This window comes from Hemiscyllium ocellatum, chromosome 20, assembly GCF_020745735.1.
Source record: "Hemiscyllium ocellatum isolate sHemOce1 chromosome 20, sHemOce1.pat.X.cur, whole genome shotgun sequence".
Taxonomy (NCBI): Eukaryota; Metazoa; Chordata; class Chondrichthyes; order Orectolobiformes; family Hemiscylliidae; genus Hemiscyllium; species Hemiscyllium ocellatum.
The window spans coordinates 9144861-9349500 of NC_083420.1; the positions used below are offsets into that span (position 1 = coordinate 9144861).

General features: G+C 41.3%; 4 protein-coding genes across 13 annotated transcripts; 2 read left to right on the top strand and 2 right to left on the bottom strand.

Moving 5' to 3' along the window:
- Positions 1-10311: 10311 nt before the first annotated feature.
- On the top strand, positions 10312-31821 carry smim22 (small integral membrane protein 22). Of its 4 annotated transcripts, none has more exons than XM_060840136.1 (5): positions 10312-10453; positions 21137-21224; positions 24990-25199; positions 29228-29307; positions 30184-31821. In XM_060840136.1, the coding sequence occupies exons 3-5, from the start codon at positions 25070-25072 to the stop codon at positions 30229-30231; spliced, it is 258 nt and encodes an 85-aa protein (XP_060696119.1). In that variant the 5' UTR covers positions 10312-10453; positions 21137-21224; positions 24990-25069; the 3' UTR covers positions 30232-31821. The 4 variants fall into 4 exon arrangements, with proteins under 4 accessions (XP_060696119.1, XP_060696120.1, XP_060696117.1 ...); XM_060840137.1 differs by having other exon boundaries at positions 10312-10405; XM_060840134.1 differs by lacking the exon at positions 21137-21224.
- A 1307-nt stretch (positions 31822-33128) lies between these two features.
- On the bottom strand, positions 33129-65022 carry rogdi (rogdi atypical leucine zipper). 3 transcript variants are annotated; one of them, XM_060840139.1, is made up of 11 exons: positions 64907-65022; positions 56362-56433; positions 52626-52708; positions 49428-49482; positions 46973-47053; positions 44180-44275; positions 41770-41868; positions 41057-41170; positions 40248-40297; positions 38074-38200; positions 33129-35154 (listed from the first exon to the last, which is right to left on the bottom strand). In XM_060840139.1, the coding sequence occupies exons 1-11, from the start codon at positions 64943-64945 to the stop codon at positions 35152-35154; spliced, it is 819 nt and encodes a 272-aa protein (XP_060696122.1). In that variant the 5' UTR covers positions 64946-65022; the 3' UTR covers positions 33129-35151. The 3 variants fall into 3 exon arrangements, with proteins under 3 accessions (XP_060696122.1, XP_060696121.1, XP_060696123.1); XM_060840138.1 differs by having other exon boundaries at positions 33129-36169; XM_060840140.1 differs by lacking the exon at positions 41770-41868 and having other exon boundaries at positions 33129-36169.
- Positions 65023-75824: 10802 nt separating this feature from the next.
- Positions 75825-113028, bottom strand: glyr1 (glyoxylate reductase 1 homolog (Arabidopsis)). Of its 2 annotated transcripts, XM_060840482.1 has the most exons (16): positions 112938-113028; positions 112699-112735; positions 110331-110410; positions 107595-107718; positions 100735-100866; positions 100284-100352; positions 97046-97099; positions 92816-92866; positions 90276-90349; positions 86286-86385; positions 85323-85433; positions 84669-84770; positions 84025-84187; positions 82531-82710; positions 80520-80644; positions 75825-78951 (listed from the first exon to the last, which is right to left on the bottom strand). In XM_060840482.1, the coding sequence occupies exons 1-16, from the start codon at positions 112973-112975 to the stop codon at positions 78877-78879; spliced, it is 1515 nt and encodes a 504-aa protein (XP_060696465.1). In that variant the 5' UTR covers positions 112976-113028; the 3' UTR covers positions 75825-78876. The 2 variants fall into 2 exon arrangements, with proteins under 2 accessions (XP_060696465.1, XP_060696466.1); XM_060840483.1 differs by lacking the exon at positions 97046-97099.
- Positions 113029-113263: 235 nt separating this feature from the next.
- On the top strand, positions 113264-195769 carry LOC132825337 (ubinuclein-1-like). Of its 4 annotated transcripts, XM_060840484.1 has the most exons (18): positions 113265-113858; positions 128254-128346; positions 131923-132018; positions 143492-143635; positions 144702-144808; positions 148610-149075; positions 155680-155750; positions 157834-157963; positions 162951-162995; positions 163901-164019; positions 169868-169990; positions 175118-175261; positions 177125-177175; positions 178372-178414; positions 179601-180833; positions 185490-185760; positions 192481-192570; positions 193764-195769. In XM_060840484.1, the coding sequence occupies exons 1-18, from the start codon at positions 113592-113594 to the stop codon at positions 193814-193816; spliced, it is 3546 nt and encodes a 1181-aa protein (XP_060696467.1). In that variant the 5' UTR covers positions 113265-113591; the 3' UTR covers positions 193817-195769. The 4 variants fall into 4 exon arrangements, with proteins under 4 accessions (XP_060696469.1, XP_060696467.1, XP_060696468.1 ...); XM_060840486.1 differs by lacking the exon at positions 192481-192570 and having other exon boundaries at positions 113264-113858; XM_060840485.1 differs by lacking the exon at positions 162951-162995.
- Positions 195770-204640: the final 8871 nt, after the last annotated feature.

Here is a 204640-nt window from a genome sequence, read left to right on the forward strand (position 1 = left end):
CAGACCTGCTGAGTTTCTCCAGCGATTTTCATTTTTTGTGTAGACTATGGGATTATCCCATTGAGGGGAAGATGTAAAGTATTCACAGATGGAGACAATGACCCCACTCAAAGGCAAAGAATCCTAGAATGCCTACAGTGTGGAAACAGGCCCTTCGGTCCAACAAGTCCACCCTAACCCTCAGAAGAGTAACCCACCCAGACCCATTCCCCTACTACTCTCCATTTACCCCTGACTAATGCACCTAACCCACACATCTCTGAACACTATGGGCAACTGAGCATGACCAATTCACTTGACCTGAACATCTTTGGATTGTGGGAGGAAACCCACGCAGACACATGGAGAAAGTTCAAACTCCACACAGACAGTTGCCCGAGGCCAGGATCAAACCCTGGCGCTGTGAGGCAGCAGTGCAACTGAGTCACTGTGTCACCTTAATGCAGGACAAATGATATAACATTGGCCTAACCCATGACACTCACATCCTGGGACAGCATTCCAATAAAATCTCAGGAAGGTGTTGGGGATTTTGAGCTTGGTTGCAAATAGTCATGCTGCTGATTCTGCCTTCAAGACAAAAGAGAGGTGAGAATGGTCATGGATAGCTAATCTGCATTTCCACCTTAATACAAGGCCCTTATGATTCATATTATAATTAAGAAGGCAAGGATTTCTAAGACACACAAATAATTCATCAACACTCCTCCAGGATTCCATATGGAAGTGTCGATGGGATCCTGTGCTTGGGCTGGAAAGACCAAGCTCATTCGGATTTTGATGTGGAGGAGCCGGTGTTGGACAGGGGTGGACAAAGTCAGAAGTCACATAAAACCAGGTGAAAGTCCAACAGATTTATTTGAAATCACAAGCTTTCAGAGTGCTGCTCCTTCGTCAGGTGAAGTGAGGTAAAGTCACCGGCACAGAATTAATAATCAGAGAGATCAAGCATTCTTATAGATGGAGTGAGTGGAGTGTGACAGGCTGAATAATAGGTCTCAGCAGGTGATCAAGAGTGTCAGACAGTGTGAGCAAAGTGTCAACAGCTGAGTAGCAAGTAAAAGGATGAGCGACAATCCGATTATTTCACGCAGAGTATTAATTACAAAACATTGAAACTAAGGTGGTGCTGGAGACAAAACAAATGGCTGGAATAACATGGTAATGATAATGATGGGATAACGTGGTGATGATAATGATGGGAGAACATGGTGATGATAATGATGAGATAACATGGTGATGACAATGATGGAATAACATGGTAATGATAATGATGGGATAATGTGGTGATGATAATGATGGGAAAACATGGTGATGATAATGATTGGAGGACATGGTAATGATAATGATGGGATAACATGGTGATGTTAATGATGGGATAACATGGTAATGATAATGATGGGAAAATGTGCTGATGATAATGATGGGATCACATGGTAATAAAAATGATGGGAAAACGTGCTGATGATAGTGATGGGATAACATGGTGATGATAATGATGGGATAACATGGTGATGATAACGATGGAATAACATGGTGATGATAATGATGGGAGAACATGGTAATGATAATGATGGGATCACATGGTAATGATAATGATGAGATAACATGGTGATGATAATATTGGGAGAACATGGTGATGATAATGATGGAATAACGTGATGATGATAATGATGGGATAACATGGTAATGATTATGACGGGAGAACATGGTGATGAGAATGTTGGAATAACATGGTGATGTTAGTAATGGGATAACATGGTAATGATAATGATGGAATAATATGAGGATGATAATGATGGAATAACATGGTGATGATAATGATGAGATAACATAATAATGAAGAAATAACATGATAATGTTGGAATATCATTTGAGACAGTAGAATTCCAAAAGCATGTGATTTCAAATAAACGTATTGGACTATAACCTGGTGTCATGTGACCTCTGGCCTCATTAGGATTTTGAACAAGTCTGGAAGATTTAACTAGTTTCTGTTCAATGGAGAAACTCTTCTCTGTCTTGTCAGTTTCGGGATTAAGATTTTCCAGGCTGGTAAAAGAAAAGAATAGATCTGAACACTCAGGGGCTAAGAATCGTTTTTGACCGATTCCCAAAAAATTCAAGGACAATACCACACCCAATTGAGAAATACGATTTTTAGTCGTATTAAGACGGGGTTGTTCTGTTTGGAGGTTTGAAGTTTCCTCTGGAAGTAATGTTTAATCAAGGTTATTCCTCATTGGCTTGTTACAGTAAAGGTCTTAAAACAAACAACCCTGTTCTGTCATCCTTTAAGCTATTAACTGGAAGTTCAAACTTTTTTGACAAAATTATTGCTCTCCATGTCCAAGCAATTATACAAGATGTTCGGGCAGTTCAATCCTGACACCTGCTGGACTCACCAAGAGGTGCAAGCTGACAACTCGCAGTGTGCAGGGATTAACATAAACGCATTGATGGCCCCAGGCTTCAGTCAAGCAGCAATTCAAGACTGTCATTATTGACAACAATTAAAAATATAGTTTTTGTTGTTTCCAGCTAAGATGTCTTGTTCAAAAGCAAGGAATCGTGACAGGAATCCATGTGTTTAACAGTTGAGGATATGGCATCAGAGCGTTGCAGAATATCTCGGGGGCGGGGGGGGGGGGGGGGGGGGGGGGGGGGGGGGGGGAGTAGAAAGAGAAAGTCAATTTGGTTCATTGTGCCTGGTCTGCTTTTCTGAACATGTTAACTTAGACTCAGGCTCCTGTCATTTTTCCTGAATATTAGTTCGCTGGAGATAATTATCCAGTGCCTTTTTCAGTGCTCTCAATTGAATCTGTCTCCACCAAAACTCCAGGCACCAAAACTTCAGACACTAACTACTGACTGAAGGGAAAGTTTCCATCTCACCTTACATCTTCGTGCCTCCCCTCACCCCTAGTTTTCAAAGCAAGAGCAGTGAGCCCATGCCCCGTTCTGATGTTCCCAGCTCATCCAGCTCTGCCCAGGGACAGCTAGCTGGCAGAGATTTCTGAACGTTGCTGAGTTTTTCTTCAAAACCATTTCCAATGAGTCAGAGCTTTAACAGTGGTTGGCAATTTCTGGTGGATTATGGGGAGATACAGGGGCTCAGTGGTTTTGGGAGTGTGGGAGGGGGATATGTGCTGTCGTAAGAGTGGGGTGGGAGGAGGTTAGGGTGTCAGGGTACGGTGAGGGGGACATTGGGAAGTGTCCAGAGGGTGAGGTGAGTAGTGTTGGGGATGAGGGGGTGAGACTTGTTGAGGTTGGGGGGATCGTAATTGAGCATTGTCTGGGGAGGCGAATTGTTGTTCAAGGGTGTGCAGGAGTGATTGACAATTATCTGGTCTCCCCACTGAAGGAGATTGAAAAGGTTCAGAAAAGATCTCCAAGGATGTTGCCAGGGTTGGAGGGTTTGAGCTATAGGGAGAGGCTGAACAGGCTGGGGTTGTTTTCCCTGGAGTGTCAGAGACTGAGGGGTGACCTTATAGAGATTTATAAAATCATGAGGAACATGGATAGGATAAATAGACAAGACCTTTTCCCTGGGATGGGGGAGTCCAGAACTAGAGGGCATGGGTTTAGGGTGAGGGGGGAAAGGTTTAAAAGGGATCTAAGGGGTAACTTTTTCACACAGAGGGTGGTACGTGTATGGAATGAGCTGCCAGAGGAAGGAGGCTGGTACAATTACAGCACTTAAAAGGCACCTGGATGGGTATATGAATGGAAAGGGTTTGGAGGAATATGAGCCTAGTGCTGGCAATTGGGACTAGATTACGTTAAGACGAGTTGAACAGAAGGATGTTTCCGTGCTGTGCATCTCTATGAGTCTATCGGAGGCAGAGGGGATGAGTGTTGCTGGGAGTGTGGGGTGGGTAATTGACAGTTGTCTGAGGGGAATGCGGGAAGAGTCCATTGTCCGATACACGAGGGATGAACATTATCGGGGAGAGGGGAATCTGTTGGGGTACAAGGGTTACAGCTTGTCAGAGTGTGTGTGTGGAGGGGCTGCTGTGGAAGCCATGGTTGTGAGGAAGGGGTAAAGTCACCCTGGCAAGCTGCCCCTCCTGTGCCATCACCTGACTCACCCTGCTGTGTCCCACAGTGCCCACTGGGAAACAGTTAAAAATCACACAACGCCAGTTATAGTCCACCAGGTTTATTTAGAGGCACTAGCTTTCAGAGCGCTGCTCCTTCATCAGGTAGCTGGGGAGCAGGATCATAAGACACAGAATTTATAGCTAAAGATCACAGTGTCATGTAACTGGGATGATATATTGAACAAACCTAGATTGTCTTTCATTTTTTAGAACGGGTTGCAGGTTTCGGTTCCTTAATATGTAAATCCCAGAACTTCTTTTAAGTCACATTCTCGAGATAACTTAAGGTTTTATAAAATAGATGGTGACATCTCAGCCCAGACAATACATTAAAGGTGTGAGGTTGGAGTATATCTGTATCCCAATCTTCAGTCAGACTGGTTCTATTTCCGAAGCAGAAATTTATAAAATATTACATGGGTTGACTGCCTGCATTGGCTGCCTGCAGATTGTGCACTTTTTGGGCAAATTAGAATGTATTTGCAAACATAATTCTGCAAATGCAAATCCATCCCATAGACTCATATATGTGTGTGCGCGCATGAGAGAGACAGAGAGAGAATGTTGCATATGAGTGTGTGCCTGTGAGCGTGAGTGCACATGAGAGAGTGTTTGTGTATGTGAAAGCTTGGGAAAGTGTGTGTGTGTGTGTGTGTGTGTGTGTGTGTGTGTGTGTGTGTGTGTGTGATGGGGTATAAGTCTGTGAGAGGGTGTGTGTAGGTATGAGTGTGGGGGGTCTATGTGCGTGTGTCTGAGAGACATTGTGTGTATGAGTGAGTGTGTGAATATCTAAGAATGTATATGTATGAGAGAGTATATAGTGCAATGGTGGTCACCTATAGTGTGACATGATCCGAAGGTCCCGGTTGAGGCCCTCCCTATGGGTACTGAACTTAGCTATCAGCCTCTGCTCGGCCACTTTCCTCTGCTGCCTGTCCCGAAGTCCATCTTGGAGGATGGTCACCCGAAGGTCCGAGGCCGAATGTCCCTGACTGTTCCCTGACTGGTAGGGAACATTCCTGTCTAGTCTAGAGAGAGAATTGGGGATTTGGGGGTGGCAGGGTGGGGTGGTGCGGGGGGGGGGTGGGGGGGGGGGAGAATTGTAAAGGTTAATTTTAATGGAGGAGATGATAGCCTCACTCTACCTCTGCTCAGCTGCAATGGTTAACACTTTGACAGGATCACCAAGTGGAGTGTCACTCAAGCTCCAGGGAAACCTGGCAGTCTGTATCCTGGGCACCAATATCAGCCTGAGAATAGCTGTGGGGACAATTCCCAGCTAACATATCGAGGCTGTTTAATGGAGGAATTGATGGACTCCCCTGGCCTTTGCTCCTGGTTATGAACTCTATCCCATTTAACGTGCAGATGTTTATAGATGCTGAAACACATATTGCAAGAATTCAAGACTTTGTTGTTACAAGATGAAGTTATATTGGTGTCCCCCCTTTTCTGGTTACCACATTGTCCGCGATGGTACTGATTAGGTACAGCAGACTGGTTCCCATTCTCCCTGAGGCTGTTCAATACCAGGCCTGAGATTATCTCCATCCCTTTCCTGTTCACCCTCCAACATCAGGACTGAGCCTGGTAGCAGGACAGATGTTTCTGTCATTTTGTGAATCTCTGGAATTGACGCCCCACTCAAAGCTCTGCTGCTGTTTCAGGACCTAGTGTGGGAAAGTGGGACCAGTATAGTACAGACTGGATGGGCTGAAGAGCCTGTATGCTGGCCCAGTGGTTAACACTGCTCCCTCACAGCACCAGGGACTCAGGTTCGATTCCAGCCTCAAGTGACAGTCCGTGTGGAGATTGCACATTCTCCCTGTGGGTTTCCTTTGGATGCTCCAGTTTCCAAAGATGTGTAGGTTAGGGAGGATTGGCTGTGCTAAGTTGCCCCATACTAATGCCCCCCCAGGGATGTGCAGGTTAGAGTAGATTGTCCTTACTGTTCAGGGCTGTGCAGGTGGATTGGCCAGGCTAAATTGTCCATACTGTTCAGAGATATGCAGGTTAGAGTGGATTGTCCATGCTAAATTGCCCATAATATTCAGGGACGTACAGGTTAGGGTGGATAGGCCAGGCTAAATTGTCCATACTGTTCAGGGATCGCAGGTTAGGGTGGATTGGCCATGATAAGTTGTCCATACTGTTCAGGGATGTGTGGGTTAGGGTAGATTGGCCAGGCTAAATTACCCATAATGTCCAGGCTGTGCAGGCTAGGTGATTGGTCATAGGGTGGGATACTCTTCAGAGGGTCAGTGTGGACTCGATGGGTCGAACGGCCTGCTCCCACACTGTAGGGATTCTATGATTCTGTACTCTCTGAACAGCTCAAAATCCCATCACTGGAGAACTAGGTCAGAGTGAGTGGTGAGGAGGAGGAGGAGCTAAAGAGGTTTCTGAGTGATATTCAGGGAGTAGGTGTGTACAGAGTGAATACAGTATAATGTGGGTAACGTGTAACATTGTCCTCATCAGTGGAAAAGCAGAATGGTTAGAGATTGAGAACCCTTGATGTGTAAGGGAAACCTGGTGTCCTTGTACACCAGTCACTGAAAGCAAACTGTAAAGTAGGCAAATAGTATAGTGGGAACAGAGGAACAGGCCATTCAGCCCATTGAGCCTGCCCCACCATTCAATGCAATGGTGGCTGATTGAACCCTGCAATGCTTTTTAACCTATCCCCATTCTCATAGCCCTGTATGCCATATCAGAAATCTATTGATCTCTCCCTCAAACGGACTCAAAGACTGGGTTTGCATTGCCCTCTGTAATGGATGAGCTTCAGTGAAAGAGGCTGTTCAGCACAGGAGCAAGTCATCACAGAATCCCTACAGCAAGCCATTCAACCCATCGAGTCCACACTGACCCATTGAAGAGCATCCTACCCACACCCTCTCACCCCACCCAATGACTTTACATTTCCCATAGCTAATCCCTCTAACCTGCGTATCCCTGGACACTATGGCCTTTCCAGCATGACCTATCCCCTTAACCTGCACAATCCTTAACACTATGGCCTCTCCAGCATGGCTTATCCAGGTAACCTACACATCCCTGGACAATATGACCTAACCAGCATGGCTTATCCAGCTAACCTACACATCCCTGGGGTATTCAGCTTATCTGCACAAATTTGGACTGTGGAGTTAAATCTGTCTATAACTATCGGGAGTCTCGGTTGGGCCACATTGTGCATAGTTTCGGTTTCTCTCCATTAGGAAGCCTCAAGGAGGAGGAGCCGATGTTGTACTGGGGTGGACAAAGTTACCATTCACACAAAACTAGGTTATATCCAACAGATTTATTTGGAAGCACTAGCTTTCAGAGCATTACTCCTTCATCAGGTAGCTGTGGAGCAGGATGGTTAAGACACAGAGTTTACAGCAATTACAGACACTGTGATCTTTTGCTATAAATTCTTTGTCTTATAATCCTGCTCCATGGCTCCATGATGAAGGGGCAGCGTTCCGCAAGCTAGTACTTCCAAATAAACCTGTTGAACAATAATCTGGGGTTGTGTGATTTTTAACATGACCTAAAGAGAGACAGAGTTGATATTGAGACGGTGCAGTGAAGATTCACCAGCCTGATTGGGCAAGGAGAGATTGAGTTGATTGGGCCTGTTACTCTCTGGAGTTTAGTCGGTTGGGGTTAAATTGACAGGTGGGGAATTCAGACAGACTGTGGGCAGGAATGATGTTTCCCCAGACTGTGGGGTGACCAGAACAAGGCGTCAGGATAGTGGGCAGGTCATTTCAGATTGAGGGAAGGAGAGATTTCTTCACCCAGAGGCTGGGGAAGCTGTGAATTTGCTGCTACATTCATGGCAAGCACAAAGCCCTTGTGTATTGTCAGGGAAAGCACAACTTAATTCTAAAAGCAACTATCTCCCGCCTTCTAATCAGGTCAAACCTGCTACCCTGAGCCCACAACACTAACTTTTTAACTGTGTGGATATAGCTGGGAATTGGTGGGGAAACAGCCTTTGGATTATTGCAGGCCCGATCGGCAGAATCAGGTCCAGGAGGATTTGAAAATTAAATTGGTGGCAGGGGTTGCCATGGCAACCTGGTGGGGAGATCTGGTTCCTTGGTTACTGTGTTAACTCCCTGTTGTGGTGTGAATTACAAAACAAAGGTCTCACCTTGCTGGTGTAGGAACACAAACAGGAAGAGACAAATTGAGAAAGAGCAGCAGAGAAAAGGAAAACAGAAGAGCTAGGTGTGTGGCGTATTGCACAAATGTGTCCATGAAGCCCGTCAGAAACCAACATTCTCAATAAACCTACTCAGTCGGCATCTGGCAATGAGTCATGAGCAGAATCACTTGAGTGTTGTTCATTCTTTCAGCTTCACCCTATTGTAGACCGATCTACTCTCAACACTGCCTCAAACAACAGGATTAGAATTAGAATTAGCTTCCTTGTCACATGTACTCACATGAGTACAGTGAAAAGTTTACAAGTTGCCACGTACAGTTCCATTTTAGGTACAAATGTCCGCGGTTCAGATCCTTAAGAACAGATTTTTAGGAATAAACCAGAAAAATACAAAATCGTAGGAATAAAGTGGAAAGGTAAAGGGATAACATGTTCAGAATCGCAGTCCTCCCAGATCCCATTGCCCCCTTTAATTATGTGGCGAGTGTGTTAAGAGGTAAGAGATACTGCCCACATTTTGGTGGACGATTGCCATTTGTGCCCAGTTGGGCTAATCTCCCAGCTCCTGCCAGCATGGTACAGCTCTATTTCTTATAACATTTGTTCCTGGGATGTGGGTATTCCTGGCCAGTATTTATTGCCCAATTAAGTGTCACTGGAGTCACATGTAAGCCAGGCCAGGTAAGGATGGCAGAGTCCCTTCGGGACATTGGGGAGCTCAGTGATTTATTTTTCCTTGATAATCGGCAATGGCTTCATAGTCATTGCAAGACCCTTCATCCCGGATTCTTTATTGAATTAAAAGTCTACCATGACTGGATTTGAACCCAGATCCCCAGAACATTAGCTGAGTCTCTGGAATAGTACCAGTAGGCCATGACCCCCCTCCTTGATCAGATAAATCAGGTGCTGTCCTTTAATAAAGTGAGCAAAATTAAAAATCACACAACACCAGGTTATGGTCCAACAGGTTTATTTGGAAGCACTAGCTTTCGGAGTGTTGCTGCTTCATCAGGACAGCTATCTGATGAAAGAGTGTCGCTCCGAAAGCTAGTGCTTCTAAATAAACCTGTTGGACTATAACCTGGTGTTGTGTGATTTTTAATTTTGTACACCCCGGTCCAATACTGGCATGCCCACTTAATGAAGTGGGTTTGGAGGACAGGGAATATTCTGATCAGGACTTGCAAATGTATTCCTGCCCTTATTTTAAGATCACATATTGGGTCCTGATTTTTAAAAATCAACAGAATGCCTGTGGGATGGAATCAGGACAATCAGTATCTCATCCAGACCCATTCCATAATCCTGGATTTCTCACGGCTAACCCACCTGGCCCGTACACTTTGGCTCATGTACCTACCCTACCCTGCGAGAGAGAACCAGCAGAAACCCCCTCAGACACTGGGAGAATGTGCAAACTCCACACAGACAGTCACCTGAGGGTGGAATCGAACCTGGGTCCCTGGTACTGAGGCAGCAGTGCTAGCCACTGTGCCACCTACATATTCATGAAAAGTTCCTCATCAGCATTTACAACGGATGTTTCCTACATAAACATCTCAAATACAACCTTATGGGAGTACTGTTGCAGTAAAAGGTTTTTTTAAAATGTGTCATACAGAATTTTACCAACTACCCAGTTTAAGATCTGGGAATGCTACAAAGCAGATCTATTTTACAAAGTGCATCAGACACTGCTACGTTTTATGGCAGTTTAATATGAAATAGGGTGTTCCAAAAACATCACATTCCAGAATAATGTAAACAGCAAGGAAGCAATTCAAATCCTGTTGATATTTAACTCCCAGACTGTAATGTGAAGTGATCTTCGTAAAATCAGGAAAGAAAGTATTGTGTAAAAATAGAAATATGGGTCACAGGGCATCTTTTTACAGGTATTGTCTTCATATTAATTTGGATTTGAAGGCCAGTTACAGGGGCATATCGTTGCAGGAGTTAGTGCATTGAGAATCAAACTCCACCCATTCACAGCTATAATTAACACAATGATCCAACCAAGCAGTGAGAATTATGGGTGTGATTTGATTCAGGTGTACTTCCCTGTAAAGGGTGGGGAAGCTTCAGTTTGGATTGTTACACAATTCTTCCAGAACAGACGACAAAAACACTGAAGGTGAACAATTTGATGGTTCTGTAGTAAGACCAGGGAGGAATGTGTAAGGTAGGATCCAGTGTTGGATTGGGAACTGTGCTAAACGCAATTTTAATCTTTAATTTTGTGCTTCTGTTTGGTTTCCATTAAACTGTGTAAGCAATCACCAAACAATCTCTTCTGAAAATGAGAATCAAGTTTGTTTTCATAATGCTGTTCCACTTTGTTTTGTTAAGAAGAAAAAAACTAAGGTTTAAGAAATAAATGCGACATCATTTTCTTGACGTGGGTAGCTTGGTGTTTGTCAACATTTCAAGTGATTTATAATAAATTACCTCTGGCTTCAGGTGTGAGGCCTATATTTTCAGGTAAAGCTACTTCCTGGTCCATCATCAATGGGTTTTTTAAAATTTCCCTGGTACCTACTCCAGCATTGCAATGATTTGTATTGTTATCCACAACGATGATGATGACTGAATGTGTAAATGGATGAATTAAGAGTGGGAGTAGGCCACTCTGCCCCTCTAACCTGATTTATAATTTGATGAAATTCCCAACCTTACTTTTCCTGTCCATTTTTTGTACCTTTTTAACTCCCTTGTCAGGCAAAAATCTGTCTCTCTCCGTCTTAAACATATTTTTTAAAACTAATAATAGTCACAACAGAGCTGACAAAAATAAGAGACCAAAGAAACTGCAGATGCTGGAATCCAAGGTAGACAGGTAGGAGGCTGGACGAACACTGCAGGCCAGGTAGCACCAGGAGGTGGAGAAGTCAATGCTTTGGGTTTAACCCTTTTTCTAAATAGAAGACAGGCTCATCGGTAACTAAATCTGAAAATTGACTCCATTGATTTAACAAAAAGGTGCTCCTTGGAATCTTTGGAAATGAGGATGAATTTCCTGATAATGACTGTAAGTAGCCCCGCAGAAAAGGCATTTCACACACAACAGCTTTTGGTGTTTGTTTGCTGTTTTCTTTTGAACTCTTCCACCTCTCTCTGAGTTCTGACAGTGCTCAGCTCTTTCACAAAGCTGGGTGAAAATCTCCAGGAATAGATATACAACCAGAATTGGCAACTCTGTGCACCCGGTGTGGTCTTCTCTACATCAGGGAGACCAAATATAACCTGAGGGAACGGTTCGCCGAGCGTTTCATCCGGGCCCGCAGGAGCTGACTGGACCTCCCAGTCCCCACCCATTTTAATTCCCCATCCCACTCCCTTTCTGACATGACCATCCTTGGCCTCCTCCATTGCCACGCCGAACCAAACCACAAACTGGAGAAACAACACCTCATCTCCCGCCTGGGCACCCCCCAGCCTGGAGGACTCAACATTTGAGTTCTCCAATTTCAAATAACCTCTCTCCCTGACTCCCTCCCCCTCCCTCTCCCTCTCCCACTGCTCAGGCCCACAGCAATGTGGTTGACTCACTTGAATACCCTCTGGGGCAATTAGGGTTGAGCAGTAAATGCTGGTGTGACCAGCAAACACCCACATCCCATGAGCAAGTAAAATAAACAGACTGGAAACTCCGTTTTAAGAAATGGGAAGACGTGCATTTATATAGCTCCATTCATGATGCCTCCATAATCTCAGCAGCAAGTTCAGTTCTTTGGTTATTATTGTACTTCTGAAAACTTAACAGGTGTCATGATAGCTCAGTAGTTAGCATTGCTGCCCCTTGCCAGGAACTCTAGTTCGATTCCAGCCTCTAGTGACTATCTGTGTGGAGTTTGCACATTCTCCCCATGTCTACATGGGTTTCCTCCCACTGTCCAAAAATGTGCCTGTTAGGGTGGATAGGCCATGGGAAATTGCCCATAGTGTCCAAGGATGTACAGGCTAGGGGGATGAGCCATGGGAAATGCAGAGTTACCGGCTTAGGTGCTCTCTGAAGGATTGGCGTGAACCTGATGGGCTGAATGGCCTATTTCACACAGTGGTTTCTATGAATTTACTCCCAGCATGTTCTCTCAAATTCAGAGAATGTATGAGAAACTCAGTAGGTCTCTCTACCTCTGTGAACCAAGAAACAGAGTTAACATTTTGAGTCTGATGTGACCCTTCCTCTGAGTTTGGAAGAATACCAGACTCAAAATGTTACCTGTTTCTCTCTCCTTCAGACGCTGCCAGACCTGCTGAGTTTCTCCAGCATTCTTGATGTTTTGTTTCAAATCTCCAGTACCTTTTTTGTTCCAGTTCCCTCAAATAACAGTTAGATATTCTGTCTTTTTTGAGGTGTTAATTGAGGGATAAATACAGTCCACGGCAGTGGGAATAACTCTGTGCTCCTCTTTTGAGATAACACTGTCCAGGTAAACAACTCATTCAAAATAGTGGCACCTCTGACCGTGCAGCACTTCACTGAGGGTCAGTGTTCAAACTCTGGGGTCAGACTCAAACTGAGAGATAACTAGGCCTAGAGCCATACCCCAGCAGTAGCACGCCAACCATACAAAAGCTGGCAATGCCCTTAAAGGGGGTATACAGCTCTGGATATAACCAGGATGGCATATAGAGATTTTTGATTTGGTTTAAACTTTCTACTCACATGTACTTCAGTACAGGGAAAGCGATAATGTCACCACACAGGCGCCATCTTTGGTACTGAGGCACCTGGGTATAAAAGACTTAAGAACAAGTAGTCACATAGAGAAACAAAGTTAAAAGTAAAGCATTGCTGTTGTTCTTATTATAGGTAGAAAAGTAAAGAAATAAAGTTAACATTACAGTCTTTCCTAATATTAAGTGGAGAAATAAAGGTATAAAATTAAAAGTTTAACCGTCTGTCTTAAGTGCACTCCCTGCAAGGGCTAAGAAAGGACACAGCCCTGACATCCATTTAAAGTTCAGTATAAGCTTTGATTATTTCTCTGACAGATTCCTGTTCTTGACAAACTCAGGAAAAACTCCAAAGTATATGTTTTGGCAGTGATCAGTTCAGAAGTCAGAGTAGGGGAGGTTGAAGTATTTCTGAAGGTTTGTTTGATGTGCCTGGGGGGCTAACTATCTGACATTGTGGGGGAATCTCTCTATCTTCTCTCTCTGTTTTTAGCAATCCATGTGTACCTTTGAACTGGCTGGTGTACAAACACGGAAACAAACTTGAACTTTGAACTGAAGCTGTTTCCAACCCAGCAACCTAACACTGTCAAATGTACAGGAATAAAACCTGATTCATGGGCGAACCTTCCCTGGTCTCCCGTAGCAACCCAGAGGCAGTTGGAGGTTTGTTGTTGAAAATGCGTTGCTGGTTAAAGCACAGCAGGTCAGGCAGCATCCAAGGAATAGGAAATTCGACGTTTCGGGCATAAGCCCTTCATCAGGAATGAGGAGAGGGTGCCAGGTAGGCTAAGATAAAAGGTAGGGAGGAGGGACTTGGGGGAGGGGTGATGGAGATGTGATAGGTGGAAGGAGGTCAAGGTGAGGGTGATAGGCCGGAGTGGGGTGGGGGCGGAGAGGTCAGGAAGAAGTTTGCAGGTTAGGAAGGTGGTGCTGAGTTGAGGGAACCAACTGAGACAAGGTGGGGGGAGGGGAAATGAGGAAACTGGAGAAATCTGAGTTCATCCCTTGTGGTTGGAGGGTTCCCAGGCGGAAGATGAGGCGCTCCTCCTCCAACCGTCGTGTTGTTATGTTTTGCCGGTGGAGGAGTCCAAGGACCTGCATGTCCTCGGTGGAGTGGGAGGGAGAGTTAAAGTGTTGAGCCACGGGGTGGTTGGGATGGTTGGTCCGGGCGTCCCTGAGGTGTTCTCTGAAGCGTTCTGCAAGTAAGCAGCCCGTCTCCCCAATGTAGAGGAGGCCACATCGGGTGCAGCGGATGCAATAGATGATGCAGTTGGAGGTTTACCTGGGATGATGTGGCACAGATCTAATTGCTCTAAACAGCTCCATTTTGCTTTTTAAAATGGGTTGCAAGTGAGTTGACATCTTCCAATATTATTTGCAATTTTGCTGTCCCCGACCACACACCACAATCTACAAACTGATTATAGTCCTACCTAAGGGTAAGAAACAAATGTAGGCCATTCAGCCCTTCAGGCCTGCTCCTCCATTCAATAAGATCACAGCTGATCTGACTTTAACCTCAACTCTACATTCCTACATATCCCCGACAATCTTTCACCTCCGCCCCCCCCCCCCCCCCCCCCCCCCCAAGAATCTACCTGACCCCGCCTTTAAAAATATTTAAAGATTCTGCATCCACTGTCTTTTTTCAGGAAGGAAATTCCAGAGAGTCATAATTCTCAGGAAAGAAATGTTTCCTCGTCTCTGTTTTAAACGCGCATCCCCTTTATTTTTAAACTTTAACGCCTAGATCTAGAATTTTCCACGGGAGGAAACATCCTTTCCACCCGGTTAGGTTCTTTTCAGGATGTTGTTTATTTCCATGAAGTCATCTCTGACAATTACAGTCTGTCCTCATAAAGCAATCCGCTCACTCCAAGTGAAGGCTAAAGTCGAAAGTTCTGGAATTTCCCCATAGGAGAAACCATCCTTTGCACATTATCTCTCTCCACCTCCCCCCAGCACCCCCCCCCCCCCCACCCCCGTCAAAATCCTTCAGTATTTTTAAAGGTTTCAATCAACTTTTCCCGTATCCACTGATATAGGCTAAGCCTGTCCCACCTTTTTCTGAATTAGAATTAGAATCCCTACAGTGTGGAAACAGGCCCTTCGGCCCAACAAGTCCACACCGACCCTCCAAGGAGTAGCCCACCCAGTCCAAATACCCCTACAGTTAACCCCTGACTAATGCACCCAACCTACACATCCCTAAACACTATGGACAATTTAGCACGGCCAATCCACCCTAGTCTGCATGACTTTGGATTGTGGGAGGAAACCGGAGCACCTGGAGGACACCCACGCAGACACTGGGAGAATGTGCAAACTCCACACAGAGTCGCCCAAGGCTGGGATCGAACCCTGGTCCCTGGTGTTGTGAGGCAGCAGTGCTAGCCACCCTATGAGAAGTTTCCTCCTGAAAAGTCTTCCTCCACAGCAACACTGAGCTCAGGCCTCCTGGCTTTCGGTGCTACAGGTCGCTGAGCATGGGAAAACCTCACCTGAGATGTGGATATCCTTCTGAAGAGTATGATACTGCTGTCGCCTTGACCAGTTGATTCAGTAGACAAAAAACCGTGGCAAGGGCCTTCTGATGTACATCAAGAATGAAGACTAATAACTACACAGATATAATAAACTGTGACAGAAAATTACTGTTCCTCTGCTATCTCGCGATGTAGAAAATGGCGCTGTGGAAAACCGCAATAGAGAATCATGCTGTAGGAGGTCGCTAATAGAAAATTGCTGTACCCATTCAGCAGAAAGTTCACATTATCCAAACAATGTCCACGATTCATCAATTGAGATGTAGCCAATTCGTGCTGATGAAACACAGTCATAGCAGAATGACCTGTAAAGACAGTCCACCCTTTCCAGGTAATGGGTAGTATGAAGCTATATTAGACTGAAGTGTTTACATCATACATAAAATAATCAGACCAACACTGTGCTCAGTACTCCAGATGGAGTCTCACAAGGTAATAGAAGCATGATCTCCCAGCTTTTGTATTCTATTCCTCTTCCATTAATAAATATCATTCTATTAGTTTTCAGCTGGTGAGGAGAGGACGCTGTGATGATGCCTCTGGCCTGATCATCTGTGATGTTCAGGGACTGATGTATATGACCTAACTTGTTGGTGGATAGTGTTCTCTCTCTGCTTGCTGCATGTCCTCTGTCCATTCTCTGACACAGGAGGAAGCAGTGGCCTGCAGGTATTATTGCTAGATTATTACTCTGGGGAGAAAGTGAGGGCTGGAGATTAGAGTTGAGTGAGGGTTGTTGGAAAAGCACAGCTGGTCAGGCAGCATCCGAGAGGCAGGACAGTCAACATTTCAGGCATCGGTCCTTCACCAGGAGTGAGGCCTCATTCCTGATGAAGGGCTTAAGCCCGAAACATCGACTCTTCTCCTCCAAATGCTGCCTGACCTGCTGTGCTTTTCTAGCACCACACAACTGTTACTCCGGGGACCCAGGTTCAAATCCTGTCACAGCAGATGTGGAAACTGAACTCCATCCCATACACTCCTCTTAAAAACCGAGACTAATGACGACCATGTTGATTGTTAGATGAAAAAAAAATCCATCTGTGTCTCTCCGAAGTGTTGGAGAAGGAAATACTGTTTTTACCTGGTGTGGCCTCCATGTGACTCCAGACGCATAGTAATGCGGTTGTACTTAAACAGTCCTAGGGACAATAAGTTTTGGCTGAGCCAGTATTGCTGCCAAATGGATTAAAAATAACCATTCCAAGGCAGTAGTGAAGAAACTGTTTGGTGCACTTGCCATCGTTGGTTAAAACATTGAGTACAGGAGTTGGGAGGTCATGTTGTGGCTGTGCAGGACGTTGGTTAGGCCACTTTTAGAATACTGTATACAATTCTGGTCGCCCTCCTATTGGATGGATGTTGTGAAACTTGAAAGGGTCCAGAAAAGACTTACAAGGATGTTGCCAGGGCTGGAGAATTTGAGCTACAGGGAGAAGCTGAACAGGCTGGGGCTGTTTTCCCTGGAGCGTCGGAGACTGAGGGGGTGACTTTTATAGAGGTTTATAAAATCATGAGGGGTGTGGATAGAATAAATAGGCAAGGTCTTTTCCCTGGGGTGGAGCATCCAGAAATAGAAGGCATAGGTTTAGGGTGAGAGGGGAAAGATGTAACAGAGACCTAAAGGGCAACGTTTTCATGCAGAGGGTGGTACGTGTATGGAATGAGCTGCCAGAGGATGTGGTGGAGGCTGGTACAATTACAGCATTTAAAAGCCATCTGGATGGGTATATGAAAAGGAAGGGTTTGGAGGGATATGGGCCAAGTGCTGGCAATTGAGACTAGATTAATGCAGGATATCTGGTTGGTGTGAACGAGTTGGACCAAAGGATCTGTTTCCAGGTTGTGTAACTCTGAATGCTTGAACAGTGCTAGGTTTGGATTGTCTGACTGAGGAGCCAGCAAACTTTGGTTTGTCTGGATTTTGTTTTTGTAAACAAATGTTTTTGAGCAGCTTGTCAGCATGAGAGCATTGAATGCTGACTATTTTCATCTGACCTTGGCAGCAGGGGAAGGTGAGCTCCATGCCAGTGTGTGTCAGCACATCGGGAAGCACGGCTTTAGCCTCCCTCCCAACCTCTTTCCCCTCCCCCAACACTTGACACAAATCAGCAGCTAAGTGTTCAATAGTCGTTTTGAGAGGTTTCTCTCGGGTTTATGGTCATGTCGACCAGTAGAATCGTCTTTTGACAAAAGACAGCGGTGACAATAATAGTCTGGTCCAAACTACACTTTGTTTGAAAACTTCCCCTGCACAGAGTCCTTCTTTTGATCTTGATTGGTGACTGGAAACAGTTCAATTCTCACCTTCCTCTTAGCGACAGCATGAGGAAACTGTGGCTTGGAATGCCTGGCTTCAATTGATTTGCATTTACGAGAGTGAACCTTGACCAATGTTCTGGTATGTGCAATATTATGGAGGCCATGTTGTCATGTGAGCACTTTATCCCAGGCCAGATCCTGCTCATAGAGACATACATCAAAGAATCAGACCCTTCAGTCCAACCTGTCCATACCGACCAGATATCCTAAACTAATCTGGTCCCATTTTGGCCTATATCCCATTAAACCCTTCCTATTGGTACACCCATCCAGATGCCTTTTTAAATGTTGTACTTCTACCATCCTCTAGCACTTCCTCTGGTAGCCCATTCCGTACACCACACTCTGAAATATTTGTCCCTTAGGTCCCTTTTAAATCCTTCCCTTCTTACCCTAAATCTGTACCCTCTAGTTCTGGACTCTCCCACCTCAGGGAAAAGACCTTGTCCATTCACTGTACCACGCCTCTCGTGATTTCATAAACCTCTACATTTTATTAACATCTATTGGAGTTTCTTTTTAAACCTCCTGTAAGGTCACCCCTCAGCCTCTGACACTCCAGGGAAAACAGCCCCAGCCTGTTCAGCCTCTCCTCGTAGCTCAAACCCTCCAACCCTGGCAACATCCTCTTCCCTTAGTGGTATTAAATGTGCACTGAGGTTACAGGGACTGTCTTTAGCTCTCCTCAGGTGACTGGAACTATTTATGATGTGGGGAATGATCCCCAGTCAACTTTACTAAAAACAGATGATCTGATCATGTACCTTTTGCTTGATAAAGTCATGTACCATGTGGAGTCTTGCATATAATCCCTCCAAGTATGGATCTGGTAAATATAGCAGGTGCACTGATGGGCTGAAGTTGTTGACATGCCAACCATTCCTGTGGGAATTTCTGGAACGTAGTTGTGGATTGACTGTTTGTTTGTCTTATGAGGAGAGATTGAACAGTTTAGGCAGAGATTAGGAAAATGAGGAGATCAGATTTGAGCTTGAGAAGACTCTGAGGGAGATTGAGAAAGAAGACGTAAAACGGATTGTGAGGCAATTTTTAGAATGAGAGGTCATCGTATTCAGATAAGGGCTGGCAAGTTTTTAAAATGGAGATGAGGGAGTATGACTTCTCTTAAGGGTGGTGCGTGTATGCAATTCAATCCCCACCCCCCTCTCCGTGGTGGGCGTCCGGATACTGAAGACACTTGAATAAGACCGATGGACTGACTTTTAATTAGTAACTGCTTGAAGGGGTATGGGGGAGCCGGGCAGGAGTGACATTGAGACCGAGATGAGGTGGTTGTATTGAATGGCGGAGTAGGGCTGAGTGGCCTACTCTTGCTCCTCGTCCTCCTGGGTAAGAGGAAGCGATCTGTCTTCAAGGCTGGATTTTCTCTCTGGGTTTCTGAGCCTTGCTGTTCCGGCTGGAATGTCAGTCAGGCTCCTAGACTTTGTGGGAAACTGTCAAATCAATGTGGTTCGCTCTAGCTCATGGTGAGTGGGGCATCACGGAATCTATTGAAGGGCAGCATGGTAAAGCTCCTGCGGCTGGAGGACCCATTTGGAGGGCTGTCAACATGATCGCAGCCTTAGATAAGAGATACAGTGCTGCAAAATATACCCTCTATCTGCCCAACCTTGTTAACTATGGCCTAGTGGTATTATTTGTACTAAGGATAGCCGTTCCATTCCCCAAGAGACATTAGTGAACCAGATGGGTTTCTTTCCATCACTGATTCCATGCCTATCAGTAGACTCTTAATTCCAGATTTGGTGTGTTTTTTTTTAAAAATCAAATTAAAATACCCACCATGTCTCCCGTAAGAACTAGGAGCAGGAGGAGCCATTCAGCCCCTTAATTTAAGACGATCGTGGCTCATCTCGTCTCAGATTCAGCTCCAGTTTTCCTCCCCCTCACAAATCTGATGTGGTGGGGCTCATACCCAAATGTTACCTGGGTCATTGGATTAATAATTCAGTGATAATACTGTTAGGCCATCGCCTGAACTATTAATGCAGAGAACCAGGTAACGAGGATCGAGGTTCGAATCCCATTACTGCTGCTGATGGAATTTCAATTCAATAAAGTTCTGGAATTAGGAGTCTAATGATGACCGTGAAATCATTGGGAAAATCCCATCTGTTTCTCGAATGTCCTCACCTGACCTACATGTGACTCCAGACTCTCTCAGCAATGTGGCAGAAGTGAGGACTGCAGATGTGGAAAACACCAGGTTTCCTGCTCCTCAGATGCTGCCTGACCTGCTGTGCTTTTCCAGCGCCACTCTAATCCAAACCCGTCCTCTTCCCCCACCCCAGCCGGCGCAACGTGGTTTACTTTTAACAATGAATGGTGACCTACTGTGAATTATTTATTTATTTTTAAAATCTTAAATTTGAGGAAAAGGTCTTTGCAACCGTGCAGCATGTACTTGGATAGGAAGGGAAGGGAATGGGGCGGAGGGAGATAATTGCCCCTTTATGGGGCAACTGCCCACTCCTGAACCAGGCCCCTCATCCCTAAAATTGACTTGAATATTAAGTTGGTATCACTTTTTACATGGCATTAGTTGTATGACCCAGCACAAACTTGCAGAACAGTTCAGAGAACATCTCTGGTCCATAAGCACCAACCAACCCAACTTTGTGGCCATCCATTTCCCTCAACCCCATCCCCGTCTATGATATGTCTGGGCCTTCTCTACCTCCTACTCAACACCACCCGCAAACTGGAGGAAGAACAACTCATCCTCTGCTTCGGAACCCCACAACCACAGCGTTGAATTCACCAGTTTCCTCATCTCTTTCCCCCTGCTCCGCCACCTCATCCCAGATCCAACCCTCCAACTCAGCACTGCCCTCTTGACCTTCCCAGCTATACGCTCCACACTTCCCACCAACCTATTACCATCACCACCACCTATCTTTTTTTTTGCTTATCTATCGCCATCCCGGCTATCTTTCCTCAAGCCCAGATCCCACCCCCGTCCCCCTCACCCACCCAGCCCTAATGAAGGGCTCATGCTGAAATATTGACTCTCCTCAGATACTGCCTGACCTGCTGTGCTTTTTCCAGCACCACACTTTATCGACTGTAACTTCTCCAGGATCTGCAGTCCTCCCTATCTCCTATTAATTGTACACCATGCTGGAAGTGTAAGTGATGCTGGCACCTGTCTATCTTAGGCCTTATTAGTTATTGGGGACTGACTAAAACCGGGATGAAAAGCAACAAAAACAGTTGAACAGTTTTCCTAAGTTAAGAAGCAAAACAAATCCTGATTGATTCATTTCTGTAATTTCTCACTTATCCTCATTTAGTACAAATTTAGCCCATGTGGTTGGGACTGCGATGGCCTAGTGGTATGATCGCCAGGATGATTAATCCAAAGACCCAGGTAACATACAGGTATGAACCCCACCATATCAGATTTTCGAGGCCTGGGAGGGAAACTGGGGCTGAGGCAGAGATCACAGTTGAAAATGTGTTGCTGGTTAAAGCACAGCAGGTTAGGCAGCATCCAAGGAATAGGAAATTCGACGTTTCGGGCATAAGCCCTTCATCTGAAGGGCTTATGCCCAAAACGTCGAATTTCCTATTCCTTGGATGCTGCCTAACCTGCTGTGCTTTAACCAGCAACACATTTTCAACTGTGATCTCCAGCATCTGCAGACCTCACTTTTTTTACCTGAGGCAGAGATGAGATGAGCCAAGATTGTATTAAATGACAAAGCAGGCTCGAGGGGCTGAATGGCCTCCTCCTGCTCCCAGTCCTTATGGTGGGAATTTGAATTCAATTTTTTAAAAATAAACAATCTGGAATTAGGAGTCTAATGGTAGCCATGGAATCGTTGATGGGGAGAATCCTGTCTGGTTCACTCGTGTTCCTTGGGCAATGGAACTGCCATTCCTACTTGGTCATGCCTCCATGTGACTGCAGACCCCACAGCAACATGGGTTGCTCTCAGCTGCCCTTGATCTAGGCAGTGATCACCACATCCCATGGTTCAACTAAAAACGAATGGTCTGGGTTAGGGCTTTGCTGGAAGTAACATTCGGGTTCCTGTCATCGTGGGCTAAAGTTGTGGTGAGGTGCAGGGTTTGAGAGATTCATTTTGAGGAACTTTACCTGTAGCCTATATTTATGACCCTGTTTTTGGGCTTGACCACCACTGGAAATATCTTCTCTACCGTTCTCCTAACCAGCCCCTTCAGAATTTTACAGCTCTCTACTAGTTTGACTCTTGGTTTTCCACTTTCCCAAAAATAATTTACATAGAATCCCTACAGTGTGGGAGCAGGCCTTCGGCCCAATAAGTCCACACCGACCCTCCGAAGAGTAATCCATCCAGTCCCATTCCCCTACATTTTAACCCCTGACTAATGCATCAAACCTACACATTTTGTGAATGCTGTGGACAATGTATCACAGCCAATCCACCTAACCTGCACATAGAGTCAGAGTCATAGTCATAGAGATGTACAGCACGGAAACAGACCCTTCGGTCCAACCCGTCCATGCCGACCAGATATCCCAACCCAATCTAGTCCCACCTGCCAGCACCTGGCCCATATCCCTCCAAACCCTTCCTATTCATATACCCGTCCAGATGCCTTTTAAATGTTGTAATTGTACCAGCCTCCACCACTTCCTCTGGCAGCTCATTCCATACACGCACCACCCTCTGTGTGAAAAGGTTGCCCCTCAGGTCTTTTTTTTTATATATCTTTCCCCCTCACCCTAAACCTATGCCCTCTAGTTCTGGACTCCCCCCACCCCAGGGTAGAGACTTTATCTATTTATCCTATCCATGCCCCTCATAAGTTTTAACCCCCTGTATAAGGTCATCCCTCAGCCTCTGAGGCTCCAGGGAAAACAGCCCCAGCCTGTTCAGCCTCTCCCAATTGTGGGAGGAAACCCATGCAGACGTGGGGAGAATGTGCAAACTCCACACAGACAGTCATCTGAGGCTGGAATCAAACCTGGATCCCTTGCGCCGTGAGGCAGCAGTGTTAACCACTGAGTCCCAAAGGAAGGTTGGAAAACTGGAGAACAGGGATTAGTGATTTGCCAGTGAGGGAGGCCAGTGCACACAGTGCAGGGTCTGGACTGCACTGTCTGAGGGGTTGGCTGAGGCAGAATTGATCAGTTTTCAAAAGGGAAGTGCCTACCTGCCCGAAGAGTGAAAATGTACAGGAATGTGGGCAGGAAAATGGGACTAGCTGTGCTGTCTTGCAGAGAGCTGCTTGACCAGAATATGCTGAGTAGATTCTTCTGTCATTACCATTCTACAATTCTATAACACACAGCCTGTAATGTTCATCCAATTCTGAGCTGCAGCAGTAAGATACCTAAAGTGTTAAAATTGCACTAACTGTTTGTACTGTGTCTCTCTGATTTTTTTTTTTGAAAGACTGTTTCATTATCTGGAGCATTTACTCTGAAAAATAATCAGCAGGGTTCTGCAGTTTAATCTTTGCTGGGGTCTTTATCAGCTGCTGGTGTGGGTTTCATGAGGCAAAAAAGCTCTTGTGGTACAATAAGATTTGCAAACTGTGGCTGATTCCGCATTAATCATTCAAAAATTATAATATTGGATTGTCAGGAATGAAAGTGGGCAACTCCTTGTGGTGTGGAATCTTTGTACTGGTTAATTTATCTAAGCAAGTAAATCTCACCAGTAGACTATCGGGAACATTAATCTAGCATAATATTTAGAGCCAAAGGGCAAAGAAAATTCCAGCACAGGAACAGGCCCTTCAGCCCTCCAAGCCTGTGCTGATCCAGATCCTCTATCTAAACCTGTCGTCTATTTCCTAAGGATCTGTATCCCTCTGCTCCCTGTTCATTCATGTACCCGTCTAGATACATCTTCAATGATGCTGTCATGCCCGCCTCTATCATCTCCATTGGCAATGCATTCCAGGCACCCACCACCTTCTGCGTAAAGAACTTTCCACGCATATCTCCCTTCAACCTTTCCCTTCTCACTTTGAACTCGTCACCCCTAGTAATTTGAGTCTCTGGGGAGGGAGAATGTTTCTTGCTATCTGCCCTGTCTATATCTCGCATGATTATATAGACCTCAGTCAGGTCCCCCCTTAACTTCTGTCTTTCCAATGAAAATAATCCTAATCTACTCAACTTCTCTTCATAGCTGGCATCCTCTATACCAAGCAACATCCTGGTGAATCTCTTCTGCACCATCTCCAAAGCATCCACATCTTCTTGGTAACGTGATGACCAGAACTGCACAGTGTTCCAAATATGGCCAAACCAAAGTCTTGTACAACTTTAACATGACCTGCTAACTCTTGTACTCAGTCTGATGAAGGAAAGCATGCTGTAAATTTAACAGGTTAATTGTGAGGCATAGTGGTAGTGTACTTACCTCTGTACCAGGAGGTTTGGGTGCAAGTCTCTGGAGTTGTGTAATAACATCTCTGCACAGGATGGTGTGGAATTACCGGAACCACTACAGCTGATGTGTAGCTCAATTTATGAACTATCTTTATTTCAGATCCCTCAGTGACTGTAACTAACTAAAATAGAGCATGGTGACTTTTGAAACATTATCCAACACATTCCGACTTTAGCTGTATTACAATTTGCACACGTATTTGTTTAGGAACTGGAATTCATTCATAAAATGTGTGAAGGTGCAATACATTTTAGATACAGAATGGGTGCCTTAACTATTCCACTTCCAGATCTCACTCACATTCCAATACATCGAAGAGATTCCTTACATAGTCATTTTTAAAAATCAGCCTGTCCAGGAAGTAGGTGGACTTTTACCGCAGGCCTTCTGATCCAGAGGGATGGACATGATCACTGCAGTATAGGGGCCCCAGGAGGTTCCTTATACACTCACTTCAAGGGGTCTTTTACACAGCTTCTGCCAGCCTCGCTGCAGTCAGTGTAAGCGTAGCCTCAATCCAGAGTGGTTCCTGACAACGGGTAATATCACCAAATCACTACAGCCACGGAGGCCATTCAGTCCGCTGTTTCTGGGCTAGAATTTTCAGGGATAAGCTTCTCTGAAACACTTTTTTTTTCATTTCTAAGGCACAGCGTTAGCAGTAACACTGTTTACATCCTTTGCAGAAACTTTTTTTGCCTGGCACCTGGTGAATTTGGAAATGATGGAGTCTGCTCTGTGTGTTTTGCAGTTCCCCTCCTCTGCCTGAGTCTCTGTGTGGAGAACGAGCCAGCACCTTTAGAGCAGTGTGACGGTGACCCAGTGTTGAGGATGTCTGACCAGGATTTGGGAACTCAGCTTGAAGCTCAGTTCAATGATGTGGTGAGACGGTTACAGAGCAAGCAGCTTTTTCAGTCCAACTGGGATATCGCCACCTTTGCCATTTTCTTTATTTTCATTGGTAAGCTTCATTTTGCCTTTGTTCATTTCACCTTATGTGCTGTGGCAATATAAGACTTTTGTGATGATGCAGTCACTTTTAAGACGTTACTTTTGTCCTGGGTTTTGTTTTTGAAGAGAGGTTGTAAGGCCCAGAGCTCTCTCTAAGAAAATAAACAACTTGTGAGGCCTTGGGGGTTTTTATTTTAAAAATTGGAACAAACAGAAGCAGCCTGGGCATGGCCAGCTCACCCAGACCAGGCTTTCTAGTTTTTAGGTTTAGTTTTGAGCAGAAATATTTGGTATCTCCAAAGAGGCTTCCTGGCTGCTGTTCTCTCTGAATCTTCTCTCAGTGCATACAGAATGCTGCAGGAATGTAGGGACAGGAGATAACCATTGAATAAGACTGTAGCTGACCGGTAACTCACTAAAGATTTAGTTTAGGATCACAAAGCACTCTCGGTCTGTTTAAAATGGAACTAAATTTGAAGTTTGAGATCTCTGCCATATTTAAATGACACTTCCATGTGTATTATATATTTAACTGGTGCAGTGAGGAGCCACACTCATTGCTATCCCAATAGTGACCCTCACAGTTGGTGCTCTGTTACCCCTCTGGCCCATTTCCCACAGTCTAATGATGCGCAGGTTCGGGTGGATTGGCCATGCTAAATTATTCAGTGTCTGGGGTGTGCAGGGTCGGTGCATTAGCCATGGGCAATGGAGGGTTACAGGGGTGAGGGGTGGGATGCTTTTCAGAGGGTCTGTGAGGACTTACTGGGCCTATTTCCACACTGTGGGGATTGTATGATCTATGATGATCCATTTGCTGGGGAGACTCCGTGACTGTTCCCTCCTTTTTGGTGAAGATATGGCTGCCCGGGGAATCCCAAACCCTGGGTTTGCAGTGTAATTCTCCTCCGCTTGAGTAATATCGGCATATCCCTTACTTTCCTCACAACTGCCGGTCCTAGAGCGGCCTTGGGCACTCCAGTCAAACTCTCGCTGCTGGTCCTGGCTAACTGAATGAAGGCAGGTGCCAGGAAACTGTGTCACTGGCTGACTTTCCACAGGGCTGTGGCCAGGCTACATGTGCCAACTATATGCCATAGATGGCCTGCACTTGTGGGCATTCTGACACCTGGTGTCATCTCCTGGGCCTGAGTGGTATTCACAAGAGCGCAGCAAGCAGTGCCTTAGCCACCTGGCATTTCTACAAAGGATACTGCTCTGTACACCATAAATCAAAGCAAATGTAACCATTGACTGGACAGTTGTTGTGCTACAGCCAATGTCAGCTCTGGCCGTGGAGCTGTATAAAATTTAGAACCGGGATCCTTTGGGAATTCCACTCTGCATTGGCCAACTTCATATAGGAAAGGGATGCTGCAATTGATGAAGGCATTAGAGCACTTTGGAGTTAGCTTCACCATTTTAAAAACAAACACCATCCTATTGGCTGTCTCCATGAGCCCCACCCTGGGATAAATGATACTTTGGCTTCCCAACCCATGACATGGTGGCTCAGTGGTCAGCACTGCTGCCTCACAGTGCCAGGGACCCGGGTTCAATTCCACCCTCGGGTGACTGTGCAAACTCCACTAACAGACATTCTCCCCGTGTCTGCGTGGGTTTCCTCCGGGTGCTCTGGTTTCCTCCCACAATCCAAAAATATTCAGGTCAGGAGGACTGGCCATGGGGAATGCAGAGTTACAGGGTGGGTCTGGGTGGGATGCTGTTCGGAGGGTCGGTGTGGATCCAATGGGCTGAATGGCCTCCTTCCACTCTTTAGTGATTCTAACCCAGAATTGGTACAACAGGCACCAGTGTGTACACTCCAACTCTCGATGTAATGAAGGCCGACTATGGAATTCTGCCCAGTGTTGTCAGTTGGATACGCAAACAGGGATACCAACTGGCGATTTCAATGCCAGAGGTGGGAGGGACACGAACCTCTAAGAGTGTAATTGACAAGGAAGGCAGACAGCAACGGAGTCCTCCGCCTGATACAAGGCCTTTAATCTGGGCCTGTTTGACAAGGATAAGGTGTTTGTTACAGAGGAACCAATACACCTCACAGTACCAGCCTGCTCCAGCCAGTGACACCTGCTTAACTATCTCCTCCTCTGAGCCAGTGACAGCAGGAATATCCACCGCTCTCACTCCTCGATTTGGCCTAATGACTGCTGGACTGACTTCTGTCTGATCCAGCCGCCCACCTCCAGTCACCTGGCCCAAAATTGGCGGCAGAAGTGCTGCCACTAGGAACGTAATGTTAATAAGACCATAAGACATAGGAGTGGAAGTAAGGCCCATCGAGTCCACTCCACCATTCAATCATGGGCATTTCAACTCCACTTACCTGCATTCTCCCCGTAGCCCTTATGAGGAGCCTCTGAAGGAAACGTGATTCAGTCTGTGCCTGGGGTGTCTGGGGTGGGATGATATGTGAGAGGGACATATCAATTTGAAGAGGAGGATGATCTTGGACCATGCACAGAACTCCAAGGACTGTACCATATCGAGGATGGAGAGGGGTAGTGAGCCTTCATTGGAAGGAGTTCTTTGAAGATCTCATCATCATAGAATTCCTACAGTGAGGAAACAGGCTCTTCGGCCCAACAAGTCCACACGACCCTCCGAAGTGTAACCCACCCAGAACCATTCTCCTCCCCTATTATCCTACATTTATCCCTGACTAATGCACCTAACCTCCACAAACACTATGGGCAATTTAGCAAGGTCAATTTACCTAACGTGCACATCTTTGGACTGTGGGAGGAAACCGTAGCACCCAGAGGAAACCCATGCAGACACGGGGAGAATGTTCAAACTCTGCACAGTCAGTCACCCGAGGCTGGAATTGAACCCGGGTCCCTGAGCTGCCGTGCCATCAACCAAGACCTTGACAGGAGTATTCTCCATCACATCCTACAGCATGCTCCCCGTCAGCATCCTGTCCAACTCCAGCCTGACACGGGATTGCAAAGGCCATTCATCAGCCAAGATCCAACACATTCCCTGGTGCAAATAGTCAGGTGTTATGCAACCAAAAAATATTTACAGTATAAAACAACAAAATGTCTACACGTCTCAACTCTGAATTGACTGCCTGTGTTGTCATCTGTTTACTTATCTCAGTGATCACCCAGCCTTGACCAACTTGATATACATAGATCTCACAACCAAACCTAGAATAACAATCCACTTGAATACCACTTCCTACTGCTGTGTGATAAACATGAAGAACCCTTTTAGGGTGGCTCAGTGGTTAGCACTGCTACTTCACAGCACCAGGGACCTGGGTTTGATTCCAACCTCTGTGCAAACTCCACACAGACAATTGCCATGCTCTCTGTGCAACTGCGTGGAGTTTCCTCCCTCAATCCAAGGATGTGCAGGTTAGGTGAATTGGCCATGTTAAATTGCCCGTATTGTTCAGGGGTGTGGGGGTTAGGTGCATTAATCAGGGGTTAGGGTTGGTAAATGGGTCTAGGTGGGTCCCTCTTTGGAGGGTCAGTGTGGACTTGTTGGGCTGAATAGCCTGTTCCCACAATGTAGGGATTCTGTGACTTCATTTAACAACACTCCATTTTGTAAACAGTTATGTGGTAGCTGCATATTAAATATTAACCCGATGCTTTGGAGTAATAGGTGTATCTGTCTCCTCACACTCTGCCAGACAAAAAGAGAAAGTGATAATCCTCTTCACCCTTTCTGAAGATGTGAATCTTTTTTCTAAGGGAGTATTCATCAACAAGCAGTCAGTCCAAATGTACAGCTGTAACCTTTTAAAATAACAGAACTGCTGCACACACCCAGGGGTTTAACATTAGGCAGCATGAGGGTCAGTTATCCTATCAAGACCACTCTTGAGATTTCAGATATTTAAGTCAACCAGTTCAAAGGTTAGTGCACATCCCTGAAACAATGGGACTTGAACCTGGGTCTCCTAGCTTAGAGGCAGGGTTACTACTAATGCATCACAAAGCCTGACAGTGCAAACCACATCTTACAGTCATGAATTTGTCTGAATTTCCTGTCATTTAGGTGCAGTGCTGACTCTGATCCTCTTGGTCCTAATTCGCTGTTGCTGGGGTTTCTGCTGTTCTTCATCACCAAGAAAGAAGGTGAGCGTTCACTTTTATTTTAAACCAGTTACAAATTTCTAATTGACACTTTCCCCAGTAATCTGTTGTCAAGTCACACATCTCCAGTAATGTGGCGGGGGGGAGGAGAGGAGGAGAATAAAAGTTTGAGGCCTCTTCCCCCAGAACCCAATGATGCCTTGTGGCTCAGGTGGAAAACTCCAGGCCGCCTCTTTGCAACAAGAAAATCAAAGGCTTATGTTCTCGTGGTACAGTGGTAGTGTCCCTAGCTGTAGACCAGGAGGCCTAGTTTCAAGTCTCTCCTGCTCCAGAGGTGTCATAACACTTGTGGATATTTTTTATTTTGGAAAAAGCTATCTCACATAATAAAATGTCCTGCCCACCACCAAATCACTGACTTTTTTTTTAAGAACTATTAACCACCAGTAATCATTCAAATCAAACTTAAAAACCAGTTGATTAGCAGCATCAGCAGGTTACTGCATCATTCTGCTCATGATCAAAATAGTTAGACAACAAACTCAGTGATGGTTCTTCTGCATAATTAGGTATATGTACAAATTCCTTGTTCTATTTGTCAGTTTTTTTTATTTAGAAGAAACTTGAGCCAGAAGCTGATCTCACTGTACCATCTGTTGCTTGCTGCCAAATTGTCTCTTTTTAAGTTAAACCTCACCTACCAATAGACACACGAATAGTGTCGTGACACTGTGTTATTTCCAGGCCACAACACAAACTGGTGTAAATAAAGAGAGGTATTGAACCTCGGGAGAGTCACTTCTCTGAAAGAAGCAGAGATTTGAATATCTTGAGAGAGCAGTGTAACCACTGCAGAATAAGAACACTTCACCACGGTAAATATTGATCGGTTGATGTTTTTGCTATTTTCTCCTGCAGCCTGGGAAGCAGAAGATCGGTGTTGACAATTTGGCATTGGAACCTTAACAGTGGGACTTGAACCGGGGTCTCCTAGCTTGGAGGCAGGGTCACGACTGGAGATATTCAACCGGAAACCACAGCAATAAGCAACATTGTTCACTGTGTAAAGGAGTTTGTTTTGAAGCCCCACCAACACTCCATTAAAGTTATTTTAATAGGCTCCTCTCTGAATCTAATCCAAATATGAAATCTATCGTTTTTAGTATCCTTACATTGATTTCATAATATTGGCTTAACTGCACTCTTCTTTTGCAATTTCATACTTATTGGCAACTATCCATTGCAGATTTAGTCACAAAAATGCAATATCATGCACTTTAACCTGTTTCATGATTTTTTAAAAAAAATTAAATGTTTGGTTGTGGAGACTGAAGTTTTTGTAATTTAAAATCTCTTGTTTCATGTCACACTGATTATATTTTGACCTGTCTAACAGCATTGAAATTACTGCTAGCTTATAGCAATCCAAATGATATGGAGCTAGACTTGTGGCATTGTATGGTTAATAAAGCCCACATAAAGTTGGGCCAAAACTTTTGGGTTCTGGTACTGCAGCCCATGTACCATTCATTGGGCCCAGGAAATCAGTGTAGGTCACTAAACCACAAAAGTGAACACTCCAGCCTTTTAAATAACTTACATAATTTCTGTGTGTAAGCAATCGGAGGCGTAATTTGGTGCCTTAGATTATCAGTTGATCTTGTCACAGTTTATTTTGTGTAAGTTAATTCATTCTAACGATTTTGTTGTGCAAGCAGAAACCAAACTTTGGTGTACAATAACTTAACAGGTTGCTTTCAGCTTAGTCAAGCACCAGCTCGGTGCCATGCACTGCTTGATTTTTTTTTGATCAGTTGATAGCTGAGATTTTGTGCAATACAGCTGCCTATCCCTTTTGGGTAACAAAATAAACCTGTCATATCTTCCCTTTCTCTGGAAACTCTGCTCACAAACTCGAGACAAGTGTTTTGGGTGAGGGTGGGGAGGGGGTGTTAATTAAGAGAACATGGCTGTTTGGAGCCCAGGCACCAAAAAGGCAACTTGCTCCTAAACCTTCCTGGGATTTGACCAATCAAGTCTGGCTAATGCAAAACAATCTGGAAGATTAGCCTTTTTAAACAAGGCAGCAACTTGTTATACAATTAAGATTTGATCCTTTAGAACAGGCCAAGTGAAACCAATCTGAAGCCCATCAAACCTACACTATTCCATTATCATCAATATATTTATTCAATGACCATTTAAATGCCCTTAAACTTGGTGAGTCCACTACTGTTGCAGGCAGGGCATTCCATACCCCTATTCAGTAAAAGTCCCACCTCTGACATCTGTCCTATATCTATCCCCCTTATGTACCCTCTGCTAACCATTGCTATCCACTCTCACTGCCCACCCTATCCTAACCTTCTGATTATCTTATGTTTCAATTAAGTCACCTACAACCTTCTAACAAGACTTAAGTTTTGTTTTATTTGGGGGAGGGGAGCATGTGTGCAGCATGTTGGTGTTCCGGTTTATCAGCTGTATTGATCTTTGAACATTATTTGTTAATTACTTTTCATTCTAGAACACTAAAATAAACTGATATACCACATACTGCTGTTTCAAGAGTGCAGTCTGTTTCATATCAGCAGCATAACTCAATCAAAATCAGCAGATTACTCTATTATACATTTGATGTGTTTTATCCACACCAGAGGAACATGGGGGGGAATCATTTGACACACTGGTAAGATCCCAACCTCTGCCTCAGGAGGTGTGGGTTCAAGTCCCACCTGCTCCTAAGGTATGTTATAAAATCTGAACAAAGGATAGGAAAATATCTCTAAATAAATTACATCTGTGTTATAGACATCCATCTTGTATAAGAACATCATTTTGGCTGAAAGATTAAATTATGAATTATTATTTTATAATTCCTCATTTGCAATTTGAGTTGTTAAAACAGATGGTTAGATGGAAATCTCAATTTGCAGATAAAGGATAATGAGGTTAGTGATTAATTTCACGAGTAAAATGGAGAAAATAAGATTGCAAAATAAGTAAATATGGGCGTATATATTCCATGTGGAAATCTAACCCTTCTTTTCAGTCAGGCCCAGTCTCAATTTGAGCTTAAGCCAAGACTGACTTTCCTAACATATCAAAAGTCCAGAACCTAGTTTTTCCTGACTATTTAATACATCAAGTCTACTTTGGTATACTCCATGTTAAAATGATTTTGTTTTTAAATTTGCACTTGAGAAATGTTCTGAACCAGTCAGTCTTTTTTTTTAAAAAAAACTCCAATCGAAGGTAGCCATGATGAGGTGCTGCCGGTGTTGGACTGGGATGGACAAGGTCAGAAGTCACAACACCAGGTTATCGTCCAATTGGCTTACTTGAAATCTTGAGCTTTCCCTTGAGATTTCAAATAAACCTGTTGGACAACAACCCAATATCATGTGACTTCTGACCCACTCGAAAGAGCGTTCCACAATCTCTCATCCCTAGTGCTGCTGAGACAAATCAGTCAAGATGCAGGTTTTTATGAAGCTTCTCTGCTGCTACTTCTTGTTAAATAAGTGTGTTGGCAGTTTCTTGCTAACCCAATCCAAAAAAACAGGTTGGATTAATGCGATTTCAAAATAAGGTTTCATTTGTCTATAGGCATTAATCTTGCTCTCCAGCTACCTATTCTCACACCAACTGTATCAATGGCACATTTCCAATTGCCTTATCAGCAATCTTATGGAACTTCATACAAATCCTATTTTTATTTTAACCTAAATCGACATCGGTAAGAATCATATCTTGAAGACTTAATTGCAGAGCATATGAAAATGGACATCAACTCAAACTCAGTGCTGAACAACTATATAATTCTTTGAGATAAATACTTTATTGCAGACACGATCTGAACAATTTCCTTGGTCCACAAAACATTGAATAATTTAAGGTCGTTAAATAGAATTGGTCTCAGTCACATCATTACATCTTGAGCAAACATGAAAACATATGCACATTTCTACTTGAGACTGATGACAGGAATTGAACTGAATTGACATTTAGCATATTGCATTCAAATTACATGATACTGGAAGACATCACAGCTTTTTAAAAAGGTAAGCACTCATGCAGCACATTCTCATCTGTTCTGACTTACTTCACTCATAGGGTGGAGCTTTGAAGAAGCCAACTGACTTACGTCACACTCTCATCAATCCACTCTGCATGATGTTTTGTTGAAAAGTACAACTTTGGTACAAGTAATGAGGACTGAGGACGATGCTACAGCATTGTTCCTCACAGGTAATCCAAGAGGCACAAGTAAGTGGGCTGGGGATGTTGGTACAAACCCCATTATGGCAGCTGGGAATTGATTGAGTAATTAAATTGAGTTTTAATTCAAGAATCAAACCTTAGTCTCAGAGCTATTATCAACTGCCACTGGTTTAGGGAAGGAAGTCTGGCCTACATGTGACTTCTTCAGGTTACCCTTAACTGGCTTCTGCAATGGCCTAACAAGTCAGGCATATGCACAAGAAACGCAATAGATACCAAATGGACAGCAGTTGAAGGCTCACCAACTTCTCAAGTGAAGTTAGCGATGCGCAACAAATCCGGGCCTTACCGGTGATCCCCAAATCCATTAGAAGAGCTTTCCCACAAGGTTCTGGATTAGGGGTCTTAAACGTTGCCCTAGGGCTCAATGCACTCCAACCGGGCTCTGTACTACCACTTCTTATCAAACAGTGCAGGGAAGTGAAGGACTACTTTTTCCTCCAGTAATAAAAACCAGAAGTTGCAGATAATCTCACAGACTGAGGCAACATGTGCGTCCACCTTTGTGCAACATGACTGCAGCCTTGCTCCCACTGGGATAGGGAAGCATGTGAGAAGGTTACTCCGAGACTGGTGTGTGATAAATACTGTGCAAGTCAAGGAACTGGCTGCCATGAGTGTTTCACACCATTTTACACAACAAGAGGAATGCAGGACTTTCCAATGTTGCTTTTTTAATTACAACGACCACGTAAAACTCTGTAGGATTATTAAATATTGTTGCCTTCTAGAAATGTTGGTTGGAACATTTACCAGACACTAAAAATACAGCAGAGAACAATCACCTTAGTTGGTGGAAATATTAAGACAGCTTGAACAATGCTCAACTTGATCAGTGATTATGACAGTATTAAGATGATGGTTTTCAAATTGTGTCCCTTTGAATTATTTTTTGAATACTGAAGTTAATTTCTAACAAGTATTACTCCACACCATGTCAGACTTCAGTCAGATCAAACAGGCTTGATTTTGGATATTCTCAAGTCTCAAGACAAAGGAAAAGGAGGCAAATTTTGTGCAGGAGGCAAAGGATGCATGGATCAGAGGTGTGTGGGGTTAGGTTTCAAAAAAAAAAGTCAAGTTTCAGCAAAACCTTCACTTTAAGATGCTGCAATCTACTGGAATGCAATATTCAAGTTCTGAATGGTGGTTTCAAAATTAATATCACTTTCACAAACAGTTGAAATACCAGTTGTCTTATCTCACCAACATGAACAATGAATTATTGTCCAAATACAGCAGATACATGCAGCCGAAACATAAACACTGTTTAATATTAACAGCATACCAATACTATCCATAATTCATCTAGAGGGGATACACAATAACACTATGTTCTGTACAATGGAATCTGATTGAAACTCTTCATACATCTTAAAACCATGTCCTTTTAGATGAATGGAACTGATTATATTTTCAACAATGTACAAAGCTTTGTCATACACGCTGAACCCATTTCCTCCATCCTTTGTTAACGCAGTGCAGTTCAACTATGCAGTTTTAATTCCAATTACTGCAGTGTCATTTATATTGTAATCTTGTGGTTACGGACACAAAGGGATGGAAACTGCTGGTCAGATACTCCACGCACATGAAGGACTCTCACTTAAATTGGTGGAAATACATATTTAGTTAAACTACAACATTGCCAATACAGCTTAGAAGTTAAATATTTGCACAAATTAAGTTGTGTTCAGTGTTTTTTTTTCATTTTTGTTCATTCTAAGTTGTTGAATCATTAAAAGACAAATACGTAATCGCTGGTTTATAAAGTCTGATGCAAAAATAATCTAGTCACAAGATATTCTGATAAAGCAATCACAAACAATGGATCGACTAATTTATGACCAGCACAAATTCAAAACTAATTAATGCCACAGTAATTTAACGCACAAACTGAAAAGGATGATCTGTTTATACTCTGATCTTTCTTTTCTTTCTGAAAAAGGAAATCTCTGGGAGGGGTAAGAGAGGGGATCCCACAAACAAAAACATAATTCAAGAATGTTGGGGCTGGTCCACCAAGAGGTATAATGTAGAGCTTTTGTTCTTTGATTTCCAGACTTAAAGGGGTTGAATAGATTAGCTTCAGTGCTTGAACATTAAGCTCCAGGGTGAGATAATTTTCTCTCCTTTATTCCACGTGGCCTGCAACTTGGAAACGATTGAAAGTGCTCAACGCAAAATCAGAGAGGCTCTGGAGAAACCATTGTTTCTACTTCAATATATTTGTGACCAACTGCCTTTCGGAGCTGTGAACCACATCTTCACTAACGTTAATACTTGAACAACAACTTCTGTCATATAGCTGACTGCAGGATTCAAAGCTCAAGGTTGGATCTGTTTTCTAATTCATTTCCAATATCGCCAGCTCAGGCTCTACAAAGGGAGTTAATGTTTTTAAAACATGAACATCCAGGATGGGGGGGTACAAATGTAGTGTGTAACTTAATTTCTGAAGTGTAAGCATACTGCCCCCAAAATATTTACAGACAACATCTACAGTAGACAGACTGGGAGCTGGGGCAGGAGTGGTCACAATGTGCAGACTGATCTTCACTTAAACTGTTGCTCAGGCTCAGTAGGGTTTGAAGTTCCAGTAACTGGAAAATACAGAAATCTGTAAAGACGAATTAAAAACATTGTAGCATCTGATGGAAAACTACGCTGAAGACTGACTTTTTCCAAACTTTCAAACATGCAAGTCATAACATTCAAAATAACTTTTCCCTCTGTAAAATTAACTAACGTCTCATAAGTAGAAATACTAAAATCACTGAAAATCATACACTGACAGGCTCTTAATTAAACTCAACTACAAGATCATTAAATATAGGAGCAATATTAGGCCATTCGGCCCATTGGATCCACTCCACTATTCAATCATGTCTGATATGTTTCGCAATCCCATTCTTCTGCCCATAACCCTTGATCGCATTACCAAGTAAGAACTTATCTCTGTCTTAAAGACACTCAGTGGCTTGGCCTCCATAGCTCTCTGTGGCAATGAGTTCCAGAGATTCACCATCCACTGGCTGAAGAGATTCCTCCTCATCTCAGTTCTAAAGGGTCATCCCTTCCCTCTGAGTCTGTTCCCTCAGGTCCAAGTATCCCCTACTAGTGAAAACATCTTCTCCGCATCCACTCTATCCAGACCTCTCAGTATTCCCTAAGTTTTAATCCGATCCCCCCACTCATCCTTCTGAACTCAGCACACAGAACCGCACTCCTCAACTGCTCCTCATATGACAAGTCCTTCATTGCCAGGATCACTTTTGTACACCTCTTCTGGACCCCTCTTCAACACCAACACACTCTTCCTTAGATACAGGGCCCAAATGCAGTCTGACTAGATACAGCTTCGGCAGTACACCTCTGCTCATGTTTTCTGGCCCTCGGGAAATGAATGCTAACATTACATTTGCCTTCCTAACTGCCAATTGAACCTGCATGTTAACCTTAAGAGAATCCTGAAGTAAGACTCCCAAAGTTCCTTTGCACTTCAAAATTCTGAAGTCTTTCCCCATTTAGAAAATTGTCGGGGTCTCTATTCTTCCTACCAAAATCTATAACCTCTCAGTTTGACCAAATGGCTTCGAGTTGCATTAACTTGGGCTCAAAGCGACATGTTTCTCAGGTCAGAAGGATTGAAAACTGGGGAATTCTTAGGGAGCTGATAAAATATGCAATGCTCTAGTAATATTTCTCAAAGAGTTATTACAGAGGACATGACAGTGCAGACAGTTTCTCACAGACTGGCAAAAACAGTAAGCCATTTCAGCTGTTAGCACTTTGCCCAGCAGTGAAGATTAATAGAGGGACAGGAAGGCAGGATGGGGGGGGGGGGGAGGGGAGAAAGAGGGCAGGGATCCGTGCGTGTGTGTTGGGATCGACCAGAACATGTCTTCCCAATATCTGGAAGAACCTAGCTGTTGATGTTTGAAGCCCAGAAGTAACCTAGTGAAATATACCCAATGGAGTTGACTAATTGTAACCGGAGCAACACCAGCACTTTAACGTTCCTCCAAGTCCATCATATCACTGGTCTGTTACATAACAGAAAGCAGTCATAATGATATATAGCGTGGAAACAGACCCTTCGGTCCAACTCGTCCATGCCAACCAGATATCCTAAAATTAATCTAGTGCTATTTACCAGCACTTGGGCCATATCCCTCCAAACCCTTCCAATTCATAAACCCATTCAAATGCCTTTTAAATGTTGTAATTGTACCAGCCTCCACCACTTCCTCTGGCAGCTCATTCCATACATGTACCATCCTCTGTGTGAAAAAGTTGCCCCTTCGATCCCTTTTAAATCTTTTCCCCCTCACCCTAAACCTATGCCTTTTAGTTCTGGACTCCCCAACCCAGAGAAAAGACCTTATCTATTCACCTTATCCATGCCCCTCATGATTTTATAAACACCTGTAAAGTCACCTCTCAGCCCAATTATGAACAGGCTACGACAACAATGTAAGAAGAAGGTTTTGCTGATTAGTCCACGAATTAAGTCGACCGTACCTTATCCTTCAGTTGCTGACAAAGCTGCAGTGCGATAGTGAAGAAAACAAGGGTATCATTTAGCCAAGGAACCACACACTCCACTTTGTGCACGTGGCTAACTTCAAATTTCTGGTTGTTAATTTCACTGCAACACAATGAGGAATACACATCAAAATGACTTATTTGCTAATATTACATGTTCTTTTTAGTTCAGAAAGACAGTGTGCTTCACTATTCGTGCTCCTGTAAAGAATGGGCTTTGATGTGGTGACATTAGAGTGGCAGCCTAACCTGGAATTTCAATTTAGAGCTGAGTTTATAAGCTGAAACTAGACTACTGGAACCAAGGGAGGAAGTGTAGGGAGTGCAAGACTCCTGTCCCCCTTTGATGGCATTTTCTCTTTTGTCATAGAGACGTACAGCATGGGAACAGACCCTTCGGTCCAACCCATCCATGCCGACCCAGATATCCCAACTCAATCTAGTCCCACCTGCCAGCACCCGGCCCATATCCCTCCAAACCCTTCCTATTCATCTTTGATATCTGAATGAGTGCGTGCCATTCACAGACAAGAGGATAGATGAGACCTTGTGCATCTCCAGTGCAGAGAAGCATCTTGCCCCTGAAAACCAACTTGGGCAGCACATGTATGGTGTGAACCTGAGGAGGTCGGCAAGACAAACTGCAAACCCCTTGCCCCATATTCAAACTGAGTCACAGCAAGGTGCCTATAATGAGAGGAGACTGCTGCAAGAGCAGAGATATGTCTGTAACTTCGTTTCAAAAGTGCAATTGCCAAAACGCAACATTGCCTGCTGCACCATGTCCATAACACAATACTGAGAAACATGGGTCAGGGCAGCATCCAAGGAGACATAGCAAGCTAACGTTACGAGTCAAGGTGACTTCATCAGTTGCAGCTCTGATGAAGAGTTGTCTAACTGGAAATGTTAGCTTGCTGTCGCTCCACGGATGCTGACTGATCAGCTGCGATTTCCAGCATTTTATGTTTTCATTATAGATTCCAGCATCTGCAGTAATTTGCTCCTACTGAGAAAAACGGACTGTATTATGGAATTTGATCCCAGGGAAAATCTAGGAAGACCATACAATAACGCAGTGGTTTGCTTAAGTCAGCAAAAAAAAAACCTAAACAGCCCTGATAATGCTTCTCAGCGACTTAGTAAGTGCATCCCACAAGCCTAGGTTTTTACATTCATTCTGGAGACCCCATGCTACGTCCCATGAATCTTCTATTTTGAAAGTGGCAATAAAATGGCAATTTCATTAAACCCCATTTTCCCAGCTCCCTTCAGTTCCGAAGACATCAAATTGGACTTGAAATGTCAACTCAGTTTCTTTCTCCACAGCCACAGCCAGACCTGCTGAGTTTCACCAGCACTGTGTTTATTTCAGATCAGCAGCATGCATAGTGTATAGCTTTTATTATAATTGTCAATTGTGGCCTTGCCTATTAAGTATTTTTTAAAAACAATTAGCTTATGAAGCATCCATATAGATCAGAAAGATCCATCAGAAATGTCAAGTCACAAATCAGCTAACATCATTAGGCTTCATGATATTCTTGCACTCATGCACGGTTGCTTTGATCTTGCATTGCACTGGAACTACTTAGAAGGTAGGTGAGAATACAGAACACCATTCAGTATTTTAACAGAACATTAAGGCTTTGTAATGTGATGAATTGTTGGATCCTGTCCTATTTCAAATGACTTTTTTAGTCCTTCACTGAAATTTCACAGCAAATGTTTTCTGTGATACCCACAACAGTGCAACTGAAATGAAAAACAGAAAGCATCTATTCTTCATCACAAAATACATACAGTAAACAGATACTACTGAAACGATTTGAAAGGAATAAAATGTCTTCATAATGCAACATGTGAAGAGAGCGCAAAGAAAGAGCGTGCGAGACAGGCGCACAGACAGGCACAGACTTTGGCCCCTGCTGCTCCTTTCGTTCATGTTCAAATGCACCACATTCACAGATATCAAGTGTCACTTTTTCAAATGTTAAGAGTGTGCAAACAGCACCTGGAAAGGATTGTTAGGTTTGGGATACTCCCTAACTTCTAACCTTCACCTTGGAAATTTCATACCAAACCACAATTTGGTCTTAATGGAATTAACGTATCTATTTCCTACATACAAAATCCAGAGGAGCACTTACAACATGGATCCTGGGTTGTGCAGCACAGAGCTCCCGGCAGGTTTGAAATTCTGTAAGGAGAAGGGCAAAGCTTATGAGAAGATGGTTCCAAAAACCACACAAGAACTTCTTTATAATACAGGGCTTTCCAGTCATTTCTCTTCTTGGAAATAATGTTGACAGAAAGAGTAAGAGAGTTATCCTGGAGTTTCCTCCTTCTAGCCAAAGCTAGAGAATCATTTGGCACTCGTTAGATCCTCAAACCTATCAATCTGAGCACTCTCCACGGGTCTGCTGGTGAACAGAGATTGGCTGCCTCTGTCACCTTACAGCTTATCTTGCAGGTTCTTGACAACCGACCCTGCACAAGGGGATTAAGAATATCTTTGGAAAAATCAGCAGCTTAAAAAGGTTTCCTATGGACCCTACCCCCGTGGCCATGTGAATAACATGGCCCTTTCATTCAGACAGAAATTCTAATTAGCAAGCCTTTGCAACCCCAACTCCATCCTATCATGAAAACTGGACAATTTGAGACATCATCACTTATAAAACGTAACTCCCAACATCTCGAGAGACTAACTATTCACCTGACGTCAAAGGTGCTTCGTCACTATCCACAGGATAGAACATCTGCATCTTTTTCCCAATAAAATAACCTGGGGCCCCATTCAATCCTTTAACAACAAAGCTTGTTATTGGGCACAATTCAGAATAGATCACAAAACACTCTTTGTTGTTAAATGTTACCCTAGATGAAAGGGATAGCCCGAACTATAAACTTACAACCTTCACACTTGTAATGTAAAAGTCTTGCTGTCATACATTACCTTATTCAAATTGGGCTGCAGAAGATGGAGCTGGTACACAATCAAACAAAGTTTACTCAGATTAATGTAGAAGTTCGCAAAGACATCGCCGGGAAGAGGTGGTGTGAACATTTTCTGAGAGAGAATTAAGATGTGAAGGGATTATAAATAAAAACAACAAGACATTAGTTTAAGCTGATGAAATGAAAGTTGAATTCCTTAGTATCATTAAGGCTATTTTGGCTTATTATTCCTAGAAAATCCTAACCTGTTAGAATATACTGATAGAAGTCATAAAGAGGCATATTAAGATAAATATGTTTGCATTACAACAAATTTGGTGTATTTGAGGTGGCTGACTCACTGTGAAGAGGTATCAAACTCTCATGCAGTGACAGGTTTTGTACTGACTTCATTCACAATCTCCCTGACAAGTCATTTATCACAAGGGACAAAACCTAATAACAAAAACTGACACGTTTGACATGGATTTTGATACCAGATAACCTTGGATTACTGCTTGGCACTGCAGCATTCTACAGTTATAGCAGTGCTGTGAAGCTACTGACTTTCCACTAACACTGAAATGATCACTTGTTAAAGTACGATGGAATAGATGGATGGGAGTGGGATTGGAGAACTGGGGAGGAAGTGGGGGGTGGAGATTGGGAATTGAAGGGTAAGCAGCAAAGGTAAAGACACTGGTCAGTCACAGGAGTAGGATACATGCTCACCATCAAACTGCTGGAGGCTACTTCTGGGAGTGTCATTGCTGCAGGCGTGGTCAGTCTATTGCGAGCACGGGTTAGCTGCAACATTACTGCATCCATGAGCTTAAAAAGAAAATGCCTTTATCTGATCAGGTGCAGGTAGGTTTTAGGACAGATGAATGATTATTGACAATCTTTTGCATGGCAAACAGAATATTAAGCTTCACTTTAAAAGCAGGTGAGAAAGACATCCCTTCAGTCTACACTGACATTTTATCTTCACTGTGGTTGCTAAACTGACTTGTTTCTTGGGTTAGAGTCTCAGCCAAGCTGCTAATTTGTGCCTTTTTTTCCCCCAATGCAGCTGCAGAATGAGAGGGTGTGCCACAATGATTTTGAAAGGTCACTCCCTTCAAAGACAGATCAGAAAACATACCAGCAAGTCACGTTTATCTCAACATCAGCAGAGAATTGTGCCATGTCACAAGTGAAGCAGCCCATAAATGAAAACTAAATGATTTTTAATCTTCTGAAGCCAAAGATACACTGCTGCTACTTTATCATTTTGACATTTCAGTGATTATGAGCCATTTTATAAATATTTTACAATTAGCATTCGTTAAAATTAGTTTCATTTTGTAATTTTAGACTAAATCGTTTTCTTCTCCTTCCAGTCAGCTTGTAATCAGGACAATTAAGACTTTCCTCTAGAAAATGGATTTTATTTCTTCCTGTTCTGACATCACCAATTCATGCTGGGGATCACAGTCCAACAGCCAGCCTTCAGTCACACCAAAGAGGCTGCACATCTTATTTATAGCTAGATAAGAACATGAGACGAGGAGTAAAAGTAGGCCGTTCGGCCCATCTGGTCTGCTCCATCATTCATGGCTGAATCCTCAACTCCACTTTCCCGCCCGTTCCTTATAATCCTTGATTCTGTTATTGATTAAGTATTGGTCTATCTTGGGCTTGCATATACTTAATAATACAGCCTCCTGTGGTTAAGAACTCCTTAGATTTACTGCCCTAAGGGAAAACAAATCATCATCGGAGACTTAAACTGATAACGCCTGTCACTGAGGTTACACCCTTGCGTCAGAGATACTCCCACTAGTGGAAACAACCTCTCCGCATCTATTCTGTCAAGAATCCTGTATGCCTCTCCTTCTTCTAAAGCCCAATGAGTGCAGGCCCAAACTAATCAACCTGACCTCATAAGAAGATCCTTCCATACCCAGAAACAACCCTGTGAACATTTGCTGGATTGCTTTCAACGTCAGTGTATCTCTACTTAAGATAAGGTTAGGTTAAGGTTAGGTTAAGGTTAGGTTAAGGTTAGGTTAAGGTTAGGTTAAGGTTAGGTTAAGGTTAGGTTAAGGTTAGGTTAAGGTTAGGTTAAGGTTAGGTTAAGGTAGTCATGCAGGCTTTTAAGCCCAACAAGTCCACACCAACCCTCCGAAGAGTAACCCACTCAGTCCCATTCCTCTACCCTATATTTACCCCTGACTAATGCACCTCACACCATGGGCAATTTAGCATGGCCAATGCACCCCAATCTGCACATCTCTGGGCACTATAGGCACTTTAGCATGGCCAATCCACCTCACCCGCACATCTTTGGACTGTGGGAAGAAACTGGAGCACCCAGAGGATACCCACACAGACACGGGGAGGATGTGCAAACTCCACATAGACAGTTGCCCGAGGCTGGAATCAAACCCAGGTCCCTGGTGCCGTGAGGCAGCAGTGCTGACCACTGAGCCATCGTGCCACCCTAAATAAGGGAACCAAAACTGTAAACTGCAGTCTGACAAGGGAGTCGTACACAGTTTTAGTTTGATAGTGAGAGAGAGTAAAGATATTAGTAGGAATGTAGCACCAAGACCCTGTAAATTTATGAGCACAAGCTGTCAGAAAGTAATAGGGGAAGAAACTCCACCAAACTGGGGCACTCCTGTTGCCAATTTGGCAAAGACTGCAGTGTAGACCAAGCAAACAAACCCACCTGTGCGCCTTACCTAGGAAAACTGGGCCAGAGCGTAACATTTAGGAAGAAATGGTAAAAGACTGTAAGACAGAATATTGAAGCATATTTTGACTTATCCCCATTCCTATTCATTGGGACCTCAGTTACAGGAGTATATGGGAGACAGACACGTGTGCATGGATGCTAAGAGGGGGATTGGGTGTGTCTGGTTTAGCGAGATGAAAGCAGACCCATTCCTTTCCTTTCATAGTTTGAAAAGTGAATTTTATCTGTACACAGTACCTACAGACAGAAACCACTATGCAATTTAAATCAGTTAAAATCAATGATAACATTGAAATGGTACACAAGGCTTTTTAAAAGAAAGTAATTTAACAATTAAAGTAGAGATTTGTTATTCAAGGATACTTGCTGTTGTACCACAAATTCTGACATCTGACTGACCTTGGTGACCTCTGCGCCACTTTTGAACTGATAAGTCTGATCTCTGCTGTTGAGAAGGTACAAGGCCTGTCCAACATGATTCCTGGCATCCTGAATCTGTGAAGTCAGAATGTTAAATGTTGATAAGAGGACAGAAGAATTTGAAGTCGCTAATGGTGGAGAGGATAAGGGGGATGAAAGAGCTCAAAACAAATTAGAAGAAATATGACCATGCGAGAAATGATGGATGCAAAAATACAAGATACATTAGAAAGTAAAAATGTGCAATCGTCCATTAATCTCCAAGTTTCAACCCAACCTTATCTGACCAGCCATAGGTGTGGCAATACTGACTATTTTAAGAGAGTAAAACACTACTCCAGTTTTGTGAGCAGCACAGCGGTTAGCACTGCTGCCTCACAGACCAGGGACCTGGGCTCGATTCCAGTGTGGGGTGACTGTCTGTGTGGAGTTTGCACATTCTCACCCGTGTCTGTATGGGTTTCCTCCTGGTGCTCTGGTTTCCTCCCACAGTCCAAAGATGTGCAGCTGAGGTGGATTGGTCTTGCTAAATTGCCCGTAGTGATCAGAGTTTTTAACCAGGGGAGGCTGTGGTACTCCATTCTCATTTATGACGAACAGGATATTTGGTCCAACTGCTCCACACAAGTCTTCTCAATCTTATTTAATTTCACACCCCATTTGTCTATTTCATTCTCCCTCATGAACTTAGAATATTCAGTAGCTAAGGAAGCACTCAAATACCAAAAGCCTTACACTATTGTATAGTTTCATATTTTACAAACTAACACAAAAAAGATTGAGGTTCCCTAAACATGCATTGAGTACTATGATGCATATTAATCACTTTTACTATACTGATCAAAAGGCATCCCAGACTTTTGGATTCCCAATTAGTTATGTATGGCCGGTGGCAAATGTGTTTACAATATCATTCCAAATCATTAAATTATTTCTTTTTAAAAAGCTCTTGGCATCGACGAAGGAGCAGCGTTCTGAAAGCTTGCGATTTCAAATAAACCCGTGGGACTATAACCCAGTGTGGTGTGACTTCTGACCTTGTCCAGCCAAGTCCAACACCGGCTCCTCCACATCATTCTTATGTAAGAAATACCAGGATTCACAACAGGATCACTTTTTAAAAGTATAAGCTTTATTTCAATTCTGAAGAAGAAACAAAAACAATTTAAAATATTTGTTGAAAGAAATAAAGTGACCTCAAGAACGATGTTTTCACATGATGATCGATTAAGGTCTGTAATGCACTGCCCAACAGTGTAATGCAGGCAGGTTCAACTGAAGAACTCAAAAGGGAAATCAGATTGTTCTTTTTTGAAAAGGAACCAAGTGCAGGGTTACAGGAAGACAGGGAAATGGTGCTCAGTACATTCCTCATTTGGAGATCTGGTTAAGACATGAGGAGTTGAATGGCCTCCTATTCTTTCACCACTTGGAGATAATTGATTTGAAGCAATAAAAATGATTTGCAGCACAGAAAATCCCTAGTATGGAAGCAGGCCATTCAGCCCATCAAGTCCACACTAGCCATCCAAACAGCATCCCACCCACACCCACCCCTTACTCTCTCTCTATAACCCTGCATTTCCCATGGCTAAGCCACCCAGCCTGCACATCTGTGGATAGTACAGACAATTCAGCATGGCCAACCAATCTAACTTGCAACACCTCTGCACTGTGGGAGGAACCCAGAGGAAACCCACGCAGACACGGGGAGAATGTGCAAACTTCACATAGACAGTCACCCAAGACTGGAATTGAACCGGAGTCCCTGTGAGGCAGCTGTGCTAACCACTGAGCATGAAACAGATGACGGACTTCATACTGGAGGGCAAGTGGGCCTAAACAATAGTAAGTTCACAAAGAACACTCAGCAGGTCAGATAGCACCTGTGGAGACAGACACTGAATTAACATTTCATCCTGATGACTTGTTACATACAGAGTCACCAACCTCTTCCTCACCTCCACCCCATTTTCTGATTTCAGTTCAAACTGTTTCAGCTATAACTGCTGAAAATACTGGACCAGGATTGAACCTAACTTCCCATCTGTAGATCTTTCATTACTATTGAAATCATTTTCAGTCTTTTTTTTCCCTTCCGAACAGAGGGCTTCAGAGTGGAATAAAGGAAACAGCAAGTAACAAAAAAAGGATCCAGTTTCACAGCTGCAGAAGGTGAAGTGTTGTTGTGGTCTATTTTTGAATAGGTTAGATAATAGCACAAAGAAAAAAAGTGTCAAACCATAGAGGAGTCTGGCACAGAGAAATCAACTTGGAGAGAGCGAGGTTCGCAGATGCTGGAGATCAGAGTTGAGGGTGTGTTGCTGGAAAAGCGCAGCAGGTCAGGCAGCATCCGAGGAGCAGGAGAATCGACATTTCGGGCCAGGGCACTTCATCAGGCACAGAGGAAGTCCACTGTTTTGGTCCCAGTCAAAACAGAAAAATAAAAGCTAGCCATCCATTTTCAAACACATGTGGTCGGTTGTTTGCAAACCACTGCACTTTAGGTGCAGATCCAGGTACTTTTAAATGATTGGAGGGTTTCTGCCCACACCACACTATCTGTAATTTCAGATACCCATCAACATATGGGTGAAAAGGTTTTTCACCAGGTTCCTTCCACCATTAACCAAACTCCTAGTAACTTATCGCTCCTTTAAGCCATGATCATTACCCTAGTTGTATCTTTTTGGTTTTTAAAAAAGTAACCAGACTAAAGAACGGATAACTACATACAGTGATGAAACATGCGGTTGCAAAGAGTGCTTTTACCTGCTGCAGTTTCCATTGTTTGTCCTCCCTGAAGGTACAATGCAAAACTTGATTGTGTTTTGGCAGTCTCAGGTTAATGTCCTATTGTAGAGGAAAGAGATGCAGTTAAATTACAGCCACTGTCTCTTGGACACAGCTGGGGCTCGGTGACCTCTTCATATTTGCACAATTAAATATTGCTGTGTCCATACATCACAGCTAAAGCACAATTATCACTCCAGCCATATACATTATTCATGATTAAATAGAAACAATGAGGTTAAGTAGTTTGCTTTCACTTCCAAAATTATCAACTTATTACATATTTCATAGAGTAAAGGATAATATTCTCCCTGATTAGAAACTGCAATTTCATTCAATTATTAAATTCCACGTCTTCCAACAACAAAGTGCAAATGAAAAAAAGTAGCCTTTCTTTTAACTACTCTTTGTTTGAGCAAGAATACTTCAACATGGCCCCATGGATTTTTTCTTAAATAGAGGAAAATAACTGCTTCCACCTAGTTACTCTTACTTTTGCTTCCTAGTCCCTCGTCAAATTGAGACTTTGTTCTGGCCTTAAGAGGTTCTTGGGCTCCGAGGAAGGGTCACTGGACTTGCAGCGTTAACTCTGTTTTCTCTTCGCAGGCGCTGCCGGGATCTACTGAGTTTTCCCAGCAATTTGTTTGTGTTTCTGATTTCCAGCATTCGCAATTTTTTGTTTTCTTTTAAGCGTGCACGTGCCTGGTTTCAAATGATGCTCTCTGAAGTTGCCTCTAGGAGCAGTGCATGACTGAGCCAAGGATAATTCCTTCCCAATTTTCTCTTTTCTTCTATATGGGGGTATCTGATGTTTTGGCTTGGCTCTTTGTAACATTTGCAAAACTGGGGCACTTGGAAATCTACAGTGTTCACAATGGTTAGCCAGCACAATGCAAAAGCTGTGCATTGCTAACAACCATCTCAAATAAAAAGCACCTTATTTTGGGAAATATGTTTAAATCTTACACACTGCATTAGAATAGATGGGCTTCAGATTGGTAATGACGGGTCGGCACAACATCGAGGGCCGAAGGGCCTGTACTGCGCTGTAAGGTTCTACGTTCTAAAATTTCTTCAGGTTTCGAATGCAAAGTGGTGAACACCATAATCCTTATAGAAGTCAAAGAGACATGAAAGAATATTCATACACGTGTAGATTTTCTGCTGGTCAGTCAATATTCCAGAGTAGTTGGGAACTGCACAAGGAGACCCTGCAAAACCCCATCATACCACAGAGGAAACTGCTCAGGAAAATACATTTTCCTATGGGAAATTCCTTGATGACTGGAATCCTCCAAAAGTCTCAATTTAAACTGGAGACTGCAGACAGTTGCAATGAAGTTCAGTAAAACAGTGACTTGGGGAAAAGTGGAGACTATCAAATGTACAGATTTGCAACATATTTGACTGACCCCATAGTTAGCTCATACACTCCCAACTACACTTGTTGGGACCTGATATCCTCTCCCTTCCACAAAACCCACCATCCCTCCAAAAAATGAGCCCAGTACCACCACTCTGACGCAATAACGATACCAGCCCCCCCAACCAAACCCAATTTATCCCATCCACCCTGATATTCCCGAATCACTGCATCACTTAACTTGCCACACTGCAACCTGGCATCCCACCTGGTATCCTACTCCCTATAATCCCACCCACCTGGTACCCTACCCCCACCACCTGGCATCCTTCCCATCTGGCGGGCAATACTCTGATCACATTAGCATCACACTGACATTCTCCATTTGCTGTTTGACAGCAGCTATGATGGGAGCTGTCAAACTCTGGAATATCAGAATACAGTAGCTGACTGCTGTGAAAAAGGGTTACCCTACTCCTGACAGTTCTGTGCCGTGGGAGAACTGTTGAATGGAAGTGTAGCTCCGCACTTCTGGTGAATCCCTGAATCGCCCAGAAAATTCAAATCTGGCATTGTGTATAAATTTTCATAACACCAAAACAAAACCCAACATGGTGCTGGTCCAAAGGCTTATTTTCTTTCCATTCATTGACTACAGGGCAGATGCTGTTAGTAAGGCTACCATTTATTACCCAGCCCTATCCAACTGAGTGGCTTCCTCAGCAACTTCAGAGGCCAGTTAAGTGTCACAATGTTGTTCCATGTCTGGAGTCAGATGTAGGCCACGTGAGGTATTCAGGGCAGACTTCAGAATGCAACAAAGGACAAAACTGAATCAGGTGCATTTTCATAAAAATCCAATGGTTTCATAATTTTTAATAAAAACTTAATTTAATTCTAAATTGATTTAATTACTAAACGTAAGCTCATACTCATTTACGGCATTACAGTCCAGTATGATCAGTTCCATTTTAACGAAACTATATTAGCACAGAGTCATATTTTCAGTAAGGTCTAAAAGTATAGTATTTGAGTCTGTGTTGACTGCATCTTCAAGGTTTTTGTACTCACAGCCTGAGTCAATGCATCTCCCTGCAATGTAAGGACGCCCTTCACCTGGTCAGTTCTGGAAAAGAAAACAAAATCTCAGAAAATACTCATATATAACTCAAATGGGTTGGATTTAAATTTATGCTTAAGCTGAATTAAAAAAAAACAATATGTATGGTTTGTATACACAAATCATAATTGTCCAAGGAAAATAGTGACCAAAAGCTTCAGTGAATCTCTTGCTCTTCCTGAATTTTAGCTAGGAAACCAATGTACAATAACCTCAATTACCTGAAATAGTACATGGCATTTCCTCTTTTGCTACTTCTATTGTGCAATGAGCATTTGCTGGGGAGGAGATATTTAATGGATACTGTTACAGTACATGGTGCAAGACAGCAACACCCAGATTCTCTGACTTAATACTGACATCAAGGGAGGCTCCATTTCATAGAGTGGTATTCAGCCAGAGGAAAAAAATTAAAATACTTACTGTTTTAACTAACTTTAAGTTAGTTTTTGATAAGGTAACAGTGTTAATGAAGGCAGTGTGATTTATGTGCTAACATCCTGGGTGTTAGAACTGGACTCGCCAAATAAACAGTGGCTACAAGAGCAGGTCAGAGGTTGCGAGCAACTCACCTCCTGACTCCCAGATCCTGCCCACCATCAACAAGGGACAAGTCAGGAGTGCGATGGAATACTCCTCACTTACCTGGATGGATGCAGCTCCAACATTCAAGAAGCTTGACATCATCCAGGACAAAGCAGCCGCTTGATTGGCACCACACCCATAAGCATCCACGCCCTCCAACAACAAAATTCAGTTGCAGCAGAATGTACTATTTACAAGATGCACGGCAGAGATTCACAGAAGATGCTTAGAAAGTACCTTCCAAACCCACAACTACTTCAGCCCAGAGGGAAAAGGATTGCAGCACCGTCCAAACCCACGACCACTTGCAGCTAGATGGACAAGGGCAACAGTTATGTGGGAACACTACAACCTGCAAGTTCTTTTCCAAGCCACTTACTATCCTAACGGGGAAATACATCCCCATTTTTGCCACTGAGCCAGATTCCTGGAATTTCCTCCCTAAAGGCATTGTGGGTCTATCTCCATTGTAGACCGCAGTGTGGAACGCAATAGCTCACCACCACCTTCTCAAGGGGCAACTAGGGAGGGGCAATAAATGCTGACCCAGCCAGCAACACCCACATCCCATGAGTGATTTAAAAAAAAGAACTTCCAAAAGTGCCGTTATAAAGTGCTGATAATGAGTACCATACCCTATTCTGGACAACACTAAGAAATAAAGGAACAATTTATACAATGGGTCCAGAAGAGATTGGTTCCAGGGCTGAGGGACTTCGGTAACAAAGGTAAATTGTTGAAACTAAGGCTATTCTAATTAAAATGAAGGCCAAAAGGAGATTTTGATGGCAGTGTTGAATATTACGAGGACTCTGGACAGAGAAACAGAGAGAATCTGCACCCTTTGGCAAAGAGTCAAAAATCAATGGACACCGATTGCCGAAGGAGCTGGAGGCAACATGAGGAAACAAGTTTGTACATAAAGAGCAGTTATGACTTGGAATGTGCTGCCCGAGGGCGAGATGGAGGGTGAGATTTAATTACAGCTTTCAAAAATGGAATTGGATATATTATCAGGAGAAAGAAAAAGAAACGGGGTCAGGGTGGGAAGAGTTGAGTAGTTTTTAACATGACAGTGGCAGGTATTCAAGAGGACACCTGCTGTGTGATTCTGGATCCATGTGGCTCAGTGGTTAACACTGCTGCCTCACAGCACCAGGGTCCCAGGTTCAATTCCATCCTCAGGCAACTGCCTTGGTGGAGTTTGCACATTCTCCCCTTGTCTGCGTGGGTTTCTCCAGACGCTCCTGTTTCCTCCCACAGTCCAAAGACGCGCAGGTCAGGTGAATTGGCCATGTTAAATTGCCCATAGCGTTAGGTGTATTAGTCAGAGGGGGGTGGGTTGCTCTCCGGAGGGTCAGTGTGGACTTGTTGGGCCGTAGGGCCTGTTTCCACACTGTTAGGGAATCTAATCTAACCTAAAAACAGCCAACTTGAACACCAAATGTTTGGAACAATCACCACCACCTGATATTAGACCAGTTGCTCTAAGAATCACATTTCCATGAAGATTCACCCACATGCTGCACCAAGGACTGCAAAGACCAAGGGTTACACAATCAAACGTTATTCAAATTTAAGTCCATAAACTAGGAATATACAGGATCAGATAGAACCATTTCACCCAATCAGATCAGCCCCTGTACTCAAGAGAACACACAGTCTTATTTCCCACTTTATTTTCTAGACAAATCTTGGAAATAACCATCTGTCTCAATCGTACACCTAGGCAGTTTGTTTTTAAGCTTTTCAATGATCGTCAGCATGAAAAAGTTAGAACTATGCTATCCATCTTCGGCTTCACCAACAACCGAGGCGCTAAGGTACCAAGTTTCTCAGGGTTCAACTATTCATTGCCCTCAGAATCTCAAAACGATTTCCTCAGCGTTCAACCCTTTTCTTCAGCTTACCTTCCTTTGGAAGTCTAATCGCAGCCTTTCATAAAAGGTAGATACATCATGCTAGGCCATTTAAAGAAGTTTGAGAACTGAAGCAAGTCACTTCCTTACATCAAAGTACTGCAGATAACTAAGTGAAAGTGAACACTATTGGTCACTCAATCATCCTAAGAGAGTGTTAGGAGAAGCAGCACTGGAAGATGGCTGGGAACAAGTGGCTTGACTCAGGGAATTGGTGGCACAGGGATCCTACAAAGAGAGGAAAACAGAATTGGAGATTATGGGGAAAGGAAAACATGAGACAAGCAAAAGTTGAAAGTAAGATCCAAAACAGGTCAAAATGAATAAAGAGAACTCAACAACAAAAAAAACAGTTAGTCACACTATACACAATATGCAAAACATCTTGCAGGTGATCACAGAAAGAACATTTAATGCTAAGGTAGCTTGGACAAATTTAGAAATAAGCAAACTTTTACAGAGCCTGCAAATCCAAAGCAGTCACCACTTATTTTAATTAAATAATCTTTTCCATCTATTTGATTCATCGGTTGGGTGCTCTCGGGGACGCGCATCGATAAAGGAAATTTGCTATTCTTTGAATGTGGCTTGCAAGTGACAATGATCGCTGCTTGAATATCGCACAAACTGAAGTCAACTGCTTACGCTGAGCTTCCCAGTTTGAAGTTCTCCTGTCTGGTTTGACCTTCAGGACCAGTAGCTGACAGAGTAAAACGTCGGGAAGCCTCCTGCACAAGAGGAGTTCATTATTAATGTGAAAGTAAACAGCAAAGCAAGCATTACAATTACATTTTTAAACATTTCTGATGGGGTGTGGGGATCACTGGCTAGGCTAAATTTGACTGCCCTGGAAAAGATGCTATGAGCTGTTTTCTTGAACTACTGCCAGTCCTCTTGGCACCAGGACACCCACCATGATCAAAATCAATACACGTATGCTGACAATTGCTGGCTTCCTCCCAAAATCCCAGATTGAGAGATTTGGTGAAGTGGGTTAAAACGGATTCTGATGGAACTAAAACGGTGGCTAACATCCTCCTCGATTCTCCCGGCGTGGGAAGGTAGTAGAGATAAAAAAAAACCTCGCAACCTTTAAAATTTGTACGGGCGAGCACTCGAAACAATCAAGACTTTACAATTTCTGTAAAGTGTGATTTGTGTAGATAGATTGATGCAGACTTAATGGACCAAAGGGCCACACATCACTCCCACAGCCCCAAGGTGTGTGCAAATCAGATAATTGCTAATACTCCCTGACAATTCCGAAGTTTTGGATGAGAGCAAAATCTATTTGCTTCAACTGTTTCAGTTATGATTTAATGAAACAATGGGTTCAATCAGATAGTGGAATCAATGTGTTTAAAACATGATAAATGTGAAGAGGCACAGGCCCTGACTGAGAACGAGGTTAAGGTCACCAGGAAAATACTGGGCTATATTATGTATCATCTTTAGAAGGAAAGAGGTTAGTCAGGCGAGGGTGAGAGATGACTTATGCCGATGATGAATTCCATCATGTATTTTGTTGAAGTTTCATATTCTGGTGTAATGATTAGATTAGATTCCCTACAGTGTGGAAACAGGCCCTTCGGCCCAACCTGTCCACACCAACCCACCCCCAACCCATTTCCCTTACTATGGGCAATTAGGCATGGCCAATTCACCTGACTTGCACATCTTTGGACTCTGGGAGGAAACCCAGGCAGACACGGAGAGAATGTGCAAACTCCACACAGACAGTCACCCAAGGCTGGAATTGAACCTGGGACCCTGTGCTGTGAGGCAGCAGTGCTAACCACTGAGCCACCATGCCACCCCAATGATAATTATATTGTCTACCTCATCACCCAATAAAAAGCAAAGACAGGATTTCTTCCATTCTTACTTAATGGGAAAGTCACCATAAAAGCACAAAACACAAACGTTAAACATTTTGTTCTACTCTTAGTTTAGGTTTTCAGTATCCACAGTATTCTACGCAAACCAACTCCTAGCTATTCAATCGCAGCTGACAAAATGGTTAACTGGTCAAAAGGTGTTGCCACAAAAACAGCAGAAAAGATGAAAAGATCCTGACGGATTAAGCAAAATAAATGGATCCAGCATGATGTTGATGCTTAGCAAGGTCAATACCATTTACATCGGGATACAGTGTAGTAAGTATTCAAACTCTTTCACAAGGAGAATCTGGTTAGATACCTAAATGGTTAGCTTTTAAAATTACGTTCTGTATTACAGAATTATTAAGTAAATTACATATTTTCCAAGTGCAGGCTGATTATTTGTGTATATGCACAGCAATGACCTCAGCTCTTTCAAACTTCCCAGTAACAACCGTACAAGCACTACTGGAAAAAAAGAGACAAAGGTCAAATTAAAAGCTCCTAATGAAGAGAAGGGGAAAACAGCCTTCACACTGGTATGCAAGGCATAACAATGACTGGTATGCAGCACACTTTCAGTTATGATTTGATGAAACATTGGTTCATTCAAATAGGGAATCAATGTGGCCCAAGCAGATGTTGCAAGAGCAACTGCACTTCTCAGTAAGTATGAAGAATGGATTTATGACTTTCAGCCCAAAACCAGAATTTTGCAAATAAATATCAAAGTTATTGGTCATGTAAAGGTCAATCATAGCTTTCTAGGAAACAAACAGTGTTAACTATTGACTAGTAATTATTAAAGGTACATGCAGAAACTTTTAGATTTTCTCTCCGGCAATTCTAGTGGCGACCTTCCAACCAATTGACAAGATAAATGTGCACAACTGGAGCTACTGCAATGACTCTGAACAGCAACAAGCACGGTTTCGTTTAAAATGAACACTGCAGCAATCACCAAGACGAGTGATAATTGAGCTGCAGAGAGAGATTAAATATTTCCAAGACTGAAGAAAATTAGCCAATAAACTGGAAATGATGCAAAACAAGATGTGCCAGAGGAAGACGGAGTCACGGGCTTCAATTGAGGGAAAGGAAGTGGCATAACAGGCTAATAAGCATTGACAAAGCCGTAATACGATTATCAATGGAGCCGTTAGATTCACTTCTTAAGTGAAAATAGAATTCAAGTTCAGAGCCAGATAAAACACTAGCTCTAAGAACAAATACAACTTAATATTTTATCAAAAGTAAAATATTTCACAGTGGTTGCCACTTGAACTCAATGGCAAAACCAACTTTGTCAGCTGATATAAAGAGGAGAACTGGAAGAGCTCGCTCACATTGGAAATACAGACGATACACCAACAAACTTTGACATACAACTACAAAAGGCAGTCACTGAGATGGATGACAATGCTGCCCTTGTAAAGACTGGCTGTGTGAAAACACTGGTCACAACGGTTCCATCTTGCTTGGTGTATGGGCACAGGATTAAAGTGAACCGTGACACCCCAATCACAGAAGTCTTCTTAAAGAGAAATTTCAGAAAGATGCTGCTGCCCACATTTACAAGAAAGGCTGGCTGGACTAAGGCAGTCGTAAGAACTGGACTGTAAAAGTGCAAAACCTGAGACAGAAGGATCACGCAAAACAAACGTTTGCTTTTCTGGGACACAAACAGATTGGAGCTTGTTGACAGTGTAGTCCGTGATGTGAGATCAACCTGCTGACATGGCCAAGATTAGAGTGGTGCTGGAAAAGCACAGCAGGTCAGGCAGCATCCGGGGAGCAGGATTTCCTGATGATGGACTCCAGCCCGAAACGTCGATTCTCCTGCTCCTCGGATGCTGCCTGACCTGCTGTGCTTTTCAAGCACCACACTAATCTGGACTCTGGTTTCCAGCATCTGGAGTCCTCACTTTTGCCTGTTGACATGGCAGTTACTCGAGTGTTATTCAGCCCAACGGTATCAATAGTGACTGGTTGTTGAATGATACCTCGGAAATGATTAATAATACAGAAAAATGCTAACGCTGTAGGGACCAATTGCTGAGTGATTTAGTGGTCAGAGTGATTTTGAAAGATTTCAATACAGTAATGTAATTTGTTTTAAGACGTTAATACTATGTACGTTTCAATGAGTACAGTCTGTAAAACTTCAAAATAAATGTTAGGTAATTAATCTGAATTCTTTAGCATTGCTGGTTTTAACTTTATTTCATGGTGAAAATCTTCTTTTGGACCTTTATCAAACATTCCTGTTAATCACTCAAAAACATGACCTGGGGATAAAAGTTAATCCATGACAACTGGTCTAAAGAACTTGGTTACAATCATTTGATCTGTTCACAAGAATGTAATTAAAGTTATGTGCTTTATTACAGAACATTGCAATGCTAAGCAGGAAGTAAACACGATTAAAAATGTAGTTTCCGGACAACTGTTGATGGAACATTAAAATTCATAACCACATGCATGCAAGAGAGGTGCATTACCTTCAAAACATCCTTCAGCTGTTTAAGGACAGCGTGAACCTCTTCTCGCAGTAACCATTTAAATTCTTCCTCCTAAAATATTTCAAAAATGACAGTATAAATATTTAACCACAATACATCATTTGCATACAACACGCATGTGTATGTATGTGCACTTGTGTGAGGACAGGATCGGGGGTTGGTGGTGGTGGGTAGGTAGAGGAGAGATTGTTTTACTTTTAACAGAAAACTATATGACACGTCATCAGAACCAGACCATCTGCAACACAGGTTTTATAGACACTGGAGCAAATATAGGAGGGGCATTGGTGACAATTTTGCAAAATTCCTTACATCCTGGAAGAGTCCCAGCAGATGGGAGCATTGTATAGGTGATACCTTTCCTCAAGAAAGCATCAAGACAGAAAGCAGGAAACCACAGGCTCATTTGTCGAACAGCTGTCAGAGCAAAACTGCCAGAATGCATTATTAAGCAGCTAAGGTAGTTTTGATAGTCATATCATGTCAGACTTAGTCAACGGGATTTTATTTCTGTGACAAGCAAGGTGGTCTAGGGAGAATTCAGCAGAGGCAGTGGACTTGGACTTCCAATTGGCTTTTGATTAAAAAAAGCTACACAAAAGATTACTAGACAAGATAAAAGCATGAGGATATAACGTACTGGCATGGATAAAGGATTGGTTAGCAAACATGAAGCAGAGTACAGATACATAGATTTTATTTGAGTTGGTATGATCTAATTATTTCAACTAATGAAGGAGCAGCACTGCAAAAGCTTGCAATTTCAAATAAACCTGTTGGATTATAAACTGGTGTCATGTGATGACTGACCTTGTCCACCCCAGTCCAACACTGGCATCTCCACATCACTGATTTAATTAGTGCGGCTATATCAACTATCTATAATCCAGATCAGTGACTTGAATGAAGGGACAGAATGCACGGTAGTCAGATTTACCAATGACACCAAGCTAAAGGGGAAAGGAAGCTGCCATGATGGGGTAGACAGGTTGCAAAGGAATGCACACAAGGGAAAGTGAGCAGGCCAAATGTGGCAGATGGAATATCATCTGGGAAAATGTCTGGAACTTGTCTGCTTTGACAGGTGGAATAGAAAAACAGAATGCTACTTAAATTGAAGATAGATGGAAACGCTGGGTAGTGCAGAGGGATCTGGGTACCGGGTATAAGAATTCCTATAAGTTAGATGTGGTACAAATGATTAGGACACCAAATGGAACACGTTGCTCCCTAACGAGGAATGGAATGTCGAAGTAAGGAAATTTCACTGCAGCTGCAAAACCTGTGAGTGACGCCACAACTGAAGAACTGTGCAGGGTTTTGATTTGCTTATTTGAAAAAGATGACTGCATGAGAATCTGTTCAGAAAAGGTTCATTCGCTTTTTTCCTGGGACAAAGGGCTTAGTTTAAGAAAGAATCAGCAGGTTGGAGTTTAGAATAAGAGGTGATCTTATTGAAACATATAAGAAACTGAGTGAGCTCGATAAGAGTGAATACCAGGAGGATCCCCCCCTGTGGGGAAGACTAAAACAAGGAGAGAGAGAGAGTTTAAGAATATGAGGTATGCCTTTTAAGTCACAGAGGTAATGACTTTTTATTATTATGCAAACTTCACTTTCCGAGAAGGCAGTGGAATCTGGGTCAATGAATTAATTCAAGGTAGAGTTAGACTAATCCCTGATGGACAAGGGAGTCAAGAATTATGGGATGTTCCCAAGCAGATATAAGGCCACAACACGATCCTACTGAACAGCAGAGCACCTCAGGGCATCAAATGGCTTAATCCTGCTTTGAAACCTTATGATCCCAAGATGAATGGAAAACAGACAATAATACCATAGACTCTGGCAGCCCATCAACAAACTGCAATATCAACCAATCATAATAGAGAACAATTTATACCCTTACAATAGAGATTTATGCCGTGAAGCTATAGACCTGTCACATTTTAGTTTTATTACTGTGGATACAGTGACCTGGAACTAGCAGTCTACTCACACAGAATTAAATATATCCAGACATCCTAACCAACTTCATATTACATCCCCTTCACCAGCAACACTGCAGTATTTTGCTTTTGTCTTCTGTAAAGGGATTTTTTTTAAAAAACTAAGCCCACCACAGAGTCTGAGATGTACAGCACAGAAACAGACCCTTCAGTCCAATTCATCCATGCTGACCAGATATCCTAAATTAATCTAATCCCATTTGCCAGCACTTGGCTCATATCCCTCTAAATCCTTCCTATTCATATACCCACCCGGATGCCTTTTCAATGCTGTAATTGTACCAGCCTCCACCACTTCCTCTGGCAGCTCATTCCATACACACATCACCCTCTGCGCGAAAGTTTCCCCTTAGGTCCCTTTTAAATCTTTGCCCTCTCACCTTAAAGCAATGGACTTCCCCAGCCCAGGGAAAAGACCTTGCCTATTTATCCTATCCATGCCCCTCAATTTTATAAACCTCTCTAAGGTCACCCCTCAGCCTCCGACGCTCCAGGGAAAACAGCCCCAGTCTATTCAGCCTCTCTCTATAGCTCAGATCCTCCAACCCTGACAACATCCTTGTAAATCTTTTCTGCACCCTTTCAGGTTTCACAACAGCCTTCCTATAGCAGGGAGACCAGAATTGCAGGCAGTATTCCAAAACTGGCCTAACTAATGTCCCTGTTAAACTGCAACATGACATCCCAACTCCTGTACTCAGTGCACTGACCAAGGCAAGAATACCAAATGCCTCCTTCACTATCCTAAATACCTGCAACTCCAACTGTTGCTTACTCTGAATTGTCATGCTCCTTTGCAAATCAATCTTTCCCCGTTCATTTTATCAAAACCTTAAATAATGCTCAAAGCCTGACATGTCTTCCCAGTCTTCTTTCCTCCAGCAGAAGTGGCCCAGGTTATCATGTTCCTCCCATTATTATTTCCACAAATGGCATTTACACAGACAAAACTGTAGGCTCTCTATGCTTTTGGTATCTTGAGTGTCGCTGAAAAAAAGACTAATTTTATTGGCACTTTTCAGCTTGTGCTCACCTGAACAATTCACAATTGCAGATGGCTGAAAGAATATGCTGTTAGAGCTGATCAGATAGTCCTTTGGAAGTATAACATCACCAGCACTATAATTCATATACCACATTACCAATTTGTAAAGTCGTCAATAAGGAATGTACTGACAGTAACAAACCAGCCTGTTTATAGAACTGACCGCAAAGTGCCCAGCATTAGATATGATTCTGTAACGGAACACTTGCTAAACAGTGAGCGTGCAAAGAGTTCTGCTGTCAATCAGACTTGAAGCTACCTAGGTAAACACACGGCCCTATCCTTTCCACACAAAAAGGATATGTACATGCACCTTTTTCAGATGAACACAATAGGTGACAGCTATTGTCTGGTTCATTTCTCAGGGCAAGGACATGCTCAGAATCAAAGGGCCTGGTTTAATATTTAAACAAAGCCTGGGCAGCTAATTGTCAGTCAGCACTAATTAGCATATTTGCAAAGGCAACACCTCTACCAATCAGCACTTTCCTCTTTTACTGTTATTTTCCCTTTATATTGGCATTTCTCAACAAATTGTCCTGATAAGTCAAAAATGAAAAGTTTTGATAAAACTTGTCTTTTTTCAGCAATATGCACATTCTACCAAATAACTATTTGCTTTGGTGTTGCTTCGAGACTACTTATAGTAACAAAGTACCTTACTCATTCTCATTGTTTATGTTCTCAGTAATTATATTTAATATTTGTATGGGCAGCACGGTGGCTCAGTGGTTAGCGTTGCTCCCTCACAGCGCCAGGGACCTGGGTTCAATTCCAGCCTCGGGTGACTACGTGTGGAGTCTGTACATTCTCCCCGTCTCTGCGTGGGTTTCCTCCGGGTGCTCCGGTTTCCTCCCACAATCGAAAAGATGTGCAGGCCAGGTGAATTGGTCACGCTAAATTGCCCATAGTGTTAGGTAGATTAGTCAGGGGTAAATATAGGGTAGGGGAACATGTCTGGGTGGGTTACTCTTCGAAGGGTCGGTGTGGACTGGTTGGGCCGAAGAGCCTGTTTCCACACTGTAGGGAATCTAATCTATGTTTTATCATTCTTTAAATCCACTTGCTAATTCAAGCAATGGACACACCTACAATTTGTTTCACTTGGAGAATGGTACCGCATGATTTTCCTAAAAGCTATTAAATTATATGAGGAGAGTGGCCGAGAGAAAGCAGCTCATTTACTAACCAAATGAGAACAGAAAATCTTTGTCGAGCTAAAACCTCAATATTCCCCAACACTGTAATCACGCTCTCCCATCAGAGCTCAGACATTCATGTAACAATCACAGAATTGTTACAGAATGAGGCCAGCCAGCTCACTGCTCCAGCTCGCTAAAATAAATAAGGCTTTGGCAGGTTTGACCAAATTGGTGCTGGCTGCTGGAGCTCAATAAAGGAAGCTGGTGGACACCGTCTGTTGATTGCTTTTGAAATATCTGGTTAAACATAACCAAAGTACTCAACAAAAGCGCTCGCAGTGCATCTGCTAACCTCACAGATTACTCCCTGTCTTCTAAACACAGCAAAGGGGAAGATAGTGCAAAGGGAGGGAAGACTCCCCCCATTATAAAAACCTTGACTTATTGTGGAAGGGTGATAGAAAATGTTGTGCAATGATGCTTAGTTTGAGATAGACACTTGCTGAAAATTCAGTTTGAACCTTTCGGACAATTAGCACTGCTGAGTAAGGCTATTGCTGCCAAAGGAACGCAATTCTCATCTTTTAAAAAAAAAACTGCATTATTTGAGTGAATATAATTGGAAAGATGAAATTCAATGTTGCAGTTATCCATTCCCTCACATCAGAGCACCCTTGTCAACTGCTAATGTGTTTATCTTGGTTCTCCTTTTATCACCAGCAGCCAGTTATGAATTTTGTTGCTTGCATACCGAAGATGCAGTAGCTCCTGGAGATGGCTATGAAGCTGACCCCTGCACCCCAACACACTTGGAGAATACCCCACCCTAAACAGCATTCCACTGGTGGACAAACACCCCACAACATTCAATGGGCACCTGAGTTTACAACCCTCCCTTCTCTGATCTTTCCCTTATTACCCAGACTCTAACCATTCGCCACCCAATGTATATGCAGAGGGGGTGCACCACTCCACAGTCCCATCTCAAATCCAACAGCTCCCTTTCCCATGATCAAACTCCATCATATCCAATTCATCCCATACTCCCCCAGCATTATCTACACACTGCCATTCCGTACCCACAGGTCCACCGCTCTGAGCACTTGTCATCCTCTCCCCAGCAACTGCTCCTACCACTGGGTGGCTGCAAGCTCCACCAGCAGGATCTGTTATGTAAGCAGATCACTTTCTCCCACTTCCTTCTCCACCCCCCCCCCCCCCCCAAAACCCCCCTGCCCCCCACAGTTATCCAAAATCATCCAACATCACTTTCCCTCCCTGCCCCAGCATCTCCCTCAAGGTATCAAAACTGACCAACCCCCGCCCCATATCAGCATTTGATCTACTGGTATCTAGACCCTGTCTGGATAACCATCTTCCTTTTATCTACAAACCCCCTCTCTCTGCAACCTGTAGCATCCGGGCCTTTTATCTACAGCTCCCTCCCAATCCAGTTGCTGCCCTCCTTTTATCTAGAGCAAACCCCAATTCCTGTACTTGCCCTCCTGTCTAGAGAAGGAAAAAGAAAGCTGCAGATGCGGGAAATCAAAGGTAGACAAGCAGGAGGCTGGAAGAACACAGCAAGCCAGGCAGCATCCAGAGGTGCAGAAGTCAATGTTTCTGGTGTAACCCTTCTTCAGGACTGGGGGTAGGTGTAAGGGGAGTTGCAGATAAAGAGGGTGGGGGGAAGGGTGCAGCGTGGTGAGGTAGGGATAGTGGGGCGATTGGAGGAATGAATCTGGTTGGTAGCTGGAAGGAAAGGGGTGGGGCTGCGAAGGGGATGGGGACGGAGCTTATTTGAAATGGGAGAACTCAATGCTGAATGAAGGGCTTTTTCCCGAAACGTGAATTCCCCAGCTCCTCGGATGCTGCCTGACCTGCTGTGCTTTTCCAGCACCACTCTGATCTAAACTCTGGTTTCCAGCATCTTCAGTCCTCACTTTTGTCAGCCTGAGCTGTAGGCTGCCCAGGCGGAAGATTAGGAGCTGTTCCTCCAATTTGTGTTGTGGCAATGGAGGAAGGTAATGGATTGTCATGTTGGAAAGGGAACGGGAATGGGAATTAAAAATGGGCAGTGACTGGGAAGTCAGGTCGAACCCTGCGGGCCCAGTTGAGATGCTCGGTGAACCGTTTCCCGAGTTTACATTCAGTCTCCTTAATGTAGAGAAGACCACATCGAGAGCACCTGACGCAGTAAACTAGGATGGAGGAGAAGCAGGCGAATCTCTGTCTCATCTGGAAGGGCTGTATGGGGCCCTGGATCGAGGTGAAGGGGATGGTGTGCCAGCAGATTTGAAATCTATATCGGTTGCAGGGGAAGGTATGGGATTTGGGGGGGGTGGGGGGGACGCGGGGGAGGTTAGAGCAGTGAAGCCGGGAATGGAGGAGATGTGTTGGAGGGCTGTCTGGATGACAGAGTGGGGTAAAAGCCCATTGTTAAAACTAGGTGCACACCTGGGATACTAGGGAGTGGAATGTCTCCTGAAACATGTTCATACCCCACAAGGATGGTCTTCAGCTTCTTCTTCTGCAACAGACCCACTCAGTCCCCCTCCACAAACACCTTCCTGCACCTCTCCGAATTAGTCCTCACCCTTAATAACTTTTCCTTTAACTCTTCCCATTTCCTCCAAATCCAGGTGTCGTCCATGGGCACTCGGATGGACCTTAGCTTCTTCTGCCTCTTCGTCATACAGTCCCTCTTCAGTACCTAAACAGGCACGGTGTCCCAACTCTTCCACTGTTACGTTGGTGACTGCATCGATGGAGCATCCTGCAGCCAGGTTGAACCACAGCAGGTCACTGACTTCACCCACTCCTTCCACTCCGCCCATTTCGGACACCTGCCTCCACTTTCCTGACCTCTCCGTTTCCATCTCCAGCGACAGTCTCCAGACAGACATTGACCATAAAGCCACAGACTCTCACACCTACCCAGTATCCTGCAGGAACTCCATCCCGTTCACACAATCCCACTCCCAAACAGCCCACCTGTCATCTAGAGCACCCCCCCCACACCTGCCCCCTGCCAATCCTGTAGCTGCTCTCCATGTGCAATGCTTTACCCTGTATTCAGTCACCCCTTTTGCCCATACAACCCAGGGGGGGCATATCAGGACCCCCTCATATCCCCCTGGGGGGGGGGGGGGGGGAAGAAAGAGGGTCAGGACCATCCCTCACCCTTGGGGGAGGTATCAGGACCCCCTCCTCATATCCCCCTTGCAGGGGGCGGGGAAAGAGTATCAGCACCACCCCCCTTAAATCCCCCTGGGTGGGGGGGTGAGAGGGGGTATCAGGACGCCCCCGCTCATATACCCCAGGGGAGGGGGGGTATCAGGACTCCCCCCCCCCCCATATACCCCAGGGGAGGGGGGGTATCAGGACTCCCCCCCCCCCCCTCATATACCCCAGGGGAGGGGGGTATCAGGACTCCCCCCCCCCCCCATATACCCCAGGGGAGGGGGGTATCAGGATCCCCCCCCTCATATACCCCAAGGGAGGGGGGTATCAGGATCCCCCCCCTCATATACCTCAGGGGAGGGGGGTATCAGGATCCCCCCCCCCCATATACCCCAGGGGAGGGGGGTATCAGGATCCCCCCCCCCATATACCCCAGGGGAGGGGGGTATCAGGACTCCCCCCCCCTCATATACCCCAGGGGAGGGGGGTATCAGGACTCCCCCCCCACCTCATATACCCCAAGGGAGGGGGGTATCAGGACCACCCCCCCCCATATACCCCAGGGGAGGGGGGTATCAGGACCCCCCCCTCATATACCCCAAGGGAGGGGGGTATCAGGACCACCCCCTCATATACCCCAGGGGAGGGGGGTATCAGGACTCTCCCCCCCCCCCTCATATACCCCAAGGGAGGGGGGTATCAGGACCACCCCCCCCCATATACCCCAGGGGAGGGGGGTATCAGGACCCCCCCCTCATATACCCCAAGGGAGGGGGGTATCAGGACCACCCCCTCATATACCCCAGGGGAGGGGGGTATCAGGACTCTCCCCCCCCCCCTCATATACCCCAAGGGAGGGGGGTATCAGGACCACCCCCCCCCATATACCCCAGGGGAGGGGGGTATCAGGACCCCCCCCTCATATACCCCAAGGGAGGGGGGTATCAGGACCACCCCCTCATATACCCCAGGGGAGGGGGGTATCAGGACTCCCCCCCCCCCCTCATATACCCCAAGGGAGGGGGGTATCAGGACCACCCCCCCCCATATACCCCAGGGGAGGGGGGTATCAGGACCCCCCCCTCAGTACCTCCCGCCTGGGTGTGCCCCCGGCGGGGTCGGTCTCTCTCTCTCCCCCCCTCACTCACCAGGACCGCTCTCTCCGCCTCACTCGCCACCGCCGCCATCCCCGTCACTGAAGGGCGAGCGCCGGAGCCACCACCCGCCTCTCCATCCAAACAAAACCTCCACCTCCGCCTCCGCCCCTTCCGGCGGTGCACCGCCTCGGATCGGTCCCCCGGCCCCTTCCGGCGGTGCCCCGCCTCGGATCGGTCCCCCGGCCCCTTCCGGCGGTGCCCCGCCTCGGATCGGTCCCCCGGCCCCTTCCGGCGGTGCCCCGCCTCGGATCGGTCCCCCGGCCCCTTCCGGCGGTGCCCCGCCTCGGATCGGTCCCCCGGCCCCTTCCGGCGGTGCCCCGCCTCGGATCGGTCCCCCGGCCCCTTCCGGCGGTGCCCCGCCTCGGATCGGTCCACTCCCTAATCTCTGTCATAGTCGGTGGGTGAGGCGAAGTCTTATTGATCACCCCTTTAACCTGTCAGGTGGTCAGGGTCAGGGGTCAGGCCTTTAGCCTGTCAGGGGGTCAGGGGTCAGGCCTTTAACCTGTCAGGTGGTCAGGGTCAGGGGTCAGGCCTTTAGCCTGTCAGGGGGTCAGGGGTCAGGCCTTTAACCTGTCAGGGTCAGGCCTTTAGCCTGTCAGGGGGTCAGGGGTCAGGCCTTTAGCCTGTCAGGGGGTCAGGGGTCAGGCCTTTAGCCTGTCAGGGGGTCAGGGTCAGGGGTCAGGGGTCAGGCCTTTAGCCTGTCAGGAGCAGAGGATTCCTGTAAAATGAATAGATTTCTCAGAAGGTCAGAACCATGTGAGGGTTAGGGTCATTGCTGATTGGCAGCTCGAGCCAATGTTGTGCCAATCTGCTCATACGCCATTTCTATCCAAATAATTATTCGCTCCTTCAAGTGAACTGCTTCCACCTCATTTCTAGGCAGCCCATTCCAGTCCCTAACCGTCCATGGAGTGTATCAGTTTCTTTTCCACATCGCTATGCCCTCTCATTCTTGTTCCATCTGGGAGCAGGGGCAGCCCCTCTCATCATTATGAAACCCTTGATCAAATCTCTTCTCAGCCCTCTCTACCTGGAATTGCTCCGTACATCATTAGTGTAGCCTCTTAATTGAACCACTTCCTCTGGCAGCTCGTTCCATACACGTACCACCCTCTGTGTGAAAAAGTTGCCCCTAGGTTTCTTTTATATCTTTTCCCTCTCAACCTAAACCTATGCCCTCTAGTTCTGGACTCCTCGACCCCAGGGAAAAGACTTTGCCTATTTACCCTATCCATGCCCCTCACAATTTTGTAAACCTCTATAAGATAGCCTCTGACGCTCCAGGGAAAACAGCCACAGCCTGTTCAGCCTCTCCCTATAGAACCCTCCAACCCTGGCAACATCCTTGTAAACCTTTTCTGAACCCTTTCAAGTTTCACATCTTTCCGATCTATCCACTCCAGCACACATCAATGTCACACTCTCTCCTGTACAGTTTACAATTCTAAGTTTAGTATCAGCTTTAAACTTAGAAACTGTCCCCTGCACACCAAGCTCCAAGTCATTATTATACATCAGGAAAATCAAGGGAGAATTCCAGGACAAATCATCCTCCAGCTCAAAATATCCAGTATCCGTTACTCTTAGTTTCCGATCACTCAGACAATTTTATACTCGTGGTGTAGCTCTCCCCTTTGTACGATGAGCTATGACTTTCCTTACAAGTCTGTTGTATGGCACTGTATCAATCTCCTTATGTGATGGAACTGTTCCTCGAGGAATAGAACCACTAAGACTCGGCAACCATATCCTGTTCTAAGCAAAACATTGGAGAATGAAATAAAAACACTTGCAAAGTGCTGGAAAAATCTAAGAGTCTTGTAATATCTGTCACCCTCTCTCCAGAATGCAATTTATTCAGAACCATTCTATTGATCATTTTAAAAGTTCCACCAGCAATATCAGATTTTACAGCACCAACGCCATTTGACCTGCCAGTCATCATTTTTATTTATTCAGATCCCATTTTCAGGACTTAGTTTAAAGCCTTGTGGGTATTTTCATAATATATTTGAAAAGCTTGGTTGTTATACACATTTGGTGCCAGTGGGACTTGAATCCAGGCTTCCGAGCCCAGAGATAAAGACACTACCACTGTGCCTTTAGAGCTCTAATACTTCTAATCAATCTGTGCAGTTGTATTATGACACACCTTTGAAGCAGTTGGAACTAGAGGGCTTCTGGTTCAGAGGTAAGGACACCACTACAGCAACAAAAGAGGCCTTGACCGTGTATGTTTACAGCATTTTAGGTGCTCATCTAAATACAACAAAGATAAAATACCAGATAACCTTGTTTTTAAAAACAGTACCTTAAAATGCTTTAAACCTTGTCTTAAAACGTATCCCCGATCGAGTTTTGAGAAAATTTGTAGGTCAGGTTGAGGTTTTGGATGTAAATTTGCTCACTGAGCTGGAAAGTTGTTTCCAGACGTTTCGTTACCCTACTAGGTAACATCTGCAGTGGACCTCAGGCGAAGCAATGCTGAAAATTCCTGTTTTCTATTTATATGTTTGGGCTTCTTTTGGTTGATGTCATTTGCCTGAGGCCCAGTGAAGATGTTACCTAAAAGGCTAATGAAATATCTGGAAATGAACCTTGCAGCTCAGTGAACAAACCTACATCCAATATTCCCTGATGGTTGAACTCCTCACTAAAGTGAAAAGCTTCTCCATGTCTCTGCCCCTCAGAACATTGAGGTGTACAATCAGAATCCCCCTTAGGGTAGTATTGTTTTCCTTAATTCTTCAGATAGCTTTCTTTAACGATTTTATTGTCATGTGTATTTAGTGAGAAAAACAATAACACACATTGGAAAACTTTGCCACTGTCACCACGAGCCATTTTGAATAATTTTAAGAAAAAAAAATAGCTTGGAAAGGGTCCATCAGTCCTGAGCCAGCTCATCATCAATGATGCCTGCACTTATCTTGTCTCTCTTGGGGACAGAATTGCTCCACTGACATCCTGATGAATCTCCTCTGCTCCCTTTCATGTAGTCACATCCCTCCTATAATGTGGCGACCAGGACTGCACAGAGTAATCCAGCTGTGGTCTAACTAACATGACTGTGCCACTGGTACCAAAAAGGTCACTCTTTGGGAGACATCATGGGGAGTATTTGGGGGAAGATACTGGATGCAATGTGATTGGGTTTATAAAATGTCTCATTGATTTCATTTTATTCTTACCTGGAATGTCTTCAGCATTTGTTGTCGATCCCTAATTACCCCGTGGACCAAGTGGTTTGCTAGGCCACCACAGAGGCCAGTTAAAAGGTATCCACATTGCTGCAGGTGTAGAGTCACACATAGGCCAGACCAGCTAAGTATGGCAATTTCCTTCCCTAGGGAACCAGATGGGTTTTCCAACAATTGACAATTGTTGTATTGTCATAATTAAACCAATAATTCCTGATTTTATAAATTGCATTCAAATTCTACTAACTGCCGTGGCTGAATTCAAACCCCGGTCCCCAGAGCATTATCTGAGTCTCTGGCTTAACAGTCTACCACTAGGCCGTCACCTGCCCAAAAAATGACTATTTATAACAAGTTCCACCAGCTGCATTAGCCTGGTCTCTTGGAGGTCACTTGTGATAAATATTCCAACATACCACTACTTCATTGAGCCATAGAGATATACAACAGGGAAACAGATTATTCAATGCAACCCGTCCATGTCGACAAGAGACCCTAACCTAATGTAGTCCCGTTTGCCAGCACCCAGCCCATATCCCTGTAAGCCCTTCCTATTCATTTACTCATCCAAATGCCTCTTAAATGGTGTAGTTGTACTAGTCTCCACCACTTCCTCTGGCAGCTCATTCCATCCTCATACCACCCTCTGTGTGAAAAATTTGCCCCTTTGGTCCCTTTTATATCTTTCCCCTCTAGTTCTGGACTCCCCTACGCCAGAGAAAGACCTTGTCTATTTACCCATTCCATGCACCACATGACTTTATAAACCTCTATAATATCACCCCTCAGTCTCAGGTGCTCCAGGGGTAAAAAAAACAGTCCCAGCCTATTCAACCTCTCCTAAAAGCTCAAACCCTCCAAACCTGTCAACATCCTTGTAAGTCTTTTATGAAGCCTTTCAGGTTGCACACATCCTTCCAATAGAAGGGAGACCAGAATTGCACACAATATTCCAAAAGTGAGATATTTGTACCATCAATAGTCACAGGTGAGGAGCCAGAAGACTAGAGGTTGGCTAACATGGTGCCACTATTTAAGGAAGGTGGTAAGGAAAAGCCAGGGAACTATAGACCAGTGAACCAGACATCAGTGGTGGGCAAGTTGTTGGAGGGAATCCTGAGGGACAGGATTTACATGTATTTGGAAAGGCAAAGAATGATTGTGGATGGGACATCATGTCTCACAAACCTGACTGTTTTTTGAAGTAGCAAAGAGGATTGATGAGGGCAAAGTGGTAGATGTGATCCATATGGACTTCAGTAAAGCGTTCAACAAGGTTCCTCATGAGAAACTGGTTAGCAAAGTTAGATGGCATGGAATACAGGGAGAACTAGCCAGTTGGATACAGAATGGGCTCAAAAGGTAGAAGTTAAAGGTTGCACAACGGCAGGTTGTGGTCTAGCAGGTTTTTTTGGAAGCACTGGCTTTCAAAGTGCTGCTCCTTCATCAGGTACATGATGGGGGAGTGGCGCTCCAAGAGCTGGCACTTCCGGGTGAATGTGTTGCACAGTGGCCTGGTGTTGTGTGATTTTTGACTTTGTCCATCCCAATCCAAAACTGGCTCCCCCACAAAGGTAGAAGACAGAGGCTGGTGAGTGAGAGTTGCTTTTCAGACTGGACGCCTGTGACCAATGGTGTGCACAAGGATCGGTGCTGGGTCCACTGCTTTTCGTCATTTATATAAATGATTTGGATGTGAACATAGGAGGTATGGTTAGTAAGTTTGGAGATGACACTAAAATTGGAGGTGTGGTGGACAATGAAGAAGGTTACCTCACAGTACAACAGGATCTTGATCAGATGGGCCAATGGGCTGAGGAGTGGCAGATGGAATTTAGTTTGGATATATTTTTGGTGCTGTATTTTGGGAAAGCAAATCTTAGCAGAACTTATACACTAATAGTAAGGCCCCAGGGAGTGTTGCTAAACAAAGAGACCTTGGAGTGCAGGTTCATAATTCCTTAAAAGTAGAGTCGCAGGTAGATAGGATAATGAAGGCATTTGGTATGCTTACCCTTATTGGTTAGAATATTGTGTATATAAGGTAGGAGGTCATGTTGCAGCTGTACAGGACATTGATTAGGCCACTTTTGGAATACTGCGCGCAATTCTGGTCTCCTTCCCATCGGAAGGATTTTGTGAAACTTGAAAGAGTTCAGAAAAGATTTAGAAGGATGTTGCCAGGGTTGGAGGATTTGAGCTACAGGGAGAGGCTAAACAGGCTGGGGCTGTTTTCTCTGGAGTGGAAGTGGCTGAGGGGTGACCTTATAAAGGTTTATAAAATCATGAGAGGCATGGATAGGGTAAATAGACAAGGTCTTTTCCCTGGGGTGGGAGACCCCAGAACTAGACGGCTTATGTTTAGGGTGAGAGGGAAAGATATAAAAGGGACCTAAGGGGCAACCTTTTCATGCAGAGGGTGGTACGTGTATGGAATGAGCTGCCAGAGGTGGTGTTGGAGGCTGGTACAATTACAACATTTAAAAGACATCTGGTTGGGTATATGATTAGGAAGGGCCGGGTGCTGGCAAATGAGACTAGATTAGATTAGGGTATCAGGTCGGCCTGGACGAGTTGGACCGAAGGGTCTGTTTCCATGCTGCACATCTCTATGACTCTAGAAAGTGGCCACATCAATGACTTGTAATGCCGCAAAATAATCTCCCTCAGGTCCAGTTTATATTTGACAAAAAATGTTGAAAATTGCGACATTAACCATTGTTGGGAGAATATGGTGACATTTAAACAAACAATATCTGAGTTGCAGTGGATATGCCTCCACTTCAGAACCGAAAGTTCGAAGTTTGAGCACATAATAGCCAAACAGATCAAGAATAAGCCTGCCAATCCTTTCAACTTGGTAAAAGCCAGAGACAGCATTGAGGAGACAACACCTTTCTCTTCCCGTCCCAAAAACAGACTTTAGTGGTTCAAGATGACAGCTCACCACCTTTTAAGCCATAAATGCCAGCCTGGACATTCCACGAACAAAATAAAATGTTCCCAAATCTTTCACAGGTGATGGCCTACTAGTATTTCCACACAATTAAACCAGAGACCCAGTTTCAAATCCCATCATGGCAGATGGTGAAATTTGAATTCGATGCAAATCTGGTATTAATGGTCTAATGATGACCATGACACAATTGTCAGGAAAATCCAGTCTGGTTCACTCATGTCCTTCAGGGAGAGAAGCTGCTATCCTTGCCTGGCGTGGTTGACATGGAACTCCAGGCCTGCAGCAACGTGGTTGACCCTTAACTGGCTCTGGGCAATTAGCGATAGGCAACAACACCTAGCCTAGCTGGTGACGTTCACATTTTGCGAACAAATAAAACAATTTACCAAACTGAATCATGGACCATTACTGAACATGTGTGACGTATCAAGGCAGTTTAAAAAAAAAATCACAAATGCATCAGAAAACTTAAATCTGACTATTTAAAAAAGATCAGAATGCATTCAGCAAACTGACTATTTTTTTCATTCCTGTAGCAAATATTTTGTATTCATTTAGGTCACATGTCAAAGAACAAATACCAAAAGCTGCAGCACAATAAAAGCAGGAACTGTAACAGAATCCAGTGATGGTGTGAAGAAAAGTGTGTGTGTTAAAGTTAAGAAGGATTTAGTAACATCGGTGTATCTTGGGTGATGTTCTTATCAAACCCAGGTTATCTTGTTCCACTGCATAGAATTTAAGACCAGTTACTTAGATAAGTACTGCACTACATGTTTTAGCTAATCTTTTAAGTTAGCATAGCATTCCACTTCCTATGGATAAACATTTTAAAAGCCAAGAACATTTTTCAGATGGAGTTTACAGATAAACAACTGCTAGTAAAGCATCACAGAAAGTAAAACCTAATTCATAATTTGCTCCTGCCCTTGTTTAATAAGGTTGAGACACAGATTTCCAAGGGAATGCTTCATGCTGGTGGGCAAATGATTGTAATGGTGGTTTGGTGTTACCTTTTGCAGTGTGATTGACCAGCAAACTCACCCTCTTGTACAACTTAGTGCCAGGTGTGTCAGAAAGTAGAGAAATAATGCAACAGATGTAAGATGTGATTGAAGAAAGCCAGGGTGAGGCAAACACACCTACTTATTCCAGACGCCTAATTTAAAAATAATCCTGATAATTAACCTGTCTAGCCACATTATGAATACTCTTCAAATGTCAACAAGTCCTGACCTGTTACTTGAACATCGACTTTCTGCCTTAGAGGTAGGGACATTATTCACTGCATCACAAGAGCTCCTAATCAAGTATATGAAGTGATATAAAGGGAGTTGTATTTGAGCTATTAACACCATGATTATTTTAAAATCAGAATCTGGAACATGTTGCTGGTCTGACCCTGGTTTCCTTAAAACACATCTTACATCTGTCTCATCACTTCTCTACTTTCCAGATTCTTCAGTTTTCCAAAATAAACTCCTTGTACTTCCAGCATTCACCCCCTCCCAATGCTTATGGTAACTGGAACAAGGAGAGCTGACTGTCAAGTAAGTTCTTGATAAAATTGTATACAACAATGGTTCAACCTCAACATTTTAGGATTGCAAGTTTTAGAGAGTGCGGGAAAAAAAAAATCAATCAGTATGGCTTCCTGATAGAGGAATTTCAGTTACATCCCTCCAGTGTGCAAACAGACCATTCAGCCCATCGAGTCCACACCTAGTCTCCAACAGCATCCTACTCAGACCCACCCCTTAGTCTATTCCTCCATTCTCCAGGGCTAACCCACCTAGCCTGCACATCCCTGGACATTATGGGCAATTTCATGGGCAGCACAGTGGTTAGCACTGCTGCCTCACAGTGCCATGATCCGGGTTCAATTCCTGCCTCAGGCGACTGACTGTGTGGGGTTTGCACATTCTCCCCATGTGTGGGTGGGTTTCCACCAGTGCGCCAGTTTCCTCTTACAGTCCAAAAATGGGCAGGTTAGGTGAATTGGCCATGCTAAATTGCCTGTAGTGTTAGGTGAAGGGGTAAATGTAGGGGAATGGGTCTGGGTGGGTTGTGCTTCGGCGGGTTTGTGTGGACTTGTTGGGCCAAAGGGCCTGTTTCCACACTGTGTAATCTAACTTTAGCATGATCAATCCACCTAAGCTGCACAACTTTGGAATGTGAGAGGAAACCGGAGTTCGTAGTGAAAAACCACAGAGATAACGTGCAAACTTCCAAGGGTGGAATCGAACACGGTCCATGGCTGTGATACAGCAGTGCTAATCACTGAACTACTGTGCCACCCCATGGATAGACTGTAGAAGTTCCTCTTTAAAGAGAGCATTGAGGAGGTTTGACAGTGGTCTTCAAAGTTACAAGGGTCTTGGACAGGATAAAGAAGTTCTTCCCATTGGAAAGGATAAGTAGAGTTCACAGACAAACAAAAAAAAGAGCAGCAATTGGTTAGGATTTAGAATCCGAGAACATGGCAGAGGCAGATTCAAGCAAGGCATGAGAAGAAAATTGGGTAACTATGTCAAAATACATACTTGCAGAGCTACAGTGAAAATAAATTACTTTTTCAGAGAGCTAGCAAAGACACCAGGGACCAATTGGCCCCTGCTGTAACCTTTCGAGATTGACTTACTGGCCTCTTTCTGTGCTGCAACTTTTCTGTTGTTCTACCGTGATTGAAAGGGAGAGAAATAGAAATTTTCACATCCTTCTGCCCCACTTTATCTGCCACCTATGCATCTTAATTTAATACTTCATCCAAATAAAAACCAGAGGTAAAAATTTAATTCCTTTCATCAAAGATGGACGTACTGGAGAATCGGGCAGGAACACCCTTAGAGTTTGGACAAAACTATCCTCAATCAAGTTGGGGGAGGAAAGGACTGATCTTGGAATCTCAGCTGCTGCCAGCAAGATAATCAATTGAGACCTTTTTTTTGAGCCGTTTGACATCAATTGACCAACACCAACAGAATAATTTAGTGGTGGCTCAAGTGTTGAGTAGCAAACCTGCAGCCTTGTACAGGTGACAGAATCCTTGGTTGACAGGCCTCAAAGCTAAGCCCCACAATCCCTGCCAACCCCACCTTTCAACCAACCAAATTTACTGGTTGCCCAGGGATATTTCACAGATCCTCACGCTGAGTGTTGGAATATTACCTGCCCACTGGCAATGGAGAGCCGCCAGTCTCCAGTAGGACGCCTAATGCTAGCTAGTTAATTTGGTTTCCCACCAATCATCTATTCCACAGGAACAAAATCCCAACGTAAAACTAATATGAACATAGTAAGCACAAAAGGGTGATTTAAAAAAAATGTAGAACATAGAACAATACAGCACAGAGCAGGCCCTTCGGCCCCTGATGTTGTGCCGACCTGTGAGCTAATCTAAGCCCATCCCCCTACACTATCCCATTATCATCTATATACTTATCCAAGGACTGTTTAAATGCCCCTAATGTGGCTGAGTTAACTACATTAGTAGGCAGGGCATTCCACGTCCTTACCACTCTCTGAGTAAAGAACCTGCCTCCAACATCGGTCTTAAATCTTTCGCCCCTCAATTTCCAGCTAAGCCCCCTCGTACAAGCTGATGTCATCATCCTAGGGAAAAGACTCTCACTGTCCACCCTGTCTAATCCTCTGATCATCTTGTCTCTCTCTCTATTAAATCCCCTCTTAGCCTTCTTCTCTCCAACGCAAACAGACCCAAATCACTCAGCCTTTCCTCATAAGACCTTCACTCCAGATCAGGCAACACCCTGGTAAATCTCCTCTGCATCTTTTCCAATGCTTCCACATCCTTCCTGTAATGGTGCGACCAGATTGTACACAATATTCCAAATGAGGCTGCACTAGTGATTTGCATAGCTGCAGCATGACATTATGGCTCTGGAACTCAATCCCTCTACCAATAAAACCTAACACACCATATGTCTTCTTAACAGCACTAACAACCTGGGTAGCAACTTTCAGGGATCTATGTACATGGACACCAAGATCCCTCTGCACATCCACACTACTAAGAATCTTTTCATTGACCCAGTATTCTGCCTTCCTGTTATCCTTGCCAAAGTGAATCACCTCATATTTGTCGACTTAAAGGTTCTTGCCAGATTGGAGTTTCCTGTTTTGTTTCAATCTTGCAGCTTTCTAGAATATTTCAGTTTCTTTCTGCTAACTTCTCCATCACAAAATTACCTGCTTGGTTCTACTGATGTTACCCACCTTGTGGGTATCTCTCCATTTCTAGTTTATTGGAGCTGACCTCTTTCAACTTAGTGCATGGATAACCATGCCTAAACATGAACTAAACTTTGAATTAAACACACAAATCCTGCAACAAACAATCAGTATAAAACAGACTTTTCCAAACATATCCAACTTCAAAGCAAAACCTCTGTTCATAGAAGAAATCAGTCACTGACATACTCCATCTTGTTTGGGAGACATTCGAGAGAACTTAATCAATCAGCAGATTGCAAACAGATGTCCCACGAACAAGTCAGGTTTAGGATGTTTTGATGTTAGACAAGGGAAGAGTTAGCAGTTCACATTACATTAGAAAAATAAATGGTGCATTTGTGTGTTAAAATATTCAACAAGACTTAAATGCTTTGGTTCAACTAAACGTCACTCTCCAAGAAACAAAGACTTCAAAAAAAATCTCAGCTTGCACATTAAAACAAAATGCAATTATAACCAGTTTCCTGAACAATAACAGCATTTATTGACCGAGCTAGACTGAACTTAATACATTTTAAAAAAAATATTCACTACACTTCCAAATACTCAATTTGACAAATTGTATACAATTTTGTACATAACAAAATAATTGTTATGGATTCATAAAAAATAGTAGCCAATTTCTGCAATATTGATTTGAAAATGAAATACTGTAAGCTATAAAAATGTAATGACAACATTGTGTAATTTGGATGCAACTTCGAATTCAGGCCACGTAGAGCAAAATAAAAAATACAATCAATTCACAAAAATACCACAGTAGTTTGTGTACATGAGTGTTCTTTATCTGTAGTCACTTAAGATCTTTGCAATGGGTTAACCGTGACAATATTAGAAATTGCCTGGTGTTTTTCTTTAAGAGTGAAATTCTAGATTTGTATAGAATAACCTGGATATTAATCCTATCCCATAGATTTTGATAATGGCATTACTGTATTCGGAGTGTCACTTAGCAGTAGATGCAGTATTTACAGAGTTTTAATTAAAAATTGTACAAGAGCACAGATTATTTTTTGTGAAACTAGCAATAGATGCAGCACTCTCTATCACAGATATAGGCCACTCTGCACATTACAATGCAATGGTTTGATAACGTAAGCACACAAACCTTTAATGCAAAGTGGAAGCACAGTAATGGTTTCATGCAGGAAAATAATTCAGGAATCAAGTAAATCATAAATAAGTTCTCCTTCTGAAAGTTATGTTACAACAAATCGAAGAAAGGTATAAAAGGTTGTTAGGAATTGTAAACCGATAACTTTGATAAGTCTTCAAATTAGAAGAAATTTCCAAATTACCAATTACAGACTCTCTTCAAAGTCTTGTCAGAATTCATAGAAAAAAATGTTTCAAGTCAAAATAATCCTCAACACAGAATGTACGGGGGAGGGGGGAGATAGTCTCATGACCCTTGGGCATTTTACAATAAAATATTTACCTTGAGCAACAGACGTAGTATAATCTTCCAATTGGTTAACTGTACCATTTCTTCTTTCAAAAACAGAGATGCATAATATGTCACCTGAAGGTATTTCTGCCATTTATATTTGGTGAGACAGATTAGCAGCAGCTACAATAACTCAAACCCACAATTATTGAGGTAAGCATCGACCTTCGTATGCAACACCAGCTGCCCGGCTTCTGCATACAACACATTTAGCTTGAGGGATTTGAAGTTTAATAAATCTTGGAATGGAGACTACTTGTGAGAGGCCATTTGTACATTTTATTTAAGCATTCTACTTGTGAACAGATCTCAATTTTCACTGTATTTGACGGCAGATGCTTACATCAGAGCATGCATGGCAGAGTTCACATAAAGGCAATAATTATTCTTGCTTAATGGCAACTGATATTTTCAGCGAATGAACTCACAGACAGGAGGAGTAAACCAAAGTAACAAAAGCATAACTGCAATAATAGGCTGCTAGGAGTCAGGGCTACACATGCATTTTAGATCAACTTCTTCGGATTTGTGTCCCTTATTCTAGTCAGAAATCCAAGGACCAATCTCAATCAAACTTGGCCATTCTTACATATACATTAAAAGCTGCTTAAAGGAATTTGACCCATCTTTAGGTCCAATAGATTAGACGTGGTCATGTTAAACATTTGACCATCATGCTTTGGTGTAGCCAAAAGTGAGCACATGCCTTACAAAGTAAAGTGACCAAGATTACATTCCACACCTACTCCATGCAACAATAAAAGGTGTTGGTAATGTTAAAGCAATCAAAGTAACTAATATCATGTCTGATTTACATTTCCAAGTTGGATCAACATCCGCATGTAATCAGCACAAAGATCCAGGAGGATTATGGGCTGAAACACTTGACAGATTTGCATAATTTTTATTTCTAGATACATAGGTGAGGAAAGGAAAAAAACTTCTCAAACCAAGCAAGGTAAAATAAGTACGAGATTTAAGGAAAAAAAAGTATAAATATAGGTTGAGTACTTTCATGCGCAATACAGAGATGACAAAAAGTGGAAAGTGGAAAGAATAGGGTTGGGAGCAAGTTATACACAAAGAAGAATTTACTCCATTCTCTCCAGCACACAATGCTGGTTTAATACTGCAATATTCTTCATGGGTCCCAAAACATTGGAAATCAAGAGGAAAAAAAACCTGAGGTCAGTCTGATCACAAAAACCATTAAAAACCCTGTTGAATCAGGAACAAAGTGGCAACCATTTTACTAGATGCCAAAATTAAATCACAAAAAGATAATTACAGGTTTTTAACTCCCAAAACAAATACTGCACACAAGCTCTAGTAATAAATGGGTTAGTCCCAGAACTGTGCAGATTTTCTTCCAGTGTCATGTGTGGTTTGTTTTGCCCACCTGCATGAGCAAATCTTTCTCCCTCCAGTACAAGCCACATGGGAAATACAAAGCAGGATACCAGTTTAGTAAAATGTTTCATTTTGTACAGAATAGCAATATCAGACATTCTGATAATATGTACAGACAACCCATGCTGGCATCACTAAGACAACCAGAATATAAAATTTACTGCAATATCATTACAGTACAGGCCTTGAGCTCTTTGTGCATCCCAACTTTTTCCACCACTACCTGTGATCACTTCACAGATCTTAGAGATTTGTCACCCATGACTTGGTGATACAACAGTGTCAGTCTGGTGACTGGCAGTACCAGAGTTAGGTTTGTATCAGCAGTTACCACATCAGGAGGTACTTACAAAACCAGTTTTAAAAATTGCAAAGGGTTAACACGAGCATATACCTTTGTCAATAGCCATCTTTCAATAAGTAAACTTCTCAACACCATCCTAACAAAATTACAACTGAAAGAAAAGCAGCAGCTGGTTGGCACATACTTAATTCACAGTCTCAGAGATGCCATGTGCCGGTGTATTAATGAGATTTGGTGGGCTGTGGACCATTACCATCCTCAATCATTAGAGGAATTCAATCTACAATGGCCACTGGGGCAGATGAGAGCTGTTACTGATAATGGAAACATATAAACCAAAGTAAATGGCCCCAAATTTTAAAGGGAACAATTAAAACATTGCAGCAATCATTGGTTGCAGGCCAAGTATACTGCAGACATATCATTTTCTGACTGGTCCAATGCCTTTGCTTTCTTAAACACCTGTAAGAAAATAACAAATTTGACGTTAACATAAATTTTTAATAGTACATTAATCGCTAAACTACTGGAAGAGTATTAGGAATAGATAGAGAGAACATGGGTAAAATCAGAATGGTCACCCTGCCCTGCTTTAACATCCTATTAGTACATTCCAAAATTGCATCAATTGAAGTTACAAACACATTAACTTTAACATGTGTTTGCACCAAAGAGATCAACACAGATAAAAGATGACTATAAGCTCAATTGTTAAAATCATGTGTGAATAGCTCTGCCTCTTCCATTTATTGTAGATTTAAATGAAGTTCAGCCAGATCCACGACAGGATACTTGCTATGATGTCAAGCATCAGGATTTGCAAATGGATGGTAAGTTAAAACTAAATCTTAAAATTACATCTTATTCTGGGGCTGAAGCTACGTTCAACAGATTTAGATAATTTCAGAAGCCCCAAATTTAGCTCTGAGCAGATTTATCTCACTGCATATCATCTAGATCTTGAGGCTTGGAAACACCTCAAGTCCAGGACCAGAGGCTCTTGGCCAGTCTTGAATAGCTCCCCATAACCAGAGTCAAAAGTATTTTATATAGTAGTATCTCTAGTGTAAAGCTTTAAAGAAGTAGCAGGAACGTATTTTCAAAACAAATTATTTCCTACTTACCGATAAACTCAAGTAACAAACAGGACTGATATCTGTCATTAGAGTTTGATGATGTAATGCTTGTGGTAAACAATGCTGCTATCTTCACTATCACTTTTCAAAATGTTTATTTTTTTCTGTCCGAAGCTTCACTGTTCTACAGAATGCTTAAGGTTACATCAAAGCAATTGTACAATATACAGTAGAGGATCAACAGCTGTAATAACTGCCACAGGGGTAGATTTGGACTCTTAACTGTTTAATTACTAAATCAGCAATAAATTGAAAGGAAGAGTAACAGCAATCCCTAAAGGCAACTTTTCATCAAGAGCAGAATAATTCAGCTTGAACAACGAAAAAGAATAGACAAACAAACAAAGAACTATGCCACCAAGTTCTGCAACATTAAATACGATGGATTAAAACATAAACTCTGATTACGTAAGACAGGTTGAGATAAACCACCAATGTAATGATTATGGAAAGAAAACAAAAGCTTCATTTCGATGTTCAAAGTAGCTTATCAAAACTAAGAAACTATAAACACATGGTTTAAAATTTGAAAGACATTGCAACAAGGACCAAGAAGCAGAAGAGAAGACGTTGAGAAACTGTGAGCATAGTTATGCTAATATTTAAAGAAAAACCCCACAACCTTTTAGAGCTGCAGCTAGGAATAAACAATAGAAAGTCTTGTGCTGACCGCTGTGAACATCATTCCAGTCTCACAATCAATCATTCTCAAGGAATACTTTTCTTTAATAAGTGCCACTACATGACTCTAATCTAGAGAACTGTTCCAGGTGGTAATCAGGTACCTCATGTCTTGCCACTTATTCACGGAGCTAAGTCTAACATTTCTTTATTTGAAAATTTGATTTGCAAACAATCAAACAAACATCAGGGCAGAACACGTCAAAAACTTACTTCATTGGCCGCAGCTGCCATTGGAGTTGAATGATTGACAGAATCACCCATAGCAATGGCTAACCTGAGGTCCTTTTGTATGTGTTTCAACAAGAAGTCAGGCTTGAAATTTCCCTGCAAAATACCTGACGAGAGAATCACTATACAGTCAATGGGTTTATTGGTTATTTACTATTACATATAATAAATCTTTGAAAGAAGATATGGAAAGACTAGGTTAAGCAAGGTTAAAGTTCAATTATCTGTAAAATACACAGTTACATTTTTAAAAGTACCTGATTTAAAGCAGCTAACTGATATGCAAGCAGCTAACTTTCAGATTCAGCTTTGTTCTTACAAAATAACCAAAAATCTGGGTCTAGTTTGGCTTGTGGCACAACCATGTCCACCACATAGTAAAATCCAATTCTATTCTATGAGCAGTAATAACTGTCTGTCCAAAATCAAAGCCCTCAAGTTATCTTCACATCTGTTTCATACAATGGTGCAAGCAATTCATTGTGGCTTGTAGACACTGCATCTACCTGGGCTCCAGTTTTCCAGGTTTCAAGTGAGCTTAACAGACCATTTCTGTTTAACAAATTCTACAAAGAGTAACTCTTCCACAAGCTTCACTGATAATCTTTCATTCACTTATTAGGAGTTTATCTTCAAGTTTAAATCTTGTGTAAATCTGTCTATAATCATAGCCCCAGGTGAAAACCCATATTTTGAACTGGTAAAAAGCTCACCAATTTGGACTACTAAATACTCATCTCCAAATGATTCATTTTTCCAGTGTGCAAATTCTTTCAGTTTTTAAAGTCACTTGCAAATTCTCGATCAAACACATTTCAAACCATACACAGTTTTATCATAAGGAAACTTGAATATTTATTGCTTTGTGTTTCTAATCTAGGGCTAGCTTATTTCATGCGTTGTATAATGTGGGCTCATTAACTAAAATAGTACAGATCCAATGAAATCTTACTGCCCAATGTCACAACTTCTATTGATGTTATAGTGGACAGTGAAGAAGGTTATCTAAGAGTACAAAGAGATCTTGATCAGATGGGCCAATGACCGAGAAGATGATAGACAGAGTTTAATTTAGCTAAACGTGAGTTGTTGTATTTGGTAAGGCAAATCAGGGCAGGACTTAAAATAGTTAACATTAGGATCCTGGGGAATGTTGATAAACAGAGGGATCCAGCAGTGCAGGTTCACAGTTCCTTGAAAGCACCATCACAAGTAGACAGGGTGGTAAAGGCAGCATTTGGCACGCTAGCCATCAATAGTCAGAGCACTGAGCATAGGAGTTGGGATGTCATCGTGCACCAAGACATTGGTGAAGCTACTTCTGAAATTCTGCGTACTACTCTGGTCTCCCTGGTATCAGAAGGATGTTGTTAAACTAGAAAAAATTCACAAGGATTTTTCCAGGACTGGAAGGCTTGCTTTATAAGGAGAGGCTAAATAGGCCGGGATGTTTTTTTTAACCCCTGGAACATCGGAGGTTGAGGGGCAATCTTATTGAGATTTATAAGGTCTTTTTCCAAAGGTGGGGGGAGTCTAAAACTAGAAAGCATAGGTTTGAGGTGAGTGCGGTGTGTGCGCGGAACGAGTTGCCAGAGAAAATGGTAAAAGACATTTAAAAGAAGTTTTAAATAGGTGCATGAATAGGAAAGGTTCAGAGGGATATGGACCAAACATAGACAAGTGGAACTGGTTAAGTTTGAGATACCTGGTCGGCATTGACGAGATGAACTGAAAGGGTCTGTTTCCGTGTTGTATGACTATGACTCTAAACAGGCCAGTATAAAAATATTGCATAAAACAGAGTCTTATATTAAAACCATGAATAATTCCCAATTTGTTTTCATTAGCAGCATTTGCACCTGGATTTTGACTGGAAATTAAATTGTTTTATTTAATATGGATTCAGCTACATTTCGGACAAAGAATTCTTGCCTGAACTAATTCTTTCTCTCACCAACATTAAACCCCTAAGAAAAACAGAAACGTTAGTTACTTTGGCACTTCTGATCCAAAAACGAACTTGCCAAAGGTCCCTGACTCAAGACGTAAAGCAATACTTCTTGCGATTGACTTGCTTTTTTAGCCAGCGTGAATCCTTCTGCTACAGAAGCCATGAAGCTGCCGAGAATCATATTTACAATCAGCATCATCTTCGAAGCATTGCCCACCTCACCTGAAAAGGAAACAATAGTTTGAGCTCATTCAATCATGTGCTTCACTTAGTCCTGAAAGCAGTACTTGTGCTTTTGAAAAAAAAAGCAATCTTATATGACATGCTGAGATTATCAGACAGCCCTAGCCATACCCTCAATTATAAGAAAGCATTGCTATAAATAGTCAGGTCTGACAATATCTGCATTGACATAAAGAGCTAATAATCAAGTTGAGTTTTATTAAAGGGTCATTAGCGTGAAATATTAAATGGTTTCTTAGCAGATGTCACCAGATCTACTGTGTATTTCTAGCTCTTTGTGCATTTATGTCAGATTTCCAGCATCTGTGCTACTCTGCCCTCAATTAAACAAATTAAACAAACTGAGCACTGGCAGGATGAGAGGTTTGTTTTTAGAAAACAGTCTCTCCATTAGGGATGTCTTCCAAAAAAAAGACAAAAGCTACTCATCCTTCAGGCTGAGCTTCATTTAAAGCAGTTTAAGATTAAACACCAAATGCTGATATTATTTAGCAGCAGTTTGAAAAAAAAACCAATGCCGAAAAGGTTAGGGGACAAACAGACAATCTTTTAAGACAGAACATTAAATTGATCAGATCATTTCAATTCTGCAACTTCTCCCCCCGGGCTAAGCTTCAAACTCAGTCACTTTTATCCAGTTCTAGTAGTTAGTTCAGCAGCTTACACAGTGTGACATGAATAAAATGAAAAAGAATTGAAGTTAACAGTGTTTTAAAGTGGAGTGACCAATAGATTGTTTCAAGTAATGTTCTGTACCACATAAAAAACTGTTATTGAGGAACACTTCATTTGTCAATTAATACTCAGTTTTTAATTCTTGTTGCTTGGGCTCACAATTGAGTTAGATATGATTCTCCGGGAAAAAAAGAGACATTGAGCTTGACAGATTAGATTAGATTAGACTAGATTCCTTATAGAGTGGAACAGGCCCTTCGGCCCAACAAGTCCACACTAACCCTCCGAAGAGTAACCCACCCAGACCCGTTTCCCTCTGACTAATGCACCTAACACTATGGGTAATTTAGCATGGTCAATTCACCTGAACTGCACATCTTTGGACTGTGGGAGGAAACTGAAGCACCCAGAGGAAACCCACACAGACACGGGGAGAATGTGCAAACCCCACAGAGACAATTGCCCAAGGTTGGAATTGAACCCGGGACCCTGGCGCTGAGGCAGCAGTGCTAACCACTGAGCCACCGTGCTGCCCAGAATCAAAAACAATTCCATTGAGATGATTCAACCACAGTTTAGGGGAGAAATAGTTTGAGGATTGTGTAAACATAGACCTACCCAAATAGAATGACTTCTTCCCCATGGCCTGAAAACAGCTGCTGCATTCATCAAATAAAGCTTTATCCCCAGCAGCTAGGATCACCAGCATTCCATTTTCCGAAAGCTGCCGATTGCCAGAGACTGGCGCTTCAAGAAACCGCCCCCCCCTGGAAGTGATCACCTGAGCAACGGAAGAACAATGACAGAACCAATTAGGCATCTAACCACTGACACCCCTTCAGAAGAATTTACGAAGTAAGGTCTTACACAGGAGGTGAAAAACAGAATAGATAAACATAAGAAAACTCCAAGTAGAACCTATATTTCAGAACAAAGTTGACTATTGCTGATCTATAGGCTTTTCATTTAATTAATAGTGATCAAGTTTGAAACAGCTGAGCCAGTCATCTTCAATGCAGCTAGACAATCTTTATCTATGGAAAATGTATTAATTTGCAGAAGCTAATTCAAATTATATATTAATTAATTTCCTTCAAGTTTGCAGAATGACTATATTTTCTTTAGTGTTTCTAATCTCTTTCGAGTCAATATTGCATTAAATATGTGGAGTCTGCAATTCATACTAGCTGAATTGAAATTTGATACATGCACAATTTAAGTGCACAAGTAAATCTGATGGTTTGTAAAATGTCTGGTCATACCTGTGAGATTTCTGTGGATGTCTCAGGATCCACTGTAGACATGTCAACATAACACTTGCCTGGTCGAATCCCTTGCAGTACCCCACTGGGACCCAGAACCAGCTGAAAACACAAAGTAAACTTGCTACAAATACTCAGATGGTTATAGAGACAGATGGACAGCATGGAAACAGACCCTTTGGTCCAACTCATCCCAATCTAATCTAGTCCCATTTACCAGAACTTGGACCATATCTCTCTGAACCCATCTGGATGCCTCCACCATTTCCTCTTACATGCACCACCCTCTGTATAAAAGTTGCCCCTTAGGTCTCTTTTATACCTTTCCCCTCTCACCCTAAACCTATGCCCTCTAGTTCTGGACTCCCCCACCCCAGAGAAAAGACCTCATCTATTTACCCTATCCAGGCCACTCATGATTTTATAAACCTCTATAAGGGCATCCCTCAGTCTCTGATGCTCCAGGGAAAAAGCCCCAGCCTGTTCAGCTTCTTCTAGATTATTAGGTTTTCTTTTTAAATTAAGAGGGTCATATTGATGCATTAGCATTGCTCTCCATAAAGTTAAATAGTGTTTAAAAAGAAAATCGAGGTAATGATCATTGACTCTTTATTGCTCAGTCAATCAACTCAAATAACATTAGAATGTACTTACATCTTTAGCTGCCTTTGGGTCAGAGATGCAAGACAATGTGATATCACACATAGAAACCACTTCTGCTGGAGTCCGTCCTAAACGGGCCCCCTCCTGAAGAAAAGGGTCACACTGCCACAAAATGAAAAGGTGTTTGATAAATTTTAATTTCAAAAGGAAATCGATTATATATATTCCTTTCAGAATATACTGATGTCCCACTAAAGTTCTGGGTCACAGAGTTACTTGGATAGGCTGAATACCTTTCTGATTTCAGTTTTAATGCCAGTATTAGAAGTGGACAGACCTCCTGTCCAGAAATAAAACATTGAATGTGTTGAAAGAGACATGTGATTGAAGATGTTGCACATCTAATTCATTACTTTTGTGCATAATCCCTATTTTACATAGGTAGTGATACTAGTGTTTCTCCGGCTGCTTGGACTTCATACGTGTACTATATTGGGCCTCAATCTTTATCTTTGTCTCTGCCTCTCTCCATTGATGCTGTGAGACCTGCTGACTTTATCAAGCAATTGGTTTTTAGATTAGATCTCCATTATACACAGTGCTTTTATTTGAGAAAAGTGATGGCATATCCAGACATACTTGGATTTCTATAACGCTTTTCACAACTTCAGGACACTAAAGTACTTCTCAGGCAATGAAGTACTTTTAATGTGTAGTTGCTTTCGCAATGTAGGAGAACCCAGCTGCCAATTTATACAGCAAATGAGATGCAGAACCAAATAATCTGTTTCAACAATATTCAATGAGGAAATTCTCCTGTTCTCTTTCAAATAATGCCATATGTTCAACAGAAACACAAAACAGTACCACTGACAATGCACTGAAGAGTCAATCTGAATTATGTAAAGTCCTTGAAGTGGGAGTCCAATCAACAATAATTTTGACAATGTGGCAAAGCTGACAACAATAACTGAAAACGTGGGCCCAAAATGTAGAAATGTGAAGGAGGCATACCTTCTCTCCTGTGCGATTCCACACTGTAACAGTGTGTCCCATTTTCAAGAGATTTGCAACTATTCCACTTCCCATTAAGCCTAGACCAAGAAAGCCTATCCTGCAAAAACAGGAATAAAAACCATTTCATTACTCCCCTCTTTAAAAAAAGACCTATCCAGATTACAAAGATGGGCTTTTAACTAAATCCAATTCCAATATAAATAAATTTCTACTGGAACTGCAATGTAATCCTATTTCAAAGTGGTTCAAAAAGCTGGCAACCTCATTCAATAGATTGTTTAATGTATAAATGTAACAAGATATTAGATTTATTATTTAAAATGGCATAGAACAGAAACTATCAAAATAATACAAGGAATATCACCATCGAAACAAAGATAGCTGCAAAAAGAAAATTGACATTAAGTTGGACGATTTTTTGATTTCTCTAATTATGCAGTTTTCAGAGTTGGTGAGGCAGAAATCATTTGTTGCCTTGATTACTCGGCATCTAAGCTATCAGTAACAAACACAGGATGTGATCAAACAATTTCAACCAAATGCTAATTCAGTAGCTCTTTCCGCTTGATTCTCCAGTATGGGATCAGTTTACACAAATATTCAGAAAAAGAGACAACAGGCAATATTGTTAATTAATTAATTCTCACTCATTTTAATCACAGAACATTGATAAAGCCTCTCAAAGCTTTACATTTTGTTCACGTCTTAACAGTTTCTCAATTTCTACCTTGCAGTACAACTAAAATTATACTGATTACTGGAATGCTTAAAGAAGTACAATTTAAAACAGTTAGACCTTGATTCCTAAATCATGTATAGACTTTACGTGGTAAGCAAGCTAAAAATAAAGCATTCTATTTAACATCTCGTTCAACAGCTGGCTACTCTATATACACAAATATGGGCAAAGTGTACACTTCATTGTAAATTAATTTGATAAGGATAACTAATCAAATGTGTACTTTTACTATACCTTCAGTAGCCAAATCCATTGAAAGCCAGCATTAAGCCCTTTCAGCTTAATGACTTGTTAAATATGTTGAAAATGAACTTACAAATTTACTCATGTATGAAGATAGAAATGGGAGTTGGTTCTTAACTCCTTTGATCTGGTTCTGCAATGTAAATACATCATGGCTCATCTATGCCTTAAACCCACTCAACTGATTTTAACTCTTATGCCTCAATATTCTTGTTTAGATTGGGTTAGATTCTCTACAGTACGGGAACAGGCCATTTGGCCCAACAAGTCCAAACCGACCCTCTGAAGAGTAACTTACCCAGAACCATTTCCCTACCCTATATTTACCCCTGACTAATGCACCTAATATTATGGGCAATTTAGCATAGCCAATTCACCTGATCTGCACATCTTTAATTGTGGGAGGAAACGGGAGCACCGAGAGGAAACCCACGCAGACGCGGGAGATCGTGCAAACTGCACAGACAGTAGCGGGTCTCTGGCGCTGTGAGGCAGCAGTGCTAATCACTGAGCCACCGTGCCACCCACAACTTTGTCTTATTTGACAAAGAACCCGTCTTGAAACTTTGGCAAAGTATGCACCATCTTTTGGAGATGTTCCAGATTTGCGCTATCCTTGAATTGGAACAAGTGCCTCTGACTTTTCTTTGAATGACTCACTCAGTCTGATTCTTAGATGAATACACCTTTGTTTTGAATTCAACAAACTTGGTAAATTATTATTCTGCAAATAAATAAACACAGATTAGATCACCACTCCACCACCTAAACTCTCAGGAATCCAAACAAAACTGAAGGGCTCATGCCCGAAACGTCAACTCTCCTGCTCCTTGGACGCTGCCTGACCTGCTGCGCTTTTCCAGCAACACATTTTCAGCTTAAATAACTTGACCTCAATTTAATCCAGAGTTATTATTTCATTGCTCTCATTTTTATTCGTAAATAATGCACATAGGCTCTGGTCAAATGTATTCTGAAGTCCATTTAGCTACTGTGCTAGTGACCAAGAAAACTCACTAATGATATCTTTCACAAAACCACATCAACTTTGTTTGATTTTCTTATAATTGCCCAAGTGCCCATTCACACCTCCTCAGATGCCAGACTTCAGGAACTTTCACACAACTAATGTTAAACCACCTCGTGCCGTTACATGGTTTCCCGTTCTTTCTATTTGACAGTAAGGGAATGCCATTGATAAAGTTGAAGTCAAAAAGCACGATTCTTGAATCAAGAGTAAATTATAACTAACATTTGTGATTTAGTCATGCACTGATTACAACATCTACCTCTTTCCAAACCTCTATGACTGAAATGTCAGGCCTTAGAAATCAGTCCACCTAGAGTTCTTTATTTTCTACATTTAAGCTTTTTTTAAAATACATATTAAGCTCACTGTATCTTACTCCTCCAACCTAACACCTTTATAAAAAAAACCTACTCTTATACACCTGGTATTTTGTCAAGAGGTACTTAATTAACCATAACTTGCTCACTGATGCTCAATTTGAGACTCATCACAGCCATGTGGCTCCAGATCTGGTTACAATGCTGGACCAAGCATGAATAAGTTTGAATGGTGCTACCCTTAAACATCAAGGCAGTATTTGACTGAATACAATAACAGGGGGCCCTCACAAATCAATAATACAAGAAATGATTTGGTATATGCTGAAGGATAATTATCTTAGTCCCAAGACAGTTCTGCAGGAGTACTCAGGGTAGTCAACAACCTAGAGCTTCTTCATCAGTGGCCATCTGCCATCATAAGGTCAGAGGTTAAGATAGTTCGCTTATGATTGTTGGTTCTCAGTATTATTATGGCTCTCAGAAGCTGAAGAAGCCTATGTCTCTATGCATAAAGACCAGCACAAAGTTATATTCTGATAGCCAGCAGCATCATCCAAAATCTAATAAGTTATTTAGTGGATAAGCGTGTCATCAGACAAAAATAAATTTCATGGGATCACTGATTTTCCGCTTATTTTTAAAATCCATGAATTTTGCAGTACTAGGATTTGAAGTTACATTTGTAACGACCACATCAATATGCAAACTTATCGGATTTATAATGCAAATTAGATTATATTGGTATTGCTGTATTGATTGAGGAAACGTCTTGTGGGCACAAATTCCCTGCAGGTCCAAGCCCTTTAATCACTACCTGGCCAGAGATGGTCTCGTCCAATGACAAAACTGCAATGTGGCCATCTTCTGTTGAACATTTTAGCCACCAATTTGAAAATTTCATTCACCCAAAATATTCAATCACAGAAAATAAAAAAGCACATCAGAAAGAAGGTCCAGGTTTTGAACTTTGGATTCTTGTTAACTCTAAGCAACGATTCAGGTAAATCCAGTTGTATCTGACTACAGTTTGAATGAAATAACTGGGCTGGTTCTCAATTATTGCAACAAGTGAAAAGGAGATCAAATGACAGATTGAATAAGCTACTAAATGAACAGCAGCAAAATTCAATACATTAAACTAGACTCAACAACGTCTTGCGGTTTATGCCTGCTGTTTAATACAATGAATTGTAATGAAAGCCCTACAGGTAAACATATAATTCCGGAAAACCAGGAAGCCTTTTGCAGTCACGATTTTATTATATGGCCATGTAATGCAGAAGTAGTTATCTACTAGATATTTATTCTGATCAATGAAGTGTGACTCAATAGTAATAACAATCTGTATTCATTTTATTGGAAAAACAATTGAGACACAACTGAGCATACTACCATCTGCAATCAGAAAGATCAATGAGGCCCCCAATGCCAATCTTTTAAAAGTGTGACACACCTATACGGCTGGAACATTTGTGACAGGTTGCCAAAGCAAGTATTTACAGATCCTTTCAAAAAAAAAACAAACTTTCAGTGATTATATTTCAGTAATTTGAGATTTTACCCCTTACTTTGGGTGTGTTTGACTTTAAGAAATAATTTTGTCAAATAGATGGTGACATTTTAGATTGTTTAAACATTTGTTTACAGATCCTTACCTTTTGTCTGTAGGGGTCACACTGCCATTGGTTGCTGTACTGTCAGCTGCCTGGATGGATGTTGACTCTGTTTCCTGTGGAAATTAAATGAAAATAGCTCATTAACTTTCCAAGATGAGGTTTCAACCAGGAACCCTCAAAAGGATTATCTTCGCCAATTACATATTTTAAGCATAACCATATAAATTTCAGGATAAAGTTTGGATTACAATCATGCACATATATACATACAGTCTTTTAAGATCACTACAGACTGAATATATAATGGAAAGTGTACCATTATTACCATACATGTTTACACGGATATAAATGTTATATTAGGAATGACAATACTTTAATTAGTTTCTCTGAGGTCAGAATTGCAAACTTCCTCCACTCAGGTTCAAGTTAACCTATATCCAGAGTTCAGGAAAGGATAACAGATCCTGAAGCTATGCAGAATCAGGATTAGTTCCAATCCAAGAGCCTGTTTTGCTCTAGCACCTAATTCTTTACTGCAAATAAACTGTTCATAAAGCCAACTTCTCAAAATGGAAAAACGTTTGTGCATTGCCTGCCATCACAGCATGCATTAATTTTTAGATAATAAAATACACATTAGTTTCAAAAGGATTATTTTATTCTAAAACTAAGGCCATGTCTCCCTTTTTTAAAACGAAACCAACAACTATTTCTGCAAAAGCACTTTGCTTGCGAATAATAGTACATCTTTATTGCGATAATCGTTGGTCAAATAAAGCAGGCTGAAAATCTGGTTTCTTTCTGGGATAAATGGAAAGTCATATAAATCAATCAGTCATGTACAGATAAAAAGTCTCTACAATGTATGAAACATCTCTGCATTTTTTTTGTTTCAATATAAATAGAGTTCTGCACCATTCCCAAGTCTAGGAGGATCAGAGATGACCCCAATTCCCAGACAAATGCTGATTTTAACTCACTTTAACTGAAAGATGAGAAGTAATTTGGTGTAGGAGGCATCATTGCGTGGATAGATCTTGTTGTAATCTAGAGGAACAAACTTATTCCAACTTAGACAAGGAGACAAGCTTAAAACTAAAAGGAAGCACAAGTTGCCCCAGCAATGGGATGTGGAATAAATACTAGACATGCTATTTTTGGAAGACAAGTTGGACAATAATGAAATTGCTCAAATACAAGGTGGACAAAATAACCAAATCCAAAATTTACATCTAAGAATCCTCGTTGAGGGAAATGAAGGATGTGCAATAAATGCTGATTCACCAGCGACACCCACATCCCATAAATTCATTTTTTAAAAAAAGTGACTGAGATGGGAAATTGTCCGACGGTTGTACGATAGTAAATGTGACATTTCTTTTCAGAAAAGAGGAAAATTATAGGCTTATGGTCTTACTTTGGTTGTTGACAAACCACTAAGCACAAGAAGAAACAGGAGTTTGACCAAGAAGAGCTGAGATGGATTTCTAAAAGACAGGCTGCATTTGATTACCCAAAAAGAGTGTTAAAAAACTAGTAAATGAGAAAAGAAGGAATACTTCCCAAAAATTGTTTAAGACGTCTGTGGTAAAGAATTCACAGTGTGGTGCTGGAAAAGCACAGCCGGTCAGACAGCATCTGAGGAGCAGGAGAATCAACGTTTCGGGCGTAAACCCTTCCTCAGGAATGTTCCTTATGCCCAAAAAATGTCGATTCTCCTGTTCCTCGGATGCTGCCTGACTGGCTGAGCCTTTCCAGCACCACACTCTCGACTCTGATTGCCAGGGTCTGCAGTCCTCACTTTCGCCTAATTTATGGTAAAAAGAATGGCACATTACGAGGCACGGCTAGAGGTTAGTAGTGAACAGTAAACGGCAGCTTCTCAAACTGAAAAGGTCAAGCAATTGCTATTTCAGAGTGAACAATGCTCACTTTTTAAAATACTACATGCATTAATATGGATTCAAGAATTGTCAAATTGTCAGGATGATGTTAATTATTGTAAGAGGGCACAGATAACTTGAGGGGAAAAAAAACACAGAACTGGCAAATCCAGTTCCAATGTAGAATAACTAACCGAATAACAATAGATGAAGGAAATATATCAATAGAACAGAGTGGTGCAGCACAGGAACAGGCCCTTTGGCGTACCATATCTGTGTTGAGATCAAATGCAAGATTTTAAATGTGATACAGAATAAAGGGAATCGGCTACTACTGGTCACTAAATGTTGACAGTTGAGAAGACAGGGCTAGAAACAATGCAAATCCATGATTTTGCACACATCGAAATAGAAGAGGTTCATGTGGAACACAACATATTCATCAGTGTAGAATTTTGGGCACTATGTGAAAAGGAAATGAAGGACAATGAAAAGTATACAGCATGGATTTGTGAAGAAGAATTTGCACCCATAGAGATCTGGAAAGTTAGTTATTTGTGCAAGAGATGAGAAGACTCAAAGTCAACTTTTGAATTCATCACAAGAATAATTTAAGGGGAACTCAAAATTATTGCAGTATTTAAAGTGGATTCATTTTTATTAATAAAAATGAGAAACAACCATCATGTTACCAACCTCTTCTGCTGTGGTCTTCAGCTTTTGAATGATAGCCGAACATGACCCCGGCTGTTAATGAATAAAAATGGAATGAATATTTTTGTACCATAGAAAATAATTTACAGAAAGAAAATATCTCTTTGGTGATAATACTTAACTTCAACAGGAATTTACATGATACAATCTGATAAATATTCAGCTTTGTCTGGTTATTTCAAGTCTCCACTTGTTAAGTTGATACCTCAGTTATTTGGGTGTCAGTAAAGGTGCCTAATTTAAAAGATGAACACTTCTGTAGAATTTACAAAACTAGCACCTCTATATATGAAAATATACACACACGCACACATTAGACAGCAACAGCGACTGTAATCATCAAAAGCAATGAAAATATTTTCTATGACTACCTCTTTCAAACCACCACCCACTTCCAAATGAAATATATTTCAATTATAGGATTAGAAAGTTAAAAGATTCTTTGTTGCCTAGTCACTCTGATGTTTACACTAAATACAGGAGGACCTAGCAGCTTGGATCACACCATCCCAATGTCAATTTAATCTCATCCACGTTAAGATTGCATTAGGTTCATGTGACTGATCGTATTAAAATAGTGTTATAAAGAGCAGGAATCCAAAGTGAAGTAGCTTATACTGGACAGTGTATTATCGCGTCAAGGTCACCCAATTGAAAAAGGAGGAGAACTTCAGTTTCAAATGAGCTTTTAAAAAGGTGGCCCTAAACAAGTTAAGAACACTTGCTGAATTAGATTTGATAAACTTCACTGGCCACTCACTCACATACATCACCTTAAATTGTGATCACTGCTTGGGTGCTCAGAATTGCTAGGACTTTTGAAGCCCATAGCCCCCCAACATTTGTGCAAAACCAAAGTATGATTTTCACCAATTTCCATTAGGTGACTGCTAAGTTTTAGCACATATTTTAGAATTTACACAGCTAACAAATAAATGTTTAAACCTATTGTCAAATGTCATTATTCGTTCAAATAATCCGGTCTAAATTCTTCTATCATTTAAGAATCAGATCATAAATGCGCTAATGCCATTTACAAAATGGTATGAAGAACACAGAATTTTGCTAAGCATTCTAATGTGAACGTCATAGTTTAGAAAAATACATCCCTATTAATGTTTCTTGACCCTTAATCTGACATTGGAAATATTGCATTTCCCAATTCTCATACTGGAGTATAATTTGCACCTAATTATTACTGGTGCCATCCAACTTGCTTATCCCAATAATCTGCCTTACTCCAAATGCCAAATCAAACAAAAATGGTTTTCAGTCATTTAAATACAATAGCACTCGCCAGGCACTTTCCTTACCTTTATGCAAAATTACTTTTGTAGATTACAAAGTAGTACCCCCATTCTATATTCAAAACCACAGTCCAGATGGGTCTCTGTTCAGTTGAATCTTTGAATATATAGAATGGGAAGGGGTGATTAACACATTGAACTGTTATTATAATTTAAAGTATCAATGTGCTATGCCCAAATATTGTTGTCATCTCCAAATATGCAGGGAATGTTGATTTCAGGTATTAGGTTATTGGTAATGCTTTCTCAAAGGGAAAAGAAACCCCCTGCTCCGCTGCACCCTGACATTCGCTCACATCTAGTGGTCACCTCTTTGCAGCTCACTTCAAAAGTGACAGCTAGAGTGCAACTTGCTCATTTGGGCAAAAAATGCTGGTACTAGGAAACTCAGAACAAAAAGGGGAATATGTAATCGGAGGAGCTTCAACCTTTAAAACAATACTATGCAAACTGAGTAATTTGGGAGTATTTTGTGTCACAAGACTAGCATACTTCACATGACTAAAATATTCAGCAAAATCTGCTCCAAGTAAAAACAAACATTTTTCCCAGTTTCGGACTATACATTTAAAAAATATTTCAGTCCAGTTGTGATGAAGCAAGAGCATTGAACTCAAAGAGAGCTTAGCTGAGAGATCCAGCAACTTCAGTGGCAAAAATCTGAACTCTCCATTCTGCCTGCAATACACTGCAGCATTCTTTTATTGGGAATTACTGTGATGGAGCCAGTACTCAATCAACTAATCACATTATAGAACTCACAGCCAAGGAAATTAAAAACGCTAAAATTAAGTCTTGTTTTTAAAATTTTACATCAAGAATAAAAATAGCTACACAATAGGAAGGATATGGAGGTTTTGGAAAGAGTACAAAAGTAGTTTTCCAGGATGTTGCATGGAATGGATTGTTTTAGCTGTCAGTTGTTGGACGAAGTTGGATTGTTTTCGGAAGCCGAGATGCGATCTGACACAAGTATGTAACATTACTAGAGGCGAGGATAGGGTGGATACTTGGAGACATTCTTAGGGTGGCAACAACAAATGCCAGGGATGTAGATTTAAGGTGAGGCAGGGGGCAGTGGAAAGTTTAAAGGAGATATGCAAAGCAAGTTTCTGGGTGCCTGGAACACGCTGCGAAGAGAGGTGGCAAAAACAGACAGAACAGCAATGTTCAAGAGGCATTAAGACAGACATATGAATACGCAGAGAGGAGGAGGATATGGACCTTGTGCAGGCGGATGGGATTAGTTTAAAATGGCATCATGGTCAGCACTGACATGGTGGGCTGAAGAGCTTGTTCCTGAGCTGTACTGTTCTATTTATTTTCTTTGTGAATATATACATTCCAAATGAAGATACAAATGGAAATTTTAGATATAACTTTTTGAAAATTTATTCAAGTTATGGTAATCAAAAATGGTAGCACTTCACAGTACTCAACAAATATAATGTTTGCCAGATTGCATGTCTGCTTAGGAAACAGTTATTACTCAAATTACCATTAGAAATGCAGATATATCTGATTGGAAGCAACTTAACTTTCAAAATCTGGTATCTAACAGCTGACAGAGGAAATCCTTGACAAATAGACTTCAGTGGTTGTTAACTCTCAAAAGGTCCACAGCACAGTGTAATGGAACAAGTCAATGACAGATTGTGATTTCTATATTTCTGCATTTAATCCACCTGTTCACTGAAGTTTGAGCTCTGGTTCATTCCTGAGGGGTAAGAGTGCTAATAGTTCATCATCAATGTTCCCCCACCCAACCTTGCAACCCAGCAAAAAATAAAAATCGGCTTTTTATGCAATTTTACAGGTCTGCCGTGAAAGTACACCAAATCATTAGCATTACATATGCAGTTTATATCAAAATGAGTCCGTTTTTATTTATATCTCCATCCCCATAGACCTATTTCCAAACTCAAAGCAGCTCTTAGATTTTAGACTTTTAAGCTCTACTAGTTACAAAAGAATTGTAATGAGGTCAAATTCCACTTTGAAGAAATGTTTATTCTCAAGTTTAATATTTGGTGAAATAACCTGCAATATTCTTAAAATGTAAATGAACTTACAAAACCATGTGAAAAATCAAAAAATTAATCTTAGGATTTATATTCTCAACAAACATCAGGATATTTAAGCAAAAGGGCACCAGGGGCCAAATGACTAATATTTTTACAGCACAGCAACAGGTTAGTCTATTTATGTTCTGCCAATAGGATAAGTTCCTATTTTTACCATTCCTTATTCTTTTACAAAATGAGGGCATCCTCAAATGCCCTTCAAATTGAGTAGTTTGCTAGACAATTTCAGAGGGCAGTTTAAAGTCATCACATCACTGTGGATCTAGAGCAACAAGTCAGACCAGATAAAGATGACAGATTCGGTTCCCCAAAGATCAGTGAATAAGATGACTTTTATTTACAATAATCGTTGATAGTTTCATTATCACTATAACCAAGACTAGTCTTTAGCTCCAAACTATTTTACTTGAATTCAAATGTCATCACCTGTCATGGTGTAATTTGAACCCACATCCCCATTAGCCAGATGTCTGTGGATTAACCGTCTTGATTCTGTCTCTGCTACCATCTTCCCTAAACCAGCTTTAAGCATAATTGTAGCTGTCTAATTAGCAGGATGCTACATGAATCCTGAATGGAAGGAAAAAAATTCTTTGCCAACTTCCCTGCAGCAGTTACATTCAGTTAACTAAACAAACTAGCAGGTAACCAAAGTTTTCTCACCAATGAAGAAAAGCACAGCAACAACAAATCTCGGAAAATGAAAGTGGAAAAGTGAAGCATAATTAAAAAAGAAGACCAAAGCTTTCTACTGTCTGGTATTTTATTACTGGTAAAAAAAAACTGCACTACTAGACTGCACACTAAATACACCAGCTTACCTTCTCAGACTGACTGAGCAGAAAGTGATGAAAGTGAGGGTCGTCCTTTACTTGCTGCAATTAGAAAAACCAAAGCTGAGCATGGTGAGGAATCATACTCTGATCTTATAACTGAAGATTTCTATTTGTGACGAGTGGAAGAATAGAACCAGAAATTGTCTCTTGACTTGTCTCTAGGTTTATTATGGGTAAATCAGCAACCAAAAGATGCATACGTCCACAAGTGGAGCCATTTAGCAAGCAATATTTAAATAAAGAGAGATACGCTAAAAAGATTACTCTTCTTCAGAATTTCACAAGGTTCTTTGGTATTTGATTCTGTACAAGCTCTCCTAACTAAATCTGCTATCAATTGATGCATTTGCACTAAGTAGATCAGTGGAGTGTGATTTCTGTTTGAACAAATCTTTACATTCACGCGTCCCTAATGATTCCAATTCTGAATGCACCAATTTAGTAAACTTTAACTAATTCATGTTCTCCAAACTAATTTCTGAAAACAAACGAACAAGTATTCTTTGGTGTCACTAACCTGACCTAGCAATACACCATTCACTGACCAGATAGCAGCTGAACTAATTCAGGCTCAGCCTAAATTTTACTCAAATTGGGACCAGCCCCCAATCCCCCAATTTTGCGTGGAAGCGTCTGAGTCATCATTTTGGATTTTCTAATGATTTGTCCTGAGAAAACGTCAGGGCAGATGAGTTGTATTTAAGGTTGGTGTCTTAAAGTCAAATGCATGCACACAAATTTAAATGAATGTGGCACTGAGACAAAGTATGATAAAATACCAATGAGCCCCATTTTGAGGAGGCTTCCCAAGAACTTCATATCCTAAGTGAAGGGGATGTGCCCCACTTCTGGGTGTCAGTAAAGGCAAAGGCTTAATCAAAAGCTGTGAACTAAATTAGAAAGATCTATATATAGTCAAACATTCAAAGAAGGCTGACAGTGCCAGTGCTCTTTAAATTCAGAAAGGGGGGAGAGAGAGAGAGAGAGAGAGAGAGAGAGAGAGAGAGAGAGAGAGAGAGAGAATATTTTGAAGTAGGTTTGTTTATGTCTAGGAGGATAACCTGATGGAGGGAACGGGAGCATGTTATTTTGTACGATTAAGTAAAGTCAAATTGCATGAATTAAGCCTGTTCATTGATACTTCGTTTGCAGACTTACCTGCCTGAAAATAAAACAATGCATGATTTATATCTGGCTAATTTCAAAGAGCCTGCAGAAGCATACAAACAAAAACACCAAAATCTATTTGAAGAGGACACTATTCTTATCCATTTGGGTACAATATAACCTGTGCCCATTAACACAAGGTGCTCAAACTGCTAATGGGAATGATGATCACAACTGTACCTCTGGAAAATATCTAAAACAAGAACCCCAAATTTGAAATACTCCCTTTACAATCACAATATTGTACACATTGAAGGAATTAAATTAATTTTAGTTAAATCGGACTATCTTTCCATTGCACTACACTTGCACGTGCACATACGCAAAGAACCGGTTCTAACTATTCAATTGTAATCTACTACAGCAGTGATTAAAACATTGCAACACATCAGCCCACCTACACATTAGGAGTTGCTACAAAGTATGTAAACCCTTGAGATTTTCAAGCTATCAAACGAACTTTCTTGGCAGTTCCAACAGGTACAATATTCTACGTTACATTACCCATGACCAACATTACAGTTTTCAGAGGGTGAAGCTGGTTATGGAGGATGCAATTTGAGTTATGAAAGCTAAAATGCCCAAGTACGATAAATGAAATAATACACTTGGACAGGTTCTAGATTCAAGTAAAAAGTGAGATCTGCAGATGCTGGAGATCAGAGCTGAAAATGTGTTGCTGGTTAAAGCGCAGCAGGTCAGGCAGCATCCAAGGAACAGGAAATTCGATTCCTGATGAAGGGCTTTTGCCCGAAACGTCGAATTTCCTGTTCCTTGGATGCTGCCTGACCTGCTGCACTTTAACCAGCAACACATTTTCAGCTTTCTTTGACATTAAAAAGACTTCTGAATTTTAGTGTGCTAAATGGGCGGCATGGTGGCACAGTGGTTAGCACTGCTGTCTCACAGCGCCTGAGACCCGGGTTCAATTCCCAACTCAGGCGACTGACTGTGTGGAGTTTGCACGTTCTCCCCGTGTCTGCGTGGGTTTCCTCTGGGTGCTCCAGTTTCCTCCCACAGTCCAAAGATGTGCGGGTCAGGTGAATTGGCCATGCTAAATTGCCCATAGTGGTAAGGGGTAAATGTAGGGGTTTGGGTGGGTTGCGCTTCGGCGGGTCAGTGTGGACTTGTCGGGCGGAAGGGCCTGTTTCCACACTGTAAGTAATCTAATCTAAAAAAAAAATTCTCTCTGTCCCTGGCCTATCAAGCTCCCATATCAATCCTAGCTAGTACTCTACTAATCTATTTATTTTTTATTCTAGCACAAATTACAGGTTATCAAACTAATATTTCCTGTCAAACACACTTGCCACTTTATAAAAACACAGTCATCACTTGTGATATCAGGCACTGCAGACAATGTCTGTTACAAAATGTTTAGTACCTAAATGAAAACCAGATCGATTCGTAGGAATACTTTCAGCTCCCCAACAGGAGAGTACGTTATAATCAGAGAGTACAAGGATCACTGTAGTCTTGTTGAAAACTGTTCTGACCCGCTATAATCAATTCAACAAAAAGAGCAGGGAATGAAAAGTTTCAGCAAAAAAGTCTAATTTTTAAAACTTTTAAAATGATAACAATTGGGGAAGAGCTCAATCATATCAGTGATTGAAAAATAACAAAGGCTCCAAACCAGGCATATATTTCTCTACTCAACGTACAACTTTTTAAAATCTTTGAGTAGTAGAGAGTATGGCAGGAATTCTTCTCTTTAGGAGCCAGACATGGGCTGCACAAGTTAAATTTTCAAAAGGGTAGCGTAAATAATGAACATTATGTCAGATGATGCAGTTGGATAATAGTCCAAAATAACTGCACAGTGTTTGATTGAAGATCAGATAAGAAGTCATAAATTAACATCAATATTCTAGAGTTACCAGCCAGTAAACTTCCAGAATCAAAAACACAGATCCAACTCAAAAGCTCCCTAGATTTACTGCCAAAAATATACTCCTGTCCAACATGGCTGCGTGAGTGCAATCCTCTAATTCACTGGTGTGCCAATTACAACCCAAGCCTGCAAACCTCTGACCTCAAGAAATTTGTGACTCACCTTCCATTTGTATCCTGCGACTGGACCCGTAACCAACCGCTTCACTGAGGATGGCTCAGGGTAAGCATCCTGAATTGGAAGGAAGAAAACATTAAGGTCACTACATTTTACAAATCAACTACATATATATCTCATGTACATGACATTACCATGCTTTCATCAATTTATTTAACTGAATAGACATTTTCATTCCTCCATGAGATGTTCTAATTGCCAATGTGTTACTACAATTCACTGATGGGATATGGGCATCGCTGGCTGGCCAGCACTTCTTGCCTGTCCTTGTGAAGGTAGTGGTGAGCGGCCTTCTTGAATGGCTGCAGTCCATTCACTGTAGGTAGACCTACAATGCCCTTAGGGAGAAAATTCCATAGGGAAAAAGAACTAAAAAAGTTTAAGACTACATTTATTTAAAATGGTGCAACTGAAATAGTTTCTACCCAAAACCAACCTTTTCCTCCTTTGGTGGCCGACCCCTTTTCCTTGCACCGTGTTCTGAAATTTCTGCTGGGGAGAAATTTTGTCTTTTACTGTCAGATGAAAAGTGCCTGCTTTTATCTTCTGATGAGGCAAAAGCAGATACCTGAAAATGAATTAGTCAAAAGTAAAGACAATGATATGCTTTTGCACAAAAACCCAGTTGATAACCCAGCGAAGAAGTGACAATTTTTAAATGTTGTTTCAATGGATTCACATTAAATTAAGGCCAATTCTATATGGCAATCTATCGCAAAGTTAATTAAACATGCAAAATTTTTTTTAAGAATCCAAAGCTCAACTCAAATGACTGCAGTCATGTTCTACCACCTAAGTGTGCGCACTGGTTATAATAGTTTCCATATCTATTCAAATTCAAAGTGGAACCTTTGCTATTAATCAGTCATGTCTGTTTTATTGATATTATTCTAAACTAGAAATTTGAGGGGGCTAGGGTTTTTGATTTTCTGAAGGGCATGAGGCATTTTTGCTGAAAGGGGCCTTTGATATCCCCACAGAATGCAAGACTACATCATAAACCATGTGCCCCTTCCAAAGATGCGCATCAACCCTAACGTTCCCATATAGATCAGGTACACTGGATCTCTAAGCGGCAATGCAAAATAATTTAAATACAACGTTTGCATATCTCTAAAAAGTGTATGTTGATTGCGAAGCCAGTAAAAACACATTAAATACTAACTGTTTTTGCTTGACATAATCAACTGTTTAAAAAAAGTTGTGTTCTAAATGAACATGTCTTGTATGTGCCTGACATTTAGGAAATCGCTTCCTTTTGATCAGCTCGGTTTGATAATGAGGAGTCATTTGATTTCTCACATCTTAGCATTGAAATTCTAATGAGGTACATTTCAGGTTGTCCTCTCCCAGCTCTCCAGAGCCATGAGACATACACAGGCTGAAATTCCAACTTGGTTAGTTGAATTTTATGTCAATTTTTATCTAGAAATTGGACCAAGCATAAAGAGTTATCAAGAGCTCACTTTTAAACATATATTCACATTGATTTTTCAATGATCAGTTGAGAAGCAAAATTTGTTATATTGACATCTTATTGCTTTATTCGAACAAACAAAAAACACAATTTAGGGTTTACAGCTAAAGTTATACAGTGAATATATCATTTATCATGCCCTTTCCTAAAGGCTAGGAAAAAACGATGAGCTTCATCTTAATCTAACAAACTAATTAATGATTCAATTCTAATCATTCCCGAAGCAATGTGTATGAAGCCATGTCACAGCCCATTAAAAGAGCAAGGAATCATTTACAGGCTTGTTTTGTGGTGCGAGATGCAATAGAAGTGTCCAGAAAAAGTCCTAATTTTAAGAAAAGGAATGTTCACTTTTTTTTAAGAAAATGAAACATTAATGCTAAAAGAAGGGAATACAATAACCCTAAGGAAAAAATGCAATAAAAATAATAAACAGACTAAAAATGTGAAGCACAGTAGTTTAACTTGTAATTACACGGTACATTAAAACATCGCTTGGTCCAATTACATTATAAAACAGGATTTGATCACTAAATAACAAAATATTATCACAGGTCATCAAAATCTTGGTGAAGAAATAGGTTTCAATGAATAACTCAAAAGGAGCAAAGTGAGGGTATGGGCCTTAGGCTTCAAGCCCTGACAAATGAAGGCAAAGCCACTATTGGTGGAGCAATTGAAATTGAGGATGTGCAAGAGTGCAAGAGGTTGAAATTATATGTTTGCGTGAATAAACAGAAGAGAATGGTTTATAGATAAATCATTCTTAATGTTCACATTACTGGAAGATTTGTCAACCAAATGTGCAACAATGATGTGATCTGACACAAAGAAGTCAGACACGCAGGTGTGAGTTATCAGACAACAATCTTGCAGCCACTGTGGTCCCATTGGTGTCATTTTGACAGAAAGACAATACTGAGCATGTACAGCTGTGACAAAGAGCTTCTAATTTCTAATACCCATGAGACAGAACTGGAAAATCAGTTTCCTTTCTGGTGTACTTTATATTTTAAAAAAAGTGGAATTTTAAGTGCAAACAAAGCCCGAGGGAAACAGAAGGGAAAAGGGAAGTCAATGAATTGAACAGCAAGCTCAGAGGCAAAATCAAGACAGTGACGAGTACAAGCAGTGATTGGAAGGGGTGAAGCACAAGGGAATGGGAGAAAGGAATGGTTGAGGGGTATCATTTCTATGCAGTTCTACACCTAAAAGCAGAGATTCGTAACAGCTCTCTTCAAGTCACACCACATCATAGCATCCTAAAGAAAGAAAATATAGGTACAGGAAAAATAGAAGAGCAGAGCAGCACAGGACAATGAAGGGATAAGAGCAGCAAGGCAAAGACAAAGGAGAGAGACAAGAGAATAATACTCTTTGTATAATTAGCAATATATTAAAATCATGCATCAGAGCCTAGCTGTCAAATTTTCACATTATAAATTCTCACATTCTCATTTATAATGAAAACTGTGCACCTAAACTTGTCATTCTGTAATTAAATACTCCATCTAGCATGAGCACAACAGCCTTACATTTGGCAGCAGGATGTAATTACTTTGAAGAACTTACACACAAATATAGACAGGAATTTATAATAAATATGATGAAAATTTGGATTGAAGACACTAACATCAGTATAGTCCAACATTATGCTTCTGCCCACTAAACTAATTTCATTACAGGCCTACATCTCATATTTATTCCAAATGCCGAACATCACAGAAAGAGACCATGTTAATTTTTCATAAACTTTTCACAAATTTTCCAATATAAGTACCAGTGCTGACATTTTCTTTAAGTACTGCAGAAAAATTTGTGCAACTATTTGCCATCTTCAACTGCAGTAAACCTGGCCTCCACAACCTTCAGAATGATGGCTCATACCTATAATCATCCTATTTATCAACTATAAAAGATCAGTATTAGAGAAGCATCACGACATTGATAAATGATTCAATTAGCATTACATTACTATGTATCACAATTAATCTTTAAACAGCAGATCTTCAAAGCTCATTTGCTCCAAACATGTCACAATAATTATCCATTACAATAACTGTCCTTGCAGAAATTTATTAAGTACATCATTAAACCGATTTTGACTTCACTGTCAATTTGAAACAGTTTTTATTCTTTCATTGGATGTAGGTATTGCTGATGACCTTAACTGCCTCAACCTGTCCACCCCTCTTACCCACTCCAACCTCTCACCCTCCCAACGTACAGCCCTCCACTCCAACCCCAACCTCACTATCAAACCAGCAGACAAGGGAGGCGCGGTGGTAGTTTGGCGCACCAACCTTTACATTGTTGAGGCTAAACGCCAGCTCGCGACACCTCTTCCTATTGCCCCCTTGACTATGACCCCACCTCGCACCACCAAACTATCATCTCCCAGACTATCCATAACCTCATTACCTCAGGGGATCTCCCATCCACTGCATCCAACCTCATCGCCCCACAACCCTGCACCGCCCGTTTCTTTCTCCTGCCCAAAATCCACAAACCTGACTGCCCCGGCCGACCCTTTGTCTCAGCCTGCTCCTGCACCACCGAACTCATCTCTGCATACCTCGACACGGTCCTGCCCCCCTTAGTCCAAGAACTCCCCACCTACGTTCGGGACACCACCCACACCCTCCACGATTTTCGCTTCCCGGCCCCCAATGCCTTATCTTCACCATGGACATCCAGTCCCTATTCACCTCCATCCCCCATACGAAGGCCTCAAAGCCATCCGCTTCTTCCTTTCCCGCCGTCCCAACCAGTACCCTTCCACTGACACCCTGCTTCGACTGACTGAACTGGTCCTCACTCTGAACAAGTTCTCTTTCCAATCCTCCCACTTCCTCCAAACCAAAGGAGTAGCCATGGGCACCTCCATGGGCCCCAGCTATGCCTGCCTCTTCGTCAGATATGTGGAACAGTCCATCTTCCGCAGCTACACTGGCACCCCACCCCACCTTTTCCACTGCTACATCGATGACTGTATCAGCGCTACGTCGTGTTCCAACGAGGAGGTCGAACAGTTCATTCACTTTAATAACACCTTCCACCCCGACCTCAAATTTACCTGGACCATCTCAGACTCCTCCCTCCCCTTCCTAGACCTCTCCATTTCTGTCTCAGGTGACCGACCTAACACGGACAATCACTATAAACCGACCGAATCCCACAGCTACCTAGATCACACCTCCTCCCACCCTGCCCCCTGTAAAAACGCCATCCCATATTCCCAATCCCTTCGCCTCCGCCACATCTACTCCCAGGAGGACCAATTCCAATACCGAACAACCCAGATGGCCTCCTTCTTCAAAGACTGCAATTTCCCCTCAGACGTGGTTGACGATGCTCTCCACCGCATCTCCTCCACTTCCCGCTCCTACGCCCTTGAACCCTGCCCCTCCAATCGCCACCAGGACAAAACGCCACTGGTCCTCACCTACCACCCCACCAACCTCCAGATACATCATATCATCCTTCATCATTTCTACCACCTCCAAACAGACCCCACCACCAAGGATATATTTCCCTCCCCTCCCCTATCAGCGTTCTGGAAAGACAACTCCCTCTGCGACTCCATCAGGTCCACACCCCCCACCAACCAACCTCCACTCCTGGCATTGTCTCCTGCAACCGCAAGAAATGCAAAACTTGCACCCAAACACTTCCCTCCAAGGCCCCATATCCGTCACAAATTCACCTGTACCTCCACACACATCATTTACTGCATCTGCTGCACCCGATGTGGCCTCCTCTATATTGGGGAGACAGGCCGCCTACTTGCAGAATGTTTCAGAGAACACCTCTGCGACACCCACACCAACCAACCCAACCGCCCTTTGGCTGAACACTAACTCCCCCCCACCCCCCCACTCCGCCAAGGACATGCAGGTCCTTGGCCTCCTCCATCTCCAGACCATGGTAACATGACACCTGGAGGAAGAGCACCTCACCTTCCACCTAGGAACACTCCAAACACAAGGGATGAATGCAGATTTCTCCAGCTTCCTCATTTCCCCACCCCCCCACCTTATCTCAGTCCCAACCCTCGGACTCAGCACTGCCTTCTTTACCTGCAATCTTCTTCCCGACCTCTCCAGCCTATCACCCTCACCTTAACCTCCTTCCAGCTATCGTATTCCCAACGCGGCTCCCCCAAGTCCCTCCTCCCTGCCTTTTATCTTAGCCTGCTTGGCACATCCTCCTCATTCCTGAAGAAGGGCTTTTGCCCAAAATGTCGATACTCCTGCTCCTTGGATGCTGCCTGACCTGCTGCACTTTTCCAGCAACACATTTTTCAGCTCATTGCTGATGAGGTCAGTATTTGTTCACCATCCCGAACTGTTCTTGAACTGAGTGGGCTGCTCAGTAGTTAAGAGTTGTAGTTAAGAGTCAAGCAAATTGCTTGGGGTCTGAACTCACATGTACGGCCAGACGAGGCAACACCAGAGTTAGTATCAGTAAACCAGATGGGACTTTATGACATGAAATGAGTTTCATAGTCACCTTGAGGAGAGTAGATTTCAATTCCAAGTTTGTTAATGGAATTTAAAATTTGCCAATTGCTGTGATGGGATTTGAACCTGTATTCCCAGAGTATTGTTACGGAGGTAGAAAAGATGGCCTTACAGATGGCATGAATGAAGATGGAAGCTCGTCTCAGGATCAGATATGATGCCATAACTACTCACTTTCAATATGTTGCCAAGGACAGGAAGTGAGGTCAGAAGCTAGGAAAATGGAGTTTGGAGCAGGGAACAAACACAGCAATTTCAGTCATGCCCAATATTTTGAAGTTCATTATTCATTTCAATTATTATATCCCTCATGAGAAGTTAAGTGAGTGAGCAAAAACGTGGCAGATGAAATGTAGTGTGAGGAACTGAGAAATTAAGCACTTTGGCAGGAGTAATCTGAATATTATTTGCCACAGAACAGAGGCACTGAGATGTCCTCATGAAAGAATCACAAAAATTAGCATCGCTAAGTTCAGCAGGTAATAAGGAAGGCAACCGAAATGGTGGCGTTTTTTCAAAGGGAAGAGAATATAAAAGTACAAAGGCTTTGCTAAAACTGTACAAGTCATTTGTCAGACCTCAGTTAGAAAACTGAGAACAGCTTCATTCCCATATTTAAAGGAAAGATATATAAGTATTGGAGCCAGCCTGGAGAAGGTTCACTAGACTGACCCTGCTTATGGAGGGATTGTTATAGGAGGAGAGGTTGAGTAGATTGGGCCCTACTTATTGGAATTAAGAAGAACGAGAAACATCCTTATTCTCCAAATAAGCAGTTGCACATTTAAGACAGATGTGGAGGAATTTATTCTCGAAGGGTGGTGAATCAGTGGAATTCTTTGCCACAAAGGACTGTCAAAAGTATATACAAGACCAGGTTAGACAGATTTATAATCGTAAAAGGGAATGAAGGCTGATAGGGAAAACACAGAGTTATGGATCACCCGATCAGTCGTGATCTAATGGAGCAGACTTGATGGACTGAATGGCCTGTTTGTGGTCTGGTGTCTTATAGGTCAACCAGGGAGATGTCTGCATAATGTCAGTGGGTTTAAAATCACATTTCCAATTAATTACTGAAGCTATTAAGATTGTTACAAAGTAGAATTAACACCACCCCAATCACTGCAGAGCCAATACCAGCCAAGAATTCAATTCTAGAACAAAACTAACTGCTATGATGCTAGAACTCAAGTGAGCTTTATGCTCAAACCACTTCTAATACACTTCAGTATGAAACCCTGACCGGTTATTCTTGTCATTGTCTTTGGTCCATTGGATGACAGTACAGCTTACCTTTGATTTAATAAATTCCTCAACTGCATCCACTGCCTGTTGGAAACGTTTCCCTTTAGTAGATTTTATCATTTCCTCCTTGTAAAGGTGATAGGATTTAAGTTGGTCTACTTTGATCCACGCACTGTAACAAAACATAATGCCATTAGTCAGTCAATCTCCAGAACCATTTTGTTTAAATTCAACTTCTATGCCTTCAAAAACAAAATCATGTCAAAAGCCTCAGTTACTGCTCGTTTGACTGAATGCTATTCAAGCAAAATGTGCACAATAGTATGCACCTTGATTACATTGCCCGATTACCTTCATGACATATCTAACCATAAAATACCTTCGGTGCAATGTGAATTTTGGTAGTACATTAATAGTATGCAATCAACTATGAAGAGAAATGTACACATTGTAATTTCTGAAATTTCCTACTTGTGCTATGTGCGATCAGCTACTTTGAGGAAACATGTTTGCAAAGTTTCTGTTGTGATACATTACTTTCTCATTCTGTCACCCCTTTGTCAGTTCGTCTTTACTTTTAACACAACATTTGCTTTTAATATTGCAGAGCAATTACAATACAACAACTTAGCGTTTCGTGGTTATTATTGTAAAACTTAACATTAGAATAACAGTATCCTGATGAAGGGCTTATGCCCGAAACGTCGAGTTTCCTGTTCCTTGGATGCTGCCTAGCCTGCTGTGCTTTAACCAGCAACACATTTTCAGCATTAGATTAACAGTGTAAGTGTCACAACAGAATGTAAACTGAAAACGAGCTAAACCAACCAAGACATTACTGGATCTGCACATGGTTTAAAAGATTAAAGATACAGCACGCTTTCTCTTTCATTAAGCAAATTGTTACATTTTTCATACTAATTAGAAGTATCACACCTTCAAGATCTTCACTTTCCAGAGGCGGTGTTAGAAAAGAGCCATCTGTTCTACTTATACAAGATTGGCAATCTTACAGTTCAGTGTACGAGCATCATGCTATATACCTGATAGGTACTAAATGTTAAGAATACATGGCACCTCCAATTAGTAACCAGATACCTGAAGACTGATCTATGCCAACAGAGCATCTTATTGCTGGATCCTTTAATTCCATCTTTCTTGGCATTCATTGGAAACATGCATTTCCCTACGAACTGCAAATGAGAGCAGGAATCCAGCTTGTGTTAAATGGAAAGCAAGGATTGTCTTAAGTATTTCACCAGCTGTACTGCAGGACCCAAATCTAAATCGGTTACACTTCTCTCATGAATGACCAGAAAACTAAGTCATCTATAACTCAGTTTCTCACATCAGGAGGTGAAAATAAATAAGATCAACTACTTTTAGTACCTTCATTACATAAATCCAAAAGCAACACAAAAAGTAACACAAAGAGTATTGCAATAACAAAAACTGGCTAACGGATTTTATGGCAAACCAGGCAATGTATGAAAACGAAAACAGTTTCTGCAATGGACATGATACCAGGATTTCAAACTCAGCACAGTATTAGACAGCACATCTAAAAGATTTATTTGGTCTTCTAAGTGAGCAACACCTAATTAACTTTGGAACAGTTAGGTTCTAAAGCAGAGCAATGGCTTTGACGTTTCTGAAACTGAATGGTGGAATTTGTCATCTGTCTATGATCAGGACAGAAAGAAGTAGAGAGAGGAAAAGCTCAGGTTTGGGAATGTACAGATAGAAAGTTACTTAGTGGCCGATTGTTACCCACGTAGTATCACAGTGACGAGCAAGAATAGGCCCAGGGGTGATTGCTGGAGGGCAATCGTGGGGAAAGAATGCAAAGAGATTGCTGAAGGTGGGCTAGCTAGGGCCTAAGAGTGAAGGGTACAAACACAAAATCTCATACAGCTACAAAATGAATGTGTAATGGAGCTCAGCATCATTGTGAAACTCATCAGATGCTAGGAAAGTTTAAAGGTGGTAAAAGCGAGTAAGCACCAGTCATTTTGGATGTCTTTTATGACTGAAGCCTGCGTGTCATATGCAAAAACTGGAAAGATTCAAACAGAGTTAAGGTAGAGGTTGGATACAAAGTTACTGGCAATAACACTTTCAAGTACTTATCCTTAAGCTAGTTGCACTTTTGGATTAGGATGTATGAGCAGCAATTTTGAAAGTGGTAGAGATTGCAGAAAAGGACTACTGTTGAGGTTCCTGAGATGGTTAAAGACTTGATGGACTATAGAAAAAGAAATTATTTCCTTTCAGAGGGTTCAGAACAAGTGGTTATAACATCAAACTTTGAAGGCTGCTTAGGATGATGCCAGGAAGCATTTTTAAATAGAACAGGTAGAAGAAATCTGGAACACATTTCCTCAGATAGCTGTGAACAACTGAAAAATTCAACACCTTGATATTTGTTTAGAAGGGCTTTAGGATAAGGAATGAAAAACAAGTGAATGGAGTTGAAGTACAGATCAGCAGTTATATAACTGAATAGCATAATATGTTTCAAGGGGCTGAATAGCCTACTTCTCATTATTATATCTTGGATTGTTGCCAAGGCCTGTTACCTGATGTAAGATTGAATAGAAAGTGTCAAAAAGAAGAAAAATATCATGGAAGAGGTAAGAAAATAATTGCAAAGTTAATTGTGAGACTGTAGCTAGATTGTTCCATCCAACACAGCAAAACACAACAAAAATGTTTTATGAAACAATCTTTGTAAATGTCTGTGAACTACGCCATTCTAGGTGTGTTTAAAAATAAATGACTTACTGATCTTCAGTTCCAAAGAATTTCACAAAGAAGCATTTTTTCCCTCGCGGTTTCTTGAGATCTTTGGGTGGATGAACAATCTTACAACACAAAAAAATTGAAACCAAGTTAAATTGATCATAAATAAGAATCAAAGTTTGTCAACAGAGGAGAAAAACAAGAGCTAATCATAACTTTTCAGATCCAGAATGGCAGTCACTGCAATAGCTTCTAATAATCAGGTCAGTAAATGGCTGATCTCCATTGAAGGGACACCCAGTGTTGTTAGGAAGTCCCAGGAATTTGATTTGACACCATTTCAGGAACAGCAACATAATTCCAAATCAGGATGGCTCTTGGTTTAGAAAGGAACTTGCAGATAGTGGTGACTGCATATATTTACTGCCTTTGTCCTTGCAAGGTGTTGTCATAGAAGCCTTGGTGAATTGTTGCCATGCATCTTGTAGGTGGTACACACTTCGTCCACTGTGCAGTACCCACATGTTGTTGGAGCTGATCCATCCCGGTAAGTGGAGTACACCACTGACTGAAAAAGAGCTGTTTCATATTAAGCAACAAGCCACTTTGGAATGATTTAACTAAAGTTGCTGACATGTTCAAATGTAACATTTTTTAAAAAAAGTTTCCAGTTTTTTAAAAACTAATCACCTACTTTGATGCATTCAAAGGTTATGACGTTTTCAAATACTATACAATGTAAAGTTTCTTATGTGATTCTATTCAACATATTAGAATTAGGTGAAATCTCACATTAACCACTAAGCAACTTTCCAGAGTATCAGTATATAATGAGTAGGTAATGTAATTACATGCATTAAGCACTCCATAACTAATATTTAGTCTCCTGCTCTCACAAACCCATGTTATCTTGCTTGCCATTGGCTGGTAAAGCTGATCCTCCTACTTAGTAGGGTTACAGAGGAAGGCACTTACTACAGACAGGTTTGCCTAATAAATTGCCAAATTGCTATCTCACAAAAACACTTCCACGGGATAGAGACACAAATAAAAGTTGCCACTTTTTATTCCAGTCACAAACACGTCAGAATCTAGGGTAAAGCAGCCTTAGAAAATGAATTTTAAATGTTTTATTGAGACAGGTATTTCAAATGCTGAGCATTTCTAAGCATCTACTTTCAATTTTTCTTACACAGAAAGCACCAATCTTCGTACTTAACTATTGAATTTGTTCCCATGAGGCAATTCTTTGCTTTTTAGTTATTTTAAAAGTTAATTTCTATTTAAGTAATTATTTATTTGACTTCAATATCTGTCAATAGATAGGGTGAAGTCACAGGATGACTGCAATGTCCCTGATCTACTAATCCAGAGGTTCAAACTAATGCTCTGGAGAAGAGAATCTCAACCTCACCAAGGAAGCTGGTGAAATTTAAATCTGATTAATAAATCTGGGATTGAAAGACAATATCTCTAGTTGTTTAAAAGCCTGTTACATTTTGATGCTGTCTTGCCAGTTCATACCTGATACAATTTGATGTCAATTGACAAAAGGAACTAGAAGAACTCCCTCCAGATTTCTGATCTACACCCGAAGTCAAATGATGTTCCAGAACTTCTTAGATCCCTGATGCCCATTTTAGCATTCAGCAACTTTATATTTCACTTCAAATATTGACTAATGGCCTGAATGTCTTGCAATAACCCTACTTCAAGCAATGTGGCAGTGCATCAAAAACTGCTCAGTCATCAGTTCAGCATACTTTTGCCATTAATTTCTAGGATCACCTGATCATCTCATTAACCTTCACAGGCTCAAAAGGTCTAATTTAAACGTTACTAGACACACTAACACCATTCACTGAATACAAGGAATAAAAGTGTATGTTTTCTACAACGTAGGGAAAACAATGAAAAACCCTGCCCACCAAAAGAAGGTGGAGCACTAGATTTGAAACCATAGGGTGTAACCCTTTCCGTAGAAGTGCTTTTAAAATGTGGATGCAGATCCACACCTGGGAGGATCAGCTCTTCAAACTAAAGCCATTTGTTTTCAGAAGCAACTTTTTAACAGGGAAGAACACCAATCTGAGTGGAAACGATGCTTGGGGGAGCAGGCAATTGCTCTTAAAGCAACGAACACAAAGTGAAGTAGCCCCACAATAAAACGAGCCTCATTCTCAAGAAAGCGTGGAAAGGCTGGCGGGGGTTGGTCCCGGGATCTTCTGCCCGGATCCGTCCCCGACAATAAAACCAGGAAGAAAGCTGTGCCCTGCCCCGGTGATCCTCATCCACAAAACTCCCTGCTTGCATTCCATGAGACAGGCAAAAGGCGGGGCGGGAGGGGACAAGGAAGGTGGTGGGGAAGCGAGGAGAAAGAAAACATTTAAACGTTGCGTTTCTGACTTACCTTCCCTGGCCAGGGCGGATACCGACCCAGTTTACCCCTGAAAGAAAAAGAGAGGGGGGGGGGGTGGGGGAAAAAAAAAGGCATAAGCGATTTTTTTTCGGAAGAGAGGTGAGGTGGTAGTTAAATAAACAAAATTAAAAACCGACACTCGATGACAGCGGCGGGCCCGCAGACTGCCGGGACGATCGCGTTCGAAGCAAACGCCGGGAGGGCGATCAGACGCCGCCGTTGCCGCTTACCAGACCAGATCTCCCACCCGTAAGCTGACAGCCGCCATCTTCCTCAGAGGAGTTCGTCCATCGCCCTCCCCGGCAACGGCAGCGACAGCCTCTATCCCCTCCCCCACCAACCAACCAACCAACCGCCCACCCACCGACCGCGTCACGTGACACCCGCGGGTTAAAGGTCAACAACCGCCCACGTTCCTTCCTTTCACCTCAATATATTTTTTCTTTACATTCCAACACGTCCAGAAATGGACGAGATGGAATTTCTGATGGGGGGGAAGAGAAAAAGAAAGGGAAGGAAAAAAATATTCAGCGTCGGTTGGAGGGGGGGCATTCGAAAACATGATTAGCCCCGCCTCCTCCCCTGCTTGCGGTGATGTGCGCCTGCGCATTAGCTCGGAAAGATGGCGGCGGCCGAAGTTTTGTCGGGTTTGTTTTTGTTGCTGTTGAAGGGATTGTGATTGTCCGTCTTCTAGTCCTCCGCCGCTACCACCACCCTCTCCCCACTTCTTCTTCCTCCTCCTCCTCTCACGCCGTTTCTGTTATTTGTTTTAAAACTACCACCGCCGCCGACGACGTCGCAAACGGAAGGTTTGGGAAGGTGTTGACACACAAAACCATAATATAAAGAGCGGCCGAGCGAGCAGGTCCCGCGCGACTCGCAACATGGCCGAACCGCGACGAGTGTCCCTGACTACCCTGCCCGTGTCGGCTCCTCTCCTGAAGAAGAAGAAAGAAGACAAGGAGGAGGTCGCGGCGGAGGAGGAGGAGGATGAAGAGGAGGAGGAGGGAGGGGGCGAGGAGGCGACGGCAGTGGTGGTGCTGAAGGGGGAAATAGCGGCCGTCACCTCCCGCCACACGTTGGCTCTCTTTGAGTCGAGCGAAAAGAGTTGCCCCGAGTTCTTCTACCCCGAGTTGATGCGAGTGCGAAAGGTGAGCGATCCTTGACTCTCTGAGCGGCTTGAAAAACTTACACATGCGCTTGATGTGGAATAGACCCCATCCCCTCAACTCCCCCCACATCGCCCGGCCACACTTTATACGGAAATAATCTAACCATGTGTTTTTGCAATCAGTTCTGGTGAATAGTTACTTAAAAACAAACTCTCGCCTAGCGCGGCATCAAAATTAGTTGAGCTTTTACTACTTAGTTCTGAGTTTGCACCGATACATTAATCCTGCTCGGTGTCATATTTTAGATCAGGGATAGATGGCCTTGCACAGATCTGATCTGGTTGACATGACCTAATCGACTGCTGTCTTCTGTTGTTAGACCTACCCATTAATTGTTAATTCTGCCGCTGAAAGTTTCAAGCAATAATCGACCTGGAAATTGCACAATAGGATTGTGTCCTGTATTTGTAGTGCTCTATTTAACTATTTTCATATCCTCGTTATTCATGAGTCAGAATGTAAATTTAGCTCTCAAAATGATTTGTTTTCACACAATTTTTCAAAACTCATTAAACTAATTTAGAACAACATGAACACGAAATAAACTTGATTGCACATGACAAAAGACAGTTTTCATGGAGTCTGGGAAGCTGCAACATTGCCTTGTATTCAGGTCTAGGACTTGAGAATGGGCTGTTAGATTCAACATTTTAATTCATGTTGAAACTAACTGTTTGTGTGTTGGATAAGCAAAGTAGCAAAGAATGAAAAAATGTCTCACTGAAATAAAATTGGAATAGGAATCCAGAATCATATTTGATCTGACTGGGAGCCTTTCTCTTGGTTCATGCTATCGTGAAAGTCTTGCTAAGTCACACTGGTACTATTGTTGTCACTTGTATGCAGCCTGACTCTCTATCCCATAGTTGCCCTGAATGAAGTGAACTTTTGTGTTTGTGGGAAAGAGAAAAAGGGAGTAAGTGGAGCAGCAGTGCAAGTTATAGTATCAGCTGTTGCGATTTTCATTGTAAAGCATTCAACCAGAAATATGTTTTGTCTGTAAAATGATAAAGTAAACAATTGATAGTTAATGCATAAAGGCTCAGAATTGGTTGTAGTATTGGTGGGAGATGAAACAATGACTACGTATCCCCTGTGTTCTTACATTGCATCCTGTGATAACCAAAACATAGAATTGTTGAGCAAATAAGATGAAATCAAGGTTTGCAGAGTTGTGAAGACTTGTATGCTTTCTTGAATTGTTGCTTTGAACTCACTTTTAAAGAATTATTAATTTAATAAAGCTTTTCTTTCTTTTTTCCGAAGTTACACTCTATAAATTTTATAGAGTCTAAAATAGAAATGCTCGGGTCTTATTTTAAGTGATTTAAGTAAAACATAATATCAAATATTTTATTAGTCAATGTTCAGACTACATCATTCTGAACTAAAATCGGTAGGGCAAGTTTTCATTCCTTCTGTTAAGATTTCCTTCTACAATCTGGCTTAATGATTTTGTTCATTTGTCATGTTGCAAACCCACGTGAACATTTTAATGGTGTTTTTCAGAGGCACTTTTGAAGTGTGTTCATATTAAGGACTATCTCACTTCTTTTTAATTGTCCCTAACCAATAAATTGCCTTTATTTTCCTGATGAAGGGCTCTGGCCCGAAACGTCGAATTTCCTGTTCCTTGGATGCTGCCTGACCTGCTGTGCTTTAACCAGCAACACGTTTTCGGTTTATTTACTAACAGCCATTTTTGAATGCACATGATGTGGATGTATAGTTCCTGCAAAATCTTTTTCAGGCTGCATATTGCAAAGTGTGTAATCCTTTCTAAATACTTTTATCCCCATAGCAAAAAGTGAATTTTCAAAGGTGCATCGCAACCGCACTGACTCAATTGCATTTGGCGCACAGCATATAAAATAGCTGTTGGTTCAAGCTCTTATCTGCTTTTTGCATATGGAATTAGTTCCAAATTGGACCTTTCATTCAAAAGTACGAGAAATTGACTGGTTCAGCTGAGTAGTCTTTATCAAATGTTGTTGTTCCATGTGAGGGTGTAGTTCTACCCTCCTGTACTGAGACTATTCTCAGTTGCTTTCAACTCTCTCCCTTCATTTGCCTATCAAAGTAAATGTTGTCAAAAATTTCTTTCAACCGTAAATTAGAGAATTGAATTTCAGACTTTGTCAATTCTGTGAATGAATGAATTCCTCCAAATTGCCGCACTATATCATCTTTACTCCTTATTCTTAATCTCAGCTGTCTGTTTTGAATTATTTTATCTCTTTATGTAATAGTTTTACACAGTTATGGTGTCAAAGTCCACATTGATCGCATCTTTTCTCATCGGAACAGTCTCCATTGTGCTGATCCTATTTATCAAAGCAAAGTTACTATTTTAGAGCAAAAGATATCACTTTACCTGTGTTCACTTGGTTGGTTACTTATGCAGGGCACATTGTATTAGTGATTCACTAAAAGTTAAGATACATCTTGAAGGCCGAGAATGAATATTGGTGGTCTTTGACTAGTAGATCTTTGAATGTAATCCCAAAATTGTCTACCTTAAACTATAGTTTGTATTAATCACCAACCTGGTGCAGAACTAAATTACTTTGGTGGGAATACTATACTGAAATGATGACCCTTCGCATTAAGTCATTTTGTGGATACATGTTTATTTTAGTAGAATGGCTGACATCTGATTGTTCTTGTTTCTTTACAAAATACAAATTTATTTTCAAAAAATAATTAAGCATCTATTTGACAAAAACATAATCAGAACCAAACATATGAATAGGTAGAAGGACCAGCTCCACACCCACACCAGGTCCTAGCTCCTGGTACTGTCGAGTTTTCACCATTTCCCCCAGACCTCTCCCTCACTGAGGATGAACAATCAGTCCTCAGCAAAGGCTTTACCTTTATCCCCCTCTGTCCACGCATCAGCAAATTCAGTATGTGTCGTGATGTCGAACACTTCTTCCGCCGCCTCTGCCTCCAAGCTTACCTTTTCAATCATGATTCCAGCCCACCATCTGAGAACCTCTTCACCCACCTCCAACACGCTCCATCCACCTGGACACCCTGTGCTGGCCTATGACCCGTCCTCGACCTCTTCGTTTCCAATTGCCGCTGAGACATTAACCGCCTCAACCTGTCTACCCCCCTCCCCCGTTCCAACCTCTCACTCTCTCAATGCACAGCCCTCTACTCCCTCTGCTCCAATCCCAACCTCACCATCAAACCAGCTGATAAAGGGATGCAGTGATAGTTTGGCGCACTGACCTCTACACCACTGAAGCCAGGCACCAACTCAAAGACACCTCCTACTGCCCCTTTGACCATGATACCCCATCAACAAACCATCAGCTTCCAGACCATGCACAATCTCATCACCTCAGGAGATCTCCCACCCACAGCTTCCAACCTCATAGTTTGGGAACCCCACACCGCCCGATTCTACTTCCTTCCCAAGATCCACAAGCCTGACCACCCTTGACAACCCGTTGTCTCAGTCTGCTCCTGCCCCACCGAACTCCCCTCCACCTACTCAATACTGTTCTATTCCCCCCAGTCCAGGAACTCCCCACATGTTCAAGTCACCACCCATGCCCTCCACCACCTCTAAGACTTCAGTTTCCCCAGGACCCCCCAACACCCCATCTTCACCATGGACATCCAATCCCTCTACAATTCCATCTGCCATGACTAGGGCCTCCAAGCCCTCCATTTCTTTCTCTCCTGACATCCTCAACTGTACCCTTCCACTGACACACATTCGTTCGGCTGAACTGGTCCTCGCCCGGAACAATTTCTCCTCTGAATCCTTCCACTTCCTCCAGATAAAATGGGTAGCCATGGGCACCCGCATGGGACCCAGCTATGCCTGTCTCTTTGGCTAAGTAGACCAGTCCATCTTCCGTAGTTACACCGGCACGACTCCACACCTTTTTCCTCCGCTATAATGATGACTGCATCGGCGCCACCTCATCAACTTTGACGCATTCCACCCTGACCTTAAATTCACCCGGACCATCTCTGACATCTCCCTCCCTTTCCTGAACCTCTCCTTCTCCATCAAGGATGACCGACTTAAAACTGACATTTTCTACAAACCCACCAACTCTCACAGTTACCTCGATTACATCTCGTCCCACCCTATCTCCTGCAAAAATGCTATTCTGTATTCCCAATTCCTCCCCCTCTGTCGTATCTGCTTTCAGGAGGACCTGTTCTACCACAAAACACACCAGATGGCCTCCTCCTTTAAAGACTGTAATTTCCCTTCCCACATGATTGAAGATGTTCTCCAACGCATCTCATCCACATCCCGCACCTCATCCCTCAAACTCCACCCCTCCAACCGCATCAAGGACATAACCCCCTCCCTCAAACCCGGTCCTCACCTTCCACTCTACCAACCTCTGCATAAACCGCATCATCCGCAAATGTGTCCGCCCCCTAGAAACAGACCCCACACCAGGAATAAATTTCCCTCCCCACCCCATCCACTTTCCACAAAGACCATTCCCTCCATGGCTACCTTGTCAGGTCCATGCCCCCCAACAACCCACCCTCCCCTCCTGGCACCTTTCCCTGCCATCACAGGAATTGCAAAACCTGCACTGACAACTCCCCCTCACCTCCATCAAAGGCCCCAAAGGAGCTTTCAGCATCCATCAAAGTTTCACCTGCATATCCACCAATGTCATTGATTGTGTCTGTTGCTCCCGATGCAGTCTCCTTTTACATTAGGGAGACTGGACGTCGTCTTGCAGAGTGCTTTAGGGAACATCTCCTGGACACGCACACCAATCAACCCAACTGCCACGCGGCTGAACGTTTCAACTCCCCCTCCCACTCTGCCGAGGACTTGCAGGTCCTGGGCCTCCTCCACTGTCACTCACTCACCACCCCACGCTTGGAGGAAGAGCGCCTCATTTTTTGCCTCGGAACACTTCAAACCCAGCACATCAATGTGGACTTCACCATTTTCTTCATTTCCTCTTCCCCCCCACCTTACCCCAGTTCCAACCTGCCAGCTCAGCACCATCCTCATGACCTATCCTACCTGCCAATCTTCCTTCCCAACTATCCGCTCCACCCTCGTCTCTGACCTATCACCTTCATCCCCACCTCCATCCACCTATTGTAGTCATGGCTTCCTTCTCCCCAGTCCCAACCCCCTCCCTTTTATCTCTCCACCCTGGATACTATTGATAAGACCATGTTCAGCAGGTTTAATCCATCTTCCGTCAAGTTTAGAGTGGTGCTGGAAAAGCACAGCAAGTCAGGCAGCATCCGAGGAGCAGGAAAATCAATGTTTCGGGCAAAAGTCTCTTTTCCAGCACCACTCTAAACTTGACCGAAAATGGATTAAGCCTGTTCATCTTGGTCTTATCAATATTATCTGAGCTAGCTTGGAATTAAGTACTACACATTCAGATGAATTGCTACTGTTGCCATAACTTCCTGTTAATCTGACCTTGCAATATATGTATTGTAGTGTCAGATCCAAATACAGATGTCACATCCACAGTGCAGTTTGATGCATTTTCCTTAGAACTAATATGAAAGATTCTCTACATGTTAACTTCCCTGCTGCAGATAAGTAACTACATCTTGTTAAAGTACACATTTCATTTCTGGTATTTAATTTTCAAGTACTTAAATTGGGTATAATTGAACTGCTGATTGTCTGCAGTGCCAAATTTGTTTTGTGGACAAAATCTTGGTACATTTTAGATTTTCTCTCTCGTATGCAGAATGTCTAAGTTTAGGCATTTGATGCTGTATCTGTTGGTCTTTGATCTAATTTTGCTGGAGATTAGTGTTAAATGTAGAAATAGACATTTGAAATATTCAAAAGCTGCCATAAATAATTCTGGAGAAGAAATTTTGTGCCCCTCTGAGCATGGTTCTCTTTCATATATTTTACTAGAGAAGAAGATGGGCGGCACGGTGGCACAGTGGTTAGCACTGCTGCCTCACAGCGCCAGGGACCTGGGTTCAATTCCCGCCTCAGGCGACTGACTGTGTGGAGTTTGCACGTTCTCCCCGTGTCTGCGTGGGTTTCCACCGGGTTCTCCGGTTTCCTCCCACAGTCCAAAGATGTGCGGGTCAGGTGAATTGGCCATGCTAAATTCCCCGCAGCCTTAGGCAAGGGGTATATGTAGGGGTATGGGTGGGTTGCGCTTCGGCGGGTCGGTGTGGACTTGTTGGGCCGAAGGGCCTGTTTCCACACTGTAAGTAATCTAATCTAAAAATAAATCAGAATGGAATCAGTTTAGTGGAATAAAAGTTCAATTTTTAATAATTTGAAACATTCAAATTTGAAACGTTGAGTTCAGTAATTTGTTTCTTTCTGTTTAATGTCAAATGCTGCCTCAGCATGCTGTGCTGTGGGGAGATTGGCAATGTTTGATTTTTTTTCCCCCTCGATAAGTTTGTTTAGCTTCATTTTTAGCAGATTTACCAAGTAGAAATTTACAAATTGTGCTAGTCCAAGAATTCTGTGAGCATGAGAACCAAAATAAGCAGAAGAAAATGTAGCAAAAAGTGATAGTTTTTTTTTTCTTTTGTCTCTTGTTGTGAAGAAACATTGCAAACAATGAGGGAAGTGAAATAAACATCTTGTTAAAAGCTGGGGTTAGTTTTGCTCCACAAAGCAGTTTTAATCACTGTGTTCTCAAATTTGTGAATGGAACTGTTCTTTGGGAGAGCATGGTAGAATGCTCTCTCTTTCACAATAGTGATCAGACATGTTCAGTCTTTTGTTTTCCATTTATTAGGTTGTTTGAAATGCATTGGTGAAGCTTGAGCAATGTGAATAAAGTCAGCTAAGTAATATAACTTTTGAAGAGAACTTGCGCTAATGTTATGACTTGAATTGTAAGAGATAAATCTCCATCCTCTTTCTCAGCACCCCTTCCCCCTCTCTCCCTCTCACCTCTTATCCCCTCCCCCTTCCTTTCTTTCCTCCCCACTCCTTCCACAGGACATCCTTTTTGATCTTTTTGCTATTGTTTGTAAAGGATTATGGTTGTTTAGTACATTTTATTTTCACTATTATTATCACATTACTGATGCTGGTTGCACACAGACCCAAAATACATTCACTTGACTGAATTAGTAATTAGTATTTCAAATCTGTACAGTTAAAACCATTTTACAGCAAGATATATAAAGCCCCTAGTGGTGTTACAGAGGAGCGGTATGTTTTGCTCAAGTGAAACATGGAATATTCTGTTGTACATTTGTTAAACTTGTTACATTTGTGCAGAGGAAACATTGGTTAATTTTTACAAGAGATTATTTGTAATAGAGCACTTCTTCAAAATATAAGATAAGATGTTTACTCTCTAGGATTATCTTGCTAAGCCAGTATTGTGCTTAGAATTGAATTAATGCCTAGGTTTACATTCAGATTTCCTGTAAGGCAGTTATGCTTCAGTGTGCAAATGCTTCAAAGCTTTTTCATACAAATTATGTTGAAAGTCCTATGTGGACATTTGTTTCCCACAAAGTCAGACAAAACTGATGGAATCACACTGATTGTATTCTTCTAACAATTTTAACAATCTTGATGTTTGGAGCTTTAACTAGAAGTTGAAGGATGCATGCTATAAATACAGCTTTCACAGTTTGGAAGAAGGGGTTATAAAAATTAATGACCTGTGGATCTATTCTAAGACTACTTGATTGATAGTCAAAACAAAATTAAATAATCCCTATATAGTAGCAGACAATCTAAATGAACCCTGAGCAGCAGCAATAAATGTGGTGTAGTGTGTTGCTCTTTAGTCCTTTGATGTTTAGAGCATGTATATTAGCATGACTGAGAAATAAAAATCTTCCCAGTGTACTACTTCAACTGAAATTGGCATTACTAAAGGAGTGCAAAGTGTTTATTCATCTAATTTGCCAGTGAAGATCTCATCTTTGCCTTGCAAACCTCCCAGGTTTGTCCAATACTCTCCCATGTTCCATGCTTTATAACCTCATCTTATCAAAACTTCTATATTTATGCCAGATATATTAAATCATTTTCATTTATCATTCCCTTGCCAATTCATATTTGCCAACATATGCTGACAACTTATGTCAACTCAAAATTTGAATTTCTCCTCCCTTGGATGTTATATACTTATGAGGCCATGCCATCCCCTCTTGTTTTAAATTCCAATCTCCTTCAAATTATCATTGATAGCTATATTTTGGTTACCTTGATTTCATGTTCTGGAAATCTCTTCTAATTCCTCTTTTTTAAAGTCAATGTTTTGACCAGTCCTCTCTCTGGCTTGGTATCCATCTTTTATGTAAAAAATGGTTACTAAAATGTCTTGTGACATTTTCTATTTTGCAGGTAGTATGTAAAAGCTATGGTTGTTGGATGGTCATTAGATTAGATTACTTACAGTGTGGAAACAGGCCCTTCGGCCCAACAAGTCCACACCGACCCGCCGAAGCGCAACCCACCCATACCCCTACATTTACCCCTTACCTAACACTACGGGCAATTTAGCATGGCCAATTCGCCTGACCCGCACATCTTTGGACTGTGGGAGGAAACCGGAGCACCGGGAGGAAACCCACGCAGACACGGGGAGAACGTGCAAACTCCACACAGTCAGTCGCCTGAGTTGGGAATTGAACCCAGGTCTCAGGCGCTGTGAGACAGCAGTGCTAACCACTGTGCCACCGTGCCACTCATCTGAACCATCACCTTAACATTAGGTGGCCTCTTATGGAGAGATGATCTGAGATGAATGAAGGGGTTTGTCTTGATGTTTGCTGTTTGTCTTCTCTCATTGAAGTAACCTTCACAGGCTGCAGAAACAAAGTCACAAAAAGTTGCAGAATATAACCGGTGTGCTTTCATGTATTCTGGTTGAAATTTATTGGGTGTCTGTTATGAGTTATACCAACTGGAAAGTTATGAGTATGTTGACAACTTGTGTTAAATAGATAAGTGGGATTTAAAAATCACCATATTCCTATTGGACCATATGCTGCTCCTTCATTAAAGACTGGTGTTGTTTTAACCTGATGTCACCATGCCTCAGGCAAGGCAAGAGCTTGAAAAGGTGTCCTTCATGGTAACCTTAGGTGGTGTAGGAATTGAACCCACAATGTTGGTGCCACTCTGCATCTCAAAACCAGCCATTAGCCAATGTAGCAGAGGTACTAATTGAACAAAATTGGATCCTGAGGGAACTTGACTATGTGCATGTGGGAATGATGTTTTCTTTTGTGGAAGAATTGAGAACTAGGGGGTCATAATTTAAAAATAAGGTGGTCCTATTTAGGACAGAGTTGAGGAATTTTTTTTGTGTGGGTTGAGTATCTTTGGATTCCTTCACAAACCGGTGGATACAGAACTGTTTTAAGGTCAAAATAGAGAATCTTTTATTTCCTTGGCAATCAAAAATCTATCACAGGTCTGTAGGAATGCTGGGGTGATGTTAAATCAAATCTGTGATCTGAACCTGCTCTACCATTCCAAGTGCTGAGTGACCTACTCTTGTTCCTTTTTTGTATGATCTCAACTGTTAGCAGTAGCACAGTTGACTGTAATACATCGTTTAAAAACCACTTTGCACTTGCTTTTCACTCCGAGGTATGTATCAAGTCATAAAAATGAAATGAAGAATGACAGCTCTAATGAAGAGTCACTAGACTTGAAATACTAATCCTGCTTTCTTCCCACGCATGCTACCAGACCTGCTGAGTTTCTCTAGCAATTTCTGTTTTGTTATACATAAAGTCCGTTGCTTTTGCAGCAAACTGATGAACTGGTCTTCTGACTTTAATATTAAAGCCTTAAAAGCATTTTGGAAGAAATCCTGGTTTGGGTGGTTTCTTTGGTCAGTAATGAACTGGCAAATGTACATTGTAAATATATCTGGCTGTTAGCATTTGAGATGCCATCCTGGACTAAAGAAGCATTGTTTCATGTTGTTATAGTACATTCCCAGCTTGTGTGTGTTTATAGCAATTTATGAAGAACAAAATGTTTCCTCTTTCAGCTTCTAAACATGACACAAGTAGAGTGTATTTTTGAATACAGTGTTTTTTTTTTAAAAAAAATTTTTATTCAAATGTCATTGGCCAATGTTTCTCAATGATGAGAATAAATAGAATATTTTCTTGTGCTGCCAGGCAGAAAACAGTTATTTTCTGTAATGTTTTTATTCATTCATGTAGGCATCACTGGCTAGGCCAGCATTTGTTAGCATTCTAAAATTGCCCAGACAGCTATAAAGAGTCAACAACATAGCTGGTTGTAGGCAAGACCAGGAAAGGACAGCAGATTTCTTTCCCAAAAAGATATCAGTGAATCAGGTGGGGTGTTGCGATAAAATGGTTACATCAGACCAGCTCTTTAGTCCCAATTTTATTGAATTCAAATGTCACCAATTACCATGGTGAGATTTGAATCCCTGTCCCCAGAGCATTGGCCTGGGTTTCTGAATTCTTGTCCAGTGACATTAGCACTATACCACAGCCTCCCGTAGTGCAGGTGGCTATAACTGGTTTCTCTAATTTTGGAAGGAAGCTGTTGAATGCAATGAAAATCCTTTTGTGCAGTCAGTCAATAACCTTTTTAATCTAGTATTGCCTGACTACATTTGGTACACTAAGTCCATTTTCTTTAACAGGGCTGTTCAGTTGTATGCTTTAAAATAATTTGTAAATTGATAAACTTTACAGGCTGTGCTTCTGCTGCTGTTGGGAAATACTATCCTTAGCATGAAAGTAAGAGCACTGCTGACTGATAGAAAATCCTTGTATGTCTGATCATCTTTATTTTGTATACTCCTCTGCAGAATTGTTTGATAGGGTTGAAGTTAGGGTCTTGGAGCCTGTGATTCTTGATGATTAAGTATCTATTGGATATCAGTTGCAAGTCATCTAGACTGTCTTGATTTTCTCTGGAAACATTGTGTTCAACTAAGTTGTTTTAGTGCCAGGCTTCTAAGTAAAATATGTAAATTGGGAGTGAAAACATGAGCATTAAGCTAAATAGATTAACTTCTGTGCTCCTTCCATTGCCCATAGAAGCTTACTGTAGAGTAATTGGTCAACTGAAATGATAAATTTTCCTTTTCCTGGTGTGACATGAACAATAGCAAGAATGGTGGAAAATCTGGCATAAATGGAGCAAGTCATACTTTGTGTTGATCCAAATTCTTTTTTTTCCCCCTGAAGTAGGAAGTGGTAATTTCAGTAACTCTCAATTGCATGTCAACTGTATCATTTCCATACATTTGCATCTTAGCCTGACCCCTCTTATTCATACATTACTGTACTTTCAATTCTCCTCTTTTAGATGGTGAAAATTCCTCACGTAAATCAGAGCATACTTGTCCCTGCATGCTCCAGGACAATCATTCACCTCAGCCCTTCATCCACGCAAGTTGATGTTAGCAAACCAGTAGCTTCACCACATCTTCGTGCCTGCTCTCAGGTCAACTCAGACACCACTTCAAACTCTTCAGAACTCTACTTTGGAGGTTGAGGACATCTGTAACTTAGACAAGGTCACTGAGTTAATGTCATTCATGCGTACCATTCATTGAAACCTGACGCATCTTGTTTTCTTAGTGCTCCCTCCCTTTACCACTTATTTGAAGGATGCTAGCCTCTGCAAGCTCCACATTGCATCCTTGGAGCATTCTTGCTGATTTCAGCACTCAATTATGGACTGTCAGCTTCTTTGTGGTTTGCATTGCTTTCTGGACACGGTCTGTAGTGCTTAGTTTCAGACTAGAGGGGCTGAATGGTCTACTCTTGTTCCTGTATTCCTATATTCTAGTTTCCAGCTGCTGTGACTTGTATTACTTTATAGTGCAGGTGGAGAGATTAGCAGTTTGTGATAGTAGGGAGTATTGAGCAAGCAATCTCAGTGAGACAGGGAGTGAAAAGTCATTGTTTGCACCATGCTGTGCCAAGGCAAGTAGCATTTGCGTCACGTGTCAGACAGTGATCATCTCAAACAAGTGAGCATTTAACTATCACTTTGAATGTTCGATGGTCTTGTATCCGATGATATGGGGCTGCCCAATTTACCAACATCTGTGTTAAGAATACTTTGTACTTAGGAACGTAATCCATACAGGGGTATAATTTTAAAGATCTATTTTATGAACATTTCCTGAACTTACAATTTGTTATTTTATATTGACTTGCATTGTATTCTGACTTGCATATGAACTCCAGAACTCCAACCCAGCTGCAAACCAGGGATTACCTGTACAATGATACACTCAGCATATCTCTTGAGAGCACTGATAGTGAGATGTGACATAACTTTGGAACTCCTTCGCAAAGTCAGCCATGGGGATGAAGTCCTTATGTATATTTAAGGCTGAGATAAAGTTTGATGATTATGGAAATTAAATGTTATGAAGAAAAGGCAAGAATGTGGACATGAGGAATTGTTGATTCAACCATGATCCAGTTGAATGGCACAGTTTGCTGTGAATGGCCTAATCCTGTTGCTCTTGTTTTATCTTGTAGCACAAACAGTAGGTTGCTATGGAGACTGTCCGTGGGATGGGCCAAGTTTTCCTGCAGTGAGTCAAAGTGAGGATTTTAGTACGATAGAATGAATAGAAGAGTAGTTGGTGGTGATGCATGAACAGGACAGGAACTGAGATGTCCCTATTGAGCCCAAAGAAAGCCATGGAAGGTAGGAAGGATTTATTATTGGTGAGGTGGTTGAAAGCAGTATGTACATCCAATATAAAGAGCTATTATCGATCAGCCTTGTTGAGATGCAAGTGCTGTCCCTGAGAGTGAAAGTTAGTGAAGAGAAGGTTTTGGCACTTAGCCTTGCAGACACGGTAGATCATTGATCATGATCACCTTCTTGCACTAATATGCATTTCTTATCACCTGGGACATCAGCACTGACCCGGGCTGCAGATAGTGTCCTGGCTAGCTTGGTCCAGTGGCGTGGTCTCCTCCTTGAGTTCAGCTGGAAACAATACGCCCAATACACTAAAACCTCCAGGTACCTGTTCGCAAAGAGGGAGCAAGTTTTTCTTTCCTCCAGGGCATATTCTGAATGTTGAGGCTCAAGCCACAGTCATGTTCCTGGTTTGCAGCATCTGAAGTGGCAGAAAGTTAGACTTTAATGATGATAGCTGAGGCATGAAAGTGGAAAAGTACCAAGTGTTTCTACCTCTCCAGCACTATTCCCTCAGGAACCTGCCCAAGCCTAGTTGGATAATTAATGAGGTGAAGAATGGAAGATTTTGAGAGAAAGGTTGCTTCAAGCTGTTGTGGGCGATGTATCTCTCTTGACAAAATACTTTCATTCTAAAGAGGACATTTTGCCCATTGTTTCATTTTCTGTGTGATAGGAAAGACCAATATAATTTTCCATCAGCTTGGGTGCAATCTACTACCATTTGGGTAGCATTCTGGGTAGGTGGGTATTGTGGTTAGCAATCTGATTATCCCAGTTTAAAATCTTTTCATGCTCCATATTGTTTTGAAATTTAAAACACCGCAGTGCGTGGACTAGGACATATACACGGTTCCAGCACCACTGTTATCTAAACTCTGGTTTCCAGCATCTGCAGTCCTCACTTTTGCCATGTACAGAGTGCACTAATGCATAAAGTGCTTCAGTCTTTAGAGGGAGTTTATGCAGTCAGCTGGTATGAATAGCATGATTATGTTGTTGAACTTCACTGTTATTGGCTGGTGAGTCCTACAATGACCAACGACCACATGCAACTCTTAATGTTGGTTCTAAGCCAGTATTGGGCATCCTCTTCCGTGGTTAGTAAGGTGAAGGCTGTGGAAGTCTGAGAGGAGCAGAAATCGCAAAGCTCTTCCCAATTATTCTTTTTGCTTTCATAGAATCGTACGGTACAAAAGAGATTCTTTGGCCCATCACTGCCAAAAAATACAACTAACTGCACTAGTCCCATTCTCTCATTAGGCCCTTGACCTTGAATGTCCTGATATTGCAAGTTTTCATCCAAGTACTACTAAAAGTTGAGTTTTCCTACCCCCACAAATCTCCCAGGCAGTTAAATCTGAGATGGGCGATGTCTCAGGACTAATGAAAATGCTAATAATCTGGAATCTCAGGTTCTGGAAGTACAGATTTTAATCCCAGTGTGTAGATGATGAAATTTGAATTCAGTAATAAGCTAACCCAATAGTGGCTACATACCCTCTGTTGATTGTTGCAAACCATGTGGTTCACTTGTGCCTTTTTGGGAAGGAAACTAGCTATTCTTGCCTGGTCTGGCAATGTGTGACTCCAGGCCAAAAGCAAATGTGGTTGACTCTTAACTGCTTTCTGCAATTTGGGATGGACAATACATGCTGGATTAGCCAGAAATACTCACATTCTGTGTTTTATATATTATATGATGCTAATTTTTTTTTGATTTAGAAAGATGCAAGTAAACATTTTGATGCTCCTTTTACTGATGACAAAAGAGAAGAAGAAATTGAGGCTTTGGCAAAAAAGTTTGAAGAGAAATACGTGAGTCCTGTATAGTTTTTCTTCATTAAGGAAGCTTACAGCTTTAATACCTACATCCTCTATTAAGTCTGATCTATTTGATAAAGTTGTTTTGCTGTCCTACTATTTTGTAAGCTAACTTCTATCCAGGCTATTTCAGTTGAATTTTGATTGCTCTAAGCTTTTAGAAACAAAACTATTTAAAAAGCAACAAGGATTAATTCAGCAATGCTGCATAAGTAAACCTGTTGCAAAGTGTTTAGTATTGGCCATGTTGCTAACTGAAAATGTAATTCCGAGTCTGTTTGCTCCAACAGATCAAAAGTGAACATTCATCAGATTATAAGTTACTTTATAGGTATCTTCCCTTCATGTAACATATTTGAAACATGTAGATTGGTGAATTTCATGGTTGGAGATCATGACTGAGATGGATTAATAGGACACGATTTGAATGAATATTTATGGTTCATTAGAAATGGATTATTTTTGAAACTGTTGTGAAACCTTCATGACCACACAGTGAACATGTTCGTATTTCCTGTCAACAGCCTATTTACCTGCCTTCCCTCCTACCTGCAATATAATTGATACAATTCAGCTTGTAAGTTTGCTTGCTGAGCTGGCAAGGTTGTTTTCAGACGTTTCGTCACCATGCTAGGTAACATCATCAGTGAGCCTCGGGTGAAGCACTAGTGTTCTGTCCCACTTTGTTTGTGTCTTGGTCTTTTAAGGTGGATGATGTCATATCTTTTTCTCAAAGATTGGTAAATGGGGTCCAAATCGATGTTTCTTGATGGAGCTCCAATTCGAATGCCAGGCCTCTAGGAATTCTCTGTTTAACCTGATGGATGTATTGTCCCAGTCAAAGTGGTGTCCTCCTTCGAGTGTATTAAAGGATATTAGTGATAGTGGGTCAGGTCCTTTGATGGCTAGTTTGTGTTCATCTATCCTGGTGACTTGTTTTCTGCCTGTCTGTCCGATGTAGTGTTTGTTACAGTCCTGGCATGGTATTTTGTAAATGATGTTCGTTTTGCTGATTGTTGGTACACTTTCCATTTTAGGGTCATCGGTAGCTGTTTCAGTGTGTTAATAGTTTTGTGGGCTACCATGATGCCAAAGAGTCAGAGTAGTCTGGTAATCACCTTCGAGATGTCTGATGTATGGACAGTGTGGCTAGAGTTTGTGTGTTGTGTCTACTTGCTTGGGTTTGTTGTTTAAGAATCGGCAGACTGTTTATCGGGTAATTGTTCTTGAATACGCCGTATAGGTATTTTTCTTCTGCTTGTAGTTCCTAGGGGCTGCTGTGTGTTGTGGCCCATTTAAATGATGTCCTGATGCAGCTCCATTTGCAGGTGTTGGGATGATTGCCTCTGTAGCTAAGTGTCTGGTCTGTATGTGTTGCTTTCCTGCAGACGCTGGTCTGCAGTTCTGCATTAACTGTTTGTTCCACTGTGACATCTAGGAAGAGGAATCTGTTGGCATTCTCGTTTGTGAAATTTATGCCAATAAGGATGTTGTTGATGGTGTTGTAGGTTTCCTTTAATTTGTTACGTTTTGTGATGACAATGGTGACATCAAAGACATCTCTATGATGACTACCAGACTACTCCAACCCTTTGGTATCATGGTAGCCCACAAACCTACCAAAACACTGAAACAGCTACTGATGAACCAAAAGGAGCCTCTTCCAACAACCAGCAAAGCGAACATCATTTACAAAATACCATGCAAGGACTGTAACAAACATCCCATTAGACAGATGGGCAGAAAACTAGCCACCAGGATACACAAACACCAACTAGCCACAGAAAGACATGACCCACTATCACTAGTATCCTTAAATACAGTCCAAGGAGGGCACCACTTCGACTGGGACAACGCATCCATCTTAGGACAGGCTAAACCGACACACTCCTGGGAATTCCTAGAGGCCTGGCATTCAAACTGGAATTCCATCAAGAAACGCATCAATGTGGACCCCATTTACCAACCTCTGAGATAAAGAACCGGAAATGATATCACCCACCTTAACAGACCTAAAGCACAAATAGAAATTGGAGCAGAACATCAGTGCTTCATGGGAGACTCACTGATGATGTTACCTAGTATGGTGATGAATGTCTGAGAACAAACCTACCAGCTCAACGCGCAAACTTACAACCTGAACCTCAATCTGAGCTGCAAATTTTCTCAAAAATCGATAATATTATTTAATCATTAACACATTGACCTTTTGAGGATTTCTGTTAAAGCAATAATAAAGCAAATGTTTCTTGCAAATTACAATGTATTCATATTTCGATCTGCTCTACTCTAAATTCAAGTAACACATGACTGCACTAAAAGTGCAGGTACTCTTATGGAACATGCACCAGCTGTCCATTGTGTTAATCTCCCAGAGTGTTCAGTGCTTATAGTCATAATTATTTGAAATATAAATTTGTGCCAGTTGCCTTTAGTTGGCAAGCACTGCAAGTGTCACTGTAGTGCTATTGGTGACAGAAAAACACCACATCTTTTTTAATTATCCAAGCAAAAGATGTAAGCAAGTCTCACATCATTACTTACTATTAAAGAAGCAATGTTTGAGATTACAGTACAACTTTCAAATAAATGCTACATGACCAGGGTTGAATTTTAATTGGAGCAGAAATCAGTTTAGACAAGTGTTGCTGGAGGTAGTTCTGTTTCCAGATTCAAGTGTCACCTTGCAGGACTTTCTGACTGACTGATGTTTATTGAATTATGTTTCTGATGGCTTTCATATCTTCAAATTCTTTGCTTGGAGAATATTATGTAATAGAAAAAGGAGTCAGAGACTGAAGTGAATGTTCCTTCCATGACCATGGCCATATTGTATAAGATAAAGTGGCAGTTTGTCTATTACAACAGGAATTGTTTGAGCTATAGAATCCCTACAATGTAGAAACAGGCCATTTGGCCCATCGTGTCCACAGTGACCCTCCAAAGAGCATCCTATTCAGACCCACTCCACGGCCTGTGCCTGTATTCCTGCATTTCCCATGGCCAATGTGCCTGGTCTGCACATCCCTAGACACCTATGGGCAATTTGGCATGGCTAGTCCACCGAACTTGCACATCTGTGGGATGATGGGAAGAAAGCGGAGGACCAAAGGATACCCACACGGACATTGGAAGAATGAGCAAACTCCACACAGATTGTTGTCCAAGGGTGGAATTGAACGCAGGTCCCAGGCACCGAGAGACTGCAGGGCGAGCCACTGTGTCGCTCCAATCTTAACCTAACATTCAACAGATGAGTTAAAGCAGGCACCAACACTCAAACATAAATCTCCTGTTGGAAGTCTGTCCATAATTTTAAGCCAGAGTCTCTGGTCTTCACAATGAGACAATAGCATGATTCAAACTCTGGACTTTGACTCCACTCTTAATGCTACAATTATGCCAAATACTCACTTCATCTCATGAATGAAGAGATTAAAGTTGTTGCAGCAGAGAATCATTGGGGAAAAGATGACCTACTTTAGCTGCATGGAACTGGAATAGGAGACTGATTGAATAAGTAGCACCAGTACAATTAACGTTTGTTCATGTATAGCTTTTACGTTTTAGGGCCCAAAGAAGCGAAGGAAGGATCGTATCCAAGATCTGATCGACATGGGTTATGGATATGATGAAACCGATCCATTTATAGATAACTCTGAAGCTGTAAGTAAATTGAATTAACAAGCACTGTCTATAAGCAACAGTGATAACTCTTCAAAGTTATTTCATTTGCTGTGAAGTGTTTCAAGATGTTCTAAGGAATTGAGAAACACTATTCCTCCTTCCTTTGATTTCCTTGGGCAACAAATGCAATTTCAGCCCTTGTCTATTCTTCAATAAAGAACAACTCTGTACATGTCATCCTTTTTTTTTTGCTCTGTTAAAACATTAATAATGTGTACCAGACTCTGGTTCTTGTTCAGAATCTGCATGATATTGTGATGTTGTCATAGGAATTTTGTGTGTAACATTAGAATGAAATATGTTGAGCAACAATGAGTTTGGGGAATGTTTCCGTCTGTGTCATCAGGTTTCTGTATCTATATCAGACATTTGAACATTCTTGCTGTAAAACTAATTGGGCTTTTTCAGTGTATGATATATGTTGAGTGACATGAGAGGGAAAATAATTTCTGCTGATTATATGGTCTCAGACTTTTTCTGTAGTTTGTTGAATCCAGTTGAATTGAAGTTGCACATGTGGAAGAAAATGAAGATTAAAATATATATTTATTTTGTTGAATGGAATGCCACTATAAATTTTTCCAAATAAAAACTTGGATGTTTGACTTATTTTGGAGAGGAATAACTGTTTATCCTTGACTCACACCTTGCAGAGAAAGCTTAGATGTGGTATTCTTTGTGAGTATAATCTCCACTTCAAAAATACCTGATTAAAGTGAGCAGTTGTTTATGAGCCAAAACTAACAACAATTCACAATTTTTATTCACGTCATTCTTGGTGTTCTCAAATAATAGCTTAAGTACTTAATTTATTTTGGACAAGAATAGCTATTTAATCCTAGTTCACAGCTCATTAAAGTACCCTAGATAGCAGAGAAGACATTTCGGGCAAGTTTCACTCACCTGCAATTCAAGATTTCTTATCCTTACACGCTGCATCTAGATTTTCTTCTTGTTCTTTCCAATTAATTTCACTGATTGTGTTCAAATAGAAAAACGTCTGAGGTAATAAATTGAGGAATGAATGATATATTGTCACATATATCGAGGGAGATACAATGAAAAGTGTTCTGTCGCCACAATCAGGTGTCATTTTGAGGTATAAAAGAATAAAAAGAAAGTACTTAATCAGAGTTAATCTTCATCGGCCGGGGTCCCAAATACTGCTCCAGCATTTCTGCAAGGTTCCTGCTATGGGCATACTGCAGCCTGGAACCCCCTGCTCCAGGCGGCATCACCACTGCAGTCGTTGACTCACTACCATCGGAAGAGTCCATGCTCTGGGCCAACCACGGCCAGAAGTCCCCGTTCTGTAATCTCTGCTCCACCCCCATTCCAGGGATCCATGCATCAGGCCCACTGAACCAGGAGTTCACACTCTGTCATCGCTGCAGCTGACCCCCTACCGTCATTACAGGAGTCCCCACATCAGGCCTATGAGCCAGCAGTCACTGCTGACCCTGCTTCAGCTTCCCTGGAGGATGAAGAAGTGGAGGATGATGAAGAGAATAAAATGGAAAAAGATGACGACAAAAAGGGGAGAGAGAGAAAGAATGCAGTCAGCCTGAAGTGGATGGACTCAGCCCAAATACTACCTGTCGTCCAAGTGCCACCATCCTGAGCTTACCACTCTTGTGGGGGGGGGGAAGAAGCACTAACGTTTTAATTGTCCTCTTTGGCAGCTTTTACTGTAAAGGAAATTTATTCAGCAGTCACTTAAATCCAATCACCAAGAATCAAAATTGCCTTTTGATAGTAACTCGAAAGTCTTTAGTTGACAAATCGCATTCCTTACTGAGATGTTTCAGTTGTGGGAACTTGAATTGCAGAAATATTTCTATAACTGGAAAACTGCAAAGACTTGGTAACATGTAACATGTTGCACTGGCTGCTTTTTGTGTCCAGTTGGACAAACATTGCTTCCACCTGCTTGGAAATTATTTTATGTAGCGAGCAAAGTATTCCAAACTTCACTCGCAATTTTCTACGTAAGACTAGTAATAAGGATACAATTACAATGTGACTTCAGAATTGTCTTATTGATGTCTAAGAACGAGGTCAACACCAAACTTGTCCTTTTTGGATAACTATGCATCATCGACCTTTCGCCAAATCTGTTATGTTCTGAGTGCATGTAATTAATTGCTTCTTCATTGGTTTGTTTACGTGATCACCTGTACAGGTGCTTAATGTGCATTTTCAAAAAAAAACAAGCTCTTTGTTCATAAGTATTGCCATGCTCATATGACCCACTATCTACCAGAGGTTTTGGGCCTTGTAATTAACAGACCTCCACTCATAACCCCAAATGAATAGCACCAATTGATCAAAGGTGTTAGTTCTACTTGGGTTTGCAACCAATGTCCTTGCTAGAACAAGAGGCATTTGGAGTAAGGTGATAGATTCTAGAGTGGAAGAAGCAGTAAATAAGTTATCCCTGAATTGGAAGACAAAACTCTCACTGAAAAAAGACATTGTGTTATCCATCAGTAAAGTAGAGGGATCAAAATGCTGGTTTCTAGCTGGAAGTCTTGAGGGTAGCTCAAGAAACAAGTTTTAAAGAAGTAAGCATTCTGGGTAATCCAGGATGGCGGACAGGAAAAATTTCTGGCTGTAACAGCTGCTTGTTTTTTTTTGAGGTATCTTGTGTGTTGGAGGTGATTTCCTCAAATTCCCGGAGCAGCAATTACTCTTATATGCTGTTGCATTGCTTTGGAACTTTGGAGGAAGAAAAAGTGTTTAAAAAAAACCCAGCATTTTTAAAAGGGAAAAGAACAGACAAAGGAAATGCACGTGGTGAGGTCAGTGCAGGGGAGAGAGAGAGAGAAAGAAACCCACGTTGCTAATTGACAGCGTTCGCAGTTACTGCATTGCTGTTGAATTCATGTAGCACTGGACATCGGAGTGCATCTGGGAAAATTAAAAAAGTGAAATTCAAACTTCTCTTGGACGGACCTGTTTGGGAGAGGTAACAACAGAAACAGATAAGTGGATGTTTTAAGCATGGCCTTAAAATAAGTCTGCAATAGTGAGTAGAGTGGGTTCTTTCTTGATTATGTTTTATTGAGCTATGTCTCTTGATTTAAGCCAGAAGTATTAATTTAACCTGGAAGAGTTTTCTCGGGGAATAAGACAATGCTATTTTCTGGCTGTCTAGATTGAAAGGAGCAAAAATGGCCCTTAGTAGAGTGATATGCTCTTGTCGGATGTGGAAGTTAAGGGAGAGTTTACAGGTTCCTGAGGATTATATCTGCAATAAATGCTGTTGGTTAAGATGGCATGGATCGTTTGGAGAGGCAGTTAGAGGCAATGAGTTAAAAAGAGCAAGGGGATGACCATTATAGGAAGGGGGGAAAGTCTCAGATACAGTCATGTAGATGGGTTAACTCCAAGAAAGATAAGAGAGGCAGGCAGGTGGTGCAGGAGTCTTTTGTATGCTGTTTTGGAAAATGTAGGGGGTGATGAATTCTCAGGGGAACATAGCAAAACAGCCAAGTTTCTGGTATTGAGACTGGCTCTAATGTAATGAGGGGTACATCCGGGTTCCAAACAATTAATTGTGTTCAGGCATTCTCTGGTCCTAGGTACAGACAGCCGTTTCTGTGGCGAACAGCAAAAAATCAGAATGGTGTGTTGCTTCCCTGGTGCCAGGATCAAGGATGTCGGAGAGGGTGTAGGATGTAGAGGGGCTAGCAGGAGGTCATTATTCACATTGGCACCAATGACATAGGAAGGGAAAGGGTTGAGGTTCTGAAGGGAGATTACAGACAGTTAGGCAGAAATTTAAAAAAGAGTTCCTTGAGAGTAGTAATGTCCGGATTACTCCCGGTGCTTCGAGCTAGTGAGGGCAGGAATAGGAGGATAGAGCAGATGAATGCATGGCTGAGGAGCTGGTGTATAGGAGAAGGATTCACATTTTTGGATCATTGGAATCTCTTCTGGTGGTAGAAGTGACCTATACAAGAAGGACGGATTGTACCTAAATTGGAAGGGGACTAATATACTGGCAGGGGGGTTCGCTACAGCTGCTTGAGAGGATTTAACCTAGTAAGATGGGGGGGTGGAACCCAGGAGATAGTGAGGAAAGACTTTGATCTGAGACTGGTACTGTTGAGAGCAAAGGTGAGGCAAACCGGCTGGGTAGGCAAGTATAAAGCAGAGAAGAAGGTAGGACTAATAAATTTAAACTGCATTTTTTTCAATGCAAGGGGCTTAACTAGAAGGCAGATGAACTCAGTGCATGGTTAGGAACATGAGACTGGGATATCATAGCAATTACGAAAACATGGCTAAGGATTGGGCAGGACTGGCAGCTTAATATTCCAGGATACAAATGCTACAGGAAGGATAGAAAGGGAGGCAAGAGAGGAGTGGGAGTGGCATATTTGATAAGGGATAGCATTATAGCTGGACTGAGGGAGAATATTCCCTGGATGTGTTTCCGGGAAGTTACTTGAGTGGAACTAAGAAATAAGAAAGGGATGATCACCTTATTGGGATTGTATCATGGACCCCCTAATAGTCAGAGGGAAATTGAGAAACAAATTTGTGTGGACATCTCGGTTATCTGTAAAAATAATAGGGTGGTTATGGTAAGGGATTTTAACTTTCCAAACATAGACTGGGACTGCCGTAGTGTTAAGGGATTAGATGGAGAGGAATTTCTTAAGTATGTACAAGAAGATTTTCTGATTTGGTATGTGGATGTACCTACTAGAGAAGGTGCAAAACCTGACCACCTCATGGGAAATAAGGCAGGGCAGGTGACTTGAGGTGTCAGTGGGGGAGCACTTTGGGGCCAGCGATCATAGCTCTATTAGTTTTAAAATAGTGATGGAAAAGATCACTAAATTGGAAGAAAGCCAATTTTGACAGTGATAGGCAAGAACTTTCGAAAGCTGACTGGGGGCAGATGTTCACAGTAAAGGGACGGCTGGAAAATGGGAAGCCTTCAGAAATGAAATTAACGAGAATCCAGAGAAAGTATATTTCTGTCAGGATGAAAGGGAAGGCTGGTAGGTACAGGGAATGCTAGATGACGAAAGAAATTGAGGGTTTGGTTAAGAAAAAGAAGGAAGCATATATCAGGTATAGACAAGATAGATTGAGTGAATCCTTAGAAGATTATCATGGCAGTAGGAGTATACTTAAGAGGGAAATCAGGAGGGCAAAAAGGAGATGTGAGATAGCTTTGGCAAATAGAGTTAAGGAGAATCCAGAGGGTCGTTACAAATACATTAAGGACAAAAGGGTAACTAGGGACAGAATAGGCATGCCCGAAACATCGATTCTCCTGCTCCTTGGATGCTGCCTGACCTGCTGCACTTTTCCAGCAACACATTTTCAGCTCTGATCTCCAGCATCTGCAGTCCTCTTTCTCACAGAATAGGGCCCCTCAAAGATCAGCAAGGCTGCCTGCCTCTGTGTGGAGCCACAGAAGATGGGGCAGATATTAAGCATCAGTATTTACTGTGGAAAAGAAGATGGAAGGTATAGAATGCAAGGAAATAGATGGTGACAGCTTGGAAAATGTACGTCTTGAAACGCATACAAATGGATAAGACCCCAGGACCTGATCAGGTGTACCTTGAACACTGGGAAGCTAGGGAAGTGACTGCACGGCCTCTTACTGACACATTTCTTTAATCGATAGTCACAGGTGAGGTGCTGGAAGACTGGAGGTTGGCTAACGTGGTGCCACTGTTTAAGAAGGGTGATAAGGACAAGCCAGGGAACTATAGACCAGTGAGCCTGACCTCGGTGGTGGGCAAGTTGTTGGAGGGAATCCTGAGGGACAGGGTGTACATGTATTTGGAAAGCCATGTTGATTAGGGATAGTCAACATGGCTTTGTGTTTGGGAAATCATGTCTCACAAACTTGATTGAGTTTTTCAAAGAAGTAACAAAGAGGCTTGATGAGGGCAGAGCAGTGGCAGAATCTATATGGACTTGAGTAAGGCATTCGACAAGGTTCCCCATGGGAGACTGATTAGCAAGGTTAGATTTCGTGGAATACAGGGAAAACTTGCCATTTGGATACAGAACTGGCTCAAAGGTAGAAGACAGAAGAAGGTGGTGGAGGGTTTTTCAGACTGGAGGCCTGTGACCAGTGGAGTGTCACAAGCATCGGTGCTGGGTCCATAACTTGTCATCATTTACATAAGCGATTTGGATGTGAGCACAAGCAGTATAGTTAGTAAGTTTGCAGTTGACCCCAAAATTGAAGGTGTAGTGGACAGCAAAGAAGGTTATCTCAGATTACAGCGGGATCTTGATCAGATGGGCCAATGGGCTGAGGAGTTGCAGATGAAGTTTAATTTGTATAAATTCAAGGTGCTGCATTTTGGGAAAGCAGGACTTGTACACTTAATGGGAAGGTCCTAGGGAGTGTTGCTGAACAAAGAGAGACCTCGGAGTCCAGGTTCATAGCTCCTTGAAAGTGGAGTCGCAGGTAGATAGGATAGTGAAGAAGGCGTTTGGTATGCTTTCCTTTATTGGTCAGAGTATTGAGTACAGGAGTTGGGAGGTCATGTTGCAGCTGTACAGGACATTGGTTAGGCCACTGTTGGAATATTGCGTGCAACTCTGGTCTCCTTCCTATCGGAAAGATATTGTGAAATTTAACAGGGTTGAGAAAAGGTTGGAGGATTTGAGCTACAGGGAGAGGCTGAATAGGCTGGGGCAATTTTCCCTGGAGCGTCAGAGACTGAGGGGTGACCTTATAGAGGTTTATAAAATCATGAGGAACATGGATAGGGTAAATAGACAAAGTCTTTTCCCTGAGGTGGGGGAGTCCAGAACTATAGGGCATAGGTCAGGGCGAAAGGGGAAAGATATAAAAGAGACCCAAGGGGGCAACCTTTTCATGCAAAGGGTGGTGTGTGTATATGGAATGAGCTGCCAGAGGAAGTAGTGGAGGCCGGTACAATTGCAGCGTTTAAAAGGCATCTGGATGGGTATATGATTAGGAAGGGTTTGGAGGGATATGGGGCTGGTGCCAGCAGGTGGGGCTAGATTGGGTTGGGATATCTGGTGGTATGGCCGAGTTGGACCGAACGGTCTGATTCTGTGCTGTACATCTCTATGACTATATAACGTGTTGAGATCCATAGCAACGTTGGGGTGGGGTAATGAAAAATGTCTTCAAAAATATCATTGTCATGTATGGTTCCCTTGGCTAAATAGGGACTGAAAGTATACAGAAACATTGAACATTATGATAACGTCCTTTGAGCTTTCTTTCCCATAAGCCACTTGGCTAACTCCTATATTTTGCTCGGTATCTATACTGTATTAATCCTCTGTTTCTAATTTCCTTTTTAGTTTTGGCAGACAATTCCACATTCTAATTATCTTTTATGTGAATAGTTTTTTAAAAGTTACTTCAATTCTCATTTTGAAATTTGTATTTTATTGTTTCTATTCCTTAGTGCAACCATATCAATATGACTATATGAAAGGTTGTAACCTTAACATGACCACTCATGATCTTGGAAATCTATACCAGGTTACTCCTTAACAGTTCTAGAAAACAGATTTCTAACTTGTTCAGTCTCTTTTCAAAATTGTAGCTGTTCAACCCTGAACATTCCTAAGTGTCCATCTTGCAGCTTTTCTGCTGGTCTTTTTTTTAACCTCACTAATGGAGAGGAGGACAAAATTCCAGCTGAAGTTGTTCCAAATATAATATTGCATCTACAATTCCAGTGCCCTTTTTTAATGTCGTTGCGTACTTTTGACGCATCCCATTTTTAATGATCTAGCTAATTGCCCATCAAAGTTTCATTGCGTATCAGCTAAGTTTAAAACCTTGCCATTTAAGGTCATTTCATTGATTTCTTTATTTGAAAGAACACAAGCAAATAAAACTCACGTGAAATGTTTTTCTGCACAGATGCTGACCTACTGTTTTTGAGAATATTTGTAACTCAGACTGAGGTTCAGGTTGTAAGCTTGCTCGTTGAGCTGGTAGGTTTGTTCTCAGATGTTTTGTCACCATGCTAGGTAACATCATTGAGCCTCCAGTGAAGCACTGGCATTCTGTCCTGCTTTCTATTTGCGTGTCTTGGTTTGTTTTGGTGGGTGATATCATTTCCGGTTCTGTTTAAGAGATTGATTTGGACCCCATTTACCAATGTGTTTCTTGATGGAGTTCCAGTTTGAATGCCAGGCCTCTAAGAATTTCTGTGTGTGTCTCTGTTTTTAGCCTGTCCTCTGATGGATGTGTTGTCTCAAAGTGGTGTCATTCTTCGACTTGGGATACTGGTGATAGTGGGTCATGTCTTTTTGTGGCTAGTTGGTGTTCCTATATCCTGGTGGCTAGTTTTCTGCCTGTCTGTTCGATGTAGTGTTTGTTACAGTCCTTGCATGGTATTTTATAAGTGACATTTATTTTGCTGTTTGTTGGTATAAGTTCCTTTTTAGGTTCATCAGTAGCTATTTAAGTGTGTTGGTAGGTTTGTGGACTACCATGATGCCAAGGGGTAGGAATAGTCTGGTAGTCATCTTGATGTCTTTGTATGGTTGTGTGGCTAGAGTTTCTGGGCATGTTGTGCCTACTTTGAATTGGATTGAATTTATTGTCATGTGTACCAAAGCTTTGTCTTACGAGCAATACAGGTAGATCACGTGATTAAGTAGCATAGATAAGTAAATATAGGTAAACAGCAGCAAAAACAAAAACACTCTTACAGACGATTGCTAAATGTTTGAGAGTCCATTGAGTATTCTAACAACAGTAGGGTAGAAACTGTTTCGAAACTGGCTGGTCCGTGTTAGGCTTCTGTACCTTCTCCCCGATGGCAGTGGTTGTAGAAGAACGTTGCCAGGTTGGGATGGATCTTTGAGAATGCTGGTGGTCTGTCCTCGACAGAAGACCTGGTAGATGGAGTCTATAGATGGGAGGTTGGCTTTGTGATTGTCCGGGCTGAGTTCACTACTCTCCGTAACTGTCTCTGATCTTGAATGGTACAGTTACCATACCAGGTAGTGATACATCCAGACAGAAAGCTCTCGATGGCGCATCTATAAAAGTTGGCAAGGGTACTCGCCATCATGCCAAATTTCCTCAGTTGCCTGAGGAAGAAGAGACGTTGTTGGGCCTTTGTAACTGTGCATCCACATGAATAGTCCAAGAACGCTTGTTGTGAATGACCACTCCCAGGAGCTTGACAAACTCCACTCATTCTACCTGTGCTGTTAAAGTGTAGAGGTGCATGAGTAACATCCCATCGAAAGTCAATGAGTTCCTTCGTTTTGCCGGCACTGAGAGCCAGGTTGTTGTCACTGCACCACTTTACCAGGTCTTCCACCTCCCATCTGTAGCCAGTTGCGATCCGAGATTTGACAGACTATGGTGGTGTCATCAGCGAATCTGTAAATGGCATTAGTCTGGTGTTTGGTAACACAGTCGTGGGTATACAATGAGAACACTTGGGGGCTGAGTACGTACCCCTGGAGAGCTCCCATGTTGTGTTAGTGAGGATGAAATATTGTCCCCAGTCTTCACTGATTGTGGCTTGTAGGTCAGGAAACTGAGGATCCAGTTGCAGAGAGTGAGGCTTAGTCCGAGATCACTAAGTTTAGTAATCAGTCTCAAGGGGCTAAGTGTTGAAGACTGAACTATAGTCCATGAAATAAGATTCTTATGTAGCTTATTCGGATTTGTTGCTTAATAATCGATGGACTGTGTTTATCGGGCACCCGTTCTTCTTGAATACGCTATTGAGGTATTTTTCTTCTGCTTGTAGTTCCTGGGTGCTGCAGAGTGTTGTAGCCCATTTGAATAATGTCCTGATGCAGCCCCATTTGTGGATGTTGGGATGATTGCTTCTATAGTTAAGTATCTGGTCTGTGTTGCTTTCCTGTAGAAAGCTCTACAGCGTATTCAAGAAGAATGGGTACCCGATAAACACAGATCCCACTTACCAACTCTGAGAAAAAGAACCGGAAATGATATCACACACCTTACGAGACCAAGACACACAAATAGAAAGCGGGACAGAACACCAGCGCTTCACTAGAGGCTGACTCATGATGTTACCTAGCATTGTGATGAAACGTCTGAAAACAACCCTGCTGGCTCAGCGTGCAAACTTCCAACCAGATGCTGACCTGTGAGTAATCCTGGCATCCTCTGTATTTAATCCTTCGTTCAAGTATGACTTTTAAGTGCCAAGAAAAGCAAATGGCAAGTTGGAACATTACAAATTTTGAAATAATTTGTTCCAATTGGCTGTCCTCTGATTAAGAGAAAGTAGCCTGATTCTTTATTTCCATTTATCTCATGGGCCAGATGCACTCAGATTTGAAAACATAGGCTGATAGACCCATTCAAAATTATTAACCATATTTAAATGCCTCTCTGTTAAATTCACCAAAAGCTGTCACTTATTGAACAAATCATGGGCAATGTTTGTATTTGAACTGATTAGCTTTGCAGCCAATTTACTTCAAAATTAACTGAAATGGGACTTAATCTGTTATCGACTTTAGCTGAATTTGAGAATCCAATGTTGAGAATTCTCCAGATGAAATGTTAGCATTGCTTAAAACAACAGCAATTAGTATCTTTCTGTCTCTGTATATCAGTCTGAATGATTGTCACATTAAAGTATCGAGCAATGTCTGCTTGGTTCTAAGTGTCAAAATCATTTGTTATTTGGCATCTCATTCAGTTTAAAATGGGTATATCTACTTAGAAAATTAAATCTGATCTCTTTTGGGCAGGAATTAAACATCTAATTTTTCTTGCTAGGAAGGAGATTTTTTCCATTACTGAAATAAAATGGGGAGCAGGCTAAAATAATTTTAGCAACTCCAGTCATACCAAAACTGCTACGATGCACCTGATTGAAAGTGCTACTTTATTTTTTGACAACCACTTTGATATTACAAGTGTATTACAAAGTGAGAATTATTTTTGTGCTTTTCTATAAAATAATTTCCTGCTCTCTCTGACTTTTGCTGCCTTTTGGTCACAATGCAATGGAAGGATTTCCATTAGAGTGTATACTTCAGGAACAAAATGCCGATAGAGAAATGAAAATGTCTTAAAATAACAGTTGAAAAGAAGTAAAAATTCTACAAAGTAAATCATGTAAATAGATGTCTACCAAAAATGTCTGTCAGCGATATTCTATAACAAATGGCTGGAAGTATTTTGTTTACTGCAGAGCAGCTTTGAATTCCATAATTTCTGTGCATTTAAGGGTGATTGTCAAGCTGTGTGATTTCATTAATATTGCAGATTATGGCACATTGCATTCCACACGATATGCAGCAAGTAACATTAACAATAAGAAATAATGTTGAAGAAGTAATTTTTTTTGGTCTGTCTCATCAAAGCACTGAAGAGTTTTCCTATGAAACTGACCATTCACATACTTATCCAATAATGTATTTTGTCAGTAATGATCCTTCCTAATATCCTCCTCCCTTTGTGGTGTTCTAGTATGATGAACTTGTTCCAGCTTCCTTAACTACCAAGCTGGGTGGCTTTTACATCAACAGTGGAACGTTGCAATTCCGTCAAGCATCTGAATCAGATGGGGATGAAGATTTTGTAAAAGACAAGAAAAAGACAAAGTCTCCAAAGGTGAGCAAAAAAAGTGATTGTTGACTGTCGCATCTGTTATGTTTTTCTCTAATATTTCAGCACCTTTGGACTTAATGACAAAAGTCATCCTAACTATTATGAGGCTAGAGGAGGGTTTCATGACTCTTGTTCTGCAATTCCATGTGTCACAACAAAATAAAACCTTTTCCAGTTATCAAGGTAATTAATCATATACCTTACCTATATCAGGTGTCAGAGAAAACATTCTTTAATAAACAGAATTATGGGTATATTATAAACTCGAATTCAATAATTGCGAAATTCTAATATAATAAGAATAATTGATTAACATTCAGTGGGAAATAATGAAGTAGAAACGCTCATCTCTATAAATATCCCAAAAACTTGAGTGTACACTCTCTCCAGGAAAAGGGAGAAAATAAAATTCCCTGCTGAGTTTGGCAACTTTAGCCAATGGGTTTTTACGATAAGGCAAAGGGATAGAGCATAGGATGTTTGAGTTTATTATTATACTGTTCTGGCATGTGGTCATATAGCTAATTGTGTACAGTTGTCTTTGAAATCTTCTTATTCAGGAAGTGAAATATTGTAAGGCTGTATCAATCAACGGGTTTCACTCCAAACTGAAAGAGATTTTTTTTGAAAATGAGGCAGATCAGCTAACCAGCTTGTTCTTAACAGGCTTTCCTCCAACTCAATTATTCTGAGCAAGCCTCCCTCCAACTGAACCACTAAAACAAGAACATCTCCAAACCAGTGACTGTTCAAAAAACCTGTCCCAGCAGAGTCAGCCTTTTCTCTCCAGCTGTGAGATCCAATTGAGTGGCCAAGCAGGATGAAGGAGCTGAACGGCCTACATATTTCTACTTTTTGCGGTCTTGCTGAAGTCTAAACTTGTCAGTGACACGAAGAGTAATGTAAAATAGCTATTTGTTTTATACCTCAGTAATACTCAGTTTAAAACCTGATTGAAATCACTGTGCATTGTGGAGATTATTTCAGACATATGTCAATTACCTGAAACCCGTTTTAGTTCCTTTGGTTTGCTTTGAATTAGTTCTGATGTTCCTCTTGTTTTTAATAGAAACGAAAATTAAAAGAAGGTAATGAAAAGACGAAGAAAAGAAAAAAAGACGATGGACGAGAGAGAGAGAAGAAGGCTCAAAAATCAAAGATCTCCAAACAGGCTGGGTAAGTCACTTGGACTTTTAAGTGTCTACTCTTGAAAGCAAATCCGTTAGCACGAGGATGATTCAATATTGTTGGTAGAATTGCCAATTTTTAAAATTCCCAGCCAACCTGACAGACGCCGTGAAAGCAAAATGCTGCAGATACCAAGAATCCGAAATCAAAATACAAAATGCTGCAACTGCTTTACAGGTCCATTGCATCTATCGAACACAAGTGAGTCAGTTTGACTTGAGTACTTGTGCAGGGTCATTAACTGTTTTTCTGCAGAGGCTAATTGACCAGTTATATATTTTGAGGATTTTGTTTTTTGTTTTCAGGTGTTGTGTGGTCGTACAAAAGTAACATGACTACTCATTGTTCCAAACACTTTCCCTAAACCTGGTGATGTAATTTTGACAAGTTGCTAATTCTTTTAGGTTTACCCCCTAACTGGTCACTAACAAAACCTGATGGAGAATTCAGAAAAAAATCTTTACCAAATGTGTCATAAGAATGGGAAATTAACTATCATAGGGAGTAGATGATGTGAATATTAAAGATGAACTGAGGGGTAATCTAGACAAGTGCAGGTATACAATCCTTTATTCCCAAACCCTTGGTACAGCTGGTTTTCGGAGTTTGGAACAAGTGACCGTTTTAATGGTGAAATTAAAAAACAACTTACTGAACAGCAGACGTACCTTCTGAGTACTATAAGCCCTGAGACAGAATTGACGCCTGCCAGTGCTGGGCCACGACCCCCCACATCACAACTGAGTGAAGCCGGTCATAGAGTCATCAAGATGTACAGCATGGAAGCAGACCCTTCGGTCCAACCCATCCATGCCAACCAGATGTCCCAGCCCAATCTAGTCCCACCTGCCAGCAACCAGCCCATATCCCTTCAAACACCTTCTTTTCATATACACTTCCAAATGCCTTTTAAATGTTGCAATTGTACCAGCCTCCAGCACTTCCTCTGGCTCTCTTGGAACTCGTCGTACCTCACATTGCATTAGAGCCAGTGGCAATACCAGAAACATGGCTGTTTGTGCTACATTCCCCTGAGAATCCATCACTCCTTAGATTTTCCAAAACAACATACATGCTTGAAATGGGTACAGCCACAGAGCACAACTGCACTAGCTGCCTACCTCTCTTACCTTTCCTGGAGTTAACCCATTTATATGACTGTATCTGAGACTCTTTCTCCCCCCCCCAATCCATTCATCCATCACATACTGTTGCTGTTGCAAATTCCTCATTGCTTCTAACTGTCTCTCCAACCGATCCATTCGATCTGATAAGATTCGCAACCAACAGCATCAATTGCAGACATAATCTGCAGTAACCCTTAAACACTCTTTAAACTCCCACATCTGACAAGAAGCACATATCACTCTACTAAGAGCCATTTTTTTGCTCTTTCACAATCTACAGACCCAGAAAATAACACCACCTTATTTCTCTTCAAAACACTGCCCCAGGTTAGATTAATAGGTACAGCTTATATTTTAAGTTTAATCAGGAGACATAGCTCAAAAAACATATAATCAAGAAAGAACCCAGTCTACTTACTGCTGTAGACTTTCTGTAGGCCACTTAAAACAATTAACTTACCTGATTCTGTGCTGTGAACTTCGCCCAAACAGTTCCTGCAAGGTCAGTTGTGAATTTCACTTTGTTAATTTTCCCAGACGCACTCCTATGTCCAGCGATGCACTAATTCAAACAGCAAAGGCAGTACTGTGCAGGTTCACTCTGGTGTCAGTTTCTTTCTCTCCTGCACTGACCTCACCATGTGCTTCCTTTGTCTGATTTTCTCCCTTTTAAAACTGCTGTTTTTGACTTTTTTTTTCCCCAATTGCACGCCAAAAAACCTTGTTTTGGAGAAAACTCTTCATGAAAAATACTTTGGATTTCGGATAAAGGATTGTGTACCTGTACATGATTGAGAATAGAGCTCAAGGTTACAATGAAGGGTTTGGGAATGAGAAAAAATTGAAGGAGGATCAAGTGAAGCGTGACCACTAACATGGACTTTTTAGGCCAAATGGACTCTAGCTGTGCTGTGTCCCCACAGTAAACCAAAATCAAAGATTTTGGCAGTCCTTCAGGGTGGAGGATGACCTGCTTTCACTCTCTGGGAGAGTGGGTTTTGTGGGGACTGTGAATAATCCAATCTGGAAAAATATACTGAAGTTTCATAAGCACAATTTTCTCTATAGCAGTTAAAGATCAGAAACAAAGCCCAGTTAGTACCTAATGTGGCACCAGTGTGCCTTGGTGCAGCTCTTATCAAGAAGTTTGCCCGTTCTGATTTTCAGGATTAGTGTATGGAGTGGATGGAATTTCTTTTCAAATGTTTCTTTCTCTCAAAAGTAAGCATCTTTTCTGGGAATGTTAGTTTGAGTGTTTTTTAAATGTAAATTTGACTACTTTTGCATTATGCACAGTCCTGGTTTATAAAGTGAACCCACAACATAAATTAGTCATAGAGATGACACAGCATGGAGTAACGGATACAATTTTCCTGCAATTTATGAAATTGTATGGTTTTTTTGTAGCAGTTTGTGCAAATCAAATTATGTTATAGGAATATCAAAAATTTGAGTACAGAACATTGCCCTGTCCCTTCTAATTGGCTTTGCTGGTTATTGCTGCTTAGTGGTGTTATGATTACTCAGAAAACTGCTGCTCGGTCATAATTAACCAATAGTTTATACAAATTTATTTAAAAATGTAAATTGGGCATAGTAGGATTGCAACGTTAAATGTTTTTGCCAGTAGAATTTCTCCAGTTTCATGTCTCTTGGTCATAATTCCAAACTGTTCTAACATCATAACTGATACTGGGGGGAAGGTAGTGAGTTCAGTTTTGAAGGGAAAAAGTAAGGACTGCAGATGCTGGAGATCAGAGCTGAAAATGTGTTGCTGGAAAAGCGCAGCAGGTCAGGCAGCATCCAAGGAGCAGGAGTAGGGCTCATGCCCGAAACGTCGATCCTCCTGCTCCTTGGATGCTGCCTGACCTGCTGCGCTTTTCCAGCAACACATTTTCAGTTCAATTTTGAATACTTATATGTTACAGTTAACATTTGGGCACCTATCGTATAACAAGCACTGCTGTATTTATTTAGGCTGTGTCTGAACTGGGGCCCAGAAATGAAGAAAGATAGTGTTGAAAATCAATATAGCAAAAAAAATTGGATTTTTAAAATTGAAATAACTCAGGTATATAATGGCCATGTCAGATACAAGTGATGGTCTTCAAATGTACTGAAGTTACGGTATATGAAAATGCTGAGTATCCTGTTGTCTTTTGGGGATTGTTATTCCTCCATATTTTGAGATGTAGTCTTAAAAGTCCTTGGGGGTTCTCCAGGATTTGGCCATATCTGCAGCAAAAAAACTGGAGGAATCCTTCAGACAGCAGTATAAAACAGCATTTTGCCAGTTGCCCACCACATCAGGATTAGTGAAAATTCTCTGCAGAAATTAAGGGTCATAGTATCTAAACTTTCAAGCTGTTTGAATGAAATGGTAAGTCTGTCCTCCCAAATCCTTCTGTTCCAAGTAGATTTCTCAAAATTCCATTTTGATGATCCAAGTGGTACAGACTTATTGTGTTCAAAAGCTTCAAGTAAACTAAGACTGGTATTGAAAAGTCTTATGGTCCCTTACCTAATGATTATTTTAGCTGTTGTAAATATTCCAGTCCTCCCCTCCAATGAACTTAAGAAAATGGAAAACTTTGTGGACCCATTGTTCCTATCCTGGTTATGCTCTATTTTGCATCCTCATCCTTGATGTTTTTGTCGTCAGGTTTATGCCACTGAATGTCCATAAAGAAGATAAAAAGAAAAAGAAAAAATACATGGGAACCTTGGGTGTGAAAGAGATGTTAAAGAAATTTGAGAAAGAAAAGGAAGCATTGAAGAAACGAGAGGATCAGAAGATCTTGCCCACTTCTCAGACTATGGTTGGCACCCCTCATGAAACTGACAACAGCTCAATAAATATTAATGTTTCGGACCCTCTGCTTTCACTTATTGGATCCGCTAATGAGAGTGATCTTCTGAAAGTGGCCAGCACTGTAGACTTAGAAATAGACCTAGAACGTCTTCTGAATGAATCTCCACCAGGCAGTCCTCTGAATGATTTTGATGATGGCAGTGATCCTCTGCCTATACTGCAGTACTCCACAGCGGGACAAACACCAAAGCAAGTCCCCACATTACCGGAAGGGCTTCCAGCACTACTAGAAAAGCGTATTAAAGAACTGACCGAGGTAAGATGCAGGTGAAATAAGTGTCTCAGGATAAACAAGAAATCCTGAGGCATAAAATATTTTAATGCAAAACGTTGTCCATGCTTTTGTCATTATGGGACATGTAACTTTTATGTTTTCCATATAATTTGTCAATGTCTCAAGCTGCTAATGGTGAGATGTCTTGGTAGTTTGATTGGAATTCATTCACCAATAAGCGTAGATTAGATTACTTAGTGTGGAAACAGGCCCTTCGGCCCAATATGTCCACACCAACCCGCCAAAGCGCAACCCACCCATACCCCTACATTTACCCCTTCAACTAACACTGCGGGCAATTTAACATGGCCTATTCACCTGACCTGCACACCTTTGGACTGTGGGAGGAAACTGGAGCACCCGGAGGAAACCCACGCAGACACCGGGAGAACGTGCAAACTCCACACAGTCAGTCGCCTGAGGTGGAAATTGAACCCAGGTCTGTGGCGCTGTGAGGCAGCAGTGCTAACCACTGTGCCACCGTGCCGCATAAATGCTACTCTTCTTAAGTCTCTCAATCACGAGACTTGTACGGGACAAATGAATCAGTAAGGAACTGGGTTGAGTTGTTTCAGCTTTGAGGGCTAGATTTTGAGTTGCAGAGTCCACATGTTTTAATGGAAGATACAGCAAACATTTTATTAACTGGCAGCTACCGGACTAGGAGTATGCTGATTGATCAAATATTCCCGATAATTGAGAGGTACACCTAACCGTATAAACCCTGACCAAGTGAAGCTTCGAGATATCAACAGCCCTCAAAAAAAGATTGTGTAAAAACAACAATGTTAAAACACACATTAAGTAAAAGAAGCATAATGTAGGGGGTTTTCACCATCACTGTTAAACTTTATTTATAATATAATTACTTGGGATAGTGGCAGATCGCAGTATTTGCGGTATATAATTTTTGTCTGTTTATCAAGAATGCTGGTTGATATGGTGCCGTTTAAAACAGTTAGCTGTATTCTGAGAGGTTGGCCATCCGTTGCCAGATCTGGTAGAGTTGCAAAACATGGTCAAATCTTGCTGTCATCTGCTAAAACTTCTTGCTAATCTAGGTTTATTCTGGGATGCAATGATTATCCCCAATTTGTTTTTCTAATATACTGAAAATTATCTTAAGTCCGTTCCTGTCTCTCTTCCACTTGTGCTTCCAACAGTAAGTGTCTGAAGCTGTGGACTAATTTGTCCATCAGATTGAAGACAATCCATTTGGCTGTCGTTGCACCTCCATTCTCTTCCACTGCCTTGCACTGGACCAAGTTTCTCCGTTGCCCTAATCCTGAACTCTCCACTTCCTCCAGTTTCTCTCCTATCGAGCTTCATGCCTTTCCTGTGCTCATCTTCCACTCTCTAAACCTAATTCCTACTAAATTAAACACCCAACTTCAAAAGACATGTAGGAACTGGAATAGACCGTATTATCTTTTGAGCTTACTTTACAATTCAATAGCAACATGAATAATAATCTGCCTCACCTTGACTTTCCATCTGCTCCTCATCTCTTGATTCCCCAAGACTGTCTACCTTAAAGATGCTTAAAAGTGGGACCCACAGCAATTTAGTTGATTCTTTGTACAAGGACAATTCGGAACGAGCAAGAAATGCTGGTCTTGCCAGCAATGCTCACATTCCATGTAAGATTTTTTTAAAAAACTCCTTTTAAATATGGGGAGTCAAAATTAATGCACTACCAGATTTGATCTCACCACAACTGTATGCAATGGGTGTCTCAATTTTCATTAATAATGTACTGCAAACCCTTTGTAATAAAGGCCTGCATTGCATTCATTATCTTATTTGATTTATTATATTTGCATCATAACTTTTTTTCTTTGAGAGTCTGCCCAAATCTCTCTCCTTCACCATTAAAAATATTCTGCTTTTCTGTTGTGGTTCTGTTCGCCGAGCTGGAAGTTTTTGTTGCAAACGTTTCGTCCCCTGGCTAGGCGACATCATCAGTGCTCTGGAGCCTCCTGCGAAGGAGGCTCCAAAGCTAGGGGCGGCACGGTAGCACAGTGGTTAGCACTGCTGTCTCACAGCGCCTGAGACCCGGGTTCAATTCCCAACTCAGGCGACTGACTGTGTGGAGTTTGCACGTTCTCCCCGTGTCTGCGTGGGTTTCCTCCCGGTGCTCCGGTTTCTTCCCACAGTCCAAAGATGTGCGGGTCAGGTGAATTGGCTATGCTAAGTTGCCCGTAGTGTTAGGTAGGGATATGGGTGGGTTGCGCTTCGGCGGGTCGGTGTGGACTTGTTGGGCCGAAGGGCCTGTTTCCACACTGTAAGTAATCTAATCACTGATGATGTCGCCTAGCCAGGGGACAAAACGTTTGCAACAAAAACTTCCAGCTTGGCGAACAGAACCACAACAACGAGCACCCGAGCTACAAATCTGCTTTTCTATTTCAGTTGCCACAATGAATAATTTCTCATTTCTCCACTTTACAATTAAATCTGCCACCTTGTTGTCCATTCTTTGGAGCATGTTATGTCCTCTTCTCTGCTTACATATTCATCAGTCTTTGTATCATCACAAACTCTAATCGTTTACATAAATTAGGAAGATGACAAAACAATAGGTTGCAAACAACTGCGAAGCCGGCGCTGATATTATGGCACTCAACTAGTCAGAACCCACAACGTGAAAATGAACAGCTTATTCCCACTATTTGGTTTCTGTTCATAAACTAATCCTCTATTCATAATGATTATTAATAACCTCAACTGAGTGAATCATTATCTTGCAGATTAATATTTGATATGCCTTTTCAAAATCCAGTTATCCTACATCTAATTACGCCTTTTTATCAACCCTACTAGTTAAATCCTCAAGAAACTAAATTTGTTATCGCAGCTTTCCTTTTGTAAAATTGTATTGACTGACCAATCATAATACGGTTTTCTAACTGTATTAAGATGTTCTCGTGAAATATACCTCACCATTACTCTGACGTCAGGATAATGTTTTTATATTTTTATTTTGAATAAGTGTTATGTTTGCTAATTACCAATCTCCTTAGAGCAATCTAGAGTCTAGCTAAGTAACCCAGAGAGGGCTGATCTTTTTTGCACATTTTATAATCCCTTACGAATTATGCCAAACAAAGCAACCCTGTGGCAGAAGGGAGTCATTTTTATGGCTTATACATTGTCATACTGTGATCTAGTGGCTACATGTGACTGCAGAATCACAGCAATGCAGCTGTGTCTTAAATACCCTTTGAGATGGCCTATTGTATTATTAGTTCATGGGCAATTAGAAATAGTACGCAAATGCTGGCCTTGCTAGTGACACCCATATCCAATGAAATAATTGAAGGAGCAAGATAAAGTTGTTTGTAGTTTGAAGAAAATTGTAAAACTGGATTCTTGTATGTGCCAAGTTTGTGGCTAGTAAAGTGAATTGGGGAATGCCAGGAACCAGGTTCACTGGACCATAAGACATAGGAGTGGAAACAAGGCCATTTGGCCCATCGAGTCCACTACGCCACTCAATCATGGCTGATGGGCATTTCAACTCCACTTACCAGCATTCTCCCCGTAGCCCTTAATTCCTTGTGACATCAAGAATTTATCAATCTCTGCCTTGAAAACATTTAGCGTCCCGGCCTCCACTACACTCTGCGGCAATGAATTCCACAGGCCCACCACTCTCTGGCTGAAGAAATGTCTCCGCATTTCTGTTCTGAATTGACCCCCTCTAATTCTAAGGCTGTGTCCACGGGTCCTGGTCTCCTCGCCTAATGGAAACAATTTCCTAGTGTCCACCCTTTCCAAGCCATGTATTGTCTTGTACGTTTCTATCAAATCTCCCCTTAATCTTCTAAACTCCAATGAATACAATCCCAGGATCCTGAGCCGTTCCTTGTATGTTAGACCTACCATTCCAGGGATCATCTGTGTGAATCTCCTGGGCTTGGCAGTTCAAAATTTCATGACACCTGCTTTCAAAATTTGCAGTAATTGCAAGTTTCTCAACGTCTAACATTTAGAAGTGATTCTGTAATTGAACAATATTTGCTGGATAATCCTGAGTTTTTATTCATTTGTTATATGTGGGTGTAGCTGGCTAGGGCCACGTTTGTTACCCATTCTTGATTGCTCAGATAGCAGTTTAAGAGTCAACCACATTGAAGTGCGTCTGGATTCAGAATCTAGGCCAGCCCAGGGAAGGATAGCAGTTATCTTCCCTAAAGGACATAAGTGAACCAGATGGGTTTTTCCAACTGTCAACATTGTCATTAGAATCTTAGTTCAGAATTTCTGCTGCATGCAAATTGGTATAATGGGATCCAAAACATTGATCATACCACCAGGTCATCATATTCCCTTGCAAATTACACTGGGAGTCAATTTTTATTTGTCATAAAGTCCATAGTATGGTACATGTACGTGTTTTGGTAGTCACATTTATTAATCCATGAAGCCATAGTCTTTATAGACAGTCTATGCCTTTTCAACTCAGCATAATAGGTGACGGCCATTGAATCTGCCTGTATTACAGTTTAAACAAACCTTGACAGTTAGGGAGGCTGGTACAATTACAGCACAGGAGAAAGTGAGGACTGTAGATGCTGGAGGTCAGAGCTGAAAATGTGTTGCTGGAAAAACGCAGCAGATCAGGTAGCATCCAAGGAGCAGGAGAATCGATATTTCAGGCATGAGCCCTTCTTCTGGAATGAGGAGAGTGTGCCAAGCAAGCTAAGATAAAAGGTAGGGAGGAGGGGCATTGGAAATGTGATAGGTGGAAGGAGGTGAGGGTGAGGGTGATAGGCTGGAGTGGGGGTGGGGTTGGAGAGGTCAGGAAGAAGATTGCAGGTTAGGAAGGTGGTGCTGAGTTCAAGGGCTGGGACTGAGACAAGGTGGGGGAAGGCGAAATGAGGAAACTGGAGAAATCTGAGTTCATCCCTTGTGGTTGGAGGGTTCTTCGGCGGATGATGAGGTGCTCTTCCTCCAGCCGTCGTGTTGCTGTGGTCTGGCGATGGAGGAGTCCAAGGACCTGCATGTCCTTGGTGGAGTGGGGGGAGGAGTTGGTGTTGAGCACGGGGTGGTTGGGTTGGTTGGTGCGGGTGTCCCAGAGGTGTTCTCTGAAATGTTCCGCAAATAGAGGAGGCCACATTGAGTGCAGCGGATGCAGTAAATGTGGCTCAACATTTCAACTCCGCACCCCCCCCCCCCCCCCCCCCCAACCCCCAAAGGAAAGCAGGTGCTTGGACACCTTCATTGCCAGACCGTAGCTATACAACAGCTGGAGGAAGAGCGCCTCATCTTCTGCCGAGGAACCCTTCAACCACAAGGGATGTACTCAGATTTCTCCAGTTTCCTCACTTCCCCTCCCCCACCACCTTATCTCAGTCCCAACCCTCAAACTTGACACCACCTTCCTAACCTGCAATCTTCTTCCTGACCTCTCCGCCCCCACCCCACTCCGGCCTATCACCCTCACCTTAACCTCCTTCCGCCTATCGCATTTCCAATGCTCCTCGCCCAAGTCCCTCCTCCCTACCTTTTATCCTAGCCTGCTTGGCACACGGTCATTCCTGAAGAAGGGCTCACGCCCAAAACGTCGATTCTCCTGCTCTTTGGCTGCTGCCTGACCTGCGCTTTTCCAGCAACACATTTTCAGCTACAATTACAGCATGTTAATAGGCATCTGGATGGGTATATGAATAGGAAGGGTTGAGAGGGATATGGGCCAAATGCTGACAAATGGGATTAGACTAATTTAGGATATCTGGTCAGCCTGGACAAGTTTGCCTGAAGGGTCTGTTTCCATACAGTACAACTCTGACTATAACTACCAGTTAACACTAATTGATGCATTCATCCTTGGTAATACTTACACTCTAGTTGGTATATTTGCCAACCAGTCAGTGCTGTCCTCCCATACGTTTATAAATGTTTTCCATTTTATGATGTTGTTCTTGCCGAATTATCCTCATGTGCAATTCAAAAAGCTTCAATGAAATGTCTTTTTTCCAGTGATACTCAACTTGCACGCCACCCCAAAGACTATTTGCATCCAGAGTATGTAATGAAAATGGGCATTGTTTTTTTATCCCAGGTAGGCAGGGAGTGAATTATAGAATTGGAGCCAATTTTATGGCACTGAAAAACTTTTATTTGAAGAGAACATTACAAAGATAAATCTCCAATCACAGCAACCACAGTTTCAATCTGTTTGGAACACCAGTGAGTCCATACTTAATGCTCACTACCTGGATTACAATTATTGCACTAAGTTAGTATACAATTAATAGATGGGTTCTTAACTTTTTGGAGTCAGTTGACGACAGTTAACATGCATACCAAAGTGTTAACTTTTGTCAGGAAAGTTCATTATAGGTATTTTTCAAATTAGGTTGATCTTTTTAAAGATTATTTTTGAGAGTGAAGTGGGCAAAAGTCGATTGAATTGAACCTTTTCTTCTTCTTCTGTAGTTATTGGTTGCCATTCAGTTTTGTGTATGACAAACTGGTGCTGAAGATCATCAAGAACTGCAGCTCTTTAATCCAATTAAAATAGGCTTTAGAAGGGACCTGAAGGTACGAAACAAAAGCTGATGATATTCTTCTCTTGTAGGCTGCCAAAGCCTCAGAAGGAGAGGGGAAGCAGAAATTCTTCACACAAGATGTCAATAATATTCTGCTTAAGTAAGTATAATCCAACAAACGTTGGTTTCCTTTGAAAAAAATGAGATGTTTTTAAAGAGTAGACAAGACTAATAGGTGTCTTAGAAAAATTGTGAAGGTGTAACAGATTTGTCCATCTGGGGAGTCCAAAGCTGAAGGTACAGAGCAGATCGTTATAAATCCGTTAAAGAATTTCAAGGGATGAAAACTGGATATAGGTTTGCTCGCTGAGCTGGAAGACTCATTTCCAGACGTTTCGTCACCCTACTAGGTAACCTCTTCAGTAGGCCTCCAGGCGAAGCACTGTTGATGTTGCTTTTTATTTATATGTTTTGGGTTTCTTTGGGTTGGTGATGTCATTATGAAGGCCCACTGAAGATGTTACCTAGTAGGGTGATGAAACGTCTGGAAATGAACCTTCCAGCTAAGTGAGCAAACCTATATCCAGAACCTCAACCTGAGCTACAAATCTTCACAAAACTCGCTGGGAGAAAAACTCTTGAGTGATTGCAAATAGCACAGATGCATTTAAGGGAAACTAAATAAGTACAAGTGGTGTACGCTGGTAGGATCTTTAGCAAAGTAAGGTACAAGGAGATTCATGTTTTGAATAAGCACCAGCTTGATCAGTTGGGCTGATTGTCCTGTAAATTCCATGTAACTAAATTTAGGGGTGTTGAATTCCCATGAAAGAATAAAATAAACTCTCTCAGCCAAACACTTGGGCTGATTTTCAGTTTCATTAGATGTACAAACCAAAACTATCTTGCAATTTTCTATGCCTGCTACTACATGAGATCAGGTAAAAGTGAACAACGCATTTTTTTAAAAAATTGCTTTTCAAGTTAAATTTGTCGTATCATGTCCTGTGTACTTTGCCTCAACGCAGGCCCTTGGTTCGTTGTCTGCCATCATCTTGAGTGGTTCCCCAGGCGGTTTTTATCAATGGTGGTTTGTAATTGCTTTTCATTCTCAAGGATAGGGCATGAAGGCAGGTCCTAAGTGTATTTCTGAAGAAATGAAGCCAAACTGGTGCTATTGGTTTTATTTTGAACCTGGAATAAATGTTGGCAATTAGCACAGAATTTAGTGAACCAAGAGTTCAAATTAGGGGACTCTCATCTGAAGTTTAGGAATCCCAAGGAACTGGGGATGCTAGAAATCAGAAACAAAAACTTCAGAAAGTCCAGCAGGCCTGGCAACAAATGTAGAGAGAGCAGAATTAACATTAGTGTCCAGTGAGCCTCCTTCAAAATGTTTCTGGAGAAGGATCACTGGACCCAAAATTTTAATTTTGCTTTCTCTCTACAAATACTGCCAGACCTACTGAACTTTACCAGTAATTTCTGTTTTTTTGTGCAGATTAGGAATGTGGGTATGAAGGTCTGTGTGGTTAATGTAACCTTGTTGAAAGAGGCAAGCTATTCTCCGTCTGCATTTGTGATACCCCTTGCCAACACCTGAAGCTGTGCTCCAAGAGTGCATATTTGAACAATTTACTCTGGTTTTCTGCTGCAGTACATCATTCCTCATGCTACATGAACAAAGTGTCCCCTTGTATTGTTGCTTAGGTGATGCAAATAACAAGTCACTGAAGTGCTGGCAAAGCTGGGTTTTTGTCATCCAAGTACTTAGTGCAGAACAGAGAGCAGCTAAAGCATATAGATGAGCAAGTCTGTTTCCATTATTTAACCTGGCACTGGTTGAACTGTCAATTTTAAAATTATTTTATCTGCCAATGTTCATGTGTATTATTCATGATTTGGAGATGCCGGTGTTGGACTGGGGTGTACAAAGTTAAAAATGTCACAACACCAGGTCATAGTCCAACAGGTTTAATTGGAAGCACACTAACTTTCAGAGCGATGCTCCTTCATCAGGACAATCACCTGATGAAGGAGCGACGCTCCAAAAGCTAGTGTGCTTCCAATTAAACCTGTTGAACTATAACCAGGTGTTGTGTGATTTTTAACCATGTGTAATATGGTGGCATGAATGTGCCTTATCACAGAAATAGTATACTTATTTCTAATTTCTATCATGATGTGTCTGTAAGGATCTCAGTATGTACTTTTCATCTATTTTGATGTGTTTATGCTTTCAGTATTGAACTTCAGTCCCGCGAATTGAATAGTCAGATTCGCTCTGGGGTTTATGCACATCTGGCATCCTTCTTACCATGTAGCAAGGACACTCTACTCAAAAGGGCAAAGAAACTGCACATGAATGAGCAGGTAACTGATTTGAAAATGAGTGTTCCAATGCAAAATCCATTACTGCAACTGTGACTGTTTAGAGTAAGGAAAAATCATTTTGCATATGTTATTGCGTTCCTATTTTTAAAAATCTGGGGACGAAAGGTGTGTGATTGCAATTGCAACCCAAGTTGCAAATAACTGTGTCAAAGAATTAAGTTTTTATACTGAAGTTCTATTACTGGTTTTAGTTATTGATTGTAAGTTTTGTCAATACAATCTGTCTTTTTGCTAGTTCAAGGGTATTCTTCAGAATAAATCTTCATTTTGCAGAAAGAATAGTTTACCAGTGAAGCACTTTAAGATTAATGCTTGGAAAGATTTACACTACATTATATAATGTTTAAATACTTTCAAAAGTAAATTACCTTTTTGATAGTGATGCAGGAGCAAGCATTTAAATTTTGAAAATACTATGTAGTAGCATAGTATCATAGTTACTTGATTAAAGTATTTACTGGTTTTATGTTTAAGAATGCACAACAGCTCAGCCCTAAAGTTGTACAGTTCGCATGTGACCTCATCCATTTCATCTTTTCCAACACATTGCTGGATAAAGTCATCTTCAGCATATGTTATACGTTGTGATCTCCAATCCTTATAAATTCCTGAAAACTCATTCCTTTGTCAGCTTTATTTTGTCTGCTCCTATCACGTAAGGATGGCACAGTTTACTGCTATAATTAAGGGAACAAGCAATTTATGATCTTGTAAATGCCGCTGTGCTATTTCTGTTAAATTAACCTATTGATCACTCATGATTTGCTGGAACACTCCTATTCCCATAGGTTATAGAACAAATGGTTGTGTAACAAGTGGCTTATACACAGTATATGAGCTTATCATCAAGACTGGCACTACGATGTTGCATTGTTGCGGATGTCCTCCATTGCACAAATGATTTCGACAAAGATTAAACAATTAGTTATGCGGTTCACATGAGTACAAAAGATCCTATTGCAAAGAAGGAGGAATTTCCAGTATTCTGACATTTTTTTATCTATCCACAGTTTCTGCAGACCCAAAAACAAAATGACAGGTCCTTTATCTCATTGTAGTTGATAGGATTTGTTGGTACAGAATTGATAGTACATTTTCCAACATGAAGTCACTCCATTGCACAGAATGATTTCTTGCTTGAAGTACTTGGTGACATGCGACTATTGAAAGAAAGCATGGGTTTCACAGTGAAACCTGATAAACTATCAGTAACAAGGCTATGTCAGAATTGTTGTTTGTAGAAACAAAAGTAGAGGTATGCAAGAGTGGAAGCAGAGCCCCTTTCAGTGATGTCAACATTGCGATGACACACTAGGTCTAAGATTGGAATCAAGTCAACTTTCACAGCAAACATAGTACTTGGGCACGTGAACCAGATCAGTGTTCAGCAAATCAAAGCAATTGTTTTACTACTTTGTCCATTCATGGGCTGTGGGCTGGCAGTTATCATTCATTCCTAAATGCTTCTGAGAGGTCGTGGTGAGCTGTCTTGAACTGCTGCAGTACTTATGGTATATGTATACCCACAACCCAGTGACCATGAAGGAATATTGATATAGTATGAAGTCAGGATGGTGTTGTGGATTGGATGGTTATGGTTTGAAAGATGCTGTCAAAATACTCTTAGCACGTTAACTGAATTGGATCTTGTAGATGGTGCACACTTCTGCCAATGTATGTGGTGGTGAAGGGAATTCATGTTGAGGGTGGTGAATGGATTCAGTCAAGCAGGCTTCATTATCAGAAATCACTACTTGAGTATTGTTGGAGCAACATCTCAAGGAGCTGAATGGAGATTATTTCATCAAACCCCTGGTCTGTACTTTGATGGACCTTAGCCTGTGCAATTTGCTACCACAGAAAGCAGTTGAGGCCAAAACATTGAAATCATACAATCAGGAGTGGGATAAAGCAGTTGGGGCGAAAGGGATCAGAGGGTATGGGGAGGAAAGGCAGGAACAGGCAATCAATTTGAATGATTAGCCATGAAAATGAATGACAGAGCAGGCTTCGAGGGTGAAATGGACTACTCCTGTTCCTGTTTTCTTTGTTTCTATGGATAGACATCATGACGGTGAGTTGGAGAAAATACAGAATACAGGTTTTGTAGTTCCTCACTATTCTTGACCTATTCTTGTAGCCGTAACAATTAAACGGTTGGTCCAGTTCATCAATTTCTGGTTAATGGTTAAACCTCCCACCCAACATGTTTAAATTTCTTCAAAAATTGTAAATTGTGCTGAAATATGTGAGACCTGTGTCTCACCATGAAATGTTTAGATCTTTTATGTTGACTCAAGATGTAGTTTGAAATACAATAATGTCGTATTTGCAAATGACCCACAAATGTTATACCACTCTTTAGAATGATTCTGCTCACAGCACCTTGCTGTACTTTGTTCAAGTTGCATCTGCATTTTCGGTCTTTTAAATATGAAAATTATGAAAGGTTCAGAGTAGGCAGTGCATTTTTTTATTCTGCCAAAGGCAGCATTGTATCATGCCATCAGAGAAAAACACAGTTTGTTTTTAAAAAGTTACCTGATATGTTGAAATGTTCTTACTCCCTTCCATTCATTCTCCATTAGGTTTTATGGTTATACTGTGCCCTCATTGCATTGTAACCATTGTTCAAAGTTTGAGCTGGAGCTGAAGTGCTGATATTGAAGGATGAGATTAAATTACTTCTTCTATTAAGAAACTTATTTGAAAGTTCTTGTAGTTCAGGATATTATGAAAGTTGAAAGGATTAGAAGAGAAGCTTAGTCAGTTTGAGCATTTGTGATTTGATAAAGCCAAGTTTTAGTTTTATTCATATATTTTCATCTCCTGAATAAAAAGATTTTGCGCTCAAATACCACGTGAGGCTCTGAGTGCCCAAGTCAAGTTGCCATTCTGAGCAGTATCAAAGTGATTTTTTTTTTGAGCCTGCCTTAAGATGAGTGATTAAATAGAAATAAAAACAAAGATTGCTGGAGACACTCAGCAGGTCTGGCAGCATCTGTGCAGAGAAATCAGTACCCTTCAAAATGTCAACTCTGGTTTCTCTCCAGATGCTGTCAGACTGCTGAGTTTCTCTGGCAATTTCTGTTTTCACTTCTGATTTCTAGCATCGCGGTTCTTTGTGGTTTTTTGTTCATTGCCAAATTTACTTTTAGTGATTAATAAGAGATCTTGCTTATCTGCATTGGATGGGTGCTTAAGATCAATATCCCTGATTTCTTCTGAAGAAGGGTCACTGGACTCAAAACTTCCACTCTGCTTTTGCTGTACAGAGGCTGCCAGATCTGCTGAGTTTTTCCAGCAATTTCTATTCTTGTTTCTGATTTCCAGCAACTCCAGTTCTTTTTTTTAATCCCTGATATTTTGCTTCATATTCCTCTCCAACCAACGCCAGAAGAATTCATTTGGTTTGTTTTTGCAGGATTTTTCTTTTCACCAAATTACAAATACTGCACTCAAAATTGTGTGTGAAATGTTTTGAGGCAGGTGAGAAAACTAGAATGAAAGAGCTTGGTTCATGTAGCAACTTGCCCAAGCTCAGAGCATCCTTAAGTATTCACATCTAATTAATTCTGAAATATATTTGCTATTGTCGTGGTGATGACTTTGGCAGTTAAAGCCGTATAAAGGCTCCACACACACAGATGATTGTACAAGATCATTTGTTTTTGTGATGCTGCTTGTATAAATAAATGTTGACTAAGTGCATGGAAAGGAATGCTCTAATTTTGTGCGATAGGATCTTTTATGTGTATGTAACAGGGAGTTGGGACCATGGTTTTAATGTATTTTTTGAAAGGGATGACCTTCCACAGTTTCATACATACTCAGCCTAAATTTTGAGACATTTTAGCCAAGAGCGGTGCTGAAGAAATGACTTGTTGACTCCGAGTTTTATCACAAAGCCAGAGTGACAGTTGCATATTTCAGAGGTGTTAAGCTTTTGTTTAAAGTTTGAATGTTTAAATATTACAGCTTAAATTAGCGGTGTTCTGATTAAGCTGATGTTAAAAGAAAATACAAAATATAGGCTAATGGCAGCACCCTATATCACAAATACAAAGATTGGAGTTCTTCTCAAGTTCACAAGTCATTCCAACTTTATTTGGAGAATATGGAAGTTTGTAGTAACACTGGAAATTGCCATCCATGGATTTTCTATGTATAAAAGACAATTTGCATTAAGTAGTCACTCTCCGAGCAACAGCAATTGGTTATTTAATCCAGGTTTCATTCCTATTGGCAAAATTATTGTTCCATAATACGGGTGCTTTCCAGAAAAGCGATGAGTTTGTCCTGTCATTTCAAACATTCACATCTGCTGTCGAGGCTTATTTCAGAAATTCGTCAAAATTGATTCTACATGGAAACATCAAATTTATCCTCAAATTTTATATCAATTTTCAGATATTTTAACAGTTCCCTATATCATGAGCTTATTAAAAGTATTGCATTCATGTTGGGCTTGTTTAATTGTGCCACCCTTAAAGTGATCACGAGGAGATAAGATCATGCATACTTCATTTTTACAGTCTTCTCCTGATAATTCAATTGCAAGTTTTGTGCTAAAAAGGTGAAAATATCCAGTAATTTAAATCGAACAATAAATAGAAAGTAGTATTTTTGTGCTCTAATGATTTGTATTTTCACAAAATTTGAATAAAGTAATTTTGAATTAAGAGGAGTGGACTATTGAATTCATGAACCATGGTCTGCCAGTGTAAGACCATGTCAAATCAGCAAACATAAATTGTCTTAAGTCCAGCTCATTTAATATGAATTATGATATGGTCCTCTTACATGACCAGTTTATATCCTGCTTTAGCTCCTATGTTGCTTTCTCCATAAAATATATTTTGGACAAAATCAAGGAGTAGGGGAAACGATCTCTATACTCCCCTAATTCTGATGTGGGAGTTCGGTTAAGCAACTAATTTTTTGTCCTCTTAAAAAATTATTACAGACTGGGGAAAAATGGCTGGTAAAGACAGGTGAATGCTTAATGCAGGTGAGCATTTATATAGGTTTCACTGTCTATCATAAATAAATAAATGGATTTTTCATGAAAATTTGTAATGTCATGTTTGCATTGATAGATATATCCTTTTTATTGTGATCATGAAACTATTGGCTATATGCAAGCTTCAGTCGAAACTATTATCTGATTACACAGCTTTATATATTTTAAATTTTGTGTTTAGTATTCCAAGTAGAGCCATTTTCAGGTAGATTAGCCTCAGTTGTGCTGGTTAATCTGACCTGTTTAATGAAAAATCGACATTTTGGATTGTCATACCTTCAAATAAATTTCTACCATTTAAGTGTTAGAACTCCTTGTAGTGACTGAAAAAATATACCACAATCACTGCAATTACAGGAGGAGAGTTCTATGCAGACTGTACATATCAAATTTGGTCAAATATAACAAGTATGCTGCAAAACCTTTCTAAAAAGAATGAATTTGAGGGGTTGGGGTGATCTATCATACTTTTTTCAGAATTCTGAACCCAGTGTATTAATCGAATCCCTTCAGTGTGGAAGCAGGCCATTTGGCCCAAAAAGTCCACACCAACCCTCAGATTATCCCATCCAGACCTGTTCCCATACCCTGTTACTCTACATTTCCCATGACTAATGCACCTAACCTACGAATCCCTGGGCAATTTAGCATGTCCAGTTCACCTAATCCGCAAATCTTTGGACTGTGGGAGGAAACCGGAGCACCCGGAGGAAACCCACGCAGAGACAGGAAGAACGTGTGAACCCGAGGCTGGAATCGAACCTGGGTTGTTGCACTGTGAGGCAGCAGTGCCAGCCACTGAGCCACAATGCCAGATTGCCTAGGGTGTCTTGATAAGTACTCAAATTAAGTGTAGAAGAGAAATGCAATTGCTTTTAATTTTTTTCTTGCAGGATGGCCGACTGAAGGAACCGATACACAAATTAAAAGAAGCAGTTGGGAAAGCAATGCCAAATCAAATAGCAAAGTATCAAGAAGACTGTCAAGCTCATAGCCAAGCCAAAATTGCCAAGTATGTGTCACATGGCTTAACATCAATTATATTAACATCTGTCATTGAAAACATAGGCCATTATAAAGGCAGTAATTTCAGGATGCTTAGAATAGCAAATGTTTTTGCCTTATTGAAGAAGAGTAGCAGGGATAATCCAGGAAATTACAGGCCTATGAGCCTCAAGACTGGTAGGAAAACTATTGGCAAAGATTTTCAGGGGCAAGATCAGAAGCAAATGATCTTATTAACAATAGACGGTATAATTTTGTGCAAGGGAGATCGTACATTACTAAGTTGATCAAGTTTTTTTGAAGTGGTGCTGAAGATGATTATTGAGGAAAATGCAGCTGATGTTGTTTACATGGGCTTCAGTAAAGCCTTTTGCAAGGTCCCTCATGGCAGACTGGTACCGAAGGTGAACTCCTATGGTATCGGGGTGACCTGGCACGATGCATACAGAACTGGCTTAATCATAGGAGACAGAGGGTAACAGTAGAAGGATGCTTTTTGGAATGGAGTGATGTGACTAGTACCATTCCACTGTGATCAATGCTGGGGCCTATGCTGTTCGTAGTTTACATAAATAATTTGGAGGAAAATGTAGCTGATCTAATTAGTAAGTTAACAGATGTTACAAAGATTGGTGGAACTGTGGTTAGTGAGGAGAATTGTCAGAGAATACCGATCAATTGGAAGCATGGGTAGAAAAATGGCAGATGGAGTTTAATCTGGACAAATGTGAGATGATGCATTTTGGAAGGTTAAGTACAGATGGAAATTATACAGTGCATGGCAGAACCCTTAGGTATATTGAGATGCAGAGGGATCTGGATGTACAGGTCCACAGATCACTGAAGTGCAAGTAGATAAGTTAGCAAAATAAAAAGGCTTATGGCATGCTTGCCTTCATTGGAAGGTGCATTGAATATAAGGATACATGAGTAATGCTGCAGCATTATAGAACTTCAGTTAAGCTACACTTGGAATACTGCATGTAGTTCTGGTCACCAGACTGCCAGAACGATGTGGGTGTTTCAGAGAGATTACAGGAAAGGTTTACCAGGATGTTGCCTGGTACGGAGAATGTTTTCTATGAAGATAGGTTGGATAGACTGTGTTTGTTTTCACTGAAACGCAGGAGGATGAGGGGTGACCTGATAAAAGATTTTAAGATTGTGAATGGCCTGGATAGAGTGGAAAGTATGAGGCTTTTTCCCAGGGTGGAGGGATCAATTACTAAGGAACGCAGGTTGAAGGTGAGGTGGGAGAAGTTTAAAAGAGATGTGTGAAGCATGTTTTTCACACACCCAGTGGTGAGTGCCTGGAATGTGCTCCCAGAGGTGGTGGAGGAAACAGACACAATAGCAACAATAAGTACCTGGACAAATACGTAAATACAAAACAAATTTAGGAATACAGATCCTATAAGTGAAGACAGTTTTAGTATGGAAGGCAAAATATGTTGGCATTGGCTTGGGGTCCTAAAGGGCCTGGTCCTGTGCTATTTTGTTCTTGTTCTTAAATACATATTATAATCAAGTAGAGTCAGCATGTCTTCGTGAAGAGCAAATAATGTCTGGCAAATTCATGACAATTTTTGAAGAGATAATTAGCAGGATATAGGGGAACTGGTAGATATACTATCTTGAATTTCAAAAGGTGTTCGGTAAGGTACTATACATATCTCTGCTGAGAACCTGTGATGTTGGAGGGAGTATACAATCATTCCTCCGTATGTGTGAAGGTTCTGTTTCTGTAAAGCCTCACAAATGACAAAATTCGCGACTGTGGAGTTCATTAAAAATACAGGTTAAGAATCACTGATACGCTGCAGATGTTGGATTTTGTTGCTAATATTTTATGCAGGCAAGTGAATCTGAGAATTGTGAACTGATAGATATAGAGGATTTACTGTACCAGTGGGGAAAGAGAATTAATTGACTAATAGAAGGCAGAGAATTGGGATGAGGAAAGCATTTTTAGGAAAGAAATCTGTAACCAATGGAGTGTCATAGAAGTCAATGCTGAGGCCACAATATGTATTAATGACTAGGATGGTGGAAATCAGTCTAAGCTTTGAGAGTGATACAAAATTTAAGGAAAGTAAAATCATGAGATTGATACATATAATTTGCGATGAATATAGGCAGGTTAAGTGAGTGATCAAAATCTTTAGCAGATAGAACACAGCATGGGAAAATGAGAGGTTATGTACTATGGCCAAAAGAGTAGAGGAGCTGAATATTATTTAAGTGAAGAAAGACTGCTGAAAGCTACACTACAAAGGGACTTTGGGGTCCTCGTGAATCACAAAAATCTAGCATACAAGTTCAGCATGTGAAACAAAGAAAATGGAATGCTGGCTTTCTCCACTAAGAGAATGGATTATAAAAATATGGAAGTCTTGTTAAAACTATATGTTGTGCTCAAGAAGAGAGTGGTGAATCTGTGGGACTCGTTGCCACAGAAGGCTGTGGAGGCGAAGTCATTGACGATATTTAAGACAGAGATAAGTTTTTTTTTGATGAGGGGATAAAACTTGAGAAGGCAGGAGAATGGTGTTGAGAAATGTGTTAGCCATGATCAAATGGCAGAGCAGACAAGATAGGGTAAATGACCTGATTCTTCTTATCTAGCTTCTGGGCTTGTGGACAAGGAGGCCAAATTGGATCTCGAAGCAGATCTGGTCCTCGTCAGTTTTCTTTTTGTGTTACATTCAAGCAGGACTGAGATGCTGAAGTGGTTAAAGAAGAGCAGGAGGTTTATTAAGGTAAGTATTCATTCTGCAGCAGCAAAGTTAGACCAACTATTTCGCTCCAAAATGCTGACGTCCTGTCCCATAATCAGACTCTTAAAGTGACAGCTGAACATAAATAAATGCACAACACTGTATAAGGTACAAGAACAATTTTGGTCCCCTTTTCTAAGCAAATGTATGCCAACATTGAAAGCAGGCCAGAAAGGTTTGTAAAGTAGATCAAGGGTATGGAGGGATTTTCTTATGAGCAGATGTGTAGATTGGGCTTGTACTCATTAGAGTTTAGAAGGGTGTGAGGCAACATTATTTTAACATACAAGTTTGTTAGGGTACTTAACTGGGTAGATGCTAATTTTGTTTCCATTGTAGGAAAGTCTAGGACCCTAATCTGAGTTGTTAACCTCTAGTATAGTCTGAAGGAATGCCTGAGACATAGTGGAGTGAGGAATGGGTGATGTATAAGTTAGTTGAGTTAATTGGGTATGAATTGGTTATGTATGTAGAGGAGCTAGTAATCATGGGGCAGGAAAGGTTTGTAGTGTTTGGCTAACTGAAGTAAAGCTGTAACATAAAAGTCGAGACATTAATTCTGTTTAAGTTTTATCTTTTTGGAGTGAACTAAAAGTAAAGGTTTACCCATTTTGACATTTTTACATGGAGAAGTAAGATTCCAGATTGAAATATGACTTAATTGATCATATTTTTTGTTTAGCTTTGGTTTTAATGAAGTTGTCTTTCACTGAAACACGAATGTAATGTTGCAGGTTTCGTTTTAACAATGAAGCAAGTTTATTATGCAAAAAAAACTAAAGATAATATGACTCTATGACAACTCATTTAAATATTTTAAACCACATTGTAAACTAGTGCCATTAAACTGAATAGCACCCCATTGCAGTTTTCAAATATCAGGGGGAGAATTATCTTCTCTAACACACATTGTGTTTGATTTAGCTGTGGCTTTAATTGCATGATCTTGAGAATCTGAGCCTCTTAAGCTTTTCTTAAAAGACTAATAATTAAAAGCAAGTTTTACTGGACTGTGCCAAATCAAAAAAAGCTCCATATTGTGACATATGTTGCGAGTACTCCAGATAGGAGAAAGTATCTGTGAGTATGTCATGTAATTGATCGTAGACTCTCTCAGCTTCAAATAAGCCTTCAGCATTTTAACCACAATGCATAATTTCTGGAACTTTAAACCTATGCAACTTATTCTGAGGTAATCTATTTGTTGCGTGTCTAAAGCCATCCCCTTTTTATCAAGACCGACTTGTGCATGTTCACCTTCAGACAAGGCTCGTGTAAAACTGCCAAAGTGAAAACAAAGAACCTCTGTTTTCCAGGCCTATGGGTGTTTCCCCTAACCAAAAGAAAATAAAATTAACCTTTTGATCTTCTAAACTGAAAGCCTTACGTACAGTTGTTTATTTTGTTGACTTGTAACAGCTCTTCCAGTTAAAACAAAACCCCATTACATGCAAGGAATACTCTTTCTGTTTTTAGATAGAAATTGCCAGTGCTAAAGAAATACCTACAAGTTAATCATTAAACCCCATCAGACTTACAAACCAAACCCAAATACCACCAGCTCAAGCCCAAACTCACTCATAGAGTCACACAGCACAGAAATAGACCCTTTGGTCCAACTCAGCTGTGCAGCCTGAGTTTCCCAAACCGAACTAGTCCCACTTGCCTTGTCTGGCCTCTAAACCTTTAAACCTTTCCTGTTTGTGTACCTATCCACATGTCTTTTAAATGCTGTAACTGTACCAGCCTCCTCCTGTTCCTCCGGCAACTATGCACGCACCACCCTCTGTGTGAAAAAGTGGCCCCTCTGGTCCCTTTTTAAATATGCCCCCTCTCACCTTGAACCTATGCCCCCTAGTTTTGAACCCCTTTTCCTCCTCTGTTCTCCACCCCATCCCACTCCCATCTAAGCAAAAGACCTTTGTTGCATATATAAACACCCCTTGCATCACAATAAAGATGAGGAGGAATGACTTTGGAGGGAGGTGATTCTGTAGAATTCAAAACCATACAGGGCTGTGGATTCAGTGTCATTAAGAACTTGAAGCACAGATGGACAAGTTTTTTTTTAGTCAGTAAAGGAATCAAGGGTCATGTGGTCGAGACAGGAAATTGAAGTTGAGGGTTATCAGATCAACTATGGTGTTATTGCATTCTGCTCCTGTCTAATAGTCTTTCAGCATAACTGTGGGTTATACTTGCATTTGAAGCTAATTCTTGATCTTGGGAACAATTAGTAGGTCAATCAGCCTTCCCAACCTGTTTGTCCAGTTGATCAGATCATGGCTGATCTGGATATTAATCCCTTCAACCTGTTGTGTTTTATATCTCTTAATACTCTTGCCTAACAAAGATGTCTATCATTCTCAATTTTCAAACATCCTGTTGACCTTACTGCATTGGGATCTTTCTGTGAAGAGTTAGGTCAGGCGTGGGTTCCAAAGTTTCAGATTTTGACTACCTTTTAAGTGCTTCCTGACATCATCCCAAATACCTTTGTTTAACTTTAAGGCTCTGTTCTCCTGTTGTGAACCACCCTCCTCTTCCCCACAATATGTCCCCAGCCGCAAAAAATGCTGTTCAAATAGCCACAGCACTGACACCTGGCCACCTTTGTGGAATAATTGCCCAGGTCTATCATGTTCACAATAAGCATTACAAATTCAACCCAGACAATTACTGCCTCATCGCTATGCTTTGTAAGCTTAGCAAAAGGATGGAACACTGCTATCAAGTGGAACTTCAATGACCTGCTCAGCTTTGAGTTCCACTAGGGGCACTGGCTGTAGATCAGTTACAGTCTTGGTCCAGACAAACAGCTGAATTGCACAGGTTGGGTGAGACTGAACTTGATATGAAGCATTTGCATTAGCTTTAACTGTCTGTGACATCAAGATCTCCTACAAATATTGACGTAATTTGGGATCAGGCAAAAACCCTCTAATGCTCGCAGTAATACCTTGCATAAAAGAAGATAATTTGTAAGCCAATTTATTTTTAACAATGTGTGAGTTATTGGTGTACCTTTTGTTCTTTACTAATCATGCAAGTAATCTATTTCCCATTTCTGATGTGCAGGTTGCTGGGAGAAGATAAGGACCAGAAAGAGAGAATGTTCTCTGATGATGAAGATGATGAAGACAAGTTGGGAAGAAGAGTTGTAGGACCCCGTAAAAAGTTTCACTGGAATGATGAGATCAGGTTCGCTATGTTGCTTGTTGTAATAGATTGTATAAGACATTTGTATCAACAGTACGTTTATGAATTGTAACTGTATAAACACAGTTCTGGATTGTGTGTTTTTTATATGGTAACTCAGTAAGGGCTTATTGAATGATGTGACCACATATCAAACCGTTCAAATTGGGCTACTGCTTCAAGAGGTAACTGGAGTCATTGGGGAAATGATGAACAAAGTAAGAGTGCACAACACTGGCGATTACTGAAATGGACCATTGATAGGCAAAATTGGAAGGAAATCCCGAAACGACCTCTGAATGGAATTTAGGTTAGAGGTGTTATACTTGATCTATATGTAAATATAATGATTTGGAAGGAAGCTCAATGCTTCTGGCTGTAAGTTTACTCGCTTAGCTGGAAGGTTCGTTTTCAGATGTATCGTCACCAAGCTAGGTAATATCAGTGAGCTTCTGGTGAAGCACTGGTGTTTGTGACTTGCATTCTATTTCTGTGTTTAGGCTGTGGTCAGGAAATGGCATCACCAACACAAAGAAACCTAAACACAAAAAAAAAACCGAGCAGGTCACTGACGTTACCTAGCTTGGTGATGAAATGTCTGAAAACGAACCTTCTAGCTCAGTGAGCAAACTTACATCCAGAACCTCAACCTGAGCTACAAATCTTCTCAAAACTTGCTAGTTAAGCTAAATGTTTTTCACAGATGCTGCCAGACCTACTGAGTTTCTCCAGCACTTTGTTTTTATTTCAGATTTCCAGCATTTGCTATCTTTTCCTTTTAAATGCCACGGACATAGTTTTGGTGAGAGAAGACAAGTTGTATAAATGTCTGGGTCTCTAAGAAGTTGTGAATCCCTTGAAGATGACAATGATAAACGATGCACCGAAGTGTGAAAGTATCCATGTAACATCAGTAAGAAATGGAACAAGCAAGGTGAATGCAATATTAGATTTGATGAGGAAGTCCAGAATTTTACAAATGTGGTGGATAATTTGCGAATCAACAGCAGTTTCTGTTATTTTAGAAATTTTTGTCTAGAAAGGGACACTGCAGTGCAGTCCGTTTGGACAGTTTTTGGAAAGTTAAGGGGATCACCTTGCTTAAAAATATTGCATCATCTTTGTATACACTTTCTAAGGAGCAGGAAAGGTGTGCTAGGAGTAACAGGTGGATAAAGTAGAAACAAAATTGGAGTTATTTATCTTAATGTAGGAGAGAGGTTCAAAGTTCATGAAGATTTGTAGCTCGGATTCTCGTTGTTGTGGTTCTGTTTGCCGAGCTGGGAATTTGTGTTGCAACACATTCCCAGCTCGGCGAACAGAACCACGACAGTAGGAGTGAGGTGTGATAACCATTGGAGGGCTGGAGTCTGATAGTTGTGGTGGAGACTAAGCTTGATGATATTCTAAAGAAAGTACTGAATGGTGGGAGGTGCTTTATTGAGATTTGAAAATAATGGTTTTTCTTCATCCCTCCAGTTCTCCACGTACAACATTAAACCAGTGAATGTTGAACTTCTAGAAATGCAGACATTTTTCAAGTGTTGTATACATTGTGTACTGTAAGCACTTTTAAGTTATGTACACAATAACATGGATTTGTTGCAAGTTAAATTATCTGCAAAAGCAATAGGGTAGTTTCTTATCTTTGCCACATGGTGATAATAAAAACAATTAACTATCCACTATAGAAATTACCCAATTTTTTACCATTATTCTGAGCTCTGCCAGATTATGATGCTTGTGGTGATGATGAAACTTTGTGTACCTCAGCTACATAGCTTAAAACAGCACTCTGTATTTGTGGCATTTTCAATTAGCTTAGTTGTGTGATTACTAAACCATGCTGAAGTATTGGCCTCCTTGTGTTATGAATACGTAATTGTAAATGATTCAAGCTGTAAAAACTCATTTTGCAGTACCCTAAGCGATAGAGGTGACATTTAGACCTGCACATGAGCCTGAAGCCAGACCAAATCCAACATGAATCAGCCAAAACAGCATCACATTCAGGAATAATGTTGGCTGTTGTGCTTGCTTCATGTTTCCTAACTATATTCAGCAAGTGAATTGTGGTGTTGCGTTTATGAACAGTTTAGAGTTATGGAATTAGACTCATATTTACAGCACTGCAGGAGACCATTTGGTCCTTTGTGTCTGGTCCAGTTAACAAAGATCTGACCACATTAATCCCAGTTTCCAGCTCTGGGTCCATTGCCGTAGCCTCTATGGCAAGACAAGTGAGTACTGAAATACTGCTGAAATGTTCCAAGTGTTTCTGACTCGTCCACGTTTTTCAGGCAGTGACTTCCAGGCTCCCACCCTCCCTTGGATCAAAAAAGAAGTTTGCTTCTATTCTTGGCCTTTTAACTCGTAGCTTAAATCTATGCCCTGTGGTTATTGACCCCTCTGTTCATCCTATTTATCCCCCTCATAATGTTACTCATCTCATCAGATCCTCTGTTAATTTTTATTGCTCCAAGGAAAAGAATTCCAATCAACCAGTCTTTCCTAACTGCTCAAGATCCTCCAGCCCAGGCAGCATCCTGATTAATCCTCTTTGCACTTTCACTGTAGCAGTTGTAAACTTCCTATAATGTGAGGACGAAAACTACATGCAGTACTCCGCTGTGTCCTAACCAGCATTATATGCAGCTCCATCATAACCTCCCTTGTTCTTGTATTTTATGCTGTGCCAAGGTGACCAGTTTATTGGCATTCTCCTGCAGTTTGCAGTAGTCATCCTCTCAATTTATTACCCTATCAATCTTTTGTATTATCCATAAACCTCTTGATTAATCCTTGTACATTTAAATTTGGATAATTAATGTGCACCACAAGCAGCAAGATCCCTCATACTGAACCCAGGGGAACCCCACTGGAAATCAGACTTTGTCATAGAAACATCCCTGTACCATCACCCTCCGATTCCTGCCTATGTCAACTTTAGATCTGACGTGTCACTTTGTCTTTGATCCTGTGAGTTTTGTTTTGACTACTGTCATGAAAGTCCTTATCAAATCATGCTAAAGTTCATGAATACTACATAAAATGCATTAATGTAGTCATACATGGAATATAGTTTGGTGTTGGAAGTCGGTCATCTCAGCTACATGACATCGCTGCAGAATCCCTCTGGGTAGTGTCCTCAATCCTGCAATACTCAGCTGCTTCATCAATGACATTCCTCCATCGTAAAGTCAGAAATGGGAATGTTCATCGATGATTACATAAATGTTCAGCACCATTTGTGATTCCTCAAACTGAAGCAGTTTGTGTTCAAGTGCAGCAAGATCTGAACAAAATTAACATGTAACACGTGTCTCTCCAATGACCAATTCCAGTAAGAGACAATGCCCCTTGACATTCAGTGGCGTAACCATCTCTGAATATACTACTAAACAACTTGAAGATGACCATTGACCAGAAACTTAACTGAACCTACCATACAAATACAGTGGCTACAACAGCAGGTCAGAGGTTAGGAATACTGCAGCAAGTATCTCACATCCTGACTCTTCAAAGCCTGTCACCCATCTACAAGACACAAATCAGGAATGTGATGGAATACTCCCCATTTCTCTGGATGGGTGCAGTGCCAACAACATGCAAGAAGTTTGATGATATCCAGAACAAAGCAGCCTGCTTAATTGTCACCACATCCACAAACGTCCACTCCCTCCACTGCTAACACTTGGTGAATTTCCCCAGTGCATCTTGTAGACTAAGGCACCATAGACAGTATGTTCCAAACTCTCATCCGTTTACATCCAGAAGGGCAAAGGAAGCAGATTTATGGGAATACCACCCCAGCAAATTCTCTTCCCCCCCCCCCCCCCCCCCCCCCCAGCCCAAGCCACTCGCCATCATAACTTGGAAACTTAACACCATTCCATCAGTGTCCCCGGGTCAAAATCCTGGAACTCTTCCTCCCCCCCCCTGGCCACCTCCAAAAGACCTTGTGTGTCGACCTACAGCATGTGGACTGTAGTGATTCAGGCAGGCAAATCACTACCACCTTTTAAAGGAAACTTGTCCCATGAGTGAATTTTTTTTTAAAAAGCCCTTATCAACACTCCTGGTTGCCGCCAAAGAATTCAACTGAATTTGTCTAATAGTACCTTCCCATGACAAATCCATGTCGACTGTCTCTGATTAATCCACATCTCCAAGTACAGATTTGTTCTGTCCCTCCATGTTCTTTCCAATAAGTTCCCCTACATCAAGGTTACACTGACCTGTATTTTTCTGGTCAGTCTCCTCTTCTTTCAAGGTTAGCAGTCCTTCTGGCACTCAGCTGTGACCTGAGGAGATTTGAAAATTGCTACCATCACCTCTGATGTATCACCACCTTTGCACCCCCTCCCCTACAGTTTGGGATGCTTCTTAGCTGAGCCTTTAAATTTATCCGCTTTTAAGGCTGCTAAACCAGCTAGTACTTCCTTGCTCTATTAATTTTGTCTAATACTTCACAGTGCTCTTATTGCCTATGCCTGTGACACCCTTTCCATTATGAAGACTCTCACAGGTGCTGGGGACTGTCACAATCTTTCGGGTCCATGCACATTTTGTCCATGTCTCTCATGGGTCCTGATCTTTCCCTAATTATTTTCATTTTCTTCATATAATTGGTTTTCTTTAATTCTACCTGCCAATGCTTTCTCATGCATTCTTCCCTTTTCTAACTTTCTTTTTAAGTTGCCCCCTCACCCCTGCACTTTTTAAGTACTCTTTTACGGACTCTTTTTTTTGAGCCATCTGTACCTGAATAAATCACCTTCATGTTGTAAATAGAAGCTGATATTTCGAGCAACTTCCTTTTCGTGGACACTCAGATTTTATGCAAGCAAGTAGAATGAAAGTGTTCATGTAATTTAGTTAGATTTTTCAAGCATGTAAATATGCCTTTGAATGAAATTTAGCACCAAGTTAGCTGTGTTGCTTGTGCAGTGTCTTCAGCCTCAAATAAATGGGGCATTTCTATGCATGGATCAGAAATTGGCATTTCATTTTCACTTGGATCACAAATCCTGAGAAAGTAGAACATGATAGATTTTCTCTTGGCCCTTTTTGAATAGCAACATATTGTGTCACTATCTCTTTACATTTGTTTTTTATGTTGTGCTACAGGGAGCTGCTGTGCAGTGTGGTGAGGACTAAGATGGCTTGCTGTGAGCAGGAGAGAAACAAGTCCCAATCTGCAGAGGACTACCTAAAGGCTTTTCTTGAATCTGAAGTCAAACCACTTTGGCCAAAAGGATGGATGCAAGCAAGGTACAATAAAGACAAAGGACGGTAAACAATACATTTCAAGTGGAATTAGGTGACACTACATAAAGAGCTGTGAAATGGACATCCTGTAAAGAATAGTGAATAAGCATTCGTAAGAAAGGTTGTACCTTCCCTGTGAGCTGGAGCCTGCAGAGGTAAAGTAGGACAACTGTGTCTGCTCAGACTATCCTGCTCTTCCTCTGATTCAAGACAGTCCTTTTCTTGAACAGGACCTGGAAAGTAAAGAGATAAGCAGTGGTTGACAGTTTATAGCAAGGCTAACAGAGAGATGAGTGTCAGCTTAAAGTGGAGTAGCTTTGTCAGTATATATACAAATTGGGAGAAACTGTAACAAAAAGATGTGAAGATAGCCAGGCACCAATAGCCTCAACCAGGGTAATGTTTCTGACTTGCAACTCATCCATGGTAGATTATCATGAGGCCACAAATAAATGGTTTTTGTATTCCTGTCAGTTTCTGGTGCTTTTTTTATGTTCCAATTTGCTTTCAAAGTTAAGATGTGTTCTGGGCTGATGAGAGATTGTGAAGGTTGAATTGTTAATGATGTGTGAACAAAGGCACCAGTTTGAGGAAGTTTGGGGAAGATGGTAACATAGGATCATTATAGCAGCTGAAAGAGAGTGAAATATACTGTGTGTAATTGTAACATTGCAATTAAGAGAAAGCCCAAATTGAAACGTTTACATGAATGTTGGAAAAAAGGGGGAAACAATATAATTAACTGAGTAGCATGCTTGAAAAATTGGCATTGGCACTATGCTCAAATGGACATCTTTTTATGCTGTTGCATTCTAAGGCTCCTGGAAAAGAGCATAGTAAAAGAGGTGTCAGTCTCAAACCATAGTTTTGCTGTGCTCCTTAATTTTTTTTACATATACAATCGCAACCAGATCTTGGGTACAGCGGTCCTAGATTTCATCTGCACTGTGGGGTGTAACTTGGTTCGCACACATGCCCTCAGGAGGATATAACTGCTGCTATCCCAGGATCAACATCACTGCGGTGTAAGGAAATTAAGTCCTTGCTCCAGGGTCTCTGTTTAACATTTTTGACTGTGTAATGGGAAGGGTTGAGATGGTTGCATGCACAAAATCCTAAGGTGCCTGCATTACTGCTACTCAAATTTGTCTACTAAAATTATACACAAACCTAAAAGGAAAACAATGTTAAAGCTTTAATGATTCGAAATATAAGAAATATTAGCTCCATTAAGTGCGTCTCCCTGATATTGGTGTTCACTGCGAAGAAGTGCACTGCAGATAAATGTTTCATTCTGAGCAAAATGTTCTGGAAATACTCAACCGATCAGAGTGCATCTGAAAGATCAAAGTTAATGTCTTCGGGTTGATTTCCAGCATCTGCGGTACTTTACTAATGAGCAGTATTTAAACATGATTGCACCATCTGTGCTGTTCTACAGCCTCCAGCTTACTCTGTGGCATTAGGTTTGCCTAATATTCATAAGGAGCTAAGATTTTAGCTCCAAAATGACTTGCAAATCAATTGTGATGCATAAGTACGACAATGCAAAATGTTTCATAAAATGAGATTGCAGGTAAATCTGAGGCTAAAAGTTATGCTGGTGATGTTATAATGCCATGGGATTAATAACGATTTAGCTGCAACTCCCTTTCTTTTGCTGCCTTATCCACTGATGCTTACCAACATCTTTAGTGTGCATGCTTTCACCTGGAAAATACTTTAAGCAATTTCTGACGGTTGTAGCATCACTGGGATTTCATACTAAATTGTGGCAAGTTGTTGAAAAAAGAGAGTTTTGCAGTTTGTATGGTATGAAAGCAAGGAAGAAAAGAACATACTTTTGGATTTATTTTTCCTCAACAGAACACTATTCAAAGAGAGCAGGAAGGTACATGCTCATGTCACCTCAATACCGTGAGTATATGCATCTTCACTGTTCCTGTGCATTTACTGTGCTTTGGTTTTTCCCAATGCAAGCTACTTTGATAATGTATTAACTAACCCTAGCAGTAAAACCTCATTCTTGTAATTAATTAAAAATGCAGAAAATTAAAATTTATGGCATTAGTTAATTGTCTGTGTGGTAATTTATTGGACTGCCTTACTTGTTCTTTATTGAACCTGCCTGATTTCACTGGATTACCACATACAGTGAAAACCAAAACCACTCTGTGCTAAATATTGCAATGACACATTATTGTGGAAAATGTCCATGTTCACCCATTTGACATGTCTGATCATCTCCTCCTAACGTTGCTTAGTGCAGCACAGGGAACCATACATAACTTGGGATAAAGAACTCTAACCTTTTTGGCTGTCATTCTGGTATTTCAATTTTTTCTCTCGCCCTCTTCCTTCTCTCTTTTATGAAACCACTATCCTTGGCATTTTTACATTCTTCCTGACCTCAAACCTGTTGTACAATTCGCCTTCCAAGATTTCTCCAACGCTTTGGAGGCAATTTGGCAAAGATTCCCAATGGATTGGTTCCTGGGATGAGAGGGTAGTTCTCTTAATGCAACACCAAAAAAATTGGGCCTAGTTTAGACGAATAATTGGTAATATAATTGAAGCACATACAAGATTCTTGAATGGTTTTGATATGCAAGCTGCTGACAGTTTGTTTCCATTGGCGGGGAACAGGTTCAACATAAGGGGTTGATCACCTACCATTGAGATGGGAGGAAATTTTTCACTAGACGGTGAATTCTTAGAATTTTGTATAATGCACATTTGTGGATGCTCAATCGTTAAGTGTGTTTGAGGCAGCAATAGGTATCTGGTCTTTAATGGAGTTGAGGGATAGGGGAACAGGTGTAAAAGTGGAACCCAGGTGAAAGATCCTCCATGATCATCTTGAATGAATGAAGCAGGCTGGGTGGGCCAAATTATACTTCACCGATTTCCTTTTCTATTTATGATTTAACTTCTTTCCCTCCCTCACTGTCCCATTCATTTAGCATCATTGCAGTACTGAAAAGTTTTTAATAATTATCTGTAACTTAGTATTGTTCTGTGTGAAGTTGGTAGTTGCATTTGGAATTGAATTTCTGAAGTGCTAGATAACTGTATATCGATAACAAACTAACACTGGTTGCACTTTAATTTAGAACGAAGAAGAAAGTCATTGCTGCCCCAAAGACTAAAGTTAAGGTAAGTGCACAGCATTGTTGTTGGCATGAGATACACATTTGAAAAATATCAAAAATTCTCACAGTTGACTTTTTAAACCCCAAATGCTGGAATTTTGTTTTGCAGTGATGGTGCTTAGATTAATGGTTGGCTAAACTTCAACAGTTTAAGTGTGTTGAATTTAATTTACTGCATTTCACACCAATAAACAAGATAGCTAAATCATATAGAAGTGAACCTGTTCCATTTTGTATCTAAGCTTGAAGAACTTCATTGTAGCCCCATATATGGAAATGGTTTTCTGTGCATTCTTATACTTGCTTTGGTAAACACACTAAAATCTCAATGAATGTGATAATTTAGAAAGTACTTCAGAAGTATTAAATAAGTGCAGTTATGTTGTTGACTGAAGTTACAGAATCCCATAATGGTGGAATTCACTGTTTGGTGCATCCATTTTGACATTTTTCATGTAAGGGTTTTGCTTTGTGAACTCAATGCACAGAGCATTAAGGCACTTTCAAAACAAACATTAACCATTGCCATACATCCAAAAGCCTGATTTAAAAAGTGCCAGTTTAATAGAGAGGAAGTCATAAACAGGAGAGTGCAGGTGAGTGGTTGCGGCAAATCCAGAATTGGTAGTCAATTTGTGGGATTGACATGATTTTAGTCGAAATAATAGTGCCCTTTCCTAGCGGCATTCTAGGGTGGGGAAACTCTAAATAATTATCAAGAAATGTTATAAAGAGTTATAGTAGAACCATAATTTTTGATTCCACTTTTAGTGCCCTGAACAGTTCAACTGGGGAAATGGAAGTACAAAGTACCCTTTATACTGATGGTTATTACTTTATTCTACTGATGTGACATTATAAAGGAGATTGTTATAATTATAAAAAAATATAAATTGTTCGGTAATTTCAATTAATTTTTAGAGCAGTTTTGCCCAGATACAAGATGTTAGTTATTACTCTACCATACACACAATCCAAACTAAACTTGAAATAATCAGACTTTTTTCACACAGTGAAATGTCTGATCTGTGTAGCAAATGAAATTTTATCAGCTCCATTTTGCAAATCAATGCAACTTAAAGGTAGTAGTGAAAAGAAAAATTGTTTTGTCAAGAGGTGTGAAAGGATGAGGATTGCAGCATAAATCTGACTTTCAGAGAGTTCAACATCATAATTTCCTTCTTTTACAGGATCAAATGCACAAGACTGAACGTAAATTACAACAGACAAGTATTCCAATTCATTGCAGTAATGCTGCATCCCTGATACAGGGATCATGCACTCCACCTGTCACCCCATTAAATGTGCCTGTTTCCTCCACTGCTGGTCAGAGCTCCAGTAATACGACAACGCCTCAGTCTTTCAGTTTAGACGATTCCCTTGATGAGGATCTACCCAACAACCAGCCTTCTCTGGAGGAGGTGTCTGTTGCTTTAGCTGCTCTCAATGATGCTGCTGGAGGCAACAAGAACTTCAGTTCTTTAGTATCAAATTCATTGAGTGACAAAATAATGGTGGCAGCATCATCAGAAGAAAAGAAGCATGTACAAAAAGTTCCAACTCTGTCTTCTGCTCCATCAGCTGCTGCTCAGTCGCATTCACCTCTCAATCTCCTGGCGGAACAGGCACTAGCTTTGGGACAATTGTCTCAGGAAAGGACTTCAGAAAACACCACTAGTCTTATCACTGCCTTTAAAAATCATTCTTCTGCAAACAGCAAAGGTTTCACAGAGACTCTCCAAAACAAGTCGAAGCACCTTGGTATGCACCGTACATCGCAGTCCCAAGGTCAAAACCAAGTGTCAACGCAGGCTACAAAACAGTACCATCAGACCACCTCCCACCAGAAAGGCTTCATATCATCGCCATCGTTTAGCATAAGTAAACTGCAGAGCAGTTCGCAGACTAAAGCTAGTAGTCAATTGCAGCAACGGCCATTAATTCAGCATCTAAAAACCTCAAAGACTCAGAACTTCCATTCTGTTTCCTCCTCTTTAGCAAGTATTATACAGACTTCTCCTAGTCCTCAAAGAACACCTGTCACTTCAGTCAGTTGTACAGCAAAGCATATCAACTCTCAGAGCTCTGCAAATCAGACCTTCAAGTCTCCAATGACTGTTGTCACAACAAGTAAACATTCTACTCCTTCCAGTAACCCAATTCAAAACATCTCAAATGTTCAAACCTCTGTGTCCAGTAGTACTCAATTGAATAGACAGTCTCCTTCTCCAGGACAAACGTTAAATCGGCAGTCGCCGAATATAAATGTAAAGAAGCCTTCCATTTCTCAGAAACTGACTCTGGTTGCCCCTCCGGGTGGCAGTAATGGAGATTCCAGTAGTGGGACACAGGGTGTTGCTAAACTGCTAACTTCTTCTCTTAAATCTTCTGTTAATAGTTCCACAGCTACAGGAGGAATGCTGGTGAGTGTAAACAGAAATGTACGGATTTAGTTTTAAAATATGCATAATTTTAATAACGACTGAAAAGAAGTTTAAAGCTACAAGTTAATGTATTGATTGAATTTTAATTGTATTGTTGCTTTTGAAGACTCTGTTGGTTTTCTAAGTTATTTCATGACACCAACATAGCTTCTTTTTCTCATTAAGCTCTGTTTCTTGTTCACAATTGGTTATTTTGTGCATTAGAATATTACAAAATCTGACCACAAAGTATATTTATTTCTGTGAAATCTTTATGTATTTTGGGAAACCAAAGAGTGGGCACTAATTTGTTGTTTTAATCTTGTATGTTCTAACTTGCTGATATGCTTCTTGAATTCAAGTTCATCCTTTTAACCTATAAGATCCACCAAGTTTCCTGTAATACCATATTAATTTGAATGAAATTAACCTGTGGATCTGCAGAAGTTTGGTGTTTGCACTTGTTAACGTTTTGTCTGTTTGTTTTTGCCATTTAATGTCATTGCAATAGTTTTTTCAGTCATTTAATCATAATGCTGATTTGGGAAAACAAAACTATTTTGCATCACCTTTACTTAGTTCTCAAAGGTATAACACACACATCACACTGAGTTTGGTATTAATGTTTCTACTCCACTTCGAGTTTCTCATTTTTATTTTAAAATTGCTTTGTGAGGTCACTCCTCCCTATCTTTACCGATCTGCATTGCTCTTACTCTGGGCTTGTGCACATTTTCAATTTTAATTGCCACACCATTGATGGTTTCAGGAAAAACTGAGGATTGCTGATGCTGGAGATTAGAGTCGAGAGTGTGGTGCTGGAAAAGCACAGCAGGTCAGGTACCATCCAAGGAGCAGGGGAATCAATGTTTCAGGCATAAGCCCATCATCAGGAATAGGACTTGAGCCAAGGGGCTGAGAGATAAATGGGAGTGGAGTGGGGCTGGGGGGGTGGGGAAGGTAGCTGAGATTGCGATAGGTAGATGTAGCTAAGGGAGAAGGTTGGAGAGGAGGGTGGAGTGGATAGATGTGAAAGGTGATGGACAGGTCAGGAGAGTGTGCTGAGTTGGAGGCTTGAGACTGGGATAATGTGGGGGGAGGGGAAATTAGGAAACTGTTGAAATCCACATTGATCTCCGTGTGGTTGCAGGGTCCCAAGGAACATCTCTGGAACACCTGCACATGATAAAATTATGCTACCCCACGAGTGAACACTTCGACGACTCCTCCCACTCAGTCAAGGACTGCTGCCTCCATCACTAAACCCTTACCAACCGGCGCCTGGACGAGGAACACCTCATATTCCATCTTGGGACCCTGCAATCACACTGGATAAATGTGGATTTCAACAGTTTTCTCCTTTCCCCCTCCCTCCACATTATCCCAGTCTCAAGCCTCCAACTCTGCACAGACCTCCTGACTTGTCCATAGTCTTTCCCATCTATCCGTTCTGCCTTCCTCTCCGACCTATCACAATCTCAGCTACCTTCCTCAGCCCCCAGGCCCACAAGCCTCGTTCCCGATGAAGGGCTTATGCCCAAAAATTTGATTCTCCTGCTCCTTGGGTGCTGCCTGACCTGCAATGCTTTTCCAGCACCACACTCATTGATGGATTTACCTTCAACTGATAGAAGCTGTGGAATTTATTCAATGCTGTGCAAATGTTTGTTCTATCTGGCTGAGGCCCATGTGCATGTTTAGGATTTATATCCTGTGTGAGTAATAAATTAGCTGAGGCGTAAAATGTTGTTGAACATAACTCACCTTAAAAATACATAAAATGTGGTTGACTGTAGTGGTTTTAAGGGAAAGGCAGTCTGTATTTTTCTGGTTGTTCTTGCATTTCCCAATGAAAAATTAAAATACCCTCCAAGTTTTGTGGTGTTTTACAAATGCTGCTCAAAACACTTCACATGAGTATTCCCTAAATAATGTATGGATAAATGACGACTGTGATCTAGATGTTGGGTTTAGTCTAAAAATGCTTGCTTTCATTTTCAATTTTCTTTTCAACCCTTTTGTTTTCAAGATATGGTCATCACTGACAAGTGATTTCTTGATGATCCCAGTTTTTCTAAACTTAGCGCTGTTAGGTTTTTGTTTTGAATAGTGGTTATGAAAATAAGGAACTTTTTAAGACGGAGAGTATTGAACTTTGTCAAGTGAACCAGACTGTCATCCATGGGTTTGCAGTTTTCTTCCCTGAAGGGTGGTAATGACCTAGACTGGTTTGTACAACAGTTAATCACCTTTCATGGTACACTTTTTAAGACTTAAAGTGAAGACCCTTTGAGTTTGGGAAAGATTGCAATGTTCTAGAAATCCTGCTTCTGATAATTAAGGTTCCCCTAGCTTCCCGGCTAAAAACTTCTCTCCTCTGGAACCAGTAACTTTGTTAAATACATAAGGTTTAGAAGCAGAATTAGGCCCATTGAGACTGCTCCGCTGTTTGATCATGGCTGATATGCTCCTCATCCCTATTTTCCTGCCTTCTCCCCATAACCCTTCCATCCATTTCCAATTAAAAATCTGTCTTAACTCCTTAAACTCTGCCTCAGCATTCATCACACTTTGGCGTAGTGTATTTCACAGATTCTCTCAACCCTTTGGGAGAAGTAGTTTCTGCTCAACTCTTAACTTTTGCTACCTCTTTCCTAGAATGCCCCACAAGAGGAAGCATCTGCTCCATGTTTATTTTATCCACACCTTTTATCATCTTGAGCACCTCCATTTGATCTCCTCTCCATTATTCTAAATTATAGAGAGTATCGTCCTAAACTCTTCAATCTTTCTGCATATGACAAACCACTCATGTCTGGGATCCATCTAGTGAATCTCTGCTGAACTGCTTCCAATGCCACTACATCTTTCCTCAAATGAGGGGACCAAAATTGTGCGCAGTACTCCAGGTATGGTCTCACCAATGCCTTGTTTTAGTTCCAACAATTCCTTACCTTTATATTCTATTCCTTTAGTTATAAAAGCCAACATTCCATTCACTTTATTATCTGCTGTACCTGCATGCTAGTTTTCTGTGATTCATGAACAAAGGCACTCAGATCCCTCCGCACCGGAGCACCCTGAAATCTCTCCCCATTTAGATAATAGGTCGCCTTCCCATTTGTTTTGACAAAAATGCATCAAATATAGGTAAAACTATTATTGTGAAGACTGAACTCATTGCCTTCAATCTCTGCCCCAATCTGTCTTTCACAGCTACCAATTCCATCCCTCGCTCATGAAACAGTCCGAGATTAAGACAATTATTTTTTCACAACATTGGTATCATATTTAATCCTGAGACAAAATTCAGCCTTTGATTCATATAATTATTAGGAGCAGCCCTTTAAACCTCCACAACACTACCTCAGCCTCAGCGCTTCTGCTGCTAAAATCTGCAACTATTTTTGTACATATTGGAGGGATCTCCTGACTACTGCCCCCTTTCTATCTTCTATAAACTTAAGGTCATTCAAACCTTTGCCCATCTCTGAACTGTCAGCAAGTCTTGACTGTGATTGCTGACTGATATTGACACCTAGTTTTCAACTTCCTCTGTAGCTTACATATTCTTAGCTTTCTCTCTAATCTCCTCCAACCCTACAGCCTTCCCTATTATTACATTTCTTTAATTCTGATCTCATGTATTTACAGTTATTAATGCTCCACAATTTGTGGGCAGTGCTTTTCAATTGCCTAAGCATTAGGATCTGGAGTTCGCTCCCTCCCTTGTCCTCATCACCTCGCTAAGATTCCTACAGGGATCAATGCTGGGGTCACAATTATGTACAGTATATATTAGATTGGTTTGGGTAAGGGAAATGAACGTACTATTGCCAAGTTTGCAGGTGATGCAAAAGTAGGTGAGAAAACAACAATCTGCAGACAAAACCAAGATAAGTTAAGCAAGTGAGTAAACATTTGATAGATTACAATACAGAGGAACTGTGCTTATCTGAACGAGATGGGCGACAATATTTCGTTCAGATAATTGTTTATTCAGTTAATTGATTCAATACCCCTCTGGGGCTCGGAGTTTTCCGAAATTTCCTTTTTCCTTGCTCTGCCTGCCATGCTCCTCCCTCTCTGTCTCGGGGTTTGTTTCTGAGCAGACACACGCTTGTCTGCTCAGGGGATAGCACACTCACGCGCAGCCCCACAAGCGCACACCCAGTCTCGCACACAACTTGTTGACAAGTTCCGTCTTTGCCCTATACAGGACAATGTTGGAGCGATTATCTGGGGAAGGGGGGTTTTGGGTGCACCCTTGTGTAGAATTCCAGTGCCAGTGTGGGAGAGAGCGAGAGGGTTTCTGTCCGCAGATGCTGCCAAACTTGCTGAACTTTTCCAGCAATTTCTGTTGTTGTTTATAGGTGAACAGTTTAATGACCTTATGACAGCACTATCTCTCCATCTAACTGACCTTTAATGTGGCTCTTTGCTTTATAAACCGAATAACTGCTGTCAAAAGGTCTTCAATACTAACAAGAAATACATTTACTTAATTACTTAAAATATAAAAGTGTCAACCAGCAATGGTGCTATCACACTACTTTCAAACTAGCAAATAGTGGTATGTGATCCAGATTATGTGCCAATTAAATTTTTAAGTACTGACTTAAAATTGTCATTTATGTTGATATTTTCTGTCTTTAGTCTCTACAGGCTACCACAGGAGGAGCCTTGCTTGCCAGCTCTCCGTCTTTGAGTCTTCTGTCACCTTCCTTTAATACAGCAAACCAGAAAATAACTTCAGCAACCCTGAGCCAAGCTTCACTTGGAATGATGCCAGGCATTGTTCCTATGCACTTTACTTTTCCTACGGTTTTAACTTTAGGCTCAGACTCGACACCAAAATCTGCTGTATCAACAGATGCAATAGTCACGGGACCTGCCCCGGGCACATTCCACCATGGCCTTGCACATAGTAAGTTGTAAATTCTGGAGTGTTTGGAGAGTGAATCAAGAGTCACACTAGTTGTTGGAGATCACTTTGATCACAATTATTCAAGATCATTGACAAGAATAAGTGTAGAAGTATTATTTCCTTCAGCATTGCACAAGTTGAGAAATAATTATTCTGTTTAAAATTTGTTCATATTTCTTGTTTCGAGAATGTCTGTTGAAGGTAAGTGTTAATTATTTCACTTGAAAAAAGTGACTTATTTGAACTAGACCTATGCTAAAATGAAGTGTGCATTAATGATGTGCCATTGTTGATTCCTGTCCTTCAGTAACCCCTAGCCACTTTTCCCCAAAGAGACTGTCGGTATTAGCATACTCAAATCATTGACCAAATCCGTCTAGGTACAATTATTTGTTGTTTTAATATCTTCTGCTGAAGATACCTCAGCTTGCTTTATGGGCTTAAACCACCAGTTTATTTTCTACATTGACAGACTAGCATTAAATGAGCACAGACTTACCCCTCAGTAAAGGGCCAAATGACTATTGTCTCCACCTGAACCTAATTCTGTTCCCAAGCCACTGACTTCATCCATTCCTCTCCTTGATAACAGTCTGAAACTAAAGCAGGCTGTCAGCTATGACATCATATTTGACCCTAAGATGATCACCTGACCACCCAATTAAGACCTCTTATTTTCACGTTTGTAACATTGCCCAACTCCAATACCTCAGCTCACCTGCTGAAACCCTTCCAGGTTTTTGTTACCTCTAGACTTGACTGTGCAAACTCCCTTCTATAGCCAGCCTCTAACAATCAACCCTCTGTAAAGTGGAGGTCATCTGAAACACTACTGCTTGTATCTCATACCAAGTCCTGTACACCCATCACCCTGTTAAGTAACATACCCATTCTAAACTTCTCATCATTCGTTTGAAATCGCTGCATGGCCTTGCTCCTCTGTTTTTCTCTTGTCATCCAGCCCCACATCTCTACAATAATTGTGCTGCTCCAATTCTGGCCTTTTGAGCATCCCCAATTTGATTGTGCACTTGAATATATTCAGCTGCTTTGTTCATGTGATGGAAGTACTTTGCACACCCCTGTGATTGTCTTGGCGAAGATGGCGGTGAGCTGTCAAATTGAACTGTTGCAATTTGAGGCGGAAGGACCACCCACAGTGCTGTTAGGAAGTTCCACAATTCTGGTCCAGCAACAGTGAAGGAGTGATGATATAGTTCTATATGAGGATGGTGCATGAGGGGAACTTGCAGATGCTGGTGTTCCTGTACATTTACTGTCCTTGTTCTTCAAGGTTATAGATGTGGTACACACTGCTGCCACCTTATGTTCATAGTTAAAGGAATGAACCTGGCGAATGGGGTAACGATCACATAGGTTACTTTGTCCTGATGGACTGTTCAGTTGGAGCCATTGCTTTCAATCCTAGATGCATTTTTACAGATAGCAATAACTGCTTCATACTTGACTTTTTTAATTTTTTAGAAAAAGACATTCAGTCTTGTACTGAAAATAAAGTGGAGCTTGTTTGAGCAAGTTCGCTGTTTCCAAATGTGTGACACTCCTGCCTTTCAGGGCCATAGAATATTTCATCATTATCAGTGACCGATGATGAGCATCAAATAGTTATGTATGAATGACTTGTTGTCTCACATTTAGAGAGAGACAATGAAAAGTGGTCAGTCACCACATTCCAGCGCCATTTTGAGGTACAAAAGAATGAAAAGACAGTACTTCAATAAAATTCATCTTCATCAGCTGGGGTCCCCAAATTGATTCCAGATCTCTACTCTGTGCCTGCCACAGCTAGGAGTCCCTGCTGTACCATCACTGTAGCTAATGCCTTGCCACTAATTCCAGGAGTTCCCACTCCGATCACTGCCATACTGCTCCAGTTTCCCAACGTCAGGAAGGTGAAGGAAAGATGCAAAATAGAAAAAAACAAAAAGGAACAGGGAAAGAAAAGAATGCAGATGGGCCTATTGTGCCAGTGTCACCCTCATGAATAGCTTTGCCTGCTCTCCTCTCTGCACTTGAGTTAAAACTCTTTTGACGTTGTTGATTTTGCTTTACAACCTAGAAAAATCATGTGATCTATGATTAAAGATCTCTAACAACAATATTTCTTCATAATCTTTCAAAAGTGATTTTAAATTCTTAACCTACTTTCAGTTTACCTATAAAAACTTACCTATTAGCTAATGGATCTCTCAGTCTTACTGTCAGGTAAAATTTAGCTTAGGATATGGCTGTATTGTTTAGCTGCTAAATTGAACTCTATTGATCCCAGTATTTATTGTTATTGAAGGAGCGAGCTTCTAACTTGTTATTGATCAAAAGGAAATTGTAAGTGCTTGTAGATTTTTGGCAGATTAGAGGAGGACATGAGATACAATGTAAATTGCTTCTTGTTCTTTTAAAAAGATATTGTTTTGTACGGAGTATGTTTTGAAATGTGTTAAGACATTCTGATATGCAGTTTGCATGTTTTGTGACATTTTTCACACTTGGTCAGAAGTATGGGTACGTATTCCTTTAAGGTCACCAAGTTTAGTTGCTGTTTACTAAACTTTGGATCATGTCGAGGTCAATGAAGAGACTGTTTCTGCTAAGAGCCATTGGATGAGCTTGTGCAGAAATCATTTGAAACGCTAGATAACCTGACTCTGGAATGTTGTGCTCTTGAAAAGTTTCCGGATCTGAAAATCCATTGTTAATGAAAACAACCTCATAGGTAATGTCCGAGTTCAGGGGGCATGCATTTGATTTGGTGGGCATTTGACAAGTCAAAGAGTAAGTCAATCCCCCAGGTGAGGAGTTACCTTGTAACATTTTTAAAATCAAATTCCATTCCATCACTTATCTTTAGTCCAGTCATTCATTACTGTAATGATTCTGTCATGTGGCAACCATGTGGAAGGTCCTGATTTTGGAGTGTGTTTGGCTGCCCTCCTCTAACATTGTACATTTACACTATAGAGGAATGTTGGCCCGATTTGTTAGGCTCCTGTCACTGCCTGCTGCCACTCTCCCCACTGTTACAAAGTGGAAATGTGACTCTTATTTCCACAAGTAAATAGCTACTCAAAATTTAGCAAGAAATTATTATAGTAGCCACCGAGGGAGATTAATCTTGTCATATTAGTTGCTGTTAGGTGCATTTTCAAATTAGCAAAAATCACAACGATGAGCAACATATCAAATCTCACAACTAAGCTAAAATAAATAAAAGCAAAGCAGGTTTTTCACTTTTTCTCAAAAAACAAAAGAACTGCAAATGTAAATCTGGTGACCCTTCCTCAGAAGTGTTCTGAGGTCACCGAACCCGAAATGTTAACTTTGATTTCTTTTCACATATGCTGCCAGACCTGCTGAGCATTTCCAACAACTTCTGTCTTTGTTACAGGTTTTAGCTCGTTTTAATTTTTTGTCTCAATATAACTTTGAACATTAATGTTTTGTAGTTTTAAATCACACTGAATAAAAAACGAATTCATTCATAAACTGTCCTTAGTTATAGTATTAAATACAGTGAAAGTTATGGAGTAGCAAAACAATCTGAAAAATAAATCTTGACTAAATAAAGAAATATAGTCAACCATAAGACACAGGAGTAGGAGCAGAAGCAGGTCATTTGACCCATTGAGCCTGTTCTATCATTCAGTGAGCTCATGGTTGATCTGATCATCCTCAACTCCACTTTCCTTCCTTATTCCCTAATCCCTTGTTCCCCCTTAGTAAAACTTTGTCTGTCTTGGTTGTTTAGTATATTCAAGGCCAAGCCTGTATACCCCTTTACAGAAAAGAATCGATAGATTCACTACCCTCTGAGGGAAGAAATTCCTCTTCAAAAAGGTGACCCTTTTCAGATTGTACCCTCCAGTTCTAGGCTCTCCCACAAGAGGAAAGTCTCTCTGTATCTAACCTGTCAAGCCCCCATTGAATCTTGTATGTTTAGCTGCTAAGTTGAACTCTATTGATCCCAGTATTTATTGTTATTGAAGGAGCAAGCTTCTAACTTGTTATTGATCAAAAGGAAATTGTAAGTGCTTGTAGATTTTTCGCAGATTAGAGGACCTACTGAAACTCTTCAGAAGAATCCCTCTATGCCCAGGATCAACCTAGTAAGCATTTTCTGAGCTGTCTCCAACGCCAGTGTGTCATCTTTTCATAATGGAATTTTTAAAAATTCATAATATTCTGTGTGGTCTAACCAGTATCTTGCATAGTTTTAGCAAGACCTCTATTTTTATATTCCATTCCTTTTGGAGTGAAAGCCACTATCAGTTGCCTTCCCTCTCCCCTTGTGTGCTAGCATTTTGTGATTCATGCATGAGAACTAACAGCAGCTTTTTGTAGTCTTCCTCCATTTAAATAATACGTTGCTCTCTTCCTACCAAAATGCACAACTTCTCATTTTTCTCACATTATATTCCATCAGCTAAGCTTTTTGCCCACTCACTGAATCTGTCTTTATTCCTTGTAGACTGTCATCTTCACCAATTGCCTTGCCAACTGTTTTTGTATCAAAAAAACTTTCCTTCATCTAAATCACTTCTGTAAATAATTGTGGCCCCATCATTGATCTCTGTTGTGTTCCACTAGTTACAAGTTATCATTTTGAAAATTAGAACAGAGGGAGATGAGGGAACTAGCAGTTAGCCAATTTCCATCCATTCCCATTTTTTATTCCTAACGCACTGGCTTTGTGTAGCCACATGTGCAATACCTTATCGAATGCCTTTTGGTAATCCACATGTAATACACCTATTGGTTATCCTTTCTCTATCCTACCTATGACATTGTTTGAATTATTTATCAGGCTGCTATCCCCTTCATGAAGCCATGCTGACTCTGCTTGGTTATGCTGCAGTTACATCCTTTATAACAGGCTCTATTTTTTCCCCAATGACAGATATTTAGCTAACTAGCTTATCCAATGTCTCTATTTCTCTTTGAAAAGAGTGTTGCATTGGAATATCTTTTGAAATTTTCCAAAATCTAAGGATTCTTGGATCATGGCGTAAAATCTGGTGCTACAGTAAAGGGCTTCCTCTGATAAATGAGTTTAAATTCATGACTTCAATTTTAAACTTTCCTGTAACTTTTCATAATATTACATCTCTCCAGCACTTGGCTTTTTAAAAACATTTTTACAAGCAGAGGAGATACTTCATTGTTGTCTAGTGTTCTCAACAAGTAGTTTCACTATTGATGAATACATCATTTCTACATATTTCCAAAAGAACTTAGTTAGAATAGTTACTTGCATTACCTCAGAATTCCAAATTCATGTTTTATTTTGCATCTGTTGTAAATATCTATTCATTTGGTTGGCATTTACAAACATTAAATCCTCACTTATGACTAGCTGACTGCGTTGGCGAATGTCGAACAAAAATTCTAGTAAATATCAAGTGATTGCTGGAAATTATAAACATTCATTCCCTCGCCGCCACCAAGTAGAGGTAACAGAGCACACTATATACTTGATACAATTCACCAATTTGTCAAGTCATTTTCAACAGCACCTTTCTAGTCCATGACTTCTACCTCCAAAGGAGTGCTTGTGTGGAACGATATCTGCAAGTTTTCCTCTGAGCCCCACACCATTCCTCACTGTTGCAGTGTCAATATCCTCACTTTCTAACTGCACTGTTGGTGAACCTGCAACATGTGACTGCAGTAGTTCAAGAAAGCAGCTCACTGAACACCACCTCAGTGGTGGATAGGCACCAAATGCTGCCTTAGCCAGCGGCAACCACTGTAGATAACGTCAACTGTCTTTATAGTTATAGTATTGGCCCAGGGAATTCCATGAATTTAAATCCAGGGTTTCTTCAGGAGGATCAGATCTCTGAAAATTAATAAAAAGTAAAAGTAATTGAGAGTAGGTATGATGATCTTGAAGACTATGTTAATCTGTGCAGTTGTGATACTCTGAGCAAAAAGTAACTGTCTTATCAAATGTGGCAAAGAAATGCTTTATCATGAAGTTACTGTGTGTGGGGAGCTAAGAAGCTAAAATTGAATTAATTTACCTATTGCTCAATGTATTGAATGTTAACTGTGGCTCATTTGGAAGCACACTCGCCTCAAGTCAGAAGATTCTGGGTTCAAGTGCTACTCCAGAGAATTGACCACAACAATTTAGACTGGCATTTCAGTGCCAATTGAGGGCACACTCTACTGTTTCTTGGTTGTCATTTCCTGTGGTGTGGAAATGACATCACCAACCCAAACATTTAAATAGAAAACAGGAATTTTCAGCATTGCTTCGCACGAGGTCCACTGAAGATGTTACCTAGTAAGGTAATGAAACGTCTGGAAATGAACCTTTCAGCTCAGCGAGCAAACCTACATCCAAAACTTGTTGAACCGTTTGTTGTGGAAATGCAGTGGAGAACAATTGAGGAATAGTTTTAAATTATCATTGGGTGGTTTGTTTAATGATTGATGGGTTGGTTGTTCTTTTAAAGTTTCCCACCGTCTTTGTCTCTCAGCTGTCCCTTTGGCATTTAAACAGCCATTGATACGCTGTGCAATACTAATGGCATTTTCCAGCAAATGCCTTTCCCATCTTAAAAATCGGTGATTGTATTAATTGTTGCAGACAGTTGTACTGAAATAACTAAACGCTGATTTGCATGCTGTCATGTTCAAACCTGTGGCTTTCCACTCTCACCAATCAGCTCTTTTTTCTCTTTCTCCATCCTCTAGGTATTTTTGCTGGCTTACACACAACCCCTCACCATGCTGTGCAGCTTCCACATGCAGTTTTACCCACCCACATACAGCAGTCTCTTCAAGGTAATACAGCATGTCACTTGTATCTCTTCACATCTGCATAACCCATTAGGATACTAGATACATTTCTGTCATGCCTCACTTTTATTTTAGTGAAGGTAAATTTGTGTAAATTTTTGCCACTTTTGCCTTTTATTCTTGTATTATTTTCTTAATTCTACCCACAATCTGAATCTGGATGTTATGTGGCAAGGTGCAGGAAATTTTAAGGGACAAAATCTGGTTATTGAGTAATTATAATTACAATTTTAGTTTGTTTTGTGTTTTCTGGTATAGTTTGTAATTTTGTCTTCCCTTGAATTTTGATTTGGAGATGCTGGTGTTGGACTGAGGTGTACAAAGTTTAAAAATCACACAATTTAAATAGAATGCTTGAATTGAACCACTGAGTGACAAAATGAGGTAGTTTTAGAGGGACCCATCTCCCAAGCTGTAACGATGCAGGAACTGACTTTTAAGACTTGCAGATCTAATGAAGGTTGTTGTCCCAGACTTCATGTTAATTAATTTGCTCATTTTAGGGTTACATCATCTACAGCATTCACTCTTCAAACAAAACATGCATATACATATGTGCACATCAGTCCATATAGCTGATTAGGAAGGCATTATGTGGTTTGCAGAAATGACTGAGTAGCTTCAATAAAAACTAGGAATTGTAATTAACGCTGCCGGAAAAGTTGCTAAGCTCAGTTCTTGCTCTCATCTGTGAGAGCAGCACCAATACTTGTACAGTGCCAACTCAAATAGACATTTTAAAATCTACAATAGTTTGAATAAAATTTCTACAAAATCGATCCCTTCCCCAACAATTAAATGCATCTAAGAATGAACACCTCACTTCTGTGCTTGCTGTAAGATTGTTCGTGATGAGCTTGAGTTTTCTAGGTCTAGCTTCAACCAAACCACAACACATATTGTACTGCCTATTCATTAGAGTTGTAGGAAAGATGACTGGTACAACATATCTTACAGAAGTGGGGGTGCTTCTGAAATTTAGTTTAGATATTAGAAGAAACTGTGTTTGTTCAGCTTGCTCAAGACCAAATTCAGGTGGAACAACACATCTTTCAGCATCTGTATAAGGCCCAAATCCCCCCCCCCCCCTCAACTTTTTGTTTCTGTCTGTGTAGGATATCTTTTAATATTGATCAAAACTGATTTTTTTCCCCCCCCCACCTTTCTTCCAAATACAGATGGCAACAAAATCCACGGGGAAGCTTCCAGCATGCAGCGCAAAATGCAGTGAGCTCTGTCACAAAGCACAGTCAAAGCAAGCTAATGCTGTGGTGGTGTTGCAGCAAGATCAGAGGGAACAGCCGAGCTGCTGGGCTGAATGACCAACCTTGCAGTTGCTGTTGTTTACGGATTAATTGCACCCTTTTACTCCTGGGGGCAAGGACACTGGTTAAAACCTGCTGCGTACCTTTGAGACTGACAAATGTGAAGGGCTTGCTTCAGTGGCAAGAGTGCCAGGATGGCTAGGTGGATAGCTTGGAGGGCTTCAAGTTGGTCTTGTGTCTGCTTAGATTCAGAGCATACTGAAAAGTATCTTCCACTGAATGCCTATGCAAGAACACTTTTAATATTGACATGGTAGGTGGTGGTCATTAGAGCAAACTTTTATGCAGTGCATTCCAGAAATTTAAGGCAGCTAGAGTGTTTAGGTTTGTTTTCATATTCTGTTCTATCCATTAACAAATAATCCTGTGTTCAGAAATGGGCTTAATTAAAGCTTTTGCAATTTCTTCCGACAACAACTTGGAATGTGTACAGACGCAGCAGCATTATCTCAGACACAGGCAGGTGGTGGTGGGGATGGGCTTGTCTCTCTGACGCATGTTTTGTGGAGGTGGGGTGAATTCAAACAGATGCAGGATAAGAGGATAGAAATTATTTAGCTCTATTTGACACAGCCAAACTCTTTTTGGAGTTTTCTGTTTTTAAAAGATGTTCAAGTTCCAGTTAGTGTAGAGTTCTTCAGAGCACTATGCATTGGATGAATTAAAAAGAAAAAAAAATTAAGTTAAATTGCTATTTATTGCCTGTAATGGCGAATTATTTTCAAGGAAGATTTATACAGTGTAGTGTTCTGCTTCGCTGGTGCACTGTGAACAGGACCACAATTCCTGCGACACTGTTGTGACTTTACTGTGCTAATAGGAAAGATATATATCTAGCACAAGAGAATGTGGAATATAAAAACAAATCAGAACTGTGATGAGTTAATAAGTGATTCAAGGGAAAAGATGAATATCAAAGAATTTGCTTTGGGTATCAATATTAACCATCTCAGTTGCAACTTGGTAGCAACTAGTACTGATCAACTTGGTGTGGTGTCCAGCAGTAAACAGAAAGAAAGCCATTAATCTCAGTCATGTACTCTTACAGCTCCTTGAGTTATTGTGAACCCAGGAACAAAGGTACACTCATGACCTTTGGGTTTGGCCCCTGACAAGTATCATTTAGCTGTTTGTAATGATAACGATATGCAGTATTGTAAAAGATACTGACAGTAAGAGTAATACAATTGCAGTGCCTTTCCTTGTAGTAGAGAAGATGGGAAGTACGTGCTGAGATTTCATGTATTCTTGATCCCTGTACGACACTAACCTTACTATTTATATTTTTTAAAAAAAAAGGAAAATAAACTACAGGATTTGGGAAGTGATTTTTTTTTAAAAAGGAGAATTCACCTATGGTTCATAATTTGGCACAATCTCGTTGATTAATGAGAACCATGGCGGCAGAGAAGCCAAAGATTTTTTCATGCAAGATGAAGTAAGCTTGTGGAACATGGTCACGGGCAGATGGTTTGAAAGATTTTTTTTGACGTTTTTCACAAGATTTTTAAGCAAAATGACATTTCATTTCTGGAGTGCTCCAGTCATATTTGATACTAGAGTGACTCACAGGCATAATAAATGTTCTACAGAAACTCAGGACTTGAAAATTGCTGGATCTGATTTTGTGTTAATGAAGTTTAGCTCTACTTGAAATTGTATAATCATTCTCAAACTCTGTAAATTGTGATGTGCTAGTAAGTTCAATTTGTTTTAATTAAAATAGACATTATTTTGAATGATGGTGCTTCATTGTATATTGTTTTATTTGAGACTTGTGTATGTATTTGCTGCAGGACAAGGAGTTGGTTGTTTCTGTTGCACACAGATGTCAATAAACTAGAAAATTTTGGACAAAACTGGAGTCGATGCTTTTATCATTTTTCTAGAGAATACTTCTCGTTTGCATTATTTAAAGTTTATTTGAACAGTCTTTAAGAGCTTTAATATGTTTGCACCAGTCATTCTTTTAGCAATGTGTTTATCATCTCTGGTGCTTTTCTTTTTTTTTATAAAAAAGTACCAATTTTGTTGTAACGTTTTGTCTGTTTTTGCCAGAGTTATTGGAAATAATCTGGATTATACAATCCAAACCTGATGATTGAGTGGTAAATGAATTTTGACAAATTAGTTAGTTAAAAATAATTACTAGATCATGCAGAACGCCTGGATTAACTTTGAACAGAGGAACAGGAGTAGGTCACTCAGCTCCTTGAGCTTGTAACCACCATTCAGTGAGATCATTGGCTAGTCTGTGACCGACAGACTGATGGCCAAGTGGTATTATTGCTAGATTGTTAACATCAAAATCCAGATAATGTTCTGGGGACCTGAGTATAAATCCAGCTATGGCAGATGGTGGAATTTGAATTCATTAAACACCTGGAATTAAGAACTGAACGATGACCATGAATCCATTGCTGATTTTTGGAAAAACCCATCTGAAGTCATAGAGATGTACAGTACGGAAACAGACCCTTCGGTCCAACCCGTCCATGCCAACCAGTTATCCCAACCCAACCTAGTCCCAGTTGCCAGCACCCGGTCAATATTTCTCCAAAGCCTTCCTATTCTTATACCCATCCAGATGCTTTTAAATGGTGCAATTGTACCAGCCTCCTCCACTTCCTCTGGCAGCTCAATCCAAACACGTACCACCCTCTGTATGAAAAAGTTTGCCCTTGGGTCTCTTTTATATCTTTCCCCTCTCACCCTAAACCTATGCCCTCTAGTTCTGGACTCCCCGACCCCGGGGAAAAGACTTTGTCTATTTATCCTATCCATGATCCTCATGATTTCAAACCTCTACAAGGTCACTCTTCAGCCTCCCGACACTCCAGGGAAAACAGCCCCAGCCTGTTCATCCCCTCCCTGTAGCTCAAATCCTCCAAACCTGGCAACATCCTTGTAAATATTTTCTGAATCCTTTCAAGTTTCACGACATCCTTCCGGTAGGAAGGAGACCAGAATTCCACATAATATGCCAATTGTGGCCTAACCGATATCCTGTACAACCGCAACATGACCTCCCAACTCCTGTACTCCATACTCTGACCAATAAAGGAAAGCATACCAAATGCCACCTTCACTATCCTATCTATCTGTGACTCCACTTTCAAGGAGCTATGAACCTGCACTCCAAGGTCTCTTTGTTCAGCAACATTCCCTAGGACCTTACCGTTAGTGTATATGTGCTAAGATTTTCTTTCCCAAAATGCAGCACTTTGCATTTATCTGAATTAAACTCCATCTGCCACTACTTAGCCCATTAGCCCTTCTGATCAAGATCCTGTTGTAATCTGAGGTAACCTTCGCTGTCCACTACACCTCCAATTTTTGTGTCATCTGTAAACTTATACCTCTTATGCTCACATCCAAATCATTCATATAAATGATGAAAAGTAGAGGACCCATCACCGATCCTTGTGGCACTCCACTGGTCACAGGCCTCCAGTCTGAAAAACAACCCTCCCACCACCACCCTCTGTCTTTTACCTTTTGATCCACTTCTGTATCCCCATATTCCATGAGATCTAACCTTGCTCACCAGTCTCCCATGGGGAACCTTGCCGAATGCTTTACTGAAGTCCATATAGATCACATCCACCGCTCTGTCCTCATCAATCCTCTTTGTTACCACTTCAAAAAAATGCAATCAAGTTCATGAGACATTATTTCCCACGCACAAAGCCATGTTGACTATACCTAATTAGTCCTTTCCAAATACACGTACATCCTGTCCTTAGGGATTCCCTCCAACAACTTGCCCACCACCGAGGTCAGGCTCAGCAGTCTATAGTTCCCTGGCTTGTCCTTACCACCTTTCTTAAACAGTGGCACCACGTTAGCCAATCTCCAGTCTTCCAGCACCTCATCTGTGATTATCGATTAAAGAAATATCTCAGTAAGAGGTCTTGCAGTCACTTCCCACAGAGTTCTAGGGTACACCTAATCAGGTCCTGGGAATTTATTCACTTTTATGCGTTTCAAGACGTCAAGCACTTCCTCCTCTGTAATATGGACATTTTGCAAGGTGTCACCATCGTCTATTTCCCTACAGTCTATATCTTCCGTGTCCTTTTCCACAGTAAATACTGATGCAAAATACTCATTTAGTATCTCTCCCATTTTCTGTGGCTCCACACAAAGGCCGCCTTGCTGATCTTTGAGGGGCCCTATTCTCTCCATAGCTATCCTTACATCCTTAATGTATTTGTAAAAAACCTCTGGATTCTCCTTAACTCTATTTGCCAAAGCTACCTCACGTCTACTTTTTGCCCTCCTGATTTCCCTCTTAAGTATACTCTTCTAAGGATTCACTCAATCTATCCTGTCTATACCTGACATATGCTTCCTCTTTTTTTTCTTAACCAAACCCTAAATTTCTTTAATCTTCCAGCATTCCCTACACCTACTAGCCTTTCCTTTCACCTTAACAGAAATATACTTTCTCTGGATTCTTGTCTCATTTCTGAAGGCTTCCCATTTTCCAGCCGTCCCTTTAACTGTGAACATCTGCGCCCAATCAGCTTTTGAACGTTCTTGCCTAATACTGTCAAAATTGGCCTTTTTCCAATTTTGAACTTCAACTTTTAGATCTGGTCTATCCTTTTCCATCACTAAAACTAGTAGAATTATGGTCGCTGGCCACAAAGTGCTCCCCTACTGACACCTCAGTCACCTGCCCTGCCTTATTTCCCATGAGTAGGTCAAGGTTTACACCACCTCTCGTAGGTACAGCCACATACTGAATCAGAAAGTTTTCTTGTTCACACTTAACAAATTCCTCTCCATCTAAACCCTTAACACTATGGCAGTCCCAGTCTATGTTTGGAAGGTTAAAATCCCCTACCATAACCATCCTATTGTTCTTACAGATAACTGAGATCTTACAAATTTGTTTCTCAATTTTCTGCTGACTATTAGGGGGTCTATGGAACAATCCCAATAAAGTGATACTCGCTTTATTTCTCAGTTCTATCCAAATAACTTTCCTGGATATATTTCTGGGAATACTTCCCTCAGTACAGCTGTAATGCTATCCCTTATCAATAATGCCGCTCCCCCACCCCTCTTTCCTCCCATTCTATCCTTCCTGTATCCTGGAATATTAAGCTGCCAGTCCTGTCCATCCCTGCTGTGATATCAGTCCTGTGTTCCTAACCATGCCCTGTGTTCGTCTGCTTTCCCTGTTAGGTCCCTTGCATCGGAATAAATGCAGTTTAATTTATCAGTGCTGTTTTGTTCACTGTTTTGTCCCTGCTTGCCCTGACTGTTTGACTCATTTCTGTTCTCAACTGTACCAGTCTCAGATCGATCTCTTTCCTCACTATCTCCATAGGTCCCACCCCCCACCTTACTAGTTTAAATCTTCCTCAGCAGCTCTGACAAATTTCCCTGCCTTCCAATTTAGGTGCAATCTGTCCTTGGGCAGTTCAGTTCTGCCCCCAGAAGAGGTTCCAATGATCCAAAAATGTGAATCCTTCTCCCACACACCAGCTCCTCAGCCATGCTTTCATCGGCTCTATCCTCCTATTCCTGCCCTCACTAGCTCATAGCACCGGGAGTAATCCAGATATTACTACTGTTGGGGACCTCTTTTTTTTTCTAAATTCCTGCCTAACTCTGATCTCCCTTCAGAATCTCAACCTTTTCCCTTCCTATGTAATTGGTTCCAATGTGTACAATAACCTTCTGTTGGCCCTTCTTCCCCTTAAGAACATTCTGCACCCTCTCTGAGGTATCTTTGATCCTGGCACCAGGCAAGCAACACACCATTCTGATTTTTTGCTGCTAGCCACAGAAATGTCTGTCTGTACCTCGGACTAGAGAGTCCCTTAACACAATTGATCTCTTGGGACACAATGTACCCCTCATTGCTTTAGAGCCAGAGTCAATACCAGAAACTTGGCTGTTCATGCTGAGAATGCATCACCCCCTACATTTTTCCAATACAGCATACTTGTTTGAAATGGGGTTAGCCACGGAAGACTCCTGCACTAACTACTGACCTCTCTTACCTTTCCTGGAGTTAACCCATCTATGTGACTGAATCTGCGACTTTCCCCCTTCCTATAACTGCCATCCATCACATCGCCTGCTCTTGTAAATTCTTCATTTCCTCTAACTGTGTCTCCAACCGATCCACTTGATCTGATAGGATTCGCAACCATTGGCATTTATTGCAGATATAACCCTCAGTAACCTGTAAACTCTCCTAAACTCCCACATCTGACAAGAAGAGCATATCACTCTACTGAAGGCCATTTTTGCTTCTTTCAATCTACAGACCCAGAAAACAGCACCGTCCTATTCCTTTACAAAACACTGCTCCAGGTTAAATTAATACTTCTGGCTTATATTTTAAGTTTAATCAAGGCACTTATGTCAATAAAACATACAATCAAAAAAGAACCCACTCTACTCACTACTGCAGACTTACTGTAAGGCCACATTTAAATATCCAATCATCCATTTCTGTGCTGTGACCTTTCCCAAACAGGTTCCTCCAAGATTAGTTGTGAATTTCACAGTTTGTTAATTTTTGCAGATGCACTCCGATGTCTAGCGACACATAAATTCAACAGCAAAGGCAGTAACTGCACAGGTACACTCTGTGTCAGTTTCTCTCTCTCTCTCTCTCCTACACTGACCTCACGATGTGCTTCCTTTGTCTGTTTGTCTCTCTTTTAAAACTACTGCTGTTTTGACTTTTTTTTTCCCAAGGTCCAAAACAATGCAACAGCATAAAAATCAGTAATTGCTGCTCCTGGAATTGGAGGAAATCACCTCCAACACCTAAAATACCACACACACACAAAAAAAAAGGAGCAGCTGTTACAGCCAGAAATCATTAATGTCCTTTATTGAAGGAAACTGCCATCTTTATCTGATCTGGCCTCCATGTGACTCCAGACCCACAGCACTGGTCTAAACTGCCCTCTGGGCAAATAGGGATGGGCCTAATAACAAATGTGGCAATAAATACCTCGCTATTTACCCTCTCTTACCCCAACCTTTCATGCCTTTGGGTAACAAAAATCTATCCATTTTAGGTTATGGATTAACAACTGATGTATCAATTGTCCTTTGCAGAGAAGGTCCAAATTTTCAATTGTTGAAGTCTTTGCAGATAAATTAATTTCTTAGTTTTGCATTAGAATCATCTGGTGTTGGTTTTAAGACTGTCCCCAGTCTAGATTCTGCAATCAGTAGGAAAGCTCATTTGTTTTGTTCCCCTTAATATCTTGAAAGCTTTGAATTAATCACCTTTTAATCTTCTGAATTCCAAGCCATACAGCCCGATTAGTATAATTGTTCTTTGCAACTTTAACCCCTGGACCTCAGAATCTTTTAGGCAAATCTACAGTGCACTCCCTCTATAGCAAGTTTATCCTTACATAGATGTGATGCCCCAGAGCTGATCACGGTAATCTGAATATGGTATAAACCTCTGAGGTGAACAGTTCAGTATATTTTAAAAAAGACAAGTGTGCTGTTGCTTAGCAGCAGGGATCCAGTGAACAAATCAAAAAGTCAGCCTGTTTTTATTGATGTGTGAAAGGCCGCAAGACACTGGGTTTAGCGAACTCCGACAGTTACTCTGAAGATCAAGCAACAGTTTAGTTTGCACTTTGCTCGGAATGTGATAATATGAAGGGATAAAGCATTGATTTGCATAGAAATTCGCCCAAAATGTGAGGAGTTGCAAAGTTTGAAGCTTAAATTTAGTGGAGACTGCTTTGAATTATCCAAATATAAATAATTTCTAACAAACTTGAACAAATAACAGGTTAAAAGTAAAGGTTAAGGGGTTTTGTGGTACAGTGGAAAGCTTCCATACCTCTGGGCCGGAAACTTCATGTTCAAGCCTCACCTGCTGTAAAATCATGCCTCAGGTTGGTGAAAAATAAAGTTCATGAAGATTCCCAAGCCACTGGCACCCGTTGCTCCACATTATTTAGGAAAGGTAAGGATCTGTTCTTACGTTTTATGCACGCTAGGGATATACATGGGGATATGGCTGTTCTGACAGCATGATTTGGAGATGCTGGTGTTGGACCGGGGTGGACACCTTAAAAATATGCCCCCTTGTTTGGAGCTCCCACATCCTAGGGAAACAAACCTTGCCAATGACCTTAACTATGCCCTCGTGATTTTATAAACCTCTATTTTAAACACTTGAAGTGAGCAGTTCAGTGCATTAAAAATGGTGGAGAAATATCTGTACTTTGTTTTTAGCAACTTAATCGAATGACATATACAGAAGGTGAACAAAGTTAGAAGTCACATGACACCAGCTTATGGTCCAGCAGGGCTATATTATTTGAAATCACAAACTTTCAGAGTACTGCTCCTTCGTCAGGTCTTGCCTCCTATTTAACACCTGTTAGACTATAATCTGATGTTGTGTGACTTCTGTCTTTGCCTATTTTGAGATAAACTGTGGCCTGGAAACCCTAAATCTTTAAGACATTAGTTTTAGCTGATACAACCCGAGTCTGGCGGAGAAATCATAGTGTTGAGATAATGGTGACTCTTTGCTGGGGTTTGGAAGGATCTTGCTGAAGGAAAGGGGTAATGTGAGCTCAACTCCTTTTCTGAGCTCTATAAGGACATTTTTCTAACCTTTCATCTGGTGTAATCCAATAGTTCATTCTTTTTTGTGTTTAATATAAAGCTTTACTCTTTGTGTTAAATGTACACTGGCAGCTTCTTGTGAACACATTCAGTAACTGATATCCATGGTTTTAAAAAATGGATCTAACAAACCAGGTTTGTCTCTGGGGCCTGAAGGCTCCTATGATATTAAAAAATCCTTGAATTCAAGAGGGATCTGTGAGTGCTTAAAGAAGTTGGTGCACAGAGTATTCAACATGGGGTATTGTGGAAGTACATTGCATCCATTAGAATGTTAAAATGGCTTTAATTCTACCAAGACTTTCGGGAGGTGGAAGATGGATTAGATTTTTTTTTTAGATTAGATTAGATTAGACTTACAGTGTGGAAACAGGCCCTTCGGCCCAACGAGTCCACACCGACCCGCCGAAGCGCAACCCACCCATACATTTACCCCTTACCTAACACTACGGGCAATTTAGCATGGCCAATTCACCTGACCCGCACATCTTTGGACTGTGGGAGGAAACCGGAGCACCCGGAGGAAACCCACGCAGACACGGGGAGAACGTGCAAACTCCACACAGTCAGTCGCCTGAGTCGGGAATTGAACCCGGGTCTACAGGCGCTGTGAGGCAGCAGTGCTAACCACCGTGCCGCCCACATGGAATTGTAGATTATTTGACATCTTTAAAACTAAACTGAGGAAGCAGGTATTTTGGGAGCTAGCAATAAAAGGATTTTCCAAGGATGATAATGATTGAGATGATTACCCAGCATTTTGACTTGAAAGGACTTAAATCAGCAATAGATGTTACAGCCAGAAATAGGCTACAAATGTGTCATACAGCATTTAAACCCTTAGGTCCAACTAGTCCACACCAACCTTCCTCCCAAATGAAACTAGTCCCACTTCTCTATGTTTATTCTATATCCCTCCAAACCTTTCTTATTCATGCATTTATCCAAATGTCTTAAACATTGTAATTGTACCTGCACCTGCCACATCCTCTGGCAGTTCATTCCACATCAGAACTTCTCTATTAAAAGAAAATATTGTCCCACATGTCCTTTTCAGAACTTTCTCCTCTCACCTTAAAACTATGCCCCCTTGTTTGAGCTCCCATGTCCTAGGGAAACAAACCTTGCAAATAACTTTAACTGTGCCCCTCATGATTTTATAAACCGCTATTTTAAACACTTGCAGTGAGCAGTTCAGTGCGTTAAAAAGGGTGAAGAAATATCTGTACTTGTTTTTAGCAACATAATCCAATGACATCCGGAGAAGGCCAGAGTAATCCAGAAGGTCTGCAGTCAGTATACCTGAAAGTGAAGGATCCCTGGACAATGGGGTGAGGGAACTCGGATGGTTGCTCTGAAACTAAAATAATAGTGAACTTCATTTGCATCTGGTTTTAGGTGTCTCAGGGAGCAAATCAAATGAAAGTGAAAAGGCATTTAGAGACAGGAGCACCTGGAGGAAACCCTCACAGACACGGGGAAAATGTGCAAACTCCACACAGACAGTCACCTGAGGCTGGAGTTGAACCTGGGAGCCTGGTGCTGTGAGGCAGCTGTGCTAACCACTGAAAAACCATGCTGCTGATGGAAAGGAAACCACTTGCAGCTGTACAAGCCTGAGGCTGAGTAAGTCTTATTTTATCAACTTTGATTTGGAGCTGTGGATTGGGAACTGTGAGCTAAATGAGACTTTTGTACTGTTGTGGGTAACAGCTTGTGTTAAAAGGAAAACATACCAAACAGAGCTTCTATTTGTGAGGCTGGGGCTGGAAGTTAATGGCAAGTTGGTTTCTGAGCAATGGTTCTGCAGCTGCTTCATCATTGGGAAAGAGCATTGTGTTTAAACAGAGTGCAGAGGTTTGTTTTTAACAAAGTCAGTACCTGGGAATTGGTTCCAGCAAGTTTAGAAAAAGACTTAATGCTTAGACAGATGGCAGACATTGAATGGTCACTAGTATCTCATGGAGGAGGTGTTCAGTCTGGGAGGAGTCAGAGTTTGAGTTGGGTTTTGGATTGCTATTTCTGTGGAAAGGAATCTGGATGTTGGTACTACATGTCGAAGATTTGAAAGCTCCCTGCCTAACCTCCCA

Coding starts and splice junctions, on each gene's coding strand:
- smim22 (XM_060840136.1), top strand. CDS start 25,070: ATGTCTGACCAGGATTTGGGAACTCAGCTTGAAGCTCAGTTCAATGAT. Junction 25,200..29,227: donor CATTTTCTTTATTTTCATTG/GTAAGCTTCATT, acceptor CCTGTCATTTAG/GTGCAGTGCTGACTCTGATC. Junction 29,308..30,183: donor CTTCATCACCAAGAAAGAAG/GTGAGCGTTCAC, acceptor TTTCTCCTGCAG/CCTGGGAAGCAGAAGATCGG.
- rogdi (XM_060840138.1), bottom strand. CDS start 64,945: ATGGCGGCGGTGGCGAGTGAGGCGGAGAGAGCGGTCCTG. Junction 52,709..56,361: donor AGCTGAAGGATGTTTTGAAG/GTAATGCACCTC, acceptor CCTCTTGTGCAG/GAGGCTTCCCGACGTTTTAC. Junction 40,298..41,056: donor TGCAGCCCAATTTGAATAAG/GTAATGTATGAC, acceptor TTCTCCTTACAG/AATTTCAAACCTGCCGGGAG.
- glyr1 (XM_060840482.1), bottom strand. CDS start 112,975: ATGGCGGCTGTCAGCTTACGGGTGGGAGATCTGGTCTG. Junction 92,867..97,045: donor TGCTCAGTCAGTCTGAGAAG/GTAAGCTGGTGT, acceptor ATTCATTAACAG/CCGGGGTCATGTTCGGCTAT. Junction 84,188..84,668: donor CATCCACAGAAATCTCACAG/GTATGACCAGAC, acceptor TCCGTTGCTCAG/GTGATCACTTCCAGGGGGGG.
- LOC132825337 (XM_060840484.1), top strand. CDS start 113,592: ATGGCCGAACCGCGACGAGTGTCCCTGACTACCCTGCCCGTGTCGGCT. Junction 113,859..128,253: donor AGTTGATGCGAGTGCGAAAG/GTGAGCGATCCT, acceptor TTTTTGATTTAG/AAAGATGCAAGTAAACATTT. Junction 149,076..155,679: donor GTATTAAAGAACTGACCGAG/GTAAGATGCAGG, acceptor CTTCTCTTGTAG/GCTGCCAAAGCCTCAGAAGG.